The sequence below is a fragment of the Schistocerca piceifrons genome, chromosome 8 (genome assembly GCF_021461385.2).
Source record: "Schistocerca piceifrons isolate TAMUIC-IGC-003096 chromosome 8, iqSchPice1.1, whole genome shotgun sequence".
Classification (NCBI taxonomy): domain Eukaryota; kingdom Metazoa; phylum Arthropoda; class Insecta; order Orthoptera; family Acrididae; genus Schistocerca; species Schistocerca piceifrons.
In genome coordinates this window covers 272,473,868-272,762,225 of record NC_060145.1, presented here as the reverse complement: position 1 = coordinate 272,762,225, position 288,358 = coordinate 272,473,868, and the positions used below count along the sequence as shown (strand labels likewise).

Below are 288,358 nucleotides of genomic sequence, written 5' to 3'. Positions count from 1 at the left end.
CGTGACTTACAGTGAAAAGAATCAGGACAATCAAGTGGGCACACGATATACGAAGCGCATCGTGACCGATTAAAGACCGAATTTGGTTTCATCCGACTTTACGTAAACCGATATTGGAAACATCGCTCGCAAGAACAGCGCATTCCTCCAAACAAAGGAGTTTCATCGTTGCAGAGGAGCCTAACTCGAAGTCGAACTAACTTCTATCTAAAAATCATTACTTTTTGCTTCGTCTTGCCTTGTCCACAGTCCAGAAAGTTCTTTTCACATCTCCAGTGTCTTACCTCTTCAAATAGAGAGCGACAAAACCTGGTGGGGCATCCTGGCCAAGCATCAATATGACTTTTTTTCCGAAAGAGTGGGCTTTCCTCCAGTCAGAATACAGGGGAGGAAATACCTGGTCTTTTCGGGCTAAAGTTCAACGGTTGAAATTTTGAAGACAGCCTCCAACGCTCGAGTTGGAAACGGTCAGCCGTGTGGCCCCAGGCCACGTGCGGTAACAAGAGCGTCGCGGTAACTTGTCACCACTGGAGCTAGCTTCGAAACTGCCTTCCCAGCCTTCTACTGAAGAGCTAAACCAAGAGCTTCAGCCTGATTAAAACTAGTTGCATGCTTTTGTGATTATAACCACATTCATTGCAAATGAAATGAGCGTTTGGCTTCATTGGGTGGGCGGTGCCTTACGGGGCAGGTCCGGCCGCCTTGGTGCACGTCTTACTACATTCGGCGCCACATTGGCCGACCTGCGTGCCGGATGGGGATAAAATGATGATGAAGACAACACAACACCCAGTCCATGAGCGGAGAAAATCCCCGACCCAGCCGGGAATCGAACCCGGGCCCGTAGGACGGCAATCCGTCACGCTGACCACTCACCTCTCAGGGCGGACACTACATTCATTGAAAATAAGTGATTACTCATGTTCCTGATAGGTGATTATTGGTACACGTTGAACTTTCCATCAGTTGTAATTAAGATCAAAATAACGATACTGAATCCAGATTCCCAGAGTGACCTGCCCCCCTGACGTGAAAAATATGAGTATGAAAATCATGAACAAATGCAGGCAGAGAAACGATACTTTATCGAACTTGATACGGTAAAAGGGCCGGCCGCTGTGGCTGAGCGATTCTAGGCGCTTCAGTCCAGAACCGCGCTGCTGCTACGGTCGCAGGTTCGAATCCTGCCTCGGGCATGGATGTGTGCGATGTCCTTAGGTTAGATAGGTTTAAGTAGCTCTAAGACTAGGAGACTGATGTTCCATAGTGCTTAGAGCCATTTTTGATACGGTAAAACCAGAAAAATTTTATTGGAGGAGGGATGCGTGACGCCTTTATACTGGTGTACATACACCAAAGAAGACGTCCATCTGCTTCAAATCAAACCCGAAACCCTTGCAATAGAGATCTCTTCCACAAGAAGATAGTGCGGCTGCACCGAGAAGAGAAAACAAAAGCAGACACAATGCTCCTTGGACGGGAGAGCCTAAACAATCCCGCTCTCGAAGAATGCAGGAGATATGGGTTTGAAAGATAATTATTTTCACTGCCAAGTCTAAAAGGATTTAACGTGGTCCTAGACGGCCAAAGCGAAATAACGTAGCCAAATGAATGTCAAATTGTGATGAATGAAAATTTGTATTAAGGCCGGGATTCGAACATGGGTATCCCGCTCACTATGCAGATGAACTAAGCACTACACCACCCTAGCGCAGTGGCTTTGCACCACTCATGCGTCAGCGGACTTGGGTATCCCCACTACACTCAAACAGCATTGCAGAGGCTCTGAACTGCACAGGAATATTCCCTCATCATCGAACGAATCGGGTGATCCTGCCCCAAACACAGGCACAGATGCTTTTATCTAATGAAAGTACACGGTTCCAGAGACCTTTCCAAGTCTCAGACATCCATGATGTATATACACTACTGACCATTAAAATTGCTACACCAAGAAGAAATGCAGATGATAAACGGGTATTCATTGGACAAATATATTATACTAGAACTGACATGTGATTGCATTTTCATGCAATTTGGGTGCATAGATCCTGAGAAATCAGTACCCAGAAGAACCAACTCTGGGCCGGCCGGTGTGGCCGTGCGGTTCTAGGCGCTTCAGGCTGGAACCGCGTGACCGCTACGGTCGCAGGTTCGAATCCTGCCTCGGGCATGGATATGTGTGATGTCCTTAGGTTAGTTAGGTTTAAGTAGTTCCAAGTTCTAGGGGACTGATGGCCACAGATGTTAAGTCCCATAGTGCTCAGAGCCATTGGAACCAACCACCTCTGGCCGTAATAACAGCCTTGATACGCCTGGGCATTGAGTCAAACAGAGCTTGGATGGTGTGTACAGGTACAGCTGCCCATGCGGCTTCAACACGATACCACAGTTCATCAAGAGTAGTGACTGGCGTATTGTTACGAGCCAGTTGCTCGGCCACCATTGACCAGACTTTTTCAATTCGTGAGAGATCTGGAGAATGTGCTGGCCAGGGCAGCAGTTGAACATTTTCTGTATCCACAAAGGTCCGTACAGGACCTGCAACATGCGGCCTTGCATTATCCTGCTGAAATTTAGGGTTTCGCAGGAATCGAATGAAGGGTAGAGCCACGGGTCGTAACACATCTGAAATGTAACGTCCACTGTTGAAAGTGCTGTCAATGCGAAGAAGAGGTGACCGAGATGTGTAACCAATGGCACCCCATACCATCACGCCAGGTGATACGCCAGTACAGCTATGACGAATACACGCTTCCAATGTGTGTTCACCGCGATTTCGCAAAATACGGATGCGACCATCATGATGCTGTAAACAGAACCAGGATTCATCCGAAAAAATGACGTTTCGCCATTCGTGCAACCAGGTTCGTCAAGGGTAACCGTAGCCATGGTCTCCGAGCTGATAGTCCATGCTGCTGCAAACGTGGTCGAACTGTTCGTGCAGATGGTTGTCGTGTTGCAAACGTCCCCATCTGTTCAATCACGGATCAAGACGTGGCTGCACAATCCGTTACAGGCATGCGGATAAGATGCCTGTCATCTCGGCCAGCCGGTGTGGCCGAGCGATTCAAGGCGCTACAGTCTGAAACCGCGCGACCATTACGGTCGCAAGGTCGAATCCTGCCTCGGGCATGGATGTGTGTGATGTCCTTAGGTTAGTTAGGTTCAAGTAGTTCTAAGTTCTAGGGGACTGATAACCTCAGATGTTGTCCCGCCGGCCGGTGTGGCCGTGCGGTTCTAGGAGCTTCAGTCTGGAGCCGCGTGACCGCTACGGTCGCAGGTTCGAATGTTGCCTCGGGCATGGATGTGTGTGATGTCCTTACGTTAGTTAGGTTTAAGTAGTTCTAAGTTCTAGGGGACTGATGACCTCAGCAGTTAAGTCCCATAGTGATCAGAGCCATTTTTATGGAGTCCCATAGTGCTCAGTGCCATTTGCATAATTTGAACCCGTTATCTCGACTGCTAGTGATACGAGGCCGTTGGGATCCAGCACGGCGTTCCGTATTACCCTTCTGAACCCACCGATTCCATATTCTGCTAACAGTCATTGTATCTGGAACAATGTGAGCAGCAATGTCGTGATACGATAAACCGCAATCGCTATAGGCTACAATCCGACCTTTATCAAAGTCGGAAATGTGATGGTACGCATTTCTCCTCCTTACACGAGGCATCACAACGACGTTCCACCAGGCAACGCCGGTCAACTGCAGTATGTGTATGGGAAATTGGTTGGAAACTTTCGTCATGTCAGCACGTTGTAGGTGTCGCCAGCAGCGCCAACCTTCTGTTAATGCTCTGAAAAGCTAATCATTTGCATATCACAGCATCTTCTCCCTGTTGGTTAAATTTCGCGTCTGTAGCGCGTCATCTTCGTGGTGTAGCAATTTTAATGGCCAGTAGTGTATTACGACTGAAGAGAGGAATGAGAATTCATACCAATGCCGTTTTCGAATTCGGGTCTCCTGTTCACTAGGCGGATGTACTAACCACTACCCCCACCCCGGCACAGTGACTTTGCTTTAGGTGGAATACCAAGTGAGATGAGTTGTGAACGGGAATTTGGGTTGAGGAGTGAGGCGCGCTAGGGTACTGTGTGCAGTTGTGCAAAGACATTGCGGCAGAGCGGCCTAGTGGCTAGCGCTGCCTAGTGAGCAGCAGACCCAGGTTCGAATCCCAGTCCTGGTACAAATTTTCGTTCGTCGCTTCTGTGTGGATATATACATCACAGATCTTAAAACTCGGGAAGGTCTCTGGAACCATATACTTCCATTTGAACCCTAAATTAGTTTGATAATAGCGTCAGTAATCTCACTGTTGAGTGTGCTATACATCCAGATAAATCTCTGTTCCCTTCGCAAGCGGTGCGTGGGAAACGGACCTTCAGTAACCCCGCGTATAGCCTGAGATTTTTCTGACTTTTCGCGAGCCGCTGTTCGCGGGGGCCGTGATGCGCCGTGGCACGGGAGCCGCGCTGCAGCCGGCGATCGACCGCGCACGCCTGGCCGCGCCGCGAAGCGTCGGCAGCGGCTGCGTCGGCGTCGGCGGCGGCGGCGGCGTCGTCAGTCGCGTAGCGGCGGGAGGCTGCGCCGGTGAGCGCCCAGGCAGCGGCAGAGGCAGCCGGCCATGTGCGCCGGCGAGCGGGCGCGTCGCGGCGCCGGGGGCGGAGGCGGCGCCGGGGGCGGCGCGGGGTCGACGGGCAGCCTGCCCAGGCAGCCGGGGGGCGGCTCGACGCCGGGGGCGACGCCTGCGGGCCGCCACGAGCGCGACAGGGACAAGGAGCGGCGCCGGGAGAAGCGCGCCGCGCAGGCAGGTCAGTGGGGCGGCCGGGTCTCTGCCGCTGCTGTTCAGCACGACGGCACTAGCGTGTCTCTAGGTTACAGGAAAGCGCACTGCAGGTGCTGGGGCGACCGCTTACGGGGTACTGCCCAACGATTTGGGTCCCTATCAAGTAGGTACGACGAACGGAAGCTTTCAGAAAATGTGGAAAAATGTAAGTTAGAACAGAGAAGTAGCAAAAACCAACCGTGTAAATTTTTAATACAGTTATTAAGTGTGTTCTTTTTTACAGTCACGTCGAGTGAAGCGGAAAGTTCGGGTAAGATCTGTTGTATTGGCGGCGAATGGTCGACTTCAGTTTATTGGGAAATTTTGAGGAAAGAGTATCTCGTCTACAGAGGAGACGGCTTACAGAACACTTTTGTGACCCATTCTTCAGTATTGCTGAAGTGTTTGTGTTACACACCATGTCGAATTAAAGGAAGACATTGAAGCAATTCAGAGGCGTCGTGCTAGATTTGTTATTGGTAGCATCGATCAACAAGCCAGTATTACAGAAATGTTGCGTCACTTCAAAAACGTCTCCCTGAAGGGAGGAAGACGTTGTGTCCGCGAGACACTATTGAGAAGTTTTGAGAACCGGCAGTTACGACACGCTACCACCAACGTACACGTCGCGTAATGACCAGGAAGACAAGATAAGACGAATCAGGACCCGTACGGAAGCATATAGATGGTCCTTTTATCCTCGCTCCATTCTGCGAGTGAAACAGGAGAGAGAATGTTCAGGAGTGGTACAAGGTACCCTCCACCACACACCGTTTCATGTGTTGCGGAGTATGTATGCAGATCTAGTTACAGAGCGAACGAAACCAATGACGAGCTGCTTGGCTCGCAGCAGTTCACCTAGCGACGTACTTTATTTCAGACGTAGTAAGGAGCTAATCGAAACGCTCTAGGAAATCAGTTTCGAACTTATACAAATTATTGGCGAATACGGTGCATACAGTGTGGCTTTTGAAACATCATCTTACCGCAAGCAATTCTTGATATGGAGCAGGGATGAAGAAAAGAAAATTTTAAACCAATGTTCACATGAGTTGGTAATATTTGCAGAGTAGGAATGGTAAAAGCTTCCGACGATATATGACAATCGTTAAATTACTGTAGATGTTCCAGTTTCTAAAAAGCTAATTAATAATAGCAGTAACCAGAATGAAAACTGCTCCTATCACTTTAACAAAAAAGGCGAATATGTCCTGGGCAGAGTTTCAGATGTAAAAGAACGGAACTAGCTTTCCGACTTGTCTGGCATTTACAAACACATTTAAATCAAAACATCTTGCCGCATTCACGCATTTAATCCACCATCAGAAATTATATCTCCCATCATCCATTGATTAGTATCGCTGGCGAATCTTCTCGATTCTGCACACAGGAACAAGGACTTAAACCCATAGATTGCAAGATGAAGGTGCCCAGCTAAGAGAGTCCACTACGCTGGGGAAGTACTGCTGACGTTAAAAAACGTGAATATTTCGAGACGTTTCGATTTAAACGTCTTCCAAGCTGCCAGATAAGTCGAAAAGTTTCCTAGTTTTACATCACTTTGCTCAGGCCACATTCGCATTTTTGAGCAGTGGTAGGAGCATTTCCCTTTCCGTCTCTCAACTTTTACTCTACCACAATTTTTTCATTACACCACCATACCTTGGCAACCGATGCAGCATTTTTTTTTTTTTTTGCTCGGTCGAGGACTCATCGGGTATTGAACTTTTTATTATTGTGCTTCGAAACATGTCGCCTATATTGTGGAAACGGATAAAGCTTACACAAACATCAGCGGGACCATTAATGATATCTGTTTGTTTACCTTCGCATTAAATTTGAATCGATTTACACTAGTCTGAGACATGAAAGTACTGCGCGTAAAAAGTGTTTTTGGGCGTAAAATCCGAACGAAGCTCGATTTTTGAAAGCTAGTTTTCAATTTTATCATAAGAATGCATTTTTATTTATCTGATTCACTTTGAATCGTTTCATGAATTTTTCGTGCTATATTTAGCTCACCATTAAACTATCGTATCTCGGCATCGGATAAAGATAATTGGATAAAAAAAAACTGATTTGACTTCATCCATTTGTTTACCATCGTACTAAGTTCGAACCGATTCTTTCAAGTTCAAATAATAGAAGAAGCACGATTCAGAAACCTCCCAGAAAAAACGTGTGCTTTGCATGTAAAATCCAAAGGAAGCGAAATTTATTCAAACTGTTAATATTTATCATAGACCAAGGTCCGGTACAACTGCGGACCAAATTTGAACCATTGTCTCGAATTCGAAGTTATTTAAGGCCGCCTGTTTTTGCACGTGAAATCCGAACGCGGGTGACTGTTTTTTCATGTAAAATATGAACGGTGCACTTACAAATGGTGCCATTAGCTGAGTGAGAACTTCAGCCCATTTAAAATGTTTTTCAAAAGAAATTAAGCGATTTAAACAACTTGCCTGTGCGCCAGCTCCAGTTCGTCGTTCAGACCTCGCTGAATGTTCTGTAACATAGCTATAGTAAGACAGATGTTTGAATGGCTATATAAATGCTCACTGGTACAGGCTAAATCAAAAAGTTTTTCCCCCGAGTTGCTAGCTCATACAGGAACAGGGCACCCAAACCACCCCAAACTGCGATTCTGTACGCGGCCTTTTCACATAAATGTGAATATTACAGAGCTTCCGCGCTTTAACGATGGTTGTGTACACATACTCTTTAGATTTTTACATACGATGATTTACGTCGCTCATTCTGCCAAATTTCTGTCGACCAATACGCGAACAGAAGGCCAAGCGTTGTTTTAGTTGGTTTTTACGCCTTTAGGCAGATTCTTGGGCCCAATAAGAATTTTTTATTTCAGAATCTTATGGAAAATGCCTTTCTTTTAGTGTAAAGACAGAGTTTATCTTTCACGAGGAAATGTTACCGTTCAGTAAGATTTAGTTGATCAAGATCAGAGGTTTCAGGAAGATTTATTTTTAGAGACGGCATGGGGCCACGACTGGTTACACTTGAATAGAATTTTGCTACTGCAACATATTTTAGTTTCAGGATCAATTTTCGTTTCTAAACTTTTCAATAACTAGTAGAACTAGTACAACACTCTAATATTTTAGGTTTCAAGCGGTTTTGAGTTTCAGTTTATCAAGAGAGTTTCGGTTTTCCACTGTGTTTAACATCAATATACTATCAAGGACGAAGACCCTGTTCTACCTCAACTCACCTTCCTCTTTGTGTTCATTTTCGTGGAAAAAGCCTTTGAAGAACATAAGTGTAGGCCAAAGAGCCACGACCACTGAAGGAAATTGTATGACAGTAAGGGCGGACTGTAAGGAAAACTAAATAAAATACAAAAAGGTGACGCAATGTAGGACACCGGACTCGTTCTGAGAACGGTGATTTATGTCTCTATTCGGCCATCAGTATTTAAAGTTCCTGTGACTTGATATCACATGAAACAACCACAGGTCGCGCACAGTGCAGGCAGTAACTTGCATTTTTCTAAATGTTCACTCAATAAAATGTAGTCTTTCTTTGCCTTTCCCACAGGTATTCTGTATGATGCCTCTAGTTTAACTTGTTCGTGGCTGTAAGTCCTAGGTATTTAGTTGAACTGATAGCATTTAAATTTATGCGATTTATCGTGAGACCGAAGTTTAACTGATTTTTTTAGTATTCGCGTGTAGAATCCCACACTTTTTATTGTTTAGTGTCAATTTCCATTTTTTGCACAGTACACGCCTTGTCAAAATCATTTTGTAATTCAGTTTTATCTTCTGATGACTTTACAAGACAATAACCAACTCAATTCTCTATATTACACCATTTAAAGTTCTTGAACGAGAAAAAGGAATGCTGAAATTCTCTTGAAATTTTTAAACGAACGTACCAGTCCACTACAAAGAGAGAGAGAGAGATAAAGAGAGAGGGAGAGGGAGACAGAAAAAGACAGAGAGAGAGAGAGAGAGAGAGAGAGAGAGAGAGAGAGAGAGAGAGGGAGGACGAGAGGGCGAGAGAGAGAGAGAGAGAGAGAGAGAGAGAGAGAGAATGTTCTCCACTTTCTTTCGTTGCTCTTTGTGTAGGTCTTGCGCAAATTCTGCGTTAGCATTTAGCAGTTTTGCTGGCGTTCAATATCGCTATATAATTGCCAGACGATAAAGACATTTCAGTCTAACACGTGACATATCCCAATACCTGATCTAAGTGGACTGGTAATGCCGAGAAATAAATGTAACTTGTTCTCACCTTTACAGCTTTGTACCCAAACGGGCGGCTATCAATATTTTTACTTAATTATATTACCTATTGGTCCAATGTGGCTGCAACTATTAATGTAAAAAAAGAAGGAATAATGTTTTCAAGAATTTTAGAACTAGAAATGTAGCATAATAGTGTAATATACCAAACTACGGGCATGTAAATATACTGATTTAAAAAAGAAAGTAGGACCTTAAACAGGGCACCATGTTATCAAAACATGTTAATCAAACTAAGATAGAAAATACTCTCTCGAGTAAGAGTTGAAAATCGTAGAATAAATCAGCATTTGTCTTCGGTGGGTAAAGTACTCTATTATCATAATTTTACTGTATAGTGTTTGCACAATGTCAACGGAACATGGAAGTTTCCTGTCCTCTTATCCTGAACGACCTCTCATTTGCTGCCTACCTTCGCACTAGTATCCATCACAAAAGCGCTACCATGTTTCGCCGACTTTTTTGAATTCAGACGGAACTTGAGCAGAACTTGTGTCACTTCTTCTGGTGGAGGGCTGCAATATTTACGGCAGCAGCCGCCTCAACAGCGGCAAGATGAAACTATTGCACGACAAAACATACTTTTTTTGATGAAAACTTTGTTCAAAGCAATAAAAACTCTTCCAATACATACTGAAACTCTGCGCATTCTATTCATAAAATTTTGTAAATCTACTGTAGTTTTAATGATAATATTGCTTTCTACCTACATGTGCTCTTTCAGTTTCGTCAGCGGCAACCAAAAAAGTCGCTGGCTGCAATCCCACCATCGCTATCCGTTGTTTTATTGCGTGTCGTTTTCATGCATAACCCTGACCACATAAACTACACATGTACGGCGAGTCTAGTCTACGCCGTGAAACATACCGAATTTGATCACCGTTGTCCGTACTGAAATGAGGTAACCGCAACTAGAACAGATAATATGCTTGACGTGCCACGTTTTTAAAGAATACGTTACAACTGATTCATCGTACTCACAACACAAATGTTCCGTTTTCTCTTCGCTTCCAGGCTGGAATAACGACAATTGCAGAATGCTATCACATGTGCAGGAACAGATAATAAAAACATTCGAGACAGTTACTGTTCACTACACTACATAACATTTCTACAGAGTAGCTGTTCAAAATGTCGACGGCTGTGATAAGATGCGTTGTAAAGCGACTTGACAAAGACTGCGTTACACTCTCAAGAATCGTTGAGGATTGGCCAATAACTTCTAGGGCTGCCAATCCCTGGAACGTGCGTTACATGTAAATTTACTCGATAGTGCATATATCCATGATGAAATAATTCCTGATTCGGCTGCAAGTAGGCATTGAAATAATTTTCATAACGAGAATAAAATCTGTGCGGCACTCGAACCTGGTTATCCAGTTTCTCGCAACCGGTTGCGAGAAGTGGGAAATCCGTGTTTGAATCCCGGTCCGGCACAAGTTTTCATTTGTCGCCATTGAAATCATTTCAGGGCTTAATTGCAGCCGAGTCAAAAATGATTTCATTTCATCTTAAATGTGCATGGCTGCAAGATCATGAATGTGTCTGTCCTTTCGGACACGTCCTAAATAAGACACAACACCTATATAAAGGTACAGACATCTGCACTGGTTGGCAAGCATCTCAGTGAATACCGTCACAGATCGGAGCTACCAACCGAAATAATTACTCTGTGGCTAGCCAGTGGCGACTAAAAATCCTTTATCTAAACCTACACTCACGACCCATCTTTCGGTGTGTATCAAAGGGTACCTGTGGCACAAATATGATTCACCTCATTTCCTTTTCAAGCTGCGAATGGTACACGGTAAATAACCGCACAGGTTCCATGCCATCGTTCGTTCTCTTCTGAGTGTGCGACCAAGATACGGCCTGACTCACAAATCGTATTTGAGCTACCGACTGCGAGCTGGCGGTATGGATTTATGAACTTGTTAAGGAATGCAATTTCTTGGCTTCGGCTGAAAGTTATTTCCGCTTTTCAAACGTGTTGCGTCGGCTACTGTGGGAGTCAGCACCGACGGAAACAAGGAAGGAGAGAAGTTGCGATGGCTTGTGGCAGAAATCCAAAATTATCTGTACATAACACTTGCAGATTAACAGAACACTTTATTTCTAAAAAGCAAAGAAACATAACTTTTCTTGATTAAAATTCTTCTGGGTATTATGCCGCGTCGTTGCTAAAAACTAACAACAATAATAAACTAAATCGACCTTTCGGCCGAATTGCAACGGCCATCTTCAGGACACGACTGGTTTTGCATGGGGATAGGTGCTTCTATTTATTACAGACTATCGATGTCTGACGTCACTGTTGTAAAACTTTTAATTGGCCCTCTAATATGATTGGCTAGTCATGACGTAAGGGAAGATGGAAGGAAAGAGGCTATTCGTGGATGTCCATGTCGTCAACGATTGGTAGCAGTCCGCCAATCAGCGTTTGGCTTCTGGTCGGCAAGTTTTCCTCCTGGTGCGTGGAAGTGGACTGACAGTTGCTCTACAGCTGTTTGTGCAGATACGTCCGTGTGCCGTGTAGCTTCTGCCCTGCGACCGCTCGCGGCCCGTTAGACTGGGATGGCCGGAAGCCAGGATGCTGGGAGTTTGTAGCCATCTTCTCTGTTGATGTTGTCAGGCTGCTTAATAAATTCGATCGCCTCCCGTATTTTGCGTTCTCGCATCCACGATTCTTTCGCCAGTACTAGGGCTTCCTGGAACCTGACAGGTTGTTCACAGTCACGGTGGTGTTCCAAATCAAATGTTCAAATGTGTGTGAAATCTTATGGGACTTAACTGTTAAGGTCATCAGTCCCTAAGCTTACACACTACTTAACCTAAACTATCCTAAGGACAAACACACACACCCATGCCCGAGGGAGGACTCCGCCGGGACCAGCCGCACAGTCCATGACTGCAGCGCCCTAGACCGTTCGGCTAATCCCCCGCGGCGGTGGTGTTCCGCTATCGCCGATTTATTATGTTGTTGTAATCATACATAGCGTTCGTGTTCTGCTACTCGTAAGCTGACAGCTCTCCCTGTTTCTCCTATGTAGGTAGCTCCGCCGTCACACCGTAGTTCGTAAACACCTGCAGTGTTAAGATTGTTGACTACGTCCTTGGTGGAACCTATCATTTCGTGGATCCTGTGACTGCTTCGAAAAATCGGTTTTAAACCTCGTCGGCGAAGGACGTTGCCTAGCCGTTCACTGACGCCTTTTACTATGGTAAGTGTACCAGTGGAAGCTTCTCTTCTTTGACTTCCTCTCGTCTTCTGCTCCCTTTGGTTTTAGCTACCTTTCGTATGATGTTGTCATCATAGCCGTTGGCACGAAACGTGTTTTGTAGCTCCTTTAATTCTTCTTTGATGTTATTGTCATCGCTTATCCGGTAGGCTCGGGCAGTTAACGTATGCAGAACATAATACTTTCCAGCTGGGTGGTGGTGACTCTCCGCGTGCAGGTACCGATTAGTGTGCGTTGGTTTCCGGTACACTTTGTGTCCCCGGCAGCTCTGTATACTTCCACATCCAGAAATGGCAAGGTACCATTGTTTTCAGTCTCGTGTGTGAACTTCATATTTTTGTGCAGGCTATTTAAGTGCTGCAAGAAGTTTCCCAACTCCGCTTCACCGTGCGGCCAGATAAAAAATGTGTCCTCCACATGCAAAACTATGCAAAACCAGTCGTGCCCTGAGGAAGGCCGTTGCAATTCGGCGGAAACGTCGGTTTTAGATTATTATTGTTGTTAGTTTCCAGCATTGACGCGGCATAATACCCAGAAGAATTTGAATCACTATGACACCTGCCGCGGAAGCCTACGTTCTTATATAACTTATCTTCTTGTTATGAGGTGGCTTCCTGTGTTTTCTGTGCCTCCTACATGTAATTACTTTTACACACAATTACTACTAGCAGAAAGCAAGTTAACTATCGTCTTCCTGTTACTAAGTACTGACGATCTCGAAGTCTGCGATCGAACCGCCCCCGACCACAAATGGGCGGTTGGTTAAGTCAGCGTTGACAGGGGGCGCTAAACTCTGTCTTCCTGAAGGTTTGGCGCTGCCCGCTGTTTCCACTGGCGCTATGGCCAGCACCTTCTTGATGCCGTTTCTCGGCGCTGCGCTGGCATATGTGCAGTCGATACTTTAGGACTGGATAAAACGTTTCTCGTTTTATGCTGCTACAGCGGTAGACATTCTTAACGAAGAATCATTTAGTTTCGGGAATGCTACAGTCATTTTCGGCTTTTCCCCTTGACGCCTTATTTGAATTCATACAGGCAGCCTTGGTTTGCCTTGTATACATATTCTTCATGAGTAACACATGAGCTGCACTTTGTACACAACATTGTCATGAGTGCATGAGGTGTTCGGTGAGGAGAGAACAATCACCAGAAACAGTGTACTCTCCTGGCCATCTCGATCGCACGATCTTACTCCCTGCGATTCTTACCTGTGCCGAAAATTTAAAGGTCAGACGTGCTCAGATAATTCTCACCAACTGGAAGAGCTACAGCAGAACACTTAAAAGGCTATAGCCGCTATCCCTCAGGTATATCAGCTACGCACATTTCACAGTTTCATAAATCGGGTACAGTGCTGCACCGACGTCAACAGTGGTCATTTCCATTATCTCCTGCGATGTTCATTATGAAGGCTCTGTCTCGGGTCAGTCTTATTGTAAATATTTTCCTAGACAGTTTTATTTTGCCCACACTGTAATAAGGAACCACGATTGAACGTTTATTTGTCGATACATCCATGCTCCTATCCCAAACAAGCGTACATTATTTAAAGCAGGTACATCGCGATATGACTTGACTGTGATATGCGCGTGAATGTATCAATAAATAAATCATAATTTCAACGCTATTCGTTGTCTTACCCTGATTACACATTGCCATTAATGTCCCACCATGACTATCACTATTATTATTTGCTGTTTACTTAGTTTCCGGCACAGCTGCATATCATCGTTAATGGTGACTAGTTTCGAATGCTTTAATACATTTCTACACTGCTGCCTACATCAGAAGGTACCATATTAACAAAAATATAATATGTTAAAATACATAATGTTTTCAGTATACTGAATGCACAGATCACACTGTTGTCCCTGATACTTAACTGTAACACCCCCCTGCGGGTCTGGGGTAAAAATAGGCCCGAGGTATTCCTGCCTGTCGTAAGAGGCGACTAAAAGGAGTTTCAACCGTTTCGGCATTCCATGTGATGGTCCCCCTTGGGGTTTGACCTTTTTTCAAAATTCTACAGAAGTACGAGCCTTTTGGGGAAGGACGCCTTACGTGGTGTATCACTGGTCCTCAGTGCACTAAGACCTTGGCACTCAGCATTGTAACGGCGTTGTAACCACACCCACTATTCCTCCAATTGGGCCTAAACGCCTGATGGGTGGCACACGTTCCGCCAATAGTGCGTCCCCATCTGCACCCACGATCATGATGGACTTTCCATGGCACCCAAAATCCAGCACGGTAGCCAGCCTGTTGTGGTGGGGTCGTCATGTACCATCTAGGTTGTAGCCCCCTGACAACACAGGGGTGGTACTGCCGATACCTGAGCTGCACCCTCCCCACGTCGGCCAAGGAGTAGATGCCCGTCTCCTTGGGGCATCAGGATTCCTGGCAACGGTCATCCTGCCAGGTGGCCCTTGCTGAGGCTGGGTGGCGCCCGTGGGGAGAGCCCCTGGTCGGAGTGGGTGGTATCGGGGCGGATGTTTCGCAGATGAAACGTCAACATGTATCAGGTCGCTCTGCGGCCGAGTCTTTTAAAAGGAAAGGTACTGTCTCTGGTTCTGGTTCTCCTGCCCTTTCCCCCTTGGCCACTCCCTGGGAGGAAGGACAGGCCCGCCGGCTTGGGGCGAAGTACTTCCCCTGCTATTTAGTCTGTTCTTGGACCGCCACCTCCAAGCCCATGTTCTTTGTCCAGCACATCGAGGACATCTTTGGGGAAATCGAGGCTCTCAGTAAAATGCATTCGGGGTCCATTCTTATAAAGACCGCCTCCGCCACACAGTCGGCGGCGCTCCAGGCGTGCCACCGACTAGGGGACATCCCAGTGTCCATTGTCCTGCATCTGGCACTGAATAGGACACAGGGGGTTATTTTTCATCGGGACCTCCTGCTGCAATCTGATGAGGAGCTCAGGGCCAACCTGGAGCGCCGAGGCGTGCATTTCGTCCGGCGAGTTCAGCGCGGCCCAAAAGACCGTCGCATCGACACCAGAGCCTTTATCCTCGCCTTCGAGGGGGACGTTGTGCCGGAGAAGGTAAAGGTGATGTGCTACCGGTGCGACGTGCGACCTTACGTCCCGCCTCCTATGCGCTGCTTTCGGTGTTTGCGCTTTAGGCACATGTCATCACGGTGTGAGGCTGAGCCCCTTTGTGGCGATTGTGGACGTCCTCTTCATGAGGAACATACATGCACCCCACCACCTCGATGCGTCAATTGTCCTGGCATCCACTCGCCTAGAACTTTAGACTGCCCCGCATATCAGAAGGAGAAGAAGATTCAAGAATTAAAAACTTTGGATTGTCTCTCTTATTCTGAGGCCAGGAAGAAGTATGACCGCCTCCATCCTGTGACGTTGACAACTTCGTTTGCCTCAGTCGTGTCCACTCCTTCCACAGTTTCCTCACCCCTATCCTGTCCCCCCTCCACCTCCACACCCCATCCAGGGTCTATGCCTCCGCCTCCCAAATCCCTCCCTTGCAAATCCTCCTCCCACGTGGCCCCTGCCCCCTCTGCCCCAGGGGCCACCCTTCCTCCTCCTCCCCCTCCGACGCCTGAGAAGCGATCCTCTTCTCAGGCGTCCATCGGGGAAACGTTCCGGACCCCGGCTTCCAAGGTCCAGCGTTCCAAAACGGACCCCGCGCGTGAGTATCTTCTTCGGGTCCAGCCCACCATCCCCATGCCTCATCGGACATCCAAGAAGGCCTCCAAGAAGAAATCCTTATCCCCCTCTCCACCCCGGCGCGTTTCGTCTGACGCTCCATCCACGAGTCGCTGCTCCCGGCCGTCCTCAGTTTCGCCGGGACGCTCTGCTGCCAGGCGCTCAGCTGGCCTCTCGTCGGCAAATGATGCTGCCCCTCCTACGCAACCCGAGAAAGCGGCCGCAGCTGGCGACGACTCGATGGAACAGGATCCGCCTCCCACCGGTTGTAGCGTTGTCCGCTCGAAACCTGGCCCTCCGCGGCCGTCGAGGTGACCAGCTCTTCACCCGTTTCGTTCCCCCCTTTTTTCTGACTAGCGATGGCTTTGTTACATTGGAACATCAGAGGTATTCGATCTAATCGGGAGGAATTACAACTGCTCCTCCGCCTGCACTGTCCGCTCGTCCTTGGTCTCCAGGAAACCAAGTTGCGCCCAACTGACTGTATTGCTTTTACCCACTATACCTCGGAGCGGACTGACCTCACCCCTGTGGACGGTATTCCAGCTCATGGTGGGGTCATGTTGCTCTTTCGGGACAATGTCTATTACCATCCCATCCCATTGACCACCCCACTCTAAGCAATAGCTGTCCGTATTACTCTTTCTGCCTTTACTTTTTCTGTTTGTACCATCTACACTCCATCGTCATCCGCAGTTAGTCAGGCTGACATGATGCACCTGATTGTTCAGCTTCCTCCGCCGTTTTTATTGTTTGGCGACTTCAATGCCCATCATCCCCTTTGGGGCTCTCCTGCATCCTGTCAGAGAGGCTCCCTCTTGATGGATGTCTTGAACCATCTCAATCTTGTCTGCCTCAATACTGGCGCCCCGATTTTCCTCTCGGACTCCACTCATACCTACTCCCACTTGGATCTCTCGATCTGTTCTCCCACTCTTGCCCATCGGTTCGAGTGGTATGTCCTTTCTGACACCTATTCGAGCGACCACTTCCCCTGTGTCGTTCGTCTCCTACACCACACCCCATCCCCACGTCCTTCGAGCTGGACCATACCGAAAGCTGACTGGGGACTTAACTCCTCCCTGGCGACCTTTCCGAACCACGATTTTCTCAGTTGTGACAGTCAGGTGAATACCTCACGGCTGTTATCATCAATGCTGCCGAACGTTCCATTCCTCATACTACCTCTTCTTCACGTCGCGTTTCCGTCCCCTGGTGGAATGAGGCTTGTAGAGACGCTATCCGTGCTCGACGACGTGCTTTACGCACCTTTCGCCGCCATCCTACGTTGGCGAATTGTATTGGATACAAACGACTCCGAGCGCAATGCCGTAGAGTCATCAAAGACAGAAAAAAAGCATGTTGGGCCTCTTTCACCAGCTCCTTTAACAGTTTTAGTCCCTCTTCTGTCGTCTGGGGTGGCCTGCGCCGGCTGTCGGCCATTAAGGCCCACTCCTCGGTACCTGGCCTGACTTCAGGTACTGAGGTCCTTGTTGATCCTGTGGATGTCTCCAACGCCTTCGGCCGCTTTTTCGCGGAGGTTTCAAGCTCCGCCCATTACCACCCTGCCTTCCTTCCCAGGAAAGAGGCAGAAGAGGCTCGGCGACCTTCCTTCCACTCGCTGAATCTGGAAAATTATAATGCCCCCTTTACTATGCTGGAACTCGAACGTGCACTTGCACTGTCCCGGTCCTCTGCTCCAGGGCCAGATGCCATTCACGTTCAGATGCTGGCACACCTTTCTCCGGCAGGCAGAAGCTTCCTTCTTAATACCTACAATCGCATCTGGACCGAAGGTCAAGTCCCCATGCATTGGCGTGACGCCGTCGTTGTTCCTATACCCAAACCCGGGAAGGATAGACACCTTCCTTCTAGTTACCGCCCCATTTCTCTTACAAGCTGTGTCTGTAAGGTGATGGAGGGCATGGTTAACGCTCGGTTAGTTTGGATTCTTGAATCTCGATGGCTACTTACCAATGTTCAATGCGGCTTCCGTCGCCGCCGCTCCGCTGTTGACCACCTTGTGACCCTGTCGACAATCATCATGAACAACTTTTTGCGAAAGCGCCAAACGGTAGCCGTGTTCTTCGATTTGGAGAAGGCTTATGATACCTGTTGGAGAGGAGGTATCCTCCGCACTACGCACAGGTGGGGTCTACACGGTCGCCTGCCCATTTTTATTGATTCCTTTTTAACAGACCGAAAGTTTAGGGTACGTGTGGGTTCCGCCTTGTCCGACGTCTTCCTCCAGCAGAACGGAGTGCCTCAGGCCTCCATCTTGAGCGTAGCCCTTTTTGCCATAGCGATCAATCCTATTATGGATTGTATTCCACCTAATGTCTCAGGCACTCTTTTTGTCGATGACTTCGCGATCTACTGCAGTGCCCAGAGAACATGCCTCCTGGAGCGCTGCCTTCAGCGTTGTCTCGACAGCCTATACTCATGGAGTGTGGCAAATGGCTTCCGGTTCTCCCAAGAGAAGACGGTTTGCATCAACTTTTGGCGATATAAAGCGTTCCTTCCGCCATCCTTACATCTCGGTCCCGTTGTTCTCCCATTCGTGGAAACAACTAAGTTTCTAGGGCTCACACTGGACAGGAAACTTTGTTGGTCTCCGCACGTCTCTTATTTGGCTGCCCGTTGTACACGTTCCCTTAATGTCCTCAGAGTGCTTAGTGGTTCATCTTGGGGAGCGGATCGCACTGTCCTGCTTCGCTTGTAATGGTCCATAGTCCGATCGAAGCTGGATTATGGGAGCCTCGTCTATTCGTCTGCTCGGCCATCCCTCTTACGCCGTCTCAACCCCATCCACCATAGGGGGTTACGTCTTGCGACTGGAGCCTTCTACACTAGTCCCGTCGAGAGTCTTTATGCTGAAGCTGCCGAATTACCATTGACCTACCGGCGCGACGTACTGCTTTGTCGGAATGCCTACCGGCTGTTGTCAATACCCGACCACCCCTCTTATCAGTCCTTCTTCGCCGATTCTCTCGACCGTCAGTATGGGTTGTATGTGTCTGCCCTGCTGCCCCCTGGAGTCCGCTATCGTCGCCTGCTTCGACAATTGGATTTTGCCCTCCCTACCACCTTCAGAGAGGGTGAGAGCCCGACTCCACCTTGGCTCCAGGCTCCGGTTCAGATCTATCTCAACCTTAGCTCGCTCCCGAAGGAGGGTACTCTGGCTGCAGTGTATTGCTCACGATTTGTCGAACTTCGTGCGCGACTTGCCAGTCACACCTTTATTTACACTGATGGCTCCAAAACTGACGATGGTGTCGGCTGTGCCTTTGTCGTCGGGGCCGTCACCTTTGAATACCGGCTCCTCGACCAGTGTTCCAGCATTACGGCCGAGCTTTTTGCTCTCCATCAGGCCGTTCAGTATGCCCGCCGCCACCGCCACTCATCGTATGTACTCTGCTCTGATTCACTCAGTGCTCTTCAAAGCCTTGGAGCTCCTTATCCGGTCCATCCCTTGGTGCAACGGATCCAGCAGTCCCTCCATTCTTTTGCTGATGGTGGCTCTCCTGTCAGCTTTCTGTGGGTTCCCGGCCATGTAGGAGTGCCTGAAAATGAGGCTGCTGATGCTGCAGCCAAGGCTGCAGTCCTCCTGCCTCGGCCCGCCTCCCATTGTGTCCCATCATCTGATGTTAGTGGGGTTGTTTGTAAGAGGCTTGTGTCGTTGTGGTGGGATGCTTGGTCCTCACTTCAAGGAAACAAGCTCCGAGAAGTAAAACCGGTCCCAACTGCTTGGACAACCTCCTCCCGACCATCTCGGCGAGAAGAGGTCCTTCTGACCAGGTTGTGGATTGGGCATTGCCGGTTTAGCCACCGCTACCTGCTCTCCGGTGACCCAGCCCCGCAGTGCCCTTGTGGTCATGTATTAACAGTGCGCCATGTTTTATTGTCGTGTCCCCGTTTTAGTCAATCTCGTGTTGTCCTGCCTCTGCCATCTACTTTACAGGATATTTTAGCTGATGACGCTCGAGCAGCTGCTCGTGTTCTTCGTTTTATTAATTTGACTGGCTTATCCAAAGACATCTAACTCTTTCACTTATTTTATCTGCATCTTTGCAAGAACTTTCTGGTGTCTTCCCCCCCCCCCCCCCTTGAGTTTTACTAGATTCTATGTGCTCTAACTGTTATCCAGTGTGGATTATGTCGAAATTTTGTCTAATTCTAATGCAATGGAAAAAGTCTGCCACTACCAGTACCCACTTGGTCGTCACTTCAAGAAAATAAGCTCCGGGCCATAAAACCGTTCCCAACAGCTTGGACAACCTCCTCCTTACCATCTCGGCGAGAGGAAGTCCTTTTGGCCAGGTTGCGGATTGGGCATTGCCGGTTTAGCCACCGCTACCTGCTATACGGTGACCCCGCCCCGCAGTGCCCTTGTGGTCATGCATTGACAGTGCGCCATGTTTTATTGTCGTGTCCCCGTTTTAGTCAATCTCGTGTTGTCCTGTCTCTGCCATCTACTTTACAGGATATTTTAGCTGATGACGCTCGAGGAGCTGCTCGTGTTCTTCGTTTTATTAATTTGACTGGCCTATCCAAAGACATCTAACTCTTTCACTTATTTTATCTGCATCTTTGCAAGAACTTTCTGGTGTCCCCCCCCCCCCCTTGAGTTTTACTAGATTCTATGTGCTCTACCAATTGTGACTGGGCGCTAATGACCTCAGTAGTTGAGCGCCCTTAAACCCCACAAAAAAATTAACATCAACATAATTATAATAGAACCTTCGAAAGATTTGTTCGTACGTCAGGCCAACATAACAAATGAATGTAGGAAAACTTGAAAGGCAGCCTCCTTTGTTTACTATACGTTCATGCATGCCGTTTCCGTTCACACCCAATAGTACTTCACAACTTCGTCTTTATTATCAACTTAAATAGGAAAATGTGAGATATTATTGGGTGTGAACGGAAACAGCTGGCATATTCATATAGTAAACAACTGAAGGTGCGTGTCAAGTTCTCCTAACCACATTTGTTATGTTGGCCTGATGTATGAACAAATCTTTCGAATGTTCCATTAGAATTGTATTAGAACTAAATATCACGGTCGCAGATATGTCATAAACGATACATTGCACTGCTGTGAGCTGTGCATACAGTATACTGAAAACATTATGTATTTTACCATATTTTGTTTTATATTTTTGTTAATGGCGTGAAAATGAACGCAAGTGGTAGAAGCTAGTCATCGTCAAAGGTGATATGCATAAGTGACGGAAAATTAAACAAATAATAAATAAATTGAGTTTATGAAATTTATGAAATAATTTACACTGCATCAATCACTTTGTTATTAATATTTAATTAGCACATCGAGTTTCGGCAGCATGCTGCAATCATCCGGTGCAATCCAATTACATGTATATTACTGAGTTGCTTGTCCTTTATACCAAAGCAATTCTGCAATTGCAAACTGATATTATTGCCCTTTTCGAAGAAAAATGATTCGTTGTAATAATACGAGTAAATAGAGGAAGATTAAAGAGAAAAATGACACGAATCAAACTTCATGCGGGTGTGCTAACTCCACTACTAGACAGCTCGTGCTGCCGTATAATATTTAACAGGCTCGAAAAGTTTTAAAACACGATTTCTTGAAAATGATTTGTAAGCTCACTGTACTAGAGTGGCATTTGTTACATCTGAGAATGTACTACTATGACACGTATCAAACTTCACGCGGGTGTGCTAACTCCGCTGTTAGCTCGTGCTGCCGAATAGTGTTTAACAGGCTCGAAAAATTTAGAACACGATCTCTTGAAAATGGTTTATAAGCTCACCGTACTAGAGAGGCATTTGTTACATCTGAGAATGTACTACCATCACATAAAATCGGTAAGTCGTAGGGCGGCTGCTTCTGTGAATCCGCTTCCATTGGGCCACAAACTGACGTCAGCGCATAAATTCAGGTTATCCTCTCTAAATGGCGGGTGATCCATCACACAGTATAACGGGCCAGTAACCCATTTATGCTGTCAAACCCATGCTGCTGTAAGTGCAGGCGGTTCGTGGCCCGTTGTTTTATGTAAAGCATACGGTATCTTAGGCAATGGCGCAACGAGGCATGAGTAACAAGGGAGAGGCTAATTATAAACCAGTAAAGTGACGTAATGACTTCGAGAACCGTATAATGGACGCCTACGTATTATGTTCTACAACAGCCTTCTGAGGCGTGGTTCTGTCAATGAATAAAGGAAACAGCATATTGCCATTTCCCGATTAGCTATTTACCTTTATGCGACCGAGTCGGATTTCTTTAAATACTCCATTATAAAATGACAAGGGCTCAACGCATGTATTCTGTTCTCGTTACGCAGGATGGAGACTTAAACAAAAGATTTCTCTGAGATTTCCAGGTTTTTTCAGATGTTGTTGTTGTTGTGGTCTTCAGTCCTGACACTGGTTTGATGCAGCTCTCCATGCTACTCTATCCTGTGCAAGCTTTTTCATCTCCCAGTACCTACTGCAACCTACATCCTTCCGAATCTGCTTAGTGTATTCATCTCTTGGTCTCCCTCTACGATTTTTACCCTCCACGCTGCCCTCCAATACTAAATTGGTGATCCCTTGATGCCTCAGAACATGTCCTACCAACCGATCCCTTCTTCTCGTCAAGTTGTGCCACAAACTTCTCTTCTCCCCAGTCCTATTCAATACTTCCTCATTAGTTATGTGATCTACCCATCTAATCTTCAGCATTCTTCTGTAGCACCACATTTCGAAAGCTTCTATTCTCTTCTTGTCCAAACTATTTATCGTCCATGTTTCACTTCCATACATGGCTACACTCCATACAAATACTTTCAGAAATGACTTCCTGACACTTAAATCTATACTCGATGTTAACAAATTTCTCTTCTTCAGAAACGCTTTCCTTGCCATTGCCAGTCTACATTTTATATCCTCTCTACTCCGACCATCATCAGTTATTTTGCTCCCCAAATAGCAAAACTCCTTTACTACTTTAAATGTCTCATTTCCTAATCTAATCCACTCAGCATCACCCGACTTAATTAGACTACATTCCATTATCCTTGTTTTGCTTTTGTTGATGTTCATGATGATCCTCCTTTCAAGACACTGTCCATTCCATTCAACTGCTCTTCCAAGTCCTTTGCTGTCTCTGACAGAATTACAATGTCATCGGCGAACCTCAAAGTTTTTATTTCTTCTCCATGGATTTTAATACCTACTCCGAATTTTTCTTTTGTTTCCTTTACTGCTTGCTCAATATACAGATTGAACAACATCGGGGAGAGGCTACAACCCTGTCTTACTCCCTTCCCAACCACTGGTTCCCTTTGATGTCCCTCGACTCTTATAACTGCCATCTGGTTTCTGTACAAGTTGTAAATAGCCTTTCGCTCCCTGTATTTTACCCCTTCCACCTTTAGAATTTGAAAGAGAGTATTCCAGTCAACATTGTCAAAAGCTTTCTCTAAGTCTACAAATGTTAGGTTTGCCTTTCTTTAATCTTTCTTCTAAGATAAGTCGTAAGGTCAGTATTGCCTCACGTGTTCCAGTGTTTGTACGGAATCCAAACTGATCTTCCCCGAGGTTGGCTTCTACTAGTTTTTCCTTTCGTCTGTAAAGAATTCGCGTTAGTATTTTGCAGCTGTGACTTATTAAACTGATAGTTCGGTAATTTTCACATCTGTCAACACCTGCTTTCTTTGGAATTGGAATTTTTATATTCTTCTTGAAGTCTGAGGGTATTTCGCCTGTTTCAAACATCTTGCTCACCAAATGGTAGAGTTTTGTCAGGACTGGCTCTCCCAAGGCCGTCAGTAGTTCCAATGGAATGTTGTCTACTCCGGGGGCCTTGTTTCGACTCAGGTCTTTCAGTGCTCTGTCAAACTCTTCACGCAGTACCATATCTCCCATTTCATCTTCATCTACATCCTCTTCCATTTCCATAATATTGTCCTCAAGTACATCGCCCTTGTATAGACCCTCTATATACTCCTTCCACCTTTCTGCTTTCCCTTCTTTGCTTAGAACTGGGTTTCCATCTGAGCTCTTGATATTCACACAAGTCTTTCTCTTATCTCCAAAGGTCTCTTTAATTTTCCTGTAGGCAGTATCTATCTTACCCCTAGTGAGATAGGCCTCTACATCCTTACATTTGTCCTCTAGCCATCCCTGCTTAGCCATTTTGCACTTCCTGTCGATCTCATTTTTGAGACGTTTGTATTCCTTTTTGCCTGCTTCATTTACTGCATTTTTATATTTTCTCCTTTCATCAATTAAATTCAATATTTCTTCTGTTACCCAAGGATTTCTACTAGCCCTCGTCTTTTTACCTACTTGATCCTCTGCTGCCTTCGCTACTTCATCCCTCAATGCTACCCATTCTTCTTCTACTGTATTTCTTTCCCCCATTCCTGTCAATTGTTCCCTTATGCTCTCCCTGAAACTCTGTACAACCTCTGGTTCTTTCAGTTTATCCAGGTCCCATCTCCTTAAATTCCCACCTTTTTGCAGTTTCTTCAGTTTTAATCTAGAGGTCATAACCAATAGATTGTGGTCAGAGTCCACATCTGCCCCTGGAAATGTCTTACAATTTAAAACCTAGTTCCTAAATCTCTGTTTTACCATTATATAATCCATCTGATACTTTTTAGTATCTCCAGGGTTCTTCCATGTATACAACCTTCTTTCATGATTCTTAAACCAAGTGTTAGCTATGATTATGTTGTGCTCTGTGCAAAATTCTACCAGGCGGCTTCCTCTTTCATTTCTTAGTCCCAATCCATATTCACCTACTATGTTTCCTTCTCTCCCTTTTCCTCCACTCGAATTCCAGTCACCCATGACTATTAAAATTTCGTCTCCCTTCACAATCTGAATAATTTCTTTTATTTCATCATACATTTCTTCAACTTCTTCGTCAGCTGCAGAGCTAGTTGGCATATAAACTTGTACTACTGTAGTAGGTGTGGGCCTCGTATCTATCTTGGCCACAATAATGCGTTCACTATGCTGTTTGTAGTAGCTTACCCGCATTCCTATTTTCCTATTCATTATTAAACCTACTCCTGCATTACCCCTATTTTATTTTGTGTTTATAACCCTGTAGTCACCTGACCAGAAGTCTTGTTCCTCCTGCCACCGAACTTCACTAATTCCCACTATATCTAACTTCAACCTATCCATTTCCCTTTTTAAATTTTCTAACCTACCTGCCCGATTAAGGGATCTGACATTCCACTCTCCCATCCGTAGAACGCCAGTTTTCTTTCTACTGATAACGACATCCTCTTGAGTAGTCCCCGCCCGGAGATCCGAATGGGGGACTATTTTACCTCCGGAATATTTTACCCAAGAGGACGTCATCATCATTTAACCATACAGTAAAGCTGCATGCCCTCGGGAAAAATTACGGCTGTAGTTTCCCCTTGCTTTCAGCTGTTCGCAGTACCAGCACAGCAAGGCCGTTTTGGTTATTGTTACAAGGCCAGATCAGTCTATCATCCAGACTGTTGCCCTTGCAACTACTGAAAAAGCTGCTGCCCCTCTTCAGGAACCACACGTTTGTCTGGCCTCTCAACAGATACCCCTCCGTTGTGGTTGCACCTACGGTACGGCTATCTGTATCGCTGAGGCACGCAAGCCTCCCCACCAACGGCAAGGTCCATGGTTCATGGGGGGAGGGGGGGGGGGGATACAGACTTCCTGACAATTAAATCTATACTCGATGTTAACAAATTTCTCTTCTTCTGAAATGGGTTTCTTGCCATTGCCAGTCTACGTTTTATATCCTCTCTACTTCAGTTTCCAAATTTCTCGACGTGAGGGCAGTTTTACTTTACTGTCCTCATACCCTCCAATGATGTTTTTCTTCTCGAGTTGCCACGTTACTTATTAGTAGAGTCCCGCTTTTTATGTAATTACGTATTCTTTTTCTTTGCTGTTGCTGTTATTGTTGTAGTCTTCAGTCCAGACACTGGTTTGATGCAGCTCTCCTTTCTAGTCTATCGTGTGCAAGCTGCTTCATCTCCAAGTACCTACTGCAACCTATATCCTCCTGAATCTGCTTAGTGTAGTCATCTCTTGGTCTCCCCCAACGATTTTTACCCTCTACGCTTCCCTCCAATGCTAAACTGGTGATCCCTTGATGCCTCAGAACATGTCCTACCAACCGATCCCTTCTTCTAATCAAGTTATGCCACAAATTTCTCTTCTCCCTAATTATATTCAGTACCTGCTAATTAGATACGTGACCTACCCATCTAATCTTCAGCATTCTTCTGTAGCACCCATTTAGAAAGCTTCTAGTCTCTCTTTGTCTAAGCTATTTATCGTTAATGTTTCACTTCCATACATGGCTGCACTCAATACAAACACTTTCAGAAATGACATTCTGACAATTAAATCTATACTCGATGTTAACAAATTTCTCTTCTTCAGAAATGCGTTTCTTGCCATTGTCAGTCTACGTTTTATATCCTCTCTACTTCAACCGTCATCAGTTATTTTGCTCCCCAAATAGCAAAACACATCTACTACTTTAAGTTTCTCATTTTCTAATCTAATTCCCTCAGCATCACCCGATTTAATTCGACTGCATTCCATTATACTTGTTTTGGTTTTGTTGATGTTCATCTCATATCTTCCTTTCAAGACACTGTCAATTCCGTTCAACTTCTCTTCCAAGTCCTTAGTAGTTTCTGACAGAATTAAAATGTCATCGGCAAACCTCAAAGTTTTTATTTCTTCTCCATGGAATTTTTCTTTTGTTTTCATTACTGCTTGCTCAATATACAGATTGAATAACATCGGGAAGAGGCTACAGCCCTGTCTCACTCCCTTGCCAACCACTGCTTCCCTTTCATATCCCTCGACCCTTATAACTCCCATCTAGTTTCTGGATAAATTGCCGGCCGCGGTGGTCTCGCGGTTCTAGGCGCGCAGTCCGGAACCGTGCGACTGCTACGGTCGCAGGTTCGAATCCTGCCTCGGGCATGGATGTGTGTGATGTCCTTAGGTTAGTTAGGTTTAAGTATTTCTAAGTTCTAGGGGACTGATGACCACAGCTGTTAAGTCCCATAGTGCTCAGAGCCATTTGAACCATTTTTTTTCTGGACAAATTGTAAATAGCCTTTCGCTCCCTGTGTTTAACCGCCACCACCTTCAGAATTTGAAAGAGCCAAAAGCTTTCTCTAAGCCTACAACTGCTAGACACATAGGTTTGCCTTTCCTTAATCTATCTTATAAGTCTTAGGGTCAGTATTGGCTCACGTGTTCCAACATTTCTACGGAATCCAAACTGTTCTTCTCTGAGGTCGGCTTCTACCAGTTTTTTCATTCGTCTATAAAGAATTGTTGTCAGTGTTTTGCGACCGTGACTTATTAAACTAATAGCTCGGTAACCTGTCAACACCTGCTTTGTTTGGGATTGGAATTATTATATTCTTCTTGAAGGTTAAAGGAGTATATAGAGGGTCTATACAAGGGCGATGTATCTTGCTCACCAGATGGTAGAGTTTTGTCAGGACTGGCTCTCCCTAGTCTATCAGTAGTTCTAATGGAATGTTGTCTACTCCGGGGGCCTTGTTTCGACTGAGGTCTTTCAGTGCTCTGTCACACTCTTAACGCAGTATCATATCTCCCATTTGATCTTTACCTACGTCCGCTTCCATTTCCATAATATTGTCCTCAAGTACATCGCCCTTGTAGAGACCCGCTATATACTCCTTCCATCTTTCTGCTTTCCCTTCTTTGCTTAGAACTGGGTTTCCATCTGAGCTCTTGATATTCATACAAGTGGTTCTCTTTTCTCCAAAGGTCTCTTTAATTTCCCTGGAGGCAGTATCTATCTTACCGCTAGTGAGATAAGCCTCTACATTCTTACATTTGTCCGCTATCCATCCCTGCTTAACCATTTTGCACTTCCTGTCGATCTCATTTTTGAGACGTTTGTATTCCTTTTTGCCTGCTTCATTTACTGCATTTTTATATTTTCTCCTTTCACCAATTAAATTCAATATTTTTTCTGTTATCCAAGTATTTCTACTAGCCCTCGTCTTTGTGCCTATTTGATCCTCCGCTGCCTTCACTATTTCATCTCTCAAAGCTACCCATTCTTCTTCTACCGTATTTCTTTCCCCCGTTCTTATCAATCGTTACGTAATGCTCTCTCTGAAATTTTACAACCTCTGGTTATTTCAGTTTATCCAGGTCCAATCTCCTTTAATTCATACGTTTTTGTAGTTTCTTCAGTTTTAGTCTGCTATTCATAACCAATAGATTGTGGGCAGAGTCTTCATCTGCCTCTGGAATATCTTACCTGGTTCCTAAATCACTGTCGTAACATTATATAACCTATCTGAAACCTTCCAGTGTCTCCAGGACTCTTCCACGTATACAACCGTCTTTCATTACACTTAAACCAAGTGTTAGCTATGATTAAGTTACGCCCTGTGCAAACTTCTACCAGCGGCTTCCTCTTTCATTCCTTATCCCTATTCCTTATTCACCTATACTTTTCCTTCTCTTCTTTTTCATGCTATCGAATTCCAGTCCCCCATGACTATCAAATTTTCGTCTCCCATCGCTATCTGAATAATTTCTTTTGTCTCATCACACATTTCATCAATCTGCTTTCCATCTGCGAATCTAGTTGGCATATAAACTTGTTCTACAGTGGTAGGCGTGGGCTTCGTGTCTATCTTGGCTACAATAATGGTTCACTATGCTGTTCATAGTAGCTTATCCACACTGCTATTTTTTATTCATTATGAAACCTACTCCTGAATTACCCCTATCCGATTTTGTATTTCATAGTTGCTTATCCACACTGCTATTTTTTATTCATTATGAAACCTACTCCTGAATTACCCCTATCTGATTTTGTATTTATAACCCTGTATTCACCTGACCAGAAGTCCTATTCCTCCTGCCACCGAACTTCACTAATTTCCACTATAACTAACTTTAACCTGTCCATTTCCCTTTTGCGATAGAATGTGACGAGGAATGTTTAAGCGTTGACTGAAGAATGGCTGGTTCCATAGTTTTACTGGAACATTCACCTGACAGGCCTCCTTTAGAATGAGTCTGGAACAGGCTGGCTAACGACTTGTTCGTCCCCGTCTCCCAGCACTAACTATTAATGTCTCGGTGACTCACAAACAAATCGAGCGTCAGGAGATTCTCGAGGAAATATTTCCAGGACGTCTTTGATCCCATGTTACGGAGTTCTCAGGTTTGATTGTAGTGATTGTGAGTGGGTGTTACACACCATAGCAGATTCTCAGAGCCAGGAATCATGTAACAGTTTCGCAACATTAATGCTTTGTATATTTCCATATGTGGATTGATGTTAATTTCAAGCAGATGTATCCTTCTACCTTTGCTGTTCTCGCAAATGTCATTGTGTGTGTGTGATACAGAAGTATGAAATTGATGTGATGGTAGTGTAACCTGGAGGCGATATGTCGGTGAAAGCTGAAAATCGAAAATTTTCGTGTAAATTTGAATTTACCTGAAATATTTTGGAAATCTCTGGGGATTCTGAAAGTCTTGGAATTCTGAGAAAGTATGAGGAGGACTTGAACTGTTCGTTGACAGAAATAGATGTAATGACTCTGAGATTCTAGTTCGGAATCACTTGGTAGGAAAGGTGAGGAATTGCAATAAATTGCCGGCCGCTGTAGCCGAGCGGTTCTAGGCGCTTCAGTCCGGAACCGCGTGACTGCTTCGGTCGTAGGTTCGAATCCTGCCTCGGGCATGGATGTGTGTGATGTCCTTAGGTTAGTTAGGCTTAAGTAGTTCTAAGTCTAGGGGACTGTTGATCTCAGATGTTAAGTCCCATAGTGCTTAGCGTCATTTGAACCTTCTTTTTTTTTTTGCAAAGAATTATTGAAATGTTTGTCGCTCGATCGTGGCTATCTATGGCACTCTCGCCTACTTCGGAGGTTCTCGGAGATGCTACGGCTCCGTGTGTTTCCCACTGTATTGTCGCGAGTGCGACAGACTGTGACGTGTACAAGAGAATCTCTCACGTAACTGTTAATTAGTTATTCCCACAAAAGGAAAAGTAAGTTTTTAAAAGTACACCAATAAAAATAATAATTAGAAAATAAATGTAGTTCTACAATTGAATATGCATGCTTCGTAGATCTGCATTGAATATTCAGGCTTTGGTTCTTTTTTACTAATTTGAATGCCGGGTTTCTGAGTGTCAGGTTTCAAATTAACAATGACCATAGTGAGAAGGTACCAGTTTGAAACATAATGCGTGATTGCTGTCAACTACTGATAAGGTATCACGTTTCAGTAACAACAGTTCTAAGCGTGGTCTTGTGAGGATCTCATATCCTGAAGGTTCTCGCACAACACGACGTGGCACAGAACGGTGACATATGACACTAATGAAGGAATTTCTAGGGGTGGAAAGAGCTTATGACTGACAGAAGCTCTGATAAACCTGAAATAAAATATTGGTTCTTCTCTGTTTTGTTATCTAGTAAATGCTGTAGACACAGACCTTTCTGTCACAAACTTCAGAAATTTACTCATTTGTGCTCAATTTCTGTGTTATTATTAGTTTTGTGGGTCAGAATGAAAAAGTCATAGAGCAGAATTAGAAACTGCCGTTACGTTACTTCGACAAACTTATTTCGCGTGATTTTTTTCGCTATTGTTGCCGTATATTACGAGCACGTCGAAGCATAAATCTCTGTTCGTGATTACAAAGCTATGAATACCGTGATACTAAGCACGTTGTCTATACCGATTTTAGACTAAGTTTAACAAGCATGAATTATAAAATAATGCGAATTGTATATCAAGTATGAGTTTCCGTAGTGTAAATGAGTTCACAATAGAACGTTTTAAATATATATGCAATAAATATGTTATACAGTATTATAATTGTATATTATTTCTTGAAAAAAATCAGTTTCGTATATATATTGTTTTTGGTAATTCATGTAATGGTAATTGGTAGCACAGCGAAAATATTTTACTACATATTTAACACAGAATATTAATTTCTAATAAATTAACTTCTGAATTGCACCATAATATACAGTAATATTTTAATGTGCACTTAAACTTACCAGAAAAGTAAATAGTTTGTTAAGAAGGTAAAGTTTACATAACTTTAATTTTTCTTTTGAAACTCTGTATTGGGCTAAAAATTGAAAATTATTTCACACCTGTTTACTAAAATGTCCGTCTTTGCTAGAGTTACAAAGGTACCCCACTCTCCATTTCATTTTGAAACCAAGTGAACAACCAGGTACTTCTCCATATTCTAGAATGTCGCCGATCAGAAAGAGTGTTTCTGTAGGAGGAAACTGGTCTCTCCACGTCATAGGACGTTGATGATGCATCTTTGAGGATATTAAATATTCCTACAGTGTAGTCGGTTTGCGTGTCTGCTTCTCCCCCTGTGAGGATATCGTAGGTAGTTAGCAAAAGTCGATTAAACTGTATTTTTGGCAGCGTCAAACTGATCTCTACCCATTATCAGTTCTAGTGTCAGTCAGCTTGAATTTGGCATTATCAACAATTGCAATGACGGTCGGATAGATTCTAATTCTTTTGAATGTTTCTGAGAAGGAAACCGAAGTATCTGTGGTTATGAGCCAGAGATTTTCGATCGAACGTTCAGTGAAAGCTTTTTGTGCTTCTCTTACCGTAACTGAAGAGCCCATCGCAAGTGAATCAACCACGAATTTCATGGCTTGAAAAGGTTCATTATAAAAACCGACTGCTTCAGCCATGTACCCCATTTCATGAGAATAGGCTCAGGTGGCAACGCTAGCTTCGACAGCACTTTCCTATACAGCGTCACACGATGCGTGGCTTTGGGAAACTCTTGGTGTATGGAATTATTTTATTACGAATTTATTACGAAATTATTCTATTTACTCCTGGGTAGCTACCACGTACTTTTTCGGAGATACTTTGCAGTGTATGAATCAGAAACGTTGATGAAATGCCGATAGAATATGCTAGCCGGCCGGGGTGACGGGGCGGTTCTAGGCGCTACAGTCTGGAACCGCGTGACCGCTACGGTCGTAGATTCGAATCCTGACTCGAGCATGGATGTGTGTGATGTCCTTAGTTTAGTTAAGTTTAAATAGTTCTAAGTCTTGGGGACTGATGACCTCAGATGTTAAGTCCCATAAGGCTCAGAGCCATTTGAACCATTTTGAATATGCTACCTTCACGATTTAAGCTACGGCATCCGAATGCAATACAAGAACACTTTCTCCTTGAATTCCCTCAAGTCACACCACTTCAAGACTATCGTTTACAAAACCACCAACTGTGGAACGATATGTGCGTTCCAACATTCTGCAAGTAATGGCTAATGGCTTTGAGGGTCCTCTTCCGGCGAGTTATCCAATGAAACGTACGAGTAAATTCGTTGTTTCATCGACGGCTATTCGTATGTGATGTTACTTATATAGGGCCGCACGCCTTTTGGGGCCTCCTGCTATCAAAAATCTAAATAATTTTTAACGTTGATGCAGCAAGAATATATCGCCTTCAGTATTTCTGTAGAAACACGCGATAGTAGGCACTTCTATTTTTAACATGGAATGTTGGCAGCATCAGTAGCGGTGCACTTATCATGGAAAATTCGTTTCCAAGGTTTACATCTGTGTCGTTAACGTATGCTTCTTAGACGATTACACAGTTATGTTCTTTGTGTGCGTATCACTATGTCTATGTGGCTGAAGTGGCGACTTTAATGAGCACCAGACCTATAGGTCGCGCAGGGTAGCGTGGCCGACGAGCAGTGACAAATTTTCGTCCAAAGAGCTGCGCGAGGTCATTCGTTTGTTCAGAAGGGGGGCCCAGCAAGTGTTTGCCACCATTCGGCCGGTCGGCGATGATAGAATCGAGCCGGCCGGAGTGGCCGAGCGGTTCTAGGCGCTACAGTGTGGAACTGCGCCACCGCTACGGTCGAAGGTACGAATCCTGCCTCGGGCATGGATGTGTGTGATATCCTTAGGTTAGTCAGGTTTAAGTAGCTCTAAGTTCTAGGGGACTGATGACCTTAGAAGATAAGTCCCATAGTCCTCAGAGCCATTTGAATCATAGAATCGACGCGCACGCCCTGCGCTCTTTCTCAAACACTTAAAAGAAACTAATCGGTAGAAAATTTCATGTTTGCCTTACTTGTAACTTTATATGTCAGGCTCATTATGATGTGCACATAATTTTGTTAACGGTCATAGCTATTGTGATACATATGTGGAAGTTACACTGCGTGAAATTGGAAAAAGTTTGCAATGTAAAATAGGGATCTGGTGCATATTACATAATAAGGTGCTGCATATGAAATTTAGCTAACATATTGAATTTTTCTTTATATTAGATTGGAGGACTCTGACGTAGGGCAGTCATTTGCGGTCGCACCGCCCCAGCGATAAAGCCAGAGTGAAATACCCACAACATGCCTCATATTTCATAAACGGTTTGAGATATCGAAATGAGATTTTGGCACATGATAGCACACAAAGAGGAGAGTATTCTACCTTATAGGTATTAGGCAAAACTTTATTAAACACCGTGTAATTCAAATAATGACAGACTTTTCCGATGAAAGAATGTAGTTTTCAGACTTGTCCGATGAAAGAATGTAATTTTGAAGGGCCGTCGATTGCTGGTGAAATTGGAAATGCCACGGCTTTTGTAACAACGTAAGTGAAATCATTATACATGTATTTTGTTCTGAGGACATGCTTTGTCATAAGATGCTGACCTTACTTTTCCTCTGTTCCTCACTTTATGTACTTAATAAACCACTGTATCAAAATTCTCTCGTAATTGCGTCTGCACAACATGTTAATGAGGTGTGACTGTCTAAACTCCGCTGAGTTTTGGCAAAAGAAGCTGATATTATCATGGAAACAAGAGTAATGAGTAGGTTTTACTCAAAATTCCCCACTCGTGACTTTTCTCTGAAAATGCTTTTTAGATACTAACCAAAGAAGAGGTGACATATCTTTTGTATAGTCACCATACAAGTGTGGGCGTGGAGGTAACCCGCTTAACATTTCCCAGAAAATGTGAGTGTAGGCTTCAATTTAGAACGGCATGCCCCTCCAGCGCTCTGAGCGACCCCCACCACTGCCGCTCCGGCAGTGCTTTCCTAGCCGCCGCGCGGGATTAGCCGAGGGGTCTTAGGTGCTGCAGTCATCGACTGGTCCCGGCAGAGGTTCGAGTCCTCTCTCAGATATGGGTGTGTGTGTTTGTTCTTATGATAATTAGGTTAAGTTGTGTGTAAGCTTAGGAACTGATGACCTTAGCAGTTAAGTCCCATAAGATTTCACAAACATTTGAACATTTGTGCTTCCCTAGCCGACTGCGCATCTAGCGCCCGCGGCATTTTGCGCGCCTGACGTGGAACAGTCACACTATCAGTAGCGAAAGCGTCTCCATATAGCCCAAGATATTAATTTAGTTGATAATCTTGGTGCAACAGGAAGTATCATGAACACAAATAGTCATTATCCCTTAAGAACTACTATTTGGAAAACTTTTTGATACACGCACTCTTTAATTTTGAATCGACAGAAGTAGCTAGTAGTCGGAGAACTTCTGGCCTTTAGTCTTTTGTTTGTTCCATTGACAATTTCGGAAGCACACGAACACCCTTTTACTACACATAATAATTGCCATCACAATTCACACACGGTATTGTTACTGTATCTGTTACGCTTTTACCTGAAATTACGAAGATTAGAAACTTAAGCAAAAGCTTACCCTCCATAATCAAACATACAGTTTAATTAGCCTCGTTTTATTGCACGAGAATGTTATATTTAGAGATAATTCACTTCCCGCGTACAACTTTTATAGTAGGTTGGTTTCAGGTATTTTTCAGAAGGGGGAGGCCTGCTTAAGGTGGGGAAATTTGAAGAAGGATAAAAGAGCATTGTGTAACTTTATGTAGCGTAAAGTTGAAATATGCGATTATACTGAATTTTGTAAAAATCTGTAGCGATTAAATGAGATGTATCAACGCTGCAAACGCAAATCGAGAGCATTTACACTTTTCAGATGCATCGTAGCAAATAACCCCCATGAACCATGGACCTTGCCGTTGGTGAGGACGCTTGCGTGGCTCAGCGATACCGATAGCCGTACTGTAGGGTTCAATCACAATGGATGGGTATCTGTTGAGAGGCCAGACAAAGTGTGGTTCCTGAAGAGGGGCAGCAGCCTTTTCAGTAGTTGCAGGGGCAACAGTCTGGATGATTGACTCATCTGGCCTTGTACGAGGGCAGTTCAATAAGTAATGCAACACTTTTTTTTTCTGAAACAGGGGTTGTTTTATTCAGCATTGAAATACACCAGGTTATTCCCCAATCTTTTAGCTACACGACACTATTTTTCAACGTAATCTCCATTCAATGCTACGGCCTTACGCCACCTTGAAATGAGGGCCTGTATGCCTGCACGGTGCCATTCCACTGGTCGATGTCGGAGCCAACGTCGTACTGCATCAATAACTTCTTCATCATCCGCGTAGTGCCTCCCACGGATTGCGTCCTTCATTGGGCCAAACATATGGAAATCCGACGGTACGAGATCGGGGCTGTAGGGTGCATGAGGAAGAACAGTCCACTGAAGTTTTGTGAGCTCCTCTCGGGTGCGAAGACTTGTGTGAAGTCTTGCGTTGTCATGAAGAAGGAGAAGTTCGTTCAGATTTTTGTTTCTACGAACACGCTGAAGTAGTTTCTTCAATTTCTGAAGAGTAGCACAATACACTTCAGAGTTGATCGTTTGACCATGGGGAAGGACATCGAACAGAATAACCCCTTCAGCGTCCCAGAAGACTGTAACCATGGCTTTACCGGCTGAGGGTATGGCTTTAAACTTTTGCTTGGTAGGGGAGTGGGTGTGGCGCCACTCCATTGATTGCCGTTTTGTTTCAGGTTCGAAGTGATGAACCCATGTTTCATCGCCTGTAACAATCTTTGACAAGAAATTGTCACCCTCAGCCACATGACGAGAAAGCAGTTCCTCACAGATGGTTCTCCTTTGCTCTTTATGGTGTTCGGTTAGACAACGAGGGACCCAGCGGGAACAAACCTTTGAATATCTCAACTGGTGAACAATTGTGACAGCACTACCAACAGAGATGTCAAGTTGAGCACTGAGTTGTTTGATGGTGATCCGTCGATCATCTCGAACGAGTGTGTTCGCACGCTCCGCCATTGCAGGAGTCACAGCTGTGCACGGCGGCCCGCACGCGGGGGATCAGACAGTCTTGCTTGACCTTGCGGCGATGATGACACACGCTTTGCCCAACGACTCACCGTGCTTTTGTCCACTGCCAGATCACCGTAGACATTCTGCAAGCGCCTATGAATATCTGAGATGCCCTGGTTTTCCGCCAAAAGAAACTCGATCACTGCCCGTTGTTTGCAACGCACATCCGTTACAGACGCCATTTTAACAGCTCCATACAGCTCTGCCACCTGTCGGAATGAAACTATACGAGACGAAGAGGGAATGTTTGAAAATATTCCACAAGAAATTTCCGGTTTTTTCAACCAAAATTGGCCGAGAAAAAAAATGTGTTGCATTACTTATTGAACTGCCCTCGTATCACTAACCTAAACGGCCTTGCTGTGCTGGTACTGAGAACGGCTAAAGCATGGGGAAACTACAGCCGAAATTTTTCAAAAAAAAATGGCTCTGAGCACTATGGGACTCAACTTCTGAGGTCATTAGTCCCCTAGAACTTAGAACTAGTTAAACCTAACTAACCTAAGGACATCACAAACATCCATGCCCGAGGCAGGATTCGAACCTGCGACCGTAGCGGTCTTGCGGTTCCAGACTGCAGCGCCTTTAACCGCACGGCCACTTCGGCCGGCTCGAAATTTTTCACCATGGCATGCATCTTTACTGTATGGTTAAATGATGATGGCGTCCTCTTGTGTAAAATTTTCCGGAGGTAAAATAGTTCCCCATTCGGATCTCCGGGCAGGAACTACTCAGGAGAACGTCGTTATCAGGAGAAAGAAAACTGGCGTTCTACGGATCGGAGCGTGGAATGTCAGATCCCTTAATCGGCCTTTCTTTGTTTTTTTTAGATGTCATCATCCGTCAGTCCCACATGATGCGGATCCCACACCGCACATCAGTACTCCAGAATAGGGCCCACAAGCGTAGTGTAGCAGTGTCTTTGGTGGACCTGTTGCACCTTCTAAGTGTTCTGTCAATGAATCGCAATCTTTGGTTTGCTCTACCCACAATATTATGTATGTGATCGTTCCAGTTTAGGTTATTTGTAATTGTAATCCCTACGTATTTAGGTGAATTTACAGCCCTTAGATTTGTGTGACTTATTGCGTAATCGAAATTTAGCTGATTTCTTTTAGTACTCATGTGAATAACTTCGCACTTTTCTTTATTCTCGGTCAATTGCCACTTTTCGCACCTATACAGATATCTTATCTAAATCAGTTTGCAACTCGTTTTGATGATCTGATGACTTTACAAGACGGTAAATGACAGCATCATCTGCAGACAGTCTAAGACGGCTACTCAGATTGTCTCCTATGTCGTTAATATAGGTCAGGAACAATAGAGGGCCTATAACACTTCCTTGGGGAACGCCGGATATTACTTCTGTTTTACTAGATGACTTTCCGTCTATTACGACGAATTGTGACCTTTCTCACAGGAAATCACGAATCCAGTCGCACAACTGAGGCGACACTCGTAGGCACGCAGTTTGATTAGAAGACGCTTGTGAGGAACGGCGTCGAAAGCCTTCTGTAAATCTAAAAATATGGAATCAATTTGACATCCCCTGTCGATAGCACTTATTACTTCATGAGTATAAAGCGCTCGTTGTATTTCACTAGAACGGTATTTTCTGAATCCGTACTATGAGTCAATAAATCGTTTTCTTCGAGGTACTTCATAATGTTCGAATACAGTATATGTTTCTAAACCCCTACTGCAAATCGACGTTAGTGATATAGGCCAGTAATTACCGGATTACTCCTGCTTCCCTTCCTGGTATTGGTGTGACTTGAGCAATTTTCCAGTCTTTAGGTACGGATCTTTCTTTGAGTGAGTGATTGTATATAGTTGCTAAGTATGGAAATATTTTATCAGCATACTCTGAGAGGAACCTGACTGGTATACAATCTGGACCGGAGGCCTTGCCTTTATTAAGTGATTTAAGCTGTTTTGTTACACCGATGATATCTACTTCTATGTTTCTCATCTTGGCAGTTGTTCTTGATTGGAATTCTGGAATATTTGCTTCGTCTTCTTTGGTGAAGGGGTTTCGGAAAACTGTGTTTAATAACTCTGCTTTAGTGGTATTGTCATCAGAGACTTCACCGTTGTTATCGCGCAGTGAAGTATTGATTGGTGTGCTTTATGTATGACGAGAATCTCTTTGGGTTTTCTGCCAGAATTTCGTTGTGGAAATTATTAAAAGCATCTCGCATTGAAGTACGCTCCATATTTCGAACTTCTGTTAAACTTTGCCAATCTTGTGGATTTTGCGTTCTTTTAAATTTGGCATGCTTTTATCGTTGCTTCTGCAACAACGATCTGACCGGTTTTGTGTACCATGGGGGACCAGTACCATCATTTATTAATTTATGTGGTATATATCTTTCAATTGATGTTGATACTAACTCTTTGAAAACATTCCACAACTTTTCTACACTTACATGATCAGATCGGAAGGAGTGAAGACTGTCTCTTAAAAAGGCGCTAAGAACATTTTTATCAGCATTTTAAATAGACGTACTTTGCGTATCTTTTTGATGGTTGTAGGCGTTACGGTATTCGGCCTAGCAGCAACTGCCTTGTGGTCGCTAATCCCTGTATTCGTCACAACACTCACTATTTGTCCAGGATTATTTGTCGCTAAAAGGTCAAGTATGCTTTCGCAACCATTCACGCTTCGAGTAGGCTCATGAACTATTTGTTCAAAATAATTTTCTGAGAAAGCATTCAGTACAATTTCGCATGATGTTTTATGCCTGCCGCCGGCTTTAAACGTATAATTTTTTCAGCATATCGAGGGTAGATTGAAGTCACCACCGACTATAATTGTATGAGCGGGGTACTTATTTGAAATGAGACGCAAGTTTTCTTTGAACTGTTTAGCAACTATGGCTTCTGAGTCGGGGGGTCGGTAAAACGATCCAATTAATAGATTAGTCCGACTGTCAGGTATAACCTCTACCCATACTGTTTCACATGAACTATCTACTTCAATTTCGCTACAAGGGAAACTACCTCTGACAGCAATAAATACTCCACCACCAACTGTATTTAATCTATCCTTTCTGAACACTGTTAGATCGTTTGAAAAAAAAAAGTATAAGAGATTATTAAAACTTAACCATTGTATAGAGACGATTAAATGCCTTTATCTGACAGTTTTCGTGCAAAATGTATACTAAAGTTTATAACTGTTTCGATCTAATATAAGAACATCATGTGACTATCTGCAGGATATTATTTACCTATCCTCAACCAGTAATATCATTACATCCGATGAAAAGTTCTGAGTTGGATACTTTCTCCTGTTCCTAATAACGAAAATTCGTTGCGGCCACTACGAAAATACAGAAGGGATTGACCTCATATGCGTCTCGATCCGCCAGCGTACGCACGTGTGTATGGTGGGTGCCTCGAATGCTCGCTTCTGACACGAAGCAGAGGAGACTGGACATCTACGTTTTCATCGTGAGAGTGATGGGCTCCTTAACTACATTGTGACAGTTCATGAAAGCTGTGTTCACCATTTTGACCCAGAGAACAAGCGTGCATCAAATGGCTCTGAGCACTATGGGACTTAATTACTGTGGTCATCAGTCCCCTAGAACTTAGAACTACTTAAACCTAACTAACCTAAGGACATCACACACACCCATGCCCGAGGCAGGATTCGAACCTGCGACCGTAGCAGTCGCGCGGTTCCGGACTGCGCGCCTAGAACCGCTAGACCACCGCGGCCGGCCCAAGCGTGCATCAATCGCGTTCCTCCACAAAGGATCACTTACGCCAAAAATGTTGAAGACCATGCCATCTGCAGGTAAATTCATGCTCACAGTAGGAATTCATTGCGCAAGGGACTACCAAAAGTTATACAAGATACTGTGTGGCCCTCAGAAAACTGAATGCATGAATTCTAAGAGTTCGTCCTGGCATAGATCATCCTCTCTTTCAGCAGGACAATGCCAGACCACGCACCAGCGCTGCGACAGCTGCAGCAGTCCGACAGCTTGGGTTAACTCTCTTCTATCATCCCCATACAGTCCCGACTCGGCCTTATCCTATTTTAGATTAAAAGAATACCGTCGAGGACTTCACTTTGATATTATGAAGCGCTTCAAGCAGAGGTGAGCTTGTGGCTGCGTCAACAAAGTCAAACATTATACTATAAGGTATCAAGGAACTGGTTTCTCGTTGGGAGATATGTGTTCGTTGCGGGGTGACTATATTGAGAAATAAGTATATACGCAAGAAGAAATACACTACTGGCCATTAAAATTGCTACACTAAGAAGAAATGCAGATGATAAACAGGTATTCATTTGACAAATATATTATACTAGAACTGACATGTGATTACATTTTCACGCAAATTGGGTGCATAGATCCGGAGAAATCAGTACCCAGAACAACCACCTCTGACCTTAATAACGGCCTTGATACGCCTGGGCATGGAGTCAAACAGATCTTCGATGGCCTGTACTGGTACAGCTGCCCATGCAGCTTCAACACGATACCACAGTTCATCAAGAGTAGTGACTGGCGTATTATGAAGAACCAGTTGCTCGGCCACCATTGACCGGACGTTTTAATTGGTGAGAGGTCTGGAGAATGTGCTGGCCAGGGCAGCAGTCGAACATTTTCTGTATCCAGAAAGGTCCGTACAGGACCTGCAATATGCGGTCCTGCATTATCCTGCTGAAATGTAGGGTTTCGCAGGGATCGAATGAAGGGTAGAGCCACGGGTCGTAACACATCTGAAATGTAACATCCAATGTACTGTTCAAAGTGCGTCAATGCGAACAAGAGGTGACCGAGACGTGTAACCAATGGCACCCCATACCATCACGCCGGGTGATACGCCAGTATGGCGATGGCGAATACACGCTTTCAATGTGCGTTCACCGCGATGTCGCCAAACACGGATGCGACCATCGTAATGCTGTAAACAGAACCTGGATTCATCCGAAAATATGACGTTTCGCCATTCGTGCAACCAGATTCGTCGTTGAGTACACCATCGCAGGCGCTTCTGTCAGTGATGCGGCGTCAAGGGTAATCGAAGCTATGGTCTCCGAGCTGATAGTCCATGCTGCTGCAAACGTCGTCGAACTGTTCGTGCAGATGGTTGTTGTCTTGGGAACGTTCCCATCTGTTGACTCAGGGATCGAGACGTGGCTGCACGATCCGTAACAGACATGGGATAAGATGCCTGTCATCTCGACTGCTAGTGATACGAGGCCGTTGGGATCCAGCACGGCGTTCCGTATTACCTTCCTGAACCCACCGAGTCCATATTCTGCTGACAGTCATTGGATCTCGACCAACGCGAGCAGCAATGTCGCGATACGATAAACCGCAATCGCGATAGGCTACAATCCGACCTTTGTCAAAGTCGGAAACGTGATGGCATTTCTACTCCTTACACGAGGCATCACAACGACGTTTCACCAGGCAACGCCAGTCAACTGCTGTTTGTGTATAAGAAATAGGTTGGAAACTTTCCTCATGTCAGCACGTTGTAGGTGTCGCCACCGGCGCCAACCTTGTGTGAATTCTCTGAAAAGCTAATAATTTGCGTATCACAGCATCTTCTTCCTGTCGGTTAAATTTCGCGTCTGTAGCACGTCACATTCATGGTGTAGCAATTTTAATGTCCAGTAGTGTAGAATGCTAATGAAGCTTGCTTCATTTATAAAGCTTTAAGAGTTTTCACATAAAAATTCGGAGGAATTACTTTTCAGCACACATGACAGATTACTTACTAGTTGCAAATATTATATGGACTTTACCTCATTACTAATACCATGGGAAATAGGCGAGAAAGTGGTGGTTCTGAATTTGTCCTTTTAAACTAAAGACTGAACGTCAGATATGAACGACCCAGAGGAAAACGTGTTACAAGAGGAACCTCGCACTACCCTTAACCAGGTTAAAAAGGACAGCCCAAAAAAAGTGTTTTGGTATTTCATGACGGTTTAACTTACATTTATGGGCATTAAAATTGCGATTCCGTGAAGGAGGCGTCACCAAACATCATATCGGCATGGTGTGTACTAAATGCAAATCGTCAGCATTTCATCACAGCCGACGAAGTACGTAAGAGTAACAATATTTACATTTGGTATATAGGGAAATATAACGCGGCGATCGTCTAATTTAGTAATCGCATTTGAATGTTGTTTGTTTGTGAGAAGATCGCGCAAGGAGAAGAAAGGTCCACTAGCACGTGTGGAATTCGAAAGCGGCAGGATCGTGGCCTACCGGGACTGCAATTTATCGTTCTACAACATTGCTTCTCCTGATAGTCGGGATCCCTAAACTGATGTGCAAATATGTAATCGATAAGGTCAGGGAGGTCACACTCAGCGCAGTGCAGTATCTCAACGGCGCCACGCATCTTCGTCCTGAGAGGACAGGCATATTGTTCGTTCCGTCGTGCAAAATCACACAGCCATACCTCGTACTTTGAGAGATGACATGGACTTGTTTGCAGCAGGACAAGTAACCACATGGACACTGCAACAATGTCTGGAACACCACGGACTGTCAGCTGTATTTCATACACTCCTGGAAATTGAAATAAGAACACCGTGAATTCATTGTCCCAGGAAGGGGAAACTTTATTGACACATTCCTGGGGTCAGATACATCACATGATCACACTGACAGAACCACAGGCACATAGACACAGGCAACAGAGCATGCACAATGTCGGCACTAGTACAGTGTATATCCACCTTTCGCAGCAATGCAGGCTGCTATTCTCCCATGGAGACGATCGTAGAGATGCTGGATGTAGTCCTGTGGAACGGCTTGCCATGCCATTTCCACCTGGCGCCTCAGTTGGACCAGCGTTCGTGCTGGACGTGCAGACCGCGTGAGACGACACTTCATCCAGTCCCAAACATGCTCAATGGGGGACAGATCCGGAGATCTTGCTGGCCAGGGTAGTTGACTTACACCGTCTACAGCACGTTGGGTGGCACGGGATACATGCGGACGTGCATTGTCCTGTTGGAACAGCAAGTTCCCTTGCCGGTCTAGGAATGGTAGAACGATGGGTTCGATGACGGTTTGGATGTACCGTGCACTATTCAGTGTCCCCTCGACGATCACCAGTGGTGTACGGCCAGTGTAGGAGATCGCTCCCCACACCATGATGCCGGGTGTTGGCCCTGTGTGCCTCGGTCGTATGCAGTCCTGATTGTGGCGCTCACCTGCACGGCGCCAAACACGCATACGACCATCATTGGCACCAAGGCAGAAGCGACTCTCATCGCTGAAGACGACACGTCTCCATTCGTCCCTCCATTCACGCCTGTCGCGACACCACTGGAGGCGGGCTGCACGATGTTGGGGCGTGAGCGGAAGACGACCTAACGGTGTGCGGGACCGTAGCCCAGCTTCATGGAGACGGTTGCGAATGGTCCTCGCCGATACCCCAGGAGCAACAGTGTCCCTAATTTGCTGGGAAGTGGCGGTGCGGTCCCCTACGGCACTGCGTAGGATCCTACGGTCTTGGCGTGCATCCGTGCGTCGCTGCGGTCCGGTCCCAGGTCGACGGGCACGTGCACCTTCCGCCGACCACTGGCGACAACATCGATGTACTGTGGAGACCTCACGCCCCACGTGTTGAGCAATTCGGCGGTACGTCCACCCGGCCTCCCGCATGCCCACTATACGCCCTCGCTCAAAGTCCGTCAACTGCACATACGGTTCACGTCCACGCTGTCGCGGCATGCTACCAGTGTTAAAGACTGCGATGGAGCTCCGTATGCCACGGCAAACTGGCTGACACTGACGGCGGCGGTGCACAAATGCTGCGCAGCTAGCGCCATTCGACGGCCAACACCGCGGTTCCTGGTGTGTCCGCTGTGCCGTGCGTGTGATCATTGCTTGTACAGCCCTCTCGCAGTGTCCGGAGCAAGTATGGTGGGTCTGACACACCGGTGTCAATGTGTTCTTTTTTCCATTTCCAGGAGTGTATTTAACGGCGCCAATCACGACGTGAACTAATTTCACATCAGTACTCACTAGACAGGGTGATGCCCACCCGATTAGCCGTTCAGTCAAACGCACTGCTTACTGGGCGGGAAGGCGTGCCGGTCCCCGGCACGAATTCGCCCGGGTATGCCGGCCAGTCTGTGGATGGTTTTTAAGGCGGTTTTCCACCTGCCTCGGCGAATGCGGGCTGGTTCCTCTTATTCCGCCAAAAATTACACTACATCGACGATTGCTGCGCATACAATTTCTCCACGTACACGTACACTCTAATTACCACGCAAGCATTGAGGTTACACTCGTCTGGTGTGAGACGAAGCCAGTTGTGGGGTTGTGTACCGCTGCGGGCTACGGCGGGAAAGAAACTTCTCCATCGTTTCTAGGTCCATAGTTCCATACAATACCGAATGATTCACGAAGACATGCACATATTTTAATGTGTTATTCTGCAAGCAAAACTAAAGAAAAAAGTTCAGATAAACATAGGTCCGCAAATGTTACGGAGTTACGGCTAATAAAAGATTTTGAATGAAATTCAGTAACTTCGCTAATACAAAGCCATCGCAAAACTGTACGAGGTTAAAGAATTTTTTTTATTGGTCTGGTGAATCTAATGAAACATGTCCCAGACGTTTATCTACAGTAGTTTTCCCCAACATCCAGAGAAGCAAAGACGTAATTTAGTAAAATTTTTGATTTATTATCTACCTGGCCCTATTTGTTTTTTAAATTTCAGGCAATTGCACAAAGTTTTCAACAGAAGTTGTAGAGAATTTAATTTTGGAAAAATGATACTAATAACGTTAACTGAAACTATATGAATGTGTCAAATAACCTGCTTTGAGTAATACCACAGGACACATGAATTCACGTTAAACCGGAAAAAACAAAGCTCAGTGTTAAGAAAGTTGTACAGTGTACATAACGTTTCATTATACATTCACAGTAAATGTTCAGAAATGTCTCCACCGAGTTCGATGCATTTAGCTGCACGGGTACGAACATATTTTGTTGCTCGTTTCAGTTTCACAGGGTTCTTCTTAATTTCTACTGTTGTATTCATAATGCGAGCAAGTAATGCCTTACGTGTATTGACTCTGTCCTCATAAACTAACGACTGAAACGACTCACTAACGGTTGCCAACAATGACATAAGCGTTTCTACATTCTTAATGAGAAGTAAACAAATTTACTTGTATAATAATCGTTACTTCTCTGGATGTTCTGGAAAACTACTGCAGATAAACGTCTGGGACATGGTTTTTTGTACTTTCACCTGACCAATAACAACAAAATAAATGGAAATCGTGCTTTTCTTTAACCTCGTACAGTTTTGCGATGGCTTCATATTAGCGAAGTTGCTAAATTTCAGGCAAAAACTTCTGTTAGCCGTTATATGCAGAGCTATGTTTATATTAACTTTTTTCTTTAGTTTTACTTGCAGAATAACATATTAAAATATTTACATATCTTCATGAAGTATCTTTTATATCCCTGACTTTTTTATGATGTTCGTAGGTAATTATACTCTTTCCTGGGCTTGGCGTCGGTGCTGGCGCTTTTCTTCTCTGACGACGCGGAAGTCCCCATGCCGCTTGCCCACCCCAACGTCGCCTCGCAACCGCCACTATTTCGGCGTTCCAGCTGCCTCGCGCGGAAGGCAGGGTCCTACTCTCTGGCGGCCGGGTTTCACCTCCTCCTTCAGGAGGACGTAGCTGCAGATCAGCCTACGGCACCGGGCTATATTGGTACTCTCTCCCTCGTGGTCGCCCGTGCCGCACCAGCTTTTCCAAGGAGGAAGGGGTGATGCCGGAGCCAAGGTAGCTCCTGAGGGCCGGCAACCCATATTACACCACAGAGGATGGGATTGTCTACGTCCAATGTGTACCAGCACCATGGTAAACACTGGCTATTTGCGTACAAGATAATGGAAACAGACCACTACTTCCTGCAGGGGAGCTCGAGCCATGGCCTGCAGGAAGTATCACTAAGCAAAAACCTGATTGGCTGGAGACAGCTATTTAGGGGCTAGAATCAGCCCTGAAGTTCAGTTCACTCCGGATGCCAACCTCATGAACTTCGACCGCTGAAGATTACGTCTTCGTCTCTGAATTGGACTTTTACTAGCGTGTGTGTATGTTATCACGAACCTTTGTGGAAAATTAGAGCTTTTCTTTGCCTCAATTAGGAGACTTTTACTGGCATCGTTATTGTTACCCTTCTTTTGTTGTTCAGTCATCAACCTTGTAAACTTACAGAAATAAAAGTTGAGTTTGTGAAAAATTGCGAAATGTCAGTCGCAACACTTTGTTTTTACTGTTAAGGGGAATTAGAACGGAATTTTTTTTTCGCCATTCCGGATTTTTATCTCATGAAATTTGCAGTTTTCCGAATAAAATGGTATATATGTCACTTATAAACTCACATGGGAAGTATTTTATTTTATTTTTTAAATATAATCTACACCGATTGAAATTGTTAAAATTTCTACGTGCATTACTTCAAGACCTAATGAGATCGGTAATTTTTTATATAGAAGGCTGTGGATTGCTGTGTTATAAAGGTTAAATTACGTGTTTGTGTTGGTAGCACTGTCAAAAACAGTATCGTTTCGTTTCATAGTACAAATACGCGTTGTATGTCAAAGTGCTAACGTTTTTTCGGGGAAAGGGGCTAATAGATTGGTGAATCTCTCAAAATGTAAAGTATGACGCCAAAACGAAGCGCTTTTAAGAAATGTGGGTTTTACGATAATAGATTTTGGAATAAAGGGAAATATTGTGTTCAACATGATGCGTGTGGAGTTACAAACAATGAAATACAGGCAAACTCGTCAGTATCTAGAGAAACAGCCATTAGTGCTTCGAAGATTAAAATAAAACACTGTGCTACACAGTTTTCTCAAACCGAAAGTGATGTAAATAGTATGTTAGGTTATATTCTGATAGATTTACACATCCTAACGCGTGTGTTAGGCGAATGTGTGTGTTGAAAGTTTACATGAAGACAGTGAGGTATCAAATGGACTAGCCAGGAAACTTATCATTAATTGTGAGAGTTGAAAATATACTAATTCTTTTTGGAATTATGGTAAATGTAAAGATAATAATTTTGAAGTAAATGTTAGGTGGTTTTTTGGATTGAGAGCTATTGGCAAAGGACGCACTGCAGCAGAAACAATGTGACTCATGATGAATATGCCGCCCACCTTGTAAAATCAAAAAGTGTGCAGAATTTATTGGAACTGCTGTGGAATCTGTCGCATGTGAGTCAATGAAGGGTGCTGCAAACGAAGCTGTTGAAATAAATGATGGTATGACTGACATACCAGTAGCTTTTGATGGCACTTGGCAGGAGCACGGCTACAGTTCTAAGAATTCTGTTGCTATGGTGATCAGTGTGGTTACTGGGAAGATAATAGCTTTCCAGATTTTAACCAAACATTGTTATAAGTGCAAATCAGGGAATGAAGAAGGGCATATCTCTGACAGAAATTATGAAGGAACAAGTGGTGGTACGGAGGGTTCTGCAACTACTGGAATTTTTAGTCAATCTGTGAAGGAAAGGGTAGTGTGTTACACTATGTTCTTAGGTGATGGAGACTCAAATGCATATAACACTGTAGTAGCCGCTCAGCCTTATGGTAAGAAGATTATCACAAAACTGGAATGTGTTGGTCATGTCCAGACGAGACTGGGCACCAGGTTGAGGAAGTTGAAACAAAGTTTGAGAGACAAGAAATTTTCTGATGGTAAAACCGTAAGAGGCAGGCTGACAGACAAAATGATTAGTGAACTACAGCAGTGTTATGGGATGGCCATCAGACATAATACTGAGGGTTTATTGCAAATGAAGCAGGCAGTATGGGCTACCTTCTTCCACAGACCGTCAACTGATGAAAAACCAGTACACCACCTTTGCCCTCCTGGACCTGATCCATGGTGCATTTACCTCAATGCCGACTACTCAAAAAGTTCCTACAGCCATAAACATTCCATCCCAACAGCAGTCGTGAATATCATAAAACCTATTTACAGAGACCTGGCAAATCCTGAATTACTGAAGAAGTGTCTGCATGGTCAGTCTCAAAATATCAATGAGTCGTTCAATCATCTTATACGGAATCGTTATCAAAACGATGTTTTCGTTGGAATGAAGACACTAAAGCAGGGTCAGTGATGCTGTTATTGCTTTTAATTATTGCAACATCGTTGGGGTGAAAGTGCTACAGCACATGGGAATGGAGCTAACCGCATCAGCGAACTTGAACGGATGGACTAGGTTCGCATTGATAAAGCAGAGTATGCAGCACAGTTGGCCACTAACGAGTCCAGAAAGAAGAAAAGAAGAAAAAAACCTGGAAAAAGATCAAGAGAATGGTATACACTATGGTGCAGGGTGCTTCTGAGTGTCTAAAAATAATAAATTAAGCATATATTAAGTGAGTTACTGTCTTGTGAAACTTCAGAAACAGTTCCTAAAAATTTACATTTTCTGTTGTATTTTTCCCTAAGTCTCAGAAACCACTTCGTGTAGCCTATTCAGATTTTCAGGGAGTAATAAAATACATATCCTGAGTCTACTGAACTAAAAGAAGAGCATAATGATATGTATAATTAAAATTATTTAGTATAACATACAAAAAAGTACACCAAATTGTAACCGTGTAATTAAAAAATAGTATTTCCAAAGCAGTGCCCGAAATGCAATTATTGTAGGTGAGTAGACTCAGAACATACTGTTTAATGTCCTGTAAAAGTTTCATGTCAATGGCTGCGATGGTTCCTGAAATACAGGGAAGCCAAGTCACGAAATTTAACATTGTCGGGATAGGGCATTCCAAATCCCCTTAAATATGGTCATTGTTTAAGTATCAAAGTAAAGCTACTTTAAAATTGCTACGTAGAGATAAATTAATACTCAGTTTCTGGGTGTTCAGCCAAGTTGTTTCCATTTTCTGCACAGTATTCTGCAGAAAATGAAAATAACAACTCGGTTGAACACCTGGAAGCTCACTACTAATCAGTCACGCCGAGAAAATGTCAGAGGTCGTGTAGATCGATTCTGTGAGATACAAAAGTATTGCGTACTTCCAAATAAATTTTGTTCTTGCGATGCGACAGTTTTCTATCTCACCAAAACAGTTACACCAAGAAATGGTAATGGTAGAAACTTGGACCCTCTTTGTAAAATTTCTACGGATGCCCATGACCATTGTTGCAGCAACAGAGATAGGCATGCCGACAGTGGTGAACCTTTCGACAACATTAAACGCAGTGGTGCCACCACGTCGTCTTTCCAAGCGAGCCCTGGTTCTGCATACGCTCTGTGATGGACCAGTATTTGGTGGAGGCTCTGAAGAGAACAGGTGGCGTTAACGATTACTTCTGCTTCACATATCTGGTACTGTGGACAGCAGGCGTTATACTGCGCACGTGCGGGGTGTTAGAGGCCTCTGTCACGTTATCTTCCAACATGATATTGCTTATCTTTCAACGTGATAACGCAAGACCGCGTGTTGCCTGTGCTGCGCTGACCAACCTCGATACAGAAGGTGTCCGACTGTTGCGTGGCTAGTATGTTCTCCAGCCACTGAAACACATATGCTCATGGGTTGACGAGAGACTGATGAGTCACCATTCGTCACCGACTACCATTTGTAAACTCCAGGACACAGTTGAAGCAGCATGCAATGATGTAGCCGTATCTGTCATCCAGTCTCAGTTCTACTCGATGCCACGCTGGGTTAGAGCCATTGTAGCGACCAATAGTCTACTGAATTTCGCACTTTTTGTACACTGCGCAGTCGCATTAATGTGATCACCTGTCAAAAGAATGAATAACCACTTCTTGCAGCACTGACAGCTGCGAGATGTGCACGTAGAGAGTCAGTGAGGTTCTGGAAGGTTCTGACAGGGATGTGGAGCCATGCCGAATCCAGTGCTGTGGGTTGCCCCTCCCCCCGCCCCACCACCTACCAACTGCTGCTAGTGCTGTCACCTGCCGTCTGTGAGTATGAGTGGTTATTGAATATTGACGTTGAACTTAGGCGGTGGTCAGACTAATGTGACTGGACAGCGTACCCCCAAATCATCTACAAATGTAGTCATGTGTTGTACGCACAATGCTGTATGTACACAATAACTAAAAATTACACTCATGCTCATAAATTAAGGATAATTGCAGAATGTGGTGCCACACAACGTGGCACTGCACAAAACTGGCTCTAATAGCAGAGTCACATAGGCAACACACACGACACAGATCTGTAAGTCCACCGTATTGGTGATAAGTTGAGAAAACCGTCCCAAAACACATGTGCTACAAAACGACACTGTTTCCTGCGCGTGTACTCCGACGTCAATAAGAGATATGATCACCATGCACACGTACACATGCCGCACAACGGGTTGGCATACTCTGGATCAGGTGGTCGAGCAGCGACTGGGGTATAGCCTCCCATTCTTGCACCTTGCCTGTCGGAGCTCCTGCAGCGCTGCAGGGGTTTGAAGACGTGCAGCGATACGTCGACCGAGAGCATCCAGGACGTGCTCGATGGCGTTTAGGTCTGGAGAACAGGCAGACCACTCAATCCGCCTGATATCTTCTGTTTCAAGGTACGCCTCCACGATGGCAGCTCGTTGGGCCCATCCGTTATCATCCATCAGGAGGAAGATGGGACCCACTGCACCCCTGAAAAGGTGGACATACTGGTGTAAAGTGACGTTCCGATACACCTGACCTCTTAGAGTTCCTCTGTCAAAGACATGCAGGGGTGTACGTGTACCAATCATAATCCCACCCCACACCATCAAACCACGACCTCCATACAGGTCCCTTTCAAGGACATTAAGGGATTGGTATCTGATTCCTGGTTCACGCCAGATGAAATCTCGGCAAAAATCACTGTTCAGACTATACCTGAACTCGTCCGTGAACGTAACCTGGGACCACTGTTCGAATGACCAAGTACTGTGTTCTTGACACCAGGCTTTACGGGCTCTCCTGTGACCAGGCGTCAGTGGAATGCACCTTGCAGGTCTCCGGGCGAATAAACCATGTCTGTTTCGTCGTCTGTAGACTGTGTGTCTGGAGACAACTGTTCCAGTGGCTGTGGTAAGGTCCCGAGCAAGGCTACCTGCAGTACTCCGTGGCCGTCTGCGGGCGCTGATGGTGAGATATCGGTCTTCTTGTGGTGTTGTACACTGTGGAGGTCCCGTACTGTAGGGCCTCGACACGTTTCCTGTCTGCTGGAATCGTTGCCATAATATTGAGATCACACTTTGTGGCGCACAGAGGGCCCGGGCTACGACCTGCTGTGTTTGACCAGCCTCCATTTGCCCTAGTATTCTACCCCTCATAACGTCATCAATATGTGTTCTTTGAGCCATTTTCTACACATAGTTACCATTAGCACGTCTGAAAACGTCTGCACACTTACTCGCTGCACCGTACTCTAACTTGCACCAACACACCTCTGCGTATGTGGACTGCTGCCGTCGCCACCGTGCGACGACCGCAAATCAGATGCAGCGCATGGTCATACCCCGATGTGATTTAAACCCGCAAACCACCCACCAGAGCGTTGTTTCACCATGTATCAGCATTATCCTTAATTTATGAGCATGAGTGTAGTTATTTGCTCTCCCTTCTAGCGTTGCAGCTTTAATGGTTAACAAATAGTGAAACGATCGTTATTACGTAATTGAAGGTTAGTGGGGAGAAAGGAAAAAGGGTAGGGAAAGAACTGATGGTGTCAGCTACATCGGGACTTTATGCTGAATCAGGAGCGACGAGTGAAAACGTGCGTGTCCAACTAGGATTCGAACCAAGTATCTCCTGCTTACCTGGCAAATGCATTAACCACTGCGCCATCCGGACACAGTGCTTATGGTGATTGCGCTGACTATCTCGGCACGCCTCCGAACCGACCCTCATTCCCACCTAGCCGCAATCCTCGTCGATGTTTTCTACTTTGAGATTCCCGCAGGAGATCGAATGTAATTGTGCATTCGCACTGAAAGTGGTGGGTTCATTGTCCGCCGAGGCATTCATATAGAAGCAATATGAAGATAGTATCTGTTTCCGAAAGAACAGATAATGACCGTGCAGCTTCTCTAGAATGAAATGATAATTAAATCGAAACCCTTAGCTGCTGGCAGGTGTTGTTGCTATACATCAATGGGGACAGCTGAAAATGTGTGCCCCGACCGGGACTCAAACCCGGGATCTCCTGCTTACACGGCAGACGCTGTATCCATCTAAGCCACCGAGGATCGGATAGTGCGACTGCAGGGACTTATCCCTTGCACGCTTCCCGGCTGTCCACAACCTACATTCGTAGTGCTTCTAATAGATATTTGACCATTCACTCATTACTCGCTGCAGACTAAGCGGCCGAGTCCCTTTAGAGGTCGGGCAAAGCCTGTGCATTCGCACAGGTCAATGGCCGGGTAGCCTTTTAACTATATGAAGATAGTATCTGTTCCTGAAAGGACAGATACCATTGGTGAACGTGCAGCTTCTCTAGATGAAAGGATAATTAAAATGAAACCCTTAGCTGTTGGCAGCTAAGGGTTTCGATTTAATTATCATTTCATATAGAAGCGATCATTATAAAACGCGACAGAATCGATTTATATGAGGCAACAGTGTGTATCGCATATGCAGTCTTAGCACGAGCTGACGAGACGTTCCGTAATGCGTAAAGCCATCTGGTCTCTCCTCGGGATTTTTACCTAAGGGCCGGCCTGTGTGGCCGAGCGGTTCTAGGCGCTTCAGTCTCGAACCGCGCGACCGCTACGGTCGCAGGTTCTAATTCTGCCTCGGGCATGGATGTGTGATGTCCTTAGGTTAGTTAGGTTTAAGTAGTTCTAAGTTCTAGGGGACTGATGACCTCAGACGTTAAGTCCCATAGTGCTCAGAGCCATTTGAGCCATTTTTACCTAAGGCTCAGTTGTGTTCAAATAGCCTCTACGCACAAGAAGAGTAACAGCAGAACATATGAAATACGATTGTTACCTCCCCTCAGACTGCCCTTCTTTGCGGGTCTCTCAGTTTGACAAACGGAGCACAGCTCTGCACACACAATAGCTGCGGCCACTTCCAGCATCTTCTGTACAGAGAAATTTCGCAGTTAACCATCTAAGATAGCTCATTTTATGTCAGATTTAGTTTTATTTAGGTCGTCCTGTATAATTTTCCAAAGACAAACAATATTAAAACTTAATTCAGAGGCGGAGTAAACATTTAAAAGGCGTAAAGGGACGTTAAAGTACAGAATTAAGACTGCCGGCACCCATGCTCTTCGCTTGAAGTACAGCTATAATTTCAGTGATGGCTTACTGCCTCTTACTTCTCCCATTATATCATTTGATCTCCAGCAAAGGTTTCCATCCAAGCCCCTGCCACACTGAAGGCATAACTTGTTTTCATCTACTAGCACAATGGCGAACTGTTAAGTACCTAACAGATCCCCTAATTTACTCGAAGATATTTTGCAGAAGTCAGACAAGAGCTTTGACCAGGGTGCGTCAGCAAATCTGCCTGATTTTCTTGGAACTAGATTTCAGAGGTGCTTGTTCCACGGAATGGACACTTGTGATGTCGATACAGAAGATATGACTTTCCAGACTGTTATCACAGTGTCAGGAGATTTTCTTCGACTGACATCTGCAATCATTTTACGGCGATGAAAAGTAATGGTCCGATCTCAACAAGGAAGCAGTTCCCTACTACACAGAATGAACTCTACTGCTGCCACAACCAATAAGGATAAATGACATTCACTATGTCCACACACGCCTATCTGACCTGCTACAGCACCTGCTGCGACTTATCACGCCACACAAAACATACTCACTTTTCTGTACACTAATTACGGTGCAGTAGCACCATCTAAGTCATTCAATTCCTATGATCATCTGATAAATGGATTCTGGGGAACAATATTATCTTGAAAATCGAGTCGTGTTGCTAGACAAACCATTCTATGAGATCCTCACCTGAGCTCCGACGGAAGTCTTCAGCAACACGAAACGGTAACATTTTTATAAGACAACAGTAAAGGATTGGATGTCCAATTTATTCTTCAGCCGACAACACGCAAGCAGTTTTCAAAGTTTCTGAAATTCCACAGCGCATTTCATAATTTAAAATCGGGCCAAAATGTGCCAAAATATTTGACATCACCAACTTTGACCTCTTGACAATGGGCTGTAGTCTATAATCTATGGCGGAATATAATCACTCAGGTTTAATGGTGTGCTTCCAGGTATACATGCAAGAAGCAGATACCATTTTTGCACATTCTCGCACCGCTATTTACAGCTGATTGTGAGTTCGACTCCAGACACCTACTGCGGGATCTGAAGCACAAAAGAGCGTCAAAGGTCGTATTGGATGTCGGAAGTTGAACTCGACTATAAATAGTGGCGCGCTACCAATAACAGTTCACAGCCTTGTTGAAGTCACGGCAGCGAATACACATAACAGAAGTACTCGCAGCACCTGAAGACGACGATTGGGTCGGTCTCAAAACATTTTTCATAAAACAGAAATAACAACTTGGCTGCTCACCTTGAAGAACACCAAGCATCGTAGAATAAATTGGGCGTTAGACCACTTATAGCTGTCTTGCGAAAAGTTGCCATTTCACATGCACAATGTACCCATCAACGCCATTCAGAAGGAACATAATCTCTTCAACAGATGATAATTTCTGGAGCTTGTCACACGTTACTCTTCACAGTTGACCTGCCTTTGTCTGTAAATTCATTACGTCACATCTTTGACTAGTCTCAATTCTTCCCTGACGTTTCCACGCTGCGAGGAGTTCGCTAACATCTTAAAGTCTTAACGGTAGAGAGACATTTATAGAACGTCAAACTGGCACAGAAGTATAGAAATAAGTGGAAAATATTAATACGTGTTGTAAGATTCCGTATGCTGGAATGCAACACGTGTTTCTACATCAGAAAATTTGCCAAAAATTTGATAGAGTATAGTCATGTTTTCTGTCATTGTGACGTCCCATAACTCATTACGTCCAGCACTTCAACGCTAACGGTATTTGCCTGTTGATATAACAGTGCCCAAAAGAAGCGTATCCCAGGTTGATGTGATTGCTCTGGACATGATGTAACGTATGGTCTTTGGTCCTATTTGTTTACAGCGTCGGGTGAGAAATTTTTTGACCCGTGGCAAGGAGTGCTTTGGGTGAAGACGTATATTACAAATAACACTATATGTCATAAGGCCAGAGGATAAGAGTTAGCTCTCTGACTTGGCATGGGGCACGTCAGCTTCGAGGGTGCCAACTGGATCATATTCACTAAAGAGAGACTGGAGTATTTCAGAAAATTCGACTCAGTCTGCGAGAGTATCTTGGTAACTCGCAGTTACCTTACACTGCATGGTACTAAGCTACGCAAATGCTTATCACTGGGATACGATACGAGAAGACATCTTTTATGAATCCCTTGAATTAGCGACAGGCTCTATTCATAAACCTTACTAACTTTTCATCGCTTAATTTGTTGCTGTAGAGGATATTCTTCACAAAAGCTGCTGCTCAGTGATGTGGAAAATGGCAAGCAAAGGTTCCATAAAGGTCAGAATGCCAATAATACGTTTATTATGGTGATAAAAACTGTCTCTTAAAGTTCACGAACACATTTCTGCACAACGCTAAACTGTTCAGGTAAGCTACGATTTGGGCACCAGACTAACGGGTAAGTGATTTATTTACGCCTTAGCGCTCACTAACTTACTTCAGGAGCGCAAACTTCTTCGGCTTACGCGCCTTCGAAACACATTAGCCCTTATTCGGAGCCACCATCGTTATTCAGCTATTTAACAAATCAAATAGTAAAATCTGCACAACTGACCACTAGTACTGTAACACCATGAAGGCGGCGCTGAACAAGTGTCAAATTGGTATTTTATGTATATATGCAAATCATTAGTATTTCAGCGTAGCCGCACGAATTGGTAGGAGTAATGCCAAATACACTGATGAGCCAAAACATTATGAACACCTGCTTAATAGTTTGATTGTCGAACTTTGGAACGAAATACATTACTGATACAGCGTATCAGGAATCTGACAGTTCGTTGGTAGGTTTGCGGAGGAATGTGGCATTAGATGTCTACGCACAGGTCACCAAATTCGCGTAGATAACAGGTCGCTGATTTGCGTGCGTGCTGATGGCGCCCGATAGCGATCGAAATGGGATCCATAGGATTTACATAAGGCGAATTTGGTCGCCAAGGCATCGACGTGAGTTCACTATATTGCTCCTCAAACCACTGTAGCACGGTTCTGGCTCGGAGACACGAACAATTATACTACTGAAAAATGACATCGCCGCCGGCCGCGGTGGTCTAGCGGTTCTGGCGCTGCAGTCCGGAACCGCGGGACTGCTACGGTCGCAGGTTCGAATCCTGCCTCGGGCATGGGTGTGTGTGATGTCCTTAGGTTAGTTAGGTTTAAGTAGTTCTAAGTTCTAGGGGACTTATGACCTAAGATGTTGAGTCCCATAGTGCTCAGAGCCATTTGAACCATTTGAACCAATGACATCGCCGTCGGAGGAGACATCAAATGTGGTTCGTAGCTGTCAGTGTGTCTTCGCTTACCAGCACAGGTCCTTTGCAAGCGCAGGAGAATGTCTCCCATAGCGTAGTGCTGCACCAGTGGCGCACTGCACGTTTCGAGCCGGCGCTCACCTCGATGACGGCGTTTGTGGAGGCTGCCGTCGACGTAGCGTAGCAAAAATGTGATTCTCCCGAAGAGCCGACACGTTTCCATTGATCGAAGGTCGAATCCAAATAGTGGTCCCATGCCCACTACAGTCGTAATTGACAATGTCGTTGGGTCAACATGTGAGCACGTAGGGGTGATCTGGTGCGGAGCTCTATGTTCAACAATGCACGATGAATCGTGTGATCCGAAACACTAGTGCGTGCAGAGACGCCACAGATCACCATCTATCCTACTTTACACAGCACACAAGCCTCCAAACCCACGATCTGTGAAGAGTAGTGGACGTCCAGCCATGTAGTGCCTAGTGGTAGTTTCACAGTCCTTCTAGCTCTTTCCATAGAAGTTCACGAGAGTAGCATGTGAACATTCGACCAGCTTCATCGTTTTCGTGATACTCGTTCACAGGCTCCACATAAAGTAATGTGTCATAGTCACTTATCTCAATGGATCTCCCCATTCGCAGCCCATATCTTCGCTAGGGCGATCCCCCGTCCGTGTCCGCTCCGCTTACATACTTTTGTTACCGCGTCACGGGCCTGCAAGGCGACCAGACGGCATCCAACGGCGCGGTGGGTAGTGGTCATAACGTTTTGGCTTATCAGTGTACATCCAGTATACAGCGAGGTCTGAAACAGTCTGAAGAGATTGTAACGGTGCTGCAGAGCTGCTTATGTTGAGAAATAATTGTTGAGAAGAGAATTGGACAGGGTGGGCCAATTCTGGGTTAAGTGAATTGAAGTTAGCAAATCAGGCTGTTTGACACCCAAATAGAAGTATCTAGCCTGTTAAAATTAGTGCCAGTTGTTCTCATGAGCAGCCTTTGCATCGACTTCGATCCTTACTACCGTTACATGTCCAATTTTTGTTCGCTCTGTTGTTCGGTTTCAGGAAACGAAACGAAGCACATGTTTGGTGACACGGTCTCTGGCAGGCCGCTTGAATTTGCGCGTGCGAAGGCCTGATTGCCTAACTTTGATGCTAATAGACTCGGAAACCGCGCAACGTACCGAATGTTTTTCTTCACAATTATTTCTTAGCATAACCTACCTTGCGACACCCTTATAAGCTTTTCAGACAATTTCTGACCGCTCTATATAAGGAAAGACGAGACAGATGGCTCTCACCGAGAAATCATATTTTAATATGGGTTCTTTGCGAGAGCATATCTGTATTTACATTGTAATAAGGACAGTCGTATGCTAGCACGTGTTGCAATTAGACAGCGGCGGAACGGTGGCCTACCGAAACTGTGGTTTACCCTCGAGTGACACTGCCTCTCGCGTTACAGAGGATCTCAGATCTCAACAGGCACTAGCAACTAGTGCCCGAGGTGACGGAGATGTTCATCGCCCGCACAGGATCGAACACCCAGGTCGCTTACATTAAGTCAGAACCAAGGGCACCCATGCTCAGGGTAAGTGGGGCCGCGGCACCCCCCCCCCCCCGCCCCTACTTCTGAGGGATAGGGAGAAAATATAGTGCAGTCGGGTGCTTTTCGTTCAAGAAAATGATTTTAAAAGTCGGTAATACGTGGGTTTTTAACAGAATTGAAACTGGAACTTTTTATGGCAAACTACAATTCGCCGTTCGCCTTCCAAAATATTAAAAATACTCCATACCTTAAGGACTAGGTCCCCTCCCCCCCCCCCCCCCCCTACAAACTACCGTATGTGCGCGCTTGGTCAGAACGTGAACCAGTTTGCAGTAAGCTAAGAACACATACAGACTGTGTGATGATGCCTAGAGCGCCACGGAGTGTCCGCACGGCGACCTTTGTTGGGATTGCTCTTGGCGTCAAACGACAACGGTGAACGTAGTGATGGTATCTCGTCTTGTTTTCAGACGAGTCCCAGTTCTGCATACAACATCACGATCGACTTGCTTGTGTGCAGCCTCTGAGGGGAACGAAAGTTGCCAGACTGCACCCGTCATTGTCACACTGATATAGCATCGGGCGTGATATATATATATATATATATATATATATATATATATATATATATATATAAAATAGAGGAAGTGGAACATTACAGAAGGTAAAACTTCCCTATTCGATGTACACCATCACTAAAATGATCAGTGAGAGCTTACCATAAACTGAAAAAAACACATCCATTAGTGAAGGTGAACGAACCATCACAGTACTCGGTTAGGGAAAGTGTACAGTAGCATATTGTCCACTAGTGAACGTGTACCATCGCTGCTCCCCGGTTATTAACGGTGCGTCCAACAACGCTATCAAGCATCAGCATGAATGTAAATGTCATCAGCTCGTTGTTGTTATGTCATACGGCAGTGCAGTTATGGTTGACAGTAGTGCAGTTACGGTTCACATCAGTGCAGCTATGGTTGTATCAGTGAAGTTCTACGAACATCTTAGAGTGGAACGGGGAAATCTCAGTTATAATTCTGCCTTCATGGTCAGAGAAAAGTACGAGTCACTTATCAGCAAGGCTAAACCACTAAAATCTTGACGAAAGAGGGACGGCAACGTCGACAAGTTTTTGAAGAGATTTGTAGAGCAGGAAATGAATGGAGTAACCAAATTAATACAACATGTAACTGAAGAAGGTAAGATTAAATACTGTGTTTATAATGGAGAACTGTATGATATTCTGCATGATGTCCATGTAATGACTGGCCACGGTGGACGAGACTGAATGATGAAATGCTTGAAGCCAAGGTTCTGTAATATAACATAGAGTGATGTCCCAATTTATTTTAGTTTGTGTAAGCCTTGTTTACAAAACCAAACAGGTCAGAAAGAATTAACAATAGTGAAGCCAATGCTGCCAAATCGCAACCAGATGGAGATTACAAATTCGTAATAGTTTATCAGGACCACCTCACTAAAGTCGTTGTTCTCACGCCACTGAAGTCCAAACCAGCTCAAGAGGTATGCGACAACATTATTGACATTTTTACGTTGTTAGGCGCTCCCTCGGTATTGCAGCCTGACAATGGTAGAGAGTTCGTTAGCAAAATAATGAGCAGCTTAATTGAACTATGGCTTGTATAAAGTACTATGCCTTGTATAAAGTACAGTTTTGTTCAGACTACCATTCGGGTTGATGACAGTCTTGCCTTTACTAAGAAATGGTATGAAATGAAGCGAACATGTAACATGACTAGTAGGGACAACGCATGAAAGTCTCATGATTTACTGAAAGCGTTCCAAGTACTTCAGCGCATGTCTAAAGGAAATCACTTGAAACATGAAAGTGCGACCAGTTCTAAGAGTACTACCTCAGCGTTTGGAGTCCTTGTCATGTAAGTATGGCAGCAGACACCGAAAAATTCAGAGGCGCGCTGCTAGAAACAGGCCGATGTATTCATTGCAAAAATTGTAACAAAAATGTCGGTATATTTAAATGGCAATCCTTGAAAGAAATGCCAAGTTCTTGTCGCGAAACCTTCTTTGAAAACTTTGGAGAACTGTTTTTAGAGGAAGGCGGTGTGACTCTTCTCCTGTTTTGCGTATCCCATTTACGGATCGTCAAGAAAAGATAACAAGTATTACGGCTCGTACTGAAAGCATCAAGATAGCCAGTTTTACCTTAACTTAATACACGAATGTGGGAACACACAAAATGGATAAGATCGATAATAATGATTAGCTAGTTACTTAGTTACATGTTCCATAGATGATTTGAACTATTCTTTTATCGAAATGCTGTGGAACGAGTCAATTTACAGGACATGTATATAGGATTAGTGCCAATATTAATGAACACGTCAATTTATTCCTAGTCATGCTATTACACTTAAAAAGTTTTTTTCCTACCAGTTCCGGTTTACTACCGTAGATACGTACATCACTGTTCTTCTCAAATTGTGACGTATTCAATACTTTCTTTCTAGCTGACGAGTTACCCCAGAAAACTATTTCGTGCGACATTATTGAGTGGAAATATGCAAAATATGTCAGGATCTTGATATGTTTGCCGGCCGGAGTGGCCGTGCGGTTCTAGGCGCTACAGTCTGGAGCCGAGCGACCGCTACGGTCGTAGGTTCGAATCCTGCCTCGGGGATGGCTGTGTGTGATGTCCTTAGATTGGTTAGGTTTAATTAGTTCTAAGTTCTAGGCGACTGATGACCTCCGAAGTTAAGTCGCATAGTGCTCAGAGCCATTTTATATGTTTGTTTCCAAAATTAGCAGTTATACGAAGAACAAAAGTAGCTGAGCCTAACTGTTTACTTGTTTGAGAAGCTCAGCAACATGCTTCTTCCAGTTCCACTTTTCATCAGCATGTACACCCAGAAATTTGGAGCATTCTACCCTACTTTCTGACTGCTGCTCTTGCGCTACGTAATCTTTGCCACGTACAGTATAGTGGCTTGCGGAATACGTACGTGCGGTTAAATGAAGTATTCCATACTCTTAGAGGGACCAAAACAACATTCAGCAAATATGGGTTGTAAAACCCATACCTTACGAACACATGTTAATCTTCGCTACTGTGACACACATCTCTTCTACCGCAAGCTCTTTCGTACTACGATCGACCTACAGAATGCGCTAAACAAGGGAATAAACAAATGAGAAGACATTATTCTGTTACTGTGAAACAGCAGAGCTTCTAATGTATGTACTTGCTGTTAGGTACGACCTGCTTTTGTGAGCCATCGCTAAAAGCCTATTTTTCATAAAAAGGTATGCTTCTGTCCGACGTCTGACGGAACCTCGCACACACTGAAAAACTCCAGGTTGGTCACGGATGGGCTGGCAGGAGTTGATAACACCTTTCTGTAATGTTTGTATATCAATAAGTGGTTTTGCGTACAACAAAGATTCAAGTGTCTCCACAAACAAATTGACTGAATTAGGGGGACTAGCTGGCCAACATACGGTACCTCCCTGACCAATACATTGCCATCGAGTGTCTGTAAGGTGTTCTCGACGATTTCGGGAAAAAAATTCTAGTGCTTCATCATCAACGCACCATACCTCCAACTTTTGTTGGAATTGCTCCACCACCAGCAGAAGAGGCAAGTCGTTTGATAGGAACTGACGGTATCTTGTACCAGTTAACCTGATTGGTAATATGCAAAATCCTATTGGTCTTTCGCGAATACTTCCAGTCCATATATTAGCTGAAAATCGGCGCCGATGCCTTGCTTCTTCAACTGCGTGTAGGTTTTCATCAGCGTTGATTATGAAAACTGGCAATCCCACTTTCGCGTGAAACCAGCCTCGTCTGTGAACAGTTGTGAAAGTGAACCTTCACCACATCTTTGCAACAGGCATTGGCAAAACTACGTTCTGGCTGGCTGATCTTGTGTCCAGAGAGCTTATACTCGCTATATATGACAACATGAGTACAGCAACTGTTCACGCAGGGCCGCCCAGACAATAAGATGACTAATCTCGATGGACGCCCGAACTATATGTACCTCAGTTCCAGGATACTCTTCCACTCCATGCAATACTCACTAACTCACCAACAGCAACAGGAATGGTGCAATGTCTGCCACAATCAGCCGGTATTGGATGTAAGTGGCCAGAAAACTCGTAGTCGCTTGAAAAGATGGCTAAATAATTACGCAAATAGGACGCTGCATTATGAATATTTCCCAGCAAACGGGGCACGATCTCGACGTTCCTTCCATTTAATATACAAGAAACTATCAGTATCGATCGCGGTAATGAAACCAACCTTTACCTAGGTTTCAATTCAAACAATTGAGCCTTCTTCAGAAGATATACCTGAATTTATAATTTGTCTAAGAGGGCAAAGTCTAGAAATAAAACTAAAACAGCCTGAATAGGCTGAACAGGCTGAATAGGCACAACAGAAGGTCGTGCTTGCCGTTTCCAGTATCGAATAATGCTCTTCCACCTGCTGGTAGGTGCAAAGATAAAACTAAAATGTAAAAGCATTTCACAAACTTATCAAAACACAAACTGGTTGCATAGGAACTAAAGCAGGCGCTGCACTTACCCAAAATTGTGAATACGGTTTGCAATAACATCTTAAACAGATGTTTATTACATATTTGTATCCATGGAAAGTAACAAGGAACGTGTCCTTATTTGTTTACAACATTCCGTAGGTCGTTCGTAATAGCAAAGAACTTGCTACATAAGAGATGTGTTTTACAGTAGTGAAGAAATTTACAGCACATTTTTGTTCTGTTTGGGTCCACACTACCACCTCTCGAATATGGAACATATGGAACACGTATGTTAATTTTTCTTCAAATGGTTCCCTTAAATTCCTTCAACTGAATGGGCTCAGATTCCTACAACAAGATTACGATCAATTTGCGTTCATTATGCTTGTCCCCAATAGCACTGGCGCTCCATCTTTAATGGCTAATGGCTCTGAGCACTATGGGACTTAACTTCTGAGGTCATCAGTCCCCTAGAACTTAGAACTACTTAAACCTAACTAACCTAAGGACATCACACACATGCATGCCCGAGGCAGGATTCGAACCTGCGACCGTAGCGGTAGCTCGGTTCCAGACTGAAGCGCCTAGAGCCGCTCGGTCACACCGGCCGGCCATCTTTAATGATACAGATGTCGTCGAGTCGCTTGCCTGTAACTTCCTTGCTGTAAGAGATAATTTAATAGTATGACGGGACTGAAGGCATGAATGTGTGAGTTGTCTTCAACCACTGTTCACTAAATAAGTTCCGAACCTGGGAAATAATGCAACTTGTTATTGTCCCAGTCTGGCATTGGGAACCACGCCACTAAAGGTGTGGACCGATGGAATTTTTGAAAATGTAAATTGCATATCATCGTCCGATAATCGCAGTACGCCTTGTAATTAGTTAAAATTCTTGGACTCCTTCTTCGAATTATTGAAGGTTAAGGCTCCACGGTAAGAGAAGAAAATACTGAAAATTGGTAACAAAGTTACACCAATGGTGGATCAGTGCCCCGTCGAGTTGTTGCGCCTCTTCCACAAGAAGCTGAAAAAGTGAACCGGCATTATAATGATTATTAACATAAATAAGCGGACTGGTGCTGTAATAAAGTATTCTAAAACATTTTGAATGAGAATTAGCTTAATATATTGAAAATTATTCAGTTACGGAGAAAGGCGCTTACATGACAAGATCAGGACGCAAAAGACAATAGCGAACAACCAGGCCTCTCCTAGGTACTCTAAAAAAAAAAAAAAACCTGAAGGCCGCGCCCTCGTTTATGGATACAGATAGTATACATGTTTATGCATGAATTCTTTGGCCCTGAATCGTCATACAAAATTGTACACGCAAAAATAATTTTTAAAAAAAGTGGTCAAACACATGGACGAAAGTACATTAAGGTGAAGAGCGTCTAACACTTTGTCGAGATACAGAAATGGGTCTGGTTATGGAAGTGAAAAACTCATATTACACCGAGTATACGAAAAAACGGGAAGGAAATCATTTAGGCAGGCATCTGTGCTCAGGGGAAGGCAGTAACCATAAGGAAGAGAGAAGCAGCTGGAGGGCCTTTTACGCGGGTAAACAGATGGTAATGCGGCGACGGCATAAGCCTTCTGTCTCATTTCTCCCGCTACCTCGGCGGCATTGTAAATGTTTGCAAGGTGGCCACACTGAAACAACAGCCAGGGCTCCCCACGACACATGACTTACGAAGCACATTCTCAAACACTGTCTTTGCCTCCAGTTTGAGCAGCTTCCTCGGATAAAGCAAAACGCGCCATCTCACTACTTCCCACGGTCTTAACACCAAAATTCATAAGAGTGCGAAAAAGTCAGAACAATACATGCAATAGCAACAAATACTCCTCAAAAATGCACGTTTCACTTTTTCGGTGCTGCAGCTCTATTTCAAGCGATGACATTCTTATATAGTGATGAACCAAAACATTCTGACCAGCTACTTAATAGCATGTTGGTCCTCCTTTACAGTGCAATATAGCAGCGATTCTGTGTGGAACGGATTCGACAAGTCCGTATGTTTTCGGAGGTGTGTGCTCAAGATGTCTACAAACAGGTCACGCAGTTCCGTCAAATTACTGGACTATGGTTTATTTGTGTAGAACTGGCTTATTGGGTTCACATCAGACGAATCTGAAGACCAACACATCAGCATGAGTTCACTGTGATGTGTTCCAAGTCTCTGTAGCACTATTCTGGCCTGGTGAAACGTTGGAAGATACCACTGCCGTTACATAGTGCACAGCTGTAATGGTGCCTTCGATTACTACTACAGGCCCATGTAAGGCCAGGTGAATTCCCCCTATAGCATGATACTGCCCCCACAGACCTGCGTCGAGGCCTTCGTGAAAGGAGACCTGTGACGTCACAGTCTGAGTGATACTTATAGGCACAAGCTTGACGTAGGGATGGAAAAAACTGACCGGTTACAACCGATACTGATATTTTAGTTCTGAATTATCGGTGCTTTCCCGAATTTCATCACTCTCAGATATAACAGGTTTTTTACTAAAAACCAGTCAAAAACCGACACATCTGTTTGCCATAGCAACAGTGCTAAAATGTTTAGTTTTAAAACAAAGCTTTTTTGAAAAAAATAAGAGTAATATTTATTCGTAAAACTTACATTCTTTTGGAATATTGGGTTATTACAGAAGGCGGAAAACGCGATCAATGTTATTTCAATAACGACACCAACAGTTCGAAATTAGCAATAAACACCTGACTTAAGAATCAGTACAGCATTGCTGTGACAATATGTACGTGCTGCAGTGTGGAGTGGCTTCCTTGGCGTTACGCGTGTACGTGCTATGTGGAAAACCCGCCCCGCCTGGTCTACACAGTGGTTTTACGCTGTCGTCCTCGCACATCGGTTATACTGCACAATGACACTAGCCCTAGACTGAACGTATTTTGTAATGTGCCTTAACAGTGAAGTATAATGCTTTGAGACATTATAAACGGGAGGAGACACAACAAACTTGCGACATCGTATGAGGAGGAAACATCCACAACGTTTCTTGGAAGAGAAGATAAATTTGACTGGCACATCTATAGTTTCACTGAAGTGCTATAAACTCGGTATAATAACTGAACACTTAATTTTGTGGTTTGCTTGAGGAAACATTTTGATGCCATAAAAAAAAGTGATGATGCAGTTAAGTCACCTACCTCTGACCTTTTGCTCTTACTGTCGCCGATCCCTTCTCCTTCACATTCGCAATATTTGCTGGATACAGTGAGACCGATTTCTCCCCTCTTATCGATCGACATCTTCTTCGACATCTCCGTTTGATTTTTTTCTATCTTTGTTCGAAGTCTACGTTTATTCCTTTACGTTTGGTAGCAATATAAAGCCGAAAATTCCAGTACGACAGTTTTTTTACCAACGTACAAACCGTCGTGCAGTATGCATTTCATACAAATCACATTATGTTGCAGAGCAAATGAGAAGCGGGAATAAAAATTATAAACGTCCTTCACCAGTATTACCTTACACACAACTTACCATCAAGGCGATTGTTTCACTTTCAGGCTTTTGTGAAATATGCAACCATGGAGTTTGATGCAGCGGGAGAAATACAACTTTTAAATCCGGGAGGTAAAAGTAGTAAGGAAGATAAACGCCACTGCACAGAAACATGCATTTTGTTTGAAAATACGGATAACTCCTGTCTATTGTTGTTTACAAGGTTTCCTTGGTTTAGAATAACTGTTTGTGAAAAAATTTCCAAAACTGTGTCACATTTTAAGTGATTTCTTTCGCATCTTTGTTACAAGTAGATTTCTCATAAAAGCGAGTATAGTCGTCAACTGAAGCTGGTAAAGACTTGTCTATTATTTTCGCTGCTCAGGAACGAACTAACAATGCTATCGGTTTTGTTTTCATCCCGTTGCAGTAAGCTCATTTTACAATTACCGTACAAATTTATGAATTTTAATAAACAATGCGGTATGTTACCTACAGCATACAGGGCAATTCATCTGTTCCTGTCTGTGGGTTTTATACAGCCTGGAAGGCCTTCAGATACCACACACAAGATTTTCGTGTTCTCTCATTCGCTATGGACAAAACATTAGACCCACAGAAAAAATAAATAGGACCTTTTTTAGGAAATTTAATGTACTTAAATTTAGTACTGCGACACGTCTTCACTAGAGGCTGTAGTTTTCGAATTATTCAAGAAAACCGTACAAAAGTGAACTTCAAATGAGTTGTTCTTGAATAACTCGAAATCCGTGGCCTCCAGCGGAAATGTAAGCCAGTGCAAAAGTTAACATATTTCTTACAAAAAGGTTCTGTTCATTTTTTCCATAGGGCTGGTAGTTTGTGCATAGCAAGCGAGAGAATATAAAGATCTCGTATGAGTTTTTCGAAGGTTTTGCGGATTGCAAAAAACCCCTAGATAGGGGCAGCTGAATCACCATGGAGTGGTTTCTTTTTTGTTTACATGTTCATGAACGTGCTCTAAATACCTAACACACTTAATAATCAGCTATTTCTTCATAACTCAACAGCAGGTCTTTTACAGAGAATTCCTCCGACAATACAGATCTCATTTTTAATCCTCTCCATTTTGTTTTTGGAGCCTAAGACATGCGAAACCGACACATAGTAACATGCTACGCCATTCATTCTTCTGCAGTGAATAAACCTACTGTACTCTCTAGAGGACTCATCAGGAACTTACATAATAACAAATATTTGGAGACCAATGAAAATATATCCAGTTAAATGAATGATAGTTGTTATTGTCCTAGTACTACATAGCAAAGAAAACAAATACGGCAAATGGAAATTTTAAAGTATGTTTAGAGGAACTACAGATACTGGAATTTTTTTGTGGGGTTTTAGGGCGCTCGACTACTGAGGTCATTAGCGCCCAGTCACAAATGTTAGTGCACGTATAATCTGGTAAAACTCAAGGGGGGGGGGGAGGGGGGGGGGGAGACACCAGAAAGTTCTTACAAAGACGCAGATAAAATAATTAAAAGAGTTAGATGTCTTTGGACAAGTCCGTCAAAGTAATAAAACGAAGAACACGAGCAGCTGCTCGAGCGTCATCAGCTAAAATTTCCTGTAAAGTAGATGGCAGAGACAGGGCAACACGAGATTGATTAAAGCGGGGACACGATAATAAAACATGGTGCACTGTCAATGCATGACCACAAGGGCACTGCAGGGCGGGGTCACCGTATAGCAGGTAGCGGTGGCTAAACCGGCAATGCCCAATCCGCAACCTGGCCAAAAGGACTTCCTCTCGCCGAGATGGTAAGGAGGAGGTTGTCCAAGCTGTTGGGAACGGTTTTATGGCCCGTAGCTTATTTTCTTGAAGTGACGACCAAGTGGGTACTGGTAGTGGCAGACTTTTTCCATTGCATTATAACTAGACAAAATTTCGACATAATCCACACTGCATAACAGTTTTTGCAATAGATCTCCAAGGCAGTAAAGTTTAAAATATCGAAAGTGACCAACGGCATTTCCAAGACTTCCACGGCAATTCGCATAGAACTGGCCCTGGCGTGGCGCCGACTTCGTGGCGTCACTCTGGCTGCCTTACAGTTGCCACAGGCTTCGTATCCTATGGACTACGCCTCCATTCTTGGCGTTGATGAGCCCGAGGGAGGACTCGAACCTCCGACGGGGGGAGCCGCACGGACCGTGGCAAGGCGGCTACCCCGCGTGGTGCAAAGATTACTCTCTTAATTCATATCAAAGTAAGAAAAGAAAATTTGGGTTTTATAAACTGAAACCCTTTTTATTGCTGCAATCGATATTTATAAATGTTCGAGGAGCATTTCGACTCCTAGATAAAAACACATTTAATCTAGAGTAATACAGTTTTAATTTATACAGGGTGAAAATCATTTAAACCGACAGTCTCTGGGAGGTTGCACGGGACACTAAAACATTTTCCGCTAGTATCGTAATTACCTGTGAGCATTTTTTAATCGCATAGAGGTCGTCACGGCTCTCAGCTCTCGTGCAGTTGCGCATCACATGGGGACGAATCAGATGAACGCAACAAGCGTTCTTCATGAGCAACACTTAATCCACTTCACTTACAGCGTGGGCACAACCTCGAACAAGATGGTTGTCAACTCAGAGCACAGTTTTCGCAGTGGTACACGGGTTCTGTGCTGTTTACAGATGAAGCAACGGTCGAGCGTGATGGGGCTTTAACATCGACACCTCGTATGTTTTGAGTGAAGTTAATCCACATGCCGCGTTGCCACGTTTACTCGCGTTCACCAATAGTGGTTCTACGTAAATGTGTGGATAGATGTTATTGGTGATTGTTTAAATGGATCGTATCTCCTACTGAGGCCATTAAAAGACACGCATTAGTAGAAATTCCTCGCGAGAGCGTTGCCAGAATTGCTGGATGACGTGCCATTCGCTACAAGACAGCGCATGTTGTTCCAGCATGACGGGGCGCCGGCTCATTTCAGCCGTCCTCTGCGTCGATTCTTGAACCGACAGTTTCCAAAAAAATGGATTGGCAATGGTGGTCTTGAACCGTGACCTGCTCGATTCCCTGATTTTACCCCTCTCAATTATTTGTGTGAAGATAGATGTTCAATCTTGTTAACAAAATCCCATTTGAAGAGGACTTGGTTGCTCAGATGGTAGCAGTAGCTGTAGCAGCAGGAATTATGGTCACTCTTGTAATCTGTGACCGTGTTAGTCAGAACGTGACACACCGGTGTATCCTCTGTTTGGAGTCATTTTTGATTCTCTACTGTAACTGAAGTAATTTTGCTGCGTTAATATTGTAGTTCTTGTCACCATAGGAAAACATAGTAGAAAAAGTGTTTTCATTATCCCATACAATCTCCCAGAGTTTGTTAATTTAATTAATTTTCATCCAGAGGAAACTCCCTCTCCTGGTTTAAGAAATCCTCACAGGAAAACATGACACTAGAAAAAAAAAATTTGTTGCGGTGTTCTTTGCAACTTCCCAGAGTTTGTCTGTTTATACAATGTTCACCCTGTATATAATATTCACGTTTTTACGTTAATAAATTATTGCTAATGGTAACTCGTTTATCTGGTCGAAATCTGTACTTCCCCTCCTCTGGTCATAGACTAGAGGTTGCATGGGGGCTTAATTATTTAAAAACAATGCAAATACTTTAAATTTTTGATTTAGTTGTATGTCAGATTACGAAGTCTCGTAAACGGTTGGCCCTGACTAGTTTTAGTACGCAATCTGACTGCATAGAATAACAACAAAAAATGAAAGAAAATTTCCGTTAACACAATTAATTAATTAAGTCCCCAGCAACTATAAAACCTGCGAAACCAAAGCACAAGTATAACTGTTCTGTGTGTGGAAGTATGACTCAACGTACACATCTGGCACGGTTCCTCTTCAATAAGACAAGAAACTTCAAATACCATTTATACTGAAGTGATAAAAAAAAATTAGAAATACTATAATTGCGCAAGAAAACCAGAATTGCACTCTAATACAAGAACACAAGCCAGATGCTTTGTTGACTGAACCTGTAATGACGCATTATTTACGACATTAAAATAATGAAAAATAAAGCGAGTTTTGTTACCTTCATATATATTGATGAAAAGCACTCTAATCATTACAATATCTCCATTAGAACACCATCTGCTGTCTAGCCCATCAAACAACTGCATAAAACATGGAACAAGCACTCACCACTACGACTTCTCGACAAGAACTTTTCACTACGACATCTCAGCAAGCACTGACTACTACGAGTTCTCGACAAGCAGTTTTCACTACGACATCTCAGCAAGCACTCCCTACTACGAGTCCTCGACAAGCACTGACTACTACGAGTTCTCCCCAAGCACTGCCAGTGGAGGCGGCTGAATAATACTATTTGGCGCAATCTCTGGCACTGTGGCTCAGTGTAGCCACCTTTCATATGCCCTTCCTCCACGGGCCAGAATTTGATGGTATTTTTGCCAGCATTGGTGGTGAAAATACCACCAAATTCGTCCACAGACAAAAATAAAAGATAATATTAATACGTAAATATCACATAATTAGATAAAATTTTGGCTTTGCACTGACCTTTCAGTAACCTAATATATAAAATACAGTAAGCTATGCAAATTCTTTCATACATGTGACTTTACATAATAGTATGCACAATACTTAAAAAATCAGTTTATACAAATGTTCACATAAAATGTTTTTAATTATTCAAAAAAAAAAACAAGTAGTTGACAATTCCAGCAGTAGCACCCAGCAATGGTCAACAGACACCAACAAGTGACATCATTCAGTAGAAACAGTTCCATCAGTGGCACCCAGTAATGTTGACAGGTGCAGACAGCAACAAGTGACATTAGTTCAGTAGAAGCAGTTCCATCAGTGGCACCCAGCAATGTTGAGCAGGTGCAGACAGCAAGAAGCAACATCATTTCAGTAGAAACAGTTTCAACAGTGGCACCCAGCAAAGTTGAGTAGGTGCAGACACCGACAAGTGACATTGTTTCAGTAGAATCAGTTCCATCAGTCGCACCCAGTAATGTTGAACAGGTGCAGACACCAACAAGTGACATCATTTCAGTAGAAGCAGTTCCATTAGTGGCACCCAGTAATTCTGAGCAGGTGCAGACAGTAACAAGTGACATCATTCAGCAGAAACAGTTCCATTAGTGGCACCCAGAAATGTTGAGTAGGTGCAGACACCAACAAGTGACTTCATTTCAGTAGAAGCAGTTCCATTAGTAGCACCCAGCAATGTTGAACAGGTGCAGACACCAACAAGTGACATCATTTCAATAGAAGCAGTTCCATCAGTTGCACCCAGCAATGTTGAACAGGTGCAGACACCAACAAGTGACATCAACTCAGTAGAAGCAGTTCCATCAGTGACACCCGGCAATGTTGAACAGGTGCAGACACCAACAAGTGACATTATCTCAGTAAAAGCAATCCATCAGTGGCACCCAGCAATGTTGAACAGGTGCAGACACCACAAGTGACTTCATTTCAGTAGAAGCAGTTCCATCTGTGGCACCCAGTAATGTTGAACAGGTGCAGACAGCAGTCCATAATATTCACTATCACTAATCACACTGTTCATCAGAGCTTATAAGCAGAAATTAAACATGTCCTAGTGGCACCAATCATGTAGAAAAAGTGCAAGTAACAGTCCATAATATTCACTATCACTAATCAGACAGTTCAGACATGAACAATAGTTTGAATGCACACACAATTGCTTTTATAAATTTATTATCAATGCTCTTACACTAAACATACAAATTATAATAAACACACAAATGATATCAGAAAATTGTCATATTAACTAATACAATACACAAATAACAGTAAACCTATAATATTTGTGGGTGTCAGTGCAAGCCACAACAAACAAGTAAGATAATATTTACGAGATAGGTCGGTACCAATTTGGGATTGGGAAAGGAAAACACACAAAACACACTCACTCATCTTTCGTCCACATTAGTGCTACTGTGTAATTGAATAGTGTTAACTGTGTAAATGCAATTCTGTCAAAGGTTTGATGTTCGACATGTGTATCAAGTAGTAGTGGCAGCAATGTATAACAGTCAATAATAGTTAGTCAACGTCATAGTCATCATGTCAAGACCAATGTTTGCCAAGCCAGATCAAAATGTACGGTTGCTGAACAACCGTCAGTGTACCAAGATATGCAAATACTTCCTCTCTCCAAAAAAAGTATATACTGCTTATTGATTTAACAAAGTGTGTGTAGATAATCTTCCTTCCACTTTAGTGTTCTAGTCTGCCATCTTCATCCTCCTTGTTCCATATAAACCAACAAAAAAAATATGCTCCTCACTTACTTTACCTCTTATCCACCAGAACTCCAATAATTATCAGCATCACATAATCTCAATACTTCAATAATACCTCTTACGTCGATACATATAAACCTTATCATCAATATCATTTACCTTACCTCTTGTCCACCAAAACTCCAATAATCATCAACTTCACATAATCTCAATAATACCTCAATAATACCTCTTCAATACGTCGATACATGTAAACCTTATTACCAATATCATTTCACTTCCATAACAACTCTTTCCTCTAGTCAGTCTCCTCGAACAAGTACAGACAAAATCCTAATGCAAACCTCATCATCCCATACAATCCGAAGACACACTGTCAACACACAACCTCTGTGTAGTCTACCTGAGCCAAATCTTCTACTCATTATGAATTATAAAATACATTTTGGTTACCTTGTCCATCATTAAATAAAAGAAATGCATACATGACCTCTAACAGCCTTTAGTGTGAATAACTTTCAGTAATTAAGTACGATTACGGAGTGTGAATGATCATAATATTTCACAGTGTGTACACCACTTCAAGAATCATGGCAGAAGCAAACATGTGGAGTATTTTTTGTGTCAAGTGTCACTTGCTATTTCAATTGCTCACGAAGAATGCAATGTAATAACTGTCAATGGTCTAACCTAGTGTTGGTATGTCATGTCGTTAGCTTCCTTCCTACTAGCATAAATTTCTACAGCTTCCATAAAACCTCCAGCTCATGTGACTTCTATGAAGTTTCTTGTACTAATGTCGTTCGTCAAATTATAGCAGTTCATTTTCTTATCTTAAAAATATAAGGCACTGAGCGTAAGCAAAACATGCAATAGCGAGTAAATATACCAGTGGAGAACAGAATGTCAACAAGTGGATGCAGCACAATTTCTACAACGAGGCTCTGCCAAGCGAACAATCTATAATTAATACCATAATGTGACCTAAACTCTATGTTCATACACAGTAGATCAGCATTTCTATATACCAAATTAAAGAGTAGTTATGACAACAAAACAGAAATGTGTTAATATGCAATCCATAAGCAAGGCAGCAAATATGTTATATAACATAATAAACAGGTCATTAGCATTATATCAGCATAAGCAAATAAATGTTCATATGTAATCTTAATAAGTAAACATGAAGGCGCAAGCAGATAAATCACAAAGTATAACTTACACACATAACCATAGTCAGCACAATTAATCGGGTGACAATTATAATTTAAATAAATAAGCACAGCAGGCACATAAAAAAAATAATGTGACATCAGTGAAAAAGCATAGCAGCCAAGCGATGCATAATATACATAATTAACAACCCTGTCCATTAATAAAACATTGTCAAATTCAGCAAATGTACGCAAGCTCGTCGCTTCACAAGTAAATTCATAGAACATAAAATTTAGCACAAAGTATAAATCACGTAATCGCGAGCAGCAAATTACATCTAAAGTACGTACCTAAGTGGAAATATGTTACCTGAAAAATAAACTCAATTAATAGTTACCTTTTTAGTTTATTAGTTTCTTCTTCGAAATTACATTCTTCCTCAAATTTTCTCGATAGCAAGTCGTCTTAACGTTGGACACGCACAGAATTTACCTGAAGTTCTTAAATATTTTATACAACCGTATCCTGAAAAATACTGAACGTTAATAACATAATTCATCAAGTCACTCTACCTTTGTACTGAATTTAATCGGAGAAATTAAACTGTGTATTTGTTTACGGCTGTCAGTGCATTCGCACTGAGCGCTCGATCAGCTGTAGGAGCGTGACGTAGGAAGTAATTGTTTGCGGTCAACGACTGCCTTGTGCGGCGCGCAGACTTGACTGTTGCTTTGAGTATGTGCCGCCGCCAAAACACAGCGCGGTATCCTTGTATTCTCCGTGTGTTTACATGTAGCTGTTAGTTTCTCACAAGTATGTCATTCCACAAAAATTTTAACGTTTGATATGTGATGTATTCCCTTAGACCGTCGAGATTTAAGAGTTTCTACTTCAACAGTGTTATCATGAATAATTTTGCGAACTCTATATGGACCGTTATAAAGCAGAAAAAATTTCCGACACAAGCCTATTCCTTTGTGAGACAAACGATGAGACTTAATGAACACCTTTTGACCAACTGACAAGATTTTTAAGCGACCAGGATGCTTAGCTGATTTCTCTCTTCCAGCAGCTGCAGATGCAATATTTTGTAGAGCCATGTTGACAACTTCAGAATGCCGTAGTTTCCGTGTAGGCGAAAAAGGAACGATTTCAGAAATGCGATTTGTCGGTGCTTTGTTTTTTAATATCAGTATTGGCGGTAAAGAAGTTGAGTCATTAGGAAGTTCATTCAGAATGTTTTGAAAAATATGAAGATACTGATCCCAAGTTCTGTGAGTCTGATGACAATAAAGACGACACAATTTATTGATTTCCTTCATCCATCTCTCTGAAGCGTTAGATTGAGGGTGAAAAAGTGAAATGAAAATTGGTTTAATCTTACGACGCCGTAGAGTACGAAGCCAAATTTTAGAGCGAAACTGTGATCCATTATCTGATATAACCTCATCAACATGACCCACTTCTTTAAGAAAATGTTTGATGAAAGCATTAGATATTGAACGAGCTGTTGCTTTGCGTAAAGGTGTAAAACACACATATTTTGATGTCAATTCCACTGCTACGAAAATGTACGCAAAACCATTAGTAGAACGAACCACTGGACCGAACAAATCGACTGCAGCCATCTCCTTTAATTTCGCTGGAATGATAGGAAACAACGATGCTCTGTGAGAAATAGTTGGCGGCTTAGCCTTTTGACATAAATTGCATTTGGCAAGAACAGATCGAATACGTTTTTCCATATTACTGAAGTAGCAATTTTCTCGTAATTTACGAAAGCATTTTCTGGGACCAAAGTGTGCATAACTGAAATGTATGTACCAAATCAACTTATTAACCCACTCATCAGGAATACAAACTAACCAAAAAGAGCTGTCAACCGATTTTCGTTTAAAAAGAACTTTCCAGATAGATCGCAAAAACGAGGTGTGGCCAAATCGTCCAATCTAACAAAGCGTCTAAGAAAATTACAGACACCAAGGAAACTACGAACATCACGTTTTGTGGTAGGAACAGCATAATTACGAATAGCATCTAGTTTCTCTGGATCAGGAAGAATACCTTCTGTAGAAATAATATGACCAAGAAATTTCACCTGAGAACGACCAAATTCAGATTTTTCCAAGTTCACTGTAATGCCAACTCTTGCAAAGATACGTAATAATGAATCCAAAATTTTGTTGTGCTCACTCCAAGAATGTTTAGCAATAAGAATATCGGCAACACATGAAGTAATATTGTCACGAAGATAAACAGGTAAGTCCAAATGGTAATTTCCGAAATCACTTTTGGGTAAAATAGTCATATCCGGTTATTCTTTAACGACTCTCTAGATAGATTGATAGTCGATGAGTTGTTTTGACAGATTCAAAGAATAGTAAAAGAGTAGGCAGCGGTGCAGAAAACTAAAAGGGAAATAGCACCACTACAGCTCGGGGCCCTATGCATGCTACGGCACATATTCACTTAGTGTAGTGAATCCCCTGAGGACATTAATAGCGGCACATAATTTCCAGTTTGTGACTTAGTGGCCAATTTGGTGGAAGTGCGTACATAAATTGATCTAACCATGAACATGGATGTATGTCATTCTTGGAATTGCGAAAGATCTTAAATTTCCGAACAGTCAAAAAGTGTTTATTGTCAAAGTTTTCGCCTCGTGGCGACAAAGACCTACCGCGTCTGTCCCAGTCCCAATGTTGATTATTGTCAAGTTCGCGCGCCTGGCGCTCTCTTGTTGCATCCCGTAAATGAAACAAATTATTTTCTTCAAACCCCTCTGCTATCTGTGATTCTAAATTTCTTCTACTGTCTTTTCCTACGATTTCGCTTTCAATTTGTTTGACTTGCTTTTGTAATGCCTCAACTTCCCTTTTAACGCGTTCATTAAATTTTCCCTGATTTTCAACATGCTTATTTATGTTCTGGTACTCTTAGGTTTCTGCAAATGGTAATGGAGCTGTATCATCCGAATGTCACCATGTAAACTAAGATTTGTCAATTTATCTGAAATCTCCTCAACTCTTTCCGATAAGTCACCTATTTTTTCTTTCTGTTTATTTACGTCTTCCGTAAGTGTCGCGACTCGGGTTTCAGTATTGACACATTTAATAGTTAACTGTTCATATTGTTGTGTTAGATTATTTAATCTGTCAGTTGGTACGGATTCCTCGATTCTCTCAAATATTTCTTCCTTATTGTGTGCACGTTGTAGAATTAACTCTGAAAATTTTTGTACTATCACGCGATCTTTTTCTTCCTGTTCTCTGTCCTGTTCCTCTTGTCTAATTTCTATTGAAATTAAACTATTATTGTGAGCATTCAAAATCGGTTGTACTTCTTCTCTAATTTCTTTCTTTGATTCATCATTCATGTTTTTGAAACATGTCCTTATTTGTGAGCTTAACTGTGTTGCCATTGCTTCCATCTCGGTTTTAATTGTTCCTATATCTGTTTTAATTGTTCCCATTTGTGAGCCTAACCGTGATCCCAAATTTAATATTGGACCCATCAACTGCTCCATATAAACTAGTTCAAAATTCCTTTCGCCCCTATCATTTCCCACAAAACCAGCTTCCTTCGTCATAGCTGTAAGGCTATCTGTATTCAATACTATTCCAGAATCGTCTCTCGTTAATCTCGAATTCTGAAAATTTTCTAATTGTGAAAAGTTTTGAATTGGTTCCGGACTATTCTCCCGACTTATTAAATTGTTTTCAACTTCATTATTCATCACACTGTTCTCCTGTGTTGGCGAGTTCGCCATGTTAACAATTTCGTCATTCTCACTATTCATCATTTTTGCCTTTTTCTTTGATCGCGTAATCATTTACAAAATATACAAAACTCGTCACTATATGAAAATTACACACAATGACACTTTATCATCAACAATATCATTCACACGAAATGTTTCCCCCAAACACGATTAATCGAACAATTGAAATAATTGCACTAAATTGTCAAACCCATAGACAAGACAACAGAAATTAAATTTTGCAAAATACCATTAGAAGAATCCCAATTACCAAATCTACACATGCAATATAGACTACAATTACTAAACTACAAATTACTACAACAATACTACTGTCTACTATTACTACAATCAGAAGAATTCCAAGGGACGACCCGAAGCAGCGGTCGCCACGTGCATGGGGGCTCAATGATTTAAAAAATATGCAAATAATTTTAATTTTTTTAGTAACTGTATGTCCGATTACGAAGTCTCGTAAACGGTTGGCCCTGACTAGTTTTAGTACGCAATCTGACTGCATAGAATAACAACAAAAAATAAAAGAAAATTTCCGTTAACACAATTAATTAATTAAGTCCCCAGCAACTATAAAACCTGCGAAACCAAAGCACAAGTATAACTGTTCTGTGTGTGGAAGTATGACTCAACGTACACATCTGGCACGGTTCCTCTTCAATAAGACAAGAAACTTCAAATACCATTTATACTGAAGTGATAAAAAAAAATTAGAAATACTATAATTGCGCAAGAAAACCAGAATTACACTCTAATACAAGAACACAAGCCAGATGCTTTGTTGACTGAACCTGTAATGACGCATTATTTACGACATTAAAATAATGAAAAATAAAGCGAGTTTTGTTACCTTCATATATATTGATGAAAAGCACTCTAATCATTACAATATCTCCATTAGAACACCATCTGCTGTCTAGTCCATCAAACAACTGCATAAAACATGGAACAAGCACTCACCACTACGACTTCTCGACAAGAACTTTTCACTACGACATCTCAGTAAGCACTGACTACTACGAGTTCTCGACAAGCAGTTTTCACTACGACATCTCAGCAAGCACTCCCTACTACGAGTCCTCGACAAGCACTGACTACTACGAGTTCTCCCCAAGCACTGCCAGTGGAGGCGGCTGAATAATACTCTTTGGCGCAATCTCTGGCACTGTGGCTCAGTGTAGCCACCTTTCAAGGTCGCACTTTCACTTCACTTATAAAAACTCTAGCCTACGGTCAGATGTAAGGAAAAACAGACCTCTACTGAAAAATCGAAAAACTGTAAGTAATAATTTATCCATGAAAAATTGTGGTAAGGACAGTTATATAATCTACAGCTATCTCATATGAAACTAAAATTGGGACGCTGAGAACAATGGCAGCGTAAAGCACACCGTCGTTGATTTTGGGGTTGTGGCATGTACACATGCTAGCGACATCTGTTGATCTTATTGTGAACCAGTTTTATCTACACCTGTAGCTTCAGACTGTATATATGAACGTTGAAGAAAAAATAGTCTTGATAATTTCTCGGATATTCATTTTCATAAGAACTCGAAATATGATTAAGTTGCTCAGCAACACTTAATTGTTGTCTAAGGGTGACAATATAATTTAGTGTCTACATCAGGTACGTAGCAGCTATTCTGTATAAACGGTGGTGTATCGGCAGTTTTAGCTCAACCTCATTCCCACAGACGAAATAAATGAAAATTATAATAACAAGGACTATGAAGTGTTGGATATATCATAATTGTGTGTGTGTGTGTGTGTGTGTGTGTGTGTGTGTGTGTGTGTGTGGGTAGTTTAGTATCCATCCCTTATATTATGATTCTAGCTGCACATTAATTACAGACTTTACAGCTGTCAAAAGACACTATTACTGCTAGCCTATACGACATTTTGTGATTTTGTGAATTAACATTAATAATAAATATAATTTTAAATGTTAATTAATATTTCAAAACATAAGATGGATGCATTATTTTTTTGTAGGAAGTGGAGGATGATGAGACTTCCTTAAAAAAAAAAAAAAAAAAAAAACAGTTCAGGCCTGTGTAACTGGCAGTTTGTCTATAAATTTTATTTTCACAAACTACTATTTTTCTCATAATTTTATTCTGTGCTTTAGCCATTATGGTTGTCACTGGCTCCATTTTATGATTTTAGATTAAATCTACCCTAGATGCTATTAATATGGTCTAAATGCCTTTGGAACATAGATTCAAACAAGAAAAAGGCATTTCATAAAACGTATATATATATCCTACGTGATTAAAAGTATGCGGACACGTTCGTAGCGCCCTGCATCTATAATACTGGAATTCAGTATGGTATTGGCCCAGCCTTAGCCTTGATGAGAGCTTCCACTCTCGCAGGCATACGTTCCATCAGGTGCTGGAAGGTGTATTGGGGAATGCCAGCCCATTCTTCACGGATTGCTGCACTGAGCAGAGGTATCGATGTCGGTCGGTGAGGCCTGGTACGAGGTCGGCATTCCAAAACATCCCAAAGGTGTTCTAAACGATTCCGGTCAGGACAGTGTGCAGGCCAGTCCATTACAGGGATGTTATTGTCGTGTAACCACTCCGCCGCAGTCCGTGCATTATGAACAGCTCCTCGAACGTGTTTTTAAGATGCAGTCGCCATCCCCGAATTGCTCTTGAACAGTGGGAAGCAAGAAGGCGCTTAAAATATCAATGTAGGCTTGTGGTGTGATAATGCCACGCAAAACAATAAGGGGTGCAAACAACAAGGGGAGCAGCCCCCTCCAAAAAAACACGACCGCACCATCACACCACTGCCTCCGAATTTTACTGCTGGCACTACACACGCTGGCAGATAACGTTCACCGAGAATTCACCATACCCACACCCTGCCATCGGATCGCCACATTGTGTAAAGTGATTCGTCACTCCACACAACGTTTTTCCACTGTTCAGTCGTCCAATGTTAACGCTCCTTACAGCAAGCGAGGCATTTACCGGCGTGATGAGTGGCTTATGAACAGCCGTTCGACCATGAAATCCAAGTTTTCTCACCTCTCGCCTGTCACAGTACTTGCAGTGGATCCTGATGCAGTTTGGAATACCCGTGTGACGGTCTGGATAGATGTCTGCCTATTACACATTACCTCTACAACAGTCGGCGGTCTCTGTCAGTCAACAGATGAGGTCGGCCTGTACGCTTTTGTGCTGTAAGTGTCCCTTCACGTTTCCATTTCACTACCACATCGGAAACAGTGGACCCAGGGATGTTTAGGAGTGTGTAAATCTCGCGTACAGACGTATCACACAAGTGACACCCAATCACCTGACCACCTTCGAAGTCCGTGAGTTCCGCGGAGCACCCCATTCTGTTCTCTCACATTTTCTAATGACTACTGAGGTCGCTGATATGGAGTACCTGGCAGTAGGTGGCAGCACAATGCACCTAATATGGAAATTGTATGTTTTTGGGGGTGTCCGGATACTTTAGATCGCATTTCTTTCTGAGGAAAATGGCCACATTTGTTAAGAAAAGAGAACATCAGGCAAAATCGGCACAACGAACCAAAATTGAGGAAGCAAAGTATTTGGTACAGGCTTCTGCGCAATATTTTGCTGAGGTTGTCAGCTCAGACCCGATCCCTGGTTGTATTTTATGCTATCACAGTTCAAAACGCACACATCCCTGCCAAAACCGGCCACGTTAAACATCTGCACAATACAAGCCTCAGGCAACAGTCGTTTCATTGGAACCGCTCTTTAATGCGTCGCCCCAAGTGCAACACACTTTCCGTACTAGCATACGCTGGCCCCTCAGGGGAATGGCACCTCTGATCCGTGGAGCGGGTCAAAGCTTAGACGTTGCCTGCTGCTTTGGAGGTTACTCGGCATCGGTTAGGCGGGCGTGCTGGAGCTACTCGCCGACCTCAGTGGCTTGTGCTGGGCGGGAACAAGTGGTCGGTTTACGACGTGAGGCATCGCCGGGCTCCCTCCGTAGCTGGGCGGAATGGGAAGCTGGGGGAAGTGAAGGCACACGGGTTTGTTTGGAGGCGGCCGCCACTTTGCGGCGACAAGCGGATCGCGTGTCCCCTCCATCCGCCACCCACACACCGCAGCCGCCCCTACCAGCCGCCGCCTCCGGTTGCGCGCAAATTACGGCCCGGTCGGTGGAGCGCTGGCTGCTTCATCTCCTCGACCCCCTGTTACTGCGTCACCCGAGATTACAAGAGACAATATCCAAACGGTAAGTTGTGGCTGTCTTTGGGCCTAATACAAGGTGGGCAATTATTTCGGCTCGGGGTTCGCTTTGTGAAAGCGGAAGTTAGCGGAGGGCTGGACTTCTTGATATGTAGACATTCTTTAGTTAACTGTGCAATTCAGAAAAGGTATAGATTGTACCATAAAAATCAGTAAATACAAGTCAAATAAAACACTGACAGTTTGTCAGAACGAAACGATCTATTGACACACAGGCAACATGGTTTTAGGAAACGTCGTTCTTGTGAAACACAACGAGCTCTTTATTCACATGAAATGCTAAGTGCTATTGACAAAGGATTTCAGATCGATCCGTATTCCTGGATTAGCGGAAGGCTTTTGACACTGTACCACACAAGCGGCTCGTAGTAAAATTGCATGCTTATGGAATATCGTCTCTGTTATGTGACTGGATTTGCGATTTCCTGTCAGAGAGGTCACAGATCGTAGTAATTGACGGGAAGTCATCGAGTAAAACAGAAGTGATTTCAGGCGTTGCCCAAGGTAGTGTTATAGACTCTTTGCTGTTCCTTATCTATATAAACGATTTAGGAGACAATCTGAGCAGCCGCCTTAGGATGTTTGCAGATAACGCTGTCGTTTATCGACGAATAAAGTCATCAGAAGATCAAAACAAATTGCAAAACGGTCTAGAAAAAATATCTGAATGGTCCGAAAAGTGGCAGTTGACCTTAAATAACGAAAAGTGTGGGGTCATCCACATGAGTGCTAAAAGGAATTCGTTAAACTTCGGTTACACGATAAATCAGTCTAATCTAAAAGCAGTAAATTCAACTAAATACCTAGGTATTACAATTACGAACAACTTAAATCGGAAAGAACGCATATAAAATGTTGTGGGGAAGGCTAACCAAAGGCTGCGTTTTATTGGCAGGACACTTAGAAAATGTAACAGACCTACTTTTAGAATACTGCTGCGCGTTGTGGGGTCCTTACCAGATAGGACTGACGGAGTACATCGAAAAAGTTCAAAGAAAGGCAGCACGTTTTGTATTATCGCGAAATATGGGAGAGAGTGTCACAGAAATAATACAGGACTTGGGCTGGAAATCATTAAAAGAAAGGCGTTTTTCGATGCGACGGAATCTTCTCACGAAATTCCAATAACCAACTTTCTCCTCCGAATGCGAAAATATTTTGTTGACACCGGCCTACATAGGGCGGAACGATCACCACGATAAAATAAGGGAAATCAGAGCTCGTAGGGAAAGACATAGGTGCTCATTCTTCCCGCGCGCTATACGAGATTGGAATAATAGTGAAGTGTGAAAGTGGTTCGATGAACCCCCTCCCAGGCACATAAATGTGATTTGCAGAGTATCCATGTAGATGTAGATGTAGATGTACTTCTGGTTTTGTATATGTAAGCTTTATTATAGAAACTATATTTAATATTTAATGGGTGTAATAGTGTATTTATTTTTGACTGTGCACAATTGATTGTAATTATAATGCAAATAGTGTAAACTGCTGGATCACAGCCAAGGCAACTATTTTAATGTATCGTTAGCAACGACGAAATGGCAGTAGCTGTGCCGTTGTTTATCTTTGCGCATGGAGGGTCTTTGCCGCGCTGCGAGCAGAGAGGAAGCAGAGCAGCTTGCGTCAGGAAAGAGTGTGGAAGTGTTTGCTGGGCTCTCCCGCAGACGCGGGGTGCAGCTATGAGCGCACGAGTGTAGGCGCACCATAGTCGTTACCCCGCGAGTATTGAGAGCTCCGTAGGAGTAGGCAAGGGTAGGATGCTGCAGTTCTAACTATTGCCTGTTCCATAATTATACGTGACTTTGGAGACGACTCGTGGTTCTCAAGTAGCAACAGCGGCTGCTCGGCATTGTCGTCGACTGCATTCTTCGTCGTCCTCATAGCTGCAGCATCCTGAGAGTGTCAAGTGTCAAAATATAACTAACCTTATGGAGACATTTCTTTCACAAAGTGTGACTAACTTGCATAATAACCTGCAATAGTTAAAACTTTTAGGGCTCCTGTGTTGTTATTGTCCTCAGACATTAAAACAGGGAAGGTCCCTTTCCTAGTAGAAGTAGTAGTAGTAGTAGTAGTAGCTTTATTCATCCGTAGATCTCTTTTTGCAAGGATATAGGACATGTCAAAAGTAATTACTAATTTAGATCAATTTAAAATAAGCTAGTTCGTATACACATATATTTACAGACACCTAGTTAGAGGCAAACATTATATTTACTCCTGGTATAGTATACTTTTTTTACAAATAACATATTAAATAATGTAATGCCACATTGTTCTCTCATATCTCACTATCAGTCACTGTACACCCTGTACACACATTGTTTCATAATACTTCACTCGATACACCACTACACACACACACACACACACACAAACACACACACACACACACACACACAAACTAACAAACACACACACACACACACACACACACACACACACACACACACACACACACACTGACCATTTTCTTTACCGCAACTGCCCATTTGCTATCCTGAAAAACTGAGTCAGCATCCCTCCATAATGAGTGAGATGTTGAGCTCAGAAAGAGGAAGAGGTGTTAGTATTGTGTTATGCATAGCTTGGGGGTAAGTATTTCTAGAAAGGGAAAAGAAGGGAAAAACAAAGTGAAGGTGTTATGTAGAATGTTGAATATTTTTTTATCATTATTATTATTATTCATTTGCATAACTCTTTTTATCAGACCTTTCCATGGAATCACCAAATGTCGTAAAATATGAAAAATTATTAGAAATTCACTGCCAGTTTTGTTTGTTTCCTAATGATCAATTTCAGTGTAAATTTTCTGTCTCAGTAGCTGCTCATTCTTGTACTGCATAACAGAGGCTTAACAAGTTTGCAGTTTTGAGTATTAACTTCACTCACTTAAAGTAATATAAAATTTCACTGGCAAAACTAATAACTATAGATACAGCACAAACTAAGAGTGCGCAATTTCATTTATTCTGTATTTATATTAGCGAGTGACTTCTGCTGGCTTAAAAGGTGGTTACATTAGAAATAAAATCAGTTGCTCATTTGCTTAAAGTAAATTCAATTCAATCTTTTAATAATCAAAAGCAAACTGCTTATCTGTTTCTAAATTTTGCATTACGTTACACTGAGGTTACTTAAAGCCATTTTTTGCGTAATGAAGTTTTAGTTAGCCAGTCATTTATTTAACCTGCAGCTTCATTTAATTTACTTTCAAAATTTAGTATTTCGGAATAAGTAACTGCAAATTCAGTGCTTTCTGACTCGATCATTTTCTCGTGACCTGTTGTGTTGTGGAAAAGCATGACGATCTTCTGTTGCCACGCCAGTGATTATTTGCTTAAATTTCTTTAGCATACTTTTCTTAAGATTCTGGAGATTAAGTGTAATTGCCCTAGTGTTCTGACGACCATGTAATTATCCCCTTTTTAGGTAATCAGTATTTTTTGTATTATCAGTATTTTTTTTGTATTTAATAGTGTGTGGTACCCTTTTCCCCCCTGTGTTGTTCATGAGCGACTGCACTATATTCCACCCATTTCAAAATTATCGTCAGTATTTAGATTAGGTTTAAAATAGAGTCTTCCTTCAGAAGAGTCTGTTGTACACTTTCATCCCACCAACTGGTATCATTTTCCTTCGGTAACGAGAGCCTTACTCACTGCAAAATTTCATTAGGCGTACATACTCACGGTCAATTATATCGCAATCCAGTAGGCCGACTAGGAAGGAAGTTTTATTCAATTTATTTTTGTACTATTTTCATATCATCTACAGCTACAATCACATACAATTTTAGAATTAGGTTAATGACATAATTGTATCCTATCACACTTCTCTACAGTCTTTTTTTGCGATTACTTGATGAGTTTATCAGCACAGCCTGTAGTAAATGTCTGTCTAAGAGCGTCTATATTATTCTTGTTGCTCTTCAGGCAAGGAAAACTTTGTTCCTATTATATGTAGTCCCAAATATAGACAACATTTTCCTAGCAAATTTCTTCATGCATAGAAATTTTTGAGCAAACAAAGATTCGAAAAATCTCAGCATTAAATATTTCTTTCACAATGTGATCTGTCTGTATTCAATAATTTTAAGCTGCAGCCCCTCGGGAGCTGTGCCCGTATCATCACTGATGGGATGAGAGAGCAAACTGAATTGAACTCACCTTTCTTAAAGTCCTCAAACTTCTTTGTGACCTTGTCCTCCAAACTCTGAAGATAATAAGATGATTCCTAATCTTAGCAGAAGCACTTTCAGGCAGTTTATTTTTTTCTCAGTAAACGGAAAGGCAAAAATTACTTTGATCTGCTAGCCTTGCAAACAAACGTAGTTTTGCTTTTTTTTTACATGCTTCCACTCCTTTCCGTGCAATGTCACGTTCAGTTCATTCAGTTTCTCTAATATACCAGCTGCTAACATCAACTCATGTCTCCTCTCTCCCGTCCTGTTTTTGTAACAAAATCGTGATCTATTCCTTGGTGTTCAAAATTAAGAGGATTTCATACTGGAATGCCCACGCTTTCTAACACTTTGTCCAGTCTCAACTACAACACACTGCTGTGGGTAATTATGTATTCATACGCTGCCTCTGTTCCCTCAAGAAAAGATGTGAACTGTCGATGGTAGAGTGCTCTTGCTCTTATGTGTCGAACACAGCAACAACAAGATCTGCAAATATTTTAAGTACAGTGGTGATTTACATAGCTTTGTCTGATGCAAAATGCAATGAAAAAACAAGATATCACTCTCTGTATCATGTGCTTGCGACTTTCCATACCTACATTCTTTTCACTGAAAGCCGTTGCCCTGTCTGTTGTAATGCTTGCCATATTGTTCCAAACCAGTCATTTTTCTTCACGCAATTCACAGCACACTCATGTCATTCCTGATCAATGGCTTTACCTTTCATCCATTCTAGGCCAATTTATTACTCTGCATTCATGAAAATTTCATTAATTCCATGTTCTGTGAGCTTGTTACTGATTCAGTCAATAGACCTTCATAACAGTGAAATGCTTTCAAAATTGCTTCTAACATCAGCATATAACATGCTTGCGCCTCTACCAAATAATGATTATTAAACTTCGAAAAACCCTTGTTATGTTTGACAAGGTTATAGTTCACCATGAAAATTGCTTTCATCGGGCTGTTTTGAAGTGTTGATTGCATTGTAAATAACATATTTTGATTCTTCAGCCTTTTCACACTCTCCACTGCTTTTGAGTTCTTCCTTGGAAAATTTTTTGCCAAATTCGCCAATTTTTCTCTCGTAATGTACTTCTTAAATACAGCCATCGTTTCTTGACACATTAAATACACTGCTGTATTCCTCGTATTAACAAAAAAATACGTATTTGTCCATTCTACAGTAAAAACACAGCATTCATCTTTGATATGATGTTTCGGAGGTCATGGTTTTCCAAAGATTGGAAATTTATATCTTTGCTATTTCACAGACTAAATGGAAATAAACCTTGTAACGTCCCCTTAGAAAAATTATAAATGACTGTGCTGATAAACGTCTACGTTATTTGATTTTCAGACAGCTGAGCAAACCTGAACGTACTCAGACATTTCTCTCTTTACTTTTTCTGATCATCACTAAACCGACACACAATATTTTTAGCGCAACGCAATCTTTCAATAATCCCTACAAAAGAATGGCCCTGACTAACAATAACCTATACCTTTCATGAATCACTTACCTCACAAAAATCTTCGTTACTCGAACTACTGCAATACTGCCAGCTAAATAAAAGATTCTAACCAGTGAAGGCACTAACTACTGATAGGCAAATGAAAGATTTTGATAGAGAATGAACAATGTATTTACCATAATAGCGTTCAAAAGTCATAATATATACATGTAACTTTGTGACATCCAGTTAAACAAATTTCCTTTTTCTGACAGACACATGTCAAGATCGTCCGCTCAGAACTCTGGCATCTCTCCCCCCACATCCACCACTGTTGGCGGATCACCTCCAACTGCCCAACGCTACGCGCTGTTCACATCCAACTGACCAACACTATGTAAGATGTCAGGCAAATCCAACACCTTCCATGAAAACCCTGACATGATAAGCAAATCCAGTAGTATGTCACATAGCTCCGAATAAATCGTGACATTAAATTAACCAAAGTAATACGAGTAACGAGTGAGCAAATGGAATACCACAGACTAACACAAGAATGCCTAAATGCATGTCTTACCTTCCCACCGTGAGACAGACGCAGTTCCGAGGGGAGAAACGAGAACAGAAGCCGAGAGCAGAACCGTGTTAAGCTGGAAGGCCCTACGATAAGGGACGGACACCCACGTCGCCAGCTAACCGCTAGGACCACACCCCAGCCGCAAGTTTTAGCGTGAGACTTTTTCGCGTCTCTGTTACGTCAGGACCACCCCCCAGCCCATGTTAAAAGCTAGAGCCCTCCAGAAGAACAGTATAGATCTTACGATAACACGAGGTCGATTAATTGTTCTCAGATGACACGCACAAATATCAAGCGGTTACAATGTATCTGGTGCACAGTAAGTACCTTCTAGGGCCGCGCAGGGTTAGCCGAGTGGTCTAGGGCGCTAGTCTTGGGCTGTGCGGCTGGTCCCAGCGGAGGTTCAAGTCCTGCCTCGGGCATGGGTGTGTGTGTGTGTGTGTGTTTGTCCTTAGCATAATTTAGGTTAAGTAGTGTGTAAGTTTGGGGACTGATGACCTTAGCAGTTAACTCCCATAAGATTTCACACACATTTTGTACTTTCTAGGATGTGCTGACACATTACAGCGATTCTCTCTTGTGGTGATGAGAAGTGGTCGACTGGGACCTTCACGACTAATATAGCTGCCCTAACGTTTCCAGGCAGACCATCTTCGGGTTATTTTCACATATGAATGCTCTACTGTCTAAATAGTATACGATTCGACCAACTGGCCAAATGGAGACCCACAATGGGGTCGCTTTCAGACTGTGTCAGGTTCTGAAACGAGAGCGTGCTGAAAATTAATGCCCTCGAATTTCTTCTGTGAAAATTCTTAATGTTTTTTTAAGCTATTCACATTATACATCTTTCTGCTCGATGTCTCTACGTTTATTTCTCGATTTTCCACCCTTGTAAGGAACACATTTCTCCCAACGAGAGACCAGTTTGTTGATATTCTCGATGGAGAATATTTGACTTTGTTGACAGAGTCACAAATTATCTCCGCCTGCGCCACTTCATAACTGTCAAAGTGAAGCCATCGAAGGTGTTCTTTAAGTTTTGAAAACAGATGATAATCGGATGGGGCCAAGTCGGGACTATATGGAGGATGATCGGGGACAGTGAACGCAAGGCGACGGATTGTTGCTGATGTCGCGGCCCTACTGTGTGGTCTGGCATTGTCATGTTGAAGAAGACATACACTACTGCCCATTAAAATTGCTACACCACGAAGATGACGTGCTACAGGCGCGAAATTTAACCGACAGGAAGAAGATGCTGTGATATGCAAATGATTAGCTTTTGAGAGCATTCACACAAGGTTGGCGCCGGTGGCGACACCTACAACGTGCAGACATGAGAAAAGTTTCCAATCGATTTCACATACACAAACAGCAGTTGACCGGCATTGCCTGGTGAAACGTTGTTGTGATGCCTCGTGTAAGGAGGAGAAATGCGTACCATCACGTTTCCTACTTTGATAAAGGTCGGATTCTAGCCTATCGCGATTGCGGTTTGTCGTATTGCGACATTGCTGCTCGCGTTGGTCGAGATCCAATGACTGTTAGCAGAATATGTAATCGGTGGGTTCAGGAGGGTAATACGGAACGCCGTGCAGGATCCCAACGGCCTCGTATCACTAGCAGTCGAGATGAAAGGCATCTTATCTGCATGGCTGTAACGGATCGTGCAGGCACGTCTCGATCCCTGAGTCAACAGATGGGGACGTTTGGAAGACAACAACCATCTGCACGAACAGTTCGACGACGTTTGCAGCAGCATGGACTATCAGCTCGGAGACCATGGCTGCGGTTACCCTTGACGCTGCATGACAGACAGGAGCACCTGCGATGGTATACCCAACGACGAACCTGGGTGCACGAATGGCAAAACGTCATCTTTTCGGAAGAATCTAGGTTCTCTTTACAGCATCACGATGTTCGCATCCGTGTTTGGCGACATCGCGGTGAATGCACATTGGAAGCGTGTATTCGTCATCGCCATACTGGCGTATCACCTGGCGTGATGGTATGGGGTGCCATTGGTTACACGTCTCGGTCACCTCTTGTTCGCATTGACGGCACTTTGAACAGTTGACGTTACATTTCAGATGTGTTACGACCCGTGGCTCTACCCTTCATTCGATCCCTGCGAAACCCTATATTTCAGCAGGATAATGCACGACCGCATGTTGCAGGTCCTTTGCGGGCAATTCTGGATACAGAAATTGTTCGATTGCTGCCCTGGCTAGCACATTATCCAGATCTCTCACCAACTGAAAACGTCTGGTCAGTGGTGGCCGAGCTACTGGCTCGTCACAATACGCCAGTCACTACTCTTGATGAACTGTGGTGTCGTGTTGAAGCTGCATGGGCAGCTGTACCTGTACACGTCATCCAAGCTCTGTTTCATTCAATACCCAAGCGTATCAAGGCCGTTATTACGGCTAGAGGTGGTTGTTCTGGGTATTGATTTCTCAGGATCTATGCACCCAAATTGCGTGAAAATGTAATCACATGTCAATTCTAGTACAATATATTTGTCCAATGAATACCTGTTTATCATCTGCATTTCTTCTTGGTGTAGCAATGTTTATGGCCAGTAGTGTATAACATTGCCTAAGTACATCTCTCTTGTATAGACCCACTATATACTCCTACCTTTCAGTTTTCCCTTCTTTGTGAAAGACTACTTTTCCATCTGGGCTCTTGGTATTCAGACAGTTGATTTTCTTTTCTCTAAAGGCCTCTTTAATTTTTATGTAGATAGTATGTATGCTTTCCTTAGTGATATATGCCCCTAAATCCTTACAATTGTCCTCTAGGCATTCCTGCTTACACACAAACCTCCAGATCTCACTCAGGTGGGCACCAAGCATTGTAAGTCGACAGAATATCAACCAGAACTCCCATTTAGTTCGTATCACGTCCAGCAAAACGGTTATAAATGTTAATTATAAGTAACACCAGAACTACGGAACTGATTCGTAAACATACTCACGTGGTGTATTTGAAATCGCCAGTGTTTGGAACAGAACCTAGCTATGAGCTGGACTGCTATTATTGTTTATTCTCTTGGTCCATCTGTGATGTCTGAAATTTGTGGCCGTATTTCGTGCATTTGTTCCCCAGAAAACCATAAAAGTATTCCATAGCTAAGAATTTCGTGTAAATATGGTTAGTATATAACTGAAAGACATTGTCTGGTACACACTGATGACAGGACTCTACAGCCATTAACATGCTGCAGAATTTATATTTGTAGGTATCTTTGTGAATTTACACTACTGCAAGTGAGAATCATTATTCTTTCCTAGAAGTCTTATGTTTGTTACGCAGTCTATAGAGATCCCACATACATTTAATTTAATAAAAATGGTTCAAATGGCTCTGAGCACTTTGCGACTTAACTTCTGAGGTCATCAGTCGCCTAGAACTTAGAACTAATTGAACCTAACTAACCTAAGGACATCACATACATCCATGCCCGAGGCAGGATTCGAACCTGCGACCGTAGCGGTCGCTCGGCTCCAGACTGTAGCGCCTAGAACCGCACGGCCACTCCAGCCGGCTTTAATTTAATAGTTTAATTCACTCTCGTCAAGCTAAAAGTCATAGTGTTTCTTTCATTTATGTACAATCTCACTTTACTGCATACTGACCATTTGTTTCTTCATTTTCTTTTTGTGCTTGCTGCTTTTATTCCCCCTCAGTGACTATAACATTGCGAGCATCAGCAAAGCGAATAATATCCCCGTGATGGACGGTGTTGGGAAAGTCATTACTGTATATATGCATCAGTATTGATACTAATACGCCATGCTGAGGAACTCCTAGCCGGCCGGTGTGGCCGAGCGGTTCTAGGCGCTTCAGTCTGGAACTGCGCGACAGCTACGGTCGCAGGTTCGAATCCTGCCTTGGGCATAGATGTGTGTGATGTCCTTAGGTTAGTTAGGTTAAAATAGTTCTACGTTATAGGGGACTGATGACCTTACATGCTAAGTCCTATAGTGATCAGAGCCATTTGAACCATTGTATCATACACTCAACCGGAGCGCGAAGCACTGTTCGGGGAACATCGAAACGGTAGTTCATTTCATTCCACACACGAATCAAAAAGTCCCTGTTTACTTAACAGACTGCTTCAACAATTCGATTCCTAGCTCTTGAAGAGTAGCTGCTATATGTGGGACAAAGACTGTATCTTAAACGTACCACCACAGTAACAAATAGTAAGGTGTGAGGTTTGGTGACATGAGAGGCCAAAAGCAATGAAGAAGATCTTGTTGCCCACCTCTTCCAATCCAACGCTGTGGGATGATGATGTTAAGAGGTGAAAGTGAGGTAGAACACTGTCATGCATAAAAATGACATCTTTGGAATGTTCGTGAAGTTGAGGAAACAACCAATTTTGCAGCAAGTCCAGGTATGACATTCCTGTTACAGTTTTCTCCGCAGCACGCAAAATGATTTCTCTCGTGGTGCAGTCGCCATGTTACTACAAACACACAGCAGAGCATTCTGTGTCAAAACTTTGAACTTCCCTTGTCCAGTAACATACGCTCTGTGTTTCTATCTTTAATAGTTTGTCTGTGATAAAAACTTAAAATCGTTTTTTCTTCTTGAATCACTTGGTATCTTGGTTCTGAAAAATGCTTTACTAAAAGTTTAGACTTATTTGGAGTACGTATTATCTCTACTCTATGTACCCCGTCTCCTAGGTGCGATCGGAACCAGTCAATAGCTACGCCTCTTATCCTAAAATTTCTAGCTCATTTAGTAGAATCTATGGTAACAGTATCAAGAGCCTTAGAAATATCTAAAAGTATGCCTGTGACACACTCACCCTTTTTAAGTACATCAAATACCATTTTTCTCAATTCTACTACGGCTGATTGTGTACTGCACAATTTTTTTCATACCTGTCTAACGACTTGTGTCTTTACCGTCAGCTTATTGTGGCACAGCGTGGTATGTTCCGGCGTTGAATTAATATTCTTAATGTAATATTGTTGAACATGTTATTCAAAACAGGGATTTTAATAGTTTTGATCAGGGTAGGCAGTGTAAATCTGTGCAAGTAAGCGTTAATGTTTTGCAATGCTTTTACATTGTCACTTATGGTTATTTAAATCTTAGTAATTGGAGTGCAAATTAAAGTACTAGCCTTTTTTTTAATTTCACAGAAAGTGTGTTTCTCTAGTTCAAAGTAACTAATTTTTGAGTCGGACAGGAAATTTCTCGCCTTGCATACGTGACGCCTTTACGTAACTGTAAACTGGAGTGTACTGGAAAAGTATGTGAACCATTTAGGGAATAACTAATTATTTGGTTAAATTGTTCAAAGCTGACTTACCATGATATTGTTTTGTAATAATTATTCGCCTTCTTTCCATTTTTGACAAATAATTAACAACTCCACGAATTCATCCTCATTGTGGTTTAAAATCTTGAACACAGTGGTAAACAGCAATCGTAATGCGATAGACTGATTGCCTGATTTTTTTATCCTTTACAAGACTCATTGTGATTTTCACTACTTTAAATCAAGATAAGGGTGTTTTATTTCGTTTACAGTTCAGTCGAAGAGGGTACAGCTATTTTTGACAGTTGCTGCACCTTTTCCCTTTTAATTTCGTCTGTGATTCGAGACACTTGCCATATCTCCAAACAGTTAGACTTGTGCTCACACCAACATGCACGTAACTTTTGTTTTTCATAGCATTAGATAGACCAGATATTTCTGTTAGTCACAAATGAAGTGAATTCGAAATGGTTCAAATGGCTCTGAGCACTATGGGACTTAACATCTATGGTCATCAGTCCCCTAGAACTTAGAACTACTTAAACCTAACTAACCTAAGGACATCACACAACACCCAGCCATCACGAGGCAGAGAAAATCCCTGACCCCGCCGGGAATCGAACCCGGGAACCCGGGCGTGGGAAGCGAGAACGCTACCGCACGACCACGAGATGCGGGCGAAGTGAATTCGGTTTCGGCTTGTATAAATATAGTCTATAGAGGTAGGGAGGGACGTTCTGGATTGATTTGGTCTCTTTCCTCAAATACTTGCAAGTTTGATAAGTGCAGTTCAGTAGATTCTTCACTGTTAACTCATTTAGGTGTACTTAGTGCATGAAGTAATTTAACTCTTCTATATTGACCTTGGTGAACCAGAGTTCATGAATAAGCACACATATCCGCATTGCACATGTAGTGAGCTCAGGTCAGTTATTAGTAGAAGTAAAACGGAGTACTTGATATCCGAGGTATAGCTTTTTTTTAATAAAATAGAAGCTCGTCCCTGAGCGAAAAGGTGACAGCAGTTGTAGGGCAACTCAACCCATTTTCAACAATAGGTGTAACGTATTTTTGTGCTTTTGTGGTGTAATCACTTTTTCACACTGAAGGTTGTTTAATTTCGTTCTAGACTTATAATTCCTGTACACGTCGCGTATTCCCCATCTCCGGTGGGTATTCTTCCCTAGACGTTCTTCTTACAACTGGGAAAAATTGCAAAGAAAGGTCAGTACAGTAACTTGGTTATTATCGAATTAGGTTTTAGTTTAACTGAGTGTTCTTGTGGCGAACTAGTAATTTGCAACATTGGGTTGCGTTAGATTTCAATGCGATGGTGCGTATATAAGTGTGAACAGACTGAACTAGGTTCGTTGTATCGTGGACTGACTTTTAAATTCCTGTACTACAATCTAGAAATAATGTTGGTGGTATTATTCGCACATTGCCTTTCAGTGCCCTGTATACTTTGCATCACTTGATGGGTTTCGCGTGGGTCGTGTTTTATTATGCTTTCAGCTATGGTATATTCTATAAGACAGTATTCATAGAGAGGGAATCCTGAGGTCGAGATCTGTGTGCGAAAGTGATTTTATTTGTCCACCCTGTGGTAACCCGTGTAGCCCATTGGACGCTATTTTTAAGAGGCAGTTCTCTACGAGAGGTTGAGGTCTTACGAAATGGTTGTAGATATGAACGGCAGTGTGACTTGAAGCACCATGAAATTTAGAGAGGATTAATTTTAGAAGATATGGCTTTATCAGTGGTAATCATGAAAAATCCAGTGGGAGCGGTCAGCAGTAGTAACTAAACATCTAGTTGATAACATTTCCTTGCGGACACAAGAATTCAATCTACCAGACCTCAGTGGAGGATCATGAACGAGATTGGAACACGCAAATTATTTAATGCAAATAACTTAATTCATAAGTAGGTATGGGCTAGTACTGAAAATTGTGACTGTGGAGCCTCCTTACAGTCAAGCCACTACATTGTTACTGCGAGAGTACAAAGGATATTCACTGTGCCTTGAATGGAGCAATTAAATGGACCAGGGACCTTATCTGTAGATGTACGACAGTGCGAGCTTGTGATAGTGCACATTTGTCCATAAATATTGTATATATTTACTTATTGTCATCACACAATAAATAAATAAATAATGGTTGGGGATCGCAAAATAGGCGTTCGCTAGATGAATCGTTCACGTCATAGTTCTACAGGATGTATCAAAAGATACGTTATAAGGCTTGTGATTGCTAGATGGGTACCAGAGGAGCACACAGCGGTTATAAACTTACGTTAGAAAAAGTTTCATATGCGTGCTAGCATTTCTTAAACGTTGAGGAGGACATATGCAGTTTTGACCACACAAGCCAAACCAGGAGTTCACTGTCACTGAAAACCAATGAATTCACTTACAGGTGATGATCAGTATGACACCACCAACGTCGGTACATTTTGTGTCTCGCCTGATGGTCGAACCCTTGAAAATTTCCCGGTGTATCAAAGATGCATGTATGCGTGCCACAAGATCTTATGGCGATTCCACACGTACCGCGTACACCAGGGTTTTCATGTACTCCCAGAAATTAAAATCCAGTGGTATCAGGCATGGTAAGCGAGGAGTGCCAAGGTATTGGGCCTCCACATCCAGTCCGCAAGTCGGCAAAGTTGTCATTCAAGCGACAAAGTACCATATTGTCGAGATATGATGGATTGCAATTCCAGTGTACATGGTCACCTTTACTGCTGGCGTAGCTTGTTTGGTCCAAACTGACTACGTCCTCCTCCAAATGGAACGATGCGATTTCAAACATACGTTTATTAGCAAAATATGGCCACATGGTACCCATCTACCAACCACCTCGCCTTGTAACACAACTTTTGATACACCCTGCGTGGATGTTGTCTTACACTACTGGCCTTTAAAATTGCTACACTAAGAAGGAATGCAGATGATGAACGGGTATACATTGGACAAATATATTATACTAGAACTGACATGTGATTACATTTCCACGCAATTTGGGTGCATAGGTCCTGAGAAATCAATACCCAGAACAACCATCTCTGGCCGTAATAACGGCCTTGATACGCCTGAGCATTGAGTCAAACAGAGCTTGGATGACGTGTACAGGTACAGCTGCCCATGCAGCTTCAACACGATACCACAGTTCATCAAGAGTAGTGACTGACGTATTGTGACGAGCCAGTTACTCGGCCACCATTGACCAGACGTTTTCAATTGGTGAGAGATCTGGAGAATGTGCTGGCCAGGGCAGCAGTCGAACAATTTCTGTATCCAGAATTGCCCGTACAGGACCTGCAACATGCGGTCCTGCATTATCCTGCTGAAATGTAGGGTTTCGCAGGGATCGAATGAAGGGTAGAGCCACGGGTCGTAACACAACTGAAATGTAACGTCCACTGTTCAAAGTGCCGTCAATGTGAACAAGAGGTAACCGAGACGTGTAACCAATGGCAACCCATACCATCACACCGGGTGATACGCCAGTATGGCGATAATGAATACACACTTCCAATGTACGTTCACCATGATGTCGCCAAACACGGATGCGACCATCGTGATGCTGTAAACAGAACCTGGATTCATCCGAAAAAATGACGTTTTGCCATTCGTGCACCCAGGTTCGTCGTTGAGTACACCATCGCAGGCGCTCCTGTCTGCGATGCAGCGTCAAGGTTAACCGCAGCCATGGTGTCCTACCTGATAGTCCGTGCTGCTGCAAACGTCGTCGAATTGTTCGTGCAGATGGTTGTTGTCTTGCAAACGTCCCCATCTGTTGACTCAGGGATCGAGAGCTGGCTGCACGATCCGTTACAGCCATGCGGATGAGATGCCTGTCATCTCGACTGCTAGTGAAACGAGGTCGTTGGGATCGAGCACCGTGGGCCGTATTACCCTCCTGAACTCACCGATTCCATTTTCTGCTAACAGTCATTGGATCTCGACCAACGCGAGCAGCAATGTCGCGATATGATAAACCGCAATCGCAATAGGCTAGAATCCGACCTTTATCAAAGTCGAAAACGTGATGGTACGCATTTCTTCTCCTTACACGAGACATCAGAACAACGTTTCACCAGGCAACGCCGGTCAACTGTTGTTTGTGTATGAGAAATCGGTTGGAATCTTTCGTCTCGTCAGCACGTTGTAGGTGTTGCCACCGGTGCCAACCTTCTGTGAACGCTCTGAAAAGCAAATCATTTGTATATCACAGCATCTTTTTCGTGTCGGATAAATTTTGCGTCTGTAGCACGTCATCTTCGTGGTGTAGCAATTTTAATGGCCAGTAGTGTATTTTTAGCATCTTCTTGGCATGGTTGTTATAGCCACTGAGACCTTCTCAATGTGACCCAAGTGTCTATGCCTACGACATAATTATTACACGGATAATATACACCTTAGACAAAATATGAATCACAAATTTTCAAAAATGAAAAAATAAGACTTGATATTCGGTGTATAGCGCGGCAGCGGCAAAAGTCGGGCACTCTACAGCCGTGCGCTGGTGACCCAGCGGTGCAGCGAGGTTAACGACGGCGCGTGATGCTGGCGCGAAGCGCACGCTGGCGTGAAATTGACCCCCACTGCCCGCCCCCGCTGCCAGTTTCACTTGTTGCCGGGACCCTGCCCGGGTGCAGCAATCGATACGCACAGTCAGTCCCCTAATGCGACCCACTGCTCTGCTGTCGGCCCACATCTGCATCCAAAGAATCGGTATAATACCAATGCGTACTGCTGGACATGGTGAACCCACTTCCCATTGGCCTGCGTCTACCTCCACATTACACACCCCTTAACCCGCCATAAAGTGCGTGGCGGAAGGTACATTGTACCACTGCCACCCATTACCTACCTTGTTCTGCTCCCAAAAGACCTTACTCTTCATCGCTGTTAGGCTGTTTATTCATTTCTTGAGAGAAACACGGAGTGGGAAAGCAAATGACAAAATGCAGAAAATTTTGCCTTCGCAAATTTCGTGATTCTAGGTCAACGCAGTTGATGAGCGAGTTTTCGAGTATCAACATATGTGACGTAAATGCCCGTTTTTGCTTCCATTGAGTCCGAAGCTTAAAATTTTTGCACCGTCATGGTCCCAGCAATCTAGTCTGTGACATAAATTTGAATTTGGTATGCCAAACAGTTCCAGAGAAAAAGGATCTTAACAGATGGACAGACAGATGAATAAAAAATTACAAAAACTTTTTCGTGCTATACACACATCAAAAAAAGTTTTGCATCACCCCGGTTCCCAGAACTTCTGAAGATAGACGTTGACTGTGGATATTGTATCGCAGACACAGTCCCTTTGAATGTTCAGAGATGTCACTAAACCCGTCCATATACGTAAACAACCGTGCATGAGCAGCGTCTTTTAGACGGAGGGGGCCAGCCAGCCGATGAGTTACTGTCATTCCACCGTGGAGAAGGTACACTGCTGGTGGTGTCTGTAGTTCATGCCTAGACGGTCAACACCCCGGTTCGACCGCGTCCGCATTGTTACTCTGTGCCAAGAAGGGCTCTCCACAAGGGAAGTGTCCAGACGTCTCGGAGTGAACCAAAGCGATGTTGTTCTGACATGGAGGAGATACAGAGAGACAGGAACTGTCGATGACATGCCTCGTTCAGGCCGCCCAAGGGCTACTACTGCAGTGGATGATCGCTACCTATGGATTATGGCTCAGAGGAACCCTGACAGCAACGCCACCATGTTCAATAATATTTTTCGTGCACCCACACGACATCGTGTTACGACTCAAACTGTGCGCAATAGGCCGCAAGATGCGCAACTTCACTCCCGACGCCCATGGGGAGGTCCATCTTTGTAACCAAGAGAACATGCAGCGCGGTACAGATTTGCCCAATAACACGTCGAATGGACCGCTCAGGATTGGCATCACGTTCTCTTTACCGATGAGTGTCGCATATCTCTTCAACCAGACAATCGTCGGAGACGTGTTTGAAGGCACCCCGGCGAGGCTGAACGCCTTAGACATTCTGTCCAGCGAGTGCAGCAAGGTGGTGGTTCCTTGCTGTTTTGTGGAGGCATTGTGTGGCGCCGACGTACGCCGCTGGTGGTCATGGAAGGCACCCAATGGCGGTACGACACGTCAATGCCATCCTCCGACCGATAGTGCAACCATATCGGCAGCATATTGCCGAGGCATTCGCCCTCATGGACGACAGTTCACGTCCCCATCGTGCACATTATTACGCAGGTTGGCAGCTATGTTACTTCTTATCAGCTGATGGAGTCAATTGTTGGAATTCATGTCCACTTGTTTTAGCAGTCGCAGTCATGCTTTAATTTGTAGCGGTGGCAGATGTGATCGGTCATATTTACACTACTGAGGAACGCTTAACGACGAGTGTGTAGGTGCAGGAACGACAACACACAGGGTAGAGAATGAGACAGATTATCGGAGCATTCCAGAATATATTTAATAAGGATCCGTGGTCTAGGGGTTCGCACGCCCTGTCTCTAGGCAGAGGTCTATCCGACGAGAGCGTCGCACCGCTAGTAATCAGTGACACAATCCGCTGTCTTGGCATTGAATTCCCATCTGATATGAAGCGTTCAACAGCCCTCAACGACAGGCGTTTATTGAATCAGATGAGAGCAGGAATAAGTGACTACCGTCTTAGACATCTATTTCTCCTGCAACGGACGCGATATGCTAACGTTTATTTGGGGTCACGTATCCCCCATTTAGGACAGATTCTCCCGATTCCACCTACTTTGGCTCACCGCATGTTGGCGGTTTTAGGATCCTTTATTAATATGGACATGTTATTTAAGATTCGTTACGAGTCCCTAACCCTCCCGAGAAGCAGAGGGGGTTTAGGCCTTTGTCATGTTCAGAACAGAGCAAAGGCCCTGTTCGTCAGCTGTCACCTGCAACTGTGATGACGAAGCCCGACGTGCCTCACAAGTCTCTTACTGGAGGCCTTAGGGCCAACCTCATTCGCACCCCCTCTGATGATATAGGACATCCCAGCACCTTTCTTCTACATTAGCCAATTCTTCCTTCAATTAACCTACATCCATACCGCACTACTACCTACACGCTTGATGATGACAAGGGCGATATATGCTGCCAAGCAACTGAACAGGACGTCGAATGTGACTGAAAGCAAACACCCCACTACAAAGTGGCGTGCTGTGTGGCAGGCAGTGAATGTCACAAGCCTTGATACTGAGGCGCAATCTGCATGGTACGTAACTGTTAATGGAAAACAGATGTGCTAGTCCCACCTACAACACATCCACCTCGCCGACTCACCCTTCTGTGCCACATGCCAAGTGATTGACACGGATGAACATCGTTTCGAATGCGGGTCGGCAAAGGATGTTTCGTATTTGGTGCGTGGGATATTGGCTTTTCTCACACGCAATACTCCCCACAGGATAACTACCCGGTCACTTCTTTTCCCCGATGAGTTGTATTTCCCAAGAGCAAAAACGAACTCTGCGACGTGGATTAGAGACCACACTGTTCACTTCCTATTCGGTAATGGCGAAAAGACAGTACCCGATTTTTGGTATTACCTCAACGAATGACATTGTGCGATCGTCAAGAACCCTAAATACGGGCAATATTTTTCTAATTTTCTTTGGAGCGCATTCCATAATCCGCCTCGCAGCTGGATTATCGATGACATGAGAAGATAACCATCGCACCTCTTTCCAATTTCTTTTTTATGAGATTGAACCAACAACGGAAACAACACAGCAACGAAACGACAGTCATCGAAAAATTCGCAGCGGTCTGTAGTATGGAGCATCCTTCTGTCGTAACGGAACGACTTTCTGTTAATCTGGTTATGTAGCCGAAAAGGAATGGTTTTCCTTTATCCATTTGTATTAAAAAAAGAGATAAAAAATGGGTACCGTCCCTGATTCATAATCAAAACATCTTCGGTAACGGTTTCTAATCCCGCCGCTGCTTTAATTTTGATTAATAATCAGCATTGGTAGTGGAAGACTTCCGGCATAAGAAGTCACCCTCATTCTGCCAACGACTTTGTCAAAGGGGGCGGAGGAGCGGACACAGAGGTCAGGGGTGGGCAATTGCCCCTAAAGGCGGAAGAATCAGCAAGGATCAACGGAACGATTATGCAGAAGGCAATGAAAACCACTGCATTAAAGACATAACGTGTATCCACAGGACATGTGGCCTGTAACTGAAGAAGTGTCATGATGATCTCTCCATTGGCAAAAGATTCCGGAATAGTCCCCCATTCGGGTCTCCGGGAAGGGACTGCCAAGGGGGATGTTACCATGAGAAAAAAATAGAATAATCAGCGAAAGGATAACGTTCTATGAGTCCGGGCGTGGATTGTCAGAAGCTTGAACGTGGTAGGGAAATACAAAGGCTCAATCTAGATATAGCATGAGTCAGTGAAGTAATGTGGAAAGAAGACAAGGATTTCTGGTCAGATGAGCATACAGGATGATAGCAACAGAAGCAGAAAATGATACAGCAGGAGTAAGATTCGCTATGAATAGGAAGATATGAGAAAGAGTGTATTACTGTGAACAGTTCAGTGACAGGGTTGTTGCTCTTATCAGAATCATGAGCAAATCAACACCGACAACGATAGTTCAGGTGTACATGCCGACGTCGCAGGCTGAAGATGAAGAGATAGAGAAACTGTGAGGATATTGAAAGCGTAATACAGTATGTAGAGGGGGATGAAAATCTATTAGTCATGGGGGACTGGAATGCAGTTGTAGGGGAAGGAGTAGAAGAAAAGGTTACAGGAGAATATGGGCTTGGGACAAGGAATGAGAGAGGAGAAAGACTAATTGAGTTATGTAACAAGATTCAGCTAGTAATAGCGAATACTCTGCTCAAGAATCACTGGAGGAGGAAGTATACTTGGAAAATGCCGCATGATATGGGAAGATTTCAGTTAGATTACATCATGGTCAGGCAGAGATTCCGAAATCAGATATTGGATTTTAATTTCCACCCAGGAGCAGATATAGACTCAGATCGTAATATAGTAGTGATGAAGAGTAGGCTGTAGTTTAAGATATTAATCAGGAAGAATCACTACGCTAAGAAGTAGGATACGGAAGTACAAAGGAATGACGGGATACGGTTGAAGTTCTCTAAGGCTAAAGATACGGCAATAAGCAATAGCTCAGTAGGCAGTACAGTTGAAGAGGAGTGGACATCTCTAAAAAGGGCCATCACAGGAGCTGGGAAGGAAAACATTGGTACAAAGAAGTTAACTACGAAGAAAACATGGGTAACAGAAGAAATACTACAGTTGATTGATGAAAGGAGGAAGTACAAACATGTTCCGGGAAACTCAGGAATACAGAAGTACAAGTCGCTGAGGAATGACATAAATATGAAGTGCAGGGAAGCTAAGACGGAGTGGCTGCAGGAAAAATGTGAAGACATCGAAAAAGAAATGATTGTCGGAAGGATAGACTCACCATACAGGAAAGTCATAACCTTCGGTGACATTAAAAGCAAGGGTGATAACATTAAGAGTGCAACGGGAATATCACTGTTAAATGTAGAGGAGAGAGTGGATAGGTGGAAAGAATACATTGAAAGCCTCAATGAGGGGAAGATATGTCTGATGTGATAGAAGAAGGAACAGTAGTTGTTTTGAAAGAGAGAGGGGATCCAGTACTAGAATCAAAATTGAAAAGAGCCTTGGAGGACTTACGATCGAATAAGGCAGAAGGGATAGATAACATTCCATCAGAATTCCTAACATCATTGGGGGAAGTGGCAAGAAAACAACTATTCACGTTGGTGTGTAGAATGTACGAGTCTGGCGACATACCATCTGACTTTCGGAAAAGCATCTTCTACACAATTCCGAAGACGGCAAGAGCTGAGAAGTGCGAGAATTATCTTACAATCAGCTTATCAGCTCATTAATCCAAATTGGTTACAAGAATAATATACAGAAGAATAGAAAAAAATTGAGGATGCGCTAGATGACGATCAGTTTGGCTTTAGGAAAGGTAAAGGCACGAGAGAGGCAATTCTGACCTTGCGCTTAATAATGGAAGCAAGACTAAAGAAGAATCAAGACACGTTCATAGGATTTGTTGAACTGGAAAATGCGCTCGGCAGTGTAAAAGGGTGCAAGATGTTCGAAATTCTGAAAAAAGTAGGGGTAAGCTACAGGGAGAGACGGGTCATATACAATATGTACAACATCCAAGAGGGAGTAATAAGAGTGGACGACCAAGAACAAACTGATCGTATTAAAAAGGATGTAAGACAAGGACGTAGCCTGTGCAATCTGTACATCGAGGAAACAATGATGGAAATAAAAGAAAGGTTCAGGAGTGGAATTAAAATTCAAGATGAAAGGATATCAGTGATGAGATTCGCTGATGACGTTGCTATCTTGAGTGAAAGTGAAGAAGAATTACATGATTTGCTGAACGGAATGAACAGTCTAATGAGTACACAGTATGGATTGAGAGTAAATCGAAGAAAAGCGAAGGTAGAGAGAAGTAGTAGAAATGAGAAAAGCAAGAAACTTAACATCAGGATTGAGGGTCAAGAAGTAGATGAAGTTAAGGAATCCTGCTACCTAAGCAGTAAAATAGCCAATGACGGACGGAGCAAGCAAGACATCAAAAGCCGACTATCAATGGCATAAAGTGCATTACTGGTCAAGAGAAGTCTACTAGTAATAAACATCGGCCTTAATTTGAGGAAGAAATTTCTGAGAATGTACATCTGGAGTAAAGCATTGTTTAGTAATGAAACATGGACTGTGGGAAAACCGGAACAGAAGAGAATCGAAGCATTTGTGATGTGGTGCTACAGACGAATGTCGAAAATTAGGTGGCCTGATAAGGTAAGGAATGGGGGGTTTCTGCGCAGAATCTGAGAGGGAAGGAACATGTGGGAAACACTGATAAGGAGAAGGGACAGGATGATAGGACATTTGTTAAGACATGAGGGAATGACTTCTACGATACTAAAGGGAGCTGTAGAGGGCAAAAGCTGTAGAGGAAGACAGAGATTGGAATACACTCAGCAAATAATTGAGAACGTAGGTTGCAAATGCTACTCTGAGATGAATAGGTTAGGACAGGAGAGGAATTTGTGGCGGGCCTCACCAAAGCAGTCAGAAGACTGATGACACAGAAAAAAGGTTCCATCGCGAAAGGCAACCCTGATGGATTGCTTTTGGCAGTTTTAAAGACAGACCGCGGAATCTAAGAAAGAAGACGAGAAGAAATACTTGACGGGATCTGTACTTCGACTGAACAATCTCCTATGAAGCTGACACGACAATGGGTAGGTCATGGTTCATCAACAATACTGTCTCCCTTGAAATAGCAACCAACAAGTCCTATAACACCGCACATGCTCAACAATATTTCAAGAATAACATGGAGGCATATGGCAATGTGGTTACAGCATTATGGGGAACGAACCAAAATATTGGACACTTAATACGTCAGTAAGTACTTCAGCTGAAACAAATCAAATAAATTAGATTTCGATAGAAGAGGGTACAGGAAATTCTCACCCACCCTTTACTTTGGCCTAACATACAACCACCTTGTGTGCACTCCACACACAGTTACCACCTGGGTAGCAGCCTCTGGTGCGTTGTGTACCCATCCCCCATTTAGGAGGGCTACACAGTTCTCAGCCCTATGTGGAAAATCCTTAATGTCACAGTTCAGCTTTTCCCCAGGGAGTGCACAACTCTTTTGTCAATACGTGCATGGCGAGCACGGGACACCGAGCTAGTGCAGCTCTCTTTCCTTTCAGGGCTGCATACCTTTCCTTCCCACATCCCTCCCTGCCCCGATCCTTGCCCCCTTCCCCACCCCTTCCCTTCTTCTTCATCCTCTCTTTGGGAGTGTGTTTTGTGCCTACAGCTGGAGATGGACGCTTATGACTGTGAAACGTGGTTTCTATTTTTTCTCTCTATACTGGAAAGTCTCTGTCCTCACTTCGTCCTTCTCTTTTCCTAGATTCATCTCTTACTCTTTTTCTCTGATGCAGCGTTTGAGACCTTTTCTTTCCTTTTCTTTGTCCCTCCCTTTCTCTTTCTTTCCTCCCTGTGCATGTCTCAAGGCTGACCCACGAGTTCCCACACGTAGCCGGTGACGGGGTAACGCGTAATTCTCCGCCCCAGGTAGACAAGTAGGACACGTACGTACCCCAGGCCCAGGGGTACCTTCCGAACGTGCCGTTTGGTCCCTTCGTCCATTTCTCAGGAGGTGTGACCTGTGTGTGGACAATCACCTAAGGCGGGAGTGACCTCAGAGAGGGCCCCCACTAGGAAGGAACGCGCCATTGGAGACGCCGGTAATCAAGGGATCAAGGGGAATACTTTCGCACTGGTTTCCTCTACTTCCACAACTTCTGCCCACAAGAGTAAGTTAGATCATTCTCAACCACGGTCAATTCTTCCCTCAATGCGTAACTCCCTAGTTATTTCTCGGTCTGAAAAAGTCAACCCTTTCATTATTCACAGAGGTGTCGACTCAATTGCAGCCCCTGTTAAGTGTTGTTGCCGGTTACAAAATGGCACCTTTTTGTTAGAAACAGACAGTGTCCTCCAGACACAAACATTGCTTCGAAGTACACTGCTACACACCTTCCCTGTCGAGGTGGAAGAACGCTGTACGTTAAACTCATCATGCGGGGTGGGTTATACTAGATCACTTGACGGATTATCCAATGAGGACATTCGAAATTACCTGTCTGATCAGGGTGTATCGGTCGTACATCGCTTCATGAAACGGATTGAGAAAGAACTGGTACCGACCCATACTCTCTTCTTGACGTTTGACAGAGTTCAACTTCCATCGAACATTAAAGCGGTATATGAGATCATTTCAGTTCGCCCTTACATCCTCAACCCTACATGTTGCTATCGTTGTCAGCGGTTTAATTATGCCAGCCAGTCGTGTTCCAATACGGCCAAATGCGTTACATGTGGCAGGGATGCTCATGAGGGTGACTGTCCACCTCAATCCCCTCGTTGCATCAACTGTATGGGCGACCAAGCTGCTGCCTCTAGAGATTGCCCTTTCTTTAAAGTTGAACGAACCATTCAGGAAATCCGAGTGAAGGAAAAGGTGTCTACCTTTGCTGCTCGTAAGTTATTCGCCAGTAGAAAGCCAACTGTGCTCCTAGCGGGTAAATATAGCACTGTCCTCGCCTCTCCTCGATCTACTAAGGACTTGCGATGTCAACTTAAGCGAGCGACACAGTCGTCAAATCGGCCAGCCCAAAGATCACACGTTCAACCTCCCCACCATCACCAGCTCACTCTAAGGCTCAAACTTTATCAGTTCCTCCTAAATCATGGACCCCAAAATTGGACGCCTGGACTTCCAAAAAAGACCCTACTTGTAAAGACTTTTTATGTACCCAGACGTCATAACCATCGACTCCTCCCTGTTCTCAATGTCCTGCTACCAAGAAGTCTCTTGTACAGCGCCACCCAGTGGTAGCCGCCCTCTGCCGTCTTCTGTGTCGCCAAGACGCGCCGCTGGCGGCCGATCGACCTGATGATCACTGGCGCTAGGAGCCGTCCCAGAATTACCTATGGACCAGGATCTTCTGCTTTTGGCTGAATGCCGTTCCATGCCGTTGGCCTTCGGCTCTCAGCGGTCGTTGAGTTGACAGCAGCCGTGTTGAGATTTTTCCATTTTCTGTCCACCTTATGTCAACTATCCATAGGAATATCTTCGGAATTCTCTCCAATCGGGATGATTTGTCGATCCTCTTACGATCCTACTCCCCAGTCGTCTTCTGTCTTCAGCAAACAAAGCTACATCCCCACAATCACTTTGTTTTCCCTCATTTCCAATCAGTCTGGTTTGATCTCCCCTCTGTTGATGGCACTCCGGCATACAGGGGACTTGCGATTCTTCTCCATGATACTATCCATTATCACCCACTCCCCTAAAACAGGTCCTTCCAAACTGTCACTGCACGTCTTTCCCTTTCTGAATACACTTTCTCTCCTTGTACCATATACATTCCGTCGTCCACATCAATGGCAAGAGCTTATCTCCTTCATCTCCTTGGTCAGCTCCCATCCCCCTATTTGCAGGTTGGGGACTTCAATCAATTACTCAAAAACAGTCTTAATCGCATTTATTATTGTTATTGTACCGCCAACCGGTTTCAACCCAACGTAGGGGTCATCTTCTGGGCGTTTACACCATTGGTCGACTGCTGGTGGTGTCAACGCCCAGAGGATGACCCCTACGTCGGGTTGAAACCGGTTGGCGGTATAATAATAATAAATGCGATTAAGACTGTTTCTGAATAATTGATTAATCGTACTAATCGGTGCTTCATCTCCACAACCATGTTGTCCAAAAATCTGGGGACTTCAATGCCCACCACCTGCTTTTGGGATCTCCGCATCCTTGTCCGACAAAATAGTTCAAATGGCTCTGAGCACTATGGGGCTTAACTTCTAAGGTCATCAGTCCCCTAGAACTTAGAACTAATTAAACCTAACTAATATAAGGACTTCACACATATCCATGCCTGAAGCAGGTTTCGAACCTGCGTGACCAAAACGAACTGCAACTGTAGCGCTTGTCCGACTGGCTCCCTATTGACTGACCTCTTCCACCAAGCGGATCTTGTTTGCCTCAACACTGGGGAACCTACATTTTTGTCTGCCTTCACGTCAACCTTCTCTCATTTGGACCTTACGGTTGGTACTGTTCAGCTAGCTCGGCGCTTTCAATGGTTCGCTCTTGCTGATACACACTCGAGTGACCATTTTCCATGTGTCCTATTACAGCCACAACTGCCATCTATGCGCCCAAGACTCTGGAAGTTTTCCCAAGCCGATTGGACACTTTTCTCCTCTCTAGCAACATTTGACGCCCGTCCATTTCCTAACATCGACGATGAGGTCACTAATGTTACGGAAGTTATTCTTACAGCCGCGTAACGTTCAAGACCTCGTACCTCCACTTTGCCCCGGCGACCCCCAGTTCCTTGGTGGAACGAGAAGTGCCGTGATGCAATACGCGAGCGGAGACGTGTGCATTTTCCGCCACCATCCTACGTTGGCCAACTGTATCCGCTATAAGCAGTTACGTGCGCGATGCCATCGTATCTTCCGCAGTAGCAAGAAGGCAAGCTGGGACTTCTTTTCCAGCTCCTTAACACCTTCACTCCCTCATCTTTAGTTTGGAGTTCGACGTATTTTCGGCACGTCTAGTTTCTCCCGATCTCTGGGCTAACTGTCGCGCAAGACAGTAGACCCAGTCGCAATTTCTAACTCATGGGGTCAACACTTCGCTAAGATTTCGAGCTCTTCAAATTACCCGCCAGCCTTTCTACCGAAGAAACGAGCAGCAGAAGTGCGATCTCTTCCTTTCTCCTCTCAAAATCGCGAAAGGTATAATACTGTTTTTCCTATGCGGAAACTCCAACATGCACTCTCTTCGTCTTGCTCTTCCGCCCCCGGAACCGGATGGCATCCACGTCCAAATATTGCTGCATTTATCATACCGTAGTCTGCGTTACCTCATTCGCCTTTATAATCGAATTTGGATTGACAGTACCTCTCCCAGAAGTTTGCGGGAAGCTATCGTCATTCCTGTTCCGAAACTTGGAAAGGACAAACATCTCGCCTCTAGCTGTCGCCCCATCTCTCTCACGAGTAGTGTATGTGAGGTTTTGGAGCAGATGGTAAATTGCCATTTAGGCTTGTGGCTGGAGTACCGAAACTTTTTAACACCTGCCCAATGCGGTTTCCGAAAGCATCGTTCCGCAATTGACTATCTTGTTGCTCTCTCCACTTATATCATGAACAATTTCCTCAGGAAACGCCAAACGGTAGCTATATTTTTTGATCTGGAGAGAGCATACGATACCTGTTGGTGGACGGGCATCCTCTGCACACTGTTCTCTTGGGGAATTCGAGATCGGCTACCACTTTTCATTCGACAATTTATGACAGAGCGCACATTTAAGGTGCGAGTGAACATTACTCTCTCCCGTACTTTCTCCAAAGACAACGGGGTGCCCCAGGGCTCCGTGCTAAGTGTTGTACTGTTTGCCATCGCCATAAATCCAATTATGGACTGTCTCTTTCCCGATGTCTCGGCTCCCTCTTTGTCGACGATTTTACAATCTACTACAGCTCTCAGCGGAACAGTCTTCTTGGACTACGTCTTCAAGGATGTGTCGATCGCCTCGACTCACGGAGCATCGAAACCGGCTTCCGATTCTCTCCCAGTAAGACCTTCTGTGTAAATTTTTGGCGTCGTGCCCTACATCTAGGCCCTGTCGACCTTCCGTTCGCGCACGTCGCCAAATTCTTGGGACTTATGTTTGACAGGAAACTCTGCTGGTCTTCCCACGTTTCATATCTTTCGGTTCGTTGTCTGCTGTCCCTCAACACCCTCCGTGTTCTGACTGGTACTTCCTGGGGAGTGGACAGAGTGGTCCTCCTCCGCCTAATCGCCTAATGGTTCAAATGGCCCCCTGCACTATGGGACAACATCTGAGGTCATCAGTCCCCTAGAACTTAGAACTACTTAAACCTAACTAACCTAAGGACATCACACACATCCATGCCCGAGGCAGTATTCGAACCTGCGACTATAGTGGTCGCGCGGTTCCAGACTGAAGCGCCAAGAACCGCTCGGCCAACCAGCCGGCCCTCCTCCACCTATATCGCACCTTAGTGCACTCTAAATTGGACTATGGAAGCATAGTTCACTCCTCTGCGCAGCCATCTATTCTTTGGCGTCTCGACTCTGTCCACCACCGTGGACTGCGTTTAGCGTCTGGAGCTTTTTACACCAGCCCCTTGGAGAGCCTTTACACTGAGACTGCTGAGCCTCCGCTGTCCAATTGGCGAGCTGTCCTTCTGAGTCATTAGGCTAGTGATCTGTCTTCCTTGCCTGCTCATCCGACCCATGCCCTTTTTTTCGACACCACTATGGTGGCCGCCCTTCCTGCCTACTATCACCAGGAGTCCACTTCCATCAACTACTACATTCCTTTTCCTTCCAGTTTCCAGAAGCTTTTCCATGACGTTTGCCAGCTTCCCAAGGATAGTACCTCTCCCCCCACCCCCACCCCCCTCTGGAGTTTATCGTTGGGCATTTGCTGCTCTATGCGCACAAGTGGAGGATGGTAAGAAGCCACATTTATTTACACTGACGGCTCAAAGACTACATTTGTTGTTGGGAGTGCCTATATTGTTGGCGACACCGCTATTAGATTTCGGCTACCCGACCAGTGTTTGGTTTTTACTGCGGAGTTTTACGCTGTTTTCGAGCAATACATCCGTCGCCATAAGCGGCTACAGTATATTATATGCTCGGATTCGCTCAGCTCTCTTCTCAACCTCCAAGCTATTTATCCCGTCCATCCTCTGGTCCACTTGATTCAGGACCGCTTCCACGTGCTCCACTTGGGGGATGTCTCTGTGGCATTCCTCTGCATCCCGGCGCATGTTGGTATCCGCGGAAAAGGCAGCAGTCTCTCTCCCTCGGCCAGCTGTTCGCATTGTTCCCTTTGCCGATCTACAGAGCGTTTTATGTCGCAATGTTGCTCTTTTATGGCACACACATTGGTCTACACTTCCCGATAAGTTACGGGAGGTCAAACCTCTTCCCTGTGCTTGGACATCTTCCCCTCTGTCGGGAGGACGTAATTTTAACCAGACTCTTTTTAGCCATCGACATCTTTTAAGTCGGGATCCCTCCCGCTTTGTCCCCACTGCTCTCAATCGTGGACGGTGAGACACTTTTTACTTCAGTGCCTCTATTTCACTCCGCTTCGCGCCTGTTTGCAGCTGTCGCCTGATATATCTTCCCTTCCAGCAGATGACACACGCTCAGCCGATCGCGTCCTTGAGTTTATGAGTGTCAGTGAGATGACATCGGTCATTTGAAGCTCTTTTTCGGGGAAATCAACCCACCTTCCGTTTTTAGTTTACCACCTTCTTGAGTTTCGATCCCATTGCTGATCATTTGAAATTCAGTTTTTTACGCTTCACTAAGCCGCAGAATGGTCGCTTATGACCGTAGCAGTTTTGCGCCCTTAAGCCATAACAAAAAATAACAAAAAACAGTTCAGGTTGTCATAGAAAATTCGACCGATGTTTGAGCACTGTTCACCACTCTTGGTGAACTAATAGAAGAGATAGAGAAGTTCCAATGAATAGTAGGGCGTTTAGTCGCAGGGTGGCTTTAATCGGCGCGAGAGAGTTACACATTTGCTCAAAAAACTCAAGTGGCAGACGCTATAAGAATGGCGTTTGCATCACGGAGCGGTTTACTATTGAAAATCAGAGAGAGTACGTTATGGAACGAGTCAAACAACATATTACATTACTTCCTCTCGCATACGTCTCGCGAAATGACAATAACGAAAACATCCGTGTAATTATAATTACTACAGAGGTTTACCGACAGTCTTTCTTCATACGAGCCATTTACGAATGGAACAGGGCATCAGTAGTGGTCCCTCCACCACTCTCCGTCACGTGGCTTCCGGAGTATTGATGTAGATGTAAATGTAAACGTGCGAAGTCTCTGGTTCAAGCTTTCTACTCGGCTGGTCTTCTAACCCACACTGCACAGCCATTTAAATGGCTTCGCAGCCCAGTTGACAGGCATCAGTCGTTTCTTCCAAAGCCTGCCGCAATCTGCCGTTGGTTGCACCCTGCTTCCTCAGTGGTTTCCAGAAGATCCTCCTCAACATCTTTAATCTACAAGGTGACCCTCCCATCTCTTCGCCATTTCCTCTATTATTCATCATACATTCGAATACCGACGATCAACAGTTTTTAGCGCTTTCTTCCCTCAGACACGGGACACAGTACGTCTCTCACCGTGTCATCTTCAGTTCAGTGGAATATAGCACCTGAAACTTGTTCGTTAGGAGGTGAGGTGTAACACCGTGACTTCTCCCTGCTCGCTGCCTCTCCTTAGCAGGGCCCCTAGATCTGCCACTGACACACCACTTACAGTTAAACGAACGGTGACATCCTGTACTTCATATGGAGAAAACGGTATCCGCAGAGAAGCAAAAATGGACAATATTTGGCATATATCCTAGGGGGTCCATACTACAGTTCGTAGGGGGAGGCAGGGGGAGAGGGGCTAGAGCAGGAGGTATGTAGTACTTTTAATATTTTAGAAGGTGAATGATGGCTTCTGAATAGCCATAAAAAAGTTTCAGATGCGACACTCTTAAAAACTTGCATAATACCGACTTTGAAATCATTTTCTCGTAATAAAAGCAGCTTATAATACTATTTTCTTTCATTTCTCTGAGAGCTATGGTGGTGGTGAGGGGGGAGGGGGGTGCTGGTGGTGACGGGAACATGGAGGCACGATGACTCCTTGCCTCCAAGTATGGGCAAGTAGTATCTCTAGTATATGATTCTCAGTAGTTTGCCCAACACGCCCATCCGAAGCAGATCAAAATCGTTTGATAGTAGTCAAAGTGATTTCCAGCAGCTGCTTACGACCAGCAAATAAATCATCCCATGCCTGAGAACAACATTCACAGTGGAGCTGCATACGACTGGTGCAATATTTGTCTGAACACTAAGGTAATAATTTTATATTAGCCTCACTGATTCTTTTTTGGTTTCAAGAATCGCAAGTTTCCTTTGCGATTCGAAACTACAGAACTCAAGCAAGTGATCTATATGAAAACTAGAGAAAAAAGTGAGTTAAAATTTATCGATTCCATGAGAATAATTTGATGTCCGGCATTTTGGTCAATCTTATGCTCACTGACGAACTTCTGCAACAGAGTGAAAAACAGCGTTAATGTACGATAAATCCTGTCAATACTCACTGTTGGTGAAGGGGAAAATAAATGGAACATGACAATATGCGCAAAAGACAATAATATACCGTAGCTGTTGATTTCGTAAGAGTTTAGTTTTCATTGCGATTGTAAAACTTCAAACATTGGCTTGCAAAAAACGGCCCAATGAGCGGAGAAAGCGTATAAATGTTTCACTAATCATATAATTATCTACAAATCCGTAAGGCTCAACGATTATTTGAAAAGATATTGCTGTCGAAGATTGCAGAACACGGAACTACATTTCATAATTTACTACGAAATACGTTCTATAATAATCGTCTTGGGGTTGAAGCTCTTTTCTTCCGTGTTCGCTTTAACAGTACTTATGTTTTTGGATAGGGTCCACCTATAGCAAAACAATTTTGTTTTTTTAACCCAAACATATTTCACTGTAGTTGCAGCGTCTTCAGTGGGCTTTTATTTTTCATCTGTTAAAGATAAAGAGTGTTCATTCTGTTTGTATACATGTAGCTATTAGTTTTTAAATCGTAATTACGGATATTTGAAAAAACACATAAATTACAAATTCATACCTTTTTACCACATGGTGTGGTTTTTCTGATGTGTTGTGTGTCTACAGTGATAGTTTTGTTGGACAGTTTGTCATCTGCACCCACTTATACCTTAAAGTAGATAAATTGTTTGAGCCAAAATTACGATTTGAAAACTTGTTATTTCTATACCTGAAATTATTTAATTCTATTAAAAGGAAAATGTAAATGAAACATTATGTAAATAGACACACATAGAATTACCTGAAATTATTTAATTCTATGCGTGTCTATTTACATGTACGTTCTATAATCTCTCGTAAACGTCAGAAAGTTGTGAAATATGTACATTTTATCACTTTGATACAATGTGAAATTAGGAGGCGGGACGACTAGCTAAACGAGGATACTGCCAAAATATCTAAAAAGCACAAACACAGTTTACAGTTAACGATATGGTATAAATTTTGCGCTACAGTTGCAAATGGTTCAGATATACAGTATATGACGATTCACAAAAGCCTTGACACAATAAACGATAGATTATAGTAAAACTACAGAAACTGTTAATATTAAAACTGCCTCACACTAAGGAAAAACCAGACTTATTGCGAAATGCACGGATTGTTTACGTAGCTGAATTTCTGACACCTTGAACACTAGCGTGCCAAAGACGAACACGGTAGCGTCAGTTTATCCTACTCAGAACGTCGAGAATCGTGGAGAACCAATAAAGCAGGTCTTTTGCATGTCGCAGCTTACAGTCACATGTCACAACACTGTGCCCTACTGCCGTTACCTACATAAAGTTCGGACGGTGAAAGAGGAGTCCTGGCGTTGAAGTGGGCTTGGAACGACTGCTTCCAGTGTCTACTATAACGAATCATGTAACGCTGTTTTCTATACGCCCCATACTGTCGCAGCTCTCAAGATGACTACTTTTTTGAATCACGTATCTTGCGAACTTCCAGCAGCCTTTTGTGTTTCGTAGTTGACACATTGCTGCCATCTGCCACGGATCTTCTTTACTATGTGTAATTGTGTCACTAGACGTAAAAAGGAAGATTTGCTTGAAGCCATACACGCTAACGCATATAGTACCAAAAGAGTTATATTTCCTAAAATTACTAGTCATGTTGTCGTACATTCCTCCCTTATTTGCCACGGGAGTTCCAAAGTGTATTTCAGTGCAATGATGATACAGAGGAATGGAACAGTACGCAAACTTGACAAGGGCAGTACATCATTTTAGATGTGTCCACAGTAGCCCAATATAAATTTCAGCGATCACAATACCCAGATCTTTCAACGAGCTGTCTTGTACTACTGCGTTTTATCACTTGACTGAAACTCAACACATTTGTCCTTCCAAATCGAATAAGGAAAGAACATACGGTAACACGAGAAATTCTGCTGTGGGAAATACGACTATGTAAGAATTGCACGTATTAACCCATATTGTTTCAAGCGAAGGTTTAACCTTTTTGTCAAACCAATAACAATACCTCATTATCCGCTGATCAGCTTGCCTCTTTGTTCAGTGACAGGTGTTTCTGAAGTCTCTAAATTCTTTCAACTTGAAACACAGCTTTTATATACATGTAGAGCTTTATAGATAAAGTAACTTGATAAGCGGCGGAAGAGACATAGTTTTGGCGTATTTTAAAATCATTTTTATTCCGTTTTCGCCGTTCAGTGCTCCTTCACTTGTAAGACTCAATAACCCGCATTTTACTATAGTTAAATTTGAATCACTTCCTATTCGTAGCAGAGTCAAAGGAAGTCTGGTAGGGTTAGGGTTGCCATCCGTCCCAGTATATCAGGACCGTCACCGTTATGAACCTTCTTGTCACGACATCCAAACAAGAACCAATTTTGTCTCGATTTTTCAAAATACTGTTACGATCTTGGTTCAAGTACTGAAGTAACGCCACGTGTTACCGCAACATGTAAATGCAGCCTCAGTTAGTTTTATTTATGTCACCAAGTTTATGTTGACTAGGTCGTCTCAAGGATGGCGTTCCATGTTGCGTACCTTCTAGATCTAGTGCCATCATTCGAGACAATACCAGACTTCTCTAGTAGTACGGGACTGGAACTATTTCAGCAGCGCCACGCGGAAGACCCGGGCCATTTCCATCTGAATAGCAATCTGATACGACGATTCCTTCTAAACGTTATACGAACAACGGGTGCAAGTTAGTAATGTTTGAAGTATTTACTAAGGGAATATAGGGCGTGTAGTGTATAGTGACGTGTACTTCCCTCACTAAAATATTATTGCCGACTGTTCACCGTCTAATCATTTTATCATAGCTTACGAAAATACCTAATGATGGAACGAGAAAGTCTCCCTTTTCGCATGACTTCACAAAAGACTGATCTTTTGTCAAGAAATGAGGTACGATCAGGGAGCGTTGTGTGAAATTCTTAGCTGTTTTATCTCAGTAACTCACATATGTGAGGCACCACATTTCTATGATTAGATTCGCGGTTGCATAAGCATCAAAGCCTATTTCAACAGTCGTGATTAGAGAAGATACCCAGGAAGAACTGCTCTTCGCTGCTGCAGAACTAACAACAGCTTATAAAGTTGTCAGGCATCATCAGTCCATTTCTTTTGACTATACTTTAAGACTGAACGCCGCGATGTATCCTGACACCAAAGTCGCCGCAAAGCAGCCTACAGCCAGCACCAAAGCTACAGCGACTGTTAAAAGTATTCTCGCTCCACAGTCCGTGTCCGAACGCATGAAACAATTGCAAAAAGGTTCATTTTACGCCATAGGCACCGACGCATCGAACTACAAGGCTGAAAAGATGTTTCCTTTAGCTCTTCACTACTTTACTGAAACTGATGGAACCCCACAGAAGCTGCTCAAGTTTGGTTTGCTGAATAACGAAACATCGGAGACAGTAGCAAAATTTTGTCTAGACACCTTAAGGCAACTGCAAATTCAATTAGATAAATTAATCGCTTTTTGTAGATACAATACCAATACTGTCTTCGGAGGGCTTCGTCGACGCGGCCAGCGAAATGAATTTCACCAAATTAAAGAAGAACTAGGGACAAATACAGAAGGAATTGTGTGCCCCGCCCATATTCTCCACAATACTGTATCAAGAGCTGGTGGAGTCTTAATAGTAAGCATAGAATATGATCATGACAATATTTAATTATTTTTCAAGATACATGACAAGGACAGGGAAGCTGAAAGAGTTCTGCTTATGCGTTGATGTCAACCATCAGACTCTTCTATCTCACTCAGAAACAAGATGGCTGTCGTTAAAGATCGCAGTTGAGAGAATTCTTAAGCTTTGGATTCCATTAAAACACTTTTTAGCGCCGAAGGCAAGCCACCTAAAATAATTTCAGATTTTTTCAGTAGTCCTATCAGTGATATTTATTTATGTTTCTGTAGTCAAACTAGCTTCTGTTTGGAAGAAATATAAAAACCATGGAGAAGAACAATGTATCGATAAATGAAATAAGAAATATATTAATCGATACTCACAGACGTATGAATGAAAGGGAGACTCAATTTTATTGGCATGCAAACCAAGACGAATTTGAACAAATTAAAGAATGAGAACCCTAACTGAGGAATAATTAATTTGATACCGAAATCTGAGGAAGAGAAAATGGCTTACTATACCATAGCATTGGAAGGGCTACTTGTTTTAATAAATATCAAGTACTGGGTGGATGACGCTATCTGAAAATCCAGATTGGGCGATGATTGAAAACGCAAGTTGTGCGATGATTGAAAACGCTATTATATATGTGACTAAAAATGATGATAAGATTTCAGGCGACAATTGTTTTCAGGAATTCATGCATGTGAAGAGCTTTTTAGAAACTAAACGTGACTCAGAAGAATGGAAGTCTGAACACTCCGAGGAAGAAGGGTGTATTTACTTCATTAAGGAAATTGAACATCCCGAACGCAAATGCCAACTGATAAAATTATGTTAGTATTTATTTTCTTCTCACGAACACAACGCCGCCCGTGGAAAGGGTATTTTACTGACGTCGGCCCAGTCGACAGATGAAAGAAATCGTCTGCTGCCAGGGACTACGGAATCAATCTTACAGTGCCAGTTTGATTACAAGCTGGAGTTTTATAAATACGTAAATGGAAAAAAGACATGCTGAAAAAATATGGTGTACCAACTACTCCTGCCGCAGTAGGTTCCATGTTATTGCGTACTAAATAAAAAGTAAATATATTAAATAAATTGCTTACTTCATTTCTACACCTCTATCTCAGAGTGTACCGACATGGTCCCAGCTAGATATGGCAACCCTGGTTAGGGTTGAACCTGTGTTTTCGTGTATTCAGACGGACACATTTGCGATCCAAACTAACGAAGCAATACATGTGGCAAACATCAGACATCATGGCTTTCCTTTCGTAGATAACAACTGTTTTTGCCGTTACGCAGCTATAGTCCTAAGTGAAATACTGACAGTGGTGGGAGCTGACTTCGATTTTATCATTGTTGCAAGTCATTCATAAGCCATGTACTACTAAGCATTTATCAGATATTTACATCTAGATGCTTACTCTGTAATTCACTACTAATTATTTGAGAAAGGGTGCACAGGAACACCTACACACAATGTCTCAAACGTTCTGCTCTCGAATATCACGTGCGAAAAATGAATACCTAAATCTTTTCGTGAGAGCTCTGTTCTCTCTTATTTTATCATGGTGGGATCACTTCGCCGTTTGTAGGAGGGAGACAAAATATTTTGCCATTAGATCAAGGACGTAGTTAAACGGAGGTCAATAAGTGTCATAATCCCCCTCCCCGCATCACCTGAATGAAGTTACACACGACCTAGGCGCTTTGTAGTGAAATTGAAAGATATTCAGTCGTACGACAAAAAAGAGATACGCACTACCCACAGTCAACAAGGCCAACAATAGATTCAAACTATTATTTTAACCAAGACCAATTTTGACTTTACTTCTGTCAGTTGTTTTGTTTATCAGTTCAGTTCTTACCTGCAGTTGAATTTAATATATCTGATAGTGTTTGCTGTTTTCGTGCTGTGTGCTCTTGTGATCCTTTGTAATCAAGTTTGTAACAAGGAAGGAAAAGAAAGGAAAACTGATTTTGAGATAGCGTTATGGTAAGTTAAAAATATGTATGTACTACTATAATAGCTTAATTACTTGTCTACATCAATTTAACGTTAGCAATGCAGTCCAGCGGAGCGATAAGTATCATTACAAATTAACAGCCATAGAAGTATGAAACCGGAATTTCCCTATAGATGGTGCTAGCCGTCAGTGTAAGGCCCATGAGACCTAAAGCTTTAATCCCGAAGCTTTCGGCAAACATGCTCATTGGAAAACTCAGTGTTTCGTGTGGTTCAAAAATTCAAAAGTGGTGATTCTGACGTAAGAAACGACGAGCGCGTGGCGCAGGAAACTACCGAAAAATTTCGAAGACAACGAATTAGCAGGTCATATTGGATGTAGATGACACCCAAACTCAACAGGAAGTCGCGAAAAATTGAATGTGAGGCAGAAAGCCATATATCTTTCGTTGAAAGCTATGGGAAATTTGCAGAAATTGCTAAAATGGGTTCCGCACGAACAGAATGAACAGAATCGAAAGAATACTTCTGAAATTCTGCTCGCCAGATGCAAAAGCAAGCCGTTTCTCCATCGAATAGTAACAGGTGATGAAAAATTGATATATTTTGAGAACCCTAAGCGTCGTATTTCATGAGTGAATCCAGGCAAACCATTGACATCCAAATCGCTTTGGAAGGAAGACAATGCTCTGTGTTTGGTCAGATCAGAAGGGTGTCATTATTATGAGCTGCTAAAACTTGGTGAAACCGTTAACACTGATCATTACCGACAGCAAATGATCGATTCAAATCAAGCATTTCGTGAAAAACGACCGGAATATGGAAAAAGGCAACACAGAGTCACACTGCTCCATGATAACGCCCTATCACACACAGCAAAATGGGTCATGGAAACGACCGAGGCATTCAGTTGCGACATACTAGGGCATGCGGCTTATTCTCCAGATTTGGCTACTCCCCTTATCATCTGTTTGCATCACTGGGACACGCTCCCCCTGAACAACGCTTCAATTCGTATGAAAATGTACGAAAATGGCTCGCTGACTGGTTCGTTTCAAAAGAAGAACTGTTTTTTTGGCGTGGCATTCATAAACTGCCGTAGTGATGGGAGAAATGTATAAACAGCAATGGAGATTATGTTGAATAATATATAGTTTACCAGTTTCAAACAACAGACGTGTAATTACTGCAACCAAATTCCGGTTTCATACTTCTATGCCTGGTATATTAAATTAAAATCGTTTCATAATAGTACACTAGGTTTTATCAGTTTCGCCCAAAAATCGCTTTTATCAAAAAAATATCTCCCAAATGGCGGTGGCTGCAATACTTTATCATTAATGGCACACACGGCAAAATTATTGCCCAATCTGGCCACCTGGGTGGTACGCAATTATGAACAAGATAGGAAGGGGTTTGTGGAGAGTGGGAGGGGTGTTTTATGTTAGCACATTCCATATTTCTAAACGAGTTTTTTGAGCTGGCTCCTTGAATTCTCCCGAGCTTACTGCGCCGTGCATCCCCACCCATAAATGGAAGCCAGCAATTATATGCACAATTACGTCTTATAATATGTATGCATTTATGCATTATCAAATAACTGAACGTGCACAATTAAAGGATAAATTGCATTTTATTTTATATTATACAAAGTACAGGGTGGTCCAAAAGTCCGGAAACACCCTCAAAGTTCAGATGGAGTAACAAACAAGGAAGCAGAGTCCCTACACACGAGGAACGGGAAGGGGGAAACTTTATAGGCTATGCCACCAACATGGCGGCCATCTTGAAAGCCGCCATCTTGGATTCAACTCCAAAATTTCAAATGGGAATGTGGTCATGTGACATATCAAACAAATAGAGAATTTCACCAGAAAAACAATGCCGTTGTTATTTTAAACATAGCTTTATTCATTCTCGGGTCATAGCCAGCTGCATGTGGCACCGGTGGGACGCTGGGCAGCATGTGTGTTATGTGCCGAAGAGACATTACGCCGATGTTACACAGTCCCGAGAAACCACCAACAGTCATAGGAATGACTCGATATGTTGTCCATTATGTTGGATTGTTAATGTTATCCTCCGAACCCAGTCCTGATGAACTTTGGCCAACACATCTGGCTGAATTTGGCCACACGCATCAGCAATGCGCTGCTTTAGATGATGCAAATCCCGTATTTTCACAGAATAAACCAGTGCTTTGACATGACCCCAAAGATAAAAATCCAAAGGAGTCAAATCTGATGAACGTGGTGGCCACTCCACAGCACCCCTACGATCAATCCACTTTTGAGGGAACTGCACATCCAGGTATGCTCGCACATTGTGCCCATAATGTGGTGGGTCTCCATCATGGTGGAAGAATTCCGTAAATGTCCCGTCCTCCGTTAACAACGAGGGAAACACTTCTTCAACCAATAACTTCAGATAACCATTGGCTGTTAAGGTAACATCAATAAAAAAAAGGTCCAACGACTTTGGTACCCCACACACCACACCAGACCATCACTTTTTGTGAGTCGACCGTTTTGGAAGCATCAATCCGGTGCGGATTTGTGTCGGACCAGTATCTGTGATTCTGCTTGTTCACTTCACCATTGATAAAGAAATTGGCTTCATCACTGAACAGCACCTGATAGGGGAAACGTGGGTGTATCTGCAGCTGCTGTGTCACCCATTCTGCGAACTGTACCCAACGGTCTGGGTCATCCTCGTTCAGGTGTTGGAGCAGCTCAGTTTTGTATGGGTGCCATTTGTGCTGCGATAAAATTCGCAATATGGAGGTACGGCTAACCCCACATTCTTGTGACAGGCGACGAGTACTCCGTTGCCGAATCTTGCTAAATGATGCCAACACGCTCACTGTTGTTGCTTCATCGGTGGCGGATTTTGGTCTTCCAGCCTTAGGTTGATCTGCGACAGAACCTGTTGCTCGGAATTTGCCCAAAAGCTTGGCAACTGCGCTGTGAGTGATGGGCTGTCTGGTTGGGTGACGACTGTTGAAGTCCTCAGCAATGACCCGTGTGCTTCTTTCTCCTGATATCAAGAAGATTTCAATGCGTTCTTCATGTGTTAAGGACGTTTTGTAACCTGTGAATAAGGAAACAATGATTAAAACGTTAGCATGAGTAAATGATACTTAACAGTAAAACACATGTAACATATCAGGCATGGGATAGTCACTTTGCACCGTTTCAGACTCCATTTTATGACTTCTCAGTACGTAACACTCACGCTGCCGAGCATTCCACTGCTGCCACATGAAGCTGGCTATAACCCGAGAACGAATAAAGCTATGTTTAAAATAACAACGGCATTGTTTTTCTGGTGAAATTCTCAATCTGTTTGATATGTCACATGACCACATTCCCATTTGAAATTTTGGAGTTGAATCCAAGATGGTGGCTTTCAAGATGGCCGTCATGTTGGTGGCATAGCCTATAAAGTTTCCCCCTTCCCCTTCCTCGTGTGTAGGGGCTCTGTTGCCTTGTTTTCTACTTCATTTGGATTTTATCACGGAGTGTCCGGACTTTTGGACCACCCTGTATAACAATCAACAATGTAGGAAAAGACAGATTGCTGCTTACTGTAAAGAAGACACTAGACAGGCACAATTAAGAGATTTGCGCAAAGCTTTCGGCCACAGCCTTCATCAGGAAAAAAGAAGCACACACACACCATTCATACACGCAAGACACCACACCTCATGCACGTGTGACCGCCAACCCCAGCACCTCGAGTCGAAATCCAAAGTTGGAGTTGGCGGTCATGTGTGCTTGACGTGTACTTGCTAGTGTGTATGAATGGTCTGTGTCTTTTTGTAACAGATGAGAGCTGTGGCCGAAAGCTCTATGTGAGCGTCTTTCAATTGAGCCTGTCTGCAGCGTTACGTGTCCTCCTTACTGTAAGTAACAATCTGTATTTTCCTAAAATGTTGACATTCCTACCTGGAGTTTCCATTTTTTGGATGTACAACACTCAGTTTTTTTCAAATTCTCTACCGACTTTGGGTAACTCTGCGCATTTTCAGTTTAGGCAAATGGTGGGGCTGGTTCCTTACTATAGACCACTGTCAGTTTCTTGCGAATACCTTTCTTTCCTCACAGTTTCCAGTTCCCTTACAGATGCAACACCTCTACTAAAGAATTAGATGAAACCAAGCCGAGCATCTCGCAGATCCCTGGCAGTAAATTCTTCTCATGTAGGCTCATGCATTTGTCTGTTGGAAAATTCTTTAATGCAGAAAATGACCTTTCTTACATTACAAGAAGTACTTAAAAGAGTAAATTTGGGAAAGTGTAAGGTTGAATAATTCCAGATCCTTTGTATTTTCGCCACTAAAAGTTATTCTAGCTTCTCTGTCGAGCAGAGATCTCTTTATTCCAGAAGCTTTGTCTGTAATAATAATGATGTCCCAAAATATTAGCGCTCGTGCATTCCTGATCACCTCCTCAGTTCAAACCCAGACTGAAAGGAGTGTATAATAATCATCGAGGATGAAAGGAGATTGGAGCATGACTGCATCTTAGTGGTTTGCCAAAATACAGCCACTCCTAAACATCGAGATTATATCCCCGCTTAGAGAAAACTCAGAAATCGTTTTCGAATAAAATGGGTTATCGTTCTTTACGCAAATTTCCAGAATAAATGAAATACATAAGTCTTTTAAGGTCCTCTTTAACAAGTCGCCCTCCGTCCCTTTGATAAAATCCCGGATACGTCCTTGATTCCATAGAGAAACTTGGTGATTGAAATTTGAAAATTCCTTTGTTTTAAAGATTATAAATCCAACTTGCTTATCAGCCGGCCGCGGTGGCCGAGCGGTTCTGGGTGCTTCAGTCCGGAACCGCGCGACTGCTACGGTCGCAGGTTCGAATCCTGCCTCTGGCATGGATGTGTGTGATGTCCTTAGGTTAGTTAGGTTTAAGCAGTTCTAAGTTCTAGGGGACTGATGACCTCAGATGTTAAGTCCCATAGTGCTCAGACCCATTCGAACCATTCATCTTGCTTATCTGATCCGTGACACTATTCCCCTTATTTTGCAATAATACAAAACCAGCTGCCCATTTTCAACTTCTTCAATTTCCTGTCTGGCATGGACTCCATACCGAGCAGCGATTCTCCAGAAGAGGACGGACGAGAATAGTGGAGGCAGTCATTTTAGTAGATTAGTTTGATCTTTGAAGTGTTCTGATACTATACCGCAGTCTTTCGTTCGCCTTCCCCACAACTTTATCTGTGTGACGATTCCAGTTTAAGATGTTCGTAACTGTAATTCCTAAGCATTTAACGGAACCGAAAACTGTAAATTTTTGTGATTTATCGTCTAACCTAAATTTATTAGATTTTTTTTTTTTTTTAGTACGCATATGGAGTACCTCACACTTTTTATTGTTTGGGGTCAACTGCCACTTTTTCACTATGCAGACAACTTGTCTCTGACATTTTGCTATTCCTATTTCTTTTTGATGAGTTTATTAGACGGTAATCGGGAGCATCATCTGCAAAGCGATGGATTAATGTGAACAAATTATTATTCATATATTAAAACGTTACATATATTTTACTTTTTTCTTTCTTCGTTGTGCCCAGTTAAAGATGGTGGTTGAACTTTTTAGCTTCGTCTTACGGCTTCGCTTCCTTCTTCTCTTCGCAAAATCTCTTCATGAATTCGCTTTGTTTTTTTCTATCGTTCCCTTACCCACTATTTTCCAGAGCTCTTCTTAGCTTTCTAAACGAATGAGTGATTTTCCACTAGGATTCAAAATGATTTGCATTTTCCTTGACCTCCACCGCGTTCATTGCTCGTAAGTGTTGCTTAACTACTTCTAACCAACTGCTTTCTTACCATTTTACATTTATTGTATTAAGTTGTTTTTAAGTTAATCTATCGTTGTCCATTCTGCAAATATGCCCATACAACTTCAAGCTTCTTCTACGTATTGCATCAGTGGACCTGTCTATTGCTGTGTGTTTGTCTGCTACGAAGCCATTAATGTTTCTGAGAATTTTTCCCTTTTTCTTTCAAATTTCATCACTTTCTGAGTAGCCAGTTAAAGCTGTATTTCGAGAGATATAAAATCCTTCAGGCCTATTAACGGCGAAGTTTTGCATTGTGGAATATCACTCGTTTATTGCAGTTATTCGATGTTCTGTACGTCTTCTTGAGTTTGATGGCTCTTTCTAAATTGGCATTACTGTCTAGCTCAAATGATGCAATGATTTCCACGAGGTATTTAAAATAAGGATGGTGCAATGATTTCTACGAGGTATTTAAAAGAAGACACTTATGAAATTGTTCCATGTTTCGTTTGTAACGGGGATGTTTGGTATTTTGATGTAAGTTTTTCATCAAATGAATATTTGAAGGGCTGTTCAAAATGGTTCAAATGGCTCTGAGCACAATGGGCCTTAACTTCTGAGGTCACCAGTCCCCTAGAACTCAGAACTACTTAAAACTAACTAACCTAAGGACGTCACACACATCCATGCCCCAGGCAGGATTCGAACCTGCGACAGTAGCAGTCGCGCGGTTCCAGACTGTAGCTGAAGGGTTGTCTTTGATGCTACCTCGTGTCACTCTATGGCATCCTTAGTTTCTTCACTACTCTTAGAGAAGATAGTTATATCTCCAGTAAAAGCTGGGCATTTCACTTTGATTCTCTGTCCCGAGGTCTCGATGCTTATACCCTCGATTTCTGCCCTTATTTTCTGATGACTTGGTCAAACGGTATGAAGGAACAAAGGACAGAGTATAACTTGCAGCGTCTAACGCTATGTTAATCAGAAGCGGAAACAAGTCATCTCCAAGCCGATCTCCTGTGCATACTTCAGAAGGCTCATATTCTTCAACATGAAACTTCACTTGCGATCTTGCGCCTGTGAGAGGCTGCCGCATTAGTTATCTAGTCTTACTGTCTACTCTGAGCTCTACTGAAGTGCTCGAAGCGGTTTGTCTGAAAACAGACTCATACGCCTTCTTAAAGTCCACAAAGGTGACAACTGTATTGGTATTCATCAGGTTACCTTCCATTCAGAAAGCTGTTGCACTCAGCGACTGTTATATTGACTTGTAAATTATAGGTTGCAGCGATCAGTCGTCCTTTTTAAATTTTATTGGTATTTCGATATCCTTAGTACCGTCTTCATACACCAAATCTGCACAGCACATGATCTACATTTCGTGAAGCCTGCTTGGTACTCATCAATCTATTTATTGTTCAGCTCTTTTTAAGGAAGCTTTGGGTAAAACATTATGTATCACTTACGGATGATACTGGCGTCTGTAGTTGTTGGGGTCTGTCGTGTCACCTTATTTATGCAACAGATGTATAATAGTTTTCTTCCAATCCTTTCATATTGTTTCAGTTCTCCACATTTCTGTTAAGAGTGCATAAACTGTTCGAATAAAGTCACCTGATCCTGTTTTTTAACATTTCTGCAGTTATGCCGCTCCTGGCCCTTTTTTTCCTTCCCAGATGAGGCAACTAGCGACGTGCCAATTTCAATTTCTTATTTATTTTTTCTTCTTTTCTTGAAGTACTCTTCACTATGTTTTTTGCTTTCTGTCTTCTAGCTATTTCAGATCAGTTTCTTTTTTCGTTCTCCTACGCTGGAAGCCTTCCATATGGTACCTTTTCCCTAAACCCTTCTCTCTCAGTTGTTTCTTCTACTTCTATATTATTTTTTGCAAATTTTATTACTTCATGGATCCAACATGTTGTTGACTTCTCAACCCACAACTATTTGAAGATGTTTTTGGTTGATCTACTTCCTTGAATTCGATATAACATCCAAAAACTATCAGTCTTCTTTTTCTCGTTACTTCTGATATATTTTCTGTGTTCCGATAAATTTCATTAGTATTACGTAATTTATCTTCCATAGTTTTTCGTGGGCCTAACATTTTCCTAATGATTTGCCTTTCTAGTATATCTAATTTAACTAAATTATAGTATAATACTAGACATTCGCTTGCATATAGACATTCTGGCTCCATTGCTGCGCTGTAAGGCCTTATTTTTGCGTTTTTAGACAGGTACTTGCTGTTGTAAAGATATTTTGTTATACCATATACTGTTCTTATTTTATGTATCCTTTCCTCTACAACAACTTTTCCAAACCACTTTCTTGTAAGCAGCTAGTGGTCTAGTGACTATTCTTGCTGCCTCTGGATCATGGGGTCCCGGGTACGATTCGCGGCCGCGCTGGGGATATTCTCTGCCCGGAGACTAGGTGTTTGTGTTGTCCTCATCATTTCATTATCATCATTCGTGATAGTGACTCGACTGGACTATGGAAAAACATTCAACTGTGTAAAAATTGGGACTTTGTACGGGCGCTGATGACTGCGCAGATGAGCGCCCCAAAAACCAAACATTTTCATCTGAACCACTTTCTTGGATAGTGTCCCCATAATGTGTAGATCTTTAACCTTTCCCCATGCGCTGTTGCCATTTTTTGGGGTGCACTCAGCCTCGTGATGCCAATTGAGGAGCTACTCGACCGAATAGTAGCGGCTCCGGTCACAGAAAACCATCATAACGACTGGGAGAGCGGTGTGCTGACCACACGCCCCTCCCATCTGCATCCTCAGCTAAGGATGATACGGCGGTCGGATGGTCCCGTCGGGCCACTTGTGGCCTGAAGACGGAGTGCTTTTTATCCTTTCCAATTTGGTCAGTATCTTTTCAGAAATTTAGGTGTATTTTTAACGTTTGTAAGAAATTTGGTTTTTTCTGCTGAAATTCTTAAGCCAGTCCTGCTAGCTATTTCTCCTAAAAGATTAATTTTTGATATAGCAGAAAGTATGGCAAATATAGTATATCAAGTATAACAGAAAGTGTAGCAATGTCATCTGCAAATGCGAGACAATTTATTTCAAATTGTTTGCTCCTTCACCAGATGATTTGCTATTTTATTGTTATGACCATTAAATCTTATACATCTATAGTACATCATAAATTGCAGTGACTGCAAATTATATTTGAGGTGGAGGAGGGAAGGAGAGAATATGAAGTTGTGATCACCTCCCCTGCCAAACCTTCACCCCTCCCTCCATATCACAACTCCGAATTTGTGCTTAATCTCAGCTGGCACATCACGAAAGAAGTCTTTCTTTTAAAAGACCTACTTCCCAGCTGCCCCTGTTAAGACACCGCCTGATGGTTACCTAGTTTATTCCCTGCTCCATGGACTCAAGGAGACCATAAGGGAACAATGCACAGGAATGGGGGAAAGAAATACAGTAGAAGAAGAATGGGTAGCTTTGAGGGATGAAATAGTGAAGGCAGCAGAGGATCAAATAGGTAAAAAGTCGAGGGCTAGTAGAAACCCTTGGGTAACAGAAGAAATATTGAATTTAATTGATGACAGGAGAAAATATAAAAATGCAGTAAATGAAGGAGGCAAAAAGGAATACAAACAAAAATGAGATCGACAGGAAGTGCAAAATGGCTAAGCAGGGATGCCTAGAGGACAACTGTAAGGATGTAGAGGCTTATCTCACTAGGGGAAGATAGATACTGCCTACAGGAAAATTAAAGAGACCTTTGTAGAAAAGAGAACCACTTGTATGAATATCAAGAACTCAGATGGAAACTCAGTTCTAAGCAAAGAAAGGAAAGCAGGAATGTGAAAGGAGTATATAGAGGGTCTATACAAGGGCGATGTACTTGAGGACAATATTATCGAAATGGAAGAGGATGTAGATGAAGATAAAATGGGAGATACGATACTGCGTGAAGAGTTTGGCAGAGCACTGAAAGACCTGAGTCTAAACAAGGCCCCCAGAGTAGACAACATTCCATTAGAACTACTGACAGCCTTGGGAGAGCCAGTCCTGACAAAACTCTACCGTCTGGTGAGCAAGATGTATGAGACAGGCGAAATACCCTCAGACTTCAAGAAGAATATAATAATTCCAATCCCAAAGAAAGAAGGTGTTGACATATGTGAAAATTACAGAACTATCAGTTTAATAAGCCACAGCTGCAAAATACTAAAGCGAATTCTCTACAGACGAATGGAAAAACTGGTGGACGCCGACGTTGGGGAAGTTTGGATTCCGTAGAAATGTTGAAACACGTGAGACAATACTGACCCTACGACTTATCTTAGAAGAAAGATTAAGGAAAGGCAAACCTACGTTTCTAGCATTTGTAGACTTAGAGAAAGCTTTTGACAGTGTTGATTGGAATACTCTCGTTCAAATTCTGAGGGTGGCAGGGGTAAAATACAGGGAGCGAAAGGCTATTTACAATTTGTACAGAAAGCAGATGGCAGTTATAACAGTCGAGGGATATGAAAGGGAAGCATTGGTTGGGAAGGGAGTGAGACAGGGTTGTAGCCTATCCCCGATGTTATTCAATCTGTATAATGACCAAGCAATAAAGGAAACAAAGGTTCGGATTAGGTATTAAAATCCATTGAGAAGAAATAAAAACTTTGAGGTTCGCTGATGACATTGTAATTCTGTGAGAGACAGCAAGGGACTTGGAAGAGCAGTTGAACGGAATGGACAGTGTCTTGAAAGGAGACCACAACAACAATGGACTCGAGGAGTGCAGAGTCGGGTCACGGGCTGGCCCACTTGTGGCGACCGTGGCAGGACACGACAGGCGGGTTGGCGTCCCAGCGTCCTTGGGCAGGAACCGGAAGCTGCAGCAGCAGCAACAGCAGCAGCAGCAGTAGCGCGGGGCGCTGAGAGATCAATGTGCTTGGTGGTGTGCGAGGGGTAGGGGGAGGAGGAGCGAGGCTGCTAGGCAGCTACCTGGACTGGGGCCGGGACTAGAGGCACCGGTCGATACTCACGCAGCTGAGGGCTGCGGCCGCAGCAGCCGCAGACAACACCGTGGCTCGCCTTTCTCTGCGTGCCGTGCCCTGCTGTCGGTGGCTGCGTCCCGCCCGCCTAAGGGCCAAAGGTCGCCTTACGGCAAAACGAGCTGCTTGGCAGATCTCTGGAGCGCTATAAGGAGGCGAGCGCCAGCATGCCCCGGCAGTGTATCAAATTAAAAGTATTGTATGTCTACTAAAATTGCCAAGATGGTCTACTGTTGAGCTACAGCAGATATAGGTAAATTTCTGGAATTAGCGGAAGCCCTAACGCAAATATATATTTATACATCGTCTTGTTTAGAGATCATTAAAGTTTAAATGTTTATTTATGACACATTATAACCATTAGCGGACATTTTAATATTTACAATGCAACAAGAAATAGGTCATGACCTCAACTGCAAAACAAATTGTTAAATTACACTACTGGCCATTAAAATTGCTACACCACGAAGATGACGTGACACAGACGCGAAATTTAACCGACAGGAAGAAGATGCTGTGATATGCAAATGATTAGCTTTTCAGAGCACTCACACAATGTTGGCGCCGGTGGCGACACCTACAACGTGCTGACATGAGGAAAGTTTCCAACCGATTTCTCATACACAAACAGCAGTTGACTGGCGTTGCCTGGTGAAACGTTGTTGTGATGCATCGTGTAAGGAGGAGAAATGCGTACCATCACGTTTCCGACTTTGATAAAGGTCAGATTGTAGCCTATCGCGATTGCGGTTTATCGTACCGCGACATTGCTGCTCGCGTTGGTCGAGATCCAATGACTGTTAGCAGAATATGGAATCGGAGGGTTCAGGAGGGTAATACGGAACGCCGTGCTGGATCCCAACGGCCTAGAACCGCTCGGCCACATCGGCCGGCCGCCAGCGATGTGGAAGTCGTAGGATACTCCTAGCAGTGACAGTTGTGTTGACAGTTCGAGCGGCGCGGTCTACTGCCCGACGAATTTGTAGCTGTTCTGAAGCGAATGCCGTGAAGTGGGCCAACACAAGCTGTTCTGAAGGAAATGGAGAGATGAAAGTCATAGTTGAAATTAGTAAAATTCGATGGCAGAGCGGTTCTAGGCGCTTCAGTCTCCAAAACCAAAACGAGCATTACCGATGTAAGTCATTCTCAGGCAGGTGTCTGGATAGTCGTACGATGAAGTACAGACTGAAAGAAGTAGAGAAATATTCAGTCAGATGTTGATAAGGTGCAAAAATTGGCAACTTGCCTTACATGTTGATAAATGTAAAACTAGTCACCTTCATAAATAGAACAAAGAAACCATAGTATCCTATGACTATAATATTGGGAAGCCACAACTGGAATCGATAAACTCTCACAAATTCGTGGTTGCACCTCCTTGTACAGACATGAGATGAAAAGACCACATAAGCTGAATAGTGGATAATGCAACTACCAGAGTTCCGTTTATTGGTAGGACACTAGGGAAATGCAGTCAGTCTACAAAGGAGATTGCTTACAAATCACTCGTGCAATCCATCCTGGAATATTGCTCATGTGTGTGAGATCCCTGCCAGATACGACTTTTAGGGGATACTGAACGCGTACAGGGAGGGGCAGCACGAGTGGTCATACATTTGTTTGACCTGGCGGAGAGTGTGGCAGAGATGTTGAATGAACTGAATTGGCAGACTCTTTAAGACCGACGGAAACTACCCCCAGGAAAGTTATTAACAAAGTTTCAAGAACCATCTTTAAAGAGTGATTCCAGCAATGTACTACAACTCACTACTTATATTACGCACAAAGGCATTTAAACAATCATTCTTCCCGTGCTCCGTACATGAATGGAACGGCAATAAGACGTAATAACTGGTATAGTTGGACATACCCTCTTCCGTGGACCTTTTGGTTTTCAGCCTATGAATGAGGATGCAGATGTTTCTAGAAAGAATCTCTCACTCCGCAGCGGAATATGCACTATTTTTGAAACTATCTTTTTCAAACCCAGTCACTGTGATTCTGACTTCTGTATACGACAAACTTACAGTGCAGGAAAGTATTTAGAAGCACTGAAATTGTCACTTTCACTGAAGATTTGCTGAACACATACCTTAACACCAGAACTGTTGACTAGAAATGGGAAATGCTGTAAGTGCGAAATGACAACGTCTTCGTGAACAGGTTTAATAGTAGCAATGGAAACGTTTTTAGAAGGAATTCAAACTATGATAGTTTCACATCATTTGTAATGTGTAACAGAGAAAATGTTTCAAACCTAAAATATATTTAATATTTGAAAAAAAATAGTAATTAAAATTTACGGAACACTTCATTTCCGAGGAACACTGACTGTGGGGAGCACACCTCCACCCACTCTCTCAGTCCATCTGCACCATCCAGCTCTCTCTGTCCAATTCCCCCTTCCCCCGCTGTTCAAGTGACCACTGATATCAGCATCATTGAGCAACAGACGCAGCACGACCAACCTGAGTGGCAATTCTCCGAAAGGCCTCCACTCGAAAGGCCACAACTTGACTCCTTTCAAACTCGGCCAGTTGCTGTAGGAAGCACGAGCGCGTCTTCATTGCGTGGTTGCCTGCTTGCTTCATACGTTTGCACCACGTTGAGCCTTCTGGTTGTGGGCATTCCCTATTAAAGGATGGACACAGATGACGCTCAGGTAGCTACGCCATTCCGTCGAAACCGTTGCCAGTTCTGCTACTATTCCCCACGTGGCAAACGCCGTCATCAGTTCAAAATTGACGTCTTTCCAGGTGTATTAATTTTTGCCGCTGTTATCATAATTAATAGCATAAACGCATAAAAGTTGAAAATACGAACCATAGACCTTCCCGTTGGTGGGGAGGCTTGCGTGCGATACACATCGCCTTACCGCAGGTGCAACCGTGTCGGAGAGGTATCTGTTAAGACGTCAGACAATCGTGTAGTTTCTGAGGAAGGGTAGCAACTTTTTCAGTAGTTGTAGAGGCAATAGTCTGGACAATGGTTCAATTTGGCTTTGTAAAATCAACCAAAACGGCCTTGCTGTGCTGGTACTGCGAACGGCTGAAAGCAAGGGGAAACTACAGCCGTAATTTTTTCCGGGGGTATGCAGTTCTACTATACGGCTAAGTGATGATGGCATAGCCGAGCGGTCTAGGGCGCTGCAGTCATGGACTGTGCGGCTGGTCCCGGCGGAGGTTCGAGTCCTCCCTCGGGCATGGGTGTGTGTGTATTTGTCCTTAGGATAATTTAGGTTAAGTAGTGTGTAACCTTAGGGACTGATGACCTTAGCAGTTAAGTCTCATAAGATTTCACACACATTTCAACATTTTGATGATGGCATACTCTGGGTAAAATATTCCGGAGGTAAAATAGTGCACCATTCGGATTTCCTTGAGGGGACTACTAAACAGAATGTCGTAATTAGAAGAAACAGAAGTAGCGTTCTACGGATCAGAGCGCGGAGTGTTAGATCCCTTAACTGGGCAGGTAGATTAGAAAATTTAACACAGGAAATGGAGAGATGAAAGTCAGACATAGCTGAAATTAGTAAAATTCGATGACAGAGGAACAGGACTTCTGGTCAGCTGAATACTGGGTTATAAATACAAAATCAATAGAGGTAATGCAGGAGTAGGTTTAATATGATAATATCTTGGCTACAAAAATGTGTCCACTACGCTGTTTCTAGTAGCTTACCCCATTCCTATTGTTTATAGGGGGTAGGAATGGGGGTAAGCTACTAGGAACAGCGTAGTGGACGCGTTATTGTAGCCAATATAGACACGAAGCCTACGCCCACTACAGTAGGACAAATTTATATGCGAACTAGCTCTGCAGATCATGAAGACACTGAAGAAATGTTTGATGAGATAAAAGAAATTATTTAGATAGTTAAGGAAGATGAAAATGTAATAGTCATGGAGGACTAGAATTCGATACTAGGGAAAGGAATAGAAGGAAAAGTAGTAGTTGAATGTGGACAGGGGGAAAGGAATGAAAGAGGAAGCCGCCTGGTAGAATTTTTCACACAGCATTGCACAGTACAATGTTAAGACATAGATTTAGGAATCAGGTTTTAAAATGTAAAACATTTCCGGGGGCAGATGCATTATCTGGCCACAATTTATTGGTTATGAACTGTAGATTAAACCTGAAGCAACTGTAAAAAAGGTAGAAATTTAAGGAGATGGAACGTGGACAAGCTGAAATAACGAGAGTTTCAGAGGGAGCATTAGGCAAAAGTTGACTAGAACAGGGGAAAGGAATACAGTAGAAAACGAATGGTTGGCTTTGAGAGATGAAATAATGAAGGCAGCAGAAGATCAGACCGATAAAAAGACAAATACCCGTAGAATTTCTTGGATATCACAAGAGATAATAAATTTAACTGAAGAAAGGAGAAAATATGAAAATGCAGAAAATGAAGCAGGCGAAAGGAAATACAAACGTCTAAACATGAGACTGATAGGGAGTGCAAAATAGCTAAGCAGGAATGGCTAAGGATACATATAAGGATCTACAACCGCATATCAATAGGTGAAAGATATTTATCGCCTACAGAATTTTGGGGAAAAGAGAATTAGCTTTCTGAATATGAAGAGCTCAGATGGAAAACCAGCCGTAAGCGAAAAAAGGAAAGTCGAAAGATGGAAAGAGTATATATGGGGTCTACAGAAAAGAGAGATACTTGAGGGCAGTGTTATAGAAATGGAAGAGGACATAGATAGAGATCAGATGGGAGCTTTGACAATGAGAGAATAATTTGGCAGAGCACTGAAAAACCTAAATCGAAATAAGGACCTAGAATAGGTGATATTCTATCAGAACTACTGACAGCTATGGGAGAATCAGCCATGGCAAAAATATCCCACCTCGTATGCAAAATGTATGAGACGGACGAAATACCCTCGCTCTTCAAGAATGGTAAAATAATTCCAATTTCAAATAAAGCAGGTGATGACAGGCGTGAGTATTACCGAATTATCAGTTTAATAAGTCATAGTTGCAAAATACTAACACCCAGTCTTTGCGGAAGAATATGAAAAAACTGGTAGACCACGAAAAATATCAGTTTAGGTTCCGGGGAAATGTCGGAACACGCGAGGCAAAACTGACCCTACGACTTCTGTTAGAAGATGGGTTAAGAAAAGGCAAACCTATGTGTATGGCATTTGTAGATACAGAGAAAGGTTTTGACAGATTTGGCTGGAATACTCCCTTTGAAATTCTGAAGGTAGGGGGAGTAAAATACAGGAAGCGAAAGGCTGTTTACAACTTGTACAGAAACCAGACAGTAGTTATAAGAGTCGAGGGGCATGAAAGGGAAGCAGTGATTGAGAAGGAAGTGGGACAGGAATGTATGTTATTCAATCTACACATTGAGCAAGCAGTAAAGGAGACTGAAGAAAAATTTCGAGTAGGAATTAAAGTGCAGGGAGAAGGAAGAAAAGCTTTCAGGCCTATGGATGACATTGTAATTCTGTCAGAGAGAAAAGGACTTGGAAGAGTAGTCGAACGGAATGAATAATGTCTTGAAAAAACAATATAAGATGAACATCAGAAAAGCAAAACGAGGTTAGTTGAATGTAGTCGAATTAAATCAGCTAATGCCACACGAATTAGTTTAGAAAACGATACACTTGAAGTAGTAGATGAGTTTTCCTATTTACACAGCAAAATAACTGACGATGGCCGACGTTGGGAGGATATAAAATGTACACTGCCATGGCAAGAAAATGGTTCCTGAAGAAGAGAAATTTGTTAACGTCGCCTAGAACCGCTCGGCCACCCCGGCCGGCTTCTTCACTAAACGTCGGTGCAGAACTACATCAAATTCCTTTCTGAAGTCGATGAAGAAGGCGACGACGCGCAAGTAATAACCATCGAAATGGCTGCTCGTCGTAAATGTTGCTTTCCCTTCTAAATGTTTAGCACTCACTAAACAAAGTCAACCTTCATGACGCCTAAATATCTTGTCAGCTGGTAGCACACAATATCGACAGCCGAAGTGCGTGTTATCCTTTCGAAGTGCAGCTAAAATCTAAGAGTGTTCACCTGGATTCCATTTACAGAATCTTATTCCCGAGAAATACAGTCGACTGATCAGACTCGAACTGTTTTTTGTGACTAACCAAACAGGATCGTTTTTGCAGCAAATTCTGAAGGAACCGTTCTGTTACAGGTTGTCAGAAAATATCGCTGCACATGATAGAACGTCTTGCATGCCAAGGCTGCTTTTTAATGGGAATCACGACGTTATCGGCATCTCTCGTCGCCTCAGGGAACACACATACTGTCAAATCAATGTGTATATTTCATGAGTAAATACTTACAAAGTTTTTCAATCAATTTTTTGCTTTCATCACTTCGTCTACTTAAAGTTACTATATTTTTTATAATATTAATATGGTGTCCCCTTGCCTTGGGGGTGTGGAATCACAGTACCACCTCTGTCCCATTAGCATAGTAGTTCGCACTGTGCAAGCCGAAACGTCAAGGATGAAAATCCACGGCAGTGGAATATTCTTCCATCTTCGACCACAATCGTGAGTTGATAGTGCGCCAATTGAAGAGAAATATCAAACGTTCTAAGCGCCAAATCTCACAATCGTCAGAATAACCAAAACAAGTATGTCTACGTGGTGTTCAGAAATTCCCCTTACAGACTTCTAGGGCTTGTAGAGTGGAATGAGTACACAATATTTTGAATTGAGACCTATGTCTGGAAAAGTACTGTTTCCGTGCCACATCCGTTTGAAAACATTTTTGCTAGGTAGGTATGCAACAGGGTAGTCACGGTGGGCTGTTGGTTACGTCGGATCGGCTGATGTCATTTGACGTCAGTCCTAACTCTCTAACGTGGTTCGAGGCTTATTCACGTTACAGCAACATGGTTCACTACACGTTTGGTGAATACACCGACATGATCCTTCTGAATCGCGAAGCTCACCGTAATGGAAGAACCGCTCGTCGCCTTTAGCAGGATCGTTCTCCACGATGGCCGACTCCATCGCATTTTTTTTTCTCCATTGTTACGCAACAACTTTGAGAAAGGGTCCGTTCACTGTCAGCAGGCGTGACTGTGGTGCTCGAAGAGGACGCCACACACCCGAATTGGAAGAGGCCGTACAATCCGTCAACGAGTACACGAGCAATTACTTTGACTATTAACGTGTGGAACTGTAAAACAACCGATATGCTGGATCACACCTAATCAATTACTTGTAAAAGTGATCGTGTTACCAACATGTTTCCAAACGGTTGTAGCACGGAACTGATACGTTTCCGGACATGGGCCTAAGTTCAAAATACAATCTGCCCACTCCCCCCTACAAGTTCTAGAAGTTTGTAATGGGATTTTCCGAACACCCTCTATTTGCACGTAACGTATTCGTACAAACAAATAAATAAATAAATAAATAAAAATAAAGACAGAGAATGAGAAGGTATTCTGATACTAGAGAATTACGCCGCTCACCTCATCACTACAAGAAAAGACAAATTAGAAAATAAATAGCTTATTAAGAATGTTCTAGTTGCCACTGACTGGTTCTAAGTGCCAATAAGAAAGTAGTCGTTTAAGTGCCATTAATACTGAGGCAGTATATTTTATTTTTGGTAATATAAGTACAGAAATACAGCAGTAATGTAGAACTGTAGTCCACAAAACCATTTCTTATTTTGTAATTGTGACGTTAAGTCACGCAGGAAGAATGCAACCATTCCGCAAATTATTATGAGTGTTGGGTCGTGCGGTAGCGTTCTCGCTTCCCACGCCCGGGTTCCCGGGTTCGATTCCCGGCGGGGTCAGGGATTTTCTCTGCCTCGTGATGGCTGGGTGTTGTGTGCTGTCCTTAGGTTAGTTAGATTTAAGTAGTTCTAAGTTCTAGGGGACTGATGACCATGGATGTTAAGTCCCATAGTGCTCAGAGCCATATTATGAGTGTTGCAAAATTGCTGAATTGGTTGCTAAATGAAATGCCACTAGTTAAAAATCCAATAACTTTATTTGATGCATTTCGGGAGATACCCGTCATCAGATAGTCTGTAAACCAAAATATAACTGACGGCAAATATGCAAAGGTATAGAGAGCTACATGACAAGAGTACTTACTGTAAGCTGACACACACACACACCATGATCGTCTAGGTATTCAGAAGCATAAAGTAAGTGGACAGTTGTTATGGCAGACTAATTTCACAACTACATCTTGCCTTCTAGATAGACAATTTTAGTCACCAGAAGGCGGTCAAGCATACACAGTTAACGCCGCATAGCATCGAAAACATTGTTGAAAATATTGTTGAATATAAAAATAACTTTAAGGAACGTATACAAAGCAGTAAAGTAAAGAACACGCAGTAAACATTTTTTACATTGGTATAAAATGCCCTCAGTAGAATATACACATAAAATAATATGCGTAACGATACAAACCAATTATACTGAATCAAAATTATGCACAAATGATGTACTGGCAAAAATGTGAACCATACCACATAGTGATCCTCAGTAAAATCTATGACATTCCAATGATTTAAAAAAAAAAGAAAAGAAAGGAAAATAAGTGCTTGTATTCTAGCCGTACGCCGTGACAGCTTTTTTCCTTTCTTTCCAGCAGTGGAATTTCATATATTTTACTGTTATCACTAAGTGGTATGGTTCACATTTCCTTCAAATCGTCATTTGCGCATAATTTCCATTTTGTATAATTGGTTTGTATATCTTACGCATATTATTTTATTGATGGCGTTTTATATCAACGTAACAATTGTATTTTACGGCGTGTTGTATACTTTCTTGCTTTGTATACGTTTCTGTTATGTTTCATGTTAAATTTTTATGTAAATAAATTTAAATTTATCATTCTGTTTTCGCCGCTGTACGGCTGTACCGCACCACCTATGTATTATTCACCGCCCTCTGATGGCGTGAATTGTCTACATAGAAAGCATGACGTAGTTTTGAAATTAATCTGCCATAACAGCTGTATATGTTATGTTTTGCATCTGGATACCGAGATGATCATATAATGTGTGTCAGCTCTCAATGTGACGAAACTTTGTAACGCTTGTAACCTTGTCATGTTGCTCTCTATATTTATGTATATCTTCTGTCCTTCGTGTTTTGGTTTGCAGAACATTTTTTTTTAAGTTTGTGGTAAGTTACTATGGGAACAAACTGCTGAGGTCATCGACCCCTAGGCATACACACTGCTTTATCTAACATAAACTAATTTACGCTAAGGACAACACACACACCCATGCCCGAGAGAGGACTCGAACCTCCGACGTGGGGAGCAGCGCGAACCGTGGTAAGGCTACTAAGACCACGCGGCCGCCTTGGTTTCCAGACTATATGATGATGGGTATCTCCCGAAACTCATGCAATGAAGTCATTGGTTTTTAACTAGTGATATTTCATTTAACAACCAATTCAGCAATTTTGAGCATTCATATTAATTTCTTATATATTTTAAATTTCTTACTAGAGAACAACAAAATTAAATTCCACAAAAAGGCGTTCAAAATTTGTCTTCCGTGTCTCGCACAACTCAGTCTTGGTATTAGATGTTGCAAAGTTTAGTTAGTGTTTCCTTTGCCGTTGAGGAAGAAATACCGACATCGTCGACATGCCATTCTGTTTTGCTACATGCCTGGTCTTTTAGATGGAGTACGGCGTGGCATACATCATCCACGGTCCTCCCTCATTTTAATACGTTGGCGTTTGCCATTCGTCTGTCTTACAGAAAGCATTTTTAATACTTATTGCAGACAGATGAGTATGAGACACTTTGATAATATTGCATGTGGAGACATTTCACGCCTGTATTGATAAAAATGTTTCAGAAGCATCTCCAGCTTCAAGTTGTCAGTTGAATGCATGGGAATTAAATGGAATCTCATGTAAATCTTGCTGAACATCATCTAGTAAAGAATACCTGAAACATTTTCTCCATGATGTGGCACTTGGAACAAGTCTTGGGACATGCAACAAAATACCGAAAACACAATAGCGCGTAAAACGCATTTTGTGGAAAAGTGGCACTTGACGAAGTTGACATTTCCTCTTTTCGAACAAATGGCTCATGATTATGCGTTTCCATTTGCCTTGAGATCTCCTTAGGCAATGAGCTTGTCGTAAAATAGTATTTTTCGACCAAACGACAATGGTCTATGCGTACCCCATGTACGAGCAAAACACTGTAATTCATATTCTCTTAGTCTGAGCTCATTTGGTGTGTTCCAGCGCAAACGTACGTTAAGAGCATGCGTGTATTTTGTAGTCTTTCAGAAACAGTTCCATTATCATACCTTATCTCAGCCTGCCGGTTTACGTGTTAGTGACTACACACAACCGATTTCCGAAAATGAATACATTGTGCCAGTAAACTTCATGAGAGAATATTACATTTTCTTTGACTTGTGTCTTCGTTACACCAAGTGGGAGCGGAAACGGTTCTGAAATTACAATCCTTGTCCAAATTCAAATAACGCTTCTATAACTCCCCGGCTGATGATACGACGTTTGATTTTGAAGAAAAAAAATGTTAGACGTAAAGTATCTCATAACAGTTAGGATCTGTGGCACTTTTTTTCGGACACGAGAAGAGCTATATACGAGGCGTGTTTTTTAAGCAAGTACCCTTTTGAAATTAAAAAAATACGTGCTAAGATATCTCAATAATTTTATTTTTAGATGAAAGCCTGTACCTTAATCTACGCACTGACGCCATTACAGTCTGATTCTTCCTTGTTTACGTTGTGTATTCAGTGTTCAAGATGCCTCCGATAATCGTGAGTCCCGCCGACTGTGAAATACGAGCTGTTACAAGATTTATTAGTGCTAAAGGCCTAAAAGCGATCGATATTCATCGTGAGATCTGTGCAGTTTACGGAGAAAACATTATGAGTGATGGAATGGTAAGAAAGTGGGTGAGAGCATTTAAAGATGGCCGCTCAAAAGTGCAAGATGAACAACAGAGTGGCGTTCTTCGGTCGTTAATGAAAGTTTGGTGCATGAAGTGGACAATAAGGTGAGAGAAAACAGACGCTTTTCGATTTCCTCCTTGCGGGATGACTTCCCTAATGTTTCTCGTAGTGTTTTGTATGGCATTGTGACCGAGCACTTGAATTACCGAAAATTCTGCGCACGTTGGGTACCGAAAATGTTGACGGATATGCACAAAACCAAACGTTTAGACAGTGCATTGACTTTCCTTGAACGGTACCACAACGACGGTGATGATTTCTTAAGCCAAATTGTTACGGGTGATGAAACATGGCTGGCTTACGTCACACCAGAATCAAAGCAACAGTCCATGGAAGTTGAGCAAGGGCATCGTTTTGCTGCAAGACAATGACCGTCCGCATGTGGTGAATCAGACCAAAGATCTCATCACATCTTTTCGATGGGAAACTCTAGATCATCCTTGTTACAGCCCCGATCTTGCGCCCAGTGGCTACCATCTGTTCCTGCACTTGAAGAAACTCCTGCGCGGTCAGTGTCTTCAAGACGATGACGAAGTCAAAACAGTGGTGATCCAGTGGTTAACAAGTCAGGCGGCAGACTTCTATAAGGAGGGTATTCAAAAACTGGTACAACGTTATGACAAGTGCCTCAATGTTGACGGAAATTATGTAGAAAAGTAGATTAAGGTACAGGCTTTCATGTAAAATAAAATTATTGAGATATCTTAGCACTTCTTTTTTTTATTTCAAAACGGTACTTACTTAAAAAACACGCCTCGTATAATACTTTAGTGACCCACTCTGGTCAGACGATTATTGATAATAAATTATATACACAAACCTTCCTGAGGAATAATAATATTACTGAAAACCGTATCAAAAGCATTACTGTAGTTCCTCAGAGCAGTCTTCACATACAGACAGAAAAAAATGGGGGGGGGGGGGGGGGGGGATTTTAATTTATAATATACGTAGATGATCATACCGCATCCTCCTCGATGTATACTGAAAAAACGGTAAATAAACGTTTTAATTTTTACCAATGGCTGAAAACACCATTACAGTCGGCCTTGGTAAGCAACAAGTCAGACCCGGTACAGCGGCGGAGGTTTAAGATGATGGGCCGCCATTCCGAGAGGAAGTGCTCTGTCAAAGTTTATTGCTCTCCGTTATGGCCCAAGTCGGATTCTGCGCTTTATTGACGCATCGTTAACTTGGAAACAGCGAATTTCCTGGATGCCTGGAGCGAGATTAGATGCAGATTCCTGTTCACGGCGAGGTATCAAGTATACTTAAAATGCTATTCCCTTGATCCTTAAAATATAATCGCTCCTTAAGGTAGCCAACATTCGCCTCACGATGGACCGAGTCATTTTACAGTCAATTGCGGTTATCAGGAAGTCTCACCAATGAAATTTTGTAAATGAGTTCGGTAAGTATCTTCCCGTAAGAGTTAGTAAATCCGAATTAGAAATACGTATGTGCACGCATGGAGCACACAAGAAAAGGGCGAAAATAGTTAATGGTGGTTCTTAATACATTCCATTAAACTGCATTAGTTCAAAATTTTGAACTGACGCGGTTACGGTCTAACACAGTTTTACCGTTCAGTACGTCAGTCCGTAGAATCGGATTCCTTGTAGGATCTCTTTGTGTTCGTTTGTACGTCTGTCTGTCTCTGCGACTGTTAGAACCCTTTTACTCTGGAACCTGTAGATGAATAAAATTGATATTTATGTCACATATTAAAGTATATGGTCACCGACGCCGTAAAAAAGTTAAGCTTCAACATCACTGCGACCAAAAGATAATGCCATTTACATCACATGTTTTGATATCTTGCCAATTTCGATATCAATAACAGGCAAAAATCCTCGAAATTCTCGATTCCCCGCATGGATGAACTCTATATATATCAGGTTACCCTCCATTCAGAGGCTGTAGCACGCAGCGACTGTTATTGACTTGTAAATAATATATTTCAGCTATCAGTCATTCTTTTGAAATTTTATTGGCAGATCTAGATTTCAATGAACTGTGAATGAAGGCCGGCCAACAGGCATTACATGCATTGATCAAAAACGGTAGTGCCTTGAGGGTGGCTAATACATAAATTTGCACAGAATCCTCGGTATGCGAGTTGCACTCGGACTTATACATTTTTTTAATAAAAAGATTTTACTAAGGAGACTATCAGCAGTCAGGTTGTTCGCTTCTGCGGCGTCTGTGTCAAAATTATTCTGAATTTACACATCATCTTGTGGTCCTGAATATATATTTATTTAATTCGAAACTATTCGTAACGTATTAGTTGTGTTGTAAAAAAAATGCAATAATGCCCCGAAGGATGTATGATTAAAATCTCAAGAGCAGTAGTAATTCAGTTTTCTTGATGAATTCTTGACACCTCCCGAAAAAAGCTGTCCTGAACATGTGTCCTATGATATACATACACTGTTCTGTAATGTTACTTCGATAAGCAGTAGTCCATTGATGTGATACGTGCCCTTTTATTCCTAGTGCACAAATGACACATGTTTCTCGTTTGCAATTTTCCAAAGAGAGAAAATTCAGTCTAGAAGAAAGCGTCCATATTTATAGTTATAACTACTAACGAGGTGCAGAAACATGTTCTCACAATGGGATGAGAGACCGCTTGCGAAAAAACTGAAACGTTGAAAAGAACATGATGGGGGGGGGGGGGGGGAAGAATAATAGGACCGGCGGTGAGGATATCGTACAATCTCAGTTAAGAGTATATATATGGACAGTTCATAGACTCTGAGAATCGAGGATATCGCCTATTTTTGTCTTTTATCGATCTTGATACTGGCAAGTAGTCGGTCCTGGGAAGTTCCACGCCTGTGGAGAATTTTTTAATATTAAGGTTTACGTCGGATAACAAATGACAAGAAATATTTGCTTCATGTGATATATTTTAACACTATTCGTATTTCTTTCCTTTACTTCTACTGTTAAACCTTGCTTATGGCTAAATTTCAGGAATCTATGTCAATGGTGAGTAGCCTATAGGTTCTGATAAGTACGTCTGCAGTAAGAAAATATGTGACATAAATGGCCGTATGTTTTGATGCACTGACTTAGAAGTTTGAGTTTTCTACATCGCCAATGGACCATGGACCTTATTATATGATATAAATGTCAACTAAAAGCGTCTGCCCGTTCCTGAGGAAAATGTTTTTCAAAACAGTCAGACAGACAGACAGGCAGTCAACAAACAAATTCGTCCTGTAAGCGTTCGGATTTCACCGACTGAAAATGAAACCACATATAACTGCCGTCCAGCTATGTATCTCCCAATGAAATTACATTATGTTTCTTATGCATGGACTGTGCAGTAGAATGAGGACAGCTGAAGAGCTACTTCAAGCAGAGGTAGTAGAAGATGCTCTGGTTTCGGAAGCCAACAGTAATGGCTGAATGAAGAATCTATTAGTGATATCTCCTTTCAGCATTCCTATGTAGTATTTTCTTAACGTCGGCTCATGTTGAACGCCAACGGAAAGTAACGACACCGTGAAATGCCAGTGCTCTCACGATACAACGTCGCTTACTTAACCCAGGACCGAACGGTGAATCTGACGTTATGAGGAACCGTCTGTTTTGGAAAGAGTCGGAACATACGCTGTATCAGACTTAAGGAAATAGAAATATTAGATTTCATTACTGGCCAAATCCAAATCATAAAAAATGTTCTTGATAAAGTTTGTATGGTAAATTTTTGAGTAATTGGAAAAGTGACGTCCAAACGTCCCAAAACATCGACAAAACATAGACAAAATGTGTACATATAAACCGATCAAACAATACTCAAAAGGCAGAAAACTTCTGTTAATGAAAATTCTTTCCTCTATTTATGTCTGTATTTATGAAAGGATAGGTTTTCTCTTTGTCAAAGAATTGTGAAAACAAAATCATTTTTCATTTTCAGATATTTGGCTTCTTTTATGGAAGAATACTCACAGAAAAAATACCCAAGATCTCATGTAAGTTTCGCAAAACGTCACAAAAACGAAGCAGAAGATAAAACGAAAATTACTTACCACAAAAAATACACAAACAGAACATGAGTGAACGTGACCTGAGCATCCTTGACGTTGATGCCCCGTCCCATTCCGTTCCGGTCTGCTGAATGTTGCCATTTCAGATGCACTGTCAAATGCTTCGTAGTTCCGCTCCGTGACGCGCAGTACGTAACGTCCTTCGTCGGAGAAGGCTAAGAGGGTTCGGTTTAATGCCCCGTCGTCGACAAGTTTATTAGAACCGGTGAACTAACTCGAAATTGACGGTAATGGGGCAGTTCGTGCAGTGTCCTTCCCTGAGAAACTGACCGACTGTTCACCTTAATTTTTAATGCCCCGTCGTCGACAAGTTTATTAGAACCGGTGAACTAACTCGAAATTGACGGCAATGGGGCAGTTTGTGCAGTGTCGTTCCCCGAGAAACTGACCGAGCTTTCACCTTAGTTATTTAGGGAAACCGCGTGCCTTTCTGAGTGAAATTCCGAGCGTGCAAGGTCTGCCTGCAGTGTGCGATTTACTGTGTCCCTGCTAAACATAACGCGCAATACTGTTCTGGACGTAGCCTGCTATAAACGGAGGTGAAAATAAATGCTTACAGCAGATGTAATCGACCTGAGACTGTGGGATCCAGTATCTCAGAGAAAATCTTGCACTTTTGAAAATGTAACTATAAATTATTTATTGTACTTAAGCTCAGTTTATATTCGTAAGTTTTTGAGTAATTATATTCATATTTATGGTTTCTTCTCATGAGAGATAATGGTGAATGTGGGTTGTAACAGAAGATGGAGGAAAATTCTCTTACATGCCCTTCTTATTCTTTACAGGGTTTGCTTTGTATCGCTAGGTCTGCAAACAATGGTTCAGAAAACGAAGCATCGAGAAGTTCATACATTTAATGTGGTATTCTGTTTTGCACACGGAGAAGCGCTCTTAGTGAAGAGAATGCAAGAAAAACTATGAGGAACCATGAATAGAATATTCAGAATTGAGCACTTCTAATAAAGTTCAGTTTTAAATTCAAGATTATTTGGAAATATTTCTAAAAACTGAGAAAGAAAAAGTCATCATTTATTACGAGTACTACATTCTAAAAGGCTTAACACAGATAAGCATGAAAACAGGAAGAATGTGTACCGAACTGTTAAAAAAAAGAAAAAAATAGAAATAGTGAACGGTCCAGGAACAAGTTCAATAAAGAGCTGCCTGAAATGGTAATGGTGTTAGACTGCCACGCGAGCGAGCTGTGTTCAAAACTCACTCTTGACAGCTGTCACACTACACATTGGTTATAGTGAGACCAGGCGAGATACCACACAGACGTCTCACAGAAACGAAAACAACAAATAAACGGGTGTGAACAATGTTACAACAAAAGAAGTCAAGAGTCAAGACATCGAAAACGAAACGCGACTTCGAAAACGCTAAAAATATATGTTTTGACAGAGCACAGAGAAACTGTGTGATTGCGTTCATTTGTTGCAGCTTGTGTGACAAACTATTATGTTTTCATAATATCCTAGGGAGTGATGGCATTCACATTCATACCAACACCTATATCGAGCAAGGATGCACATCTCACTCAATTACCAGTCGTACAAATTAGGTGCGTCGATAAAAGATTCTTATTGTAATATATAAAAAACTATCATCCTCGGTTGCGGTAATGAAACCAACCTTTACCTAGGTTTCAACCCAAGTAATTGAGCCTTCTTCAGAAGATATACCTCATTCTATAATATGTCTACGAGGGCATGGTCTAGAAATAAAACTAAAACAGCCTGAATTGGAGTAGTCACATTTTAAAAATGCGGTACATAGGTACTAAGTCACCATCAAGACCTAACTTAAGCTCCGGTGAACTCCTCGTCTCCATGGACGAAAGTACTACAGTACTAAAATTCTTATGGTATGTCACTAATGGCATCACACACCAGACGTGTTTTCAGGTGGCGGATTCGGTTCACTTGTCGCCTTGTCATCAAACATTAGCGGTTCCCATTCGAAAGCGACTTCCTTTGGGTTGGTCATAGAGTAGTTCTGCAGAATCAACAGTCATTATAGGTCCCTACCTTACACCCCGCTGTTGCAAACGGAAGTTACACCCGAAAAAACGTTGGCGTGAGGGAGGTTTGAACACGGCTTGCTCGCTTGGCAATGCAACACTATAACGGCTTCACTACGACGCCACTTCTCTTCATGTTTGCTCTATATTGTAGTTGTTATTTTTGGCGTTCACTGTTTCTATTTTGCTTCTTTTTTTACAGTCTAGTACGCCTTCCTCCTAGTTTGATACTTCATCTGTGTTTACTTTTTGACGTGCTGTTTACTGGGCCCTCTTAGCACTAAAGGTGAGAGGCGTGCGATGGGAAGTTTCCCTTGCATCAAAACGCAAAATAAATCGAACACTTTGGTTCGGATTGGGAAAAAAATAATGGAAAAAAATCAGTTTGCCGTTCTGTTGCTCTTCACCTCCTCTGAAATCCTTTAGTTGTCGGACACATTCTTTCGATTAAATACCTTTAAATAGAAGACAGGATCAGTATTTGAAGTAGGAGACAAAACTCAGAAATTATAGACACCCATAAATGTTGTTGCTGCGTACTTAACTCGGAAGACTGGTTTGATGTAGCTCGCCCAGCAAGTCGTTCTATCTCTGAATAACTACTGCAAGCTCCATACATCAGAACCTGCTTCTGTATTCGTCTATTGGTCTCCTACTACAATTTTACCACCAATACTTTCCTCCTACTCGGGTTGTATCCATCTAAATTTCACCGTTCTTTTGTAGCACCAGATTTCAAAAGCTTCTGCTCTCCTCTTATCCCAACTGCGTATCGTGTACGTTTCACTTACCTACAAGGTAAGGTCATAACCTCTTTTCAACACAATATCCGTTAGGTCCAGTTACTCTTCCAAGTTCTATGCTGTCTTTGACAGAATTACCGTGTTATTGATAAACGTCAAAGTTTTTTTTATTTCCTGTTACTGAATTATAATTCTTTCTCCATATGCTTCTTTGGTTAAATTTACTGTTTATTCAGTATACATATTGAATAACATCTGAGTTGACCTACAGCCCTGTCTCACTCTCTTCTCAACTACTGCTCTCCTCTCACGCCCTTCGACTCTTGTAACTATTCGTCACTGTAACCTGAACAGCTTGCATTTATTGCGAAAGTGTGGCCTAACGGTAAGTCTCCAGCCACTGGAAAAAAGCGCAGAGACCCATAATATTATCCACCAATATCCTTAAAGTCGCTTGGCTGCAGAATTCTTGAGAAAATTGTGAGTCAGAATATAACGAATTTCCTTCGGCGAGGAAAACTTCTATCCTCAGATCAAAACGTATTTAGAAAGCATCGCTCGTGCAATCTCACCTTGTTCTTTCCTCGTAGCATATCCTGTACACTAAGGATTATGGGCAAGAGACAGATTCCACATTCATAGATTTCCGTGAAACGTGTTTGATAAAGTGCACCTCTGCAGACTGTTACGGAGGTCTAAACAAACGGAGTAGATTCTCAGATACGTGAGCGGCTCGTACACTGCTTGTGCAGTAGCACTCAGTACATTGTCCTGGAGAGCGAGTGCTGATCGGAGACAGTGGTTTCGGCAGGAGAGCCCCATGGAAGTGTGATATGACCGTTCTTTTTCTCCAGATACATAAAGGATCTGACGGATAGCGTTAGCAGCAAACTGCGACTTTTCGCTAATGGCAGTGTGATGTACGGGAAAGTATCGACTGAGTGTGACTGTAGGGAGATAAAGGTTTAGTTGGGCAGAATTCCTATTTGGTGTGATGAAAAACAGATTGCTCTAAGTGTAGAAAAATTTAAGTTAATGGAGATGAGTAGGAAAACAGTCCTGTAATGTTCGTATACGGTATTGGTGGTTTTCTGCTTCACTGTGACACTTCAATTGAATATCTATGTGTAGCGTTGCACAGTGATATGAAATGGAACGAGCACATTACATTGTTCATCGGGATGGTAGTCTCCCGTTTACTGGAAGAAATCTAAGGAATTGCAGCTCATCTTTGCGTACAGAACACCTGTGCGGCCCAGTCTTATGTATTTTTCGAGTTTTTGGGATCCCCACATGATCAGATTAAAGGTGCACATCGATGCAGTCCAGAGGCGTGCTGCTAGATTTGTCAACGGTACGTTTGATCACCACGCGACTATTACGGAGAAGTTCCATGGACTCAAATGGTAATCACTGAAGGAAAAAACAGTATTGAGACAGCATAAAGAACTGGCACTTGCGTCTGACCCCAGAGTGATTCTACCGACACGAACGAACGGTACATCTCGCGTAAGGAATGTGAAGACGAGAGACATTAGGGATCATACATAAGCGCAAAAGACAGTCTTTTTTCCTCTGTCCATTGGCGGGTGGAACACAGTAGGGAATAACTTTTCTCCGGCAACAACCGTATGGCGGCTTTTGGAGTATGTCTCTAGCTGTAGATGTACAGGGGTGGACAGAAATATGGAAATACCAAAAACATTCCACATTACCATGCCTGTTACGCTGTAGGAAAACCGTTGGCATCGAAATCAGCTTCCAGTCGTCTTGGAACGGATGAATACAAGTCCTGCACAAGGCAGTCTTATACCATTCTTTCTTAAAAACAGTGGCGAGTTCACGTCACGATGAAGGATGTGGATAGCGATTACACACCATTTTCTGCACAGTAGACCACAGAGACTGTATAAAATTAAGATCTGGTAACTGTGGCAGCCAGGGATGATGCGATAGGTTCATCCTCGTGCTCACAAAACCAGTTCCTGTGTGAACAGGTACCCTGTTGTCTTCGGACACGGCATCATTACTGAGGAAGAAACAGTGTATCATCTGATCAGTGAAAGCGGTTATGTGAGCATAAGAACTTGCAGAGATCCATGGTGACCGTGTAATACCAAGATGGAGCTGCCCAACGCATCACCGAACCCCGCCATTTATGACTCTTGGGATGTAAACTCGGCCAAGATTTGGAAACAGTAAGAAACAAGGCTCATTCAATGACTTTCGGCCATTGCACCATAGTAGAGGTATTATGGCTTCCACACCACTATTCTCTGTTACTATCATTTGCATCACCGATGAGTGATTTTGAAATTTTAGCTCGCCCTGCAATTTCCTGCTTACGTGTTGTTTTGATGCTGACAGGGTTGGAGAGTGCGACATTCAGTTCTGCTGGGACTTTTGCAGTCGCCGTCCTGGTAGTTTTCGTCCCAGTCATCTCCGGTGTCCATCTGTCACGATCACTCAGCACGTACTTTCACCTGTATTGTGATTAAGCGGATGATGTTTTTCCGCTTTTCCTGTGAGCGGTGCAAATCTTCGATATGGCGATTCTTGAAACACCAAACACTTCGGCTGCTTTGGTTATGGAAGCACCACCGCGCAGGATTAGCCGAGCGGTCTACGGCGCTGCAGTAATGGACTGTGTGGCTGGTCCCGGCGGAGGTTCGAGTCCTCCCTCGGGCATGGGTGTGTGTCTTTGTCCTTAGGATAATTTAGGTTAAGTAATGTGTAAGCTTAGGGACTGATGACCTTAGCAGTTAAGTCCCATAAGATTTCACGCACATTTGAACACTTTATGGAAGCACCCACCATATGAATACCAAGAAAGAATTTGCCCGTGTTCGAGGTCACTTTGCTACGACATAATGCACTCACACCGACACAAAATACCGTTGTAACCACGACCGCCACTTGCAACGTACTGAGAACACTGGACAGGCGCCCTTCGTGGTCAAAACCAACAGTAAAACTTGCAGACTTGGCGAACATCCGCATTTATGTTCAAAACGCATTTCTCGCGTTGATTTCATACTTCTGTCTTACCCATGTCCATTGTATACGTAATTGTACTCCGTATCTGACTAGCCAGAAACAAAAAATTGAAGATAAAAAGGAGAGTAATGAACTTCACAAGATTATGTTGAATGTGTCGGCCCTACAGTGAGAATTGATAAATTCTGCGCCTTCAGTTTCCTGTGGAATTAAATACAGGCGCTTTTGCAAGAATACGACACGAAATAAAACTTCCAAATTAATTTTAGGAGTGCATGTACTAATACTGCTTAAATAGTAAGAAGACTGTCTCAAATAAACCTGAACGACATATTCATCCAAATGCGTTACCGTCTGATATAGCACTAATATTTCTTTCCCGTTTCACGCGTTTTTCCTCACTGCACCATACCTTGCAGGTTGCTTAAAACTTCACATGTATCGCAGGGCGAATGAGCGGCTAGACCCTAAGATCCGGTCCATGAAAAAAAAAAAAAAGAAGTAACAGAGTGGTGCACGATGCCGATGCTGGCAAGGACGCATTTCCTTCGTTACAGTATTAAAAAGAAAACCCTCAGGCAATTTCCTTATCCTCCAAGATTTGCGTTTCTTCACTTAATTCCATCAGTATAGGAAAGACTGTTTCGATGATGCCATGCAAGATGGACCGCAAATTTTCCATCATTAGCTCGAAAGAATCTAGTTACTGCCGTAAGATTTGGAGCAAGTCCTTTTATACATGTTCACCCTTCAGTGCGTCTTATTTCTTCCACCTGTGGATGACTTGGCAGAAATTTACATTTCAGCTGTTCAAGAAACGTTCCACATGGAAAGACTTCTCGTTATCGTCCTGGAAATGCCTACCATGTTACATTTTAATTAGGTAACTTTGCTTATTCACGTTGGTAGTTAAATCTTAATCACTATTCCTCGCAGAATCGCTGCCACGTACCAAACAAGTTATCGGCTTTCATAGCTGTATTCAGTGGTACTAATTTTAGATCATATTTTCGTTTTGAAATGTGACGCAGGAAGCCACAGTGCTGTTTAGGTTAGTTGTAGCAGATACTAAGTACAGTGTGGTTCAATGTTCAGTTTGCCGTTAACCTTTATTCTTTATTTAAGAGGGTTTAAACATAAATAGTGGCAACTATTTATCCACAACCGATACAAAAGTGCTACATGTTTTCACCTGTTACTGTTCAGCGTTGTGTAGAACCCGTTGCCAGCGATGTGGAAGGCGTAGTATACAGTTAGCATTCCGGGCGGGAAGGAGCGCCTGGTCCCCGGCACGAATCCACCCGGCGGATTTGTGTCGAGGTCCGGTGAACCGGCCAGTCTGTGGACAGTTTTTCGGCGGTTTTCCATCTGCCTCGGCGAATGCGGGCTGGTTCCCCTTATTTCGTCTCAGTTACACTGTGTCGGCGATTGCTGCGGAAAGAAGTTCTCCAAGTACGCGTACACCACAATTACTCTACCACGCAAACGTAGGGGTTACACTTGTCTGGTGTGAGACGTTCCCCGGGGGGTCCACTGGGGGGCCGAACCGCACAATAACCCTGGGTGAAGTGGACTGCGGTAGTCGTCGTGGAGTTGTGGACCACTGCTTCTGCAGCGGGGACGAAGCCTCTCCGACGTTTCTAGGTCCCCGGTTAACATACAATACAATACCGTTAACAGAGCCTGTTCTGTTGATGGTGCGAATGGAGCGGTCTACTGGCTGTCGAATCTCTGGAACAGTTCGCACCATCTGCAGAACAGGCTGGGCTCTGCTAACGGTATACTACGCCTTCAACATCGCTGGCAACGGTTTCTACACAACGCTGGTGACTACCTTGAAAGACAGTAACAGGTGCAAACATGTAACTCTTTTGCATCGGTTGTGAAAAAATAGTTGCCACCATTTAAGTTCCAAATCTCGTCTTTATTTATTTATTTCAGTTATTTTAGTCTCTATACTGTATGATGGTCCACGTTATTAGCATTCTACATCTTTATTTATCATGTCTACAGTCTTGCAGTCGTTTGCTGTTATAAGGCTCCGAATTGTAGCTTGTAACATGGCGGCGTGCAACGTAACTATGTCGGTGCAAGGGAAACCGAGAGTACGAGTCCGAAGAATTCATCCACACATGGATCTCTCTCTCCTCCCCTCATGACAATACCAGACCATGCACGATCCCAGCGACACCTGCAGTAATCCAATGCCTTGGGTTCACTCTCAGCGATCATTCTTTCAGAACACAAGAGCAGCAGTTCCATCCTAAATCCTCAGTTATTTTTTAGATGTATTCCAATTTCTGCCTTCACCTACCTAAACACGAGACCATGTTGAAAAGTAATGCTTCCGACATTCTTTATCTGAAAACTCTTAAAACTTTTTAAACAAAACATACGTTATTAACGTGCTACATTCTTAATCTTCATGTCTACATACATGTATCTCAACATAATCACTCTGGCGACGAACACGTTTCTTGCAACAAGAGACAAGTTTGTTGATACCGTCACTGTAGAACGTTTGCCTTGGTTGACGGAACCACAACCTCGCATCTGCTTGCCCCGCTTCATCATGATCGAAGTGAAGTTCTGGAAGGTGTCCTTTAAGTCTTAGGAACAGTTTAAAATCGGATGCCGCCAAGTCGGAACTGTATGCTGGAATGTTGATGCATTAAGTTGTTCTGAAAGCGGTGCTGATATTCAAGACAGTAATAACGAGTTAAAAGCTGTGAGCTATCTGCGGAAGTTAACCTTGCATTACTGAGCAACTGTTTCACCAGGTATCCAGTGTAGCTTACCAAATTCCCAACCAGACTAACATTAATTATAATCTATTAATAGCCATCTTACGACAACCGGTGATATATATGTATATATATAAAAGGAGAATTTAAATAAAAACAAATAAATCAGTTTATATTTGGACATTTATTTTAACATTGATCATTGTTCCGTTAAAATTTCAGCATATTAAACTTGATTCATAGCTAAAATGGTTCCTTATTTAGGATTGTGAAAATGTGAGTTTGTAATCTTACGGAACACATCAAATATGGAGCCAAGATTGGGAGACTGCGTACAACACTGCATTCATAAAATAACACACGAAGAATGTTGAAACATATGCAAGAGGAAATTAACAACAACCAACCGATTCAATTTTCACCCAAAGAATTTACATTCGTAGCGCAATCCTGTCCATCATGAAATTACCACACACTGGTATACTAAATTCATACTATCTCTCTGTGAAATTTTCCCAAAAAAATAGCTGAGGGCTACTTTGATGATTACACCACATGCTTCATGTGGTCAACTTGGTTTACACAAAGAGTGTAACTCCACAATAATTTTGATAATTAAAATAAATTACATCGAAACGCAATTTACTAAAGAAAAACCTCGAACTGGTTACTATCGTCTTACTATTAACCTGATGGGTCAAACAATTGTATAAGCACGTGGTACTGGCCTCACAAAGTACACCACACGTGGGTTGAACATAAAGAAAAGTTACTATATTGAAAAATATTGTCAAGACGAGATGTTATAATCTCACGCACATTCGCATTTAAGATTGATGATCTTAGTTAAAGTTACAGATCATGAACATGTGGTTCCACTTTACCCACAAAGTAGTGACAAAGTAACTACTGGAAGATATTCTGAACTTCACACTCGAATTACACTGCGTTTCAATTTAAGATAACATTAGATATTTTAGATCTAAACCTGTTATAAATGTGATTAAATTTTCAGTTAGGCTGAACTTAAGAAATCCATTGTCCTACGGACTTAGCAGACACGCGCTTAGCCAGAGATCTTACCACTTCAGAAGCTCGCCGCGGACAGACTGGCGTGGGCCCTTACCGAGGGTGCTTCACAGATACAAACGGAAGTGACCAGAGAGGCAGCTTCCTATACCAACATGACAAGGGATGGACAGGACCATACCAAGAATAGAAACATCTTTGCTTTTAGAAAGCGTAGCTACCTGTTGTGACATTGGTCCTACTGTTCTCTAGCAGACAGGCTTGTCTGCTACCATCCAGCATGCAACTAGAAATACATTTGCTCATTCATCCTTTTACACAGAGGGGAAGGGGGACGACAGTATCTTATCCTATACAGTATATAAAAGAAAGTAGATGTAGGTTCCGTATGAGACTGTGTGACATGAATTACATATAAACTGTGTTTTAAAGTGTAGTAGTGTGACAGATCGTTCTTGTTTATGTGTAAAAGAAACGCGATCCTCTGCTCAGTCTCCTCCCAGATAGAGTCAGAAACAGCACAGTAAATTTAGAAGAGGAATTTATGCTGTAAATGACAACAGATTTGAGAAATTAACATGAAAGGAATCCAACAGAGACCTTTCAATGCAGGGTGATCGATTACTGTGGACGTAAGGCTAGCAGCGAACGTATGTGGTCTGACATTGTCATGCTAAAGGAGAGGGTACTCGACGTGCGGACGAACTCCGAAATCTTCAAGTTCTACTTTCAGCTTCTCAAGCACCGACCCGCTTACATTAGACGCCGCCATGTTACACGCTACAAATCGTAGGCCTCCAGCGGTACAGGGCTGTAAGTATGTGGACACGAAGAATAAAATATGCGATATTTATAATTTTTTATTTAATAAGCTTTAAGAATTTTCACAGAAGAGATTCAGAGGCATTACTTTTCAGTACGAAGTATTTTACTCGAATAAAGTTGCACACATCGCTTACGAGAAAAAAAGCATGTAAACGTAGATGTGAAACGTGCGTATGAATTGATGTGTCCTTTGTAAAAAGCATGTTCCTTGATGGCGTTAGCGCGTTTGACTGCGAATGAAGCCAAGCCGCTGACGTGAAGAGGTCGTTCGCCCTGGGGGTGGCAATATTTCCACGTACGCCCACGCACAGCGCTGCCTTCCGCGCCCCAGAAGCGGTGGTAGCCAATCAGCGCTGTTTGCGTCACCTAATGCCAATTAACGAAGCCTGTCTACTTCGCCGCTTCGTGCTCCCCCATACAGAACGCAACACACGAAAAAATTTAGCTTATGGGCGGCGCAGTAAGTTAAACTGCTGTTCCGGTAACCGTCAGACGTTTTTCTATATTTTGAAAGTGTAGTGCGCCCGTCTGGATACTGCTATTTAATTATCCTGCATAATCAAATACTGACGCCGTGAGCTTATCGGTTTACCCAACGCCGTTTTAAACGAAAATACTACAAGCACACAAGGATGCGTATGTAGTCTTATGTTGTATTTTAGGCTATCTTCATTTGTGTGTTATAGCCCCATTTGTCTCACACAGTCAGCGTAGCCTATTGGCGCTGATGACCGCGATGAACACAGAATTATGGAATCTTATTTTCGTTTGTTTGCAGAATTTTGAAACGTAATTTTAAAAAACTAAAATATTGAAAAATTTATTCTTGTTGAAATGATGAACGAAAGACTGACAAAAGAAATACTCCTGATACATATTCCTACCAAAAATTATAACAAAATGGAAAAATGTATACACATGTCAGATAATAATAACAATAACAATAATGCGCTTATGCAGGCGTGCATCTATACGCATTATAAAAATGTCTATGTATGTGTGTGCGCGCGTGTGTGTGTGTGTGTGTGTGTGTGTGTGTGTGTGTGTGTGTCTGTGTGCGTGTTTGTTTGTTTGGTTGGTTGGTTGTTTTTTCACATCTCCTCCTAAACCACTGGACCGATTTCATCCGAACTTGGCCGGCCGGTGCGGCCGTGCGGTTAAAGGCGCTTCAGTCTGGAACCGCGTGACCGCTACGGTCGCAGGTTCGAATCCTGCCTCGGGCATGGATGTGTGTGATGTCCTTAGGTTAGTTAGGTTTAATTAGTTCTAAGTTCTAGACGACTGATGACCTCAGAAGTTAAGTCGCATAGTGCTCAGAGCCATCATCCGAACTTGGTACACATATCCCTTACAGTCTGGCAACAGCCGCTGTTGTGATGAGAACCACCTATCTATAATAGTTCAGGAGATATGATGTCATAAACACTGAAAAGCCTGAAAGAAATGCCGCATCTTGCATGAAGTTTTTATACATTTATTCTTTACTACTAAGACACTCCTACAATCTTTGCCCAGCCAATGCACTTCTCTTTCAGATGCAATAAAAACTTTTACACACTTCAGTTTGTCTCACCACACTTTCTACTTTTTCTGTACTGTTCATTTTTATATAAAGCGTATCACAATGGTAATAAAATTTTGTTGTTACAACTTTACTTAGAAGGAAAATGAAAATATTCATATAAACAGATCCCTAAGATCCCTATACCACTAACAGGTGGCACAATGTGCTGTATTTGTAACCCGTAGGCGTACGTATTGAAATACAGTGGAAACTCCTTTAACCGGACTAATTGTTGTCGTAAGTCATTCGGATAATCGAATATCCGCGTAACTGAAAGTATGAAGACCAGCGATTTTGGTTTTATTAACTCTAGGAAGATAGTCTTCGTCGCCCATGTGTGGTTATCTTCTAAGAAGGATACGTTGTCATATGATTATGTTTCTAGCGTTAATACCTAATGTTAGATGTTTATTCAAAACAACAAAATAAATTAAAGGTATTAAACTCAAGAAACGTCAATCTTTATTAAGAAATTAGAGTCAACTTTTTGTATCGGTGTACATATTTTCTTAAAATTTCTAAAATACTGTAATCTTAATCGCGAAATATGCAACAAGTCACATAGGACAGTCACTATAGTTTCATTTTGTTTAAAATCTTTAGTAACTGTTACTTGATGTAAACATTTTTTGCTCTTCATTGCTGCTGCATCACGAATTTCTTTTAACTGTAGTAAACTCATGATACCACACTATTTTTTCGAACCGTTTGGAAGCTGTTTCCAGGACTTGAAATTTTTTACGTATGAGATGGCCCTGCATCATTTTCTTCATCTAATTTTCTTGTGTTTCATCTTCTTGCATTTCCTGCTGTTCGTTTACCTGCAATACCTCGTCAACAATTTCTCATCTGGCATGATCTAAAAACCTTTGATCATTACTGTCACAAGTGAGCCACTCTTTCCTATCATCGGCATCACATTCCTGGCATATTGCTATGGTTTTTAATTTGCTCATTTATCTCCTCCAAAACATAATCATTTTATTGAATATTCGTGCTCCCATTTTAGTATTCTGTTCCATATTTTGTTCAAAGTCTTCCTGTCAGTCAATTCCTACGCATCTATAGCCATGTAACATTACTCCTATAAATTCATTTGCTTGTAAAATGCCAAACCGGCCGGTGTGGCCGTGCGGTTCTAGGCACCACAGTCTGGAACCGCGTGACCGCTACGGTCGCAGGTTCGAATCCTGCCTCGGGCATGGATGTGTGTGATGTCCTTAGGTTAGTTAGGTTTAAGTAGTTCTAAGTTCTAGAGGACTGATGACCACAGATGTTAAGTCCCATAGTGCTCAGAGCCATTTGAACCATTAAAATGCCAAAACGACTTCTACGTTACCCTCATCAACAGATAATTTATGTAGAAGTTGTTTTCTGTAAAGTCGTTTCGATAACACTTTGTTCCACTGGTTGTAGCGATGGTGTCACACTATGAGGCAAAAATTTCAATGTAAATATTCCATTTTCTTTCAATAAAAGTTCAGCCGCAGGAGGAGCTGGCGCATTATCCAATGAGAGTAGGACTTTTCCTTGTTTCCAATTTCGTTTTGAAATTTTTTTGCTTCAGGGATAAAAGTGTCGTCATACTAGTCAAAGAATATTTCGGCGGTAATCCATGCACTTTTTTCGTTTTTTTTTTCTTTTCAGAATTAAGATAGTGATATTTTTGCAGCATCTGGTGTTTTTGGACTTTCCAGTGAGGAGCTAAGGCATTTTATGGGTCCCGCTAGTGTTAGCGCACATTAATATTGTTACCCGCTCTTTGCTGGTTTTACAATTATAGTCTAGGGCTGAACTCTTTCGCCGAGAAGCTAAACGTTTTGACAGTAATGATTAACAATTCAATCCGGTTTCAGCAGCGCTGTAAACAAAGTCAAACTTGTAGTCGTTTCTGCCCAATTCTTTTTTTGCACCCGTTTATAAACGAATTTGCTGCGTCTACATCAACTGACAATTTTTCGTCTTGTATTTCTAAATCGCGAATTTAATGATGAGACTTAAATCTGTACAAAACCATCTTTTAATTGCCACAAACGATTCGTAACTTGCTATTTACTTCTTTAACTGTACTGCCTTTTCCCAGCACAAAGGACCAGATATCGTTTCCCCAATTGACCGTTTTTGTAAAAATGAACAATACAAACTTTTTGGTTTCTTTATCGCTTTTCGACGTTTACTCCCGTATTCACTATCAATTTTGCGGATGTACATCAGAACTGAATCGGCGGTCTTCGTAATATCGCTTGCCGTACAAGTACCGACATCAGTTTCTTCTTTTTTAATGAATCAATAATGTTTATTATATTCTGAAGCGATGACATCACTCTCTTGCGCTTTAACATTTTTAGGCACAGACGCACCACGGCGCAGTGCTGGAGCAATTGGCAACTGTCTGACTTTATAATGAAGTGGCCGATATAATGAAACTCTTGGCACAAAGACAGCGCGAGGCGTGGACGGGCAGTGCCAATGCGACATCTACATTTATACTCCGCAAGCCACCCAACGGTGTGTGGCGGAGGGCACTTTACGTGCCAGTGTCATTACCTCCCTTTCCTGTTCCAGTCGCGTATGGTTCGCGGGAAGAACGACTGCCGGAAAGCCTCCGTGCGCCCTCGAATCTCTCTAATTTTACATTCGTGATTTCCTCTGGAGGTATAATTAGGGGGAAGTAATATATTCGATACCTCATCCAGAAACGCACCCTCTCGAAACCTGGACAGCAAGCAACACTGCGATGCAGAGCGCCTCTCTTGCAGAGTCTGCCATTTGAGTTTGCTAAACATCTCCGTAACGCTATCACGCTTACCAAATAACCCGACCTGGTACGGATCCCACACTGATGAGCAATACTCAAGTATAGGTCGAACGAGTGTTTTGTAAGCCACCTCCTTTGTTGATGGACTACATTTTCTAATGACTCTCCCAATGAATCTCAACCTGGCACCCGCCTTACCAACAATTCATTTTATATGATCATCCCCCTTCAAATCGTTCCGTACGCTTACTCCCAGATATTTTACAGAAGTAACTGCTACCAGTGTTTGTTCCGCTACTATATAATCATACAATAAAGGATCCTTCTTTCTATGTATTCGCAATACATTACATTTGTCTATGTTAAGGGTCAGTTGCCACTCCCTGCACCAAATGCCTATCCGCTGCAGATCTTCCTGCATTCCGCTACAATTTTCTAATGCTGCAACTTCTCTGTATACTACAGCATCATCCGCGAAAAGCCGCATGGAACTTCCGACACTATCTACTAGGTCATTTATATATATTTTGAAAAGCAATGGTTCCATAACACTCCCCTGTGGCACGCCAGAGGTTACTTTAACGCCTGTAGACGTCTCTCCATTGAGAACAACATGCTATGTTCTGTTTGCTAAAAACTCTTCAATCCAGCCACACAGCTGGTCTGATATTCCGTAGGCTCTTACTTTGTTTATCAGGCGGAAGTGTAGAACTGTATCGAACGCCTTCTGGAAGTCAAGAAAAATGGCATCTACTTGGGAGCCTGTATCTAGTATTTTCTGGGTCTCATGCACAAATAAAGCGAGTTGGGTCTCACACTATCGCTGTTTCCGGAATTCATGTTGATTCCTACAGAGTAGATTCTGGGTTTCCAGAAATGACATGATACGCGAGCAAAAAACATGTTCTAAAATTCTACAACAGATCGATGTCAGAGATATAGGCCTATAGTTTTGCGCATCTGCATCTTCTTGAAAACTGCCACTACCTGTGCTCTTTTCCAATCATTTCGAACCTTCTGTTCCTCTAGAAACTTGCGGTACACGGCTGTTAGAAGGGGGGCAAGTTCTTTCGCATACTCTGTGTAGAATCGAATTGGTATCCCGTAAGGTCCAGTGGAATTTCCTCTGTTGAGTGATTTCAGTTGCTTTTCTATTCGTTGGACACTTATTTCGATGTCAGCCATTTTTTCGTTCGTGCGAGGATTTAGAGAAGGGACTGCAGTGTGGTCTTCCTCTGTGAAACAGCTTTGGAAAATGATGTTTAGTATTTCAGCTTTACGCCTGTCATCTGTTTCAATGCCATCATCATCCCGGAGTGTCTGGATATGCTGTTTCGATCCACTTACTGATTTTACGAAAGACCAGAACTTCCTAGGATTTTCTGTCAAGTCGGTACGTAGAATTTTACGTTCTAATTCACTGAACGCTTCACGCATAGCCCTCCTTACGCTAACTTTGACATCGTTTAGCTTCTGTTTGTCTGAGAGGTTTTGGCTGCGTTTAAATTTGCAGTGAAGCTCTCTTTGCTTTCGAAGTAGTTTCCTAACTTTGTTGTTGAACCACGGTGGGTTTTTCCCGTCCCTCACAGTTTTACTTGGCACGTACTTGTCTAAAACGCATTTTACGATTGCCTTGAACTTTTTCCATAAACACTCAACATTGTCAGTGTCGGAACAGAAAATTTCGTTTTGATCTGTTAGGAAGGTAGGTCCGTATCCGCACGAACTAGACTACAAAGATATTTGCTCGCGGTTGACTATTCGGATAATCGTGATCCATATCACTGAGGTCCAGATAACCGAGTCTCCACTGTAATTCAGGTAAATTCTTTAAAGTTTGGTAGGTAAAAGGAAAAAAACTGTATCACGTGTTAGTGTATGGAATGTATGTGTATTGTCGTCTAAGATTTATACTGTGTCATTGCGGAAAGTTACGTTAGGAAATAGGATTTTTTAGCAACTTATAATTTTTAGTTTTTATTTCATCCGAACGCACTTTCCTGGGTGAGTTGGTCAAGTTCGCTAAGTCTCGTACGCCATTAATTAATAATTTACAATTACGCTTTATTTCTTTGGTCTATCATACATCTATAGCCTATACAGTATTGGTGCGGCGGGTTTCGAGTACGTCTGTACCGTCGTAGAAGTAGATTTACCCAAAGCCGGCAAAAAAAATTCATCGTGGAGAATTTCAAATACTCGTTTGATTTTTTTCTCGTCAGACTCCACAGCCCTGGTAAACTTCTTGAAAGACAGAAACAATTGTGTTCAATGTTGAATGACAACCTATACTTTATTGTGCACTGTCGATCCGACTCGAGCCTCACTTATATAAATGTAAGTGCTTTCCTGGACTATACTTTCGAATTTGTTCCACGCCTGGTCGAATATGCCATTTTGAACATGCATCCGATTATAGGTGTGCACTTGGTCTACCACTGTCTTTTTCCCGTTTTCTGCTCCAGTAGGGAATGGTGCGCAGGAAGAACAATTGATGGGGACGAGCTCGAATCTCTCTAAATTTTACATTCATGGTCTTTTCACGAGATGCACATTGTCTGATCAAAAGTATCCAGATGACTTGATGAACGCCCTCTGTTTGTACTTGCATTGGGGCACTATTTTTGACCTGCACTTAACTTGAAGAGTATGTCCACATCCACCAGATAATAACCTACTCTCGAAAGTGACAATTAGTGCAGAATGAAGGTGTTGTTCATGGATTCTCGAAAAGTTTCATAATTTAATTTGTGTGTTTCGAATCGGTTTTTGGCCTTTTGTGATCGTCGGGAAACAACTGACTTGCGTCCAGGGCACTAGTGTGTGTAGAACCAAACATTAGAAATTATCTACATATATACAGTATTTGGTCATGACATTAGATGAGAAATATCAAATCAAGACGTCTTCACTCGCAACTATATAACTTCATTGTTTTCGCCATACAGGAAGCGCAACCGCAGCTAGACTGTCTGAAGATGAACGAAGCTGTGGATTACACAAGTCAGACGTCATTTTTGCTGACCATGTGCTGAAGAAAGATAACAGATACAAAGTCAACACAGAGATGCTACATATAGTTGACAAAGGGGTAAAGAGACAAAAACTTAACCTGTAAGAAACACTGAAACAAGCTCTTAGCCCCCCACCCCCCCACCACCAACGCACACACACACACACACACACACACACACACACACACACACACACCCGGTCTAAATGATTTGCAGCAGACCACGTCCCCACTCTTAAGCTTCATAAGAAGCAACCAACCAGCCACAAGCTCCCAAACTTGAATCCCAATCATCACATTTAGCTCCACAAATTTGTACCACAAAAGAATTGACATTGTATCTTACAAACTTTAGTATTACATTCATACGACCTGTGTATTTTGATATTGTGTATTCGGCTCTTTCAGTAACTAACCTAACGATTCATCAAATGCTATGCTGTCTTCAGAATCTTTGTTTTCCCTTTTGTTGAACCTTCGTCTAGAGATCGTACGGACTTATCATTCTTCTTTCGGCTGCAGTATCGCAACCCTTCATGGCCTTGACCTCTTCAGCAACCCATCTCCTTGCCACTCTGCTTTTATCTTCCACCCTAGGAATTCCGTCTTGGTAACGTCAGCCAGCACATCGTCCATTCATCTTGCACTTGCTTGGCCCTTCTTTCTAGTGAAGTGCAAGCTTCCTTTCATCATACTCTTGCGCTTCCTGTCATCTGTCGTCTTCTTCATTTTTGCTAACAAACATACTCTGTGTTTCGATGGATTTAATTGCATCTTTGTGTTGTATATGTTGCTACCTGTTAGGATTATGCCTTATAGCCAGTCCCTGTCTTTTTCATAATCTCATACATATTTTTCGTGAAGATGTTCTTTAATCGTTCACAACCGCTTCTGTCATCGTCCACACTTTAGAGCCAAATGTAACAATAGGTGGTACAAAGGCACAGTACACTCTAAATTTTGTTATTTTTGTAATTAGAGAGTATTTCAATACTAGCTAGTTTCTAAAATAGTCTATGTACACTGTCAAGTATTTTCTTCCTCTTCATTTACTATAAGACCAGTTACTGATCCTTCTCCTTCTATTACTTAATATACTTCTTTAAGGGTGTGCACATATCTTGCCACAAATGCAATATCATCTGAAAATGCTCTACACGTTGGTGTCATTGTCTTCTTCAGTTTCGTGCCAGATATAAGTTATTAATTAATTTCGGCAACATAGTTTATTGGTAATAAATATTAAACAAATTGTGCACAAAGTATGTTAATACAAGGTTAGTCGGAATTATAGCCTACGACATTACTTATTCAATATTTATTTCATTTATTATTTATTTAACGTATGGCCGAACAGATGGTATTATTCTACAATATAAAACCATGGTACTACTGAAAAACATATAAAAAATAGACTGCGAATACTGATATATAGGATACAATAATTTATAATATTAAATTTAGTCTCCGAATGCAGTCAACAGCCGGCCGCGGTGGTCTAGCGGTTCTAGGCGCTCAGTCCGGAACCGCGCGACTGCTACGGTCGCAGGTTCGAATCCTGCCTCGGGCATGGATGTGTGTGATGTCCTTAGGTTAGTTAGGTTTAAGTAGTTCTAAGTTCTAGGGGACTGATGACCACAGATGTTAAGTCCCATAGTGCTCAGAGCCATTTTATTTTTTTGCAGTCAACGGCAGTGTCAGTAAGGACCTTGCTTTCCCTCGATATGATGTCAAAGTGCACTCCCGCACTTTGTGTTGATTAACTGACGGGCTGGAGGCTTAAAAAGAAAATCCTTGCGTACTCTCTGGCTTGTCCGCATTCTGTTTGCTACCTTTCACTTACATCGAGACTCGCATTACGGCGAGTGTTTAGGTACGTTTGTACCCCTGTTGCTGCTCCTGGTTCCATATTTTCTCCCATTTATGGTGTGCCAGGACGTGCTGAAAAGTAATGCGTCCGAATTGTTATGCGAAAACTCTTAAAGCTTTTTAAATAAACTAAACGTTACTAACATTCTACATCTATATTCTTCATGCCTGGATAGTAGCAGCCCTCTGCCTATAGAAGACTCCGAATTGTCGCGTGTTACATGGGGGTGTGTAACACAACTTTGTCGGTGAGTGATAAACAGCGTGCTGTAGTCGAGTTTCGAATTCGGGGTCGTCCACGTGTGGAGCACCCTCTCTTCCAGCATGACAATGCGAGACCACACACGAGCACTGCGACATCTGCAACAATCCGACGCCTTGAGTTCACTGTCATCGATCATCCTGCGTACAGTGTCAACTTGGGCCCATCCGGTTTTCATCTGTTTCCAAAACTTAAATAAAACCTTCGCGGACTTCATTTTCATAGTAATGAAGCGGTGCAAGCAGAGGTGAAGTTGTGTCGCCTTCAACAAAGTCCAACATCCTACGTGACGGTCTCAACACACTGGTCTCTCGTTGGAAGAAATGTGTTCGTCGCTCGGGTGACTATGTTGAGAAATAAATATTAGGTCTACAACTTTGCTTCCGCCGTTTTGCAGTAGATGGCATTAGTAGAAAGTAGTGGCGCAAGTCGTAGGTCAGTATAAGTGTCATACAGTAAGTTTAGGCATTTGAGAACATAACGCCTTCAAAATATTAGTCGATTTTTGATTGCATCTTAAAGTTATTATCGGCTGAATATGTCAACTTACGAGCCCAGTTCTCGACATCTGCGGGAGGTTTTAATTTTCTGCTTTGATATGAAGAAATCTGCGGCTGAGGCTCATAAAAAGCTGGGTAAGTTCTATGATGAGACGTCTGTTAGTGGCAGAACTTTGCATAAAATGGTTTCCATGCTTCAAGAACGGTGCTTTTGCCGTTGAAGACCGGCATACTTGTGAAAGAGAGAAAGCTTTCGATGCTACTGCAACGCTACGGTCACAGGTTCGAATCCAGCCTCGGGCATTGATCTGTGTGATGTCCTTAGGTTAGTTAGGTTTAAGTAGTTCTAAGTTCTAGGGGACTGATGACCTCAGAAGTTAAGTCCCATAGTGATCAGAGACATTCGAACCATTTTTTGCTACAGGAACCGACGGGAACAGTCACAGGAGTTCGTTATCGAAAGCAATTGATGTGTTTGAGCCGAGCACTGAAAGACAAACGGCCACAATACAGCAATAGACATGGAAAAATGATTTTGCAGCATAACAGTGCTAGACCCCATGTCGCAAAACCCGCCAAAACGTACCTAGAAAGGTGGAAATGGGGAGTCCTACCCCATCTGCAGTATTCTCCAGACATTGTTCCCTTTGACTACCAACTTTTTAGTTCAATGGCATACGACGTCGCTGCCCAGCGCTTCCCGTCATATGAACGATTGCAAAATTGGATCGATGCATGGATCTTCTCGAAAGACGCCCAGTTCTACTGCCGCGGGATTCGTATACAGCCCGAAAGATGGGAGAAAGTGGTGGCCAGCGACGGAAAATACTTTGAAACGTAAATTTTTTGTAAGATTCTCACAATAAAGCCTCGAACTTTGAGAAAATACGGCGGAAGCAAAGTTGTAGCCCCAGTATGTAGACGTGAACAATAAAACGTAGAATTTTAATGACGTTTGTTTTCTTTTGTTTCATTTGAAAGAGGTAAGAATATTGACATAAAAAATTTGGGACATTACTTTTCAGCACACCCTTGTATATCAGATCCTGAGATCAGGTGAAGAGATATGGCTTAGTGTTGGGAGCCAGTAAGTTGACATAGTTTTTAGACTTTTGAATTGAGTTGGTTGGTGAGTTTGCCGGTGTGATTGCTGTCTAGCCACTCTGGATGAGAATATTCTACTGCGCTGTACAGCAGACCGAGTGGTTGGCATTGAAGCATTGCAGTTGCTCATCTCCAAGTGGTACCACACAGCTTTCAGAGGGTATTCTCCTTGGCGTGAACTTGGCTATAATACTGAAGAGCTGTGATCGATGGGCCAAGACTCTGTCAAATACGACACTCGAATAATTTGGGGTTGGGTTCTATTTTAAGGTTTTGTAGTGAAATAGATTTGGAGTCGACGACTGGTTTGTCTGTTACTGAGATGGAAGCACGAACATTCTGTTTTACTTGGCTTGGGCTTGAACCATCACTTACGATAGCGTTGCACAAGACTGAGAGTTCATTTGTTAATATCCCACAGTTTCCTCTGAGAGGCGTCGATACGTTCCCGGCATGACATATCTCATTTTTATTCTGTTCATTCCATTAATCACAATTTAGTCCTATTCCTACAGCTCGATTATTCTGGTTGATAATTGCAGTGAGGATGATGGTGATTGTAAAGGTCAAGACATATTTTCCTAGACATTAACCTTCTCTGTTCTGAGTGGGAACTTCTGCCTGCAGAATAGTACACTACTGGCCATTAAAACTGCTACACCACGAAGATGACGTGCTACAGACGCGAAATTTACCCGACAGGAAGAAGATGTGATATGCAAATGATTAGCTTTTCAGAGCATTCACACAAGGTTGGCGCCGATGGTGACACCTACAACCTGCTGACATGAGGAAAGTTTCCAACCGATTTCTCATACACAAACAGCAGTTGACTGGCGTTGCCTGGTGAAACGTTGTTGTGATGCCTCGTGTAAGGAAGAGAAATGCGTACCATCTCGTTTCCGACTTTGATAAAGGTCGGATTATAGCCTATCGCGATTGCGGTTTATCATATCGCGACATTGCTGCTCACATTGGTCGAGATCCAATGACTGTTAGCAGAATATGGAATCGGTGGGTTCCGGAGGGTAATATGGAACTCCGTGCTGGATCCCAACGGCCTCGTATCACTAGCAGTCGAGATGACAGGCATCTTATCCGCATGGCTGTAATGGATCGCGCAGCCACGTCTCGAGTCAACAGATGGGGACGTTAGCAAGACAACAATCATCTGCGCGAACAGTTCGACGACGTTTGCAGCAGCATGGACTATCAGCTCGGAGACCATGGCTGCGGTTACCCTTGACGCTGCATCACAGACAGGAGCGCCTGCGATAGTGTACTCAACGACGAACCTGGGTGCACGAATGGCAAAACGTCATTTTTTTTTATGAATCCAGGTTCTGTTTACAGCATCATGATGGTCGCTTCCGTGTTTGGCGACATGGCGGTGAACACACATTGGAAGCGTGTATTTGTCATCGCCATACTGGCTTGTCACCCGGTGTGATTGAATGGGGTGCCATTGGTTACCTCTTGTTCGCACTGACGGCACTTTGGACAGTGGACGTTACATTTCAGACGTGTTACGACCCGTGGGTCTACCCTTCATTCGATCCGTGCGAAACCCTACATTTCAGCAGGTTAATGCACGACCGCATGTAGTAGGTCCCGTACGGGCCTTTCTGGATACAGAAAATGTTCGACTGCTGCCCTTACCCGCACATTCTCCAGATCTCTCACCAATTAAAACGTCCGGTCAATGGTGGCCGAGCAACTGGTTCTTCATAATACGCCAGTCACTACTCTTGATGAACTGTGGTATCGTGTTGAAGCTGCATGGGCAGCTGTACCAGTACAGGCCATCGAAGATCTGTTTGACTCCATGCCCAGGCGTATCAAGGCCGTTATTAAGGTCAGAGGTGGTTGTTCTGGGTACTGATTTCTCCGGATCTATGCACCCAATTTGCGTGAAAATGTAATCACATGTCAGTTTTAGTATAATATATTTGTCCAATGAATACCCGGTTATCATCTGCATTTGTTCTTGGTGTAGCAATTTTAATGTCCAGTAGTGTAAATGTCACTAGTGAGCGTTGGTCTGGGGACTCAACGGTATGCCACAGCAGGGGATGGTGGGTGGCATTCCTTCAGAGAAACGTTCAAAAGGACAGGGGCTGAGTTGGGAGACTCGAGCCGACAGGGGGAGGGGTAATGCCTCTGGTCAGACGGGGCGCAGGTACTCCGCCAGCTTGCAGTGTTTCGTTGGGTGCCTTTCTTGGAGCTATAGGAAGACAGTGAACGCCACACTCTTTATCTCCTGCTGCTCCAAGGGAAAGGACACTATACAGCCATGTTTGCTGTGTTTTCAGTCTCCCGGAGAAAGCAAGTATGTCAGTTCGATGCCAACTTCAGTGGTGTGAGGATTTCTTCCATGAAAAAGAGAGAAATCTTCGTACTGCGCGTTCTTAAGAAATACGAGGTGCATTCAAGTTCTAAGGCCTCCGATTCTTTTTCTAATTAACTACTCACCCGAAATCGATGAAACTGGCGTTACTTCTCGACGTAATTGCCCTGTAGACGTACACATTTTTCACAACGCTGACGCCATGATTCCACGGCAGCGCCGTAGGCTTCTTTAGGAGTCTGTTTTGACCACTGGAAAATCGCTGAGGCAATAGCAGCACGGCTGGTGAATGTGCGGCCACGGAGAGTGTCTTTCATTGTTGGAAAAAGCCAAAAGTCACTAGGAGCCAGGTTAGGTGAGTAGGGAGCATGAGGAATCACTTCAAAGTTGTTATCACGAAGAAACTGTTGCGTAACGTCAGCTCGATGTGCGGGTGCGTTGTCTTGGTGAAACAGCACACGTGCAGCCCTTCCCGGACGTTTTTGTTGCAGTGCAGGAAGGAATTTGTTCTTCAAAACATTTTCGTAGGATGCACCTGTTACCGTAGTGCCCTTTGGAACGCAATGGGTAAGGATTACGCCCTCGCTGTCCCAGAACATGGACACCATCATTTTTTCAGCACTGGCGGTTACCCGAAAATTTTTTTGGTGGTGGTGAATCTGTGTGCTTCCATTGAGCTGACTGGTGCTTTGTTTCTGGTTTGAAAAATGGCATCCATGTCTCATCCATTGTCACAACCGACGAAAAGAAAGTCCCATTCATGCTGTCGTTGCGCGTCAACATTGCTTGCCAACATGCCACACGGGCAGCCATGTGGTCGTCCGTCAGCATTCGTGGCACCCACCTGGATGACACTTTTCGCATTTTCAGGTCGTCATGCAGGATTGTGTGCACAGAACCCACAGAAATGCCAACTCTGGAGGCGATCTGTTCAACAGTCATTCGGCAATCCCCCAAAACAATTCTCTCCACTTTCTCGATCATCTCGTCAGACCGGCTTGTGCGAGCCCAAGGTTGTTTCAGATTGTTGTCACACGATGTTCTGCCTTCATTAAACTGTCGCTCCCACGAACGCACTTTCGACACATCCATAACCCCATCACCACATGTCTCCTTCAACTGTCGATGAATTTCAATTGGTTTTACACCACACAAATTCAGAAAACGAATGATTGCACACTGTTCAAGTAAGGAAAACGTCGCCATTTTAGGTATTTAAAACAGTTCTCATTCTCGCCGCTGGCGGTAAAATTCCATCTGCCGTATGGTGCTGCCATCTCTGGGACGTATTGACAATGAACGCGGCCTCATTTTAAAACAATGCGCATGTTTCTATCTCTTTCCAGTCCGGAGAAACAAAATAGGAGGCCTTAGAACTTGAATGCACCTCGTACTAGGGAATGAGTGACTAGAACTGACTTTCTGGAAATTTTGTGAAATCCGGTATCGCAGGACAGAGCGGATCAGGATAATGTCGTGGAAAGGGGCCAAGATCAGTTACTGTTAGTTACACAGTAACACACAACCTTATTCCTTCAAAACACAATGCAAAGTTTTCTCTTTAAACCAACGGGGTCAATTCACGGCAGAGGGTCCTAGTAGCTTATCAATAATCAGGTTTAAATAATTCCTTTTAAAAGACAAGGCTTTAGACAAACGGCTGAAGGCCTTACTTAAGTAAAATTAAAATATCTTCTTGGCTAAAAACCAAAATAATATTTCAGATCAGCAGAGGATAATTCTTTAAAAGGCGAGCATTTACGAATTTCGGCTTAAGGCCATATTAAGAAAATTTGAAATAATTACTCGACTGAAGGCCCAATAATATTTCAAATAATAAAAGGCAATCTTTAAAGAGAAGCATTTAGACAGTACAACAGAAGCCATTTTCAGAAAACTTGACATACCTTAACGGCTGAAGGCCCAAACAATTATTCAAAATAATTAAAGACAAACCTGAAGAAAATCATTTACACAGTACGGCTGAAGGCCATTTTAATAATTCAATATAATTAAAGAGAAACCTTACAGAGAGGAATTTACACAGTACGGCTGAAAGCCACAATTTTAAAACAGACGCGGCTGAAGGCCTAAATACCGAGCAAACAAGAATTTTAAATAAAACACGGCTCAAGGGCTAATTTCAGTTAATTAATACAGCATTAATTAATACACATAGAAGGCCAAGCACAGTGCTTAAAAATTAAAAAAAGGGAAAAATCACAAATTGAAACAGTCACAAGTGGTGTTCAGAAAATAGTCCAGGGTCGGCCTGAGGAAGTCTCATAAGAGTGTAGTGAAGTGGGACAGGCAGCCAAGGCTTTAAGTCGGATAAGAGAAAGCAGCACAACCTAGGGACGGTTCACGACCGACCGACAATCTGACCGATTTCCAACCGTCAGAACCAACTGCATAACTAATAGAAAATATCGGCCGATGACGAGTAAACCAAGATACCTAAAACTTCGGACACGGCGTCACCACGATCAAGGCATCAAACACCACTCAAGACAAGTTCAAAAGAATACAGAAAACACAAGTGACAATTGCCAAATCACTACGGAAGAAGGCTCTGGGTTCCAGGCAACAACACACACCACTTGTTATCACACGCGTCAACGGCTGAGGAACGAACAATCCACCAAAACGAAGAAATCGTAACAGTCGAGTTTTAAGAACAGGCAACTAATTACTAAACTTGAGGATCTTGCTTCCGAGAAAAGCGAAAGTCGCTCACAGCTAGGGCCTCGAAATCCAACAGCGCGTGCCCGCCGCCAAAAGCACCGGCCTGTTTTCGCGCTGTAGAGACAATCGCTGCTCAGCTCCAGCGAACGAACAAGGTCCAACCACACTCCGACTCGTAAAATGGTGGATCCAAGGCGTCGTCGAGAGAGACGACTGGCCTAGCAAACGACCAACGACAGTCCAGTTTCGCCAACAGCGGTCCCGGCGAATACTAACGCCATACGGACCCGACCGCTGCTGGCTGCCAACTCTTCCCCGACTGACACTGGTGTCAGTGCTCAGCAGGCCACATGTTGCCATCCGACGACCAGTCGACCGACAGACCGACTGACCAACGGCCTTCCGTCTGCGTTGACCACGGTCCCGGCGCGTACTTGCACCGTGCGGACCTGCCTGCTATTGACTGCCAACTCGTCCAACAGCCGAGTAACGACGGACCCGACTCAGTTCACAACCCAAAGGGAACTGAGACTCAGAGCCGACTGACTTAACATGCGACTGTCTGCCTTCCGAGTGACTCCACCGAGTCACTCCACCGACTCAGTCACACCGCCTCGTTCCTGCCAGAGCAGAACCCGGAAATACAAGCGGCCGCTCCACAGATACTAACACGAACTTACTATTGCAAACGCTGGTGCTGCCAGTCACGGACAGCAAAGGTGGGCAAGGATAGTGGCGCCAGAAGACATTAACAGAAAATTTTAAAAAAATTTCGCCGTTTCAGAATGTAGGAAGGACAGGTCGCAATCGTGAGGCACGCGCGGCTCACTTTGCGCACGGGAGAACAAGGGGTGACGGACGGACTAAAGAAAGAAATCAGTGAGTTAGGATAGCTAGATGAAATGTTCTAGCAACGGTGTTGGCAGGAAGCCGACAGATTGGACATCCTTTTACACCAGTTGTTTGGTGTGAGAACAAGCAGCGCCATAACAATTACCTCAACAGGCAGAAATTGTATTGGAGAACTTTGTTTTGTGGCACGGACTCTGATCATAGCAGAGATAGGAGATACAGTGGAGAAACTTACAGCTGTAACTGTGAGGAGAAGATGTTGTGTTAAGTTTTCGAGGAGCAAGCTCGTTCTCAGTCAAGACTTGAGACTTAGGGGCTTCAGCGTCGGGGTGCAGCAGCGAGCTGGACTTCTGCTCTGCGAGGCAGCCTGTGCGCTGTCTGGCGAGTAGCAGCGACACCCATCGGGACCATACGCAGCTAGCATCCCTCGATATCGGTATTGGTGACGTTGAAACTTCCTGACAGATTAAAACTGTGTGCCGCACCGAGACTCGAACTCGGGACCTTTGTCTTTCGCGGGCAAGTGCTCTACCAACTGAGCTACCCAAGCACGCCTCACGCCCCGTCCTCACAGCTTTACTTCTGCCAGTACCTCGTCTCCTATGATGACGTTGTCTGGCGGCGTCGGCTGATTAGGGAGGAGTAAAGGTAGGTGTTTCTCGTATCTCATTTAAAATAATCCGGGCTCATCCATGCATGACCAGCCGAACACGAGTAGTTGCAAAATTGGTTCAAATGGCTCTGAGCACAATGGGACTTTACATCTGAGGTCATCAGCCCCTTACAAGGGAACCTCCTCATCGCACCCCCCTCAGATTTAGTTATAAGTTGGCACAGTGGATAGGCCTTGAAAAACTGAACACAGATCAATCGAGAAAACAGGAAGAAGTTTTGTCGAACTATGAAAAAACAAGCAAAATATACAAATTGAGTAGTCCATGTGTAACATAAGCCACAGCAAGGACGATGTGATCTGAGGAGAGCCGTGGTCTTGTGGTTAACATAAGCAACTGCGGAACGAGAGGACCCAGGTTCTAGTCTTAACTCGAGTAAAAATTTTAACTTTTTTATTTTCTAGCAATTGACGTGTGTCAATTATCAAAGTTCAGGCACTCACACAATAAACTTCGCTCTCGAAAATTCCAGGACATGTTTAGATTTGCTTGGACATATGCAGGATTTGACGGTCTACACACGGAAAAAATTGGAAAACGTTAAAAACATATGTTTTGACAGAGCACATGGAAAACTGTGTGGCTGTGAAACTGTTGCATTCATTTGTTGCAGTTTATGTGACAAACTCTTATGTTTTCATCACTTTTTTGGGAGTTATTATCACATCCGCAAGAAAACCTAAATCGGGCAAGGTAGAAGAATCTTTTTACCCATTCGCCAAGTGTACAAGTTAGATGGGTCGACAACATATTCCTGTCATGTGACGCACATGCCGTCTCCAGTGTCGTACAGAATATATCAGACGTGTTTTCCTGTGGAGGAATCGGTTGACCTATGACCTTGCGATCAAATGTTTTCGGTTCCTATTGGAGAGGAACGTACTTTCGTCTACTAATCGCACGGTTTTGCGGTGCGGTCGCAAAACACACACTAAACTTATTACAGTGAACAGAGACGTCAATGAACGAACTGACAGATCATAACTTTGCGAAAATAAATAAAGTAAAATTTTCACCCGAGGGAAGACCTGAACCAAGGACCTCTTGTTCCGCAGTTATTCACGCTAACCACGGGACCACGGCGCTCCTGAACTGACACTATGCTTGATGTTGCTTATCTTGCACATGGACTACTCAGTTTGTATATTTTACTTATTTTTTCCATAGTTCCACACAACTTCTTCCTGTTTTCTCGATTAATCTGTGTTCAGTTTTTCAAGGCCTGTCCACTGTGCCAACTTATAACTAAATCTGAGGGGGGTGCGATGGGGAGGTTCCCTTGTTAGAACTTAGAACTACTTAAACCTAACTAATCTAAGGACATCACACACATCCATGCCCGAGGCAGGATTCGAACCTGCGACCGTACCAGTCGCGCGGTTCCATACTGAAGCGCCTAGGCCCGCCGGCCACAGCGGCCAGCATGAGTAGTTACACGTTTGCATTCCTGTCTCTATTCGGCACGACCTTGCAATCACTGTTTAACCACCACAGGCCATTTTTCCCGCACTTAAGTTCTTAGGAATTAATTATTTCATAAATCGGCGATTCATGATTTAAACAACAAAAATTGCACCAGTTACTTACGTTTTGATGCTTAGCACAACGTGTTTGGAGAATTTCTCATTTTCAAGATCATTCGTGCTATTGTTTACATGAATTGTGTTTGGTGATGTATACATGTGTGATTTTCTGCCTCTCTTGCGTCTTTTTTGCAGTTAGCCTGCAATCGGAAAATCGAACAAAATGAATCTCTGAGTGCTTTTAAATCCTTGTGCTATAAATGGTATTTTTGTTTGCACACTGGCCTCCTGCCTTATACAGAATATCACGTATGCGCAAAACATCACGTCCATTGTTTATTTATTTATTTTTTTACAAGGCATGTTACAAACATATTACGCCATTTAAACCGTCTGAGGTGTTACAGTGATTTTGGATTACATTATATACATACCGTACTGATGCACCAAAGAATCTGCTATAGGCATGCTTATTCAAATACAGAGATATGTAAACAGGCAGAACACAGCGCTGCGGTCGGGAACGCCAATATAAGACAAGTGTGTGGCGCAGTTGTCAGATCGGTTACTGCTGCTACAACGGCCTGTTATCAAGAGTTTGAACGTGGTGTTGTAGTCGGTGCACGAGCGTTGGAACACAGCGTCTCCGAGGTAGCGATGAAGTAGGGATTTTCCCGTACGACGCTTTCACGAGTGTACCGTGAATATCAGGAATCCGGTAAAACATGAAATCTCCGACATCGCTGCGGCCGGAAAATGATCCAGCGAGAACGGGATCAACGACGACTGAAGAGAATCGTTCAACGTGACAGAAGTGCAACCCTTCCGGAAATTGCTTGCAGATCTCAATGCTGGGCCATAAACGAATGTCAGCGTGCGAACCATTCAACGAAATATCATCTATATAAGCTTTCGGAGCCGAAGGCCCACTCGTGTACCCTTGATGACTGCACGACGTAAGGCTTTACGTCTCACCTGGGCCCGTCAGTACCGACATTGGACTGTTGATGACCGGAAACACGTGGCCTGATCGGACGAGTCTCGTTTCAAATTGTATCGAGTGGATGGACGTGTACGGGTACGGAGGCAACCTCACGAATCGATGGAGTATGCGTGTAGCAGAGGATTGTTTAAACTGATGGAAGCTCTGTAATGGTGTGGGGCGTGTGCCGTTGAAGTGATATGGGACTGCTGATACGTCTAGATACGATTCTGACAGGTGACACCTACGTAAGCATCTTGTCTGTCACCTGCATCCATTCATGTCCATTGTGCATTCCGACGGACTTGGGCAATTCCAGCAGGACAATGCGACACCCAACACGTCAAGAATGGCTATAGAGTGGCTCCAGGAACACTCTTCTGAGTTTAGACACTTCCGCTGGCCAGCAAATCCCACAGACATGCACATTATTGAGCATATCTGGGATACCTTGCAATGTGCTGTTCAGAAGAAATCTGCACCCCCTCGTAGTCTTACGGATTTATGGTCAGCCCTGCAGGATTCTTGATGTCATTTCCCTCCAGCACTGCGTCAGATATTAGTCCAGTCCATCGCAAGTCGTGCTGAGGCACTTCTGCATTCTCACTGGGGCCCTATATGGTATTAGGCAGTTGGACCAGATTCTTGGCTCTTTGCTTCTTATCATGTCTATGGAATTTCCGTGGATACCAACGGCTTCGCCATCGGTCTTACAATAAGACAGCTCCGTAATGTCAATACGAGTAATATATACTGTGTGTGATTTAAAAAGAATACTACCATGAGCAACTTTTCAACCCTTGGAGCATCACTCGCATTCGGGAGGACGACGGTTCAATCCCGTCTCCGGCCATCCTGATTTAGGTTTTCCGTGATTTCCCTAAATCGTTTCAGGCAAATGCCGGGATGGTTCCTTTGAAAGGGCACGGCCGATTTCCTTCCCAATCCTTCCCTAACCCGAGCTTGCGCTCCGTCTCTAATGACCTCGTTGTCGACGGGACGTTAAAAACACTGACCACCAACTTGGAGCATCTCTTACTTTCGGAAGCGATTATTAACGACAACGGGTAGTTATGATAGTGCTTCTGCATTAATAAAGTGATAGCAGTTATTATCTATGAAATTTTATTATTATAAAGAAGTTTCGTCAAAATTTGACACTAATTTATAGACTAAATATACGAGCTTGTTCAATGTATATGTTGACCCATGTGCAGCACATCAAACCTTCCTTTATTCTCTAGCACATATGGGTGCGTTCCATCGATTGCGACCATTACATGGGAAGCCATCTGCATCATCTGACACTCTGAAATGGGGAATTTTAAATTAAACGATCATGACTAATAACAGAATGACAAATGCTCGTACCATAGCATATAAAGAAGCTATTATGCCCTGGGCAGACCTAGGAGTAGAAGGGAACTAGCTTTTCGGCTTACCTGACAACTTTTAAGACATTTAAATCAATACACTCCGACATATTCGCAACTTGTTAGCACTATTATCTATGTCAGGTAATATACTGAATTGCCTAGTGTAAAATAACATGATACATGATGTCACATCATGTCATCGAATATGGCATTTGACATGTCGTGCAATATGACACAACATGTCATTAAAGTTTAGGATTGATGCGTCCCCACTCTGGGATACTCCCTATTTAGATGCCTTCTCTCAGAAAAATAACCATAATATTAATACAGTGCATAAAATAACGGCCAACATAAACACGATACCAAATGAAATATTAAATGTTGTGCAAAGTTTATCATAATAATGTATGGAAGTAGTTTATACTACGTAGATAAACTTGCGATACGACCATATTACACAGATAAATTTACTTAAAAGCTTACTAGCCCCAAGCTCAACGATTCGCGCAACAAATAATACATCTTGTTATTATCTCTTGTTTATTTAAAAGTATGCAATAATGAATATTGAAAATTAAGAGACCGCCGCTAGAAAAACTCACGTGAATAATTTTGGTGCGAAATGTTGTAACAAATAATCCAAATTAAGAATGAGTATCATTGGCTGAAATATGCACAAGAACTGCAGAAGAGTGTGTGCACGACAAAATACTATCAGTTTTCCAATCCTGTACGAAAATTGATGAACTTAGCTTATTTTCCCGAGAATAAATTTTCTACAAGATAGCATGCAGGTTTTTTTTAAGAAAACACAATAAATACTTTCTGTTTGTTAAGAATAAGGTGACCATTTTCTCAAAATTATTTTATACAATTTTCGGGTTAGTTATATTTTTTGGGAGCCCATCGACAGAGTTTTAATTCTAGACCAAACACTGTATCATTTTGTACAGAGCTGGGCATAATTCTCGTTCCGTACATGCATTTTTTTCCACTCCCACAGATTTTTCGATAATTTTTTGCCACTGGTGAATTAAATCTTTAACGAATAAACAAAGAAAGGATAATCAGCCTTAATAACCAGGTTTTTAATAATTGCATCCACATACATTCCTTAAAATTTAACGCATATATACGAAACACGGTTTCATGCGCAAGCGAGTAATTTTCCGTATGTAAAACCCGAAAGATGGTATATTTTTACAAACATTTCTTACAATTACCGGAATAATATATTATTTATTACCATCTGCGTCACTTTAAATTGTCTCGGCACGTGCGACTTGCATAAAAACAAATTTTACATGTACACTACTGGCCATTAAAATTGCTACACCACAAAGATGACGTGCTACAGACGCGAAATTTAACCGACAGGAAGAAGATGTCGTGATATGCACATGATTAGCTTTTCAGAGCATTAACAAAAAGTTGGCGCCGGTGCCGACACCTACAACGTACTGACATGAGGAAAGTTTACAACCGATTTCTCCTACATAAACAGCAGTTGACCGGCGTTTCCTGGTGAAACGTTGTTGTGATGCCTCGTGTAAGTAGGAGAAATGCGTACCATCACGTTTCCGACTTTGATGAAGGTCGGATTGAAGCCTGTCGCGATTGCGGTTTATCGTATCGCGACATTGCTGCTCGCGTTGGTCGAGATCTAATGACTCTTAGCGGAATATGGAATCGGTGGGTTCAGGAGGGTAATGCGGAACGCCGTGCTGGATCCCAACGGTGTCGTATCACTAGCAGTCGAGATGACAGGCATCTTATCCGCATGGCTCTAACGGATCGTGCAGCCACGTCTCGATCCCTGAGTCAACAGATGGGGACGCTTGCAAGACAACAACCATCTGCACGAACAATTCGACGACGTTTGCAGCAGCATGGACTATCAGCTCGGAGACCATGGTTGCGGTTACCCTTGACGCTGCATCGCAGACAGGAGCGCCTGCGATGGTGTACTCAACGACGAACCTGGGTGCACGAATGGCAAAACGTCATTTTTTCGGATGAATCCAGGTTCTGTTTACAGCATCATGATGGTCGCATCCGTGTTTGGCGACATCGCGGTGAACGCACATTGGAAGCGTGTATTTGTCATCGCTTTACTGGCATATCACCCGGTGTGATGGTATGGGGTGCCATTGGTTACTCGTCTCGGTCACCTCTTGTTCGCATTGACGGAGCTTTGAACAGTGGACGCTACATTTCAGATGTGTTACTACCCGTGGCTCTAGCCTTCATTCGATCCCTCCGAATCCTTACATTTCAGCAGGATATGCACGACCGCATGTTGCAGGTCCTGTACGGATCTTTCTGGATACAGAAAATGTTCGACTGCAGCCCTGGCCAACACATTCTCCAGATCTCTCACCAATTGAAAACGTCTGGTCAATGGTGACCGAGCAACTGGCTCGTCACAATACGCCAGTCGCTACCCTTGATGAACTGTGGTATCGTGTTGAAGCTGCATGGGCATCTCTACCTGTACACGCCATCCAAGCTCTGTTTGACTCAATGCCCAGGCGTATCAAGGCCGTTATTACGGCCAGAGGTGGTTGTTGTGGGTACTGATTTCTCAGTATCTATGCACCCAAATTGCGTGAAAATGTAAATACATGTCAGTTCTAGTATAATATATTTTTCCAATAAATACCCGTTTATCATCTGCATTTCTTCTTGGTGTAGCAGTTTTAATGGCCAGTAGCGTATTGAAAAATAGAAATATTTGAAAAAAGCAGCATGTGTGACTGTATGCTGCACAGAATGAGCTGTGGCGCTGTCGCGTAGTGAAAACACACCCTTGAAGAGCTTTTCACGATGCTTCGTCTTGGCAGCCTCCCGCAATGTTAGCACCGCACAGCGGTAGTCACAAAAAAACTCCTAAGCGTCACCTTGCCCGATGATGGTTGGATCGTCACCTTGTCTCGCTGTGATGAATTCCCTAGTTCCCTGTGTTTGCTTTGCTCTTTCTTCTCGAGGTGATAATGATACAGCTAGTATTTGCTCCTGGCGATTAGGCAGGTACAGAAATCGCCTGGAGAGGCCTGACACACGTGCAACATCCCTACTGCTGCCTCGGTTAGGACGGCTGTATCAGTGCGAGTGAGCAGTCGCGGAGCACAGTGGGCAGCGACCTCTGTCACGTTCAAAATCTCGTGCAAGATGTTGAAAAGCTGTCAGTCAGTGATTTTCATATTTTCCTCTTTAGCCTCAATTATCACAATAGCCGAAACAATCGTCTTGAGGGATTCAGTCATCTCATTGATATTTAAGATAATTTTCACTTATTTGTTACGTTTCAGTTGCACATTTTTAATTAGATTACAGGCCTCAATCACATTAAATCATCTACGTATCTAAGCAATTGCGTCAGCAGCCCGTCTTGTCTACTCATTACCACTCTGATACGTGATTCTGAGTGGACAAGGTGGGTTACTGACACAACTACTTAGATATGAAAATGATCCAGAGTGATCGGAACACGTAATCTAATTAAAAATATGCAACTGAGACGGAACAATAAACGAATATTATCTTGAATGTCTCAACTATGGTCTACACCGATCTTCGTGAATCAGGGCCTGCTCTTGCAATTCCCTGTTTTTCAAAGAGAGGTGGTGTGCTACGTTGTTCTTCTTCGGACTGCAGGTTTTCTCGGCGAAGCTGATTGACGCACTATGCTCGGGTTACCAACCAACTGTTGGCGTCATGTTATCGCAACGTTTCGAAAAGTTCCCTTGTCGTCATTTACAAGTGAATTATCGAGTTAATACCCATTTCGTATCTTTATAACCGCTGAAGAGCAGACTCATTTGCCGAGAGTCCAACTGGTGGGCCAAGCGCGTGCCTTCAGAAGAGATGTGGTCGGTGGTGGTGGGGGGAGGACCCCTTACTTGGTGGAAGGGGATCCGGGTGTAGAGTCCTGGTGCTGACTGTTCATTCCATCAGCAGTCGCCGCCGCTTCATGTCAGTGCCCATGACGTATTTTTGTTTACGCAACATCCCATGCGGAGCTCAGTTGGAAACTACTGTCCCAGTTGATAACACAGTCACGTACTCGTCTTTCCACTGCCTCTTTTATCAGCTAATCCCAGAAGCCATTGGTGCAGCATATTGCCTTCGTCTGTCCAACATAACGTCGTTCGTTCATGCTGTGTTCAGTCACTACAGATTTGTACGTTTCGCCAAGGTAAACTCTCCTGACATGCTTTGAAAAGTGATGCATCTCGCAGCACTGCTTAGAACATATGAGAAGGGTTCACATCTGCCAAACTGACTAGTCTACACTGACTGAGCACATTTGCTGTAGACAGATGCAGCATGTGGTTTTCCTAATCACTTAGACATAAATTTTTATTCGAGGGATCTGCAGTATATTATGGTTGAACTGGGAGCTAACTCATATGAAAATCCTATATAGAACCTAACAGGGTTTCCACCAGACGCTGAAGCCTGCTTTAACTTTAGCGGTTTCTAATATCTACAGCACTGATCTTCGCGTAGGGACGAGTATAAAACGGCGGCTCCTGTATTTTCTCCACTAACCTTTTCTTTGCTCTGCACCTAGTCATTGTATTCAAGTAGTTCTGTTACTTCATTGTTAATTTGTGTCATTTTATTCGAAAAAACTATGTACACTACTTTAGTTTTGCTGTAATTGATTTTCAAGCCTTCATCCATACTCCCTCCGTTAAGTTGCGTTGTTTGTTGTTCAAGTTATCTGCGTTAGAGGCAAACAATGCAATGTCAACAGAAAAAATCCGTGGAATTCGTGCACCGAGGTTTCCGTACAGATTTAATTGTGTATATCGGTACCATATCCAATCCGGGATTGAGAATCTTGGCGATTTTTGCCTCTTATCGATATCGATACTGAAAAGTTATTTGTCCAGGGATTTCCAAGACTTCCGAGGTAAATTACAAAATCCTTTTTTGATTTTTTCCCTTAATTGTACTGTGTAACCTTGCTTCTTGCCGAATTTCATGATTCCAGGTTAACTGGAAGTACCCCATACATTTTTATCAGTAAATTTGCGAGTATCAAAACACGTGACATTAATGGCTGCATCTTATAACTGCATTGACTTAGAAGTTTTTTACACTGCCAAGGAACTGTTGACCTTAATATGTGACATAAATTTCAACTTCACACATTTATCCGTTCCTGAGAAAAATGGATCTAAACAGTTGGACAGACAGACGGATAGGCGTACAAGAAAGTGATCGTATATGGTTCCGTTTATACGTTTCTACTGATTGAGGCACGGAAAGAGGATATAAAATGTAGGCTGGCAATGGCAAGGAAAGCGTTTCTGAAGAAGAGAAATTTGTTAACATCCAGTATTGATTTAAGTGTCAGGAAGTCATTTCTGAAAGTATTCGTATGGAGTGTAGCCATGTATGGAAGTGAAACGTGGACGATAAATAGTTTGGACAAGAAGAGAATAGAAGCTTTCGAAATGTGGTGCTACAGAAGAATGCTGAAGATTAGATGGGTAGATCACATAACTAATGAGGAAGTATTGAATAGGATTGGGGAGAAGAGAAGTTTGTGGCACAACTTGACCAGAAGAAGGGATCGGTTGGTAGGACATGTTCTGAGGCATCAAGGGATCACCAATTTAGTATTGGAGGGCAGCGTGGAGGGTAAAAATCGTAGAGGGAGACCAAGAGATGAATACACTAAGCAGATTCAGAAGGATGTAGGTTGCAGTAGGTACTGGGAGATGAAAAAGCTTGCACAGGATAGAGTAGCATGGAGAGCTGCATCAAACCAGTCTCAGGACTGAAGACCACAACAACAACGAGGCACGAACCCCAAAAACTAACATGAATTACTTTTTCCACATCATTTCTTCATTTTATCTTTTTTGGAATATCAAAACTTCTTATATGACTCCTGAGATTAGTTTCAGCGAATAGAATCTATTTATGGATTCCACTTCCTATTTTTAAATTCTTACTGTACTGATTAAGTCTAATGGAAGTACTAATATTGCCTGTATATTTTTCATCGTACTAATATAGGCCGATACAGTGCATTATTCCTCAAGCACTGTTAGCACACATTTCGTCGTAACAGAGTCAGATACACTGTCAATACCCTTGAATCGCAATTGAAGTGCTAAAGAAATTCCTATTCTAACTGCTCCGTTCTATAATATCGTTCGCGACCTGCTAATGGTCTTCTAAACTCAGCTTTCCATTTCTCGATTAAACTTTAATGTTTTTAATTTAAGACTCGTAATAATTTTAGTGAATATCTTGTACATTACTGTAAAGAAGCTGATAGATTTATAGTTTCTTACGGCTTGTGCGTTCCGCTTCAATTGCAACATTATTTTGGGGAATTTTCTTCTTTTAAAAACTTTATGCAAGTAATTTTTCAAGTTTCCTTTTTTTAATTTGTCACCAGCTTTAATTATACATATCTAATGTCTCTTCTTGAATCTCAATATTTTTGTTAGTACTTAAAATTGTTTGTAAGTCGTCTCTTAAACGGTACAAACATTTAAAGAAGTTATTGCGGCATTTCCCACTAGGGCTATTATTTATTTAAATTGTTCTTCGTTTCATGACCAATTTCGTCTTTTTTAGCCGTGCTCCAGTGATTACCTGCGTACAAAAGCACACGATATTATCGTTACGAAATTAGCGGAAGGATAATTACCTAGAAAAATTGTCATATCTATACAAATGACAGCGTATTCATAGATTACGTTTCCATTCGCTTAGGTTTACAAAGCTGTTCGAGATGTTTCGACAGCTAGTGTGTGCAGACATATAACGTTGACAAAAGAAGAAAAGTAGAAGTGGACTAACAATTTCGGAGGTCTATATTGTACATAAAAAAGAGCTAACAGAGATAAAATAAAAACAAAATTGTTAAAATAATGTACCAGAGGGGAAAGTTCCAAAATGTAAAATATCACATAGTATATACGCAATACAATAATCTTCTCGTTAGTATGGGAAATAGGAATGGAGTTGCTATTTTGGCTATGATTAAATGTTGAAATGTGGTGCCTACTCAATAAAAGTTACTGCCTTTCCTTTTCTTCATGATTTCATTGCTTTCAGTCGTTTCTGTTCTCAAAATTTTCAGTATACCTTTCCACACCTGCACAAAGATATTTACCAATAATTTCGTTAAACTCAGCAAATTATGTCAACTTGCTGTTATCGTTTAGTTGGACATCTACCATTTTGTTCACTGGCTGCCTCGATGCAATAGATATATTATTTTCTTTCGGTTTCTTCGTATCTGCAACAGCTATTGCTCTTGGCATGTTTATCCTTGTGAAACAATTGTCTGTTTCATCTATGGTTACCGTATACGATCTTACTTTCCAAAATGCTGAAATTGTCTCTCGTTTAGTCCAGTATGTCTCTCAATTGTGTGGTAGACGGAGGCTCGAACCCGGACCTTTGTCAGTCGCGATCAAGTGCCCAGCCGACTGAGCCACACAAGATTCTCGACCCCTCCTCAGAGCTTTATCTCATCTCCTATCTTACAATCTTGACGGAAGTTCTCCTGCGAAACTTGCAGGACTAGTAAATTTTGTTCTTGTGTTTGTCATTTGGTCTGGGCAGTCTCATATCAGCGAACGATACTCCGCTGCACAGTGAAATTTTCATTTTCGTGCCTCTCAATTGTTTCACACATCTTCATAATCTATAGTTATGACCTTAGTATCACTCAGTGCAAAGTGATACCTAAAAACGTAATTTGTCTGAAAGGAAATTCCGATACACACTAAAATGCCGTGTGCGAGACAAAGAGGACGCCAACGAGTATGTTAGGTTAGGTTATGTTAGTGTGTTTTCTCGCTTAAGTTTTTAATTTGCGCAAGCGTTGCTCCCACCAGCGTGAGGAGAGTTTGCCAGCGAGGACAGTGGCGACGTCAAGCGGTAGTGCGGAAACTACTAGCGGGATACTGCGTGCAGATTGGTCCCTTCCGTTCTGCCTCACCCCTCCCCACGTCGCCATTAGGGGTGTAGCTCCATTAGTACAGGGCGCTACGGCCCCACTTGGCAGCCAGTTCTGTCCCCACAGATTTAATTCCAGTTGTCGTCCTCCACTCGGCAGCCGGCTTCGTCTCCTCTAATACAGGCTATGCCTCGTGGGGCTGTGCTCGTACAGGAGAGCAAGGCGAGAAATGGAAGACATACTTCCTGACATGAAATATGCAATTATTATGTCAGCGACCAGCGACCTTTGTTCGACTTTTCTATTGAGTTGATTCCACGACTGAAGTGCTAGTCTGGAAAGTGTACAAAATACGTACCAATGAATTCTATAATCTATTTAATGGACTAATGAAGTTATGAAGCCTCAAATTAAAAAAAAATGGTTCAAATGGCTCTGAGCTCTTAACTTCAGAGGTCATCAGTCCCCTAGAACTTAGAGCTCCTTAAACCTAACTAACCTAAGGACATCGCACACATCCATGCCCGAGGCAGGATTCGAACCTCAAATTTCCTTAGAAATTGGAATAAGTGGAAGTCAGTTCGGTTGGCCTTATACTAGTGCCAATTACTAATTGTTGGCACGTTTACCTTCTTGATAAGAACGTTATTTTCTATTGCAAATCCAGTTAGTCCACAAGATGTGTTTATTGTATGTGAGATATGTTTTTATCTTTTGCTAGGAAATGAGTTAGCAGAATGTCTTTCATATTTCGAACGACACCGCACATAATATTTCCAGCAGATGTAAACGAATCTTTCTGCTTTGATGTGGGGCCAACAGTATCTACCCAATGCATGTACCACGCCTCATTCACACTAGCAAATCTGAGGACAAAACCATCAAAATTCCTTTCAGAATGTTCCAAATGTAATTAAGAATCTCGTATTGGAATTTTTATACTTGGCATCAGTCTAAAGTACATGTGTGTCTACGCTAAGTAGGATGCTCGGGAGACACTGAGATACCTCGCTGTGCAATGACTCTTCAGGTGCCCTTTGGAAAGAGATTGAGGAGCAGTTCCGAGGGAACTTGGACAAGACTTGATGTTGTACCGTACATCGTACATCAGTTATAATATCCAACAGATGAGCCTAATGTGTAGTGTATAAGATGTCCAAATTTCTCTCACCGCATTCTTTACGTCCCTACGGGAGTGACGGCACCTCTATTGGGAAATCAGTAGACCAGTCAAGATAGGCAGCTGCTCGTGACAAAGGTGATGGTGGTTATTATCGAAAGCTCGAGGTTTTCTCCAGAACTGATGTGCGAGAAGTCTGAGAATATTTTATGGAAGAGCGTCGTTGTGAAAGATTAGATTGTACAGGTTGCACAGTAGGGGAGACTGGGGCACATTTACGCGGATTTCTTTTAGTAATTTTTTAAATCTTTTTGGTTAGATTTATCGTCTTTAAAACTGTTCAGTCCAACAACATGGTTGTTAAAGTATAACTTGGCATATATGTACTGCTAACTAAACATTGCATTTAATTGGGCAAAATAATTTATCCAAGTTGAGTGCATAAACATTTCCCAGGTATGGGACAAGTTTATGCACCAATGGGGGTTTATGCATATGGCAGAACACAATAATGAGCAAACGAAACACAGTACTTAAATTTTCAAACAGTTTTTTATTGGCAGTAGATGAAATTAAAGGCTTATTTGCAACAAAATACGCGGTAAAATACGACAATTTATCTGGCAGTAAACATTTTTAGGCAAATTTCGAACTGTTAGCGTAGTATGGCCTACATAGAGTTGAATGCGAATGAAACGCCTATTCATCATCATTGTCCAAGTTGAAATTTGTGCTTACAAAAAAATAATGTTTCCTATGGACAATCATCGCGAGTCCACCTTTTATATCTATGGCACTGGACCTATTCTCGATTTGCTTCTGATTGGTTGTGTCGTTTCAAGCAGTAAGTATAAAGGCAATATTGCATTAACGTAGCCCAACAGAAGTGTGTAAACATACCTTATCACCATGTTTGAATTAGGTTTCAAAAAACAGTAGTAGCTGTCAGGGTTTGAAATTATACAAATGTACCTTGTAAAGTAGAATAACCTCCAGTAATGTAACACACATTTATCTGTTCTCAGTTCCAAAAGTATGCTCCTTAGGAGCTTCGATAATTGAATAACAAAATTTACTCACTTTTCATAGGAATACAAATATGCACCTCGCACCAAACGTTGACTCAGTTGGTGCCATCAACTTTTTAAGAGCCCACGGTAGATAGCAGTACTATTCTTCCATCGTTGGTAACTCTCTAGCAAGAATGTATCCCGAGAAAAGTGCTTTGCGCAAACGTGCTACGTGCATAAACGTGCCCAGGTATCCCCTACAGATATTTTGATATGTCCCGTGCCGGTGGCGGCGCACAGAGATAAACACTGCATACCAAGTTCGTCAGATTTCTCATAAACACATAAAAAGCAACTTTCTCAGTCCGTAAGCAATAATATGGATTGAAATCAAACTCAAGTCCCCTTTCGGGAGCTTCATTTATACAGAAATGAAAGTTCGCTTGGTAATTCAAGTCCTAAAAGAGAGGCAATAAATGATTAACTGGCAGAAGGCCAAGATCGAAATAACCAAACGTTCAAACTGTGGGTTCACTATGAATGTTTCAAAGTTAGTAGCCCAATTAGTAGTTCACTGTTTGGTGTTGGTCTCCACACAGAGACACAATGTACACTTAACTGAAGGACAGAGCCTGAATAACCACAGATGAAGTCATTGCCCTCGTACAGAAGGAATTGAAAGTTTAAAAGCGCAACATGGAGAGAGCCCCAATACCTATCTCCACACAAATCTGTGTTGCAGAAGAAATCCACTTCTCGGCGGGGTCCGACGACGGAACTGACTGCTCCGATTGGCGCTGGCTTCTGGCAGGATAATGGTCGTCGATGATCCTCCATGCGCGATAGTTCCTAAGCGAGACGTTGACTGATGAACCACCACTCGGTTGGCCCCTGGGCCAGAGAGGTCTCTGAGAATGAAGTGGCCTGGCACTGATGACCACTGGCCTAAATACGGTGGATGTGCGTGGATACTGTCAGAACTATTTGCGCACGCGTGTCTCTACGGAAGCAAGTAAGTCCGCGGTGATTTCGACTCCTGGTGGCCATCCTACTCGATGCCTCTGTCGCATTTACTCACGTAGTCCCTGCAGCCTTTTGTATAGGCCACCCGCTGGAGACTGGTGTCTGACTGGTTGGCGACAAGCCGAGGCACAGCAATTTTCTGGTGTTCGCTAACGGAGAACTCGTCGTCATCAGTGTTCTGTCCAAAGACAGGTTTTCACGTGGTAACTCTCGATGCTCTCCTGCCTTCTGCCATACTCTCCAGGTCTGCGTGACTACCTCTATGTTGTCTATCGTTTTGTATCTCCTCCTTCCTCTCATTCTCCTATCTCAAACCAGACCTTCCAAACCGACTGTTAGCAGGCGCTCCCGTCTCACCGAATATCCCATCCAGTTCTTCCTTTGCTTATAACCTGTAGCAGTCGTCTCCTCTCACCAACACGTTTCACCATTCTTGCCTGGTTTACTGTTTCCACCCAGCTTATTCTCTCCATTCTCCTCCACATCCACATCTCAATTACTTCTAGCCTTTTCTCATCCTCTCGACTCAGTGTCCATGTTTCTGCACTATAGAGTGCCACACTCCGGACAAAACACTTGCCAAACCTTTTCCTCAGACTTATAACCAGTTTTCCACATAATAATCTCCTCTTTCTATTTATCTCTTTCTTCGCCCACCGCTGTATTCCAAAAAAATGGTTCAAATGGCTCTGAGCACTATGGGACTTAAGAGCTGATGTCATCAGTCCCCTAGGACTTAGAACTACTTAAACCTAACTAACCTAAGGACTTCACACACATCCATGCCCGAGGCAGGATTAGAACCTGCCACCGTAGCAGTAGCGCGGTTCCGGACTGAAGCGCCTACAACTGCTCGGCCGCTGTATTCCAGTCCCCGTTAACAATAATGCAGGCACTTCTACTTTCTTTCTCGATAAGTTCTTGAATCTTCTCATAATATCCTTCCACCTTCTCATCTCTACGCTGACTAGTGGGTACGTATGCCTGCAATAATACCACATCTTTATCAATACACTGCAGTCGTATCATCATCAATCTCTCATCAACAGTGTGTAACTTTATTACCTTACCTTTTAGTTTCCGTCCTTACAGTAGTCCCATTCGGTTTTCTACGTTCTTGATTTCCCCAGAGAAGAAAAGTTTGTAATCTTCGATTTCTACCTCTCCGTTCTCTCCCATCTTATTTCACACATGCCAAGTGCATCTCATCTGTTTCTTTTCATCTCCTGTTTTGCATCTTCATCTTTCCTGCTAGTAGCAGGGCGTGGACATTTCGTGGTCCAACCCTTATCTTCCCTTACTTCATTCTCTACTCCTTCCTTTCATACAGGGTGAAAGTTATTGAATTATATGAAAAAAAAGTAAATTAGTTACGAACTACGGCGTAGATACACTTTATTCGACATGTAAACCTCACTTCAGATATTCGGATTCAGGTTATGACATGTTCTATATAGGTGCCACCATTGACGATCATGTGGCGCAGACGAACAGAAAAATTCTGCATGACTCGCCGAAGTGTCGGAACATTGATTCTGTCGATGACCTCCTGAATGGCTGTTTTCAGCTTAGCAATAGTTTTGGGCTTATTGTTGCACATCTTGTCTTTAATATAGCCCCACAAAAAGGAGTCCCACGCATTCAGATCCGGAGAATATGGCGGCAATCGACAACCGTGCCAACGGCCTCTGAGTACCCCAGAGCCAGAATGCCGTCCCCAAAGTGCTCCTCCAGGACATCGAACACTCCTGCTTCGATGGGATCGAGGTCCGTCTTGAATGAACCACATCTTATCGAAATCAGGTTCACTTTGGATAATGGGGATGAAAACATTTTCCAAAACCTTCACGTACCGTTCGGTGGTCACCGTGACATCAAGTAATACCGCACCGATTATTCCGTTCACTCGTTGAGGGTGAAGAGAGTTCTCGATCGCGAAATGCGGATTCTCAGTCCCCCAAACGCGCCAATTTTGTTTATTGACGAACAACAAGGCCGACAACAACTCTCATCATACCCCGAGGCAAACCATGCAGTTTTAATATCCAGAAGCAAATCTTTCGGAGGTTACGACGATTTTATTTCATATAGTTCAGCGATTGTCACACTTAATATGTTTGCTTACAATGTGTTCGCCTCCTGGAGTTCCGAGTGAGGGGAAGTTTTAACTTTGGACACTTTCACGTGGAGAGACACACCATGTACTGCTTACGAAATTAATCTGGTAGTGTCCAGTTATTTTCCACATAGGCAGTGGGATGCCCAGTTATATGCAGCAAATTGGGGTTGGAGTTAAGAAAAATTTGGTCAGATATTTCGTTAGGGGTGTTTTTCAGAATAGATTTGAAAACTGTGCACTGAAGAATAGAAAAGGAGACAAAATCGGAGCACTTGGTACTGGAGGGGCGGGAACCGAGAAAATAAAATGGATGAATAAAGTCATGAACTCTGAAGCTCTGGAAGATACAAAGAAGCAAAGAACTCACTCAATCTGTTTAGCAAAAGGAAAGCAAACTATACGGGAGATACACTGCGAGGAAAAGGAATTCTGGCAACTGCTATTGAACCTACAATGGAAGGATGGAAGTAAATAGGAAAAACAAGAATAAAAATTCTGGATGATGTTGAATGAGGAAGGTACCAGACTACGAAGTAGTTGACCTGGAACAGGGTGAGATGGTGTCAGGGACCTGCCAACAGGCAGAATACCAAATGATGATCATGAAGAATAAGAAGAAAATGTACGGCCCAACAATATACGGAGCTAGGTGGATGTTGGCAAAGTAAACCACACAAAGGATAGCTTTCAGAGCGAAAGATTATTGAGAAAACGTGTGTTTCTTTTAGCATGAGAAAATAGAGCGTCAGAAAACAGCAACAGAAGTTGGTAAGAAATGATTTTATTGGAGAGATGACGAATCCTGCATGGCCATTCAGGTGTAAGGACACACCCAGGCCAAATTTAGCAATATGGGGAGTCGTTGAGGCACTCCAAGTACTGCTTGGAGGTCGCTCAGTGCTTCATCTCTAATACAGTGACTGTGAGTTACTCACAGCCAGCACACTTCTGTTCAGGACAACTTGGGCCTCGGCCGTTCATACAGTGTCTGCCATCTTCATGCAAAGAACAAGCCGCTTCGCAATTGCCGCTTGACTATCCCACATGCACACGACAAGTACACCTGCCGCTTACCACGAATCGCCTCCCGATAGCCATCACCACTGAGGTGCTAATGTGAAAGTCCTCTGTCAATGTTTCGTTTGTCTCTAAGTAATAACCAACAGCCTAGAAAAACCCCTGACATAATTTCGCTGCTCTGCAACACCTAAGCACGAGGTAGATAATTTAACAAAACATATTAACTACTCGGCGGAAATGAACGAGGGTACGGAAGCGTGTTGCGAGAAGTCTCCCAGTCGTACACAGTAAGTAGCAAAGCACGTGGAGTGAGATCAGCGCGACTATAGCGCCGAATGGGGCTGAGGCTACAACATGAGGCAGTTCAGGCAACAGGGAAAGACAGTGTGTGTCAATGAGCGAACCGTTAACACACACTGTGATGGTATTCATTACAACATGGCCCAGAGACAACATTTGGAAGACTTTACATGGGGAACAATCATTGGGAAACTGGAAGGAGGACGAAAAGTGACGAATGTAGCCCAGGAGTTTGATATTGCTCATAGCATAGTTTCAAGGGTATGAGGAGCATTCAGATATATGAACACTGCTGCCCGAAGGAGACGGGGTAGACCATGGTCAACTATAGTAGCAGATTAGCGCTATACTGTGCAACAGTGCAGCGGAGTTACTAAATACAGTTTTCCGTAATTCCTTCACGAAAGAAGATGAAATAAATATTCCAGAATTCGAAACCAGAACAGCTGTTAGCATGAGTGACATAAAAATAGATAACTTAGGTGTTGCCGGCCGTGGTGGCCGTGCGGTTCTAGGCACTTCAGTCCGGAACCGCGTGATTGCTATGGTCGCAGGTTCGAATCCTGCCTCGGGCATGGGTGTGTGTGATGTCCTTGGGTTAGTTAAGTTTAAGTAGTTCTAAGTTCTAGGGGACTGATGACCTCAGATGTTGAGTCCCATAGTGCTCAGAGCCAATTGAACCATTTTTTTCTTAGGTGTTGCGAAACAACTCAAATCACTTAAGAAAGGCAAGTCTTCCGGTCCAGATGGTATAACAATCATGTTCCTTTCAAAGTATGCAGACACAATAGCGCCTTTCTTAGCAATCATATACAACCGCTCACTTGACGAAAGGCCTGTTCCTAAAGACTGGAAAATAACACAGGTCACACCAACAGTGAAGAAAGGAAATAGGAATAACCCATTGAATTACAGATCCATATCACTGAGCTCAATTTGCAGTAGGATTTTAGAGCATATACTGTACTCGAACATTATGAATCACCTTGAAGAAAATGACTTATTGATAAATAACCAACACGGATTCAGAAAACATCGTTCTTGTGCAACACATTATTCCCATGAAGTAATGTGTGCTGTCGACAAGGGATCTCAGATCGATACCATATTCCTAGATTTCCAGAAGGCTTTTGATACCGTTCCTCACAAGCGACTATTAATCAAATTGCGTGCATATGGAGAATCGTCTCAGTTTTGTGACTGTATTCGTGATTTCCTTTCAAAGAGATCACAGTTCGTAGTGATAGACGTTAATCATCGAGTACAACAGAAGTCGTACCTGGTGTTCCGCAAGGTAGTGTCATAGGCCCTCTGCTGTTTCTGATTTACATCAATGATCTAGATGATAATCTGAGCAGCCCCCTTAGATTGTTTTCAGATGATGCTGTAATTTACCGTCTAGTAAAATCATCAAATGATCAATTTAAGTTACAAAATGATCTAGAGAGAACTTCTGTATGGTGCAAAAAGTGGCAATTGGCACTAAACAAAGAAAGTGCGAGGTCATTCACATGGGTACTAAAATAAATCCGATAAATTTTGGGTATACGATAAATCGCACAAATCTAAGGGCTGTCAATTCGACTAAATACCTAGGAATTACGATTACGATCAACTTAAATTGGAAACACCATATAGAGGATATTGTGGGGAAGGCGAAACAAATGCTGCGCTTTGTTGGCAGAACACTTAGAAGATGCGAAAAACCCACTAAAGAGACAGCCTATATTACACTTGTCCGTCCTCTGCTGGAATATTTCTCTGCGGTGTGGGATCCTTACCAGGTAGGATTGACGGAGGACATCTAAAAAGGGCAAAGAACGCGGCCTGTTTCGTGTTATCGCGCAACAGTGGTGAGAGTGTCATTGATACGATAAGCGTGTTGGGGTGGCAGTCACTGAAACAACCGCGGTTTTCTTTGCGGCGAGATCTATTTACGAAATTTCAATCACCATCTTTCTCTTCCGAATGCGAAATTTTTGTTAACACTCACCTACGTAGGGAGAAATGATCTTCATAATAAAATAACAGAAATCAGAGCTCGAACCGAAAGATTTAGGTGTTCATTTTTCCCACTCGCCATTCGAGAGTGGAATGGTAGAGAAGTAGTATGAAAATGGTTCGATGAACCCTCTGCCAGGCACTTAAGTGTGAATTTCTGAGTAACCATGTAGATGTAGATGTAGAACAGGAAAGAAAGAACCTACGCGAAACGGCGGGTGCAGTTGCAGTTACATTTAATAGGTCAGCAAGGCACGCAATGTCACGTTCCACAGTGGCATGGCGCGTGAACGGGGCCGATCTCTTCGCCGACAACCAGAACGTTATGATGTGTGATCTTAGGCTTTCCCGGCGAATTAACTGTTTGCACTGTTCTCGGGTCTCCAGCCGGGTGCAGTCGTTTTCAAACCACGATATTTTGACAGCGTTCCTTGCCGTCATCTTCAAGTGATACCTGCAGACTGAGCGTCTTCGCTGAATCTCCTGGCTAAGGAAACAAACATTTATAGAAGGAAAGTCCGAGAAGTGGTTGAAATTTCCAAGAATGCATATAATTTCAATAGAGAAGGCGGCTATAGGCTTCCGGCATCGTAGCTCCACGCCATCAAGAAAGTGAATACGCGGCCGCGGTGTGCGACCAACATAAACAACGCGCTGCAAATCACTTCGGCGGACAATAATATTTTGGGTAAACAGTCTGCCTCTCATGCTCTGTCCTTTTCGAATCCAGCCAGTGATGACGACCAACCAATAGCCGTTTTCCAGTGTAAGTGTGGAATAGTGCCTTTCTATTCAGTGACGATGGGCCGCCAATGATATCTACAGGAGATTAGCCAACAATGCCACTTCTTCTGCATCAGAGCGGGATATTAGCATATGACTATGGCCCACCAATGGTAGCCATATGAATTTTAACCAATAATATCACTTCTCCAGCACGAACGCGAGAAAACTCCCCTTTATAAGAGGACGTGACACTCGTCTCTGACAGTGTTCTAGCAATAGTGGACACCATAAGATGCTGAGGAAGATCCCAGCAGAGGGGTCGAAACGCCCATCAAAAAAATGGCTCTGAGCACTATGGGACTTAACTGCTGTGATCATCAGTCCCCTAGAGCTTAGAACTACTTAAACCTAACTAACCTAAGGATATCACACACATCCAAGCCCGAGGCAGGATTCGAACCTGCAACTGTGGCGATCGCGTGGTTCCAGACTGTAGCGCCTAGAACCCCTCGCCCACCTCGGCCGGCAAATGCCGATCATTTTAGTAGAAATATGACGTGGTCTAATAACCGGTAAGATTTTAACTTCAGTGACAACGGCCACGAAAGCCTGTGGAATTACAGTGGTCATAGTATTTTTTCACAATCATAATGTTTTGGTACAACAGTCAAAGATGCAAAAAGTAATGTACGTGTAAAACCCTTTGCCAATGTAAGAGAGGTCCTGAGGGCCAAATCTGATCAGGTTAAATAAATAAATAACAAGTAAGTAAATGATCTACGAACGATTAAACTAAGGAATTTCTATTTTTGTTTGATGGTGCTGTCGTTATTTTGTTATGTGGCCTCAGTATAGCAAACCATGAGAGTGTGCCGCAAACAGGAGATGAAGCTCGGACTTGTTCCCGTGTGCTCGCAGGACCTTCCGGAGGCGGCCGGCCCCGCGGAGACCACGCGGCTCGGCCCCCAAGCGCGGGGGCGGACTCCTGCCTCAGCTGCGTCAAGGTGGCGCTCCTGGGGGCGTCCGCCGTCGGGAAGACCTCCATCGTCAGGGTAACTAATTAACACAATAGTGCTTCTCCACATAGAAAACACACCACACAGTCAACCGATTACACACAGAGACGAGGCTTTGTTTCTCTGGAGCAGAAATGTACAAGCCAGCATCACTGTTCTAACCGCAGACGGGCCAGTCGGGACGACCGACCACCGTTCCATCCTCTGCCGATGCGGTATGGAGTACAGGGAGTCAGCAGACTGCACACTCTGCCGTTATCGCTGTAGCAGACCTAATGCCGCTACTACTCGGTCAAGTACACTACTGGCCATTAAAATTGCTACACTACGAAGATGACGTGCGACAGACGCGAAATTTAACCGAGAGGAAGATGATGCTGTGATATGCAAATGATTACCTTTTCAGAAAATTCACACAAGGTTGGCGCCGGTGGCGACACCTACAACGTACTGACTTGAGGAAAGCTTCCAACCGATTTCTCATACATAAACAGCAGTTGACCGGCGTTTCCTGGTGAAACGTTGTTGTGATGCCTCGTGTAAGAAGCAGAAATGCGTACCATCACGTTTACGACTTTGATTAAGGTCGGATTGTAGCCTGCCGCGATTGCGGTTTATCGTATCGCGACATTGCTGCTCGCGTCGCTCGAGATCCAATGACTGCTAGCACAGTAGGTTCAGGAGGGTAATAAGGAACACCGTGCTGGATCCCAACGGCTTCGTATTACTAACAGTCGAGATGACAGGCATCTTATCCGCATGGCTGTAACGGACTGGGCAGCCACATCTCGATCCTTGAGTCAACAGATGGGAACGTTCCCAAGACAACAACCATCTGCACGAACAATTCGACGACATTTGCAGCAGCATGGACTATCAGCTCGCAGACCATGTCTGCGGTTACCCTTGGCGCTGCATCACAGACAGGAGCGCCTGCGATGGTGTACTCAACGACCAACCTGTGTGCACAAATGGCAAAACGTCATTTTTTCGGACGAATCAGGTTCTGTTTACAGCATCATGATGGTCGCATCTGTGTTTGGCGACATCGCGGTGAACGCACATTGGAAGCGTGTATTCGTCATCGCCATACTGGCGTATCACCCGGCGTGATGGTATGGGGTGCCATTGGTTACACGGTACGGTCACCTCTTGTTCGCATTGACGGCACTTTGAACAGTGAACGTTACATTTCAGATGTGTTACGACCCGTGGCTCTACCCTTCATTCGATCCCTGAGAAACCCTACATTTCAGCAGGATAGTGCACGACCGCATGTTGCAGGTCCTGTACGGATCTTTCTGGATACAGAAAATGTTAGACTACTGCCCTGGCCAGGACATTCTCCAATCTCTCATCAATTAAAACGTCTGGTCAATGGTGGACGAGCAACTGGCTCGTCACAATACGCCAGTCACTACTCTTGATGAACTGTGGAATCTTGTTGAAGCTGCATGGGCAGCTGTACCTGTACACGCCATCCGAGCTCTGTTTGACTCAATGCCCAGGCGTATCAAGGCCGTTATTATGGCCAGAGGTGGTTGTTCTGGGTACTGATTTCTCAGGATCTATATACCCAATTTGTGTGAAAATGTAATCACATGTCAGTTGTAGTTAATGTATTTGTACAATGAATACCTGTTTATCATCTACATTTCTTCTTGGTGTAGCAATTTTAATAGCCAGCAGTGTAGCTCATGAAATGGCTCGACGAAGCTGAGTGCACCCCATTCCAGTCGTCCTACGGAGGAAAAATCCCTGGTAGTACCGGAAATCGCACTTGGGCCCCCCGTATGGCAGTTAGCCACACTGACCACTCAGCCAGGCGAATAGAAATATGTACAGGATGAACTGACATTCGCACATTAGGACGCCACAAAAGGGTTCCTTGCATGCTAACAAAAATGTCTCTTATAAAATTTCGTTCCGCGCTTATTTTCGGTGGAAAGTGGTCGTCAGTGACAGGTAGTTTTACGACTCTGTAATCACCTGCAAGAGAAGCATCGTCATTCAGTAATGTATGGCTCTAACGCCCAGATAGTGCTTAGTCGCCTGAAAACATCCCAGATCATCCCACAGCGCGCCATCACTCAATATACGGGGTGCTTCCGTCATGATGTTACTAACTTTCAAGAAGATGGAGAAGGGCAAACGTAATTTGAGGTAAGGTTCCCTGGTCCGGAAACGACCGAGACGAAAGCTACAAGCGAAAATCGTTCGACCTCTTCTACTCCAACAGAAGAGATGTGTTTCGTAGTATCAACGACGAACAAATGCTCATAGTTCTTAAAGTATGCACCGCAGAGCCTATGTTAACTGGACTTTCTTGTTTCGGTCCATACTGACTCCTCCATGAAAGCAAAGAGCTTACAGCAAAAGAGATCCACTTTCAGAGGTATCAGCACGATTTTCGCTTATAGTTTTCGATTAGATAGTTTCCAGACCAGGGTCCGTTACCTCATATTAATACATTTACGCTTCCCCATCATATTTGATAGTTTGCAACATTATCAAGGAATCACGGAATTACCCTTGGAATACAGAAGTAATACCTGAATCCCGATAAATATGTTTCGCGATGCCGTTGCAGCCACTGATTTTTGGTGAAACAGAGCGTCCAAGCCCGAGAATTAGCCGTCTGTATAATAGTAGCCTGCCTCTCGATGCTTTGAGTCGGTTGCAAGCTGCATAGAAAGAACGCATTGCAGCCGTATGCTATGGTGCTGATGGCTTAAAGGTGAACCTTGATCTGCAACAGTTCAGACCTCATGAAGCTACAGTTAAGGTAATTGACAAATTGGTCTTTGTAGAAGCGAACACGAGGAGAGGCAAAGGCAGCCAACATGGATATATTTCACGTAGTTGAACTCGTCGTTACCTTATAGTGGAAGAAACTGATATAAATAATGTAGCACCGATCTTATCCTCGGAAGGTATAATTAGTATTGTTGCACCGAAGAAAGAAACACTGTATATGCCTGATGCTGATGAGAGGATAGCGCCTATAGTAAGGTCATAGCGGTAAACAATTATCGGAACCTTTAAAGGTTGATCAGAAGGGCGCATCTGCAGCAGAGGAAACTTCATCCAAGTAGAGGAGAGAACCAAATTTGAGCGGTTGGTTTGTAGTAAAAGCTACCGCATGGATAATGTTGTCGCATATTAAACTCGACACACCTTTTTCACCGTTTGGAAAGCTTAATTCCACAAATTTTGTATTGTATAACGTGCAAGCCTCACTGAAAATAAATGTTTGTCACAGGACGTCACCTTATATAAAGTAAAAGAACATTTTTAAGAAAAAAATTTCATTCCATTATATTTGTAATTGCACTTGTTTCTTTATACCGAAATGATACTCTAATTAAGGAAAACAATACCAACTCTTGTTAATTTAAAAGGATGTTAGTGCAGTGAGTATAGTTTTGCGTTAGAATACTTGAGTTTTCAAATTCAATTCCGGGTCTAAGTGTAATTTTTTAATGTCTTTATCTTAGACTGCATGATATGGTATCTACGTTAATAACCGTTGTACAGAAATTACAGCAAGTCTTACACTAGAGGCGTCCAATTATTTAGTAATAACACAGAAGTTAGAGTACAAACGTTTTCATTGTTCCACTCTTAAGAGAGCAGTTCGGAGAAACATGAAGCAATGCGTCGCTAAATATTTGGAGACGCAACGCGGTGGTTTGAGCATTTGCTAGGAAGACTGTTTGTCTTTTGTCAAAACCATGCTGTCACTAATTGTGTATTTGCAGGATTACAACTGTTCACTCTTACAGAATGTAGTAAGTATGTTTAACATCTCCAGATTGTTACTTTTTCTATTTATTTGTGTACCATGACAGGTAGTTTGTGTCAACTAATTATTACTCTTTGTGGGGCGGCGGATGTATAAGTTTGTAACAATAATAAAAAATCTGATTGCTGGATATATGCTTGCGTGTTGAATCAGTTTCTAGCTTTTAGAATGTTGTTAATGCTGTCTTTTGCCGTTCTCAACACTGGCTCTCTATTTACTTCGTGGCCCCCAGAAAGTGATTTAATAAAACTTGGAGCCAGTAAATAGATATCCTAGTGCCCACTTTACCTGAGAATGTTATTATAACTGCAGCTTATAGCTCTGAGGAATTAGGAGATTGTCCGGGATTTCTAATAAAAAACGGTTTTCCAAAATAGTTGAGTATATTCTGAAATTCACTGATAAACAACACAAGTATCCCTACAACCTAACTAACAGAACAGTTCAGAGTCTAATGCGCTGATGCAACTATAAATGTCCGAATCAAATGTTAAAAAGAATGCTCGCCATAATTTGATGAAAATACTTCATCAAACGCCACGCTAAATATTTGGTAGAATGTCTGTCCTGCGACGGCACGTGAAAATACGACAGTACGCAAACTGAAGCTAGATAATGAAAATCATCCCAGAATTAACACTTCACATGAAATGTTTTCATGGTTCCGCATATCTCTAGTAACTTAATACGGCACCCGAGGCTGTTTGTAGCAGATACACTGATGCGACGCGACTACCGACACAGATGGCGTGTCATTCAGCGTCTGGAGAGAACTGGGGCCTTGCTTCCTCGCGCAGTGTTCTTATATATAAAGCCACGGTGCGGACGGCTGAGGGAACGCCTGATTAAATCCGCTCTCCCGACTAGCCACTGGGCTAGTAACGCACCACTTCAAGTTACATAATAATTTATAGCTTCTTTGGCTGATGGCCGAAGAAGCTCTTAATTTAAACGTGCATTCAGCACGCAGGTAAGTATTGATAATAAAATTTTGACGTGGCTAAGTTAAATATTCTGGGCGAGAGAATTAATCTAATTACACTGCCCGCAGTAGATGAGCTCTGAACTGCCCCTTTTGAGATCCGCTATCGCTATAATTTTATAGGTATTAAAAAGAAACTTTACACATCTTCATAATCATAGCGGACCTCCAACCTATTTAAATCTAAACATCCTAGCCTTATTTACTAGCCTACTTAATCTATCTTGCTTCCTTCAGTTTTGAGATGAAAACCAGAAAATCATGAATTTCCACTAAAATCTTAATATGTGAAATCCAAAGTACTGATTTTATTAAATCATTATGAAAGATGAATCTAAATATAAATTTTGAAGTCTCTAGCTCTGTTCTGTTGCGCCAATGATTTTTCCAGAAAAACGTCCAAATCTCGGAAATGGCTGAAGTTATCGAACTGATATTTAACACACATTAATTTAGTATTATTTCTGACATACTAGAAAAGTTTTAGTTCATTCGCTTGATTTTTAAGGTATTGCGCAACATTTATGACGTCAGAGCTAGTTACAGCAGACTGGCTGACACACAATGGAAACTGATGTGAATTTACTACAGCGTGAGTAGGCTGCTTCCCTACATCACCCTCTACTTAAATTTTTTGTTTATGAATGTTAATGAATGAAAAAAAATTTAATTACAAAAAGGGAAGCAAGAGTACAGTTTAACTCCCTATGAAAAATCAAAATTGAAATATAAACCTGTAGAAACATTAAAGAAAACTGATGACCTACATTAATTATTTAAATTGTAGGCATGTTCACTGCCTTTTTAAACAATGTCATTACACAAATTTTTAAAACAAAGTCATGAAATATTTTGGCATACATATTGCCTTAGACAAACAAACACATAGAAATTGAAAAATTATAAAAATCTTAGATCCATTAAATACGTTAAATACATTTTTACATACACAAATTCAAAGAAAATAACATAACACATAAACAGATGATTATCTCTTAGCAGTCTTTTCTAAACCTGAAAGAAAAGTTCACAAATAATTTTTACACACGTGGTTGTAGCCGCTTTGGCTGGCGTCCTACACTTCCATTCACAAGGGTAGAGGAGGGGAAGTTGCTATGGTGTGCGTCCTTCACGTTCTCTCTAAATTACATGGGGGAAAGGGGAGGGGTCACTGTGAGTTGTGTCCAAGTCACTCCACGCTTTCACGCAGCTATCAGGCTGCCATTATCTGGTTTGTCCTGTAGAACAAACAAAAAGAGTGCCTCAGACTCTGTTCACTTAATATCTAAGGGTGGGTCACAAAGAAATGGGGATATATACATTTTATCTTCCAGTATTTTGCTGGAACAAAGTTAACAGAACCTTTTTAATTTTTCTCTCACGGTTACTTAATTGTCATAAAGTCGGTAAACAAATGGCTCAAAACGCCGTTAGTCACGTACTGGAGAAAATTTATGCTCCTAAGGCATACAATCATAAATCATATTTAATCTGAATTTCTTATTTCTGGGCCGGAACGCTGAACCAATGCTCGGTACATTCCTGAATACATTTGTATTTTAAGCACTTAACTGACTCATCTTTGATTACTTTATTCTTAGAGATAGTATGAGTATGATTAGTGGTTGTTTTCTCAGCTTCTTTGTACATGTGAGTAACTTTTGGCAATAGTACAGTTTTGAGTGTTCAAAACACACTACGTTTAGTTGACTACTAAATCCACTAATTGGTCCTCTGCTGTTGTCAGTCCCACATCTGCAATTAGGTACTTACTTACTTAGAAGTGTATTTATGCTGAGCTAAAATAATGTTTCACGCCTGTCAGTATGTTATTTATTCATTTTGCTAGTGTATGTACTTATTTAATACTCACTCTATTAATATTTAAAGCATAAGAAAGCACATTTATTTCATATCTTTAGTGTATTGCAGCTGATCAATTTGCTCACGTGGCAATCCATTTCCACTCAATCGGACGCTGAAACCTCAGGTAGTCTCTCTCGGACCTACCACTAAAGTGCATCAAGTAAATATGGACGAGCGTAATGCTAAATTCCTTAAACCTATAGGACACCATGAGCTGCTCTGTCTCATCTAACATAAGGGTACCTATGGTCGCATTCACGCCTCCAACTCATAACCTCAATACGTGTAGGTGTATCCTGTCACACACTACACTAAAATAATGGCCAACTCCAACCGTATAAATACTTCAGGGACGTGTCCTTCGCGTCTCAACCACAAACACTGCTCAATTCTATTACACTGTCTTTCCTTGCTACACCAGGTGAGTTTAATCTTACAACTTATCTGCATATTTTTCCTAACACTAAGCAATCTCTTTTACTATTTCTTAGTTAGCTCTAATGCATACACTAGGTTTCACTACCACTTCAGATCCTGCTTGTACATGAATTCATACATCTTTTTAAATTATTGTTGGTGGACCATTTCCAATAAAACAACACTTTGTACTTACTATATTACCAGGGTACTATACATAATTGTTACTCAAGTACATTTTATATCTTAATTACGTCATACTTCTCTATTGTTTGTCACTATTAGGTTTGTCACATTACGTATTTTTTTTTTTTTTTTTTTTTTTTTTTTTACTAATCGGTTCCAGAACTCATGGCTTGATAGCCATGACAGAAAATTTTCATGTCTGGAAAGAAGAGATCAAAATTTTTGAGGATAGGGAAGATGAAGAATGAGTGAGACCTGAAAGGGAAAGAAGATCTCACACAGCTGGGACTGCACAGCTGCCACACTGTGTAGAGGTCACAGAACAACCTCCTCCCTACAGCATTCATTGGTTTAATATTGACGTGATAATTATACCGGAAAATTTTGTGTTGGAAAGTAGAGGTCGAAATTTTTTTTTTTTTTTTTTTTTGGGGGGATAGGAAAGATGAAGATTGAGTGAGACCTGAAATGGGAAAGAAGATCTCACACAGCTGGGACTGCACAGCTGCCACACTGTGTAGAGGTTAAAGAACAACCTCCTCCCTACAGCATTCATTAGCTTAATGCTGTAAAGAAGAGTTAGAAATTTTAGGTGGATAGAAAAGATGAAGAGTGAGTGAGACCTAAAAAGGAAAGAAGATCTCACACAGCTGGGACTGCACAGCTGCCACACTGTGTAGAGGTTACAGAACAACCCCCTCCCTACAGCATTCATTAGTTTAATGCTGTAAAGAAGAGTTAGAAATTTTAGGTGGATAGAAAAGACGAAGAGTGAGTGAGACCTGAAATGGAAAGAAGATCTCACACAGCTGGGACTGCACAGCTGCCACACTGTGTAGAGGTTACAGAACAACCTCCTCCCTACAGCATTCATTGGTTTAATGCTGTAAAGAAGAGTTATAACGGAAAATTTTATGTGTTGTAAGAAGATGTCGAAATTTTTGTGGATAGGAAAGATGAAGAATGAGTGAGACCTGAAAGGGAAAGAAGATCTCACACAGCTGGGACTGCACAGCTGCCACACTGTGTGGAGGTTACAGTACAACCTCCTCCCTACAGCATTCATTGGTTTAATGCTGTAAAGAAGAGTTAGAAATTGTAGGTGGAATTACATCTTCAAAATCGTTCCAGAAATCTAGCGGGTGAATATTTTTATCTGGATCGAACCGCAAGAACTGCCGACACCCGATAAAAGCGGCGTTTGCGGCTACAACTTGTTGTACATTACCATTACCAGAAGTTACTGAAGCTACTTTACTCTCAATGTTAGCAATGTTAGTACTTATATTTTCTACTTTCATTTCAACATTATCTACTCTTTGCACAATATGAGTAGTGTCAGTTTTGATTGCTTCTACTTCTGCTTGACATATGTTTACTTTTATATTAACATCTTTAAATCTATCTGAGCACAGTTCAGACTCCGCCTCGATCTTTTCTGTTAACTTGTGCTCCAGCTTCGCATCTTCCATTTGGAAGTCTTTGCGAACCTCAGCGACTTCGGATTTTATTGTCTTATACATTTCAGAAAATTGTTGAGCAACCTTTTTCTTAATATCCTCATGATTGCAATCAATTTTATAATTCAAACTGTCTAGATCCTCTTTCAACTTATTGCAACCAGCCTTGAAAGTATCGTCCATTACCTCCAATCGTTTATTAAAATTTGTTTGGCTGGCCACAATCTCAGACTTTAATTCAGCATTACTGTTTTTGACCTCAGTTAATTCAAACTTTAATTCAGCGTTACTGCTTTTGACCTGTTCACTTATTTCAGACTTTAACTCAGCATTCATTCTAGCATTACTGGCTGACATTTCAGCATTATTGGATTCTAATTTATTGTTCATTGCCTCAAACCGCATATTAAAATTTGTTTGACTGGCAGCTATTGCTTGTAATATAACATTTAAATCAACAGCCCCAGCATCTTTGGGTTGCTCACTGGCGGGTTTTTTATCACACTCAGGTGACATAAAACTAGCTCCAACACCAGAATCATCAAAACTAAATGAAACTTCTGATTGATTAGTCATATCTAACTTCTCCTTCTTAAACTCTACCATCTTTGATGACTGTTTCATTTTTAATTCATCAGAGAAACTATCATCCAATAAATTTACCATTTCTACTTTCCGCTTTACTACAGGGGTCTCTATTATTGAATCATTGCCCCTTCGCACACTATTGTCAGGAGACAATACTTCATTTTTCACTTTAACATTACTACCTTCATGCATGTTTATACTTGAAACGTTGTCTGAATTTACAGTTCCCTCAACAGACATAGGTTCTAATTTAAGTTTAAACTCAGTTTCTTTTGGCGGCTCCATCGCCGACAGTCTTTTAGTGCAGGTTAGTAAAATTTTTAACAGTTTTTCACTTAACTTAGTTCCTTCTGCACGACGTATGGCGTTGCCGGCGCGGCGTACCAGGATTCCTGATGCGACGTGGCACGTTAAACTGCAGACGGCTCTCCGACGGCTGTTGTGTGTTAGCGTGGCCCACAATTGCAGGCTCTGCGTCGGCTGCTCCAGCGGACGACTGCGGTGCGGCGAGACTGGCTTCTCGCGATGCCGGCAGCACCGCTAGACTCAGTGCCAGCTCCGTCAATCCAGATGCGTTGTTAATCCAATTGCGTCGTCCACATGCACACGTAACACATTCACTGTTCTATACTCAGTTGCGTGTCGCATTTCACTCGCGAATCCGAATAGTTAAAAATCACTTTCACTTAGTTGTTTCCCGGCCGATGCACCATATGTGGGGCGGCGGATGTATAAGTTTGTAACAATAATAAAAAATCTGATTGCTGGATATATGCTTGCGTGTTGAATCAGTTTCTAGCTTTTAGAATGTTGTTAATGCTGTCTTTTGCCGTTCTCAACACTGGCTCTCTATTTACTTCGTGGCCCCCAGAAAGTGATTTAATAAAACTTGGAGCCAGTAAATAGATATCCTAGTGCCCACTTTACCTGAGAATGTTATTATAACTGCAGCTTATAGCTCTGAGGAATTAGGAGATTGTCCGGGATTTCTAATCAAAACCGGTTTTCCAAAATAGTTGAGTATATTCTGAAATTCACTGATAAACAACACAAGTATCCCTACAACCTAACTAACAGAACAGTTCAGAGTCTAATGCGCTGATGCAACTATAAATGTCCGAATCAAATGTTAAAAAGAATGCTCGCCATAATTTGATGAAAATACTTCATCAAACGCCACGCTAAATATTTGGTAGAATGTCTGTCCTGCGACGGCACGTGAAAATACGACAGTACGCAAACTGAAGCTAGATAATGAAAATCATCCCAGAATTAACACTTCACATGAAATGTTTTCATGGTTCCGCATATCTCTAGTAACTTAATACGGCACCCGAGGCTGTTTGTAGCAGATACACTGATGCGACGCGACTACCGACACAGATGGCGTGTCATTCAGCGTCTGGAGAGAACTGGGGCCTTGCTTCCTCGTGCAGAGTTCTTATATATAAAGCCGCGGTGCGGACGGCTGAGGGAACGCCTGATTAAATCCGCTCTCCCGACTAGCCGCTGGGCTAGTAACGCACCACTTCAAGTTACATAATAATTTATAGCTTCTTTGGCTGATGGCCGAAGAAGCTCTTAATTTAAACGTGCATTCAGCACGCAGGTAAGTATTGATAATAAAATTTTGACGTGGCTAAGTTAAATATTCTGGGCGAGAGAATTAATCTAATTACACTGCCCGCAGTAGATGAGCTCTGAACTGCCCCTTTTGAGATCCGCTATCGCTATAATTTTATAGGTATTAAAAAGAAACTTTACACATCTTCATAATCATAGCGGACCTCCAACCTATTTAAATCTAAACATCCTAGCCTTATTTACTAGCCTACTTAATCTATCTTGCTTCCTTCAGTTTTGAGATGAAAACCAGAAAATCATGAATTTCCACTAAAATCTTAATATGTGAAATCCAAAGTACTGATTTTATTAAATCATTATGAAAGATGAATCTAAATATAAATTTTGAAGTCTCTAGCTCTGTTCTGTTGCGCCAATGATTTTTCCAGAAAAACGTCCAAATCTCGGAAATGGCTGAAGTTATCGAACTGATATTTAACACACATTAATTTAGTGTTATTTCTGACATACTAGAAAAGTTTTAGTTCATTCGCTTGATTTTTAAGGTATTGCGCAACATTTATGACGTCAGAGCTAGTTACAGCAGACTAGCTGACACACAATGGAAACTGATGTGAATTTACTACAGCGTGAGTAGGCTGCTTCCCTACATCTTCATGAATGCTTGTGACATGTGTGACAAATAATTATTTTTCAGCATTAAAGAGTGTATTTGTGGAATACTGCGGAGAATGTAGTAACTGAATTAATTCAGGCCAAACAGCGACAGTAGCAGAAAAATGTTTGCCTGCTACAGTTCCTGGAAGGTAGCCATTGCGTACTATAATTGTTCAGAAAACACTTGCTGTGGCAAGGCGCACTAGAACAGAAATGAGGCAACACAATAAGAAATAACATTTATTAAGAGTATATTACAATATGGTACTTAACTCTAATATAATTTTACGCGTAGCACTTGTCCCAAGCCTAATACATGATATCCAGTAATTTTTCTGTCTCTTGGCAGTCTGTGATATGTAACTGATGGTAATGTTGCAGACACTCTTACTAGTCCAAGTTCTCTGTAAATGGTGACTGCTGAGTCAGAAGGCAGTCTTCAGAGTACTTTACGCATCGGGTTGCAGGCACTGATCTAAACTGTCTGACTGTAGTTCGTAACTATTTAAGCGTCCGCAGCACGTCGTGTTTTGTGACTGTTGGCGGAAGAATTTCCAGATTCTCCAATACAATACCGAAGTAATGGAATATGTGGTTGACAGCTTTCCCTATTGACTGATGTCCACTCTAACGATAGATGTCGGAGCAAGTAGCGTGGAAGTAGGAAGAGATCCAGGTTTGTGAGTGACATCTGGAGGATGGTGCCCGAACTGATAGGCGCCCGGCAGGTGACTGCGACTGTGTGATGACGGAGGCGTCTAGCGGTGTTTACCTGTTGCTCGGTTCACAACACTATAGAACTTGCCCCCCTTCTAACAGCCGTGTACCGCATGTCTCTAGAGTAACGGAAGGTTCCAAATTATTGGAAAAGAGCACAGGAAGTTCCAGTCTTCAAGAAGGGTCGTCGAGCAGATGCGCCAAACTATTGACCTATATCTCTGACATCAATCTGTTGTAGAATTTTAGAACATGTTTTTTGCTCGCGTATCATGTCATTTCTGGAAACCCAGAATCTACTCTGTAGGAATCAACATGGATTCCGGAAACAGCGATCGTGTGAGACCTAACTCGCTTTATTTGTTCATGAGACCCAGAAAATATTAGATACAGGCTCCCAGGTAGATGCCATCATCCTTGACTTGCGGAAGGCGTTCGATACAGTTCCTCACAGTCGTCTGATAAACAAAGTAAGAGCCAACGGAATATCAGACCAGCTGGGTGGCTGGATTGAAGAGTTTTTAGCAAACAGAACACAGCATGTTGTTCTCAATGGAGAGACGTCTACAGACGTTAAATTAATCTCTGGCGTGCCACAGGGGAGTGTTACGGGACCATTGCTTTTCACAATATATATAAATGATCTAGTAGATAGTGTCGGAAGTTCCATGCGGCTTTTCGCGGATGATGCTGTAGTACACAGAGAAGAAATGCACGAAGATCTGCAGCGGATAGGCACTTGGTGCAGGGAGTGGCAACTGACCCTTAACATAGACAAATGTAATGTATTGCGAATACATAGAAAGAAGGATCCTTTATTGTATGATTTTATGATAGCGGAACAAACACTGGTAGCAGCTACTTCTGTAAAATATCTGGGAGTATGCGTATGGAACGATTTGAAGTGGAATGATCATATAAAATTAGTTGTTGGTAAGGCGGGTACCAGGTAGAGATTCATTGGGAGAGTCCTTAGAAAATGTAGTCCATCAACAAAGGCGGTGGCTTACAAAACACTTGTTCGACCTATACTTGAGTATTGTTCATCAGTGTGGGATCCGTACCAGGTCGGGTTGACAGAGGAGATAGAGAAGATCCAAATAAGAGCGGCGCTTTTCGTCACAGGGTCATTTGGTAAGCGTGATAGCGTTACGGAGATGTTTAGCAAACTCAAGTGGCAGACTCTGCATGACAGGCGCTCTGCATCGCGGTGTAGTAGCTTGCTGTCCAGGTTTCGAGAGGGTGCGTTTCTGGATGAGGTATCGAATATATTGCTTCCCCCTTCTTATACCTCCCGAGGAGATCACGAATGTAAAATTAGAGAGATTCGAGCGCGCACGGAGGCTTTCTGGCAGTCGTTCGTCCCGCAAACCATACGCGACTGGAACAGGAAAGGGAGGTAATGACAGTGGCACATAAAGTGCCCTCCGCCACACACCGTTGGATGGCTTGCGGAGTATAAATGTAGATGTAGATGTAGATACATATCGTTTAATAAACGATGTAATCCACAGCATTATTCAGTAGACAAATATTATAAAACTAATAATTAGATCTAAACCTGGAATCGCACTCGTCAACTCGAGTATTTTAACGCAAAACTTTGCCTTCTGACGTAACTGTTCAGCATGGCTGTGTTTACTGAATGAAGTTTCTTGTTGTACATGTGATTGCAGTGCTTCCAAATTGCCCTTTTTTGATGTTCAGCTTCTACCGAAAACACATGCGGGACGACATTTTGTTAGAGATTGTTTTGTGTTGGTGGCATGCAAGAAAACCCCCCGTCGCATAAGGCTGCACGAATTTTGGTTCGCCCTGGATAACGGCGGAAGTTCCATTAGGCCGTTTGCTTACAATTTTATTCTTTGCAGAGACTTTTCAACACTAGCAAACTGTAGGTAAATGCAGGAACACCTGAATTCCAGGGATCGCGGTTGACCCTGAGTGTGAAGAAATTGAATATATTTCGTATAAATAGGCTCGAAGGCCGGTGATTGTATGTTTACAAAGCACTTTAAACAATCACATCCATGAAATATCTATGCGTACGGGGCTATTTAAAGTGTAACAGCCACATAAAAATAATCGGAGGGAAAGGCAAGTGTAAGACTGAGGTTCATAGAGAAATCTACAGAAATAACAGCTTACGAAACCTTTATATGGCCGATACTTTAATATTGACTGAGCGAGGTGGCGCAGTGGTTAGCACACTTGACTCGCATTTGGTAGGACGACGATTCAAACACGTCCTGATTTAGGTTTTCTGTGATTTCCCTGAATCACTCCAGGCAACTGCTGGGATGGTTCCTTCGAAAATAAAAGAGCGGTTTCCTTCCTCCATTCTTGAGACAATCCGAGCTTGTGCACCGGGACGTTAAACCAAATCTTTCTTCGTCACTTTAATGTTGTTAGTCGTAACAGAATAGGTTGATAGAGAAAATAAAGAAGATCCACTGAAGAACAGGTTCGTATAGCAAGGGCGAAAGTATGACGGAGGTGCTCATCCTCATCCAATGGCAGACGTCTCAAGAGGCTCGTAGTACAACACGACTTGGTTCACCGTTAAAAATTCTGTTAGCATACTTTCCCAGAAGAATCAATAAATGTATTGCTTCCCTCTTCGTATATTTCGCGAAAAGAGCATGAAGGTAAAACTAGAAAGATTCTAACTCATATGAAGGCTTACCAGCAATCATTTTTCCCACGTACTGTTCGTGACTGGAACAGGAAAGGCTGGAAGTGACAGCCATATACAGGGTGTCCGAAAAGTCTTTCCCTGATTACATAAATTGATAACTCAGGCTAGAAGTAAGATACAAATATGAAACTGGTGTCTAATTGTTTACAAACTATCAAAGCTTTTTTCACACATCAGTAAACATCCACATGAGCACCCTTGGTAGCACGTAGCACATCTAGGCGATATTCAATTTCCGTCCACACATTAGCCAACATCACTGGAGGGATCGATTCAACGACTGTGGTTATCCGTTGCCGCAGGGTTTCAAGGTCTGATACACGTGTTCGGAAGACCTCGTCCTTGACATAGCCCCATAAAAAGAAGTCTAATGGAGTTATGTCAGGAAAGCGTGGAGGCCAAACCGTTGGCTCATCACGACCAATCCATCGCCCAGGAAAGGTCATATCGAGATAGGCACGGACGTCCAAACCCCAATGAGGCGGTTGCGGCGTCTTGCTGAAACAATACATCGGGGTGATACTGAAGCAGCTGAGGAACAGCATACAGTTGCAACATGTCCAGATACACTGCAGATGTGATGGTAACCTCAGCGAAGAAGAATGGGCCGATAAATCGATCGTGCAATAGCGCGCACCAAACATTCACCTTTGGACTGCCTCTGGTGCACTCCATGACCTCGCCAGGGGTTTGTGAACCCCAAATGCGCACATTATAGCGATTCACTATTCCACTGACAAAAAAGTTCGCTTCGTCGGAAAAGACAATTCGTCTGAGATAACCATCATCGTCCTCAATACGTGATAGCATTTCGACCGCAAAGTCATATCGACGTGTACTGTCATTGGACAACAAGGCCAGAACGATTTGAACTTTGTAAGCACGAAATGATAAACGTTTGTGTAAAATGTCATAGAGAGAGCTTTTTGGCATGTGTAATTCACGTGACGCCCTGCGCACCGATTTCTTCGGACTTCGCAGAAAAGACTGCCTTACAGCTTCCACCCTGTCTGCTGAGGTTCTTGGTCGACCAGACCTCGGAAGGTCAGAAACCGATCCCGTATTCTTGAACTTCTCATACCAGGCTTTAATGCTCTTGACATCAGGTGGATTCCTTCCAAATGTTGTCTGGAAATGTCTCTGCACTGTGGTTGGTGATCGTGTCTCATGGTACCACAGGACACACTGTGCCTTCTCCTGATTGGTTAACATGGCTTCTTGGGCACTGCACCACATCAACTACTTACGTACTGCGAACCTAAAACAGAAAAAAAAACCTTTGATAGTTGTATACTGATGTGTCGGCAGCTGGGCCAACACCTTGTAGATCGAGATGGCTGAAAATGCACGCTGGACTAACGCAGACGGGCGTGAAGTACTGGAACAGGCTACGTAATTAATGCTATGAAGAAAAGTACGTAGCTGGATTAATACTTATCTTTAATCAATCATTGTGGTACATCGCTCTTGACGATACACAGGAGACTTTAATTACAATCACTGTAAGGCTAATGGCGCCTTGCTAGTTCGTAGCCATTAACTTAGCTGAAGGCTATTCTGTCTCTCGGCTAATGAGAGAGAAAGGCTTCGTACATCTAGTCGCTAGCTAGGTCGTCCGTACAACTGGGGCGAGTGCAATATCGTATCACGAGACCTGCCTTGTGGTGGCGCTAGGTCTGCGATCACACAGTGGCGACACGCGGGTCCGACATGTACTAAATGGGCCGCGGCCGATTTAATCTACCACCTAGCAAGTGTGGTGTCTGGCGGTGACACCACATATACAATTCGACACAAGTTTCATATTTGTATCTTACTTCTAACCTGAGTTATCAATTTATGTAATCAGGGAAAGTCTTTTCGGACACCCTGTATTAAGTACCGTTTATCGTACACAGTAAAGTGACTTGCGCAAAACGGATGGAGAAGTAGAAATGTCCCGGAAAGGCATGACACTTCTCACGAAATAGGTTACTGGAGTTAATCACTGGGGTAAGACGATTATATGGGTCACCAAAGTACGTTGCGACTGTATCGAAACATATGTTCATGGAAACTCATTTATTGCGAGCCTAAAGATCCATAGGCTATATCAGTTAATTTGTAAATATAAAAATGATGTAAAAATATTTTCTTGTGAGCCAGCATTAAAGCAACTTATGAATGCACTGTCTTAAATTGAACCTTTAGAGCCGGCCGCGGTGGTTGGTCTAGCGGTTCCGGCGCTCAGTCCGGAACCGCGCGACTACTACGGTCGCAGGTTCGAATCCTGCCTCGGGCATGGATGTGTGTGATGTCCTTAGGTTAGTTAGGTTTAAGTAGTTCTAAGTTCTAGGGGACTGATGACCACAGATGTTAAGTCCCATAGTGCTCAGAGCCATTTTTTGAACCTTTAGATTTCTAAATTGAACCATGACGAAATGAAAATAACATTCAATTAAAAAAACTCTAATTCAGTTACACACAGTAATATATATGGCCCCTACACGAGCACGATCTTCATGTGTCCTCTCCCTATTTTCATACACTGAATCATATCCCTCTTTTGATCTTTCTGGCATATTTTACTAAACCAGGTGACTACGTCATTAATGCACTACCTTGGCGGGGAAATAAATCTTCAGGTCTTTTTTGCACTTTTTTAGACGATGACGAAGACAAATGTATGTCCTGCCTTCTTCCTCTTTCTCTCGTCCACAACTCGTGGCCTCCCGGTCGCGTTCTCGCTTCCCGAGCACGAGGTCCCACTTTCGATTCCCGGCGAGTCATGGATTTTCACCTGCCTCGAGATGACTGCGTGTTTGTGTCGTCCTCCTCATTTTACCATCATTCATGAAAGTGGCGAGTTGGACTGAGCAAAGGTTGGGAATTTGTACGGGTGCTAATAACGGCGCAGTTGAGCGCCCCACAAACCAAACATCATCATCATCATCATCTTTCTCACTTCTTTTCCTTTTAGATTCTGGTTATGTTTCCTGAGACTTCGTGTAGGCCTTACACTTCTAGAGTTCTGATGCTGATGAATTGTGAGATCGTTTTAGTACCGGCAGACGTTACTGCATCAACTTGTACAGCAGCTGCTGCAAAGTCATCGGCATCAAAAACATTTCTCTTAACAGGCCAAACTTCAGACCTCTTCACCCTTTTGCAGCACTATGTACAAGTGCAGGCTACCAATAAGAATAATATCCGAGCGTTTCACGTGCTTGAAATTGGGTAATAGATTGCATAGGCTAGCACAAATAAGAATTCTAATGCAAGAAAAAATTTCCATTTTCGTTTCCGTCAATGACGTACTGACTACGAAGCGCGCAGCCAAACGAGTAAATATGCTATGACCTTGGTATCCTAGTACAGCAGATAGCTGAAACAAAGGGGAAACTACATCCGTTACTTTTCGCGACGGTAAACAGCTCTGCTGTATGCTGAAGAGGTGATAGCATGCTCTTGGGTAAAATATTCCGGAGATAAAATACTCCCGCATTCGGGTCTGTGGACGGGGACTACTCAGAAGACGTCGTCTTCAGGAAATAGGCGGAGAACTACCTGAGAGCTGTCCTCGGATTTCTGACCACAGTAATAACATCCTCCTCATCAGTTATTCAATCTACCCACCTAATCTTTAGTATTCTTCTACAGCACCACATTTGAAAAGCTTCTATTCTTTCCTTGTCTGAACCACTTATCGGCTACTTTTTAATCATTTACAATGCTACATTCTAACTCAGAAAAGACTTCCTAACACTTAAATTTATGTTCTATGTTGACACATTCTCCTTTTTCAGAAATTCTTTTCTTGCTATAGCCAGTGTACATTTTAAATTCTCTCTACTTCGGTCACCATCAATTATTTTGCTGCCCAAATAGAAAATCCCATCTACTACATTTACTGTCTCATTTCCTAACATAATTCCATCACCATCGCCTGATTTAACTCGAACAAATTCCATTCTTCATGTATTACTTCTGTTGATGATCGTCCTAAAACCTCTTATCAAGACACTATCAATTCCGTTCAACTGATCTTCCAATCCTTTTCCGTCTCTGATAAAATTACCGTGTCACTGGGAAACCTCAAAATTTTTCTTTCATTTTCCTGAACTTTAAATCTCTTGCCATATTTCTCCGTGATATACTTTATTGCTTGCTCAGCGTACAGATTAGTTATCATTTGCTACGGTCGCAGGTTCGAATCCTGCCTCGGGCATGGATGTGTGTGATGTCCTTAGGTTAGTTAGGTTTAAGTAGTTCTAAGTTCTAGGGGACTGATAACCACAGCAGTTGAGTCCCATAGTGCTCAGAGCCATTTGCAGTTATCATTGAGGATAGGCTACAAGCCTGTCTCACTCCCTTCTCACCTATGACTTCCCTTTCACGCCCGTCGACTCTCATAACTGCTATCTGGTTTCTGTACAAGCTGTAAATAAACTTTCGCTACCTATATTTCATACATATTACCTTCAAAATTTCGAAGAGTGCTGTCCAGTCAGTATTGTCAAAGGCTTTCTCTAATCTCACAAATGCTATAAAATTTAGGTTTGACTTTTTCGACGTATCTTAAGATAAGACGTAGGGTCAGTATTTTCCTCGTATGTTCCTTCATTTTTCCGGAACCCGAACTAACCTCCCACGAGGTCGACTTCTACTAGTTTTTCAATTTTTTTATAAATAATTCGTGTTAGTATTTGGCAACCATGACTTATGAAACTGACAATTCTGTAGTAGTCACGTTAAGTCAGAACCTTGTGACGGTCCGGCTGTGTCGTCCTCCACGTTGGAATAAGAAATTATAAGAACAGCTGGGAAGGGGCAATCACTGTCAGAAACATGAGGGAGGGGGGAGGGGGTTCTTGAATTAATGGGAGTTGTAAACTGTTAAAGAAAAGTTAGTATAAGTTATGGGGCGACGCTGCAGCTTAAACGATCGGTGAACTAAGTAGCTGACCAGTAGCAGCGGGGGTTGAGCAGCCACCAGAGAAAACAGACGCAGAAAATTATTAATCGTACAAAAGATGTGTTAAATGAAACCACTGTTGTGTAGTAACATTTACGTCGTTTGCTACTGTTTTATGAACAGTTTTTTCTGATAGTACTGAACCATAGCAAAGGCTCCTTAGTGAATTGGCGCTTGTCTGTATAAATTGTGGCAAAGTGCAGTGGCGTGCATTTAAATGTTGTTGCAAGTGATTTAATATATTATTTTTACTGGATTATATTGCGGAACAATAGCGAGAAGTTATGACTGAATTTTAGTGTTGGGTTGACCGGAGTTATTTCTGGACGGAAAAAAGTGGTGTACTTTGGTAATAAGAATTCGTTTATTCGACGCAAATGAAGTGTTCTGAGGAAGCTGTGATTTTACACCAGGCTTAGAACATTCAAGGTCACCCTCAGCAATTTCTGTGTAGTCAGAAATAGTAAAGCGGGGCTGGAATACTATCGTGATAGTTGATAACTACGGGATAGTTACGCAGGCCTTGAATTCATGTTGAGTCGGCGTAGATCGATGGCTCGAACTAGGTGTGCCTGGGTTCCTTACGCACCGGCTGATCGATAAAACAACTTATCCCAAATAAAGTTAGTGGACTGAGGAAGAGGTAAGCCGCCACAACCTGCTTTATTTGGAATTGGAACTATTACATTCGTCTTGAAGTCTGTCTCATATATCTTGCACACCATGTGGGGTAGTTTCATCATTGATGACGTCAACGATATAAGCCTAGAATTATTGCATCTGTCCTACGACCTTTCTGAAACGGGAATGACTTGTGGTTTTCTTCCGTCACTAGGCACCTTTCGTTGCTCCAGCAATCTACGAATAACTACTGCTATGCGACAAGCTAGTTATTTTGCATAATCTCTGTAGAACCTTGCAAGTATCTCATCTGGTCCCGATACCTCTCCGCCTCTATTCCACGATCACTTATCTCAATATATTTCATTTTGACGTTCGTGCGATAGTTGAAAGGAGGGGCCGTATTACGATCTTCCGTGGTGAAAGAGTTCCGGAAAACCAAATCTAGTTTCTCGGACGCCTCTGTATCTTCTTCCATTTCAGTGCCAGTACAGTCATTCACTGATTGAATAGATTATTTGGACCCACTTACAGAGTTCGTGTAGCACCAAACGAATCTAGCTGTTCTTATTAAGTTCCGTTACCCCTAGTAAGTGTGGCATTACACCGTAACGAGAAAAATTGGAAAGGAAGTGTACACTGAATTGGTTATAAACCATTTGAGTGATCAAACGAAGCGAAGTCTCCTGGGTCGCAATTTCAGTCAACAATTACTTTAAGTGGCGTGAGACCAATCCATCGGTAATATGACTAGTGACAGTATGAATCACTACCTCCACGGGAGGACATTTAGTTTCAAACCTACTGGATAATTAGCACATTCGATGATTTTTAAAAAGTGCGTAAAAATGTCATCTGGTAACAGATCATAATAAGACATTATGTTAAGCAGTAAAAAGTAGAGTTATTTTACGTTATTGAGGGAAAAATGTAGATAATGCACTGAAGCGCCAGAGAAACCGTTGTGGGCAGGCAGAATATGGCGTTGCAATCGGCAACGCCTATATAAGACAACAAGTGTCATGGTGCAGTTGTTAGATCGGTTACTGCTGCTACAGTGGCAGGTCATTATTAAGAGGTAAGAGAGTTTGAAGGTGGTGTCATAGTCGGCGCACGAGCGATGAGACACGTACGACCATTTCTCGAGTGTACTGTGAATATCAGGAATCCGGTAAAACATCAAATCTTGACATCGCTCCGGCTGGAAAAAGATACTGCAAGAATGGGGCCAACGACGATTGAAGAGAATCGTTCAGCAAACCTTCCGCAACTTGCTGCAGATTTCACTGCGTGTCAGCGTGCGAACCATTCAACGAAACATCATCGAAATGGGCTTTCGGAGCCGAAGACCCACTCTTTTACCCTTGATGACTGTACGACACAATGCTTTACGCCTCGCCCGGGCCCGTCAACACCGACAATTGATTGTTGATGACTGGGAACATCTTGCCATTCAGACGAGTCTCGTTTCAAATTGTGGCGAGCGGATGGACGTGTATGGGTATGGAGATAACCTCATGAGTCCATGGACCTGCATGTCTACAGGAGATTGTTCAAGCTGGCGGAGGCTCTGTAATGGTGTGATACGTGTGCAGTTGGAGTGATATGGGACCCCTGATACGTCTAGACACAACTCTGACAGGTAACGCGTACGTAAGCATCCTGTCTGATCACTTTCATTAATTCATGTCTATTGTGCATTCCGACGGACTTGGTCCATTCCAGCAGGACAATGCCACACCCCACACGTCCAGAATTGCTACAGAGTGGCTACAGCAACACTCTTCTGAGTTTAAACACTTCCGATGGCCACCAAACTCCCCAGGCACGAACGTTATTTAGCACATCTGGGATGCCTTGGAACGTGCTGTTCAGAAAAGGTCTCCAGCCCCTCGTACTCTTACGGATTTATGGAGAGCCCCAAAGGATTCATGGTGTCAATTCCTGCCAGCACTGAAGTCGAGTCCATGCCACGTCGTGTTGCGGCACTTCTGCGTGCTCGCGGGGGCCGTACACGATATTAGGCAGTTTTACCAGTTTCTTTGGCTCTTCAGTGTATTTACTTAAGTTTCACTGGACAGAACTCACAATGTCTGCCAGAAAAGACTTTTTGCTGGACGACTGAAGAGGAGAGCCTTGTGATAGCACAGAAGGATGTTTGCACTTGAGTACTGAGAACAGAGAGAGCCCGGAGCTCAAAATATCCAGCCGCTGTCGACTATGACTTCCACATTATGCTATGAGTTTGGTAAAGTGGGCCAGCGTTGTGGTCATCGAACCCGTAGAAAGCCGATATTAGTTCCCTCCCTTTAGCCGGCCAGGGTGGCCGAGCGGTTCTGGGCGCTACAGTCTGGAACCGCGCGACCGCCACGGTCACAGGTTCGAATCCTGCCTCGGGCATGGATGTGTGTGATGTCCTTAGGTTAGTTAGGTTTAAGTAGTTCTAAGTTATAGGGGACTGATCCTCAGAAGTTAAGTCCCATAATGCTCAGAGCCATTTGAACCATTTTGAAACCTCTCTTTAGGAGCCAATATTTCCGTCTTAATACTTCGCAGCGTGCTAGTTTGCTTTCAGTATGCACTTTCCCGATCTCGCTGGGGTTCAAACCTATTTTTCCGTGTTCTTTCTGTAATTTACTAACCCTGCTTTTCAGTCACTGGAGGCATTCGCATATTTTTCACATAACTTTGCTTTTATCGCGTCCCTCCATCTGTGTCGCGGTTATAGTCCATCATTTAAATCCTTTCTCCATGTATTAAATGTTCAGTTGTTTATTCAGTTGGAAAGTCATGTGTTATACGTTTCAATAGTAAACCTGACTGTTGAAGTGACCGCTTGTTTCTGTTTATGGATCACATTATCCCTCCTCTCATTAACATGTCTACGTGCCTGGTGTAGTACCCATATTGTAATGCTTGATTGGGGCATCCCTATTAATTATCTTTCAGTAACACGTTTTCATTGTATGACAGTAGCGTTTCCCTTAATTAATATGTATGATTGTATGGGTGTCTCTCTTCTCTGTGGGTCACCAGAGATCGCACTATAGCATCACTGGGTGTGCAAACACCAAAACGGACACCACACACTAAGAAACCCGATATAAAACTATAGTTATCTTGGCACGAAGTACGTTGTGCTTCAAAAAATAACTATTTGGGTGTCGGTCTGGCTTTCAGTACAAAGGCGCGTATCCGTTTCCACCCTGAGAGATTTTTTTTTAAACTTTTATCTGAAATCTGCAAATTCCCGCGCATTATGACTCGTGGATAGGGTGATAGTTTTCTCAAAACGTCAGTAGCACGATCGTTCTAGTTAGGTTTTATCCCAGTCCAAATAATATGAGCTGTGCTGTTCAAGAAGTGCTTTTATTTCTTTTTCTTTCAAGGACTTTGAATACAATAGCATGACGAAATTGATAAAAACATATATACCCCGTATGTTGCAAAATACCCTACTCTCACACAAACACACATAAATATTAATTTTTAATAATGGAAAAGATGAAAGCAGTTTTTTTCCTTGGTCATGCACAAATATTCGTCACACTTGATGCAATATGACTTGGTCCTCCTTTTGAAGTGTTAATATCTGCAAGATCAAGATTGTCATCCACTGCAGGCCAATGGTAATAAACATCGTAACGCTTCTCCACAAATGGCTTTCCTAATGGAGTGTAAATGTTTCATTGTTTTTTCTTTTCAAGATGTTCATTTTCACGATCGTTGTCATTTTCTGCATCATTTGGCTTTTTCTCTGGTGCTGATACCAGTTCCTGTGAAATGGCCATCCTTCACTTATGCAAATTCGGGATACTTCTTTTAGGAACTTTATTTTCTCTGCAATATTCTCTGTAGTGCAACCAACTGTTGACAGTGCCCAAATCAAGAAAGTGAAGTATTGATTCTAGAGTTGATTTCCTTGTTTTGAACCAAACTCTATAACACTCCATCTGCTCAATCTTCCAAAATAAGCTGTATTATTTCTTCATCTGTTAAGCCTAAAAGACAAAAGGATATTTTATTTGCATATAAAAACCAAAGCTGTTCTATTTGTTCATAGACCTTAGTGCGAATATTTACTATACTGTCTGCATGTGAAAGTGATGTTAGCGTCAAAGCTTGGCATGATTAACATCTGACACGCACGATCGTGCTACCCCAAAATTTAAACATTTTCCAACTGGCACTTCATGCACTTGTTTAGACACATATACATGTTAAGTGAAACATTCTCAGTCTAAAATAATGTAGCATTGCCTTAATTTAATGAAATGGAGCAAAATAAACCTAACAGACGCATGGCTCTATCTTCTCGTGGAAGTTTGAAGTCATTTGCTGCGCTCTTCTGGTCGCATCATGAAACAAAACCGCTACTGAACGCAAGCCGGGAGCTAGCACAGTCGTCGCAGTCGGAAGTGACACAGGAAAGTGACGTATCTGAGGCACGGAAAATTTAAAACCAAGCCCGCACGATCGTGCGGGTCAGAGTGGAGAGGGGTATCCAGAGAGGTTTCGAACAACCTCTCTGACTACTGCCAAAGAAGTTAAATGAGGAACTTTAAGTGCCAATACGACACGAGGGGAATTTACATATCGAATATTTAGCACGGTGCAGTGACTTTTCGAAATAAAAGCTGTGTCATTTGATGTAGAAAGTACCCGGCCTGAAATGAAGCCCTAGGCTTTTATTCTCAGATGAGATCCTCTTGGAAGGCAGCGCCGCCCATTTTGAAGGCTATCAGCTCCTTGCGCGCTCCTCTCTGGCCTATTAACGGGTCGTAAACGCCGCATGGATCCTCGTTAACGGTGAAGTATAGGCTCTGCGTCTACGGGCATAACAGCGCCCGAGGCTAAGAGGGAAGCAACGTCGTGCCAGAAGCTTATGAGGCCTGTTGTGTTGGTAGCAGGAAAACCTTGTCTCGGTTGAGTGTCGGACAGTCCAGCACACAGTGAGGAACTCATGGATGCTGTTTTTGGGGGAGTATTTCTGCCTCATACCACAACGCTATCTTCAGATCAATTTTTTTTTATCCTTCTTGTCGGTTCAGATGTGCCGACCGCGTGGCAAGCAATAACGAAACGTTCTGACAAGTGTGCATACAGGGTGGTCCATTGATAGTGACCGGGCCAAATATCTAACGAAAGAAGCATCAAACGAAAAAACTTTAAACAACGAAACTCGTCTAGCTTGAAGGGGGAAACCAGATGGCGCTATGGTTTGTCCGCTAGATGGCGCTGCCATAGCTCAAAGGGATATCAACTGCGTTTTTTTTAAATAGAAACCCCCATTTTTTATTACATATTCGTGTAGTACGTAAAGAAATATGAATGTTTTAAGTGGACCACTTTTTCCGCTTTTTGATAGGTGGTGCTGTAATAGTCACAAACGTATAAGTACGTGGTATCACGTAACATTCCGCCAGTATGGACGGTATTTGCTTCGTGATACATTACCCGTGTTAAAATGGACCGTTTACCAATTGCGGAAAAGGTCTATATCGTGTTGATGTATGGCTATTGTGATCAAAATGCCCAACGAGCCTGTAGTATGTATGCTGCTCGGTATCCTGGACGACATCATCCAAGTGTCCGGACCGTTCGCCGGATAGTTACGTTAAGGAAACAGGAAGTGTTCAGCCACATGTGAAACGTCAACCACGACCTGGAACAAATGATGATGCCCAAGTAGGTGTTTTAGCTACTGTCGCGGCTAATCCGCACATCAGTAGCAGACAAACTGCGCGAGAATCGGGAATCTCAAAAACGTCGGTGTTGAGAATGCTACATCAACAACGATTGCACCCGGACCATATTTCTATGCACCAGGAGTTGCATGGCGACTACTTTGAACGTGGTGTACAGTTCTGCCACTGGGCACAAGAGAAATTACGGGACCATGATAGATTTTTTGCACACGTTCTATTTAGCGACGCAGCGTCATTCACCAACAGCGGTAACGTAAACTGGCATAATGCGCACTATTGGGCAACGGAAAATCAACGATGGCTGCAACAAGTGGAACATCAGCGACCTTGGCGGGTTAATGTATAGCGTGGCATTATGGGAGGAAGGATAATTGCCCCCCATTTTATCGATGGCAATCTAAATGGTACAGTGTATGCTGATTTCCTACGTAATGTTCTACCGATGCTACTACAAGATGTTTCACGGCACCATACCATGGTCCGCACGTTCACCGGATCTGACGTCCCCGGATTTCTTTCTGTGGGGAAATTTGAAGGATATTTGCTATCGTGATCCACAGACAACCCCTAACAACATGCGTCAGCGCATTGTCAATACATGTGCGAACATTACGAAGTCGAACAATTCGCTGTTGAGATGAATGTCGTTACACGTATTGCAAATGCATTGAGGTTGATGGACATCATTTTGAGCATTTATTGCATTAATGTGGTATTTACAGGTACTCACGCCGTAACAGCATGCGTTCTCAGAAATGATAATTTCGCAAAGGTGCGTGTATCACACTGGAACAACCGAAATCAAAAATGATCAGACGTACATAAGTTCTGTATTTTAATTTAAAAATCCTGCCTGTTACCAACTGTTCGTCTAAAATTGTGAGCCATATGTTTGTGACTATTACAGCGCCATATATCACAAAGCGAAAAAAGTGGTCCAACTAAAACATTCATATTTCTTTACGAGCTACACGAATATGTAATAAAAAATGGGGGTTCCTATTTAAAAAAACACAGTTGATATCTGTTTGACCTATGGCAGCGCCATCTAGCGGGCCAACCATAGCGCCATCTGGTTTCCCCCTTCAAGCTATACAAGTTTCGTTGTTTGCAGTTTTTTCGTTTGACGCTTATTTCCTGAGCTATTTGGCCCAGTCACGATCAATGGACCACCCTGTATAAATATGTATCTGTGACTCCCTGTTTTATGCCGGATAAAGCACTCGGGTTACTTTGGGTTACCTCGTTTGTGGATTAATTACATTTGGCTACCGCTTTTCCACTGAATGTCCTTGTGTCTATCCCTACTTCTAGTTTATGTAGTTCCCTTTTAAATGTTTCGGAGCGTATCACTCCTACGATTTTAACGTTTTAATTACCGCGGTGACTGATTTCCAATCGTATAGTCAAGTAGTAATGATTCTTTCCGCTAATTTACGAGCAAGACGGTAATGGTAGCGTTCAGACTACATCACAGCCGCACCAGTACTTCAGACACGCGAGTGCAGCGCTGCTAAAGCACGAGTCGTGGGCCGCATCGCCCCTGGCGCTGCTACAAAGAGGAAATGATTAGTTTGTACTCTCGTGGATAGTGGCGTTGGACATGGAAACACACGGACCAAACAAAATTCAGATATTTTGCCATTGACACTGAAAAGTGGCGTGCCACATGAGTGAGATCTGCGACGACTACAGCAAGTAGGTCGCAAAGAAGAATACGTGGCAATCCATCACAGAAAAAGTCCAAACCAGTTTCACTGACCATGTCCATAATAGAGAGAAACTTAGCCGATAGTAAAAGTAATATTTATTTCCACCAAATTCCACTAATACAGGAAATATTGCTATAGCGAAAATATTTTACAAGTACAGTACATGCAAAGTTGTATTTCAAGCAAACATCTCGGCTTCATGTTAAGCTTCCCTTTAAATTCCATGTAGTCTTAACTCATTTCCATTCACCTTCATTCATGAAGTAATCATAAAATGTGTTGGGATGCATTTATTGCCACTTCCAGGTAGAGATTTGTCTACTGGTATCTCACCCTCCAGCACAGCAACACAAAGTACACTGCTGTCCATTGAAATTGCTACACCAAGAAGAAATGCAGATGATAAACAGGTATTCATTGGACAAATATATTATACTACAACTGATATGTGATTACATTTTCGCGCAATTTGGGTGCATACATCCTGAGAAATCAGTACCCAGAACAAATACCTCAGGCCGTAATAACGGCCTTGATACACCTGGGCATTGAGTCAAACAGAGTTTGGATGGTGTGTACAGGTACAGCTGCCCATGCAGCTTCAACACGATACCACAGGTCATCAAGAATAGCGACTGGCGAATTGTGACGAGCTAGTTCCTCGGCCACCATTGACCAGACGATTTCAATTGGTGAGAGATCTGGAGAACGTGGTGGCCAGGGCAGCAGTCGAACATTTTCTGTATCTAGAAAGGCCCGTACAGGATCTGCTACATGCGGTCGTACATTATCCTGCTGAAATATAGGGTTTCGCAGCGATCGAATGAAGAGCAGAGCCACGGGTCGTAACACATCTGAACTGTAACGTCCACTGTTCAAAGAGCCGTCAATGCGAACAAGAGGTGACCGAGACGTGTAACGAATGGCACCCATACCATCACGCCAGGTGATACGCCAGTATGGCGATGACAAATACATGCTTCCAATGTGCGTTCATCGCGATGTCGCCAAACACATGATGCTGTAAACAGAGCCTGGATTCATCCGAAAAAATGACGTTTTGCCATTCGTGCTCCCAGGTTCGTCGTTGAGTACACTATCGCAGGCGCCTTTGTCTGTGATGCACCGTCAAGGGTAATCGCAGCCATGGTCTCCGAGTTGATAGTCCAAGCTGCTGCAAAGGTCGTCGAACTGTTCGTTATCTTACAAACGTCCCCATCTGCTGACTCAGGGATCGAGATGTGGCTGCACGATCCGTTACAGCCATGTGTATAAGATGCCTGTCATCTCAACTGCTAGTGATACGAGGCCGTTGGGATCCAGCACCGAGTTCCGTATTACCCTCCTGAACCCACCAATTCCATATTCTGCTAACGGTCATTGGATCTCGACCAACGCGAGCAGCAATGTCGCGATACGATAAACCGCAATCGCGATAGGCTACAATCCGACCTTTATAGAAGTCGTAAACGTGATTGTACGCATTTCTCCCTCTTACACGAGGCATCACAACAACGTTTCAACAGGCAACGCCAGTCAACTGCTTTTTGTGTATGAGAAATCGGTTGGAAACTTTCCTCATGGTTCAAATGGCTCTGAGCACTATGGGACTTAACTTCGGAGGTCATCAGTCCCCTAGACCTTAGAACTACTTAACCTAACTAACCTAAGGACATCACACACATCTGTACCCGAGGCAGGATTCGAACGTGTGACCGTAGAGGTCGCGCAGCTCCAAACTGTAGCGCCTAGGACCGCTCGGCCACTCCGGCCGGCCTAACTTTCCTCATGTCAGCACGTAGTAGGTGTCGTCACCGGCGCCAAACTTGTGTGAATGCTCTGAAAAGCTAATCATTTGCATATCGCAGCATCTTCTTCCTGTCGGTTAAATTTCGCGTCTGTAGCACGTCATCTTCGTGGTGTAGCAGTTTTAATGGCCAGTAGTGTATGTCCGTAAGTTTACACCCATACCTTTCCCTGACGATGTTATACAGAAAGCAACAAGTTTCTAGTGTAATTTCTGCCGAATCTAGTTCAATGAGATATTCCCCAGCTGTTCCACACTATTTTACATAAGGTGAGAAGAACTTGTACTGCTAGTAACGTCCATTTGGAGCGCCGATCACGTTCGGTAGCAGCGCCACTAACGCCTGCGGAAGCGCTGCTTGCCAACCACCGAGCGGCGCTGCTGGGCGGCCCCGTGCCAAGCCGGCCTATGTCGAACCTCTCGGTCACCAGCAAAGCGACGCCTCTGCGATCGAGTATGGCCATCCTAAACGCATCGATTCCATATATGCCGGACATTCGTGGAATCCCGCCCGAAGCGACCAGCGATATCGCAGAACGATAACCCGCCGTTTCTGTCGGCTAAGATATTGCCGCTGTCGAATTCCGGTAAATGTCAGTAGACGTCCCTCCTTCTTACACGAGGCATAACAATTTCTTCCAACAACCGGCATTTAAACGGCAACTTTGAATGTGAAACCTGCACAGTAATGGCCCGCCGCGGTGGCCGAGCGGTTCTAGGTGCTTCAGTCCGGAACCGCGCCACTGTTAGGGTCGCAGGTTCGAATCCTGCCTCGGGGATGTATGTGTGTGATGTCCTTAGGTTAGTTAGGTTTAAGTAGTTCTAAGTTCTAGGGGACTGATGACCTCAGATGTTAAGTCCCATAGTGCTCAGAGCCATTTGAACCACAGTTATGTTTCTTTGTTTACATAATGCTAATGGTATTACTCTTACTTATTTTGTGTTGAAATGCTAATCATGTACATATCCAAGCTTGTCGAACACTTGACGACAATCTGACATTTTCTGCATGTTGCCATCATTCTGGAATTGCAATGGCCAGCAATGTATACGTATGTACATTTCTGGTATTTATAGGTATCCGCAGCTTTATGCTTTAGTCAGTGTTATGTCTTTGAGTAGCTATTTACCATGTAGGTATAATGAGGAAAGTAGTCAATACGTCAAAATCCACCACATCGGCTACTGGTGGAAGTCTTTTAATCAAAAATGCCAGATGCCGTCGTTTAGAAGTGAACTAATCGTTCCGATTATAGTCTAAAGTGTAAACGACTAACATTTTTTTCTCAAGTGAACTCTTCGAAGCGTCAGATACTTCTGTTCTTGGTTATTCGAAACGTATAACAAAAACGACGCGAAATGCGTCTTATAACTGAATCAAATATGCACTTAAGACTAGAAAGTGTTTCAAAATGCCTTCCTGATGTTCCGTTATTCATGAAAGCACTGTAACATATTTTATTTAAATAACTGTTGGATGGACACGAACACCAGAACAAGAAGCAATCGCCTGCTGATGTTTTGGGGAACTCATAAGACGGCAAGTCCATCTCCTTTTATTACACCTCCATTCTATTTGCAGTATTTCTTTTATATTCCTTCTTTGCTCGTTTCGAGCTAATTTGCTTCATGCACCAAAATGCAACATAATTTGAAGAAAAGCACTTTGTCATACGTATGAGAGCAGAAATCATAAAGTTTTAAGCTTCCTACCCTACGTGTTAAAGGTGTATGCTCAGACTGCACAATGCACGTACATGAAAAGTTTTCATAAGTCCGAGGACAGAAATATTCACTGCATCGAGCTAGGGAAACGGAAGAAGACCCAGTACGATGCACTAACACAAAAATCCTACTATTCCTTCTAGGAATTTCTATACAATAATATAACAAAATAATGGCCTTAAAGACAGACGTTGCTTGAGAAGGGAAGGACTTAGCATTGTAGTCTCACCCCGATGTTATTCGAGGTCTACTGGAAGAGGTAACAAACGAAGCCACGAAGAAATTTAGAAAGTGAATTAAAATACGGGGAAAAGAAATAAAAACTTCGAGGTTTGTCGACAACATGGTAATTTTGTCTACCCGATAAAGGAATTGAAACAGCGTGCATAGTGTCCTGAGAAGAGGTTATAAGATGAACATTCACAAAAGTAAAATCGAAAATAATGAAAATTAATATATTCCAATTAAATCAGACGATGCTGACGGAATTAAATTAGTGAATTGCAGTCTAAAAGTAGTCGGTAATTTTTTATATTTGAGCTGCAAAATAGCTAACGATAGCCGAAGAAGATAGCATGAGAGCATATAAGACACAGACAGGCAATAGCAAGAAAGAAGAATTTTTTTAACATGTAACATAAATGTCAAATAGCAAGAAAAAAGAATTTTTTAACATCTAACATAAATTTCTGAAGGCATTTATCGCACTGAAGTGGAACGTGAACACTAAACAGTTCAGACAAGACGACAACACAATGAAATGTGGTGCTTTAGACGAATGCTGAAGGTTTGATAGTAGGTCGAATAACTACACTGGTGTGCAAAACTTTAGCACCAAGGTAACTTTCGTAGGATGAATCACTGCCAAGTAACATACACTACTGCCCATTAAAATTGCTACACCACAAAGATGACGTGCTACAGACGCGAAATTTAACCGACAGGAAGAAGATGCTGTGATATGCAAATGATTAGCTTTTCAGATCATTCACACAAGGTTGGCGCCGGTGGCGACACCTTCAGCGTGCTGACATGAGGAAAGCTTCCAACCGATTTCTCATACACAAACAGCAGTTGACCGGCGTTGCCTGGTGAAACGTTGTTGTGATGCCTGTGTAAGGAGGAGAAATGCGTACCATCATGTTTCCGAATTTGATAAGGGTCGGATTGTAGCCTATTGCGATTGCGGTTTGTCGTATAGCGACATTGCTGCTCGCGTTCGACGAGATCCAATGACTGTTAGCAGAATATGGAATCGGTGGGTTCAGGAGGGTAATACGGAACTCCGTGTTGGATCCCAACGGCCTCGTATCGTTAGCAGTCGAGATGACAGGCATCTTATCCGCATGACCGTAACGGATCGTGCAGCCACGTCTCGATCCCTCAGTCAACAGACAGGGACGTTTGCAAGACAACAACCATCTGCACGAATATTTCGACGACGTTAGCAGCAGCATGGACTATCAGCTCGGAGACCACGGCTGCGGTTACCCTTGGCGTTGTATCACAGACAGGAGCGCCTGCGATGGTGTACTCAACGACGAACCTGGGTGCACGAATGTCAAAACGTCATTTTTTCGGATGAATCCAGGTTCTGTTTACAGCATCACGATGGTAGCATCCGTGTTTGGCGACATCGCGGTGAACGCACATTGGAAGCGTCTATTCGTCATCGCCATACTGGCGTATCACCCGGCGTGATGGTATGGGGTGCCATTGGTTACACGTCTCGGTCACCTCTTGTTCGCATTGACGGCACTTTGAACAGTGGACGTTACAGTTCAGATGTGTTACGACCCGTGGCTCTACCCTTCATTCGATCGCTGCGAAACCCTATATTTCAGCAGGATAATGCACGACCGCATGTTGCAGGTCCTGTACGGGCCTTTCTGGGTACAGAAAATGTTCGACTGCTGCCCTGGCCAGCACATTCTCCAGATCTCTCGCCAATTGAAAACGTCTGGTCAATGGTGGCCGGGCAACTGGCTCGTCACAATACGCCAGTCACTAATCTTGATGAACGGTGGATCGTGTTGAAGCTGCATGAGCAGCTGTACCTGTACACGTTATCCATGCTCTGTTTGACTCAATGCCCAGGCGTATCAAGGCCGTTATTAGGCCAGAGGAGGTTGCTCTGGGTACTGATTTCTCAGGATCTATGCAACCAAATTGCGTGAAAATGTAATCACATGTCAGATCTAGTATAATATACGTGTCCAATGAATACCCGTTTATCATCTGCATTTCTTCTTGGTGTAGCAATTTTAATGCCCAGTAGTGTAACTTCGTGAAAGTTAGACCACACACAGGAAGCATTGCCTCAGTACAGTACAGTACAGTACTGTGCAGTGCAGTACAGAAGGTAATTGAAACACACACACAATGAGACGAACAGAAGTGCCACTTTTGTAGAAAGACAGTAATTACACTTAGTTCACTGCGATTTATGACGGTCCCATGTATACTACAAAAGGCAGGACCTGATTCTTAATTGGGGTTGTGATCATCACGTACGGCAAAGCACGCTTTGCAACATGCTGTCATGCTGACCACGAGGTTGATAGCTGGTTCTTGTGCTAGGGCCTTCCATTCCTCAAAAGCGCGTTTGACAACTGTTGGATGGTCGGATGGTCAGTGGTGCATGCGGAGATGCAGCAATACGTCTCCCCATCGAGTCCCACGCGTACCTGATGGGATTTAAGTCGGGGTAACGGATTGGCCAGTCCAGTCGCCGAATAATCCCTTGTTCCAGGAGCTCCTCCACCTTTGCACCTCGAAGCGGTCGCGCATTGTAGTCAATGAAAATGATGTTAGGGCCCAACACACCCATGAAAAAACGCACAGGGGAAGGAGTACAGGGACAATAACGTTGACCAGTGAATCCAGTGTCTTCAAATATTTGAAAGTCAGTACATTTACATCGACCTCTACATGATTACTCTGCTATTCACAATAAAATGCCTGGCAGAGGGTTCAATGAACCACCTTCAAGCTGTCTCTCTACCGTTCCACTCTCGAACGGCGCTTGGGAAAAACGAGCGCTTAAATTTTTCCGTGCGAGCCCTGATTTCTCTTATTTTATCGTGATGATCATTTCTCTCTATGTAGGTGGGTACCAACAGAATGTTTTCGCAATCGGAGGACAAAGCTGCTGATTGATCCAGTCACAACGAAAAAAGCTTTTGTTTTAATGATAGACACTCCAATTCACGTATCATGCCTGTGGCACAATCTCCTCTATTTCACGACAACACAAAACAAGCTGCCCTTCTTTGTACTTTTTCGATGTCATCACTGCTAGCGAATCGTGCTGCCAACTACAAATCAACAGTTCTGCTCAATAGACAAACGTTGAGGTACAATCCTTTCCCAAAATATCTCTGAATCACTCTAGATAGAACCCTGAGCTACAAATACCACATCACCAAGCTTTCTCATAAAGTTGCTGCAAGGACCAAATACTACATAAGCTCAGTGGTACCACCTGGGGAACCTCTGCTGACTGTCTGCGTTTAACTGGCATCAGTCTTCTGTACTCTGCTGCCGAGTACTGTGCACCTCTCTGGTTGGATAGTGTACATGTGGAGAAGGTAGACACAGAACTTAACGACACAATGCGCTGCATAACTGGTTCCATCAAATCAATCCCATGCCACTGGTTACCTGTACTGAGTCACATCCCTCCACCACACTTAAGGCGGAAACAAGCTCTACTGAGGGAGGCCAAGGAAATCTCTGCATCACCATCTCTACCACTGCACCAGGAATTCTGTCATCCGCCACAGCAACGATTGCGATCAAGAAGACCAGTAAGTGTTACTGCAGGACAACTCATCGCGTATGGTTTTGATCTAAATGAAAGCTGGAAGCATGGTTCAAAATGGTTCTGAGCACTATGGGACTTAACATCTGAGCTGATCAGTCACCTAGAACTTAGAACTACTTAAACCTAACTAACCTAAGGACATCACACACATCCATGCCCGAAGCAGGATTCGAACCTGCGGTTGTAGCGGTCGCGCGGTTCCAAACTGAAGCGCCTAGAACCGCTCGGTCACCACGGCCGGACTGGAAGCATGAACGGTTAACAAACACATTGAGAACAAGAGCCCATCACCTTGAAGAAGCCAAAAGGTTTTGACCTACCGAGGATACTTTGGTGCCGCCTCAACAGGTTAGGGACTGGACATGGTTGTTGTAGCTACTTCAGGTAAAAATGGGGCTGGATCTGTTCACCAATGCGTGAATGTAATCAAGAAGAACACACAACTGAACATTTAGTCCAACGCTGTCCACTTCATTCATATCCTGGAATTTCCGATGACTTGTTCACTCACACCCAGCTACACTCCTGGAAATTGAAATAAGAACACCGTGAATTCATTGTCCCAGGAAGGGGAAACTTTATTGACACATTCCTGGGGTCAGATACATCACATGATCACACTGACAGAACCACAGGCACATAGACACAGGCAACAGAGCATGCACAATGTCGGCACTAGTACAGTGTATATCCACCTTTCGCAGCAATGCAGGCTGCTATTCTCCCATGGAGACAATCGTAGAGATGCTGGATGTAGTTCTGTGGAACGGCTTGCCATGCCATTTCCACCTGGCGCCTCAGTTGGACCAGCGTTCGTGCTGGACGTGCAGACCGCGTGAGACGACGCTTCATCCAGTCCCAAACATGCTCAATGGGGGACAGATCCGGAGACCTTGCTGGCCAGGGTAGTTGACTTACACCTTCTAGAGCACGTTGGGTGGCACGGGATACATGCGGACGTGCATTGTCCTGTTGGAACAGCAAGTTCCCTTGCCAGTCTAGGAATGGTAGAACGATGGGTTCGATGACGGTTTGGATGTACCGTGCACTATTCAGTGTCCACTCGACGATCACCAGTGGTGTACGGCCAGTGTAGGAGATCGCTTCCCACACCATGATGCCGGGTGTTGGCCCTGTGTGCCTCGGTCGTATGCAGTCCTGATTGTGACGCTCACCTGCACGGCGCCAAACACGCATACGACCATCATTGGCACCAAGGCAGAAGCGACTCTCATCGCTGAAGACGACACGTCTCCATTCGTCCCTCCATTCACGCCTGTCGCGACACCACTGGAGGCGGGCTGCACGATGTTGGGGCGTGAGCGGAAGACGGCCTAACGGTGTGCGGGACCGTAGCCCAGCTTCATGGAGACGGTTGCGAATGGTCCTCGCCGATACCCCAGGAGCAACAGTGTCCCTAATTTGCTGGGAAGTGGTGGTGCGGTCCCCTACGGCACTGCGTAGGATCCTACGGTCTTGGCGTGCATCCGTGCGTCGCTGCGGTCCGGTCCCAGGTCGACGGGCACGTGCACCTTCCGCCGACCACTGGCGACAACATCGATGTACTGTGGAGACCTCACGCCCCACGTGTTGAGCAATTCGGCGGTACGTCCACCCGGCCTCCCGCATGCCCACTATACGCCCTCGCTCAAAGTCCGTCAACTGCACATACGGTTCACGTCCACGCTGTCGCGGCATGCTACCAGTGTTAAAGACTGCGATGGAGCTCCGTATGCCACGGCAAACTGGCTGACACTGACGGCGGCGGTGCACAAATGCTGCGCAGCTAGCGCCATTCGACGGCCAACACCGCGGTTCCTGGTGTGTCCGCTGTGCCGTGCGTGTGATCATTGCTTGTACAGCCCTCTCGCAGTGTCCGGAGCAAGTATGGTGGGTCTGACACACCGGTGTCAATGTGTTCTTTTTTCCATTTCCAGGAGTGTAAATTAACTGGTTGAAAACACGGACTTTAAGGTTTCATCTTTTCTTATATCATATTTATATTGTATTAAATCATTTGCCTTGTATCAACTGTATATTGTATAAAATCACCATACGATTAAATTAAATAAACCTGATGCGGGTCCCACACCGCACAACAATACTCCAGAATAGGGCGGACAAGCGTGGTGTACGCACTCTCTTTTGTAAACCTGCTGCACCTTCTACGTGTTCTGCCAATGAATCGCATTCATTGGTTTGCGCTACCCACAACATTATCTATGTGATCGTTCCAATTTAGGTTATTTGTAATTGTAATCCCTAAGTATTTAGTTGAATTTACAGCCATCATATTGGTGCGACTTATCGCGTAATCGAAATTTAGCGGATTTCTTTTAGCACTCATGTGAATAACTTCTCACTTTTCTTTATTTAGGATCAATTGCCACTTTTCGCACCATACAGATATCTTATCTCAATCATTTTGCAATTCGTTAGAAACAATAGAGGGCCTATAACACTTCCCTGAGGAACGCTGGGTATTACTTCTGTTTTACTCGATGATTTTTCGTCTATTACTACGAACTGTGACCTTTCTGACAGGAAATCACGAATCCATTTGCACATCTGAGGCGATATTCCATAGGCACGCAGTTTGGTTAGAAGACGCTTGCGAGGAACGGTGTCGAAAGCCTTCTGGAAATCTAAAAATATGGAATCAAATTGACATACCCTGTCGATAGCACTCATTAATTCATGAGTATAAAGTGTTAGTTGTGTTTTGCAAGAACGATATTTTCTGAAACCGTGCTGACTATGTGTCAGTAAATCGTTTTCTTCGAGGTACTTCATAATGTTCGAATGCAGTATATGTTCCAAAACCCTACTGCAAATCGACGTTAGTGATACGGGCACGTAATTCAGCGGATTACTCCTACTTCCCTTTTTGGGTATTGGTGTGACTTGAGCAATTTTCCAGTCTTTAGGTACTGATCTTTCTGTGAGCGAATGGTTGCATATGATTGCTAAATATGGAGCTATTGTCTCAGCATACTCTGAGAGGAACCTGACTGGTATACAATCTGAACCGGAGGCCTTGACTTTATTAAATGATTTAAACTGCTTTGTTACACTGAGGACGCCGGCCGGTGTGGTCGTGCGGTTAAGGGCGCTTCAGTCTGGAACCGCGTGACCGTTACGGTCGCAGGTTCGAATCCTGCCTCGGGCATGGATGTGTGTGATGTCCTTAGGTTAGTTAAGTTTAATTAGTTCTAAGTTCTAGGCGACTGATGACCTCAGAAGTTAAGTCGCATAGTGCTCAGAGCCATTTGAACCATTTTTACACTGAGGATATCTACTTCTATGTTTCTCATCTTGACAGTTGTTCTTGATTGGGATTCAGGAATACTTACTTCGTCTTCCTTGGTAAAGGAGTTTCGGAAAATCGTGATTAGCAACTCTGCTTTAGTGGCACTGTCGTCATGGACTTCACCTTTGTTATCGCGCAGTGATGGTACTGATTGCGTCTTGCCAATGGTTTACTTTATGTACGACCAAAATCTCTTTGGGTTTTTCGAGACAGAATTTCGTTGTGGAAATTATTAAAAGCTTCTCGCATTGAAGTTTGCGCTATATTTCGAACTTCTGCGAAACTTTGCCAGTCTTGGGGATTTTGCGATCTTTTAAATTTGGCATGCTTTTTTCGCTGCTTCTGAAACAGCTTTCTAAAGCCTTTTGTGTACCATGGGGGATCAGTACCATCACTTATTAATTATGCCCATGCAAAGTTATACGAGGGTTGCCTAGAAAGTAATACACCGAATTTTTTTTTTCTTAGCCGAAAATAATTCTACGAGTGCGAAACGTTACGTATACAGTATTTGAAGTCTCCTGAGTGAGGACTCGAAGTTTCCGTCACTTGCGACCGATAGCGTAGCTGTAGGACAGCTCCAAAAGGGCGTCTGTAGCTGATGTACGTTAGAAGTAACGTGCCGTCACTGAATTTCTCACTGCAGAGAAAGAAACTGTGGGGAATATCCACAAACGCTTGTGCAAAGTCTTTGGAGCACCTGCTGACGACAGAAGTACAGTTAGTCGCTGGGCACGGAGGGAGAGGTCATCAGAAGGCGGTTCGGCGGAGCTCCACGATTTGCGGCGGTCGGGGAGACCATCCACGGCTGTCGCACCTGACACACCAGACCTAGCCTCCTCGGACTTCTACTTGTTTAGGCCATTAAAGGATGCCATTCGTGGAAGACATTTTGAGAACGATGAGGTGATTCACACAGCGAAGCACTGGCTCCTTCACCAGGACAAGGGTCGGTACCGTTACGGCATGTACGCCATTGTTTCACGCTAGAGTAAGGCCATAGAATGGAATGGAGATTACGTGGAAAAACAGGATGTGTAGATAAAAAAACCATTCTTTCGTGTGTGTAATTCTTATTACGTTCAATAAAGAACTGTTGAAGGAAAAAAAATGCGGTGCATTACTTTCTGGGCAACCCTCGTACCTCCACCTAGCCCACCAAAACGATCATTTCATCAATGTTGGACGTTCTCTCGTATGGCAAGAGGTAGAAATGCGTAATGCACCAAGGAACACTGTCGACCTTGACCGTATGGGTGGTCCAGGTGTTGGGGTGTGGTGAGGTATAACACAGCAAGGGCGTATTGCTTTCCAAATCTTAGCACGGCACACTCACAGGTCAACATTATTGTGACGCTGTACTCCTTCCACACGTGCCTGTTTACACGGGTGCATGCAGTCCTGACCACATTGGTATGGATTGCAGTACGCGACCACATCGAACCGCTAAGGTGGAGCAACTCTTGGAACGAGAGGTTACTTGACGAGTGGATTGGCTTGCCCTTTCCTCTGACTTAAATCCCATCGACCACGTCATTTGCATATCACTGCATCTTCTTCCTGTCGGTTAAATTTCGCGTCTGTAGCACGCCTTCTTCGTGGTGTAGCAATTTTAATGGCCAGTAGTGTAAGATAAGTGTAAATTTTAACGAGTCTCTTGCAAAGCGCGTCAAATTATTTCATTTGTATGTAACGGAACAGAAAGACTGTGATGCTTATTTGCGGACGGCGGCCGTTGTGTGCGCAGCAGTTCGTGTGGAACGAGTTCAGCGACGACTACTCGGCGACGGACCGCCGCTACGCCTATTATCCCACCGTGGTGATCAACGAGCGCCTCTACGAGCTCAAGGTCTCCGACATACCCGTCATCCCCTACTTCCCCATCAACTCCTTCTACGAGTGGGCCGACTTCCGCTTCTACGGACTCAGGAGCGCCAACGCGTACGTGCTGGTGAGTACGGAGTGTAAACAACGACATTTCCAGTTCCACTTCGAATTGTGATGAACATTTCTGCTGTCTTTAGCGTAACTCTGCAAAGCGAAATGGAGGCCTGGTCAGGGCGGCAGCACCATCAAGTTTATGCCCGAGGAGCAGGCAGAGGGAAGTGGCAACAGTGTATAATCCATCATTCTTAGAAGTGCAGCATTATCACGTCCGTCTGCAGGGTGTCTCAGGGGGAACGGTCGCTATCCAGCGATATGACAGGAACCCTCATTTGAAGTGAAAAATTTAATATTGATATACACCCTATTCCCCATGGTTTCCGAAATACACGCACCATGAAGGAATTATTCGAATGGGACAGAAATCTGTAGATGTGATGTACACGTATAGACAAAAAAATTATTGCAACTTTAGAAAAATTGGATGAATTCTCAAGAGAAACAGCTTGACAAACTGAGTAAATCAATAACGCATTGGTCCACCTCTGGCATATATGCAGTCAGGCAGTTATTCGCTGTGGCATTGTTTGGTAGGGTTGTAGGATGTGCTCCAGAGGGATGGCGTGCCAAATTTTGTCCAGCTGACATGTTAGAGCGTCACAATCTCGAGCTGGCTGGAGGGCTCGGCCAATAATTCTCCAAATAATCTCATTTGGGAAGAGATCCTGTCTGTCTTCAGTGATGAGTCCCAATTCGAACAGAGCCCCAATGACTAGCGTCTGGAGACGCCTGGACTTTGATGGGATACCAATCTGTCGTCTGCATACTACTCGACGACCAGTTCTCTTCACACTAGGACTCCTTTGGTTGTCATCCGCGGCACCCTTACAGCACAGCATAACGTCGACGTTATTCTACGCACCTTTTTGTTGCCTTCATGACAGGCCATACTTGGCTTACATTTCATTAAGGTAATACCAGCCGACACACAGCAAATGTGTGTCGGCAGAATTTGGTACGATGACCTGTCATCTGTTACATTACCAGATGCCAAGTTTGTCTTATTTGCAGATGATACAAACATTGCAATAAATAGTAAATCAAATATAAATTTAGAAAAGGTAGCTAATCAGATTTTTACTGACATTAATAAGTGGTTCATAGCAAATTCGCTGTCATTAAACTTTGAAAAGACCCACTATATGCAGTTCAGAACTTCCAAGAGATTTCCTTCTGGTGTGTGTATAAAATATGATGACATGGAAATAGAAGAGGTTGAGAGTGTAAAATTCTTGAGATTACAACTTGATAATAAATTCAGTTGGAAGCAACATACTAACGAACTGCTAAAGCGCCTAAACAAGTCTGTGTTTGCAATGCGAATGATGTCAGACATAGGAGATATAAATATAAAAAAACTGGCATATTTTGCTTATGTTCACTCCATTACGTCATATGGTATCATATTTTGGGGTAACTCCACAAACAGAGAACAATTTTTTAGAGTACAGAAGCGTATAATAAGAGTAATGAGTAGTGTAAATCCAAGAATATCACGTCGAAACCTATTCAAGGAATTGGGCATATTAACCACAGCTTCTCAGTATATTTATTCCTTAATGAAGTTTGTTGTAAATAATACATCTCTTTGGAAGGTGGGAGACGAGGTACTGGCAGAAGTAAAGCTGTGAGGACGGGGCGTGAGTCGTGCTTGGGTAGCTCGGTTGGTAGAGCACTTGCCCCCGAAAGGCAAAGGTCCCGAGTTCGAGTCTCGGTCCGGCACACAGTTTTAATCTGCCAGGAAGTTTCAATACATCTCTTTTTCCAACTAACTGCTTAGTACACAGTATCAATACTAGGAATAATAACAATATACATAAAGATTTAAAATCGCTTACTCTTGCCCAGAAAGGAGTCCAGTATTCAGCAACGCATATTTTCAATAAGTTACCAGCAACCATTAAGAGTTTAGTTTCAGACAAGGCACAATTTAAACATAATTTAAAAGAATATTTGGTGGCAAACTCCTTCTATTACATCCATGAGTCTCTCAACAAGTGCAGTAGACCATTTTAATGAAAATTTATTATACTTTAATTTTTGACAATACTTGGTTGTAATCGCCAAGAAATTAGCAAATGTCTGAATGATGGATTTAATTAAAGCAGTTATAAGCATTAAACCTGTAAATATTAGTAGTTTACATTTAATTCATGTACATAATTTTACTGTTTATTGACTGAGGGTCATTAAAATTAATGAAACTCAAGTTTTTCTAATTAAATTTTTGTAATGTGTCTATCTGACATGTTCCACACCCAGGAGGATTCCCTCTTTTATGGGTCTATGGAATGAATGATTAATCTAATCTCTAATCTAATCCACTACTTGTCTTCGTGCTTGTCGAACCCTATCATTGCGAGTACGGTCGACTGGTCTCTCCGCAATTTAGAACATTTGGAGCATAATGGGCAGAGCTCTTCAACCTGCTCATGTTTTCGACTATCTAACGCGCCAACTGGACCGAATTTGGTACGATATTCCTCACAAAGACATCCAACAACTCCATCAATCTAATCCAAGCCGAATAAGTTCTTCAAGGGGGCCAGAGGTGGGCCAACGCCTCACTGACTTGCTCAATTTGTAATGTCCTTCCTCTCGGATAAATCGTCCAATTTTTCTTTTTTGTCGGTACATGTACATAACATCTACCGAATTCCGTCCCATTGTGTTAATTCCTTCTTAAAGGGTAACAATGTACATTAAATGTAATGTGTTCTATCTCGAAAACCATTCGGAATAGAGCATATGTCGATATGAAGTTTTTTGCTTCAAATAAGCATACTTGTAACATCCCTGAACATTGACGATTCCTTCTGGGACACCCTGTATACGACAAGTGTCGTGCATGGCACAGTGATTAACCAATGGCTGTCACTTTTGCTTGGGACTACCCCTCGTGAAGTTTCACAGTTCTTATTGACGGTGTATTGTGTGGGAAGCCATGTTTTGTCTGAATAATCCTCAGGATGCTTTATTCTGATGCTTCATTTTGTCGTATGAACCAAAGCAGTATCCCCTTTTTCAAACTGTATCGCCCCATTCGCACTTGTGACGGCTCTTTTATTCCAGTAGCTCCCTCATCAAAACCACGGCCGATATTTTTTTTCGGGTCGTTGATCGATCTAGCTCTCCGTGTCTTAGGGCCAAAGTCCGCCTATTGTTACCCGGTAGCTGAGAACGACCACCTCAGAAACGCCGCAGCAGGTCCACCTTCCGTGCCCTACTGTGTCCTATCTGTCACCAGAGTTTAATGATAGTGCGAGCACAGGTGTTTTGGAGCACACCGTTTAGCGCACATTGTTGAACATTGGCTCCGCAGCGGATGACCCTTTGAGTTCCCATGTTCATTCAACTTTAACGTGTGCTATTGATATACTATAACCTAAAAGCTGGAGGCAGTTCGTATAATGAAATTATTTTTATTAAAGCAATTACAGTACAAAGAAGCAGAGCAGTGTTACCCTCTGAAAGGAATTTTGTTACGTTGCCCGTGATGTACCTAACGGAGGTGGCTTATCGGAAGTGAAAGTCAGAATTACGTAAACATTCAAACAGTAACAAACAATAATTTACCTATCCACAGTGTCCAAATGATAATAAAAAATGGTCGCTAGCCTAATTAGGCATAAAAATGAGTAACATTCTTGTTCAAGAAACTGAAAATAAGTAACTTCAATGGGTAATCACAGCCTATACTCTGTCACCCGAGAGTGCAATGAACTATAGCACCTGCATATGTTCACTTTAAAGTTGGAGCTGACAGAACTGAACAAACTATTTGCATAAATATAACAGATAACGAAACACACTATTACGTTGAGGACTTAGTCAAACTGAATGGTCTCAATAATGTTACTATTAATATTCACTGTAGAATCGTAAATCGGACATAGGTTCAATATTACTTTTCAAACATATTCCTATCTGACATGAAATATGGATATGGTTCACAGCAAAATTAGTTATTGTGCATAGAATAAGTCTCTCACTCCTATACACCTTTCTACTTAAAATGAAAATTAAATGGAATTCACTAACAGATTATTTCTCACTGTCTTCTGAATGAAGAAGTTACTGTTTTCATAGATAGTGGTCTTTCTATTAAACGTTATCTAGCATGAGCATAATAGACAAACTGTGGATCCTGTTACATCATGAATATGCACTTTTAATACACAAGAGGAACCCAATATTGTACAGAATTTAACTTGAATAGCGGGAGTAATTAAAATTTTCTATAATTAAGTAACTTTGTGCATTTGAACTGCTTTTAATGGAGGAGGGGGGCCCTTAATCTTGACCACTGTAGCAAAGCAAACTAAACATACTTTCAATAAAATAAAGAAACAAGCCCTTAACAAACACGAACATGTAACTTTCAACACTAATAGTACTCAGCTTTTACTGCAGTAGAACACAACTTGATGTGGTTATAAGGCAATGGATCACCTTTGGGTGATTTTCAACAGACTGCACTGTGATCATTTAATTTGCAAAACTCTATAAGCCACAGTTTTGAAAACATTCACTTTAGAAGTTGGCAACAAAATATTAATAAGCAGTTTTAATAGAAAAATTACACTCCTGGAAATGGAAAAAAGAACACATTGACACCGGTGTGTCAGACCCACCATACTTGCTCCAGACACTGCGAGAGGGCTGTACAAGCAATGATCACACGCACGGCACAGCGGACACACCAGGAACCGCGGTGTTGGCCGTCAAATGGCGCTAGCTGCGCAGCATTTGTGCACCGCCGCCGTCAGTGTCAGCCAGTTTGCCGTGGCATACGGAGCTCCATCGCAGTCTTTAACACTGGTAGCATGCCGCGACAGCGTGGACGTGAACCGTATGTGCAGTTGACGGACTTTGAGCGAGGGCGTATAGTGGGCATGCGGGAGGCCGGGTGGACGTACCGCCGAATTGCTCAACACGTGGGGAGTGAGGTCTCCACAGTACATCGATGTTGTCGCCAGTGGTCGGCGGAAGGTGCACGTGCCCGTCGACCTGGGACCGGACCGCAGCGACGCACGGATGCACGCCAAGACCGTAGGATCCTACGCAGTGCCGTAGGGGACCGCACCGCCACTTCCCAGCAAATTAGGGACACTGTTGCTCCTGGGGTATCGGCGAGGACCATTCGCAACCGTCTCCATGAAGCTGGGCTACGGTCCCGCACACCGTTAGGCCGTCTTCCGCTCACGCCCTAACATCGTGCAGCCCGCCTCCAGTGGTGTCGCGACAGGCGTGAATGGAGGGACGAATGGAGACGTGTCGTCTTCAGCGATGAGAGTCGCTTCTGCCTTGGCGCCGTGCAGGTGAGCGCCACAATCAGGACTGCATACGACCGAGGCACACAGGGCCAACACCCGGCATCATGGTGTGGGGAGCGATCTCCTACACTGGCCGTACACCACTGGTGATCGTCGAGGGGACACTGAATAGTGCACGGTACATCCAAACCGTCATCGAACCCATCGTTTTACCATTCCTAGACCGGCAAGGGAACTTGCTGTTCCAACAGGACAATGCACGTCCGCATGTATCCCGTGCCACCCAACGTGCTCTAGAAGGTGTAAGTCAACTACCCTGGCCAGCAAGATCTCCGGATCTGTCCCCCATTGAGCATGTTTGGGACTGGATGAAGCGTCGTCTCACGCGGTCTGCACGTCCAGCACGAACGCTGGTCCAACTGAGGCGCCAGGTGGAAATGGCATGGCAAGCCGTTCCACAGGACTACATCCAGCATCTCTACGATCGTCTCCATGGGAGAATAGCAGCCTGCATTGCTGCGAAAGGTGGATATACACTGTACTAGTGCCGACATTGTGCATGCTCTGTTGCCTATGTCTATGTGCCTGTGGTTCTGTCAGTGTGATCATGTGATGTATCTGACCCCAGGAATGTGTCAATAAAGTTTCCCCTTCCTGGGACAATGAATTCACGGTGTTCTTATTTCAATTTCCAGGAGTGTATTTTCAGCAAGCATCGTTTACTATATTACTCAGTTCTGCTACATTAACTTTAACTTAGTTTCTTCTTACTATCTTCAAGTGGAATTAATTAGTAAAACACTGTGCTTTAATGTTCTTTGCCGGTCGAAGTGGCCGAGAGGTTAAAGGCTCTACAGTCTGGAACCGCACGACCGCGACGGTCGCAGGTTCGAATCCTGCCTCGGGCATGGATGTGTGTGATGTCCTTAGGTTAGTTAGGTTTAAGTAGTTCTAAGTTCTAGGGGATTTATGACCACAGCAGTTGAGTCCCAAAGTCCTCAGAGCCATTTGAACCATTTAATGTTCTTTCAATAAGGACACTCGGTAATCAGTTTATCATGGCAAGGACCCTAAGTGGAAATGTGACGGAGGATAAAGCAAAGTAAGTTTTCATAAATAGTCTTTTGGTTACCTTATTATTGAAAACAAATAAATCATCGACATGAGCTGATCCTTCACGGTACATTTTTATAATTCTTTGGTTCCTTTTCAGAGACTGCACAACGTGGTGGCGATTGGGTGTTGGTAGGTGGATTTGCAGGTAGAATTGCTGGACTCTGTCATTTCTTGATGGCGATGATAGATACCAATTTCAGAATAGTTCCAGCTCTTTGTCCACGCATCCGAGGCATTGGAAAGCGTCAGGAAAAGCCTCTCTCGGAACCAGCACAATACACAACTTTTACATGAGCAGTTGATAGTTTGGTAGCTCGTCCCTAACTGACTCTTGGTTCCAACTTTTTATCCATGCCATCACATTTTGCGCACGCTACAAAGTTCCGTTCCATAGGGGAACCACAACACCTTTTACATACAAAATAACTAAGTACCTTAAGTGAAGGTGAGCAGTTTACGTAACAGCAACCAAACATATTAAATAAAACAGAACATTTGCATACATTGACATTTGTACAAAAAATTATTCACACAGAAATTACAATTATATACAGTAAATTTTGTTCACTCCAAATGAGACAAAGAATGTAAATGACAGATAAACTACATTGCATAGAATCAAACCATGACATCAAAGTTTTTACAAAGAAAGGGGTATACAATTTTGTATTATCGATTCAGTCAAACACATTCAGAGAAGCTCAACAATGGAATGTTGAACAAAACGGAAAGCAAAATGAACCAACAAAAGGTATGTGAACCGTGAATTTAATTTTCGAAGAATATTCTTAAAATTTTATTTTATTTACTAACGATTCATCAAAAACATTAACACATTTAATTACACTATGTGAGCGTGGAAGTAGTTGCCTGGGGTTTAACTGATGAAATCAATCAAATAGCTTTTAGCAAATGGGAATTTTATTCCTAAAAGCATTTTTTAAAAAAAGAAAAAAGATTTAAAATCATAAGCAGAAAGCACCCTCTAAATATCAAGTTACAATTTATTCAGAGGCAGAAAGAAACAAATTTTTGAGTGTATGAGCTTTCAGGCTGAGAACCTTTCCGCTCCCTTTTGACATGGCCGTAGTCACGACCGCTCACAACAACCTCTGAAAGACTACACTGGTGCAAATCTGCAACACACCAGATTACTTTAAACTAAAAGTTTTAACAATTCACACAAGCACACAAACTATGCACCCCGTAGGAGGGATGGACATTGTACAAAACACTGAAATTAAAAGATTAACTTGCCACCGGAGGTGCAACTTGATTTTAACTTCTAAGAAAAGTCTTGCAGTGGAACGGTAGCAACTTTTTATACTAAAATGACCATTTAAGTAAAAGACCATGAAATGCAATCTTATATAAAATTATACCAGGTTGGCCAAACGAGTTAAAATGCTCTACAGTACACATATACCGCCTATCAAGATGATAGGCAAGACAAAAACATATTTCAGGAGCTAGGCCGTTACACTCCAAGCAATGAATTCGTTAACACACCGAATCCGACAAACATGACAGAGGCAGCTACTAACGTACGGCAGATTGATAGGGAGATTACCGAACAACCCGAACCGCAGGTTGCTCTAACCTGCCCCTACTCCACATAAAAAACGGAAAAACGGACCACCTTCTCGCGGGTGGGCAAACGGAGATGAATGGTGGGACGACCCCAAAACAAAGCGGCTGCTGACCTCACCAAGAAAACAAGTACAATTTAACAAGTAAATGAAACACCATATCACCAATCATTTAACTTCTAATAAACTGCGATTTCTGGAGAAGACCTGGCGCAGCACACCCAAATCGCTCTCCCGAACCGTCCGCTGCCAGCCGCTTCAACGGACGCAGGAAGGCGCGCCGATCCCTCATCTCACGGCGTCGCAGTTCGCACCGGCCAGACCGATGTCGTGGCTTGACTCCTGTTGCTCTCGTGTCGACCGAGACGCCACTACCCACTGGACTCACGTGGCGACCTCACATGCGCCGACGCTCAAGGCGGACAAGTCGTCTCGTGTCTCGGTGCGCGACCGACCAACAGATCGATCCAACCGCCAATGACTATTGTCTGGTCTGGTCCCTTTAATCTCCCAAATCAACCAACTATTGCCTGAGCAACTCGAGCGGACTGGCGGCCTAACGCGCAGACTCAGATGCAGGAACTAAGCCCCGACCGGGTGACCACCCGCTGAGTTCTCTTACTGGCGTAATAGAAAGACTCTCGTTTATCCGGCTTTAAAGATTGATCCGAACGAAAGACATACTAACACTCCGGACGACAGACAGACACTAACTGCCTCAAAAATTCGGACGAGAGACAGACTAGCAAGCTGGGGACGAGAGACTGACCGCAGACTGACTCCAGACTCACCCAGACTGACCAACTGGCGAGCTCATAGCGCCCCTTAAATGCACATCAACAAGCAACCTTTCCCCTTTCCCACCAAAGGGAGACACCAGAGCTGCGATGCCACAACGGCGCCACCGCCAGAAACGGAGGGCGACTGCTTCACATTACGCGCTGCGGCGCGCTCTTCAAAACAGCAATTTTTACCACGGCTCAGTATGTAGTGTCTAAGCTTTGGTGTTACACATCGACGTCGTAGTTACGATATCAGTGGGCACGAGGTCATCGAAATTGGACTCTGAATCAACTGAAACGTGTCAAATGGTTGGATAACTCGCGTTTCTTGTTGCACCAGGTCGATGGACGTATCTGAAACGCCGTTATCTAGGCGAACAGCTGCTCAAAACATGCATCGCGCCCACAGACGCAGGTCAATTGGCGGTCGGAGTAAGCTATGGGGGACATTCGCTTGGACATCAATGACTCCTGCGGCAGTAATCGAAGGCACCAAGACAGCTGTGGAGTCCATGAACATTATTGCAAACCACCTGTATCCCTCCGTTATTGATGCCTTTCTTGATTGCGATGGGTTCTTCCAGTAGGATAACTGCCCATGTCATAAGGCCAGGATAGGGCAACATTGGTTTTAGGAACACGACAATTGATGTCTTGGCTATCAATCTCGCCTGATCCGAATGCGAGGGGACACGTATGGGACGCAGTTGGGCGCCATATTCGCCCAGGCAAACCACAGGATGGGAATTTACAGAAACTGTGTGACCTGTACGTGGAAATTTGTTTCCACACATTTTGAATAACTACCAAGGATCTCTTAGAAGCCATGCCACGTAAAATACCTGCTGTAGTGATTTCCAGTTGAACCCACACGCTATTAAGCAATTGATCATAATGTTTTAGATTATCACTGTATTAAGGGAGACGTCTATAGGCGTTAAAGAAACCTCTGGCGTGCCACAGGGGAGTGTTATGGGACCATTGCTTTTCACAATATATATATAAATGACCTAGTAGACAGTGTCGGAAGTTCCATGCGGCTTTTCGTGGATGATGCTGTAGTACACAGAGAAGTTGCAGCATTAGAAAATTGCAGCGAAATGCACGAAGATCTGCAGCGGAGTGGCAACTGACCCTTAACATAGACAAATGTAATGTATTTCGAATACATAGAAGGAAGGATCCTTTGTTGTATGATTATATGATAGCGGAACAAACACTGGTAGCAGTTACTTCTGTAAAATATCTGGGAGTATGCGTACGGAGCGATTTGAAGTGGAATAATCATATAAAATTAATTGTTGGCAAGGCGGGTGCCAGGCTGACATTCATTGGGAGAGTCCTCAGAAAATGTAGTCCATCAATAGAGGAGGTGGCTTACAAAACACTCGTTCGACCTATACTTGAGTATTTCTCATCAGTGTGGGATCCGTACCAGGTCGGGTTGACAGGGAAATAGAGAAGATCGAAAGAAGAGCGGCGCGTTTCGTCACAGGGTTATTTGGTAAGCGTGATAGCGTTACGGAGATGTTTAGCAAACTCAAGTGGCAGACTCTGCAAGAGAGGCGCTCTGCATCGCGGTGTAGCTTGCTGTCCAGGTTTCGAGAGGGTGCGTTTCTGGATGAGGTATCGAATATATTGCTTCCCCCTACTTATACCTCCCAAGGAGATCACGAATGTAAAATTAGAGAGATTCGAGCGCGCACGGAGGCTTTTCGGCAGTCGTTCTTCCCGCGAACCATACGCGACTGGAACAGGAAAGGGAGGTAAAGACAGTGTCACGTAAAGTGCCCTCCGCCACACACCGTTGGGTGGCTTGCGGAGTATAAATGCAAATGTAGATGTAGAATCGAAAGCACTTTACTCTTCAAAATACTAGTTGATCCTTACAATAATGTGAAAACAGCTTTGGTTAAGGTAGTCTCTATTAATATGAAATAGTACTGTTAAAGGGTTCAAAACGACTGATTCATACTCAAACTGACGTTATTACATTGTATTGTAGTTTATGCTGTACACGAGGTAATGATTGATTTTAATCGCGACAAAAGTTTCTTACGGTGGTGGTGCCACCAAAAATCTTGCCTCTTTTCATAGCACTGTTGACCGACTTTGAATAATTTCATATTTAGCGAATAGTAAACAAGTCTCAATACTTTTCTGAAATTTAGGCTACAGGGAGTATACAACACATTAGATACACCTATATTCAGGCTGTTTTTACATTATTGTAAGAATAAACCTGAATTTTCTCATAGCCACTGCCTCACGTCAGTTTTCGACTAAATAGCATTGTTCTTCAAAAACTGTAATGTTTGTTTTTGATACAACTACAACAATAAAGGGCCCAAATACACAGATACCAACCAGAGTCCAGAAAACAATGGAACAAAGGTCATATTACGAACTTTCAGACAAAGATAAATCCAGTACTAACACCCATTTATGAAAGTGAAAATAAGCAACAGGTCTCTAATTATCGACCCATCTCCGTGCTTTCATTGTTATCAAATATTTTTCAGGAGATAGCTTACAACGGAATATTCAACAACACGTTTAATAATAGCTCAGTTCACCCTACGTAAGGAATTCGCTATTGAGAAAGCAATATAAGATCGCTCGTATTTTTCTGATGGGAGCGAACATGTAGCAATACTGTGTTGGTATTTTCTAAAACCTTGCTAGTTCTCTGACTGTGTAGATTATAACATTCTACTTTGAAAAATGAAATTTTATAGTATTAAAGGTATTCCTCTGGTATCTATTAGCGGGCCGCAATAACATATGATACCACAAATATAAGACTAAATTTGTAATGAGAAAACGTTAAATAAGGTTTTGTATTTGGAACATTCCTGTTCTTTGAGTTTCAGAAGTAATTTGTATGGGAAACTAGAGGTCTCTCTAAAATATCTGATGTTTGCTGATGATAAATTCGTACCGATAAAGTGCCCAGACACATCCATATTAGACACAGAATAGAGAATAATGGTGCAGGCTTGTACCTGGTTAAGAACAAACAGAGTACACCCTAACCTTACAAAGAATCATACGAATATTATGCAGTTACAGAGAAAACAACATGAATTATAAGAATCAGAAGTAGAGATCAAAGATCACACACTGGACGAGGAACCACGTGGGGTGTTCGCAGGCATCCAGAGAGATAAATTTGGAAATTTGTGGTAAGGACTGTGGGACCAAACTGCTGAGGTCATCGCTCCCTAGGCTTACGCATTACTTAATCTAACTTACGCTAAGGACACACACACCCATGCCAGAGGGAGGACCCGAACCTCCGACGTGGAGAGCCGCGCGAACCGTGATAAGACGCCCTAGATCGCAGGGCTACCCTGCGCGGCTCCAGAGAGATAACAAACTGTGAGATGACACCAGGAAGTGGCTAAGTTAACAAAAAGCGCAGTTCTTTCTGCTTTTCACTTAGGAATACCCCTCATTGTATCGACCTCTAGACAGAATTGCTGGCACATTTTGCGTACTATGGAGACTGTCGTGGTAGCCTCTGCAACTGGTGCTGGAACCAGGTTGGCACAGGCGTGGAGGCCAATAGTCCACCAACCTGGGCGGGGTAGCGGTGGACTGGTGAATAGATATCCTAGTTATCACCCTACATGTTCTCATAAAAACACTGTTACTAAAATATATGTCATCTACAACAATTTTGATTATATTCGGAGGCGTCAGTGCATCCCGGACGCTAGCTGCATACGGGCTGTGAGGAGGCGAAGCCGTCAGGGGGCAGCATGACAGCTTGTAGTGTCGGATGGCTGGTGGTGATGGCAGTAGATGCTCTACACGGATGCCTACCGCAACAGTGAGCGGAGGGCCGTAATGCAGAATAGAGACTGCCCGGAAGTCCAGGGGCCCTATCCTGTATCGTTCATACCGATCGGTGTAGTAGGCTAGTCTCGGTAGTGACGTCATTTTCGGTTCTTTATCGAAATATCCTATTCAATAAGCTTCTGAGACTTGTTACCGAATGGTCCTCCCACCGATTTCACGACAATTGTACCGAGAGGTTTTGGATTTCGGTCTGGTCCTGTCGATCGGTGGGCTGTGGTTTATGTACACATATAATTTGTTATTTTAAACATATTAGCGGTTTCATATTTGGATTTAGTGATTGTGTTACTAAAGAATCACCAGAGGACCCATCCGGTTGGAAAGTGAATTCATAATAGACTATTTTCCTTTGTTAGAAATATGGTTAGGTTGTTACTGTGAATGATTACATAAAAAAAGAAACGTTTTCGGTCAATATTCTCTCAAAATACATGTTATTTTTATACAAATAAGAATTTAAAGATCATTAAATATCAAGACATCAGCTCTGCTTACGTATATTACATGAGTGTGAACTGACGTTACTAGTGCCTTTGTGTACTTTTTCCAACAAATTGGTTAGTTAGTAATTATCGAAACGTGTTTACAACTTTCAAGTAACAATGGAAAGCAATTATGTGAAGCTTGTTATTGGAAACCTTCCAAACTATCACGCATTTATGACTTACACAGCACCGTTTGGCAACGAAGTCAGCCTACATTCCTACGCCTGAAGTGGAACAGGTAATTTTCTTTCTTTATAAAAAGAAAATAAAATAAACAAAAAATAAAAGAAAAATAAAAAAGTTGGAAAAAAGGAAAAAGAAAAAAGTGGATGGCGTGCGGGATTGTGACACGAGAGGACACAGGTTCGCGCATGAGTGGATGCAAAAAAATGTTTTTTTCCTCTTCATATATGCAACATGTTCTGAGACATTGTTATTCGTGTAAGTTAAGATTTTTCTGCAATATTCGTTCTTACTTACATGTAAGAGCGCACTTCCTCAGTAATGATTTCGTGATTAGGTGTGTTTAAAATACGAAATATTAAATTGTTGGAGATGAAATTCCTGTAAGTGAAACAACCGACAATGACCTTTATATTTTTTCTTGTCATAAATAATTCTCCATTTTTTCCGAATATGTAGCGATTTCCGAGTATGCGGTTCGACAGGAATCTAAGAGCACAACTTAAATTACTGGGAATGTAACTAGCAGCAGCCATCTTCATAATCTTGCTTGTCACAAGTATTTATCCGCGATCGAATCCTCAACCACAGTAGGGAGAGATGAAAGATCTCTGCCGTAATATTTTTAGACTTTGCATGGGGGCTTAATTAATTATACGATTGAAAATAGTTTTAGAACCTGTAGCTGTTTGTCCGATTACGCTGTGTCTCGTAATCAGTTGGCCCTGACTAGTATTATTACGCTATCTGACTGCAAAGAACAATGTAAGAAAATTTTCGAAAACACAGTTAATTAATTAAGTCCCCAGCAACTATAAAACCTACAAAACCAATAAGCACAAGAGTAACTGTTCTGTATGTAGGAGTGTGACTCAACGTCCACATCTGGCACGGTTCTTCTCCAACAAGACAAGAATTTTTAAATACCAACTATACTGACGTGACAAAAGAAATTTAGAAAAACTATAATTACGCAAGAAAACCAGAATTCACTCTAATACAAGAACACAAGCCAGATGCTTTGTTGACTGAACCTGTAGTGACGCATTATTTCAGACACACAATTAATAAAAGAACATTGTAGTTTTTACCTTCATATATTGACGAAATGCACTCATTACAATAACATCTGCTATCTCTCCCATCAAATAACTGCATAAAACATGGCACAACACTCTTTACTACCACATCTCACTCCGACTTCACGACAAGCAGTGCCCACTAGCACATCTCGGTACGAACTCTTAACACATACTGTCCTCTACGAGCTCTCTACTAGCACTGACTTCTACGATCTCTTCACAAGCACTGACTGCCATGAGTTCTTAACACACACTGTCCTCTACGAGCTCATAACAAGCACTGACTACTACGAACTCTTAACACGCGCTGTCCTCTACGAGCTCTCCACTAGCACTGACTGCTATGAACTCTTAACACGCACTGTCTGCTATGAATTCTCGACAATCACTGACTGCCACGATCTCATAACACGCACTGTGAAGGCGGCTTAATAGTACTCTTTGGCGCAATCTCTGGCGCAGTGGCACAGTGTAGCCACCTTTCATATGCCCCTCCTCCACAGGCCAGAATTTGATGGTATTTTTGCCAGCATTGGTGGTGAAAATACCACCAAATTCGTCCAAAAAAAAAATACAGACAAAAATAAAAGATAATATTATTACCTAAACATCACATAATTAGTTAAAAATTTTGGCTTTGCACTGACCTTTCACTAACCTAATGTATGAAATACAGTAGGCAATACAAATTCTTTTCATACACGTGGCTTTACATAATAGTTTATACAATATACAAAAAATCAGTTTATACAAATGTTCACATAAAATGCTTTCAATGATTAGTTTATACAAAAAAAAGATACTAACAGGTGACATCTTTTCAGTAGAAGCAGTCCATCAGTTGCACCCAGTAAAGTTTAGCAGGTACACTCAGCAACAAGTCACATTAATTCAGTAGAAGCAGTTCATCAGTGGCACCCAGCAATGTTGAGTAGGTGCAGACAGCAACAAGTGACCATTTCAGTAGAAACAGTTCATCAGTTGCACCCAGCAATGTTGAGCAGGTGCACCCAGCAACAAGTCACATTAGTTCAGTAGAAGCAATCCATCAGTTGCACCCAGCAATGTTAAGCAGGTGCAGACACCAACAAGTGACATCATTTCAGTAGAAGCAGTCCATCAGTTGCACCCAGCAATGTTGAGAGCAGGTGCAGACACCAACAAGTGACACCATTTCAGTAGAAGCAGTCCATCAGTTGCACCCAGCAATGTTGAGCAGGTGCAGACAGCAACAAGTGACATTATTTCAGTAGAAGCAGTTCCATCTGTGGCACCCAGTAAAGTTCAAGAGGTACACACAGCAACAAGTCACATTAGTGCAGTAGAAGCAGTCCATCAGAGGCACCCAGCAATGTTGAGTAGGTGCAGACAGCAACAAGTGACTTCATTTCAGTAGAAGCAGCCCATTAGTGGCATCAGCAATGTTGATCAGGTGCACACAGCAACAGGGGACATCTTTTCAGTAGAAACAGTTCATAAGTAACATCATTTCAGTAGAAGCAGTCAATCAGTTGCACCCAGCAATGTTGAGCAGGTGCAGACACCAACAAGTGACTTCATTTCAGTAGAAGCAGTTCCATCTGTGGCACCCAGTAATGTTGAGTTGGTGCAGACAGCAAAAAGTCACATCTCTCAGCAGAAGCAGTTCCGCAAAATTCACTAGCACTGATCACACTGTTCATCAGAGTTTATGAGCAGAAATTGAACATGTCCTAGTGGCACCAACCATGTAGAAAAGGTACAGGTAACAGTCCATAATAATTTTTTACAATCACTGATCACACAGTTCATCAGCAGAAATTAAACACGACCAAATGTCACACATCATGTTAAAAAGTGCAGGTAACAGTTCAGAATATTTATCTTCACTAATCAGACAGTTCAGGCATGAACAATAGTTTGAATGCACATACAAATGCCTTTACAGTAACATACAAATCATAACAAACACACAAATGATGTCAGATAATTGTCCTATTAACTATTACAATACACAAATACCAGTAAACCTATAATATTCATGGGTGTCAGTGCAAGCCACTACAAACAAATAAAATAATATTTACGAGATAGGTGGGTAGGATTAGGAAAGGAAAACACACAAAACACACTCATTCATCTTTCATCCACATTAGTGCTACTGTGTAACTGAATAGTGTTAATTGTGTAAATGTAATTCTGTCAAAATCTGATGTTCATCATGTGTATCAAGTAGTACTGGCAGCAATGTATAACAGTGAATAATAGTTAAGTCACCGTCATAGTCATCATGTCAAGACCAATGTTTGCCAAGCCAGATCAAAATGTACTGTTGGTGAACAACTGTCAGTGAGCCAAGATATGCAATTACTTCCTCTCTCCAAAAAAAAAGTATATACTGCTTAGTTATTTAACAAAGTGTGTGTATAGACTATCTTCCTTCTATTTTAATGTTCTAGTCTGCTATCTTCATCCTCCTTGTTCCATAAGACCAACAAAAAAATATGCATCTCACTTACTTTACCTCTTATACACCAAAACTCCAATAATCATCAGCTTCACATAATCTCAATACGTCACTAATACTTCTTCAATACGTCGATACATATAAACCTCATCATTAATAGCATTTACCTTACCTCTTGTCCACAAAAACTCCAATAATCATCAACTTCATATACTCTCAATACCTCAATAATACGTCGATAAATATAAACCTCAGCACCAATATCATTTCACTTCCATAACAACTCTTTCCTCTAGTCAGTCTCCTCGAACAAGTACAGACAAAATCCTAATGCAACTTCAATTCAGCATCCCATACAATCCGAAGACACAGTGTCCACACACAACCTCTGTGTAATCCATCTGACCCAAATTTTCTACTCATTATAAATTATAAGATCCTTGTCCATCATTAAATAAAAGAAATGCATACCTGACCTCTAACAGACTTAGTTCGAATAACTCTCAGTAATTAAGTACGATTACGGAGTGTGAATGATCATAATATTTCACAGTGTGTACACCACTTCAAGAATCATAGCAGAAGCAAACATGTGGAGTATTTCTTGTATCAAGTGTCACTTCCTATTTCAATTGCTCACGAAAAATGCAGTGTAATAATTGTTAATGGTCTAAACCTAGTATTGGTATGTCATGTCGTTAGCTTCCTTCCTATTAGCATAAATTTATACAGCTTCCATAAAACCTCAGCTCATGTGACTTCAACGAAGTTCTTTGTACCAATGTCGTTCGTCGAATTATAGCAGTTCATTTTCTTATCTTAAAAATGTAAGGCACTGAGCGTAAGCAAAACTTGCAATAGCGAGTAAATATACCGGTAGAGAACAGAATGTCAACAAGTGGATGCAGCACAATTCCTACAACGAGGCTCTGCCAAGCGAACAATCTATAATTAATACAATAGTGTGACCAAAACTCTATGTTCATACACAGTATATGAGCATTTCTATAAACCAAATTAAAGAGTAGTTGTGACGACAAACAGAAATGTATAAATATGCAATCCATACGCAAAGCAGAAAACATATATCTTACGCAATAAACAGGTCATTAGCATCATATCAGCATAAGCAAATAAATGTTCATATGTCATCTTAATAAGTAAACATGAAGGCGCAAGCAGATAAATCACAAAGTATAACCTACATACATAACCACAGTCAGCACAATTAATCAGGTTACAATTATAATTTAAATAAATAAGCTCAGCAGGCACATAATTAAAAAATATGACATCAGTGAAATAGCAGTGCAGCCAAGCGATGCATAATATATACAAGTCACAACCCAGTTCATTAATAATCATTGTCAAAATCAGTTAACGTACGCAAGCACGTCGCTTCACACGTAAATTCATAGCACATGAAATTTAGCACAAAGTATGAATCACGTAATCGCGAGCAGCAAATTACGTCTAAAGTACGTACCTAAGTGGAAATTTGTTACCTGAAAATAAACTCAATTAATAGTTACCCTTTTTTTTTAGTTAATTAGTTTCTTCTTCGAAATTACATTCTTCCTGAAAATTTCTCGATAGCAAGTCGTCTTAACGTCGGACACGCACAGAATTTACCTGAAGTTCTTAAATACTTTATACAACCGTATCCTGCAAAATACTGAATGTTAGTAACACAATTCAACAAGTCCTTATAGCTTTATACAGAATTTAGTCGGAGAAATTAGACTGTGTGTTTGTTTACGGCTGTCAGTGCATTCGCACTGAGCGCTCGATCAGCTGTAGCCGCGTGACGTAGGAAGCAATTGTTCGCGGTCAACGACTGCCTTGTGCGGCGCGCAGACTTGACTGTTGCTTTGAGTATGTGCCGCCGCCAAAACACAGCGCGGTATCCTTGTACTCTCCGCATGTTTACATGTAGCTGTTAGTTTCTCACAAGTATGTCATTCTACAAAAATTTTTCAAAAGTATATCGCTCCACAAAAATTTTGGAAACTACGAACCTCACGTTTTGTGGTAGGAACAGCATAATTACGAATAGCGTCTAATTTTTCTGGATCAGGAAGAATACCTTCTATAGAAATAATGTGACCGAGAAATTTCACCTGAGAACGACCAAATTCAGATTTTTCTAAGTTCACTGTGATGCCAACTCTTGCAAAAATACGTAATAATGAATCCAAAATTTTGTTGTGCTCACTCCAAGAACGTTTAGCAACAAGAATATCGTCAACATAAGAAGTAATATTGTCACGAAGATAAACGGGTAAAATTTCATTTAAGCTACGAATGAATGCTGCTGAAGATACTGTAAGTCCAAACGGTAATTTCCGAAATTGGTAACAGTTACCAAAGGCTAAAAAGGCGGTGTATTTTCTACAATCAGGGTGGAGTTCTATTTGCCAAAAACTTGCGCGCATATCAATCGTGGATAAGACTTTAATTCCATGGAAATGTTGAAGAAGTTCATCTAAATTTTGTGGGCGGTCAGTTTCAGGAATGATGATGTTATTTATCTGTCTGGAATCCAGAACCAGACGAATTGATCCATCCTTTTTAAGAACAACGTGTAATGGGCTAGTATAAGGACTGACTGCAGGCTCAATAATGCCCTGATCTAACATGTACTGAAGTTCATTCTTAACCTTGTCTCTGTAAGCCAAAGGAATAGCGTACGTTTTCCCGCGAAATGGTGTGTGTTCTTTCACTTTAAATAAATATTGTAAGCCTTGTATAGTTCCTGTGTGATGACTAGACACTGTAGCATGTGAAGTCAAAATGTGGTGCAGCTCTTCTCTTGCAACGTCATCTGGCACTTCAGCTTTCTTAACCTTTTCATTAATTAATTCTTCGCTATTAATTATATCATCCATCGCGTCTCTGTATCTATTGTCATTATCATGAATAAACACATTGTCGTCATAATGCTCAACGAAAACATCAGAAGTAAGAAACCTTAAACATTTTGTATCTGACTCAGATCTTGTTAAACACTCGAAAAATTTCAAACATTTCGGCATTCCGGCAACAGTCAAATTTACACTTCCTTCTTTAAAGTTCAAAATTGCCTTATGTGCGTTAAGAAACTCCATACCTAATATAATTTGTGTACTGAGTAATGGAACAATAATAAAATTAGCAGAAAATTCGTATCCTTGACAAATGAAATTTAAATTGGTCTGTTGTTTAACTTCCACACTTTTTCCAGAAATCGCACCTCGAATTGTAGTTTTAGAAATAGGTAACACAGGACAAGCAATAGTTCTTACACATATACGAAAAACTGATTCACTAATGACATTCAATGGGCTCCCAGAATCTAAAACTGCAGTGAACTTATTCTTACCCACACATACTTCAATAACAGGATGTAAAAATGCGTCTACATTATTTTCCTTTTCATCTAATAAAATGTCTCTCATGTCTTCCAGGCGTACGTAGTGTAAAGTCGTAGTGTCATTACTTTCTGAACCGTCTATATTGCTGCCAGAAGCCGAAGCTACAAGTCATTGTCGATTGTTTGCGTCACGTCTTTGATTATTCGCGTCATTTCGCGGATCGATTTCAACGATTTGCACTTGTCTCTCAGAAGTTCTGTCACGTGGAGGATGCCAATTAGGTCCCTCCTGTCTGTTAGATGCAAATTCTGGGTTGTGTCTGTTATTAAAATTTCTGTTTTCCTGTCTGTCTGCATAACTACTTCTTGTGTAATTTCGACTGTCATTTCTGAAATTATTGTTGTATCTACTACCCTGATTATTTCTGTAGTAAGAATTTCTATTACTGTTTGAATAATTTCTGTCTTGATAACACCGATTACTGTTTCCGTATGATTGATCATTCCGATACGAATTACCGTTATTGTAATTCTCTGTGTAATTTCTGTTAGAACGTCTATTATTGTCATAGGGCTGGTATCTATTGTCGTGTCTGTTACGTCTGTCATTCTCAAAATTACCGCTATAACGTCCGTTCCGACCACTATCACTTTTCTCTGAAAATCTATTGTAATTACTGTTACTGAAAAAGTTACAAGAGGTCCCGTCGTCGTTGTCATACTCAAGTTCTTGCAACAAAGTCTTAAAAGTCTCGATGTCGTCCTTACATCTTCCAGCTAAAGCAATTTGTCTTATGGATTGTGGCAACTTAGTTAAACAAATGCGAATTAATTCAGTCGGGCTATAAGGGTTGGACAGGAACTGATTCTTTCGAATCATGTCTTCAAAGTACTCTGCCGGCGTGCGGAACTCAGACTGTTTGAAATTACGCTGCATAATAAGACTGTGTTTGACTCTGTCTTGCGTGTTTTCGGACCAATATGCCGATAGAAATGCATGATAAAAATCATTTAGATTATTACAATCTCTAATGAGTGCGCGCATCCGCGTCGCCGGTTCGTTTTCTAAATATCCACACATAAATTCCAGTTTGTGACTTAGTGGCCAATTTGGTGGAAGTGCGTACATAAATTGATCTAACCATGCACATGGATGTATGTCATTCTTAGAGTTGCGGAAGATCTTAAATTTCCGAACAGTCAAAAAGTGTTTATAGTCAAAGTTTTCGCCTCGTGGCGACAAAGACCTACCGCGTCTGTCCCAGTCCGAATGTCGATTATTGTTAAGTTCACGCGCCTGGCGCTCTCTTGTTGCTTCTCGTAAATGAAATAAATTACTTTCTTCATACCCCTCTGCTACCTGTGATTCTAAATTTCTTCTGCTATCTTTTCCTACAATTTCGCCTTCGATCTGCGTGACTTGCTTCCGTAATGCCTCAAATTCCCTTTTCACACGTTCATTAAATTTTCCCTGATTTTCAACATGCTTATTTATGTTCTGATACTCTTCGGTTTCTGCAAATGGTAATGGAGCTGTATCATCCGAATCTCTGTCCCCATGTAAACTAAGATTTGTCAATTTGTCTGAAATCTCCTCAACTCTTTCCGATAAATCACCTAATTGTTCTTTCTGTTTATTTACGTCTTCCGTAAGTGTCGCGACTCGGGTTTCAGTATTGTCACATTTGGTAGTTAACTGTTCATATTGTCGTGTTAGATTATTTATTCTGTCATTTGGTACGGATTCCTCGATTCTTTCAAATATTTCTTTCTTATCGTTTGCACGTTGTAAATTTAACTCTGAAAATTTTTGTACTATCACGCGATCTCTTTCTTCCTGTTCTCTATCCTGTTCCCTTTGTCTGATTTCTACTGCAATTAATCTATTATTGTGAGCATTCAAAATCGGTTGCACTTCTTCTCTGATTTCTTTCTTTAATTCATCTTTCATATTTTTGAAACATGTTCCTATTCGTGAATCTATCCGAGTTTCCATTGTTCCCATCCGTGTTTCCATTGTTCCTATATCAGTTTTAATTTCAGATCGCAAAGTTCCCATCTCTGTTTTTAATTCAGATCCAAACCGTGTTTCCATTGTTCCCATCTGTGTTTTAATTGTTCCCATCTCAGTTTTAATTGTTTCCATTTGTGATCCCAGATTTAATATTGCACCCATCAACTGCTCCATATTAAATTGTTCAGAATTCTTTTCGCCCCTAACATCTCCCGCAAAACTATTTTCCTTCGTCATAGCTGTAAAGCTATCAGTGTTCGATACTATTCCAGAATCTTCTATCGTTAATCTCGGATTCTGTGGATTTTCTGATTGAGAAAAATTTTGAAATGGTTCTGGACTATTTTCCCGACTTATTACATTGTTTTCCCCTTCATTATCCATCATACTGTTTTCCTCTGTTGGCGAGTTCGCCATGTCAACAATTTCGTTATTCTCACTATTCATCATTTTTGCCTTTTTCATCGATCGCGTAATCATTTGCAAAACATACAAAAAATTCGTCACTGTACGAAAATTACACACGGTGACTCTTTATCTCAACAATACCATTCAAATGCAATGACTCCCTCAAACACGATCAATCGAACAATTGAAATAATTGCACTAAATTGTCAAACCCGTTGACAAGACAACAAATTTAATTCTGAGAAAAAAATACCATTAGAAGAATGACAATTACCAAATCTACACATGCAAAATAGACTACAATTACTAACTACAAATTACTACAACAGTATGTTGTGTCGGTAGCTGGGCCGACACCGTGAAGTTGAGATTGCTGAAAATGAACTCTAGACTAACGCTGTAGCCGATAGTGCACGCACGGCTAAAGCAGACGGGCGTGAAGTCTGGAACATGAGAACTTATAAATGAATAAGAAGAAAAGTATGTAGATGCTTATTACTTATCTTTTTATTAGTCCTTGGAATACATCTCTCTTGAATACTCGTAAGCTATAGGCACTGATACCAATGGCGCCTTGCTAGTTCATAGCCATTAACTTAGCTGATGGCTATTCTGTCTCTCGGCTAATGAGAGAGAAAGGCTTCGTACAACTGGGCGGTAGCTAGGTTCTCGTACAACTGGGCGGTAGCTAGGTTCTCGTACAACTGGGGCGAGTGCTCTCTCGTATCACGAGACCTGCCTTGGTGGTGGCGCTAGGTCTGCGATTACACAGTGGCGACACGCGGGTCCGACATGTACTAAATGGACCGCGGCCGATTTAAGCTACCACCTAGCAAGTGTGGTGTCTGGCGGTGACACCACATTCCTCCCCCGCAAATCGGCGAACGGTCGTGTGATAAGGCTTCCGCCCGCCGTGGGGAGGACCACATGTTGACGTATGCGATGAGGTGGGGAGCCTAACAACAGGCGAGGCTGTGCCACCCGCACCCGGCCATCCGATCCGAGGGGAGCTAGGAAACGCCTGAAAAACTAGTCCAGGGTGCACGTCAACATGCGGTGCATGCGCCCGTAAAGAGACAGGAGGTACCGAAGGGTCGACCTCCATTGCGTCGGGGTAGCCGACGCGCGATGACGTCATGTGGTCCGGAGCGGGCGGGAGTTCCATGGCGGAGGACAGCTGGTCACGGGCAGCGATCGGCGGCGCGTGACCCTGGGAGGCGCTGGGCGGCTGCAGCGAAGCGTCTAATGCGGGCGACGCCGGCGGGAGAACAAGCGGCGGCGGCGGCGGCTGCTGCTGCTGCGGCGGCGGCGGCGCGTCGCCATCGGGCAAAATGGAAGGCATCGGCGGTAACACCTGGGGATGAGGCGAGCCAGTAGATGGGTCCCCAGGGCGCTGACCGGACGGCACCGTCGCTGAAAGCAGACGGGGAGCGGCAGAACCCGAGCGACGACAGAGGCGCAGCTGATTGAGATGCCGACGCACCTCACCAGAGGCCCCCAAAACCAAATACATCGCGCGGCCGAGGCAGCTAAGAATGCGCCCTGCGAGCCAACGCCGTGAACCTCGATAGTTGCGATAAAATACAACGTCGCCTGGAGCAAAAGCAGGAGTCTGCCGCTGCACAGGAACCTGATGCGGCGGATGCAGCAAAGACATCAAGGTGCGATGAGGACGACCGTGGAGCAACTCAGCCGGCGAGCGACCATCTCGGGGCTGAGAGCGATACGAAGACAAAAAGAGCAACAATGCGTCCTCCCGAGAATGCGACTCTTTCAATTTCAACATCTGTGACTTGAAAGTCCGGACCAATCGTTCAGCGGCACCGTTGGACTGAGGCGAAAACGGCGCAGATGTCAGATGTTGAATACCATTGGGATGGCAGAATGACTGAAATTCTGCGGACATGAATTGTGGGCCATTGTCGGAAACAATAGTCTGCGGAAGACCTTCAATGCAAAAGATAGCAGACAACGCTTGGATGGTGGCGGAGGACGTCGTGGAAGACATCCGGACAACAAAAGGAAAATTACTGAAGGCGTCGACCAGAACCAACCATCGAGCATTCCAGAATGGACCAGCAAAATCAATGTGCAAGCGTTGCCAAGGGGAAGTGGCTTTTGGCCATGCAAAGACTTTCCGCGGCGGTGCGGATTGTTGTTCGGCACACGCCGGGCACGAAGAACACATATTCGTAATCGCAGCATCGATTCCGAACCAAGTACAGTGCTGACGAGCAAGTTGTTTCGTTCGCACTATACCCCAATGTCCTTGGTGAAGAAGCCGTAAAACAGAGGACTGTAACGAACGTGGGACCACGACTCTGGACTGATCATTATCAGAACGCAACAACAAAACACCACGTCGAACAAAAAGTCTCTCCTTGTGAGCAAAAAATCGGCGAACCAACGGATCCTCGATCCGAGACTTTGACAAAGGCCATTGCGTATCAACAAAACGCAAAACAGTAGCAAGGACAGGGTCAGCAGCTGTGGCTGTAGCGACACGACGAAAATCAATCGGAAACGATTCGACCACTTCATCGGTTTCCGAATCAATGAACATGCAAGCAAGTTCGGAAGAATCGAATGCTTTATCCTCAGCAACAGGCAAACGGGACAACGCATCGGCGTTTCCGTGCTTAGCAGTGGACCGATACAAGATATCGTAGCGGTACTGCGAGAGGAAAATAGACCAGCGAATGAATTTCTGCGCTGTACGTGGAGGTACAGGCTTGGTCGGATGAAAAAGCGATGTCAAAGGTTTGTGGTCTGTGATGATGGTAAAGTGACGACCATACAAGAAATCATGGAACTTAGTAACACCAAACACGAGAGCCAAAGCTTCTTTCTCTATCTGTGAATAATTTCTTTGCGCAGACGAGAGCAATTTGGACGCAAAGGCAATAGGGCGATCATGGGAGCCAACTTTGTGCGCAAGCACAGCACCGATCCCGAAATCCGATGCATCTACCATCAACAAAAGGGGTTTCTGGGGATCGAATGGCGTAAGGCAAGTATTAGAAAGCAACGCCGATTTCAACTGGCGAAAGGCGCGTTCGCATTCCGTCGTCCAGAGAAACGGAACACCTTTACGGCGTAAGCGATGAAGCGGAGCTGAAATGGAAGAGGCATTGCGCACATATTTATTGTAATAATTAATTTTACCCAACACACTCTGTAGCTGTTTCACATTTTGAGGGGAAGGCAATTCTTGTATGGCACGGAGGTGCTCTGGACTCGGATGTATGCCTTGGGCATTAATGACATGTCCCAGGTATGGTAAGTCACGAGCAAAAAACACACATTTGTCCTTCCTCAAGCGAAGACCATTTTGCCGCAAGACCTGAAATAATGATCGTAAATTCGCAAGATGATCTTCTGTCTGTCCGGAGATCACTATATCGTCCAGATAGTTTGCTGCAGTAGGGACCGACGCACAAATAGTTTGTAAATATTGCTGAAACAAGGCAGGGGCGGATGCACACCCGAATGGCAGTCTTTTGAAGCGGTACAATCCAAGATGCGTGTTAACCACCAATACGCGCTGGGATTCGTCGTCCACCGGTATTTGCAAGTACGCATCGGCTAGGTCCAACTTTGAAAAATATTTTCCCGGGCACAGTTTAGCAAAAAGATCTTCCGGGCGGGGCAAAGGAAAAGTAGCAGTCACTAGCTGTGGATTCACTGTGGCCTTGAAGTCCACGCAAAGTCTCAATTTTCCGGAAGGTTTTGGCAAAATTACTAAGGGTGAGGCCCAGAGAGAAGCTTGCACACGTTCAATTACACCCTGTGATTCGAGATCGTGTAACGTTCTTGCGACCTCATCACGCAATGCGTGGGGAACATTGCGCGCCCTGAAAAATTTCGGTTGCGCGTTTACCTTCAGTTCTAAATGTGCTTCATAGTTTTTAGCGCAACCTAAGCCTGGTGCAAAAATGTCTGCAAATTCGTCACACAGCCGAGAAACACTGTCTGTAGGCACAGTCTGATTCACTGATAGGACCTGATTTACAATAGACATGTTAAACAACTGAAATAAATCTAGACCAAACAAGTTCACTGGCGTAGAAGAACGAAGAACGTAAAATGACACAAGTTTTGTGTGTCCCTTGTATGTTGCAAGAAGGCTGCACTGTCCTAACACAGGAATTTTCTGTCCGGAATATGTAGTTAGCTTAACATTTGCGGAACGCAACGGAGGTTTGCCCAGTTGTTTGTACGTGTCGTGATTGAGCAATGAAACTGCAGCTCCGGTATCGAGCTGGAATGGTATCACTTTGCCTTCAAAGTCTAAGTCCACAAAAAGTTTATTGTCCTGCTGACGACAAGAGCGACTGTTTTGTGCAATTGGAACAGACACTGGTACAGAATCACTTGCTAATTGACGTGATTTCCGGCGACGTCGACGCACAGTTTTTGTGGGACGAACACAGTTACTGTTAGAGAAAGTGTCACTGGACGAAGTGGAATTAACGACATGAATGTCCATAGGCGAAGGTCCACGAGCCTGAGTGTCCTTGGTTCGATTCCGGCGCGAAGCAAAGGGCCTGGAATGATTGTGATTGTCTGATCTGAGCTTTTTCTGGCAAACACTTTGAACATGTCCTTTCTTATTGCAGAAAAAGCAAATAGCTTGGCGTGACGGGCAATGTTCACGCGAATGTCTAGTAGCACACCGCGGGCATGATTTCACTGCATTTGTGGGCTGGCGCGGCACACCTGGCTTAGCGCGCGGCGGCAGCTGTGCGGACGTATGCGAGGGCAGTTGACCGGGCCGCTGAGCGCGAGCGCGCCCGGCGGGCCGGTTAATGTTACACACAGCTGGCGAAGTTTCAAAAGATTCCTGAGCACAGTCAAGTGTGTCCTGTCTATCCAATATGTCTATCACTTGTTGAAGGGAGGGATTAACTAGTTTCAAAATTTGCTCCCGTATGCGAACATCAGAAACGTTCTGTGCAATTGCATCACGCACCATTGTATCTGAATAAGAAAGACCACAGTCACATTCAAAGGCACAGTCCCTAGTAAGTCCTTGCAATGTTGCTACCCACTCCCTATTAGTTTGACCGGCCGTACGTTTTGTACGAAAGAACGTATACCGTTTTGCAACCACATTAACTGTTTCTTTGAAATAGGCATCTAAAGCAGACAAAATTTCCTCGTAGGACAGAGTTGCTACGTCGCGTCGGGGAAACAATTTCACTATCACACGGTATGTGGACACACCGACACAAGAAAGCAAAAACGGCTGCCGCTCTTTACCTTGAATTCTGTAGGCAGCTAGATGAAAGTTGAACTGGCGAGACCACTCGTGCCAGGTCTCATCGGCTGCCACGTATGGTCGAAAGGGAGGTGCAACAGCGTTTAGTGGCAGCGGTAGCGAAGAAGCGGCGGCGGCCGCATCGGGTTGAATGGTACGTTGACCCTGGACGAGCTGTCCAAGGGTGTCCAGTAACGCCTGCGTCTGCTGATTCTGCAAGCGATAAAATTCGGACAGTACATCTGGAGAATGTGGCGAAGCCATGACACAATTAAATGTAAGCAATCAGAAAACTTTAAATCGTCGCCAATATATGTTGTGTCGGTAGCTGGGCCGACACCGTGAAGTTGAGATTGCTGAAAATGAACTCTAGACTAACGCTGTAGCCGATAGTGCACGCACGGCTAAAGCAGACGGGCGTGAAGTCTGGAACATGAGAACTTATAAATGAATAAGAAGAAAAGTATGTAGATGCTTATTACTTATCTTTTTATTAGTCCTTGGAATACATCTCTCTTGAATACTCGTAAGCTATAGGCACTGATACCAATGGCGCCTTGCTAGTTCATAGCCATTAACTTAGCTGATGGCTATTCTGTCTCTCGGCTAATGAGAGAGAAAGGCTTCGTACAACTGGGCGGTAGCTAGGTTCTCGTACAACTGGGCGGTAGCTAGGTTCTCGTACAAATGGGGCGAGTGCTCTCTCGTATCACGAGACCTGCCTTGGTGGTGGCGCTAGGTCTGCGATTACACAGTGGCGACACGCGGGTCCGACATGTACTAAATGGACCGCGGCCGATTTAAGCTACCACCTAGCAAGTGTGGTGTCTGGCGGTGACACCACACAGTACTACCATCTACTATTTTTACAATCAGAAGAATCCAAGGGACGATCCGAAGCAGCGGTCGCCACGTGCATGGGGGCTTAATTTAATATATATATTGAAAATAGTTTTAGAACCTGTAGCTGTTTGTCCGATTACGCTGTGTCTCGTAATCAGTTGGCCCTGACTAGTATTATTACGCTATCTGACTGCAAAGAACAATGTAAGAAAATTTTCGAAAACACAGTTAATTAATTAAGTCCCCAGCAACTATAAAACCTACAAAACCAATAAGCACAAGAGTAACTGTTCTGTATGTAGGAGTGTGACTCAACGTCCACATCTGGCACGGTTCTTCTCCAACAAGACAAGAATTTTTAAATACCAACTATACTGACGTGACAAAAGAAATTTAGAAAAACTATAATTACGCAAGAAAACCAGAATTCACTCTAATACAAGAACACAAGCCAGATGCTTTGTTGACTGAACCTGTAGTGACGCATTATTTCAGACACACAATTAATAAAAGAACATTGTAGTTTTTACCTTCATATATTGACGAAATGCACTCATTACAATAACATCTGCTATCTCTCCCATCAAATAACTGCATAAAACATGGCACAACACTCTTTACTACCACATCTCACTCCGACTTCACGACAAGCAGTGCCCACTAGCACATCTCGGTACGAACTCTTAACACATACTGTCCTCTACGAGCTCTCTACTAGCACTGACTTCTACGATCTCTTCACAAGCACTGACTGCCATGAGTTCTTAACACACACTGTCCTCTACGAGCTCATAACAAGCACTGACTACTACGAACTCTTAACACGCGCTGTCCTCTACGAGCTCTCCACTAGCACTGACTGCTATGAACTCTTAACACGCACTGTCTGCTATGAATTCTCGACAATCACTGACTGCCACGATCTCATAACACGCACTGTGAAGGCGGCTTAATAGTACTCTTTGGCGCAATCTCTGGCGCAGTGGCACAGTGTAGCCACCTTTCAACTTTAGCACCATATACGAAACATTTTCATTCATAAGGTGCATGTTTAAACTTCGACGAACTGCAGGGGCTCTCCAAAATGCGTTTTTCTTTTTTTTTCAATTTTGCTTTTAAGACCCAAATCGTTCACGTATCATATAGGGAAGTGGGCTACTTAATCATTTGGATCTCTAGGAGCGAGTTATAACCACATTCTGTTTAGCTTCTTATTCTTTGAAACTCTCAGAATCAATTTTTCGGGTGATTTAGAGATGTATTAGTACAATGTGGTACTACACACGATTCCTAACTCTTTTTCCGAAACATAAAATACAAACTCAATATCAGGCTGAATGAGAATAAGATGACACAATGCGGCATTAACGACAATCTGCAGAATACAGCCAATTACGCTATCGTTATTATGCATGCATGGAAACATGAGGTCAGAGAAACTGTAAAAATTTTTATGCATTTCAGCTGAGAATCATGGAAATGGATATACTGCGCCTGATACTGTTAAGGAGGAGGCAAGAGCGATGAAGGCGAGCACGTCAGCTAGATGGAATGCGGCGTCATGTGTTATGGCAACGTAAACTCAATTTTCGGTATTTGGAAGAATAGCGGGCCTGTGTCGTCTGCTAGTTGCTTTGTGTTCGTGGCGCTGTGCGCGCTACAGTGCACATACGCGGATCTGCGGCCGCTTGCTTTTGATCGGCTTGCGAGACACGAACCGACAACAGCGCTTCGGTTCTCTAGACCCGAACGGTATCGCTACCGAAATGCATACTGAATAATCATGGACTCTAATTCGAGTACTGGACCATTCGGTGCTCTTGAGTGCCTAAACGATCGGCACAATGGCTGAAAGATACAGAACAGGCACCCAGGTCACAGCGTACAGAGGCAGCAGCAGCCCACACGAGCAGAGGTACACAGCAAAGAGTCTGCTAGTATGAGCGATGGCAGCTGAATGGCTGCACAGCTCTGTACTCGAACTGTAGACCTCCAGGGGATGAGGCTCAAATACGCCCCCAGGTGACGTAGCTGTTGAAGAGAGCTAAGCCTGCAGCATTGGACTTGGCACCTGGAGCAGGGTGACTGACTGATCCATGCTGCTGTGCCCCTAAAAAGTTCGTGTGAAATGTGAATTTTTTAAAGTCTTATTCCTACACGCACCCAGTAGAGGGCAGTTCGATCGATGGGCTAATCGAGTAAGCTACTGGACGGTATTATTGACGTTACGACCAAACTCTTCAGGCACACAGAAGTTGGCGACGCCGGTCAGCGATCGAGCATGCGGAACAGCTAACACAGTGTGACCAAGAATTAAGTAATATTTTGTAACTCGGGCACATGTGTGCTACCGAGGAACTCACTTGCTGCAAATTTAAATAGGCCTGCCCGGTGCAGAGACGTCTTGGGGAAGTTGATGGGACAAGTACGTCGAGCAAACTTAGTCGCACACCTCCAATAGGACTACGTTAGAAATGTAGCTACTAAGGTATAAATAATTGAGATTAGGGGACCAAATCACTCAGACGTGTCGCCATTGCGTCTGTGCCTTGAACTGTAGAGAATTACGGGCTTCTGAGTGCCAGAAAAACCACGATCCGCTTTTGATGGTAGAAATCGTCTAGCAACCTGCAGCTGACTAACTCATCAAGTTCCAGCACGAAGACCGTCACACTTGTAGTTGGCCAGTTTGTCGATTAGTTGATTTTGGGGAGAGGGGACCAAACAACGAGGCCAACGGTCCCATCGAATTAGGGAAGGGTGAGGAAGGAAATCGGTCGTGCACTTTCAAAGGAACATCCCGGCTATTGCCTGAAGCGATTTGCGGAAATCACGGAAAAACCTAAATCAGCGTGGTCGGATGCGGGTTTGAACCGTCGTGCTCCCGAATGCGAGTCCAGTGTGCTAACCACTGTGCCACCTCGCTCGGTATCACACCTGCAGCATGACAGCTGTGGGACTTGGGATAAGTTTTGCCTGGGATGGGAGCCGGCCGGAGTGGCCGAGCGGTTCTAGGCGCTACAGTCTGGAACCGCGCTGCCGCTACGGTCACTGGTTCGAATCCTGCCTCGGGCATGGATGTGTGTGATGTCCTTAGGTTAGTTAGGTTTAAGTAGTTCTAAGTTCTGGGGGACTGATGACCACAGCAGCTAAGTCCCATAGTGCTCAGAGCCATTTGAACTATTTTGAAACTGGGCAGGGAGCTGGAGTACTACCAGCCTTCACCCTCTGACGACTTCGGTCAACAGACTGCAAACTGTCTACGATCTGGCTGGAGAAGGCACCCCCTAGCGGCCTCGTATCAACTTGGACGTCTACGACCATTGTCCTGATCTACCACTGGTGGTGGTGGGCAGGACATTGCTGCTCCGCATCAGGACATCTAGCATCGGCTAACACACCCAAGCGCACGACGTGGGGACAAGGAGTACATGCAAGGGGGCTTAGCCGACACGATTCCAGAGGATCTATGCACCCAAATTGCGTGAAAATGTAATCACATGCCAGTTCTAGTATAATATATTTGTCCAATGAATACCCGTTTATCATCTGCATTTCTTCTTGGTATAGCAATTTTAATGGCCAGTTGTGTATTAGGAGATCTACCAAGTTTAGTTTCCATGCGATAGTTACAGCCCACACTGGACGTCTGTGAGTAGCTGGACTTTAATTGTAACCAACGGGTATAATGAACAAGCACCTGCTCGGTAGATGTAATACGTGGTGGGGACACGAGAGAGCGCCGTGTGAGTGGTGTGGCTCGCTGTTGCAGGTGTTCGACCTGTGCAACACGGACTCGTTCCAGTACATCCGCAGCCTGCGCGACCAGATGTGGGAGAGCCGCGACATGCGCCACGTGCCCGTCGTCGTCGTCGGCAACAAGCTGGACGCGCTGCAGATGCACGCCGCCGCCGCCGCCGCCGCCGCCCAGCCGCCCACGCCCGGCTCAGGTGCGCCTGCCTCTGGAAGCACACAACCACGTAACGTTCGAACGGCACGCAGTCGGTACCACTGTAGAGCAGTCTATCCACTACAGGACATTCTTTAATCTTCCCTCCGGTGCTATATGGTCTACTCACGGATACACCGTACCTACTGTGCTGTGACTGGCTGGTGGAGAACAGACGGAACAAGTCACATTAGATTGCATAGTCCTTTAGGTAGACGGTGTTGTTTCATAGCTTTTGCATTAAATTTTGTGTCCAGTAAAAATACTACGAGGGTCACTCCAAAAGAAATGCACTGTATTTTTTTTAAAAAAAATACAGTTTTCATTCTGCATCTACATCTACATCTACATGACTACTCTGCAATTCACATTTAAGTGCTTGCCAGAGGGTTCATCGAACCACAATCATACTATCTCTCTACCATTCCACTCCCGAACAGCGCGCGGGAAAAATGAACACCTAAACCTTTCTGTTCGAGCTCTGATTTCTCTTATTTTATTTTGATGATCATTCCTACCTATGTAGGTTGGGCTCAACAAAATATTTTCGCATTTGGAAGAGAAATTTGGTGATTGAAATTTCGTAAATAGATCTCACCGCGACGAAGAACGTCTTTGCTTTAATGACTTCCATCCCAACTCGCGTATCATATCTGCCACACTCTCTCCCCTATTACGTGATAATTCAAAACGAGCTGCCCTTTTTTGCACCCTTTCGATGTCCTCCGTCAATCCCACCTGGTAAGGATCCCACACCGTGCATCAATATTCTAACAGAGGACGAACGAGTGTAGTGTAAGTTGTCTCTTTAGCGGACTTGTTGCATCTTCTAAGTGTCCTGCCAATGAAACGCAACCTCTGGCTCGCCTTCCCCACAATATTATCTATGTGGTCTTTCCAACTGAAGTTGTTCGTAATTTTAACACCCAGGTACTTAGTTGAATTGACAGCCTTGAGAATTGTACTATTTATCGAGTAATCGAATTCCAACGGATTTATTTTGGAACTCATGTGGATCACCTCGCACTTTTCGTTTTTTAGCGTCAACCGCCACCTGCAACACCACACAGCAATCTTTTCTAAATCGCTTTGCAACTGATACTGGTCTTCGGATGACCTTATTAGACGGTAAATTACAGCATCATCTGCGAACAACCTAAGAGAACTGCTCAGATTGTCACCCAGGTCATTTATATAGATCAGGAACAGCAGAGGTCCCAGGACGCTTCCCTGGGGAACACCTGATATCACTTCAGTTTTACTCGATGATTTGCCGTCTATTACTACGAACTGCGACCTTTCTGACAGGAAATCACGAATCCAGTCGCACAACTTAGACGATACCCCATAGCCCGCAGCTTGACTAGAAGGCGCTTGTGAGGAACGGTGTCAAAAGCTTTCCGGAAATCCAGAAATACGGAATCAACCTGAGATCCCCAGTCGATAGTGGCCATTACTTCGTGCGAATAAAGAGCTAGCTGCGTTGCACAACAACGATGTTTTCTGAAACCATGCTGATTACGTATCAATAGATCGTTCCCTTCGAGGTGATTCATAATGTCTGAATACAGTTTATGCTCCAAAACCCTACTGCAAACCGACGTCAATGATATAGGTCTGCAGTTAGATGGATTATTCCTACTACCCTTCTTAAACACTGGTGCGACCTGCATGTGTGAATTTTTTACAGTGTGTAGATACATCCTTCCCGCTTGTTTTCAAACTTAGTTCAACCTGTTCCCGTGAGTGGCGCTGTCACAGCATGTCTTCAAGATGGCTGCTACACTTGACGTTCGTCAAAAGCAACGTAATGTCATAGAATTCGTGTGCTGTGAAAACGAGACAATGGGAAACATCCACAAGAGGTTGAAAAAGGTGTATGGAGATGCTGCTGTCGATCGCAGTACAGTTAGTTGGTGGGCAAGCAGGTTACATGATGAAAGCGGGCACGGCAATATTGAGGATTGTCCTCGTAGCGTCAGGTCTCGTACTGCACACACTCCAGACAATGTGCAGAGAGTTAACGAATTGGTGACTGCTGACAGACGCATCACAGTGAACGAATTGTCATGCTACGTTGGGATAGGGGAAGGAAGTGTATGCAGAATACTGAAAGTGCTGGCGTTAAAAAAAGTTTATGCCAGGTGGGTTACCAGGATGTTGACAGTGGCTCACAAAGAAACAAGAAAAACGGTATGCTGCGAACTTTTGGAACAGTACGAGAATGGTGGAGATGAATTTCTTGGAAGAATGGTGACAGGTGATGAAACATGGCTCCATCATTTTTCACCAGAGACGAAGAGGCAATCAATGGAGTGGCGTCATGCAAATTCACCCAAGAAAAAAAAAATTCAAAACCACACCTTCTGCTGGAAAAATTATGGCTTCGGTGTTTTTCGATTCCGAAGGACTATTGCTTGTGGACATCATGCCACGTGGAACCACCATAAATTCTGATGCATATGAGACGACACTGAAGAAACTTCAAGCTCGACTGAATCGTGCTCGACCACATCGGCAAAAGCAGGATGTTTTGCTGTTGCACGACAATGCACGGCCACATGTCAGTCAAAAATCCATGGAAGCGATCACAAAACTCGGATGGACAACACTGAAACACCCGCCTTACAGTCCTGACCTGGCTCCATGTGACTATCCTCTCTTTGGGAAACTGAAAGACTCTCTTCGTGGAACAAAGTTTGAAGATGATGACTCCCTTGTGCACACTGCCAAACAGTGGCTCCAGCAGGTAGGTCCAGAATTTTACCGTGCGGGTATACAGGCGCTGGTTCCAAGATGGAGTAAGGCAGTTGTTCCTAGACGATGTATCTACACACTGTAAAACATTCAAACATGTAGAATAAAAGATGGAATTTATAAAAAATAGTGTGCATATCTTTTGGAGTGACCCTCGTATTTGTCGCAACTGGTGCATTAAAGTTACTTCGAAACACTTCCTCCTTTATATTACACTGTTATAGCATGCGCATTCAACTACAAAGATATGTAAACAGGCAGAATACGGCGCTATGGTCGGCAACGCCTATACAACGCAACAACTGTCTGGCGTGGTTGTTAGATCGGTTATTGCTGCTAAATGGCAAGTGATCAAGATTTTAATGAGTTTGAAGGTGGTGTTATACTCGGCGCACGAGCAACAGGACACAGTATCTCCGAGATAGCGACGAAGTGGGGATTTTCCCATACGACCATTTCACAAATGTACCGTGAATATCACGAATCCATTAAACATCAAATCTCCGACATCGCTACAGCCGGAAAAAGATCCTGCAAGAACGGGACGAATGGCGACTGTAGAGAATCGTTCAACGTGAAAGAAGAGCAACCCTTCCGCAAATTGCTGCAGATTTCAATGCTGGACCACCAACTAATGTCGGTGTGCGAACTACTCACCGAATCATCATCCATATGGGCTTCCGGAGCCGAAGGCCAACTTGTGTGCCCTTGATGACTGCACGACACAAAGCTTTACGCCTCGCTGGGCCCGTCAACACCGACAATGGACTGTTGATGACTGGAAACATGTTGTCTGATCGGACGAGTCTCGTTTCAAATTGTATCGAGCGGATGGACGTGTACGGGTATGGAGACAACCTCATGAATCCATGGACCCTGCATGTCAGCAGGAGACTCTTCAAGCTGGTGGAGGTTCTGTGATGGTGTGAGACGTGGCATGGAATCGACTAATGTCTGAAGTAGTGCTGGAGGGAACTGACACCATGAATCCTGCAGGGCTGTCCATAAATCCGTAAGAATACGAGTGGGTGAGATCTCTTCCGAACAGCACATAGCAAGGCATCCCAGATAAGCTCAATAATGTTAATAATGTTCATGACTGGGGAGTCTGGTGGCCATCAGAAGTGTTTAAACTCAGAAGAGTGTTCCTCGAGGCGCACTGTAGCAATTCTGGACGTTTGGTGTGTCGCATTGTCTTGCTATAATTCGCCAAGTCTGTCGAAATGCACAGTGGACATGGATGGACGCAGATGATAAGACAAGATGCTTATGTACCTGACACCTTCCAGAGTCGTACCTAGGTGTATCATGGATCCCATATCACTCCAACTGCACACGCTCCACACCATTACAGAGCCTCCACCAGCCCTTGTTGACATGCAGGGACCACGGATTCATGTCGTTGTCTCCATATATGTACACGTCCATTCGTTTAATACAATTTGAGACGAGACTCGTCCGACCGGTCAACATGTTTCCAGTCATCAACAGTCCAATGCCGTTGTTGACCGGCCGGGGCGAAGCGTAAAGCTTTGTGTCGTGCCGGCATCAAGGGTACACGAGTCGGTCTTCATCCGCAAAACACCTTCTCGATGATGTTTCTTTGACTTGTTCGGACGCTGGCCCAGCACTGAAATCTGCAGCAATTTGCGGAAGGCTTTCACTTCTGTTACGTTCAACGATTCTCATTCGTCGTTGGTCCCGTTCTTACAGGTCTTTTCCCGGCTGCAGTGATGTCGCAGATTTGATGTTTTACTGGATTCCTGATACTCATGGAAAACACGTGAAATGGTAATACGGGAAAATCCCCACTTCATCGCTACCTCAGAGATTCTGTGTCCCATCGCTCTGCCTGTTTACATATCTCCGTACTTTAATACGCATGCCTATACCAATTTCTTTGAAGCTTCAGTTTATATCCTGAAGTATGTGTGGTAGAATGATATAGTTTGTAGGTGCATTTAAGGGCATATGTGGATAGTACCTGTGAAATTTACTGCGAATAAAGTTAGCAGCACAGAAGAAGTACATTTAAACGTCATGCATGAAGCGGCAGTTTTTCACGCAACTCATTGTTTATATCGTCATATCTACTGAACTATAATAGGCAGGTGATTCTTACCCCCACAGAGATTGTTGCCTGACAGTAAACCGTATGTGTACCGAATTTGTTTGAAATCGGTCCAGTGGCTTAGGAGAAGGTGTGGAACATACGTACATCTATTTTTATTATATGTCTGCTCGTATGTATGGATTAAACGTCGTGTGGCATTGCTGCCTGCGATTGTGGAGGTCTGTCTATGAGTAGGCGAATATTATAACCGGCGTTAGTAAGTCCATCCAAGTGCAAGCGTCACCGGAAGGGGCTAAACGAAATCCCATGAGAATATGCAATGATTAACACTTATTGTCTCCCCAATACAAATGTCCGTGGGCTATTAAGTTAAAAACTGTGTACAGTGGCACCAGCGTGTAATGTGTGTATACTGATGGGTTCTAATGTTAATTATTCATACTTCACGCTAATTTGCGGTCAAATGGCGCTTACGAAACCTATCTGTGCGCCCTCTGTTTTGACTCTACCGGGCGGTAACTGTTCCGAGCTTAGACGTGAACATTGTTCGCAACATTCATTCTAGGGTACAACGACACCTCACCGACAAGTACATATTTCTGTTCAACAAATTGACCCATTTGACCGGGACTGTATTCTGGAGCCGGCCGGAGTGGCCGAGCGGTTCTAGGCGCTACAGTCTGGAACTGCGCGACCGCTACGGTCGTAGGTTCGAATCCAGCCTTGGGCATGGATGTGTGTGATGTCCTTAGGTTAGTTAGGTTTAAGTAGTTCTAAGTTCTAGGGGACTGATGACCTCAGAAGTTAAGTCCCATAGTGCTCAGAGCCATTTGAACCATTTGTATTCTGGGCCTACAGGAAGTCGAATGGATGTATTGACTGCTTTCAGCAGGGGCACATACTGCCCCCGTCGTGTCACCGAGGGTAACAGGGAACGGTCTGCTTGCAGTAGGACTAAGATTACATGTGCCTCGGGACATGCTACCGCTGACACCACTATACCGCCATGCATGGCTGCTCTGGTGTCGTGAAGGAGTCGACTGCTGAGCGCAATTGCGCTCTGTCGTCTTCAGTGATCGGAGTAGGTTCTGTTCGTGTGCGAGTGATGGACGTACACGTGCATCAGCAGATCTACGATATTTACGAACCGGGGCAAAAAATTGATAGTGGCGCCCTCCCTTGCCCCCCCCCCCCCACCCACTTAAGCATTTCAGACAGGTCGTTAAAAATTAAAAAAGAGAGAATTTTCAAAAAATGTCCATTTTGTGGTTCAAAATGGCTCTGAGCACTATGGGACTTAACATCTGAGGTCATCAGTCCCCTAGTACTTAGAACTACTTAAACCTAACTACCCTAAGGACGTCACACACATCCATTACCGAGGCAGGATTCGAATCTGCGACCGTAGCGGTCACGCGGTTCCAGACTTAAGCGCCTAGAACCGCTCGGCCAGAACGGCCGTCGTCCATTTTGCAGCGCACATTTTTCTCAAGAGTTTGATATACAAAACATGTACGTTCGAGGAAATGTAAGACATGTTATTTGGTCTTAAGATTGCCAAAGTGCAGTGCCATGCATCTTCTCACAGCATTCTTCTATCGCACGTCACTGTCTTGAGCTCTTTGGAATTCAAACGTGTATATTTTGTGATGGAAGCCATCAAGCCCACATTCAGAACAGTGGAAACTGAAATGACCTGTGGTGCCTCTCCTACTCCCAGTCGGCCGGTTTTACATTCTACCCCCTAACAAAGTTTTGTCATAATCAGGCGAATGGTATAGGAATCAAGAGAAGACGAACAGACAAACAGATACTCAGTTTACCACGTTTTTATTATGCCCTATCTTGTCTGCCTGTTTGGTACAAATTTTGCAGTTGATTTTAAATTAACTTTCAAATGAGTTGGATACTTAAAATTTTAAACATAGCTCAGAATTGGAGGATATTACAACATTAACTCGCTTTCTTACTGCTATGTTTGGTGGTCGAGGGTGGGGTGAAAATTTGGCAACACATGATATCTAGGCTGCCATGCACAACAACCTGAACAGAGAGAGGGGAGAGGAGGAAATGGACAGAGAGTGGGGGGATGAGGAGAAGGACAGAGAGGGGGGAGGATGAGATGTACAGAGAGAGAGGGTAGGAGGAGATAGGAGGGTGGTGGAGGTAGACATAGAGAGGGGGAAGGGGAAGATGCACAGAGAGAGGGCTGAGGAGGAGATGGATGGAGTGATAGGGGAGGAAGAGATGGACCATGAGAATGACAGAGGAGTTGGAAGAGAGAGAGAGATGGGGAGGAGAATATGTGTACAATATATGTGACATACGTGAACAAGGAAAAGGCAATAAATCTAGTTTTTAAGTTAAATGCTTATAAAACCCATGTAAAATTAGTTTAGTTTGCTTCTGTATTTTATATTTTAGCAAAATAACAACTAAACAGATTGATGTGTTACTTGTAGGTAGCTCTATTCTGTTTCAAATATTATCAAGTGAAAAACACTGAACTAAACCTGAAATTTAATACATATTTCTTGTAACCTGATGAGGATATTTAAAATCCATTGATAAATTTCATACACATAGCTGAAGTTTAGAAAATAATTATATAAATAAAAATAAATGTTTAATATGCCATGTTTTTAAAATGTACAAAAAGTAGCAAATAATTTCTCCTAGACCCATACAGATTCCTAACCCCATACAGACAGCTGTTAAAATTTGTGAGTTTGAATTTTTTTAGCTATGAAAACACTTGTAAGATATGGGTCAGATGCAATTCATAATTGACTCATAAATAGTACACCTCCTCAGTATTGACCATTGCATGCATTGCATTGCATTTTTTGTTTTAAATCTTACAAGTTTTTTCATACCTATTCAAAATCCACCGTCATAAGTTTTCAGGATTATCTGTATGGGGCTAGGAGAAATTATTGTACAGTTTTTAGTCGAAATTAAAAATGCGATATCTTAAAAATTTATTGTTACTTAGTTTCTTATTTATATGTGAGGGATATTCGGAAATTAAGGCCCAATAGATCGTGAAATGGAAATGACAGTGACAATCCGACGAAATTTTGCACTTATTTGCCAGGTAGTGTCTCTAGAATTCCTGTTGCTCGCGTCACGTCTCTCTTTTGAGTTCTAAGCACACAGCCAGCACGTAAAGATCCGTAGAACAATAGTGTCTCCAGCCAAGTACGCTACGAGGTTTCGCCTGATTTCAAGCAACCCTACTTATCTGTCGTACACTTCCTTCTTCATGACAATTCTCGCCCGCACACTGCAGGGGCAATGAGAATGCCCCTACGGAGTTTTCAGTGGGAGGTGTCTGATCACCCGTCGTACAGGCCGGACTTGGCTTCCTCTGATATTCATTTCTGCTCACGTGAGCCGTTGGCAATATTTTAGCACAGACAACGGTCTACAGACCAGTGTAGAGAGATGGAAGAAAACACAGACGGCTGCCTTTTATGAGGATGGTACTGCGAAGTTGGAGCGGCGACTGTGTACAGAGGTAGCTGGAAGATGTAGGAAACTTACACTACTGGCCATTAAAATTCCTACACCGCAAAGATGACGTGCTACAGACACGAAATTTAACCGACAGGAAGAAGATGCTGTGATATGCAAATGATTAGCTTTTGAGAGCATTCACACAAGGTTGGTGCCGGTGGCGACACCTACAACGTGCTGACATGAGAAAAGTTTCCAACCGATTTCCGTTACACAAACAGGAGTTGACCGGCGTTGCCTGGTGAAACGTTGTTGTGATGCCTCGTGTAAGGAGGAGAAATGTGTACCATCACGTCGTCGACTTTGATAAAGGTCGGATTGTAGCCTATCGTGATTGCGGTTTATCGTATCGCGACATTGCTGCTCGCGTTGGTCGAGATCCAATGACTGTTAGCAGAATATGGAATCGGTGTGTTCAGGAGGATAATACGGAACGTCGTGCCCAACGGCCTCGTATCACTAACAGTCGAGATGACAGGCATCTTATCAGCATGGCTGTAACGGATCGTGCAGCCACGTCTCGAACCCTGAGTCAACAGATGGGGACGTTTGCAAGACGACAACCATCTGCACGAACAGTTCGACGACGTTTGCAGCAGCATGGACTATCAGCTCGGACTCCCTGGTTACGGTTACCCTTGACGCCGCATCACAGACAGGAGCGCCTGCGATGGTGTACTCAACGACGAACCTGGGTGCACGAATGGCAAAACGTCATTTTTTCGGATGAATCCAAGTTCGGTTTACAGCATCATGATGGTCGCATCCGTGTTTGGTGACATCGAGGTGAACGCACATTGGAAGCGTGCATTCGTCATCGTCATACTGGCGTATTACCCGGCGTGATGGTATGGGATGCCATCGGTTAAACGTCTCGCTCACCACTTGTTCGCATTGACAGCGCTTTGAACAGTGGACGTTACATTTCAGATGTGTTACGACCCGTGGCTCTACCCTTCATTCGATCTCTGCAAAACCCTACATTTCAGCAGGATAATGCACGACCGCATGTTGCAGGTCCTGTACTGGCCAGCACATTCTGCAGATCTCTCACTTACTGAAAACCTCTGGTCAATGGTGGCCGAGCAATTGGCTCGTCACAATACGCCAGTCACTATTCTTGATGAACTGTGGTATCGTGTTGTAGCTGCATGGGCAGCTGTACCTGTACACCTCATCCAAGCTCTGTTTGACTCAATGGCCAGGCGTATCAAGGCCGCTATTACGGCCAGAGGTGGTTGTTCTGGGTACTGATTTCTCAGGATCTACACACCCAAATTGCGTGAAAATGTAATGATATGTCAGTTCTAGTATAATATACTTGTCCAATGAATACCCGTTTATCATCTGCATATCTTCTTGGTGTAGCAATTTTAATGGCCAGTAGTGTAATATCGCGCAACGCAGGGCGTTTTCGCCTCTCTGAGGTGACGGCCGCTCTCTGTACCGCAGGCAGCGGCTGCGGCGGCGCGTCCGGCAGCGGCTCGGGGGCGGCGTCGGCGGCGGCAGCGGCGGCGGCGGCGGCCGCGCTGGAGCAGCAGCAGCGCGAGCGGCGCCGCGACATCGTGACGCTGGTACGCAAACACTGGAAGTGCGCCTACGTCGAGTGCAGCGCCAAGTACAACTGGCGCGTCGTCGCCGTCTTCAAGGAGGTGACGCGCGCCGTCGACGCCGCCCTGCACTCCGCCAAGGACGCCACCTCGCCCATGATGGACAACTTCCACGGCGCGCTCGACCGCAACAAGTGCAGCATCCTGTGACGCCGGGGCCCCGCCGGGCAGCGCCGGCCGCCGCGGGTCGCATAGCGGCCGACTCCCTGAGGACGCTCTCACCCCAGTAGTAGAAAATTCCGTCACGTCCTGCCGGGCCGAACACCAGTCCATTGCACAGCAATAAGTAATGAATCCCGGTTCGCTGGGCTCGTCCCGTGGCTCTAGGCCTATTTGAGAACTGTGTGCAATACCGTACAGTTCCCCAGATACGTGAGACGACACTACTTAAACCATTTGTAGTTCGAGCACTGGAATGACCGTAATGAATATCCTGTGCAGTCGCTCGAGTCTTTCCAGATCAGATACGAGCTTTTGACATGTACATATGCATCTGATGGATCACTCGTGCAGACCCTTAAAATTCCTCATGTAGCAGTACATTTCTGAAATTTGTCACATAGCAGTTTATACACTAACAAGATACTAACACTGTCCAGAAGTGAAGATATTCCGGACATCTTCAACTTGATACGTCACACTAGTCCAAACCGAGCACAGTGGACAGCCAAAACCAATGTACCCAGATTTATTGGACTCTTTTTGTGTCTGCCCCTACAACGAGCAACATACATAGTTCCACATTTCTCCGAGATATGTCAGAGAATACGACCGAAACCACTTGTACTTTTGTGTGTTGGAATGACTCTAATTACTATCCTGTTAAAGCGATGAGTCATAATAAGGAGTTCCCGGGTTCGGTTCCGGCAGGGAGTTGTATGATGTCCTTAGGTTAGTTAGGTTTAAGTAGTTCTAAGTTCTAGGGGACTGATAACCATAGATGTTAAGTCCCATAGTGCTCAGAGCCATAATAAGGACAAACCCTTGAGGACAGAGTTCGATCGACTAAATGTCATCTGAATAAGCAAACTTCTGCCCCACTGCACCTAAAGCGAAGCATTGACTCTGGTCTTCATAGTCATGTGTCAGCCCCATACACACACAAATATAAATTCATGCACCAGTGATGCAAGCGCACATAATTTCTTGTGTCCATATCTGGTTCAAAATGGCTCTGAGCACTATGGGACTCAACTGCTGAGGTCATTAGTCACCTAGAACTTAGAACTAGTTAAACCTAACTAACCTAAGGACATCACAAACATCCATTCCCGAGGCAGGATTCGAACCTGCGACCGTAGCGGTCTTGCGGTTCCAGACTGCAGCGCCTTTAACCACACGGCCACTTCGGCCGGCTGTCCATATCTGATGTCCATGACGACAGCAGAACGTACACTAACAGGACATACACTTCTGGCCACCTTAAATGCAACACCAAGAAAGACAAGAGGTAGCACAACAAAATTTATTTTGTAGATAACATGTTGACCAAGTATCAAATGATTACGTTTACAGACGTCTGTGACATGTGGTTCCTGCCAGAATCAGTAGCCAGAGTAGCCGCCATTGTTGGAGATCACCGCTGCCACACGTCTCGGCATTGAGTCAAAGAGACGTTGGATGTGTTCCTGGGGTACAGCAGCCCAAGCAGCTTCCACACGTTGCCAAAGATCATCTGGTGTGGCAGCTGGGGATGTAATCTGGGTCACTCGTTGAGCAACCATGGACCACATGTTTTCTATCGGCGAAAGATCCGGAGGGCGAGCCGGCCAGGGAAGCACTTCAATCTGGTTATTGACGAAGAACCTTTGGACTATGCGTGCCACGTGTGGTCGCGCATTATCCTGTTGAAATATGGCTGTGGCCGAGCCCTGAAGGTAAGGAAGGACAACTGGCTCCAGCACCTCGGATATGTAGCGCCGGCTATTTAAAGTACCGGCAATGCGTACTAGAGGCGTGCGAGAGTAATATCTAATACCGCCCCATACCATAATACCCGGTGCAAGACCAGTGTGGCGGTGCATAATGCAGCTGTCCAGCATCCTCTCTCCACGGTGTCTCCACACTCGAATCCGACCATCGTGGTGCTGCAGACAGATGCGTGCCTCGTCAGTAAAGACAACGTCATTCCATTCTGCCGTCCACATCCGTCTGTCATCACACCATTGGCGACGGAGACGTCTGTGGTTCTGCGTCAATGGTAGACGAAGCAATGGACGTCTTGCGGACAGACCACTCTGCTGTAAAGGGCGTCGAATGGTACGCGCAGACACTGGATGATGCGTTACAGACGCAATGTGCTGTGCTATGGTTCGGGATGTCACTGAGCGATCCGTCACTGCCATGCGCACAATTTGCCTATCAGCACGTGCAGTGGTGCACCGAGGTGAATGCGATCGACCACGTCGGTCCGTCGTACCCTCCTGCATCCAACGGTCACATATCCGCATTACAGTTGTTTGGTTTCGTCCAACACGACTAGCGATTTCTCTGTATGATAATCCACAATCTCGGTAAGCCACTATCCTTCCTCTGTCGAACTCGGATACTTGATCAAAAGATGTTCGCTGTTGTCTACGAGGCATAACTGATCGTCTTGTGAAACAACCACAAGGTAAACACACGTGCCGAACGTACACTCGTCGAAATCGCCAAGCGTTAAATGGGGCTATGAGGTGGCGCCACAGGCGCGCGTGATGTGCGTCTGCGCTGAAATTCTAATCAGTTGCATATTTCATCGTTGCAAACTCATGGTGTAAATTTCACTTGATTCGGATGCTTCCTTCAGGGTGTTACATTTACGGTGGCCAGCACTGTATATACAGTAAAGAAGTGAAGAAATTCCAGAATTCTGTGTGTAGATATGACTGGTAAACTCAAAAACGACCCTAGTGTACTAGGTCGTCTCGCCGCTGTTTCTAATAAATGTGTCTAGTGTCATGCAATTTCCCAGGTGTATTGCCCGATATGACTAGAAATATTTGGGGTTTTGAGCCCTGAAATTACTCTAACGATTGTCCCAATAACGCAACGGTTTGCAGTACGATTAAATCCCTGAGTACAGGTTTCCATCAGCTAAATTTCCTCCTATTGAGAAGAACCCGTGCCTCAATGCTGCAGAAGCGAAGCCATGGCTGAAGTGCTCCGCACACGTGAGATCCCCTATGCGTACACATAAGTATGTACATTTATTAATCACTAATGTCTGGGCCATAAAATTCCTCGCACGGTAGCACACTTCGGGAAAATTTCGAAATGCATTTGATGCTAGTTTTCTGAAGTTCGTGACAAAAATCAGTATATACCCTAACAGATTATCAACACTGTCCACACTTGAAGTCCAGTGGACAGCCATAAGAAACGCACCCACCTTCATTCGATTACTCTCATGGCTGTCCCTACCTTAAGTACTGTTTGCTGTACCACATAATTTCCAAACTGTATGAGTCATTATGACTAACAGTACTTGTGATTTGGAGCAGTGAATTACCTTAATGACTGTCGCAATAGAGGTAGCACCGAGCATCCCAAATTATGTTCTCTGCGAGCAAGCAAACTAACTTCCACAGGATGGAGGCAGATTGCAGGACAGCCATCAAAATCAGGGGCCCGGAAGTCATCTACTTCGACTGTATTATAAAGAACATAGCTTATTTGATAACTACCGTAAATATAAAAAACACCAAATACCTTATTTTCAGACACTGAATGGAACTATGGAGCACAATAATCATCTCCCTCAGGTTGCAGGAAATATTCATCCCTACAACTATCTGAATTATATATCGAACATTGAGCTAATTATGTAATGACTAGGCGGATATAATGAGTGCTGAACATCTCAGTTGTACTCTTCATTACTATAATTAGAAATATCTACTAGATGAAAGTATGAAATGTGCTATCCACGCACATAAGGCTCACATATGAAGATACTGGAATATGGAGAGACGCCCAAAATGCCTATGTTTACTCCAAAGCATACATTTAACTTCGATTCCTTGATGCCTAATGGAATCAGCATACTTGTTATTAATCACCTCGTACTGCGTATTTGGAGCGGAATCTAGTATTTAGATGTCCTGAATGTGCATCGAACAAGAAGCGGTTATACTGAGTGGAAGAATGAGGATGATTAGGCCCCATATCAGGAACACAAAGCTTTCTCTGAAGTTCACAGTGAATAAGAGGCAGATTTAATGTCATTCTCAACGTCCAACGGACCAAAAAATGTGTCTATTGGGATTTGAGAGCGTTCCAGAATCAACCGAAAAACATCAAATCACTTTATGCCATCGTCATCAGGAGCTGTGTTAAATTGCAGATGAAAATCGGTAAAATGGAAATAGAGCTGACTGCTTCTTGATAATTCGATAAGCAACACTTATCATTATATGTACATATTCTGTAGCTCAAAGCACCGACACCAAGAATCCAGTAAACAAAGGACTCAGTGTCACTTAGGAAAAACATTGTTACAGGTATAAAGGCCAACAACCATGGCATAAAAAAGATAACAGACTACCAAACATGTTTCTCAATAAAAAAGATAATGTAGTTGATTTACTGCACCATTCCAAGGGAATAGACTCCCAGGAAAATTAACCTGGAAAAATTTAACAGAAATGTGTGAAATAATACTGGTAAGCAGGAACCTATTTCCGAGAAGGGCTTTAGACTTTGGCCTGTCATACTGTGAATTCATTTTGTATTAACTTTGAATATTTTTATTCCTCGCAACATTTAACACTTCATGTCAGATAACGACATACATTGGAAGCAAGTAAACAATAAAAGTACATGATGTGTTGGAGAATACACAGGATATCTGAAAAATACTGACTGTTAATATTTCATACGAAGAACACGGGTAATGTCGTGGCGGTACAATTTCCTGTCCTTCAGTAAAAAAATCACTCGCTTTTGGTGACTCCTGAACATACACGCTTACCCCGGCGCGACGTAGAATGTTTCTCGACTAGAAAATTGTAAAAAAATTTAGCCACTGCAAAATAACTGAAATTTCTAGTCTAACCAAGCTACTATGTAAGCAAAGTTCGTAATGTTTTGTAGTTTTCAATATAAAGCAACGAAATCGAACACAGTTTGTACTAATTCATTCATCCTTACGGCGCAATCACTTCTTAGTAGCCAGTCTAAGGTTTCCACCTTGACGTGACACCGAAAATATGAACGCCGTTCTAATGGTTAGGATTGCACGACACGTCACTTGGAATTTTCTTCTTCGAAAATAAAATCACAGTTCGCACAGAAAAAAATCAGAATTCCTTTAATTGTCATTTATGTCTATACTCGTAAATTTTCTGACACCTCACAAGATCCTAAATTTAGCGGTTACTCGGAAGTAATAAATTTGTATAGAGTTCATGGCGACACGATCGACTGACACATCCCGACTCACGCTCGCATTACAGCCCCCAGTCCTAAGGCACATCAAATCTCTTTCTTCTAGTTGGCTGAATCCCAATGCAGTCAGTCAGCTTTCAGTATTGATCCACCCAACCCGGTATATTCCGTCCCTGAGCCAGTCTCGTTCCGAAGTTTAGACAAAATTATCACATAATATGTTTCAGAAAAAAAATCTGAAATAATTTTGAAGATTCCAGAGTATCGAAAACTAGATTCTTTGCAATACGCAATTTCCCCCTCCGTAAGTGATTCATCATTGCAACACATACGCAAATTCCCATGTTCATACACACTTCGTTACAATTACACTGCTTCATACATCACATATAAGTAACATTTATTCTCTCATTCGCTCTAGCAACAGAACAAATGAAATAAGAACTGTTTAACAGAATTCATAATTTCAGCAAAACACAAAATTATTACGTAAAATTGTATTCCAAAGAATGAGTTTCAATAAGTTATTGAAGGATGTATATCAAGTCAGCGTTCTTCACTGACTTTTACCAATTATAACTAACTTGTCAGGAAGTTAAGTTATTAATGAAAGTTATAAAGTCGGTGTTTTATATAATTTTGTGTGTGTCTTAAAAAGTATTTTAGATAAGATGCTGAAATTCTTACTGCCGTTAGCTACTCGCATTATAAAATGTTGTACAAAATTTTATCCTATTTTTCGTATGATTAAGGTCTGATTTAAGTTATAATAATGACTGTAATATTCTCTCGTTCAGTTCAGCTGCAGATACCGGCGAAATCACACGAGCACATCTGGCAACGTTAAGTGATGTCTCATTGGATGTACATCAAGTTAGCTCCCGTCTAATTGTATACGGTCGATGTGCATTGCTACGCAACAAAGTTGTATTGTTCCACTTAAATTTTTACAATATTGAGAATTTGGATAACTATGATTACAACTCTGAGTTTGAATATCAGGGCTGTTTAATATCTAACACATTACAATCTTAGGCTTTTATCGCTGAGTGGGAATATCTATGGAATGAGCGTCAGATGCACAGAACAGAACTTTTGTTGACAACATACCGTGAGTCGATACGTCTAGAGACAATAATGTGGAGTAAAGTTTATCCGTAATCACTCGGAAAAATTCGAATGCCATTACAGCAGACGCAAGAAAATATCGGTCAAAAGTGTTGTGGATTTTGTACATGCAGCTGATAGGAAACCTGACAATACACATTCAGCACTTTGTATGTCACCCGTGTGGGTTTCGGGTGACAATTCACTCACAGTAACCTCTGCCTGTCGTAAAATCCCACTAAAAGAAGACCGATTAGCCACCTGTATAAGTGACCCCCAGTTTTGGCAGCAGCGTTATCCGAGGGTGGACGAGCGAATTTAGACCAGGGTACTCTTTTGTCCATGGGGTGATAAATCTCCCCTAAAGGCGGATGAACCATTGAACCTTGATCAACGTCACAGAATGAAGAAAACAATGGCAAACCACTACATTAAGGAACTTAAGGATATTCCAAATAGAATCCAAACTTGGAAGTTGACCTAACGAGGAATTAAGTACCGATCATGGATCTCCTAACTCAAGATCTGGCAGGCGAGGTAAAGACTTCTCAGGTCATAACCAAGCGAAATATCACTACAACGGCCTGACGACGCAAACATGAAATCTACGATCACAAAATGCGGGAAAACTGAATGAAGTGAAAGACCAGTAATTACGACGTCTGCGACTGGTTAATGATGGTTAAAATAAGTAGAACACTTGCAGACTTGGTAGTAATTCAGATATGATTACCAACTTTGGCTCATGACTAGTAAGATATGGTACTGAGTATGAAGATAATAATAAACTATTACAACAGAGTAAAACAAAAGAAATTGTCGAAATAATCAGCCATTTTAATGCGTTAGTGGAATCCCATACAGGCATTAAAAGGGTAAAAAATTTTGAATTCGGAGGAAACAAATGAGAGACGTGAATATTTGGTAGAGTTCTGCAGTCAAAATGATATGGTTATTACAAATTATTTGAAGTTACTCTTAGAAGAAGATGCATATGGGAGGCGACAAACAAAAGATGATTGCTATTAGATGCATACTAGTGAAGCAACGGAACAGGAGTCAGATAAAACCATACCAAAGTTATCCAGGTCCAGACACTGATAGTGACCATGTACCTGAGTTAGCCAAATGCAACTTTAGATTTAAAAGAACCAAGAGATTTGTTAGAAATAAATGGAGAGTAGAAGGCTCAAAAGAAGAATCAACACAGATGGCTTTTGAAGAAACAACCAGGAAGAATACATAATGAAGTGACCAGACAATACAGTGGAGTTATGTGAAGATGAAGATATCTTAAGTAAAATATGAGGTTTTAGGAAAAAGGGAATTCGTAGTCAGTAAACCTAGAGTGGCAGAAGAAATACTGTTCCTAACTTGGGAAAGGAGCACTCTCAGATAGGAAAACAATGTAGGTGACTTAAGATGAAATAAAAATCACACAACAACCAAGCCCAAAGAAGAAAAAGATAAATGAGTGAAAAGTAATGCTGCAGAAGCAGCAGAAAATCGGAAAAAGCAAAAAAAATCAAATTTATACGAAAATCAATGTCCTTCAGTGCAAAGCTAGAACTAAATCTGTAGTAATTAAATATGTAGAGGGAATGTTACTGATAGACAACGAAGAGATACGTATTCGTTGGAAAGAATAGCTGTAAAACTGTACTATGAAATATTTATACCAAAGGATGATCGAATAATTAAGAACATTAAAGACGACAGTGTATTGAGTGACTTCATTCAGTGAGAGATGAAGTTATTACTGGTCCCTCATGAGCGGAAAATCAGGTGTTAATAACGGACGAAGTGGCTTAGGTAAGGAATATTGTAAACATCTAGCCACATTTACAGTTTTTCTCAGAATTTACTAGGAACAGAAATTCCAACTGCAACGAAGTTCATTATCAGAAGCTCAGAAACATGGTCTATTTTTTTTACGTCAGCTGTGTAAAACGGTGCGGAAAAACCCCAAATTACGAGACGCACAGACAGCATTCTCTATCGCGTACGTGAGATCGGTAAATTTCGTCAGTTGTTAGTCTTTCTATGCGATACACATTTTCTCCGTTTCAGATTTTCATAAAAAACGCCAAATCAGAAGAAATTACCTGTTACAAGGTACGTAATATGAGTTACAGGCATGTATGCACGTAATCTTCCAGAACTGAGTGAATGGAATGAACGTTACCTCGTTCTTTTGTTCGTTGGTCAACGTATCATCGTAATCCTCTCTGTTTACAAAAATGTATCTCCATATAAACAAAATATAGCGCGTGGGCTCAATTTGAACTTTACTTTGAACTTCTATTTTAGTGCCTCGATCCGTTTCACGATTTTCTACCCAGAACGACAAAAAAAGTCTTTCACGAAGACGTTTCAGACTATGTGGAACAGTTGATCTGCCAAGTACCGATTGAGAATACTTTACAGGTTACCAGCTGAGGAAGCCCCAGTTATTTCTTCTGCAAAGTGCTTTGCTACAAGGTGGCATAAGTAGCTCGTGGCAACATGAAACCGAAGTTAAAATTTGTTACAACGCATCAGACATTGGATGATCACTGTGCAGACGTTTGTTGGCTATTATGATCGACGAATGCTGGTGGAAATCATCTGCAATGTCGCCATGTACATATTCACAGCAAAAATAGTTATGACTTTGTGTCATACAGGATAAGATTAGGTTGGTACTTTATATATATATATATATATATATATATATATATATATATATATATATATATATATATGACGAGCGAGGATACACGAAATACCAACTGAACCGCGAGTTCATGTCAGTACATAGTTGTGAATCAATTTCGTTTTCAGTCTTCAGTTTCAGTATTGGCGAACCTACGAGGATACGAACAAAAGTCGAGGTTTTTTGTTTCTACAGTAACCACAAAACTGATTACTTAACTTCCAGCCAAAGCTCGAGAATGAATGCCCTGGAACAGGAATAAAGTCCTGCAGAATTTATACTGAAGCTGAACAGCTCGCGGCGAAAGTTTATTTTCATTTGAAGGGTGAAGCTACTTAACGAGTTCGGTGCTCATGGCGCTAATTAAGTAAAGTGCCCTGTCTAATTAACAGCAATACAAAACGCAACTTTTAATTACAGTTATGATGGAATTAACTGTTACTTTTTTTATGAAATTAAAATGTTATGTTGGTTGTTTCAAAACCTTTGTATTTACTTCCCAGTTGCCCTCTAGATGTAGTTATTTTACTTTTCAGGTTACCAGCTGAGGAAGCCCCAGTTATTTCTTCTGCAAAGTGCTTCGCTGCAAGGTGGCATAAGTGACTCGTGGCAACATGAAACCGAAGTTAAATTTCGTTACAACGCATCAGACATTCGACGATCACTGTGCAGACGTTTGTTGGGCTATTATGATCGATGAATGCTGGTGGAAATCATCTGCAATGTGGCCATGTACATATTCACAGCAAAAATAACTATGACTTTGTGTCATACAGGATATAGGATTAGATTGGTACATAATTTCGTAATGTTTTCCCATACGTTTACTAAACACAATAGATACACATAACAGAGACTTTAGTAACGAATAATATATTTTAGTTCACTAGTTACAACAGTGTGCTAACGCTGGGGTAGCTTTTCGATTCCACGACTGTAGAAAGCACATGGTTTTGAGGCGAAGAACTCGTCGAGTCATGTTCGGAGAGCATTTTCAGTAGGAAAGGAAGTTCCTTGAAGGTTGTTCGACATAGAGTGGAAAAGGTGAAAACTTGAGGTCACAAGATCAGGAGAATAAGGTGGGTGTGGAATGACTTCCCAGCTCAATTTCTCTCTTTTTTTTTTCAGTCTAGCAGAACACGGGCAGGCCTTGTCGTGGAGT

General features: G+C 43.0%; 1 protein-coding gene across 1 annotated transcript; it reads left to right on the top strand.

Annotated features, from left to right (window-relative positions):
* Nucleotides 1–129,354: 129,354 nt before the first annotated feature.
* On the top strand, nucleotides 129,355–278,177 carry LOC124712263 (ras-like protein family member 10B). Its single transcript, XM_047242558.1, has 5 exons — nucleotides 129,355–129,527; nucleotides 194,686–194,887; nucleotides 235,222–235,425; nucleotides 267,891–268,009; nucleotides 277,874–278,177. Exons 1-5 carry the CDS (start codon nucleotides 129,355–129,357, stop codon nucleotides 278,175–278,177), a joined length of 1,002 nt encoding a protein of 333 aa, XP_047098514.1.
* Nucleotides 278,178–288,358: the final 10,181 nt, after the last annotated feature.

Bases quoted from the DNA above. Each gene is read 5' to 3' on its own strand.
- LOC124712263 (XM_047242558.1), top strand. From the start codon at position 129,355: ATGGACAGTGTCTTGAAAGGAGACCACAACAACAATGGACTCGAGGAG. The intron at 235,426-267,890 runs GTGAGTACGGAG...TCGCTGTTGCAG, and splicing joins GCGCCAACGCGTACGTGCTG to GTGTTCGACCTGTGCAACAC. The intron at 268,010-277,873 runs GCTGCAGATGCA...TACCGCAGGCAG, and splicing joins GTCGGCAACAAGCTGGACGC to CGGCTGCGGCGGCGCGTCCG.